A 288,358-nucleotide genomic window follows, 5' to 3' on the forward strand; every position below is an offset into this window, starting at 1 on the left:
GGGCTCTCAAGGCAGCCCGTCAGCTTAAAGTTTGGCTTTCCCAATTTCAGGTTGATTGACTTTGTTAGCTGACTAGTTGAACTCTTTGGTTTTGCTTTCTTCATGTGTAAACTGGGCATAATAATAGTACCTACCTCTTAGGGTTATTGTTAGAGTTAAGTTAAACACTTCATAAGGCATCTGGCATTTACTAGGTATTTAGTAAACAATTGTCTTCATGAAGAACTCCAGCAGATGCACAAGGATTATCTTCTTGCATTTGCTCTATTTATCTTAGTTGCTAGTCATTACCGTTATTCCACTGTTAACTAATTTACTGAGTATGGAAGGATTACTGGCCTGTAATGCTCAAAGCTAGCACTGGGCTCTTCCTTAAGGAGAGTAGCAGCTAATGTTCACTGAGCATTTATTGTGTCCTAGGCTCTGTGCTGTGCACTCTTGCTGCATTAAACTTTTCTGAGTTTTCCCAAACCTGTGAAGTTGGTGGTGTTATTTCATCATCCTCAGCTCAAAGGTGAGTAACCAAGGATTAAAGAGTTTGCATAACCCCCCAGCTAGTTAGGAACAGAGCCAGGATTTGAACCCAGTTAGTCCAAGTCAAATGCCCATCCTCTTAATTATGAGTTATATTGCCTCTTGAGGAATGTTTGCTCTGGCATTTCACTAATCCTCAGGCCTTTACTCCCTCACCTTCCTTCCTTCCTCCCTTCCTCCCTCCCTCCCCCTTCCTTTCTTTCTTCCTTCCTTCCTTTCTTTCTTTCTTTCTTTTTTCTTTCTTTCTTTCTTTCTTTCTTTCTTTCTTTCTTTCTTTCTTTCTTTCTTTCTCTTTCTTGTCTTTCTTTCTTTCTTTCTCTCTCTCTTTCTCTTCATCTCTCTCTCCACTTCTCTCTCTCTCTCCCCTTCCTTCCTCCTTCCTTCCTTCCTCCTTCCTTCCTTCCTTCCTTTCTTTCTTCCTTCCTTTCTTTCTTTCTTTCTTTCTTTCTTTCTTTCTTTCTTTCTTTCTTTCTTTCTTTCTTCTTTCTTTCTATAGAAAAATAAGCATTTATTGAATGCTTATTATGTGCCAGGTACTCTCAAAGGCAATAGGTATACAAAGATAATAGAGCAGTGTGCCTGTCCTCGGGCTCATGGTGGCTAATAGCTGACAGCGACACCTTACAGTCTTGAACTACCAGAACTCACTACTAAGTTGAGGCTAGTACATGTGATTGCCAATATTTGATATAGTACCTGCTACCTTTCTTTTTCAAAGACACCATGGAAGTGAGAAGTTCCCTTAAGTCTTTTCTCTGATTGAAGCAAACAACTAACTTATTCTCTCTCTATTCTCCTCTGTACATGTATCACACTGTGGTTATTAAGTGCCTCTCTAGCAAGATTCCTATCTTTCAATATTTTAACAACTTGTCATTGATATTTTACAATTTTATTAGTGTTTTGAAATTAAAAATTTTACTTTTAGATAGTTGTAGATTCACAAACAGTTGTAAGAAATAATATGCAGAGATCCCATGTACACTTTATCCAGTTTCCCTGATGGTAACATCTTGCAAAACAATAGTACAATATTACAACCGGGATATTAACATGTTAACATGAAGCAATCCATCAATTTTTATTCAGATTTCCCATTTTACTGGTACTCCTGTGGTGTGTGTTCTTCTATACATCATTGAGATATTAATTCACGGTTAGCCTTGGATAATTTTTCCTCTCATAATTTTATTTTCACCTGATCTTCCCATGAGAAATCTTTATATTTTTAAAGAAATGCTCTATTCCTTTCTGTGACAGCATCTTTGATATTGTATTATTTTAGACATTGCAATCAACCATGAAGAATTTTTTTCTTCCAGAAATCTGGTCTTTTTAATTCACGTCACACATTTTCTTGAGCTTCCAGTGAGTTATTTTTAAATTATCTGCAAAGAGCCTGTGGCTTATTTCCATGAAATTAATCCATGTTTTCTCCATAATAAATGCACTTGTTTCATTATATTTGTAACATGTAGTAAAGGTACCATAGTTTTTTTGGGTTTTCCTGAGTTGAATCATATTATAATAGCTCATATGATAGTGGTACACTTTCAGATTTTCTATAGATAGAACTTCGTATTCTTACTTCCAAATTTAAAGTAATTTATTTTTTTCTGGGTACTAACATTACCTATTCTAAAAATCAGAGTATTGAGTAATTTATCCTACATAAAAACTTATCCTCAAAATCTCATCCACATGAGGCAATTACAACCTAAGTATTTTATAGCTCTCTATTGGTTTTTGTCTCTCTACCCAGCTTTTGAGATGAAAATGAGAGCAAAATTATCACCTTCAATTCCAATTCCAATCCCAATTCAATGCAATATAATAATTATATTACTTGGAATTTGAATCTCTCCATTTTGTTTTTAGAATCTATTGTTATTAAGTAGGTAGTATTAGTCCCACCATCTCATATAAAGAGATAGGAACCCCAGATCTTCTGATTCCTGAAACAACAACTTACTGCCACACAGAGTCATGGGGACATGAAGATCCCATATATGGTAAACACCTGGAAGAGACTACAAATTGGTGGCCCATAAACAACATCCAGTTTACAGCTATTTTTTGCTTGACCTGCATGGTATCAGCCAGCATGTTTTTTAAAAAGTTTCAGTTAATTGACAAAACTTTAAAAATCAGGAGATTTCACATGAAAATCCAGATTTCCAATTTCACTTGAAAAATCAGGATGGCTGGCAGCAATCCCCTGGAGTAGAGGGGCAGCTCCCCAACTTCATCCTGTCCCCCTGACCTTAAAGGTAGGTGGCACTGATGCTGTATCAGGGCACTCATGCTTTACTTTCCTTAGGCCTGGGCTGCCTGGATCAGTCATGTTATCTGCCAGATGCCCACAGCCACTGTAATATGCAAGTCTGATGCCTGGGTTTTAGTCAAAACTCCTATCTGACCACGTGCTTGGTGAAGTAGTTGGACATGAGATCCATGAGAATTCCTTCAGATTACACCAGAGGTAGTTTGAGGGCTTGCTCCTAGGTCTTCTTTGATTGACCCTAAGCACCTGAAATTTTCCCTGTGAAGCATGGCAGAGAAAACAAGAGCCCTGTCTTTAAGGACTGGAGAGGAGCTTGCCTGTCTCCTCTTCCTGGTCCCACCCTGCCGTCCACTAGACCTTACAAAGTTAGGGCATCCTCAATAAGGATTCTGCTGGTAAACAGCCCTCTGTTTGCTTTTGGATATCCCAGCACCCACAAAGGACTACACTGTTTAAATTGGGGTGGGGTAGGATTCCCATACAGGAAATACCCTCAGGCTTTACCTTGATGTATTCATCCAGTGGGGGGAAGAGAATGTAGAAAGCCAGCTCAGTGGCATAGGAAGGCAGGATGATGGTCTCATTTGAATTCTGTTGACTGTATCTTTGCGATTTCCACCAAATTGTCCTCTCCTGATATCAAAACATAAATTGTGTGTACTTGGGACTCCATTTTGCCCTTGACTCTTTTCAAGGGGTTTGGGAAGAACTCTGGTTTCCCATAGAAGTTAGTAACACTTGGGGCTATTAAAATTTCTGAGTGTCAATTGCTATTCTCTACTTCACATTGCTCATGTATGCAAGGCTTTAAACCTTAGGCTTCTGGCCCATTAAATACTGCAAACGTTGAGTTTTGAACTGTCTGCAGGGTTTTGAGAACTGTTTGTTAGTCTCGCTATTTTGATACTCACCAGGGAAAATATCCAACCTGCTATGGAACAGGATTGTTAACTGAAGCATCCACTCTGAGAAGGAAAGTGCATAATGTTATAAGTGAAGTCACTGCCATGAAATAATACCGATGTATTCTTTTCAGTGAATTCTGTGCAAACACCGAGTCAAGCTGAGACTTCCCTGATTATGTACAGGGAATGCATTTCAGAAAATCACCAGCTGGGTTTTTCAGTGGTTTAAAAGCTGCTGTTCTATAGCATTCCAGAAAAAAATAAGTAAATACCACCTACCAACCAGTCAAGTTTTTTGATGTAACATCCCTTTACTTCAAAGCTTATAATGAAATTGATTTTCATTGTTTTTTCATTTCAACTTGCAAGCCCCATGAATAACTACTCTAAAATAATTTCAACTTAGGAATGTTCAGGAACTGGTGAGAAGTTGATAGCGACTGTTTTATTCTTAGCCAAAAGATATTGAATAAAAATGTAAAGGAAGAACTTACTGTGTTTAGATGAGAAGAACTATATGATAAGGAAACAAAGAGCCAGAACATTATTTTCCATGATAACCAGAGTTATTTAAAACTTTCTTTAATTTTGAGTGGGATTGAACCCTCACAACAAATGAGATTTCATAGCCTGGAGAACTGGCAGAGGCTGTAAATCACATTCTAATTCTGAAATGTCATTCATTGATTATGACTATCTGAGAAGATAGTCATCCTGATGAGAAATTTTTAAAAATACAGCAAATCATCCAGATATTTGGAAACTCCTGGATAATAAAATTTCTTACTTTGCACTCAAATAGATAGAATTGTATTGATATTTATTTTGAAGGTATATGTGGATCCAGGTTTTGTGTATCCTGAAGCTTATGCAATTTGGGGAGGGGGATTTCTTTAAGAAAAAGAATACAAAGTTGTGAATATAAAATTTAGAAAGATAGTAGAAATTGCAGCAAGTTACAAATTTCAAAAGCCTGAAATACCAAAAAATCACAAAATCCAGAAAATTAACAAAATTCTTTTAATTGATGGACTTCCTGATACATCTCTGTAATACTTTTTTCCCTACACTTTTTAGCAGCATACTCATTAATGGTCTCTTCATATGACAATAGTTTCAGAATATAGTTTTTTATCTAGAGAATAGAAAAATAATTCAGACTTTCCTCTAGCATAGTTAACTTAAACTTGTTTATTCTTACTAAAAATTTAGAAAAGTTTCAGCTTCACAACTCCTGTAGATCACATCCATATACAATTTTAATATTGTTGCTAAATTTGGAAAATCCTCTATCAAGTTTCTTTTATACATGAGTTATTGGATTTCAAGGCATTTCAAGATCTCTTAAGCAGTGACTGATCTGATAGCACTCATTAACCAATTTGTAATTGATATTCTTGTATTATGATGCTGGGTGGGTGTGCACAGTGGGATGAAGGAAGATTCCGGGAAGTCATTCCACACTGGGACAGCCAGCAATAACAGCTATCCAGGGAAGTGCCCACAAACTACATAAATACATGTCTCCAAACCCAAACTAAATGTACCCCCAACTCAGTTCCCCTTAGGCAAATCCCCAATATGTAGAATTCCAATGCAGAACAGAAGGAGACAGTGGTTTTAACTTATTGAGATTAAAATATCCTTCTTTAGAAAATTTTACAAACTGGGCACAGTAAATCAACTTCTATCTCATGCGGAAGGAACTTGAAGCTAGAGGACTAGATGTAGCATTTTACTTAATTTTATCTATGCTCTGAAAAGTGCCCTCCGAGCTCTGAGTGGGTATTGGTCTAGCCCTAGCACAGCAGACTAAGAACAAATGTTCCCTGGATTTCTGCATTTCATTCAGTGCCTACATTAAGTTTCCTTAATATACAAAGTTGGTGACTAATTTCTTCTGTTCAAACAGATGTCTTTCTGAGACTACCAACTGAGTTCTGATAGTTCAAGAGAAAATCCGAGAATTAATCTGACCCTTATGTGTTAGAAGGAACAAAAAATTCCTTATGAGTATGAGAATGGGAAGATGAAATGTTAAAGAAACTCATTGTTTAAGAAAAAGAAAAATGTCTTTGTTCATTGAAAGATCAAATATATTTTATGTTATAGATCATTAAATATAAGAAACAGATGTATTAATTTATGTATGGATTATAATTTACCTGTAACAGATGATACTTAATTACCTTATGTAAAGCTTTGTCATAATCAAAATTTCATGCTCTTTCAAGACACACTTTGTTTAACTTATGCCTTTAAAAGAAGTCACTACAATTGTTGCAACAATTTGGCAAAGTGGGAGTTTCACTACAATTTTGGTTTGAGGGACACCAAAATGTCAAGTTGTTCCAAAATATTTCTATGTGCCATGGCAAAAAGGGATCTTTTACTAGAGCATGTTCTTCTCCTATTATAATAATATAAATTATTTAATTATATAAGCTATTGATATTTATTATCTTGATTTTTGTAGCGACAAGAAATCTGACAGGTCTGAGGGTCAATAAAATTGAATGGAACATGGCAGAGACAAGATCTTGATGGCAACAGATTTTTGACAATAGATGACAGGGCTGCGGTGATATCACAGAAACTAGCCACTATAGAAATCTCAATTCTTCAGCTTAATTCAATAAACATAAATATGCAAATTTTGCTTTATGCATTATTTTTTTTGGAGTTTTTGAAATGGTAGCAGATAGGGAATCAAGTAATCGGTATTCTATCTTTCCTAAATGTGATTTGATTTTTTTTTTGAAATGTTATTATTCCATCTAATTAAAGAAGTAGATTGTGGCTAGGGGAATCTGAGAAAACTTAAGTATAAAAAAATATATATAATTTAGTGTAAAATTTTTCTCTTTAATTTGAAATTAGCTAAGAGAAATATGTACTTGAAACAGTTTTAAGAGGTAAAAAAATCCTATTCAAACTGGTTAAATAACTTATTGGCCCATGTAACAATTTCTTCAGGTTTGGCTTGATCTAGTGGCTAAAATAAATCAATTTATCTCTTTCAACCATGCCATTCATTGTGGGGTATCATTTTAAGGCACTGAATAGTGGCTTCTGGATCTCCAGGCTTATATCTTCCAAGATTCAAGTCCAGAAGATAAGGGAAAATACCTCTTGCTAGTAACTCAGCAAAAGTGATAGACTTCATTCTTACTGGACCAACTGGGGTCACATTCTCATGGTAGATCAAATTATTCTCTAGAGGAAAGCAGAAGTCTCTTTGGAAGGGCCTGAGTCACGTACTTTTCCCTGGAACAAAAGGTAAAATTATGCCACACTGCATGGATGAGAATGAAGAGAAATGGGCACCCAAAAGAAATCCAAATATAACACTGTTAACAAAAGAGGGAGAATGACTGTTAGATGGAGAAAATCAAGCGGCGTCTACCTTTTGGTAACTCAGCTCCAATACTCATCTTTCTCCACAAATATAAATTTCCAAACATGTCTTAGCTTGGCACATAAAGACACTCCTGTCCTTCCCAAAGGGAGACAACTGAGAGTTTGGTCCAGTTACTGCATCTAACTCTAAATTTAAGATATCTGGATAATGCATGTTTTCAAATAGATCTTGATATAATTCTCATGATCTGAGAACCAGTGGATAAATGCAAAACCTAAGTAGTTCCAATTAACTCAAAATGCAATTGTAGATTAAAATAGCCTAATTTCAATTTAGAATTCATATAGAGAAGGGGATAGCATAGGAAACGACCAAGGCTGGTCATTGATTTAGTAGTATATATCACATCCTTCAGGTAAGGACCAATATGGACTTTTGCTTGGGGAGTAAAAGAAAATCCTTGGTCATATACAATCTGCTAGCTCTCTCTCTGGAAGGATCTCCCTAGTCTAGTATCCTCCATAGATAATGACCATTAAGGACAAGTCCCCTTCTGGTGAAGTTATGTCTGTAGCAGCCGACTTTCTGTTGGTGCAAATAAGGCAGGGGTGTGAGAGCTAATTGTGTATATCTCTTGCCAACTCTGAATCCAGTGACATATATTGGCAACTTGAAATGGCCATGGTGGGAGTATTTATACTACAGAAATCAGCAAATGCTATGAATCAAGGTCCCCCTCCCTGCAGCCAGTTTTACCATTTATCAGGAAATCACTGAGAGGAGTTCTAAGGATTACTTAGGACTTAGGAATTAAGCAATCATCACCTTTTAGGACTTAGGAATTAAGCAATCACCACCTTTCTTTACTAAATTTGAGATTTCTCTAGCAATGCAATCTAAAAATTTAGTTGACTCTGAGTCTGCAATTCCATGGGTTAATCACCAAATCTGTTTAATCTTGTTAGTCATTCAACTTAGAATCTGAGCAGGGATTGGTACTTCTTAGCAACCACCTTCAGTTTCTTCTTTATTTGCCCAGATCTCAGTGTCAAGACCTTTATCTAGTCCTTTGTCTCACAGCACAGTGAACATATGGTCTGCAAGTGAATAGGCAATAACTAAGCAGCTTTTAGCCCCCAAGCTGCAAGCCCACTGAATATTTGCAATTACAATGATTATTCCCTTTCGCAAGAAGAGAATTCATAACAAGAGATGCTAGGGAAGAACCTGAGCATCAGACTTTTTTTAAATGCCAATTTCTTCTCATGCTAGTTTTCCCATCTCTTGCTTTGTTTGCATTTCTCTGGTTTGGTGCGGAGAACTTTGTTTTTATAATATTTCAAACCTTCAGAGCAGTAGACCCTCAGGCATTTCAGATTATAGGAGATTGGCAAAGGCTGCCTTTCTGAGCATAGATACATTTTTTTTATCTTTCAAATGGTTCAATTGCTATGAAGTTCTTTGTTTTTCTTGTAGGAGAAAAATCAAGAGTGTAGTATCCTGCAAGCCCAGTGAAGAATGTGTACCAGGGAAGAAGAGGTGCTCAACTGTGTTCAGGGTCAAGGCTGATAAATCAATGTGCTAAATGTCAACGCTGATAGGTCAAAAAGGGTGAGAAAGAAAGACTGAGCGCTGCATTTGGCAATATGGAGGTCTGTGATAACTTTGACAAGAGCAATTTTAATGGAGTAATGGGGGCAAAATGGAATGGGTTTAAGTGAGAATGGGATGAGAGGAACGGGAGAAAGTAAGTCTTTGTCAGGATGTTGCTGGGAAAGAAGAGCTTTGAAGATTATTTATAGCTCTGTGAAGTTTTGACTATATGTCCCTGAATGTATTTTCTTTGATGAGAAAGGTGTGTTTCTACATTCCTGTAACAAGTCTAGTGAGTCCTAACTTATTGCCACTTGATGGCACCCACAGATGGTACAAAGATGAATTAAAAAAAAAACAACCCTACTTGTTTTCAATTAGTCACTAGTATAACAAGGCTCTTAGCTAGGATTAGGGTTAAGAATTTGTGAGAGCTAATACATTTATTGACTTGAATTGCTCAGGATACCTGAGTTCTCCATTTAATGCATTCACCATCAAAATTACCAAAAGACAGCTACCTAACTTCATATATATATATATGTAAATATATATATATACATATGTATATATATACACATATATGTATAAAACTTTTTCATTACTAAAATGAAGATTAAAAGATTACCTATACAATGCTGCAACAAGAACAAAAAATATACTTAATAGTTTGAGGTATAGTTGACAAAAATGATATAAATTCAAAGCAATACTAATCTATTTACATTTTTATTCATTACATTTAATTCTGCCTATTAATACTTACTGGGAAATCTCATTTTATTTTGTTGAAGTCAGAATATCAATTTTTAAGCTATCATTTGCTGGGAGGTCTAAATTTGAGAATGAATTAATTTACTTAGGTTTTTCTAAGAGCCTTGAATTTTAAAGGCCTTAACAGTTTATATATAATAAGGATCAAACCCCCTCACTATTTGTAGATAGAGTGTGCATTTCGAAGTAATACCATACTGGCTATTTGCTTGACATTTCTGAAAAGAGCTTAAGTACAAGAAGAAATGAAGAGCAGTGATAATGGAGGGAAATGTTGAACAGTATTATTATTCAGCTCTGTTCTTACCTCCTACCTCTTCCAAGCTGTTTTTAAGTAGTAGGCTCTGTCTTTGGTGTTACTTAGTTTTTTCATGTGGAGGCGAAAACAGTGTCTTCAGTCCCTATGCAAGAAAATGTTGGCATGGATGGGAGAGAAAGGTTCATTTTTGCTCTATTTCCTTACACTCTCCAGTTCCCCTGAGTAGGACTTCTGACTTCTCTGCCCTACATAGACATTTCCACCTCATTCAGCCACTCTCCTGTTCAGGACTATAGCTTGAGCAGTTGGCAGCCCACTATTATTACTGTCCAGGGCCATGAATAAGATTAGATCCAGTCAGTTATCCAGATTAAATTCACTCTAAGGTGAGTTTGATATTGAAAAATGCAAAATGTTTCAAGCTCCTGGCCCTGTAGCAGGAGCATGATTAGATTCAAGGCAGAGTTCACTTGCTCTCCTGCACCAAACAGGTCACAAACTTGATTGTGGCTTTTACTGTGTGATCATGTTTCCTGTGAGCCTGTAGATGCATATTCTGGAATAATGACTTCCACATTTTTTAGTATAAGGCTAAGCATGGTGCCAGTGCTATTATATAAGAAAACACACAAAAAACTATTCCTTCGCGGTTCCTACTTCTTTACCACTAGTCACTATTTCTAAAGATATTAAATAGTTGATATATTTTGAATATTTCATATATAATAAAATAATATTTTCTATAATAGAAAAATATTTTTATATTTAAATTTTACCAAATTAATTTAAATGTACCTCCCTCCTTATTAATAAGGAAAGACTGTGGGGAGTGAATTTGGTATAAGTTGATAACTATGATGATGATGATGATGATCATTTCGTGGTTTTGAGGGTGTTCTAGAAGAGGTTAAGGTATTGAGTCAAATAATATCTCCATGGATTCTTTTTATTATTGCCCATGATGTGTTGGAAATTTGTTGGGTAACATTCATAAGTGCATACAGTTCTTTTAATCCAGAGAAGACAAATGGTATCTGTAAACTAATTTCAGTCCATTAGTCTGATCTAACCTAGAGTAAACATTTCAAGTTAATCAGATGACAGCAAACATTTATTACATTCAGTAACCCAATGTTTATTGAGTACTCTGTGTATGTGTGTTTTAATTCATTTAATCTTTCAAGGATTCCTGTTAGTGTGGTCCATTAGGAGATAATGAGGGTCAGAAGCTAAGTAGCTCTTCCAGGAACACACTGCTAATGAAAGGTAGAGCCAGAATTCAAACTTGGATGTATAACTTCCAAGTCCATACTGTTGACCACCAAGCTCTGTGACTAACTGGGTAGGAAAAGGATGAATCAAAGTGCCTGCCTTTAAGCACTTCACTATGTGAAGGGAGAAATGGGTGGATGTATACACAAATGATATCAATGTGTTACAGTAAGAACTGGAGAAAATGGATATACAAAATGGCATGTGAGCACAGAGACAGGAGGCAGCAGTTGTATCTGGGTAAATCAAGTGAGGGTTCATAGATGTGAAATCTGAGACACAAAGGAAAAGAAGGGTATTCAAGGCTAAGAGCATTGTAAGTAAAGAGCCGCTAAAGAGGAAAAGACATTGCACATTATGTAAATCATGCAAAGTTTGGCATTGGGGTAGAGGTGCTTGTGGCAGGAGCATTGGAATTGAATACGACAATACTCTGAATTTACTCTATTGAATAACTGAATATTAAAATAGTCTGTAAGGATCAGGGAGCACAAGCTAAAGGTTAAGTGACTAAGACAGTACTTATGACTTGCTAAGTTTTAAGCTGGGTCTATTTCTCTAGTTATTTTAATTACTTTGTCAGCATCCTTCAGAACACATCCTTTCTGTAGATTTTTTGTTTCAGGTCAACAACTTCGTGTGCATTTCAGCTAATGCCTCATTATTATGCTAACTGTATTTTCTTTGTTGAAACTCTATATTACAGTGTGTTACTATATATGGCAGGCTATGATTTGGCCTTACTGAACTTTGGGCCATAACCAGTAGCTTCAGATTGAACAGGGTTATTTTGAGGTCATACACTGACACTACAAAGGATTGAATTATTTATGACTTTAATATTCACCAGTGTTACTAGCGCAAGATCCAATATACCACTTACTATTATCTGTCAACAAAACACTGCATCTGTTCCATTTGTTGATGACCGATAAAACAAAGCAGTTTGAATTGCTGCTTTGAACTCCACATGGGTTGAATTTCTGCCCCAAGTATTTCAATAATAATAATGATGATATTTGTAATAAATATTTAAGATATTTATTAAAAATAATAATATTGTGTCTGATACTAATTAGCACCAATCATAATGAATGCATAAAATTAAACATATATATCAATATCTATGTGTGTATACATAAAATTTTACTGTATTATTATATTACTATTTTTATTTTTGCATAATAGAGATTGAGTGGGGGAAATAGGTATCTTCTTCAAACACTAGCTATAAGCCCAGCTGCATTTCTGTAAAAAATCAGGATTTGCTATAAAACATATTTTTAAAAGATTATAAATGAGAATATTTCTATCTCATTTGACCACTTTTCCCCTTATACTTCTTAGATTCAGCAAAGCTTAAGAAAAATGGATATTAGTTATTGTGAAAGAAGAGGTAGAAGAAGAAATATTTTATAAAACTAAAATTCCTCTTTTTAAGTGGCACCCCAAAAATAAATATATTGATAATTTTACAGAATTAAACCTTAGAGATGGAAGGCAGTTTAGAGTTCAATTTTAATCATTTAAAAATCTTTTTTTCAAAACATCAAAACATTCTCTCTGAGCATTAACCCTGAAATGAGTTTTCATTACCTCACAGTAGGTTTTCCTTTGTAAGAATCAGGTGGCACAGGGCATTTCCGGGGACAGCACTAGGAAATGGAACATCTTAAAGTCTTATTTTTCCCAAGGGACAATGTTATATCTGGGGGTTGCTTTACTGACAAAAACTTAGCTTAAAATAAATCACAGGTATGTCCAATAATATAGCATAAAAGCAAATATTGAGTCATGGTGCAGACTAGAGGAAATGATGCAAATAAGTTCCTGTCACACAGTAGGCAATCCATACATGTTAGCGTCTCATATCCCAGGTTCTGGTTACTTTGGCTGCCTCAAAGACTACTCCAAAACTTAATGGCTTAAAATAATAATAATCACCTATTTTCTCTTAAAGTTCTGAAACCACACAACTCCGATGGGATTTGAACCCAGTGAAAACTCAGATGGAACTTGAACCCATGGGCTGGGACTTGAACCTACTGTCCTTTAGTCCAAGTTGCTCACCTGGTGTCAGGACTTAACTGAAGCTCAGGTTCTTTATGTCTCATCGCAGAAAGAATTCAGTGAGAGACAAAGTGCTAGGTAAGAAGTGGATTTATTTAGAGAGATACACATTTGATAGACAGAATGCGGACAGTCTCAAAAGGCAAGTGTGGCCCCAGGGCATATGGTCGTCTTGGAAAGTGAGAGTGGCCGTGGGAGAAACACACTCCACAGACAGCATGTGAGCCATCTCAGGAAGCGAGAGGCCCCAAACCTTGGCGTGGTTAGTTTTTATGGGCTGGGTAATTCCATAGGCTAATAAGTGGGAGGATTATTCCAACTATTTTGGAGAAGGGGAGGAGATTTCCAGGATTTGGGCCCTGCCCACTTTTTGGCCTTTTTATGCTTAGCCTTGGAACTGTCATGGCCCCTGTGGGTGTGTCATTTAGCATGGTAGTGCATTACAGTGAGCATCTAATGAGGCTCAAAGTCTCCTGGATGTCAAACCTTCCACCATCTTGGGCCTAGTTGGTTCTAACCAGTTTATGTTTATCCTAATGGCTATGTCATGTCATTCTTTTAAAGGTTGTGCCCTGCCCCCTTCCCTCCTATTTCAGTTCCTGTGGGTCAGGAAGCAGAAATCAGACATGGCACCATAGGCTCAACTGTTCTCTTCTCCATGATGTCTGAGGCCTCAGCTGGAAGAGCCAAAGCCTGAAGGCTGAATCATGTGAAGGCTTATTCACTCACATGTCTGGAAGTTGCTGGGGATTACTGAAGGAGGGTCTTACTAGGGCTGTTGGCCAGAACACCTACACGTGCCCTCTCTGTGTGGCCTGAGTTTCTTCACAATATGATGGTTGGGGTGTAAGGGCACGTAAGATAGATAGGGAGATATTGAGAGAGGGGGAGATACTACACTGAGCTTGTTTTTGCCTTTTATGATCTAGTCTCAGAAATCAAGCAGCCTTACTTCTGCTACATTTGAATGGTCAAGGAAGTTACAGGGACTCAGAAGGAGGAAGTATCAATTCCACATGTCAGTGGAGGCATGTGAGTGCCATACTGTAAGAAGAGCATATGGCATGTGTATATATTGGTGCAGCCATCTTTGAAAAAACAATTTGCCAACCTATCAATAATTTGAAATAATAAAATTACACTTGAAATCATAGGAATTAGGAAGGTCTGCAGGACTTTAAAATCCAATTATTTGGAAATCAAACCCTCTAAAGAAAAAACAGAGTCCCAGAGAAATAAATTATCTGAGTGGGGCCATTCAACTGGTTATTCTAGTGTTAGGAGTTTAACCCAGGATTGTTGAATCTCAATTCTATAGTAATTTATCATATGAATATCCCATAAAATTTGTCTGTTTGTCCACTGATTAGAAAAATGGGCTTAATGTATTTAAAACTATCCATCTGTGTAAAAAATTACAATTCTTATATATGAGAAAACTAGATTATTGAAACTAATATTGGAGGAGAATGTTTCCCAGCTGGGGTTAAAAAAGTGTAGATGTGCCTGATAAACAGGCTGACTCATGACCTCCCTGACATCTACTTGCATGAGTGAGAGGTACGGGGCTTCAGCAAGACAGCAGAGTGGAGGGGACAGTGCAGTGTCTGTTCCTCAACTCTGTTTTGTGCAGTTTCTTGTTTGAGCTTTAGGGAATCTGAGGGCTGAAGCAACTGCTGTTTCAAAAGGAAAGTGAAGACCCACTGAGTAAGCAGAGCTTCTCTGGGTCCCAGATGTCCCAAGTGCAACCAGGATTTGGAGAGGGGCAGTCCCCACTTGACGCAGAGGACATGGTGGTGGGAACACATTGCGGTCTGGCATGTTGAGGTTTTGCTGGTTTGGGGTCAGTAATAAACAATCTCCTAGGCAGAGAAACAGAGAAAAAGAGAGGTCATGAGATGATTATAATATCCAAGTACTTTCCCCTAGTGGGTTTTGAGCCAGTGGACGAAACAAGAGGCTAGAACAGAAGACAGTGGAAGAATGTTGCTGCCCAAGTGTTAACGCAGCTCCTGAGGAGTCTTTGCAAAACTAGAATTTGTTATTTGCTGCGGTGGCAATAAGTAATGCGTTAAGTCCCCTGTAGTTATGTTGTGAAGAGTGATAGTAAAATTGGTGTAGAAATGCTAATGTAGATGCATTTGAACCTGCTGGCAGATAAGGTCCTTGAAAATTTGGATCACACTAATAAACTATCTATAATTATCATTTAATTAGCAATAATTTTATTTGACTTCTTAGAATTTTGAAGGATATTTGGAGGAATGATTTTGATAACTTATGTCTAAAAAAATGAACTGCTACCTTCTCTTCCATTCACTCTGAGTCAAGCAGAAGTTTTATAAAATTATTCCGTTTACTACCCTTTTCAAAAACATTTACTGAAGCATCTATTTGAAAGTATCATTGTATGCTTTTTTGTTGCTGAAATTTAGAGATCCAAAACCTCTTCAATCTGGTTGTCCCATTTATTGTTTTATACTTTGCAAGGGTTAAAAAAAAAGTAAAAGAAAAGAAAAAATCTACCGTATGAACAGGATAATCACATGGAAGGCATTGCTTGGATCAGTGCTACAGAAAGAGTGACAGGAATGTAGGGAGGAAAATAAGTAACTGATCACTGGCACCAAGGTTATGATTAAGGATTTCACAGAGATGGGGAAGATGTTTAACACAATGTAGTTTTTCCTAATTTTAGTCATTTACATGCCACCCTCAAAATTCTGCCATATCCACATGCTTCCAGTATTTTTGTTTGCTTAATATAAGTTTTTGAACAGAGCCACTGTTAAAAATCTTATGTGTATTTAGACAGGAAACTTTACCCACTACTATAAATAGAAAACCCGAATAATTTGCCATAAACAGAAACTATAAAAAATAAACACAAAGAAAACAAAGCAATGTTATTATAGTTAGAAGTTGTCATTTACAGAAGATTTTGACCTTAAGGCCTGCTATCTTTTTTGTTAAAAATGGAGGTTGGCAAGTGTTAGAGGGATGTTAGAAACACTTGCTCCAAACTGATACCTCCTCTTTGAGGCCATGAGACAAACTGAAAGAGAATTGGAAAGGGGTATAACTTTCCTCTACATGATTGGTTTAATAAATATCTACTGAGGGGGGACCTTGAAGATGGCGGAAGAGTAAGACGCGGAGATCGCCTTCCTCCCCACGGATACACCAGAAATACATCCACACGTGGAACAACTCCTACAGAACTCCTACTGAAGGCTGGCAGAAGACCTCAGACCTCCCAAAAGGCAAGAAACTCCCCACGTAACTGGGTAGGGCAAAAGAAAAAACAGAGACAAAAGAATAAGGACGGCACCTGCACCAGTGGGAGGGAGCTGTGAAGGAGGAAAAGTTTCCACACACTAGGAAGCCCCTCCGCGGGCGGAGACTGCGGGAGGCAGAGGGGGGAGTTTCGGGACTGCGGAGTAGTGCACAGCGACGGGTGCGGAGGGCAAAGCGGGGAGATTCCTGCACAGACGATCGGTGCCGACCAGCACTCACCAACCCGAGAGGCTTGCTGCTCACCCACCGGGGCGGGCGGGGCTGCGAGCTGAGGCTCGGGTTTTGGTTTTGGACGGAGCTCAGGGAGAGGACTGGGGTTGGCGGCTTGAACATAGCCTGAAGGGGTTAGTGCACCACGACTAGCCGGGAGGGCGTTCGGGGAAAAGCCTGCACCGGCCGAAGAGGCAAGAGACTTTTTCTTCCCTCTTTGTTTCCTGGTGCGCGAGGAGAGGGGTTTAAGAGCGCTGCTTAAAGGAACTCCAGAGACGGGCGCGAGCCGCGGCTAAAAGCGCGAACCCCAGAGACGGGCGCGAGCCGCGGCTGAGGGCGCGAGCCCCCGAGACGGGCGCGAGCCGCGGCTGAAAGCGCAAACCCCAGAGACGGGCGCGAGCCGCGGCTAAAACCGCGGAGCCCAGAGACGGGCGGGAGACGCTAAGGCTGCTGCTGCCGCCACCAAGGGGCCTGTGTGCGAGCACAGGTCACTCTCCACACCCCTCTTCCGCGGAGCCTGTGCAGCCCGCCACTGCCAGGTTCCCGGGATCCAGGGACAACTTCCCCGGGACAGCGCACGGCGGGCCTCAGGCTGGTGCAACGTCACGCCGGCCTCTGCCGCCGCAGGCCGGCCCCGCACGCAGTGCCCCTCCTTCCGCCATCCCCCAACCCCCGGCCTGAGTGAGCCGGAGACCCCGAATCAGCGGCTCCTTTAACCCCGTCCTGTCTGAGCGAAAAAACAGACGCCCTCCAGCGACCTACACGCAGAGGCAGGGCCAAATCCAAAGCTGAGCTCCTGTGAGCTGTGAGAACAAAGAAGAGAAAGGGAAATCTCTCCCAGCAGCCACAGAAGCAGCGGATTAAAGCTCCACAATCAACTTGATATACCCTGCATCTGTGGAATACCTGAATAGACAAGGAATGATCCCAAATTGAAGAGGTGGAATTTAGGAGCGAGATCTATGATTTTTTTCCCTTTTCCTCTTTTGGTGAATGTGTACGTGTATGCTTCTGTGTGACATCTAGTCTGTATACTCTAGCTTCCACCATTTGTCCTAGGGCTCTATCCGTCCATGACTTTTTTTTAAAAATTCCTTTTCTTAATAATTAAGTTTAATTGTAATAACTTTATTATACTTTACCTTCGTTCTTTCTTTCTTTCCTTCCTTCCCTCCCTCCTTTAGACAACGAATCACCCCAAATTGAGGAGGTGGTCTCAGGGAGCAGGATTTATGATTTTTCCCCCTTTACCTCTTTTTGTGAAGGTGTATGTGTATGCTTCTGTGTAAGATTTTCTCTGTATAGCTTTGCTTCCAACATTTGTCCTAAGGTTCTATCCATCCCTTTTTTTTTTTCTAAATATTTTTTAATTCAATAACTATATTATACTTTATTTTATTTTTACTGTATCATCTTTCTTTCTGTCTTTTTTTTCCTTCTTTCCCTCCTTCCTTCCTTCCTCCCTCCCTCCCTCCCTCCTTTCTTTCCTTCTTTGCTTCTTTCTTCCTTCCTTCCTTTCCTCCTTTCCCTCTTTCTTTACTCATACTTCTACTAATTCTCCCTACTTTTTCTCCCTTTTATTCTGAGCTGTGTGGATGAAAGGCTCTTGGTGCTCCAGCCAGGAGTCAGGGCTCTGCCTCTGAGGTAGGAGAGCCAACTTCAGGACACTGGTCAACAAGAGACCTCCCAGCTCCACATAATATTAAACGGTGGAAATATCCCAGAGACCTCCATCTTAACACCAGCACCCAGCTTCACTCAACGACCAGCAAGCCACAGTGCTGGACAACCTATGCCAAACAACTAGCAAAACAGGAACACAACCCCACCCATTAGCAGAGAGGCTGCCTAAAATCATAATAAGGCCACAGACACCCCAAAACACACCACCAGACGTGAACCTGCCCACTAGAGAGACAAGATCCAGCCTCATCCAGCACAACACAGGCACTAGTCCCCTCCACCAGGAAGCCTACACAACCCACTGAAACAACCTTAGCCACTGGAGACAGACATCAAAAACAACGGGAACTACGAACCTGCAGCCTGCAAAAAGGAGACCCCAAACACAGTAAGCAAAATGAGAAGACAGAAAAACACACAGCAGATGAAGGAGCAAGATAAAAACCCACCAGACCTAACAAATGAAGAGGAAATAGGCAATCTACCTGAAAAAGAATTCAGAATAATGATAGTAAGGATGATCCAAAATCTTGGAAGTAGAATGGACAAAATGCAAGAAACAGTTAACAAGGACCTACAAGAACTAAAGATGAAACAAGCAACGATGAACAATGCAATAAATGAAATTAAAATCACTCTAGATAGGATCAATAGCAGAATAACTGAGGCAGAAGAACGGATAAGTGACCTGGAAGATAAAGTAGTGGAAATAACTACTGCAGAGCAGAATAAAGAAAAAAGAATGAAAAGAACTGAGGACAGTCTCAGAGACCTCTGGGACAACATGAAACGCACCAACATTCGAATTATAGGGGTTCCAGAAGAAGAAGAAAGAAAGAAAGGGACTGAGAAAATATTTGAAGAGATTATAGTTGAAAACTTCCCTAATATGGGAAAGGAAATATTTAATCAAGTCCAGGAAGCACAGAGGGTCCCATACAGGATAAATACAAGGAGAAACACGCCAAGACACATATTAATCAAACTGTCAAAAATTAAATACAAAGAAAGCATATTAAAAGCAGCAAGGGAAAAACAACAAATAACACACAAGGGAATCCCCATAAGGTTAACAGCTGATCTCTCAGCAGAAACCCTACAAGCCAGAAGGGAGTGGCAGGACATACTGAAAGTGATGAAGGAGAATAGCCTGAAACCAAGACTACTCTACCCAGCAAGGATCTCATTCACATTTGATGGAGAAAATAAAACCTTTACAGACAAGCAAAAGCTGAGAGAGTTCAGCACCACCAAACCAGCTTTACAACAAATGCTAAAGGAACTTCTCTAGACACGAAACACAAGAGAAGGAAATGACCTATAGTAGCGAACCCAAAACAATATATAAAATGGAAATAGGAACATACATATCGATAATTACCTTAAATGTAAATGGACTAAATGCTCCCACCAAAAGACACAGATTGGCTGAATGGATACAAAAACAAGACCCTTATATATGCTGTCTACAAGAGACCCACTTCAGAACTAGAGACACATACAGACTGAAAGTAAGGGGATGGAAAAAGATATTCCATGCAAATGGAAACCAAAAGAAAGCTGGAGTAGCAATTCTCATATCAGACAAAATAGACTTTAAAATAAGGACTATTAAAAGGGACAAAGAAGGACACTACATAATGATCAAGGGATCGATCCAAGAAGAAGATATAACAATTGTAAATATTTATGCACCCAACATAGGAGCACCTCAATACATAAGGCAAATACTAACAACCATAAAAGGGGAGATCAACAGTAACACATTCATAGTAGGGGACTTTAACACCCCACTTTCACCCATGGACAGATCATCCAAAATGAAAATAAATAAGGAAACACAAGCTTTAAATGATACATTAAACAAGATGGACTTAATTGATATTTATAGGACACTCCATCCAAAAACAACAGAATACACATTTTTCTCAAGTGCTCATGGAACATTCTCCAGGATAGATCATATCTTGGGTCACAAATCAAGCCTTGGTAAATTTAAGAAAACTGAAATTGTATCAAGTATCTTTTCCGACCACAACGCCATGAGACTAGATATCAATTACAGGAAAAGATCTGTAAAAAATACAAACACATGGAGGCTAAACAATACACTACTTAATAATGAAGTGATCACTGGAGAAATCAAAGAGGAAATAAAAAAATACCTAGAAGCAAATGACAATGGAGACACAACGACCCAAAACCTATGGGATGCAGCAAAAGCAGTCCTAAGGGGGAAGTTTATAGCAATACAAGCCCACCTTAAGAAGCAGGAAACATCTCGAATAAACAACCTAACCTTGCACCTCAAGCAATTAGAGAAAGAAGAACAAAAAAACCCCAAAGCTAGCAGAAGGAAAGAAATCATAAAAATCAGATCAGAAATAAATGAAAAAGAAATGAAGGAAACAATAGCAAAGATCAATAAAACTAAAAGCTGGTTCTTTGAGAAGATAAACAAAATAGATAAACCACTAGCCAGACTCATCAAGAAAAAAAGGGAGAAGACTCAAATCAATAGAATTAGAAATGAAAAAGGAGAAGTAACAACTGACACTGCAGAAATAAAAAAAATCATGAGAGATTACTACAAGCAACTCTATGCCAATAAAATGGACAATCTGGAAGAAATGGACAAATTCTTAGAAATGCACAACCTGCCAAGACTGAATCAGGAAGAAATAGAAAATATGAACAGACCAATCACAAGCAGTGAAATTGAAACTGTGATTAAAAACCTTCCAACAAACAAAAGCCCAGGACCAGATGGCTTCACAGGTGAATTCTATCAAACGTTTAGAGAAGAGCTAACACCTATCCTTCTCAAACTCTTCCAAAATATAGCAGAGGGAGGAACACTCCCAAATTCCTTCTACGAAGCCACCATCACCTTGATACCAAAACCAGACAAGGATGTCACAAAGAAAGAAAACTACAGGCCAATATCACTGATGAACATAGATGCAAAAATCCTCAACAAAATACTAGCAAACAGAATCCAACAGCACATTAAAAGGATCATACACCATGATCAAGTGGGGTTTATTCCAGGAATGCAAGGATTCTTCAATATACGCAAATCTATCAATGTGATAAACCATATTAACAAATTGAAGGAGAAAAACCATATGATCATCTCAATAGATGCAGAGAAAGCTTTCGACAAAATTCAACACCCATTTATGATAAAAACCCTCCAGAAAGTAGGCATAGAGGGAACTTTCCTAAACATAATAAAAGCCATATATGACAAGCCCACAGCAAACATCATCCTCAATGGTGAAAAACTGAAAGCATTTCCACTAAGATCAGGAACAAGACAAGGTTGCCCACTCTCACCACTCTTATTCAACATAGTTTTGGAAGTTTTAGCCACAGCAATCAGAGAAGAAAAGGAAATAAAAGGAATCCACATCGGAAAAGAAGAAGTAAAGCTGTCACTGTTTGCAGATGACATGATACTATACATAGAGAATCCTAAAGATGCTACCAGAAAACTACTAGAGCTAATCAATGAATTTGGTAAAGTAGCAGGATACAAAATTAATGCACAGAAATCTCTGGCATTCCTATATACTAATGATGAAAAATCTGAAAGTGAAATCAAGAAAACACTCCCATTTACCATTGCAACAAAAAGAATAAAATATCTAGGAATAAACCTACCTAAGGATACGAAAGACCTGTATGCAGAAAATTATAAGACACTGATGAAAGAAATTAAAGATGATACAAATAGATGGAGAGATATACCATGTTCTTGGATGGGAAGAATCAACATTGTGAAAATGACTCTACTACCCAAAGCAATCTACAGATTCAATGCAATCCCTATCAAACTACCACTGGCATTTTTCACAGAACTAGAACAAAAAATTTCGCAATTTGTATGGAAACACAAAAGACCCCGAATAGCCAAAGCAATCTTGAGAACGAAAAAAGGAGCTGGAGGAATAAGGCTCCCTGACTTCAGACTATATTACAAAGCAACAGTAATCAAGACAGTATGGTACTGGCACAAAAACAGAAAGATAGATCAGTGGAACAGGATAGAAAGCCCAGAGATAAACCCACGCACATATGGACACCTCATCTTTGATAAAGGAGGCAGGAATGTACAGTGGAGAAAGGACAGCCTCTTCAATAAATGGTGCTGGGAAAACTGGACAGGTACATGTAAAAGTATGAGATTAGATCACTCCCTAACACCATACACAAAAATAAGCTCAAAATGGATTAAAGACCTAAATGTAAGGCCAGAAACTATCAAACTCTTAGAAGAAAACATAGGAAGAACACTCTATGACATAAATCACAGCAAGATCCTTTCTGACCCACCTCCTAGAGTAATGGAAATAAAAACAAAAATAAACAAATGGGACCTAATGAAACTTCAAAGCTTTTGCACAGCAAAGGAAACGATAACCAAGACCAAAAGACAACCCTCAGAATGGGAGAAAACATTTGCAAATGAAGCAACTGACAAAGGATTAATCTCCAAAATTTACAAGCAGCTCATGCAGCTCAATAACAAAAAAACAAACAACCCCATCCAAAAATGGGCAGAAGACCTAAATAGACATTTCTCCAAAGAAGATATACAGAATGCCAACAAACACATGAAAGAATGCTCAACATCATTAATCATTAGAGAAATGCAAATTAAAACTACAATGAGATATCATCTCACACCAGTCAGAATGGCCATCATCAAAAAATCTAGAAACAATAAATGCTGGAGAGGGTGTGGAGAAAAGGGGACACTCTTGCACTGCTGGTGGGAATGTGAATTGGTTCAGCCACTGTGGAGAACAGTATGGAGGTTCCTTAAAAAACTACAAATAGAATTACCATATGACCCAGCAATCCCACTACTTGGCATATACCCTGAGAAAACCAAAATTCAAAGAGAGTCATGTACCAAAATGTTCATTGCAGCTCTATTTACAATAGCCAGGACATGGAAACAACCTAAGCGCCCATCATCGGATGAATGGATAAAGAAGATGTGGCACATATACACAATGGAATATTACTCAGCCTTAAAAAGAAATGAAATTGAGCTATTTGTAATGAGATGGATAGACCTAGAATCTGTCATACAGAGTGAAGTAAGTCAGAAAGAAAAAGACAAATACCGTATGCTAACACATATATATGGAATTTAAGGGAAAAAAATGTCATGAAGAACCTAGGGGTAAGATAGGAATAAAGACGCAGACCTACTGGAGAACGGACTTAAGGATATGGGGAGGGGGAAGGGTGAGTTTTGACAGGGCGAGAGAGAGTCATGGACATATACACACTAACAAACGTAGTAAGGTAGATAGCTGGGGGGAAGCAGCCGCAAGGCACAGGGATATTAGCTCGGTGCTTTGGAACAGCCTGGAAGGGTGGGATGGGGAGAGTGGGAGGGAGGGAGACGCAAGAGGGAAGACATATGGGAACATATGTATATGTATAGCTGATTCACTTTGTTGTAAAGCAGAAACTAACACACCATTGTAAAGCAATTATACCCCAATAAAGATGTTTTAAAAAAATAAATAAATAAAAAAATAAATATCTACTAAGTTAATGTTATTTAATATCATGTTCACAAACATGATAGAGATGTTTATGATAGAAACAGAAATTTCATGATAGAAATCTAGAAATGTTCTCCATCTCCACTAGTCCCATATTTTGGGAATGGTGTATTGGTTAAGAGGGTGGTCTGAGTGCTGGATAGACATGGATGTAAATCCCAGCTTTGTCATTTAATGGCACAGCTATCATGGAAAGGTAAATTTACTACTATAATCCTGTTTTCTCATTTGTATTTAAGCAAACATTTAGCACAGTCAATAAATTTTGTTGTAATGATAATGAAATGATAATGATAATGCTCATAAGGTAAAAATGTACAGGAGGTGCTAAGGAAGGGACTATAGATATATTTCTATTGTTTTATTAAGGCATTGTCTACAGGTTGGTTGTCAAGCAAATCCATTCTGACTTCAGTTCCTTTGTTTTAAAAATCCATCCATATTGTTTGTCCTCCTAGCATCATAGTCCTTCTAGCAATCTAACTTACTAATAGCTCCTCTATTTCTCTGCTACTTCCTCTTTCTCCTACATTTTACTGTGATTTTTCCTTAGGTTCAATCTTTGAGCCTCTTCTCAGTTTATACATTATTCCTCAGAAGCCTGCTCATTTATAAGGCTTTAACAATCTGTTGTAAGAAGATGACTCCAAACATCAGTATCTCCAAATCTGCTCTTCAGCTGTTTACAGCCCAATTACTACTCGATATTTGGCACATCTTGTCACTTTAGATTAGACATGACTGAAGTCAGCACATCCATTTCATCCTCCTCTCCTTGTCAAGGATCCCACCACTTTCCAGTTTATGAGTGTGAGGCCTAACTGCATGTGTTTTGGAGTCAGAATACTATGGAATCTTGGCTCTACCATTTACTAACTTAACTGAAAACTACTCATCAACAAGATTCATATATATATATTTGGCCAAACTTCCTAATACTTCAAGAAAAGTGAATGCTGGAAGAAATAGTCTGTAAAGAAATGTAGATAAAAATACTTTTTACATTGAATTTCATTACTTAACTGGCCATTCTAAAGGGAGGATTTATCATCAGACACTGAAAGACTACAGACTTTTTGGGGAGCGTTTTCACTTCTCTTTAAAAACATATCATCCTGTGGACTGTATCAGATCACGCTGTGAACGTAAAATACATATGGTGTCTTTCCTAAATAGTTTAAAAGGTAAGTTCAATGGCTCTAAGGAATATGGCAACATTTAGTACTTGAAGTGCATTAAATGAAATAACTAAAATATGTGCAATCTAATTTTGTGATATGAAAGCAAAACAGGCTAATTCCTCTTTAACATACTTATGAAACTTGCTCATGTTGAAAAGTTGTTGGAAAGTGACTGCCAATGATTTTTATTTAAATGAGTGATTATTGGAAAACTGAAAGTTATCCAGAAGATACATTAAAATTGTGGTGACTTATTTTATAAGTGGGTGCAACTAGCATTCTTTTAAATGGAAGTTTCTTTGAGTAATTTAAAATATAATACATGACAAAACATTGATTTCTATATAGTTAGAAGGAATACAGCTGTGGTAGATATCTTTTGGAGTGTCTGCTTGGGTAAATATCCCCTTAGTTACCTGCTTCTTGCATGTAGTAATCCTCTAGCAGTTCTGTGTGAAATGTGACCCCATCATCTGACCATCTTGGTTGAACTTGTGGTGGGCTTCTTACCCATGCCATGCCATGCCATGGCATGCCAGAGTGCTTTTAGTGAAATTTCCCTTTGGTGTCAAGAGTGAGAGTTAATCTCTCTGGGGCCTGGAACTGTAATATGTAAACTCAGGAGTTAAGGACATATGCTGTCATGCAAATTAGGAAGTAAGGAAAAAGAAAGAAAGAAGTATGCATGGAACAGCAGAGATGTAGAGACAAAATTTTGCCTGGGAATACAGTGGCTTTCAGCTATTGCTTTCAGTCCTTCTTAAGGTCTGCTACTTCTCTGCTCATGGGTTGAATAGAATCCCCTCTGTCTTTATACATACATTCTACTTTCCCTTAGGTGTTACTGAAACCAAAGAGCCCTAAGACAACTCCTACTGCATGTTCTGCACTTTCAGTGGTATATCAAAACTACATTAATACAGCTATGGAAATGTTTAGTGAAATATAAGATATTTGAAGGACTCAGTGATTTATAGGAAATGATTACATAAAAAGGTTATGTAGAATACCTAGGTCAAGTAAAGTATTAAACTAGAAAAATAGTATTTCAAATATATAAATATAATTCATGATACCCATAACAAAGAGAAATAGCATAATCAGAAATATAAAATATATGTCATAAGAAGTGTTGCAATGTATTAGATGATAAAATCCTTAACAAGGGTAGATAGAAGAATCTTCAAATTGATACAGCTACCAACAGTATTGCACGTATATGTGAAACTCTAAGATTCCATAGAATAAAAGATGCCATATAAATTCAATCTGCCATATACTTACTGGTTCTTATAAAAGTAACACTGTATTGGAAAATATGTATATATTTAAAAAGGACATAAAATCCTCCTCCTATAATCAGCTAGAGGGCTATACTAGTAACATTCATGCATATGCCCTTTCAATCTTTTTCTTCACCTACAACTCATGTTGCTGTATTTGTGTCTAATAATGCTCATATAATGCTCATATAATGCAAAATAATTGTATTATTTTTTAATAACTGACAAAAACCATAGTGATCACCTAAAATATTCAACTTACTAAGTAAAACAAATTGTTTCTCCCCTAAACAGTTAGAAAGAAAACTCTACGAGGGCAGATTCCATTTTCTTAATCACTTTATCTCCCCATGCTTAGCCCCTAAGTAAATTTTTGTTAAAGGATATTTGCATAAATAGACAATCAACAGTTACATTCAAGGACACACATAAAATACATAGCACAAAATCAAATTCCTTAAAAATTAGTCATTTTAATAATGAAAACATGGATTCATAATATTACACAGAAGATCTCAGGTTTGGTTTGATATCTTCATAGCACTTGCTACAATTGTAACTAAGTAACTGCATATAATTAATTTAACGTTTTTATTCTCAGATAGACTATAAACCTCAAAGGCAGGGCTCATGACTGCTAATCTCACCTGCAGTGCCTGGCACAGTAGTTGGCTCATAGTGTGGGCTCAAAAAATCCCTGTTGAATGAATGAATGGCTTACTCATCTAGTCTCATGGTTCCTAAACCTTCTTTTTAATTGTTGAATCCTTTATTCAAATTAAAGCAGATTAAAGAAGTGCTGTTCTGCTTTGAGGGGGCTTAGGGGCTTAGACTCCAGCTTGCTGCCCCTTTTCTTTGCCATATACTGTGGTTCTTCAGGCACCAAGTGGAGCCACTAGGGCTCCTTAGAAAATCCTTTGTGATCCACTGAACCAGTCTAACTGCTTGGATTCTTTTCTGTAATGTTCGTACCAATTAATCATCTAACGGAAGCCTGAATCGTCTAACTCTGGGGAACTCACCCTGTTCTAAGACTGCCTGTTTCCTTGTTGGACTGCCTCTAGATTAAGATTCTTTATTAAATTAAGCTGAAATCTTTTCTTTAGGACTTAGGACTATAGGACTATAGTCCTTAGGATAGTCCTTAGGACTATCATCTGGGATTGACAAGAACAAGTCTATTTCCTTCCACATTTCAAATCTCTAAGGTCACTATTATAGTCTTTTTATTTGCCCTCCTTTCCCTTTTATTTTTTTCTTCCTTGTTATTTTTATACTGATTATATGTATATGTACACTGATTATATGTTCATTATATTAACAACATAAAACAATATGCTGTAGAAAATGAAAGTGTATTATATATATTATTTTAAAGTATCATGTAAAACAACAGTGTTACAACTTGCTTTTTTGATATATTTAAAATGCAACCAAAAGTGTAAATAATAATTTTTAAAAATCCATATTTTTACTACTCAAGGAACAGTAACTAATATATTGTCATAATTGCTTCTATTCCTTTTAAAGGAATTAACCTTACCAACAAAGCAAAATTCCTCTCTGGCAACTTCCCCTCAGATGTATTCCCTTTCTTCCCCACTTCAACCAGTATTCTGAGTTTGTTGGGTATCCTTCAAATGTGTTTTCATCCTTCTACAATACATTTGTGTGCACCTATACATCCAAACATAAATATATCTATGCTGTCCAGTACGTAGCCACTAGCCAGTGTGGTTATTTAAATTTAAATTAATTTAAAAAAATGTTTTAAAAATCAGTTCTTCTATTGCACTAACCATATTCCACGTGCTCACTAGCCACATGTGACTAGCAGCTAGTATATTAAACAGTGCAGATATAGAACACATCCATCATTGCACACAGCTCTGTTGTAATATATGTATTTTAGTATGTGCGTTTAAAATTTCACATAAGGTAGTACCCTGAGTATGTTTATCAAGCTGCTCTTTTTTTTTTTTAAAAACTTGACATTATGTTGTCAAGATCCACCCAAACTGACATGTAAGGAGGTCTAGTTTATTTATTTAAACTGGCATAGATCATTCTATTTTTTGGTAGAAAAAAATATATATAACACTTTTTAAAATCCATTTCTCCCCAATTGGACGTTGGAGTTGTTTTCATTCTTCTAGTTTAAACAATGCATCAATGAACATTTTTCTCTGGAATACGTATCTAAAAATGAAAATGCTCAATCATAAGGTATGCACCTTTTCGGTTTTGTCAGATATTGCCAAAATACTCTCCCAAGTGGTTGTATCGACTTTACTCCCATGACCAGTGCACTAAAAATTTCCCCATATCCTTGCCAACGTTTAATTATTGTCTACTAGTTTTTACCATTGGCTTGGTGAAAATGGAATTTTAGCGATATCCCATTGTTTTTTTTTTTTTTTTTTTTTGCGGCACGTGGGCCTCTCACTGTTGTGGCCTTTCCTGCTGCGGAGCACAGGCTCCGGACGTGCAGGCTCAGTGGCCATGGCTCACAGGCCTAGCTTCTCCGCGGCATGTGGGATCTTCCCCGACCGGGGCACAAACCCGTGTCCCCTGCATCGGCAGGCAGACTCTCAACCACTGCGCCACCAGGGAAGCCCTATCCCATTGTTTTAACTGTCATTTTGTGCTTATAGATGTGGTTAAACATTTTCACATATTTACTGAATGCTTAGATTTTATTTTTGTATATTGACTATACATATACTTTGCCCATTTCTCTATTGGAATTTTGCCTTTTTCTTAATGATTTATAGTAATTCATCACATTAAAACTTGCTTTTATTTTTTTACTCCGCATATGTATCTCACTAATATATCTTAGTTCATAGTGATCTGTTAAATTTTTTTCTTTCTTTTTTTTTTTTTTGGTAATGTCTACAATCGTACCCACTATAACTTATTTAAATATTTCCCTTTTGATAGATATTTTGTTTATCTTCCGGATTTTGTTTTTTTTTGTGGTGTTACTGTACCACATTGACTACCACAGCCATTAATCTTGCTCACTGAATAGTTCTGGATCCTGGTATTTGACTTCCTGTGTTGTCATATATCCAGTCCTGGCAGAGCATTTAATTTCCAGTGTGCGATCCTCCAGAGTCTTCTTTTCTCCTACTTCTTCAATCAGCAATGTTCCAGATGGTTAGTGCTTTGTCAGGGTCCTGGAGTGAGAATGATCAAGGCCTTTCTCCCCACTCTCTAGACATCCACATTAGACATATAACATGAAAGAAAAATAAACATGTTTTGATCACAAATCACTAATATTTTGTGGTTGTTTGTCATGGCATAACCCAGACTCTCTTGATGGCCACCTATTTCTTATACTCAGTAGTTAAGAAACTTTTTTTTTTTTAAAGAAATAAGTTCATTTTTTCATAGAATTCTACGAGTCAAACAATCTTTAGAGGTCAGCTATTTCAATCCTCTGCCTACTAAATCATTTCCTAAATTATGAGTTCTAGAACCATGACAAATGGGTTAACAGCAAATTCCTTGGTCTTTAGTTTGTGGAACCCCACTCCTTTTATTGATCTTCTCATGAGTTGATGGACACTTTGATTATTTTTTCCACTTATTGGCTAATATGAATAATGCTATGAACATCCACGTACAAGTTTTTGTGTGGACATGTTTCCATTTCTCTTGGGTATACATACCTAGAAGTATATATGAGTTGCTGAGTCATATGAAAACTCATTAACTTTTTGAGACCTGCCAAACTGCTTTCCAAAGTGGTTACATGATTTTACATTCCCACTGGCAATGTATGAAGGTTCAAATTTCTCCTCACCAACACTTGTCATTGTCCATCATCTTTTTAACCATAGCCATCCTAGTGGGTGTGAAGTATCTCATGTGCTTTTGATTTGTATTTGCCTAGTGACTAATGATGTTGAGTACCTTTTCATTTACTTACTGGCCATTTTTATGTCTCCTTTGGAGAAATATCTGTTAAAAATGCATTGCCTATTTTTAACTGAGTTGTCTTTTTATTATTGAATTTTAAGAGTCTTTATATATTCTTGATACAAACCCCTATTTTCTCCCTTTCTGTAAATTGTCTTTTCACTGTCTTGATGATCTTCGAGTCACAAGTTTTAAATTTTGATGAAGTCTGACTTATCTAATTTTTCTTTTTTTCAATTTTGTTTTGGATGTCATATCTATTGCCTAACCCATCGTCATGAAGATTTGCTTTTACATTTTCTTTTAGGAGTATTATATTTTTAGCCCTGCATTTAAATCTATAATCAGTTTTGAATTAATTTTTATGTATGATGTTAAAAGGGTCTGACTTTATTATTTTGCATATGAATACCCAGTTGTCCCAGCACCATTTGTTGAAAAGACTCTCTTCCCTTTCTTAAAACTGAAAATAGTTTTTTCCTGTTTACAGGTTTCTAGCACATTTCCTGAAAAGCTCAGCAGTTCTTCAAACCTCCCTGGCATTGGCTCATCTAAGTTATTCACAGGTTATTTTAGTATTCTCTGGGTTGTAAATGGCTTAAGGTCAAAAGATTTAATGTGCCTCCGAGGGGCTAGTAAAAATACCACTTTTTTAATTGTGGTTTTTACCTCCTCATCCATGGTCTTCTATCATTTTCAATCTGAGAAACTTTTCCTGAAGTTTCTGACGAAACTGAACGAAACGAAAGGGGCAAAACATAGTTGAATGGATTTTCAGTCTCTCTTCTGTTAATTTATACCATTGACTCCAATACGTTTAACTCCTCCTTTTTGTCCTCTTGTACCTAACAAAGCTCTTTTGTCATCCTTAGGCTCTCCCCCAGCTTTCAGTTCATTGTAGACTTTATATTTTCTGTAAATCAATGATTCATCTATTAAAAATGGAAATATAATTTTTTGTCTAGTCAGCTCCTACCATATCCCATGGCACTAACTTATCAATACAGAACATAATTCCAATTTAAAATTTTTGATGTGAAAGAAATTAGTATAATCCATGCTTTTTTCCTTAAATTTTTATTTTGAAAAGTTTCAAACTTAGATACAAATTTTAAAAAATATATAATGAGCACCTGACCCTCCAATCAGATTCACCCATTTTAAACATTCTGCCACATTTACCTTCTCCCTCTCTTTCATATATATATATATATATATATATACAAACATACATATATATAATAATAAGTTGTAGACACAACTCTTCAGCCATAAATGTTTGACATAAAATTTCTAACATTAAGGACAATATTATCACATCTAAGAAAATTATAATTCCATTGTACTATCTGATATCTAGTCCATTTAAATTTGTGCTTTTGGCTACAAAAATCTCTCCTCCTTTTCCTTCTCCTTATTCTTTTTAAATCCAGGGTTGCATGTTGTTGTCATGTCTCTTTACTCTCTTTAATCTGGAATAATTTTTTTTTTTTTAGTTTCATTGGCTCATTTGAACAGCCCAGGCCAGGTTTCTTGTAGAAGATGCCACATTCTAGATTTATTTGCCTGTTTCCTTATGTTTTACTTGTTCCAACATCTCCTACATATCTCAGCCTTGGCACTCCTGACATCTTGGATCAGGTGGCTATCTTGTTCATTGCAGGATGTTTAATAGAATGCCCCTCCCACCAGGTTGTGACAACCAAAATGTCTCCACACATGCCAAATGTGCCCAGGAAATGGGGATGGGATAGGGATCCACTTATTGCTTGTGAACTACTATCTAGAAGCTTGCTTAAATTCAGGTTAAACAATTTTGGAAAGAATATTTCTCAGATGACGTGTATTTCTAATTGCATTATATCACTAAGCACATAATATCAGATTGTGCCATTAGTGATTCTAGCCTTGATCGCTTATTTAAGGCAATGATTATTTTTCTTTAAAGTAAAGGTATGTTTTTCCCTTTTGTAAGAAGTAAGTTATGGCTTGATACTTTGAGACCATCTGAAGATTCTATACTCCTACAATCTTTCACCCAGTGCCTTTTAGCATCCTCTGATGGACTCTGGCTGAATCAATTGAGATTTACTTGGAATATGGTGATTTTCTAATTCTATTATTTGTTCTATGTTTATTCTCTGGTATTTCTTTGAAAGAAAAGTTTCATCCCCCCTCCTTTTATTTATTTTTACTGGCACTCTGAATTCTTGCATTTTCTTTATCCTTTTTTAAAAATTCAACTATTGTAATTATTCTTTTTGATGCTCATATTATCCCAAATTCCTCCAGTGGGAATCTTTGACCCATTCTTTAAAGCACTTCTTGAAGTAAGGGAATTTAGTGTTTTGTGGAGCATTTTATGAAAGTTATTTTAAGTACCACACAATGGTAAATTCTTACTGTACACACTGCATATGAGACCAAATGTGTAAAGCCTTCACATTTAACCAGCAAAGAATTTTGACGATTGGGACATTTTTTTTGTTTTTTCGGTACGCGGGCCTCTCACTGTTGTGGCCTCTCCCACTGCGGAGCACAGGCTCCGGATGCGCAGGCTCAGCGGCCATGACTCACGGGCCCAGCCGCTCCGCGGCATGTGGGATCTTCGTGGACCGGGGCACGAACGAACCCGTGTCCGCTACATCGGCAGGCGTACTCTCAACCACTGCGCCACCAGGGAAGCCCTGGGACAGCATATTACTTTCATAGTTAACAAGTTACACTAGTTGAAAAATGCAATTGGTAAGAGAAAATTCTACAACCAATAAAAATTATTAGCAATTTAATTTTGAGTCATCTATTTAGCTTCAGAATGGTAAATCTTTTCCTGACTCCTGGATATTTTGAATGGTGCCTATAAATTGAAATACACATGTAGTATATCTATGAACTAAACACTGTATACTACTGCAAAATGTAGAGACAAAGATATAGTTATTTCTGATTCTAAAACTGCTTGGAAACATGTTTCATTAAAATCAGGATCTAAGCAACGTGCTCGGACGCACATTTCAGTAGCATCACAGCTAACTAAGCAAAGCATCGTGAAATAAATTTGCATTAAGGAATTTAACTCCACCCAGTGTAATTATCCTCTTCCTTACTGTCAGTTTCCTCCCCAGTCCCAGGAGCGGCTCTGCCCAATTCCGCAGTCTCTGCTCTAAGTCCACGTTGATGAGGCAGCCCCTGCTATAGGGTTGAAGGTTTTAACAGTCTCCCCAAACGACTTGCCACGTGCGACCAGAGCCACTCGATAGAATGTTTCTCCCCAGCAGCCACAAGACTGGAAAACCGCGGAGGGTGGAGCAAGCTCTCAGTGAGCGTCTCCCGGGCCCAGCGCCCCTTCCGCCTGTTCCTCCGATTGGCTGGCGTGAGTCTCGGCCGCCCAATCGCGTTGGAGTGTCTCCTGCGCGGCTTGCGGCGCCGCCGCGCATGCCCACTCGAGAGCCGCCCCTACGCTTCAGTCCCCGGGAGAGCCACAGAAGGGCACCGGCAAGCGGCGGGTGGGAACTGGGCCTGGCAGTGCCCGTGCCAATATCAGAAGGCCGTACCGGGACCTGGATGGGCCCAGTGGGAGAACGACAGGAAAAACAAGCACCGACAGAACTACCCGATTTCCCCATATTCCTTAAGTGCAGGTTTTCCCTGGGTTGACCCATTCATTTTTATCGTAGTGTGGGAGTTGGACAGTCCGATTTAGCTGTGGGGAGTCGAAAATATCCGATTATATTTCTTTTCTTTGTGTCCGGGCAGATCGAAAAAGGGAGCAAATGGAGCGAATCTTAATAAGAAAGTAAACTTTTCTCCTGTGTAGAGTGGACTGGGAACACCCTTCCTTTGACTTTCCCTGTACGAAATGTGGCCTTATTAGCGTTTAACTGGAAGCGCTTTTCCGCCACCGCCCGAGCGTTTCAGCTCTAGCGCTTTCCTGCCCTCTCGGAGGTGGCCGCCTGTGGGCGCTGGAAACGCTGCCTTACTTTCTGCTGTACAAAGAACCGCCCCACTAGTTTCCACGGTGTGCAACTCAGAAAAGTGACCCCGAACGAAAAGCAACCGGCCTTCGGCGGAGAGGCCGTGCCGTGCTCCTTACTGACAAACTGGCCCCGACCTGCAGGCCCCGGCCTGTCCTAAGCGAATCGCCGCTGTCGGCGCGCCACAACCTCACAGTCTCACGCCAGGCCGGCCCCTGCGGCCGCTTGGAAAACGCGGCGAGCGGAACCCGCACGCGGAAGCGCCGGCGCACTGAGCATGCCCAGTTGCAGAGCCGACCAGAGGAGTTTTTTTCTTTTCTTTCTTTTTTCTTTTTCTTTTCTTTTTTTTTTTTTTTTGGTCTCAAGCAGCAGGCCTTCTCCCCACCCCCACCCGAGCCCCCCACCACCCCCGGCCTAAGCAGCTACCATGGCCGAGGTCCCCGGCGCGGTGTTGTCCCAGGCGGGTTGGTAAGTGGCGAGTATAATCGGCCGCGGGCGCGGGCCGGGCCGGAGTAGGGTTGGGGTTGGGGCGGTGGGGTGCGTGTCGGGGTAGGCGGAGGCCGCCGCCCGCCCCCGGCCTCTCCCCGGGCCCTCCGGGCCGGCTCCGCCCCCGGCGCCACGCGGAGCCGAGCGAGTCCCCCAGCTTCCCTCGGCGTGGCGGCGCGGCCTGGGCCCCAGGAGGCGGGCGGCGCTCCGGGGAGAGGCCGGGGGCCGCGGGCAGGGCGGCGGGGCGGGCGGCGACGCAGGCCCGAGCCGAGCCGAGCGGGCGGACGCTCAGCGCCACCGCGCCGCTCCGGGGGTTGTTGCCGCGGCTGGACGAGAGGAGGCGAGGGCTGGAGAACGGGGTGCGGCGGAGAGGGACGAGCACGGCCGGAGCCCGCGGGCCCGCGGGAAGTTGAGGGCACAGCACAGCCCGGGCTGTTGCCGGGCCGCCTTCGTCCTCCTTATTCCAAAGTACAGGACGGAGCAGGGGAAAGCCGCCCTCTGCGGCACACACACAACTTCTGAAGCAGAGAATGACCACATTAACTCGTGTGGATGCTCCGTAGAACTTTTCTTGAAAAGATGACGGTGTTCGGATTTTTAAAGACATGTCAAGATTTTAGGATCTGAAAACAATAAAAAAAATTATGCGAATTAAGCAGTTTCTGCAACTTCGGCCATTAGGGTTGTAAACATCCAGTTTAATTTACTAACGCTTTAACAGGCCTGCATGGGCACAGTCTGGGATGAAGGGTGGGAAGGAGGTTGAAAAAGATTTGCCCCTGCTCTCTGGAAGTTCACTATCTTAGCGAAAAGAGGGGAAGGAGGCATTAAAACAACAAACACAAAAACGGGAAATTGTGGTAAACTGTACAGAGGTGCAGGCAAATGTGGTATGGAATTGGAGAGGAAGGAGAGTTAATTTCCTGGAGAAGTGGGCTTTGGGAGATGGTGAGGAGAAGGCTTTATAGATACAGAGCCGCTGGAGATGAGGCACAGAGGTAGGAAAGTGCTTATTGGTTTGCAGAATTGATATTAGATCCCTATGGTTCCTCGAAGTAGAAGGGTGTCCAGTGAAGATTAAGACCTTAAAAGTTTGTGGCCAGGTTATGGAGCCTACAAGTGCCTAAAGGATGGATTTGATTTTGTGAATGAAAATTTTGATTAGAGGGCTGTAACACCTGTGTTATGAAGACGCTGTGCCTGGCTCTACTGGCACCTCATTTTACACGTGAAGAGATTGAGGCACAAAATTGTTAAGTAACTTTCCAAAAAAAATGACATAACTGGAAAGTGGTGGAGTTGAATGGTGAGCACAGAGGGGCTGGTTCCAGCTCTGGTGCTTTTAACTGTTACTGTTCTGACAGTATTTGCTTTTAACTGTTACTGTTCTGACAGTTTTTGCTTAGAACACCATTGACATAACAAACTGTAGCGTTAAAAACTCACCTTTTTCAGTTTTATTATTGTTCTTCTAACTGGAATTTCTACATTCGGTTTGTTTACCTCATAACGCTATCCTGAAAAATCTCGGATCACTCTTTTTGAGTTTTTCCCCATTCTTCGTTTGATTAACCCTTAGTTCTTCAAACTAGTTGTATGAATTCGTTTACAGTCTTTTACTGCTTTCCAACATGATCCCACCTCTGTTAGAAAGGCCAGTCTCAATATTTTGATTCCAAACACATACTAAATTGTTTTTTGGACTCTAAGATCCTTAAGGGTGGGTAAACTGCATCTTATGTTTCTGTATATCTGTAATGCCAGGGAGCTCACTACCTTGTAGGTTCTTTTTTTTTGAATTTTTGAATTTTATTTTTTTATATAGCAGGTTCTTATTAGTTATCCATTTTATACATATTAGTGTATATATGTCAATCCCAATCTTCCAATTCATCCCACCACCGCACCCCCACCCCTGCCACTTTACCCCCTTGGTGTCCATACGTTTGTTCTCTACATTTGTGTCTCTATTTCTGTCCTGCAAACTGGTCCATGTGTGCCATTTTTCTAGGTTCCACATATATGCGTTAATATACGATATTTGTTTTTCTCTTTCTGACATTTCACTCTGTATGACAGTCTCTAGATCCATCCACGTCTCCACAAAGTTTCGTTCCTTTTAATGGCTGAGTAATATTCCATTGTATATATGTACCACATCTTTATCCATTCATCTGATGATGGGCATTTAGATTGCTTCCATGACCTGGCTATTGTAAATAGTGCTGCAATGAACATTGGGGTGCATGTGTCTTTTTGAATTATGGTTTTCTCTGGGTATATGCCAAGGAGTGGGATTGCTGGGTCATATGGTAATTCTATTTTTAGTGTTTTCAGGAACCTCCATACTGTTCTCCATAGTGGCTGTATCAATTTACATTCCCACCAGCAGTGCAAGAGGGTTCCCTTTTCTCCACACCCTCTCCAGCATTTGTTGTTTGTAGATTTTCTGATGATGCCCATTCTAACTGGTGTGAGGTGATACCTCATTGTAGTTTTGATTTGCATTTCTCTAATAATTAGTGATGTTGAGCAGTTTTTCATGTGCCTCTTGGCCATCTGTATGTTTTCTTTGGAGAAATGTCTATTTTTCTTCCCATTTTTTGATTGGGTTGTTTGTTTTTTTAATATTGAGCTGCAGGTGCTGTTTATATGTTTTGGGGATTAATCCTTTGTCCATTGATTCCTTTGCAAATATTTTCTGCCATTCTGAGGGTTGTCTTTTCATCTTGTTTGTAGTTTCCTTTGCTTTGCAAAAGGTTTTAAGTTTCATTAGGTCCCATTTGTTTATTTTTGTTTTTATTTCCATTACTCTAGGAGGTGGATCAAAAAAGATCTTGCTGTGATTTATGTCGAAGACTGTATAGTGTCCATTTAGTTCTGTAATCCATTTTGAGTTTATTTTTGTGTATGGTGTTAGGGAGTGTTCTGATTTCATTCTTTTACATGTAGCTGCCGAGTTTTCCCAGCAACACTTATTGAAGAGACTGCCTTTTCTCCATTGTATATCCTTGCCTCCTTTGTCATAGATTAGTTGACCATAGGTGCATGAGTTTATCTCTGGGCTTTCTGTCCTGTTCCATTGATTTATATTTCAGTTTTTCTGCCAGTAACATAGGGTCTTGATTACTGTAGGTTTTGTAGTACAGTCTGAAGTAAGGGAGTCTGATTTCTCCAGCTCTGTCTTTTTCCCATAAGACTGTTTTGGCTATTCAGGGTCATTTGTGTCTCCATACAAATTTTAAGATTTTTTTGTTCTAGTTCCGTAAAAAATGCCATTGGAAATTTGATAGGGATTGCAATGAATCTGTAGATTGCTTTGGGTAGTATAGTCATTTTCACAATATTGATTCTTCCAATCCAGGAACATGGTATATCTCTCCATCTGTTGGTATCATCATTAATCTCTTTCATCAGTGTCTTATAGCTTTTTGCGTACAGGTCTCTTGTCTCCCTAGGTAGGTTTATTCTTAGGTATTTTATTCTTTTTGTTGCAATGGTAAATGGGAGTGTTTCCTTAATTTCTCTTTCAGATTTTTCATCATTAGTGTATAGGAATGCAAGAGATTTCTGTGAATTAATTTTGTATCCTGCAACTTTACCAAATTCATTGTTTAGCTCTACTAGTTTTCTGGTGGCATCTTTAGGATTCTGTATGTATAGTATCATGTCATCTGCAAACAGTGACAGTTTTACTTCTTCTCTTCCAATTTGTATTCCTTTTATTTCTTTTTCTTCTCTGATTGCCATGGCTAGGACTTCCAAAACTATGTTGAATAAGAGTGGCAAGAGTAGACATCCTTGTCTTGTTCCTGATGTTAGGCAAAATGGTTTCAGTTTTTCACCATTGAGAATGTTGTTTGCGGTGGGTTTGTCACACATGGCCTTTATGATGTTGAGGTAGGTTCCCTCTATACCCACGTTCTGGAGAGTTTTTTTGTCATAAATGGGTGTCGAATTTTGTCAAAAGCTTTTTCTGCATCTATTGAGATGATCATATGGTTTTTATTCTTCAGTTTGTTAATATGGTGTATCACATTGATTGATTTGCGTATATTGAAGAATCCTTGCATCCCTGTGTTAAATCCCACTTGATCATGTTGTATGATCCTTTTAATGTGTTGTTGGATTCTGTTTGCTAGTATCTTGTGGAAGATTTTTGCATCTATATTCATCAGTGATATTGGTTTGTAATTTTCTTTTTTTGTAGTATCTTTGGTTTTGGTATCAGGGTGAGGGTGGCTTCATAGATTGAGTTTGGGAGTGTTCCTTCCTCTGCAGTTTTTTGGAAGAGTTTGAGAAGGATGGGTTTAGCTTTTCTCTAAATGTTTGATAGAACTCACCTGTGAAGCCATCTGTTCCTGGGTTTTTGTTTCTTGGGAGATTTTTAATCACAGTTTCAATTTCATTACTTGTGATTGGTCTGTTCATATTTTCTATTTCTTCCTGGTTCAGTCTTGGAAGGTTATACCTTTCTAAGGATTTGTCCATTTCTTCCAGGTTGTCCATTTTATTGGCAAAGAGTTGCTTGTAGTAGTCTCTTAGGATGCTTTGTATTTCTGCAGTGTCCATTGTAACTTCTCCTTTTTCATTTCTAATGTTATTGATTTGAGTCCCCTCCCTCTTTTTCTTGATGAGTCTGGCTAATGGTTTATCAATTTTGTTTATCTTCTCAAAGAACCAGCTTTTAGTTTTATTGATCTTTGCTATTGTCTTCTTTGTTTCTATTTCATTTATTTCTGTTCTGATCTTTATGATATCTTTCCTTCTACTAATTTTGGGTTTTGTTTGTTCTTCTTTCTCTAGTTCCTTTAGGTGTAAGGTTAGATTGCTTATTTTAAATTTTTCTTGTTTCTTGAGGTAAGCTTGTATAGCTATAAACTTCCCTCTTAGATCTGCTTTTGCTGCATCCCATAGGTTTTGGATCGTTGTGTTTTTGTTGTCATTTGTCTCTAGGTATTTTTTGATTTCCTCTTTGATTTCTTCAGTGATCTCTTGGTTATTTAGTAACGTATTGTTTAGTCTCCATGTGTTTTTGTTTTTTACGTTTTTTTCCCCTGTAATTGATTTCTAATATCATAGCATTGTGCTCAGAAAAGAAGATGCTTGATATGATTTCAATTCTCTTAAATTTACTGAGGCTTGATTTGTGACCCAAGATGTGGTCCATCCTGGAGAATGTTCCGTGTGCACTTGAGAAGAAAGTGTAATCTGCTGTTTTTGGATGGAATGTCCTATAAATATCAATTAAATCTATCTGATCTATTGTGTCATTTAAAGTTTGTGTTTCCTTATTAGTTTTCTGTTTGGATGATCTGTCCATTGGTGTAAGTGAGGTGTTACAGTCCCCCACTATTATTGTGTTATTGTCGATTTCTTCTTTTATAGCTGTTAGCAGTTACCTTATGTATTGAGGTGCTTCTATGTTGGGTGCATATATATTTATAATTGTTAAATCTTCTTTCTGGATTGATCTGTTGATAATTATGTAGTGTTCTTCCTTGTCTCTTGCAACATTTTTTATTTTTAAGTCTATTTTATCTGATATGAGTATTGCTACTCCAGCTTTCTTTTGATTTCCATTTGCATGGTATATCTTTTTCCATCCCCTCACTTTCAGTCTGTATGTGTCCGTAGGTCTGAAGTGGGTCTCTTATGGACAGCATATATATGGTTCTTGTTTTTGTACCCATTCAGCGAACCTGTGTCTTTTGGTTGGAGCATTTAATCCGTTTATGTTTAAGGTGATTATTGATATGTGTGTTCCTATTACTTTTTTTTAATTTTTATGGGTTTGTGTTTTGTAGATCCTTTTCTTCTCTGGGTTTCCCACTTAGAGAAGTTCCTTTAGCATTTGTTGTAGAGCTGGTTTGGTGGTGCTGAATTCTCTAAGCTTTTGCTTGTCTATAATGCTTTTGATTTCTCCATCAGATCTGAATGAGATCCTTGCCACGTAGAGTAATCTTGGTTGTAGGTTCTTCCCTTTCATCACCTTAAGTATATCATGCCACTCCCTTGTTCTCAATTATTCTTTGTCTTTGATTTTTGTCAATTTGATTACTATGTGTCTTGGCATGTTTCTCCTTGGGTTTATCCTGCCTGGGACTCTGCACTTCCTGGACTTGAGTGGCTGTTTCCTTTCCCATGTTAGGGAAGTTTTGGACTATAATCTCTTTCAGTATTTTCTTGGGTCATTTCTCTCTCTCTTGTCTTTCTGGGACCCCTATAATGTGAATGTTGTTGAGTTTAATGTTGTCCCGGAGGTCTCTTAGGGTGTCTTCATTTCTTTTCATTCTTTTTTTCTTTATTCTGTTCTGTGGCAGTGAATTCCAGCATTCTGTCTTCCAGGTCACTTACCCGTTTTTCTGCCTCAGTTATTCTACTATTGATTCCGTCTAGTGTATTTTTCATTTCAGTTGTATTGTTCATCTTTGTTTGTTCTTTAACTTTTCTAGGTCTTTGTTAAACATTTCTTGCATCTTCTTGACCTTTGCCTCCATTCTTTTTCCGAGGTCCTGGATCATCTTCACTTATCATTACTCTGAATTATTTTTCTGGAAGGTTGCTTATCTCCACCTTATTTAGTTGTTTTTCTGGGGTTGTATCTTGTTCTTTCATCTGGTACATAGCCCTCTGCCTTTTCATCTTGTCTGTCTTTCTGTGAATGTGGTTTTTGTTCCACAGGCTGCAGGATTGTAATTCTTCTTGCTTCCGCTGTCTGCCCTCTGGTGGATAAGGCTAACAAAGAGGCTTGTGCAGGCTTCCTGATGGCAGGGACTGGTAGTGGGTAGAGCTCAGTAAAAGTTTAATCTGCTTGTCTGCTGATGGGTGGGGCTGGGTTCCCTCCCTGTTGGTGGTTTTGCCTGAGGCGACCCAACACTGGAGCCTGCCCCGCTCTTTGATGGGGCTAACAGCGGACTCTGGGAGAGCTCATGCCAAGGAGTACTTCCCAGAACTTCTGCTGCCAGTGTCCTTGTCCTCACAGTGAGCCACAGCCACCCCCTGCCTCTGCAGGAGACCCTCCAACTCTAGCAGGTAGGTCTGGTTCAGTCTCCTATGGGGTCACTGCTGCTTCCCCTGGGTCCCGATGCACACACTACTTTGTGTGTGCCCTGCAAGAGTGGAGTCTCTTTTTCCCCCCGTCTTGTTGAAGTCCTGAAATCAAATCCCACTAGCCTTCAAAGTCTGATTCTCCAGGAATTTATCCTCCTGTTGCCGGACCCCCAGGTTGGGAAGACTGATGTGGGGCTCAGAACCTTCACTCCAGTGGGTGGACTTCTGTGGTATAAGTGTTCTCCAGTTTGTGAGTCACCCACCCAGCAGTTATGGGGTTTGACTTTATTGTGATTGTGACCCTCCTACCGTCTCATTGTGCCTTCTCCTTTGTCTTTGTATGTGGAGTATCTTTCTTCCTGAGTTGCAGTGTCTTCCTGTCAATGATGGTTCAGCAGTTAGTTGTGATTCCAGTGCTCTAGCAAGAGGTTCTGAGTGCGCGTCCTTCTACTCCACCATCTTGAACCTATCTCCTACCTTGTATATTCTTGATAAAGTCTGATAGAAATGGACCTTGGATGCCCATGCTCCTGCCAGTCAGAATTCTCTAACCAGGGTCTCTACCCAAGCTTAGTGTTCTTCCTGTCTTTGTTATTTTGTTATAAACCCTCAGCAATGTTATATTGTGGCATTTTGTGTTGCAGTTTATCTGTTTACATGTTTCTTACTCTAGAGTGCTCCTTTTGTGTGGCAGGGACTCATAAAGGCAGGAAGAACCTGTGGGGCTAACAAGACTATATATCTACAAGTTTGGGAGTAATTCCTGATGGGTCTTGAACCCACTAGACTTGTGAAGAAAACAAGAGAATGTCCCAGTCTTATCCGTGACTTGTATTAGATCTTATATTTAAGTAGATATTTGTTATGTTAACATACAGAATCTCAAAGGTGTATGCAGAGAAGAGTACTGGAAGGAGAATTTTTGACCATAGAGCAGCTTTGACCAACTCATTCCAGTTCTGACATCCTGAGTTTCCTTTGACTCTTGGGATTCTCTGTTATTGTCATTGACAAAATCATTTTTTTAGTACTTAGTACTCACTTAATTATTTGCAGGACCTCAAAAGTAATAGATGCTAAAGCACTTACACTATTATTATCTGTTTTGTCAGCTTCACCTAAAATAGCAGGTTAGGGAAATATTTAGTGCTGAAAAGCTTATGTTTCTGAAAATGTGATCTTCATGGGGTGCAGATGATCTGTATAGACTGATCTATATTCTAGTTTATGTTATTTTTTGAGCTCATTTTTTTCTTTTAAGTCTTTAATCTTCATTATAACCCCCATAAAAATCTATATTTTAAAATGTAACTCCTAATAGGAGCCACCTTGGCTGACTTTACGATAATGTTCTTCCTTAGTAGCCAGTAGCACGGAAGGTGTTAGGTTTGCTGATCTGAACTGAAAAGTTCTAGAAACTTTTCCAGTATAGTGATTATGTTTAAATATTGCAGGAAATTGTACATTGGTCCTTTGTAATGCTTACTTATATGCATGGAATGACTACTGAGAGAAGATATTTGACTCTAGATTTGTCTGCATAACAGATTTACTTCACTCTTTGCCTTTTTTTTTCTCTTGAGATTTCCTTAAGGGTGAATTTTGTACTTCTATTAACCTTTGGATTTTTTTTTTTAAAGCCTTTCAGAACTTTTTTTTTTAAATAGAAACATGTTAAGGAAACATAATCAGCTGTGTTTAATTTTGAAAAAGTTTTTTTTTTTAATAGAATTAGTGATTGTATAGCTTAACTCCCTCAGTGTGCAAATAAGGAAGCTGAAACACTGGTATCAACAGTTTGCTCAGAAATATAAGCGGCAGAACCATGAATACAGCCCACATGTCTGGAATAAAGATTCAGTACTGATTTCCACTGAGTCCTGGTGACCATGTTTAAGTTAAATTGTTGGTCAAATATAACACATTTGAAAATTGAAAAGTGGATTAAAGCATTTTTTGTGATGTGTAAATTTCCTTTCCTCTTTGGGAAAGATAGGTGCTTATACTGAGGAGTGATGCTGTTGGAATCAAAGAAACCTTTACCTTTTGGTGGTTTACCTAATTGCTGATTAGGCTTGTCTAAAAATCTGTTTAATTCTGTATTTTTTGAAGTCTAAGAATATCTGAAAAAGTAAGGTACTCTGTTGCATGTATTTGCCTTACCCAGAAGTTTTGAGTTGCAGACACCATAAGGAAGCATTAGAAGTAGTGTGTTTCCATTTTATTCTGAAAGAACATATTTTCTAAGAAACCCTGGGTTTCTAACATCTGAAGTTTAACTTTGTTGCGCTTTGAGGTGGTTTTTTTTTTTTTTTTTTGGTGGGTAGGGCGAAGTTGGAGGGGGAAGAGAGTGTGAACACAAAGGTCTTCTTATCTTGTCCCCCTTGAATTTCACCTTCCCTTTTGGAGTTCTCTCTCCTTGATTACTGGTACTACCCCCATACTGATATCCTCTGGCCCAAGTGTATACCAAACTTCACTCCCTTGGTTTCACCTTTGAACAACTAAGAAAGGCTACAAGTATAAATATCTGTATCAAAACACTACTAGAGGAGAATATTTATTTATGGGATAAATGGAGAAAAAAAGATGCACAATGGCAGCATAGATTATAAAGTGATGGTTCTCTTGTCTTGAGGAGCATGCCCTGCTATTCCACATATTGCCTTGAGATAGCTGCTCTAGAGAGGTGGGACAACTTCAGGATATTTTGCTGGGATTTCTGATTCTTAGCTTTTGACCTACCCACAGATGGAGAGCTGTTTTTTACATCCCATCACCTAGAAACTTCCTCCAAAACACATCAAGACCAAGAAAGTCAGATTTCTGTTCTGTAGCCACCCCTGCACTTATCTTGTTTGTTTTTTTTTCTGAGAAACACACCAATTCCCCAGGAGATTGCTGGTAAATGAGCTCAATCTTCAAGTGAGAAACGCTCTTTGTAGCGTCATAAATATAACTATACCTTCATATAATATATTGTTGGTACTAGTCATGCATAAGAGTTTATGTAAAGGGTATCAGAAGTTTTGTTCCCTCATATTATTCCAGCATAACTCTTAGGCATAAGTGTATTTGTAAAGAATTTTGGTAGTTCTTTCTAAGGTTATGTGCTAAGTGCAGGATTCTTTTATTTTCTAGAATTATAAAATACTTCATCATTACCACTTTGATATACATGTATTCTTGGTACTCTCTTTTGGAAAGGATCAGAAACATTAAGACACTTTTTAGGTGAAACAGAATAATAGACTGTGCTGAAGAACACTAGAAGAAACCAGCTGCTTTATATTTGGTTTTGGGGAGAGCTTATTGGAGACATCTTTCCATTTTGAAATATTTCCTGTTTTTTTAATGAGCATTTGTTATTGTATCTTTGGTTTATGTTGTTTGTGAAGTTATAATGTTCAAATGTAATAAGTGTTATTGACCGTCTGTCTCAAAATATGTTACATATTACCTGGTTGCTTCTGTTGATATTGTAAAGTGTCATTAATACACAAAAAAGACTGTATTCTGTTAAGTTGTGCAAGTTTTCAGGTTCGAAGGTGCTATTTGCAGTATTTTTTTTGGTGAATAACCTATAAATCTAGTTTTAACTGCCTGTCTTTGACTGCCTCAAGCATAAAGGGGGTATAAAAAGAAACTTGCTACCTCAGCAAGTTGAAAATAATTTTCTCCTCATACAGCAGCATTTGCTAGATCGAGTAAAAATTGCATAGTAACATTTCAAGAGCCATAAAAATATAACATATATATATTTTGGCTTATGCTTTCTTCTTTTGACAAAACAACAATATTGGCATTTTGTCTTATCATGTTAAGTCCCATGTATCTAGAAATTCTGACTTTTTGAAAGGTATAGAATCTGGAACTAGCTGAAGAACACTTTATCTCTGTATACTTTTTAGAAGAAGCAGACTGCACTTTCAGCAATGCAAAATTTTTCTTGTAAAAGTTGAGAAAACATTGTGAAGTCATAGAATGACAAAGAAAAGCAGAGAGATAGCAGGAAATGTGTGGTGATAAAGTAATAAAGTGAGTCAAAGATACTCATAGCAGAAGCACATTGCGATGTAGAGAAAGAGGAAAGAACAACATTGTGCTCTGGGGCTGGACAGAGCCTACATGTACCTTAGTACTGTAATCTCTGCATGTTTCACACCCTTGCTCGATGGGTGTGAGTCTGCGCAATGTGAGCGCTTCTCACTCATTTCACAGTTTTACAGCCTTTAACGTGGAGACAAATAGCTACCTTCATCTCAGTATAGTGCTACTGAAGGTATGATATCTTTACAACAATAAGTAAGTCTTTGCAGTAATGCAGGGAAATATGTAATTCTATAGTAATGTGTATACTGAAATACAAGTAGTAAATATTTGTACCTCTTATACACAAGGCACTGTGTTTGTTGTTAGGATGATGTACAAGACAGGCAGAATTTAAACATTTTATACACTGGTATTTTGCTTCCAGGGTGTTGTTGAGAGCAGTTAACCCCCACTTGGGAAGTATGAAAGACTTTCTAAACTAGTGATGTATAAGTAGGGTATGTTATATATGCCATCTCAATATGGTGTCTAGTCTTTGTCTATGAAAAAAAACAAGGCAGATTCATTGATGTACTCATTCATCAAATAATTATTGAACATCTTTTTTTGGCAGGCACTTTCTATTTTTTTTTTTTTTTTCAGGGTTCTACTGCATTTTCACTCACTTTCCTGAAATTAGAGAAAGAACTAGATCAGGTCGAGGAAAAACGTTTTCCTTTTATTACAAAGTAGTATTTATTTATTTATTTTTTGAGTTGAATAATATATATTATTTTATACTGCAGGTTCTTATTAGTCATCAGTTTTATACACATCACTGTATAAATGTCAATCCCAAATTGCCCAATTCATCACACAACCACCTCCACCCCACCACGGCTTTCCCCGCTTAGTGTCCATACATTTGTTCTCTACATCTGTGTCTCAATTTCTGCCCTGCAAACCAGTTAATCTATACCATTTTTCTAGGTTCCACATATATGCGTTAATATACGATATTTGTTTTTCTTCTTCTGACTTATTTCATTCTGTATGACAGTCTCTAGATCCATCCACGTCTCAACATATGAACCAATTTCGTTCCTTCTTATGGCTGGGTAATATTCCATTGTATACATGTACCACAACTTCTTTATCCATTTGTGTGTTGATGGGCATTTAGGTTGCTTCCATGACCTGGCTATTGTAAATAGTGCTGCAATGAACATTGGGGTGCATGTGTCTTTTTGAATTATGGTTTTCTCTGGGTATATGCCCAATAATGCGATTTCTGGATCATATGGTAATTCTATTTTTAGTTTTTTTTTTTTTTTTTGTGGTACGTGGGCCTCTCACTGTTGTGGCCTCTCCTGTTGCAGAGCACAGGCTCTGGACGCACAGGCACAGCGGCCACGGCTCACAGGCCCAGCCGCTCCGTGGCATGTGGGATCTTCCCAGACCGGGGCACGAACCCGTGTCCCCTGCAACGGCAGGTGGACTCTCAACCACTGTGCCACCAGGGAAGCCCTATTTTTAGGTTTTTTAGGAACCTCCATACTGTTCTCCTTAATGGCTGTATCATTCCCACGAGCAGTGCAAGAGGGTTCCCTTTTTTTCACACCCTCTCCAGCATTTGTTGTTTGTAGATTTTCTGATGATGCCCATTCTAACTGGTGTGAGGTGATACCTCATTGTAGTTTTGATTTGCATTTCTCTAATAATTAGTGATGTTGAGCAGTTCTTCATGTGCTTCTGGGCCATCTATATGTCTTCTTTGGAGAAATGTCTATTTAGGTCTTCTGCCCATTTTTGGATTGAGTTGTTTGTTTTTTTGATATTGAGCTGCATGAGCTGTTTATGTATTTTGAAGATTAATCTTTCGTTGATTCGTTGGCAAATATTTTCTTCCATTCTGAGGGTTGTCTTTTCATCTTGTTTATGGTGTCCTTTGCTGTGCAAAAGCTTTGAAGTTTCATTAGGTCCCATTTGTTTCTTTTTGTTTTCATTTCCATTACTCTAGGAGATGGATGAAAAAAGATCTTGCTGTGATTTATGTCAAAGAGTGTTCTTCCTATGTTTTCCTCTAAGAGTTTTATAGTGTCCGGTCTTACATTTAGGTCTGTAATCCATTTTGAGTTTATTTTTGTGTATGGTGTTAGGGAGTGTTCTGATTTCATTCTTTTACATGTAGCTGTCCAGTTTTCCCAGCACCACTTATTAAAGAGACTGTCTTTTCTCCATTGTATATCCTTGCCTCCTTTGTCATAGATTAGATGACCATAGGTGCGTGGGTTTATCTCTGGGCTTTCTATATTGTTCCATTCATCTATGTTTCTATTTTTGTGCCAGTACCATATTGTCTTGATTACTGTAGGTTTATAGTATAGTCTGAAGTCAGGGAGTCTGATTGCTCCAGCTCCATTTTTTCCCCTCAAGACTGCTTTGGCTATTTGGGGTCTTTTGTGTCTCCATCTAAATTTTAATATTTTTTGTTCTAATTCCATAAAAAATGCCATTGGTAATTTGATAGGGATTACATTGAATGTATAGATTGCTTTGGGTAGTATAGTCATTTTCACAATATTGATTCTTCCAATCCAGGAACATGGTATATCTCTCCATCTGTTGGTATCATCTTTAATCTCTTTCATCAGTGTGTTATAGTTTTCTGCATACAGGTCTTTTGTCTCCCTAGGTAGGTTTATTCCTAGGTATTTTCTTCTTTTTGTTGCAATAGTAAATGGGAGTGTTTCCTTAATTTCTCTTTCAGATTTTTCATCATTAGTGTATAGTAATGCAAGAGATTTCTGTGCATTAATTTTGTATCCTGCAACTTTACCAAATTCATTGATTAGCTCTAGTAGTTTTCTGGTGGCATCTTTAGGATTCTCTGTGTATACTATCATGTCATCTGCAAACAGTAACAATTTTACTTCTTTTCCAATTTGTATCCCTTTTATTTCTTTTTCTTCTCTGACTGCTGTGGCAAGGACTTCCAAAACTATGTTGAATAATAGTGGCAAGAGTGGACATCCTTGTCTTATTCCTGATCTTGGACGAAATGGTTTCAGTTTTTCACCATTGAGAATGATGTTTGCTGTGGGTTTTGTCATATATGGCCTTTATTATGTTGAGATAGGTTATCTCTATGCCCACTTTCTGGAGAGTTTTTTTGTCATAAATGGGTGTTGAATTTTATCAAAAGCTTTTTCTGCATCTATTGAGATGATCATATGGTTTTTATTCTTCAGTTTGTCACTATGGTGTATCCCATTGATTGATTTGCGTATTTTGAAGAATCCTTGCATCCCTGGGTTAAATCCCACTTAATCATAATGTATGATCCTTTTAATGTGGTGTTGGATTGTTTGCTAGTATTTTGTGGTTGATTTCTGCATCTATATTCATTAGTGATATTGGTCCTTAATTTTCTTTTTTTGTAGTATCTTTGGCTGCTTTTGGTATCAGGGTGATGGTGGCCTCATAGAATGAGTTTGGGAGTGTTACTTCCTCCACAATTTTTTGGAAAGTTTGAGAAGGATGGATGTTAGCTCTTCTCTAAATGTTTGATAGAATTCACCTGTGAAGCCACCTGGTCCTGACTTTTGTTGGAAGATCTTTAATCACAGTTCCAATTTCATTGCTTGTGATTGGTCTGTTCATATTTTCTGTTTCTTCCTGGTTCAGTCTTGGAAGGTTATAACATTCTAAGAATTTGTCCATTTCTTCCAGGTTGTCCACTTTATTGGCATACAGTTGCTTGTAGTAGTCTCTTAGGATGCTTTTTGTTTCTGTGGTGTCTGTTGTACTTCTCCTTTTTCATTTCTAATTTCATTGATTTGAGTCCTCTCTGTCTTTTTCTTGGTGAATCTGGCTAATGGTTTATCAATTTTGTTTATCTTCTCAAAGAACCAGCTTTCAGCTTTATTGATCTTTGCTATCGTCTTCTTTGTTTCTCTTTCATTTATTTTTGCTCTGATCTTTATCATTTCTTTTCTTCTGCTAACTTTGGGATTTGTTTCTTTTTCTTTCTTTAGTTCCTTAGGCATAAGGTTAGATTGTTTGAGATTTTTCTTGTTTCTTGAGGTAGGCTTGTATAGCTATAAACTTCCTCTTAGAACTGCTTTTGCTGCATCCCATAGGTTTTGGATTGTCGTGTTTTCATTGATTTGTCTTTAGGTATTTTTTGATTTCCGCTTTGATTTCTTCAGTGATCTCTTGGTTATTTAGTAACGTATTGTTTAGCCTCCATTTTTTTGTGTTTTTTACATTTTTTTCTCTGTAATTCATTTCTAATCTCATAGTATTGTGGTCAGAAAAGATGCTTGCTATGATTTCAATTCTCTTAAATTTACTGAGGCTTGATTTGTGACCCAAGATGTGATCCATCCTGGAGAACGTTCCATGTGCACTTGAGAAGAAAGTTTAATCTGCTGTTTTTGGATGGAATGTCTTATAAATATCAGTTAAATCTATCTGACCTGTTGTGTCTTTTAAAGCTTCTGTTTCCTTATCTATTTTCAGTTTAAATGATCTGTCCATTGGTGTAAGGTAGGTGTTAAAGTCTCCCACTATTATTGTGTTACTGTCGATTTCCTCTTTTATAGCTGTTAGCATTTGCCTTATGTATTTAGGTGCTCCTATGTTGGGTGCACATATATTTATAATTGTTATATCTTCTTCTTGGATTGATCCCGTGATCATTATGTAGTGTCCTTCATTGTCTCTTGTAACATTCTTTATTTTAAAGTTTATTTTATCTGATATGAGTATTGCTACTCCAGCTTTCTTTTGATTTCCATTTGCATGGAATATCTTTTTCAAACCCCTCACTTTCCGTCTCTGTGTGTACCTAGGTCTGAAGTGGGTCTCTTGTAGACAGCATATATATGGGTCTTGTTTTTGTATACATTCAGCAAGCCTGTGTCTTTTGGTTGGAGCATTTAATCATTCACGTTTAGGGTAATTTTCAATATGTATGTTTCTATGCCCATTTTCTTAATTGTTTTGGGTTTGTTTTTGTAGGTCCTCTTCTTCTCTTGTGTTTCCCACTTAGAGAAGTTCCTTTAGCATTTGTTGTAGAGCTGGTTTGGTGGTGCTGAATTCTTTTAGCTTTTGCTTGACTATAAAGGTTTGGATTTTTCCACTGAATCTGAATGAGATCCTTGCCGGGTAGAATAATCTTGGTTGTAGGTTCTTTCCTTTCATCACTTTAATTATATCATGCCACTCCCTTCAGGCTTGTGGAGTTTCTGTTGAGAACTCAGCTGTTAACCTTATGGAAGTTCCCTTGCATGTTCTTTGTGGTTTTTCCCTTGCTGCGTTTAATAATTTTTCTTTAATATTTGCCATTTTGATTACTATGTGTCTCGGCGTGTTTCACCTGGGTTTATCCTGTATTGGACTCTCTGCACTTCCTGGACTTGGGTGGCTATTTCCTTTCCCACGTTAGGGAAGTTTTGGACTATAATCTCTTCAAATAGTTTCTCTGGTCCTTTCTCTTTCTCTTCTTCTGGGACCCCTCTAATGCGAAAGTTGTTGCACTTAATATTGCCCCTGATGTCTTTTAGGCTGTCTTCATTTCTTTTCATTCTTTTTTCTTTATTCTATTCCACAGCAGTGAATTCCACCATTCTGTCTTCCAGGTCACTTATCCTTTCTTCTTCCTCAATTATTCTGCTATTGATTCCTTCTAGTGTAGTTCTCATTTCAGTTAGTGTATTGTTCATCTCTGTTTGTTCGTTGTTTAATTCTTCTAGGTCTTTGTTAAACATTTCTTGCATCTTCTCGATCTTTGCCTGCATTCTTTTTCCGAGGTCCTGGATCATCTTCACTGTCTTTGTTATGAATTTTTTTTAGGAAGGTTGCTGATCTCCACTTCATTTAGTTTTTTTCTGGGGTTCTATCTTGTTCCTTCATCTGGTACATAGCCCTCTGCCTTTTCATCTTGTTTATCTTTCTGTGAATCTGGTTTTTTGTTCCACAGGCTGCAGGATTGTAATTCTTCTTGATTCTGCTGTCTGCACTCCAGGCACTTTCTTTTAGTATGATCAGGTGTAGTCTTAGGGGAGAAAGCCATTAATTATATATTCAAACATATTGCATCTGTAAAATATATTAGAGAGGAGAAGAGATATGGCTCCATAAGAGCATATAAAAGGGAAATTTGGTGTCTTCCTGGTGGTCAGACAATGCTTCTATGAGACCTGGAGGATAAGTGGCATTTAGACCAAGTAGGGGGAAAGCAGCGTATGCGGAGATCATATGGCAGTAGGGAGCATGGTGAGTACAAAGGACTGAATTACCAGTATTAATGGAGGTCATGACAGAGAGGCAGTGTAGTAAGGTGGGACTGGGAGATACCCAGGGACTAGATCATGTAGCTTGGGCCTTGTAGGTCACGGTAAGTTTCATTTTTAGTTTTAGGCAACAGAAATCAGTCGTAAAGTTTTATTAGGGGGTGGGAGGATTGAAGTAGGAACGACATCTTAGTTACATTTTGAGGTATCCTTGCACTGAAGAAAATGGATTGGAGCTAGGTAAGAGTAGATGGACGGGATGGTGGTGATGATTGAGATGGAGAGCAGTAGATTGATTTGAGCGATAATTTATGAGGTAAAATTGACAGAACTTTATGTGAGTAAGAGAGAAGGAAGTGTCAAGGGTTTGATTTCTTGGTTTCTGGCTTGTATACCTGAACTGAATACAGTACAGTTAGACTATTAGAAGTAGACCACATTCTTGAGGGGTGGATCTTGAATCAAAGTTGGACATTTTTTGAGTGTGAAGTGCCTTTGAGTCATCTAAAGTAAGATGCCAGTTGGGTATTAGGAAATATTGGGCTGGCCAAAAAGTTCATTTAGGTTTTTCCGTAACAGCTTAGAAGCGAACTTTTTGGTCAACTAAATACTAATCTTGCACTCAGCAGAGAAGACTGGGTTAGAGATATACATTTGTGGTCATTTGAGTATAGTTGATGGTGAAGCAGAGCATGGATGAGGTCATCTAAGGCTGCACTGTCCAATACAGTAGACATTAGCCATGTGTGGCCACTGAGCACTTGAAATGGGTCTAGTCCAAATTCAGATGTGATGTAAATGTAAAATACACACTGATTTTGGAGACTTAGTAAATATCTCTCATTAAGTTTTATATTGTTTACAGTATTGAAATAATATTCTCAATATATTGTGTTAAAACATAGTATTAAATTAATTTAACCTGTTTACTTTTTAAAATGTGGTCACTAGAAAATTGAAAATACATATGTGACTTGCATTATATTTCCATTAGACAGCAGTCATCTATCATCTAAAGACCAGGCTTTGAGTAGGAAGAGGCTAGGTTAAAGCAATGATGTATTTCAGCATTTTTAGAGGACAATTAGCCTTTAAGGAGCTGCCAGAGGGGGAAAAAGCATATGAAGTCATTGATTTTTCTAAGAAGAGAAAACGGATATAATCTCTTAAGAGTTCTGTGACAAGATTATTTGATTAGGTCATCATTAGTTTATTGACTTGCTGGTATTATAGATTGAGAGCAGTTTTTAAGACAGTCTTTATAAATTTAAGGTATCTGAAGGTCATTTAAAAAAAATTCTCCCCAATTCCCCCCAAAACTCCTCTAAATATAAAATGCAAGTAAAACTCAGTTGCAGCTTTTCAGAAGATAATCTATCATAAATATTAAGTGAACATGTTAAGAAAAAACATTTTTATTTTGCTAAATTTCTAAGGAGGACCTTGAGAAGTTTGATAAATACCTAATGTGAAACATTAAACATAAGTATTGATGGAAGAAGTTGCTAAATAAGTTAAGCCAACATTTTATAACAGATATTGGAATTGTATTGTTTTGAGAGAGAGAGAGTTTTTTTTTTTTTGGCCATGCTGAGCGACATGTCAGATCTTAGTTCCCGGACCAGGGATCGAACCCACGCCCCGTGCAGTGGAAGCACAGAGTCCTAACCACTGGACAGCTAGGGAGTTACTGAGAAATAGTTGATGTATGTAAGTTTAAGTGTCCAGAAAGTTGATAGGTAATCATGATAAAGTTAATGAAATAATTTTACATTTTTCTCTAGATATATTTTATATTCAAGCTAAATGAATATTTGGCTTTTCTAATTAAAGTAGTTTGATTGATGCCTTGTTATTTTGTAAGCTCCAGTAAGGCAAGGATCAAGTCTTTTCATTTTTCTGTAGTATTCGTAGCATTTAGCAGGGTGTGAGGTATACAGTAGACACTTAAATGCTTGTGGAATGAATGCTAGTGTCATCTTAATTAGTCTCGGTATCTTTCATCATATTGTTTTTGTGTTTTCCAGGAACACAAAATTTCTTCAAGCTTTTTGTAGAGTAGAAAATTGTTATTTCTGAAGTGAATGTTGTGAAATGAAAAAAAAAAAAACAAGTTTTATAAAGAACGTAATCTCCTCAGAAATATAGGAAATAATCTTACACAAATACTTCTCTATTGATACTTATTTCTAACTGAATATAAAGACATATACTTACAAGTTTAGATGTAAATTTTGGAATATGTTGATAAAATTTCTTTGGGACAACCAGCTGTTTCTGTGGGGGCTTTGAAATGTTCTTTCTCAAAGCAGTGTTAATTAGAAACTTTTCAGAAGCTCATTAAGTTAGTATATGTTTGTCCTAGGCCCTAATTATTTCTTTATACATTAGATATTTTATGAGATATGCTACTAATTTTTACTTGTCTTTTTGATATTTTAGAATTGTTAGCTTCGGGTCCCTGGTTAGAAAGGTGTTAGGATGATGAGATTGTAATTCCTTCTAGGACCTTTGATGAGGCAAAGAAGTAGGCATTTAGGCACCTTGTAGTCTAGTAAGCTGTAGTCTAGTAGGCTCCCTGTCCACCTGAAGACACTGCCAAGCACACGTTGCTCTTTTGTTATTTAAATTATGAACACCAAAAAGGACCATGTACATGTTACTAGTTAGAATACAAAGCATGTGAAATAGGCTCCTTCTCAGTATCCTTTTTCAGTGGCCCTTTCTGCCTGAGCTGAGAGCCCAAGTTGGTATAAAGGGGCTCCTAGTCTTATTGGTTTCCCATGATCTTTTGTCCAGGCTGCTTGCTGATTTCGCAGTCTGTGTCACTGTCATCTATGAGCAATAGTGAGATTTCTTCAGGGCTATGTTTATTTGACTTCTTTTCTCAGTTGAGCTTCTTGGGGACGGATGGGGTACGTTAATACCCATGCTCCATCAGAATCTTCTTTCCTTGCTACGTTTGGAAGTTTTACAGGACCAGCATGTACTGTTTCCTTATTTTGGTTGCTGATAAATTTTTTGACTTGCTTTTTCTGGCTGTGGTTGTTTTCTTTGTTTTTACTATTTTTTCCCTTGTTCACTTAATTAGTTACACATCCATCAGAAGTTCTTATGAGCATATATTAATTAGGTGTTTCTTTGATAATTAAAAATTGATAAATAATAAAGTATTATGTATACCTAATTAATTGCTATACCAATACCATGAAATTTTGGTGCCCTGTTTTGTGTCTTTGTTTACATCCTTATTGTTGCAAAGTGATCACCTAACATAACTTTTAACTTTGTTGGTAGACATACTTAGCTGCTCTTTGCTACCATTATACTCATTAGATTTTCTACCAGTTACATAGACAAGGTTTGTTTTGTAGTGATAGTTCACAATTAAATTTTATCTTCATAAAATTAGATGTACATCTTAACAAATTGAGAGTTTAACAAATTGAAATTTTGATTTGACATCATGAAAAAGATAATCCAGTGTAGTGGTATAGAATTTAATGGGTACAGGGTAATGAGAAAGGACTTAATATTTGAGTGATACATGACAGAAATCATGTATACATACTGAAGTCTGATTGAAAATGCAGTAGGGCCTCGAAGTTTTTGCCAGTTTATATTTATGTGAATGAACATTTACAATGATATTATTTTAATTAAAATGCAAAAACTGGCCCAAGATAGACACTTGTAATATTTAGAAAACCGCTCTGTATTAGTTAGATTGAAGGCTAGGCTGCTGTAATAGAGGCCCCTCATTACAGAGGGCTCAAGAATGTAGCCTCCTTTTCTTCTGTCACAAAACAAAGTGATGGGGAATTGTGCTTTGTGCTGTCATTTAGGGACCTGGGTTCCTTCCATCTTACTGATTTGTTGTCCTCTTACCCCTGCTACTTCAAGTGAGGTCCTCAGACCAACAGCATTGGCATTACATTATAATTTATGTGTAATGTAGAATCTCAGATCTCCACTACAGACTTAGTAAATCAGTACCTGCATTTTAACAGGATTCTCTCAGTGTTTCTTCTGTACATTAAAGTTTGAGAAGCACTGCTCTAGGGCCTTGTCATTGTCATCATGCTCAAAGCCTTATCTGAGTTTCAGGTAACAGGAAAAGGAAAGACAGCAGAGAGCCATAGAGTGATTGTTCCCTGTTGGGGAAGGTGGCACACATCATGTCCTTGGTTTCCAAGAACTTTCGTCTCAATCTGCCTGTAAGGGATTCTCAGAAATGTGGTTTAGTTCAGTGATTCTCAAACTATCTGCCAGTTTTAAAAATATCCAGTTTCTCACAGATCAGTAATTTTGTAAACTGTGAAATCTTTCAGCAATGTCAGATTGCTTCTAAATGCTTACCTCAGTTTCTGTACTTATCCCATCATGGTGCACTAACAAAGAGTTTGAGAATTGGCACTGCACCGACGCATGGACACACGGGTCATGTATTCTACCTGGATACACTTTCAATTTTTCACTCAGTGATGCTGTTCAAATTATGGTAATGTTACATGAATTGGTATGAATGAATGAGGCACTGTATTTTTGGCCTTTCATACTTTTTGATTTGATTTACTTGCTAATATTCTTCTACTTAAAAAATTATATTATTTTATTTAGTTTTTGCCACTCTGCACGGCTTGCAGGACCTTAGCTCCTGGACCAGAGATTGAACCCAGGTCCCGGCAGTGAAACCACTGGACCACCAGGGAATTCCTGAAAAATTATATTATTTTAAATGATAATCTTATGTTTGTAAAGGACTTCTCAGCTTGCAAAGCCCTCTTCCCCTAATTATATGTCATTCCATAAAAGTAGTATGTATGTATTATATTTGCTTATAAAAGGGTATTGTAAGCTTTCCTAGTTTAATCATGTTGCTGATACCTAGTATGGCATGTCAAAGGAGGATGTTCATGTTTGTTATGAGATACCTTTCTAATGTATTTTGTACCTTTCTTATACTTTTAGTTATGAATTAATACGAACTAATATTAATTTACAATTGGTGTTATGAGACTTACCTGTGTCATTATCATATTGGCTTGACATGGTTTGAATTATTCCTGCCTCAGAATGTTTTTATGGAAAATAAAATTGAATTGGACTGTTGGTAGTCTTTTAAAATGTTTTACCTTATCACAATAACTTTCATGTGTAAATTGAATTATTTATAGTTATTGGTAATGCTTTATGCAAAAGTATATTTTAAAAATGTATGATTATGTATTTCTACATATTAAAGACACATACTTTTAAAGTGGAAAGTAGCCTAATGTTTGACTAAATGTTTTTGTTATATTCAACATGCTTGTTGTTGTTTTGGCCTGCCCAGTGTTGTCCTGCAGCACCAATTTTTTTCCCCTCTAAGTACCCAGTGTACATGAACTAATAGGTCAGCAGAAAGTCTGCATAGTGAAATTGCCTAGAAACAGGCTTGCAAGCTTGAATCAATTTGTTTGAAACTGAGATTAATAAATTACATGGTTTTGAATAGTTAAAAGTCTATATTAGAATTATTAATTAGAATTAGATAATTAGAATTATATCACAAAACTGGATTATCATGAGGGATTACTGAGGAAAAAATATTACAAAAACACTACTATGTACCCTTGATCTTCAGTTAGATTTAGACCTACTTTTTTTTTTTTTGGCTGTGCTCTTGCAACTTGTGGGACCTTAATTCCCCGACCAGGGATCAAACCCAGGCCCTCAGCAGTGAGAGTGCGAAGTCCTAATCACTGGACTACCAGGGAATTTCCAAATTTATACCTATTTCTTGAGAAGCAGTATGGTTGGTGGTTAAGACAAGGGCTCTGAAGTCCAAGTCTCTTGAGCCAGGGTCAATCCTGGTTCTGCCACTGAGCAGCTGTAAGCCTGATCACAGTAATTAACTGCTTGCTGCCTCAGTTTCCTCATCTGTTAAATGGTGTCAATTGTAGCACCTATCCCATAGTATAGTTACGAGGATTAGTGAGTTAATACACACAAAGTGTTTAGAACATTGCTTGTCATATGCTAAATGCTCAGTAAATACTTGCAGTTCTTCCTATTGTATGTTAAGCCTGGACTCTCATAACTTAGGTGATTTGCACATATATGGATTTCTGATATTGTTTCACTTTTGGGAAAAGCTGTCCTTTACTCTGTTTTAGAATACATTATATAGTCTCTAAAAGGGATCCTTTGATAAAAAAATCTTTATGTCAAGGATTTTGAATCTCATAAGTATATTCTTATCATTTGGTAATCTTATAAATAATTAGTGTTTCAAGTTAAAGATAAAATTGTAGAGATAGAATATTTCATATTTAATTATTTCATTTGTAAAGGAAGAATAGAAAGACATTTGAGAGAGGAAACTATCAATATGCAGTCTCTTGTTATGGATTTGAATTTAGTAAGTATTTGCCTTTATTTTTGTAAATAAGGTTGTTTTTTTTTTTTAATTTTATTTATTTATTTATTTTTGGCTGTGTCGGGTCTATGTTTCTGTGTGAGGGCTTTCTCTAGTTGCGGCGAGCAGGGGCCACTCTTCATCGCAGTGCGCGGGCCTCTCACTGTCGCGGCCTCTCTTGTTGTGGAGCACAAGCTCCAGACGCGCAGGCTCAGTAGTTGTGGCTTATGGGCCTAGTTGCTCCGTGTCATGTGGGACCTTCCCAGACTAGGGCTCGAACCTGTGTCCTTTGCACTGGCAGGCAGATTCTCAACCACTGCACCACCAGGGAAGCCCGTAAATAAGGTTTTTACTTGAGTAATGAGATGTCCTCCTCAAAAATTAAATGTTTGGAATCAGCTATGTAATATGTAAATTTATGGGACAATATAATTTTTTTAAAATTAAATACATTTTGAGAGAGGTATCTTCTGAGTCTAGTTTTTGAAGAAAGAAAGATTGTGTAGCTTTACCTTAAGTAGGGAGTTGGCAAACTATGGCCCGTGGGCCAAATTTGGCCTGCTGCTTGTTTCTGTAAAGTTTTATTGGAACACAACCAGACCACGCTTTTGGGCCGTGGGACAGATTTTAGTAGTTGTGACAGAGATCATATGGCCTCAAAAACCTTCAATTTTTACTCTATGACCCTTCACAGAAAAAGTTTGCTGGTGTCTGCCTTAAGTAATTAGTAAAATAGTCCATTATTACTTAGAAAACACTGAAGTTTGCACAACTAGTACATGTTACTTGTCCAATATTTGGCAAAAATAACTTTCCAAAACAATGACAATTCTTGTTCTTGTCCTCACTACTAATGATTGGTATGAATGGTGCTGGCTCACAGATTAGTAAATCCTCACTATTTGATAGGAATGTGCTGGTACTTGCAATGGGGCTTTCTATCAAATACAGAATTGTCAGGTGTTTTTGAAATGGTCTAATGATTTTAATAGACCTTTTCCGTTATGTCCTAGGACAGGTAGAAATCCTTCATTGGTTTCAACTGAGAATTTCTATCACAGCTGGACAACTTTTGGATTTTATAGAAAACCTAGAGCACAGGTAGTTTTTAATCAAATCAGTACTGCTGAAGGGAAGGAAACGGTGTGAGGTTGAAAAACCTCTTAAAACATATCAATCCTGAGTAAAATATAAAAGTTTGTCTTTAAATAAAATATATGTGGTAGCCAATCATTTAAATTAGCCTGTTTTATCTGTAACAAGCTGATTCTTTTAGGTTAGAAATTGAACTTATGAAAAAAATAACTCCATGCCTTGATTTGACAAAGTTGGTGAAGTTTTCTAACAGTGGTCCAGGGACTAGGCATGAACAGTCTAATATAAAATGCAATTTTTCAATATCTGTTGCCATCCTCATTCATATTTTTCCTTTTTGGAAATGTGTCCTCACACTTGTAGAATTACCAGTCCCACCATGTAGATTCATGTTTGCTGGGATCCAGTGCACAATATCCATTTTTTGACTACTTTGATTACAGAAGTTACTGTTTCATCAGAACTTTTACATTTCATCTAACTACTTTGGTGTACTGGGGCTATAACTAATATGGTGATTATAAGCAAACATGCCATTTAACAAATGTAACCAACTAACAGGCAAATGCCATTATTGAGAAAACTGGGCCTTGAATTCTAGCTAAGTTAAACATACCAAGGCAATCTTTCATCCACACAAATAATATAATAAATTTGAAGAATACAAATTCATCCACACAAATAATATAATAAATTTGAAGAATACATTAGTTTTTCTGTACAAATCATGATTAATTTTACATGTCAAATTGTGAGATGTAAACAAATAAAATTGCTTTCTTTTCTCAAATGGCCAAGCTTTGTATGGATGACTTGATGGATCTCCTGGGAACCACCCTGGTCCAGAGACCCATGGAAAGTTTTAAATCAGGGCAATGAAAAGATCAGATTTGCTGGGTTTAAAAAGATCACTCTGGCTTTTATTTCAAGCATGGGTTAATTGTCAGGCAGGGACAATTTGAAGAAAAACAGTCTTTAGAGGTAAATGTCATCAGTGAATTTTTTCTTAGTTCCCTTAAGAATTGAAGAAATGGAAAACTCTGGTTGGCTGTCAGTGTCTTTGACTTGTCTCCCTACCCTACTCTGCCCCAGTTTAAAACTAAAATCAGTTAATATTGTTTACTCTGTTAGTGTTAGTGCTGGTTGTTTCTTGGTGTCCTTTCATAAGGGTTTATAAGTTTGTTGGATACCTAAAAAATTGTGCTTTGTAAGTTGATAAGTAGTGATGTAAGATTTAACATGGTGTGATGTCAAGTCATGGCAAAAATGACCTACTTTATTTCAAAGGATCCCTTCAATAAATAACGTATTTCTCTAAGTGTAAAGGAAGATGAGGAAGTCCATAATAATGGTTTTTAGATCTAAATTTCTGAAAAGTAGTAGGGACATTATTTTTCTTAACTGATCAACCACTAATTCCATTCTTATTTTAGTGCTATTTCCAGGCCAATATGTGAGTGAGGCTATATTTAAAACATTCATTTAATAAGTAGATATTTATTAAGCAAGACTTTCTTTTCTTTCAAGATCTGAATTTCTTTTTGAAGAAATTATTTTGTGAATGCCTTTTCTGGTATTTTCCTTTGGTTTGAAAGTTACTGTTGTAATGTTGAGCACATGTATGATTGTGTGCATCTGTAGAATTCTTTGAACCAGTCTTTATATTACTTTCTACCTTTTTATCTTTATTTATTTACTGTTCCATCTGTTGTCTGCTGCAGTCTGGCTTGCGCTTCTTCCATGCTACTGAAATGCTTTCGCTGAGGTTACCAGTGACCTCCCAGTGAAGTACATTTCAGGCCTTTCTTTACTGACCTCTGCTACATGGGATGGTATTGGTCAACCTACTTGAAATTCACTATTCCTTGTATCCCCTAACACTGCAGAATTCTTGTTCTCTTCATCCCTTTCTGATTATTCATTTGCTGTCTTTTTATGGTATTCTTGTCCCGCCCTTCTCTGCCTTTCTTATCTTTCCTGCTGGTACTAGCAAAACTATGTCTTTGTTCCACTTTCTCGTTCTTTTTACTTTAACTGATAAATCTCATTTGTTTTCATATTGAAACTAATTTTTATATGCTAATGATTCCTAATGCCTAGGCCTGTATTTGAAAAGGCACCCTTGTATATGAAACACTTGCTACTTAACTAGGTATCACAGAGGCACTTCAAACTCCCCATGCCTCTAACTGTGCTTCTCTTTCCCACTTCTTCTTTTTACACTTTGTCTTAGTTTGTGGCACACTCATCTTACCAGTCACATGGGAGTCATTTTTGACTCATACCATTCTCTTACATTTAAATTAGGTGTTGGTCCTGCCAGTTTACCTTCTAAATATTATTCCACTTCAGGCCTTCATTCTTGGGAACACATTAGTAGCCTCCTCACTGTTTTTTTTGGTTCCTCTTTTAAATCCATTTTTTCTATGGCTGTTAGTATGAGTTATCTAAAATGGTTGTCTAATCTTCAGATCTCTTGTTACATACAGGATGAACACTGTCTTCCTTACACAGGTTTATATGGCCTCTTGTCTTTCTCCGGCTTCCTTTCTTGCTCCTCTCTTCCTGTAGTGTGTGCTGTAACAACATCAACCTGCTTGTGAATCTTTTGTGTACATGGTATCTTGTGTCCTGCCATTGTACCATTTCTCATAATGCTTTTCTCCATTTGAGTTCACTCTTGCCTATCATTTTAAGCTGTCACCTGTTACTGGACTTCTTTTCTGATGGGAGGTCCTTCCTCTGAGCTCTTGTAACATTCTGGCTCTAACTCATTGGGTTATAATTATTTGTATGTGTCTCTTCAGGTTAATTAAACATCACTGGAACTAAACTTATTCGAGGTCAGTGACCATGTTCCTTTCATCTTTGAATTCCCAGGACTAAGAACAATGTCTGTCACAGAGTAGGGAGTCAACAAATGTTTACTGAATAAAGTGATTAGATTTATATCATGTGATATCACTTATATGTGGAATCTAAAAAAAAAAAAAAAGTTCACATGAACTTATTTGCAAAACAGAAATAGAGTCACAGAAGTAGAAAACAACTTATGGTTACCAGGGCCGTAATGGAGGGTAGGGGTAAGTTGGGAGATTGGGGTTGACATATTCACACTACTGTATATAAAATAGACAACTAATAAGGACCTACTGTATAGCACAGGGAACTCTACTCAATACTCTGTAATGACATGTATGGGAAAAGAATCTAAAAAAGAGCAGATATATGTATAACTGATTCACTTTGTTGTACAGCAGCAAAAACTAACACAACAGAAACTAACACAGCATTGTAAATCAATTGTACTCCAATAAAATTAAAAAAAGATAAAGTGATTGGACTTTTCTTTTTAAATTTCAGCATGATTAACATACATTATAATGTGCAGCTTTTAAGTGTTTAGTGCAATAGGTTTTGATAGTTGTATACACTTATGCAGCCACCATCCCAAACAAGAGACAAAACATTTCCATCACCCAAGAAAGCTTTCTCATGCTCTGTCCTTTCCACTGGCCTGTTGCCCCCAGGTCATCTTTTTCTGACATCTGTCATCCTGAATTTTTTCCTGTAATTGGACATCATAAAAATGGAGTATTTTTTTGTCTGATTTTTTAGAAATTTAACATAATGATTTTGAGATTCATTCATGTTCTTGCCTGTAGCAGTAGTTCATTATTTTTTTTATTGTTGAGTAGTACTACATGTTTGAGTATAGCATAATTTTTAAGTCATTTTCCTCTTGATAGACATTTTGGCTGTTCCTAGTTTCTGATTATTAGGAATAAGACTGTGACCATTCTTGTACAAGTGTTTTTTTGTGGGCGTGTGTTTTCATTTCTCTTGGATAAAATATCAAGGAGTGGAAATAGTTGCCCATAGGGTAGATTTATGTTTACCTTTATTTCCAAAGTGGCTGTGACATTTTACATTCCAGCCAACAATGTATGAGAGTTCTGGTTTCTCTATTTCCTCACCAGTGTTTTCAGTCCTTTTAATTTTAGCCATTCATGCTTGAGTGAAATGATATCACATTGTGGTTTTAATGTGCATTTGCTTGATGACTGAAGATGTTGAGTATGCTTTCATGTGCTTATTGGCCGTTTGTATACATTCTTTTTAAAAAATTGTGTCGAAGTATAGTTGATTTATAATGTGTTAATTTCTGCTGTACAGCAAAATGATTCAGCTATATGTGTGTATATATATATTTATTTATTTATTTATTTATTTTTTTGTATTCTTTTCCATTATGGTTTATCACAGGATATTGAATATAGATCCCTGTGCTATACAATAGGACCTTGTTGTTTATCCATCCTGTATATACTAATTTGCATCTGCTAATTGCAAACTCCCAATCCTTCCCTCTCTCACCCCCCTGCCCCCTCACCAGCAACCACAAATCTGTTCTCTATTTCTGTGAGTCTGTTTCGTAAATATGTGTATATATTCTCTTTTGAAGTATCTATTTGAGTCTTTTGCCTATTTTTTAAAAAATTGGATTGTTGGATTTTTTTGTTGTTGTTGTTGTACGCGGGCCTCTCACTGTTGTGGCCTCTCCCGTTGCGGAGCACAGGCTCCGGACGCGCAGGCTCAGCGGCCATGGCTCATGGGCCCAGCCAGTCCGCGGCATGTGGGATCTTCCCGGACTGGGGCACGAACCCCTTTCTCCTGCATTGGCAGGCGGACTCTCAACCACTGCGCCACCGGGGAAGGCCGGATTGTTGGATTTTTAATATTGATTTGTAGAAGTTGTTTATATGTTCTAGATACAAATCTTTTGACTGATACACATACTATGAATACTTTTTCCATCTATGGGTTTTCAATTTATTTTCACTAATGTTATTTTTTGATATTAGAAATGTTTAGTTTTGGTGAAGATCAATTTTATCAGTTTTTTCTTTTATGATTATTGCATTTTATGACCTTTCCAAGAATTGTTGCCTATCTTAAGTTTGTGAAAGTGCTCTAAAATTTGCTTGCAGAAGCTTTAGGGTTATATTTACGTATATGACCAAATGAATTTTGGTGTGTGGAGTGGGAAAGAGGCTGAGTTTTATTTTTTTATTTTTTTATACAGGATTCAGTTTTTTCAGTAACATTTGTTAAAAAGATTTTCTTTCCCTATTGGATTGACTTGGCGTTTTGGTTGAAGATCTATTGACCATATTTTGTGCATCTATATTTAGTTTCTATTCTGTGTCATTGTTTTGTCTGACTATCCTCTTGCCAATATCACAGTCTTGATGGATGAAGCTTTATAGTAGTATTGATATCAATTAGGGCAAGTTTTCATCTCTTCTTTCAGTATAATTTGCCTATTCTTGATCCTTTGCATTTCCATATGAATTTTAGAATCAGCTTACCTATTTATTGAACAAAGCTTGCTGGAACTTATGATAGTTAGAAAATGATGGTAGTGTAGTTAACAGCCTCCAAAATCGCCTCTCAAACTATACGTAAGAAAATTCTATGTAAAAGCTTACTCTCAACATTATGTGAAGGTCGAGAATGCTGAAACTATTAAATAGCTGAGGGTAAGAAAGAAAGTTAACAAACACCAGTACCATTGTTCCACACATTCCCACTTCAAACTTGTCCCACTGTGGGGCTTGATGATTCAGGGCTATAGGGAAAGCAGAGGGGAGATGCCAGTGGCTTGAGAGTGAAACCAGAAAGATGAAATCTACCCTAAAACTGAAAATACTAAAGTAACTTGACATGTCAGGAAGGTATTTCAAATTATGCATATATTAAAGGGACAGGTTCCAAATAAAGGGCCAGGTGGGAGATTTAAAGAGATAGTTGTTGTATAATGGGCCAGGCATGCAACTTAAAGAGATAGATGGTTATATAAAGGAACAGGCATGTGATTTAAAGGGATAGACTCTATTTAAAGGGTTAAGATTGATTTCAAAGAGCATGCACTATTCAAATGCATAATCTTACAAATACATAGCTTCTGGGAGACAAAAAAGGCAAAAGTGTAGGAAGTAGTTTCCTTTGGCATTTGGATAGTGAAGAGGAAAAAAATAAGGGGAAAGTTAGAATCTTACAAGACAACTGAATCACAAATTGCAGGATTTACAAAAACTACTTCGGCCCCCCCCTCCCCACCACTTAAGGAAACAGACCAACCAACCACCCCATTATAGTACCTGGTATTGATAAGAAAGGGTGACATTAGACTAGAAATACTGTAAAACAGGTCAACAGCACAAAAAATGAAAAAAAAAGTTTCTAAATCAGGAAACAAATTTGTACACAAATTAACTGAGGAAAATTCTCCTCAAATGCACACCATGAAGTATTAAAAAAACTGTAAATTGATACTCCAAACACAATTCAATTTACTCTAATAAACATTTGAGAATATGAAAAATCATTTTAATCAGAAATTCAAAAACTGAAAACAGAAATGGACAATAAAATTGTCCATTAAAAAAAGAAATTAAAAAAAGAATTGATGGAGTTCAGAAAAGAAATAGAAGAAAATGTCAAAATTATTCCAGAAATGAAGAATATATTCCAAGGTGCCAAAGGGATAATCGACTAATATGAAAATTTAATGAGCATCAAAAAAAAAGGAAAGTAACCATGAGAATTAAAATGACATAAGGAAGTAAAAAATGTCAGAAAAAAAGTAGTGGAAATGGAAGAATTAGTTAGGGAAGGAATAATATTTGTTTTCTTGGAATCTCTGAAGAAGAAAACCAAAACAATTGAAAAGAGCTAATACCTGAAACTGTAATTCAAGAGAACTTTCCAGATAGAAAAGATCTGACTCCACACATTGAAAGTATACGAAGAACCTGGAAAAATTAATCCACAACATGTAACTCTAATACATGTTAGTAAAATTATTATATTAATATATCAAAGATAATAAACTCCTTAAGACTCCATGTAAAAAACCCAAATAACTTAGAAAGGCAAAAAATTATATAGTTAACCTTTAAACAATGTGGGGGTTAGGGGTACTGACTCTCCACGTGGTTGAAAATCCATGTGTAACTCATGGTCAGCCCTCTATATCCACAGTTTTGCATCTGCAGATTCAACTAACCACAGATAGTATAGTATTACTATAATACTTATTGAAAAAAATCTGTGTATAAGTGGACCTGTGTATAAGTAAGCAACAACCCATGTTGTTCAAGGGTCAACTGTACTAGCATCAAACTTTTCAAAACCAACATACAAAGCAAGGCAAAGTGGAACAGTGTTTTAAAAAAAGTCAATGAAAAAATAATTCCAGATTTTATATACAGTGAAGCTGGCCTTTAAATATGGTTATATAAACATAGTTTTCAGCAAACCAGAACTTAGGGAAATCTCTACCCCTCAGTCCTTCTTGAGGAATCTAGAAGGTGAGCTTCATCCAACCAGCAGGTGATTGGGAAAAATTCACCAAAAGGACTGATGATGAGCATTTAAAAAATGTATAAATATACATATAACACTAAAACAAGATTGGTGTGAGAATGGACTACTAATATAAAAGTATTATATATTGTGACAGCATTAGAAATAATGTAACTGGAAAACAGGAGGGAAAGGAGAGGGGAGGGGGAAAATAGGGCACTAGGTATTTAAGAATATCAACAGTAGGTATTTAAGAATATCAACATGATAAATCATACATTAAAAATTTAAAAGAGAAAATGAGACTCAAGGGAATTAAAAAAAGGTATAAGTACAAAGGCACTATGAAAACAAAAATACAGACCTTTGTAAAAACCAAAAAAACTTTCTTTAACAAAATAGCAAAGAATACACATCCTGTGGATAAAGAAACATGCTAAAAATAACAAAATACACAATTTATAAACTATGATGATGAAATTGAGACCAAATATATCAGTCATAACGATCAACGTAAATGGGCTTTACTGAAAAATTTTAAAAAAATGTTGGTTCATGTAATAAAACCCAGTATGCTGTTTGTAAGAGACATAATGTGATTCAGAATAGCTGAAAATAAAAGGATGGATAACAGTATACCAGACAAATGGAAACAATATGAGAGCAGGGATAGTGATTTTTATATCATATATGGCAGAATTCAAGTCCAAGAACATTAAATGTGACAGAGAAGGTTAATGCTTAAACCCACACTCCACAGTTAAGATGTTACACTTATGAATATTTAGTTTATCAACCACCTTTCAGAAATAAAACCCACAGGTGATGTAGGATACATAGATAGAAACATACCAATAATAGATTTTAATATACCACTTTCATTAGTAGACAGATGAAGTGTACCAAAAAAATAAAAGGAGATAGAAGATCTAAATAATAGAGTCAATAAGATTGGTATTTGGTGTATACAGAGCACTACACCTTGAAAACAGAGAATACATGTTTCTATTGAGTGCCCATGACACATTGACAAAATTGGTTATATATTAGGTCTCAAGACAATAATTTTCATAAAGTAGAAGTATTACAATTATTGATTACAATGCAATAAAACTAGGTTTTACTACCAAAAGCAAAAACAGCCTCTTCCACCCAGAAATTTAAAAACTGATTGAACAACTCCTTGGTAAAAGGGGAACTAGAACAGAAAGTCCAGAATTGGACTTCCTGTTTAGACTCCTAAACAATGGAAACTTAGTATATGGCAAAGGTAGTGTATCAGTCTGGTTCCAATAAGGAGAGTGAAACCAACATGGTAACTTGAAGAGAGAAAATTTCATATAAAAATTATGAACTGGGCTTCCCTGGTGGTGCAGTGGTTGAGAGTCTGCCTGCCGATGCAGGGGACACAGGTTCGTGCCCCGGTCCGGGAAGATCCCACATGCCGCGGAGCGGCTGCGCCCGTGAGCCATGGCCGCTGAGCCTGCGCGTCCGGAGCCTGTGCTCGGCAACGGGAGAGACCACAACAGTGAGAGGCCCGCGTACCGCAAAAAAAAAAAAAAAAAATTATGAACTGTAACAGGAGATTGGAGTAATGAGGAGTTCTAAGAAGCAAAGAGAATTTTTAAAAATATAGCAATAGAGGATATAAGGAGCAGCTACTACGCCTGAGGAGGAAGAACTTGCCTTGTCCTGGGGTCTGAGATTCATTCCTCATTGAAGAGGGTACTGAATGGGAGAGAAGTTGCTGTGGTCCTGCACTGGCAGAACCTGCTGGAAATCACTCCTTTGGAACTTCTAAATCTACCTTCTAAGGTGTCAGGGAAAGCTGGTCACAGGAAAGCTGGTCATAGGTAGTTTAAAAAGATTTTCTATATTTACCTACATGTTTACCATTTCAGATGCTTTTAATTCTTTCCTGTGGTTTCATCTTGTATTATTTTGCTTAAGATCAATAACCTCTTATAGCATTTCTTGTATTGTGTGTCTGTTAGTGGTAACTTCTCTCAGCTTTTATCTAGGAATCTCTTATTTCATTTTCCTTTTTGAAGGATATTTTCTCTGGATATAGATTTATAGGTTGTTATCTTTTTCAGTTATTTAAAGATACGGTTTTATTTTCTCCAGAATGAATTGTTAGTGGAAATTCTTATATTTTTTTCTCAGTATATGATGTGTCTTAATTCTCTCACTTCTATTAAGATTTGTTTTTTATTATTTTTTTCCCCAGCAATTTAACTGAGATGTGCCTTGCTGTAGTTTTCTTTGTGTTTATTCACTGTGAACCCCACAGTGTTGAGTTTTTGCATCTTTGGTTTGGTATCTTTCATCGGTTTTGGAAATTATGCAGGTGTTATCTTTTCATACGTTTCTTCTGCCTCATTTTCACTTCTATTTCTTTTCTAGGACTCCACTGACATTTCATGTTAGACTCTGTTATCTTGGATTTTCCATTCTGTTAATTTTCTACCTTTTTTCTTTTTTTAGTTATCTACTTCCTTTTTAACCTATGTTCAAGTTCACTAATCCTTTCCTCTTTTGTGTCATGTTTACTGCAAAACCTATCTATGAATTCTTTATTTCTAACTTGTATTTTTTATTTTTAGCATTTCTATTTTATATAGTTTATATATCCTTTGAAAATCCTCAGCTCTTCCTGCTTACTGTTCAGTTTTTTCATGAGATCTTTTTATTTTTATCATAGCTAGCTTCAAGTGCCTGCCAGTTTTGATATTTGCTTTATCTATGGTCTGTTTCTGCTGCCTATTTCATCTCTTGATTGTTATATATATATATATATATATATATATATATATATATTTGCTTTATGGTATGCCATATAATTTTTGATTGCAGGCTAGTCTTTTTGTATAAAAGAACTGTAGAAAATGAAATAAATAGTATTCATTTCCATACCCTTCTTCTAGATTTGGGAGAGGGGTGGGATGGGGAAGCCTGAGGTAATGAGATTTGAGGTTACGATGGCTTTTTTTCAGTGTTAGTTTGAGTCAGGTCACCACTGGTTTCAGGTGCTTTGAGGATAGGATCACAGTTTTCTCTTCGGCAGGACCTGGGATCTTAGCAGTGTTAACTTCCAGAGTTCTGCTCTTCCTTCAGCTAAGCTGCCAGCTATGAAACTGTGGGAGATCTGTTTCTCTGTTTTGCTGCCCAGCTCTCAGATTCATGATTCATGTTCTACTTCCTATTGCTCTCTAAACCCTTCTGCCTGTTTACTCTGTTAAAGCCTGGAGAGCCTTGGAGTAGTTTCTTTCAGCTCTCTTATCTCACTGCCTGTAGTTTAAAGCTCGGAGTGCCTAGAGATGTGGGAGTGAGGAAGGTGGGAGGAGATGAGAAGTTCTTGCTTCTCTTTTATCCTGCCCATAGTTATTTGCAGTTGAAAGCCTGAAGTGTTCAGAGGGTACCTTTCAGATACCCTGCTCTGGACCCAGCCTTCTGCCTTCTGTACCTAAAAGCCCAGATTGCCTCTGATGGACTTTCTCTCCCCCAACCCCCCACCACCTCCCATGCCCCCTCTTCCCCCGCCTCCAGCTTTTGGCATACAATGCTTGAGCACTTGGTAAAAGCCTGTGTGAGAGTTGGCCATTAATTGCAGACTTGCTTGTGGCTGTAAATCCTTGGGATTCTTTTTTTTTTTTTTTTAACATCTTTATTGGAGTATAATTGCTTTACAATGGTGTGTTAGTTTCTGCTTTATAACAAAGTGATTCAGTTATACATATACATATGTTCCCATATCTCTTCCCTCTTGCGTCTCCCTCCCTCCCACCCTCCCTATCCCACCCCTCTAGGTGGTCACAAAGCACCGAGCTGATCTCCCTGTGCTATATGGCTACTTCCCACTAGCTAAATATTCTACGTTTGGTAGTGTATATATGTCCATGCCACTCTCTCACTTTGTCACAGCTTACCCTTCCCCCTCCCCATATCCTCAAGTCCATGCTTTTTTTTTTTTTTTCCTTAGATTCCATATATATGTGTTAGCATACAGTATTTGTTTTTCTCTTTCTTATCTGTGAAGCCAGACTGTATGTGGCTGTAAAAAGTTGAAAGTCTGGCCGATTTGTCTTTCTTCAAGTGTGGTAAATTCCTCTTTCTTCAGAAAGGATGGAACAATTTTGTGTCTCTTTTATGAAGGACTGGCCACCCTCTAGAATTTAGTTCATGTAAGTTTCTTTGTGGCCTCATTGCTCTGATGAGTTTAAAAACCTGTGATTTTGGGCTTCCCTGGTGGCGCAGTGGTTGAGAGTCCGCCTGCCGATGCAGGGGACGCGGGTTCGTGCCCCGGTCTGGGAGGATCCCACATGCCGCGGAGCGGCTGGGCCCGTGAGCCATGGCCGCTGAGCCTGCGCGTCCGGAGCCTGTCCTCCGCAACGGGAGAGGCCACAACAGTGAGAGGCCCGCGTAACGCATAAAAAAAAAAAAAAAAAAAAAAAAAAAACCTGTGATTTTGTAGTTCATTCAATTTATTTTGTTCATTTGGTTGAGAGTGACCGTCTCTTGCTGCTTTGTGGAACACAGTGTTTCTCTTTATATTTCTAATTTTGTAGAACTTTCTTAATGGTAAAAGAATGTGGAATTAATAACCAATGAATCATCCTTTTAACTTTTAAAATTTCCTTACAGTTTCCTTAAATGTTTCAAGTTTTGTACACTTGAATCAGAATATTGACTAGGTCTACTCTTAATTTGAAAAAAACGAAGGCTAGCTCATTGCCCTAGAGTATCATTGAACAAAGTAATGTTATTTTGAATGTATCTCTTCGTAATTGTGACTCGGAGGTTCTGAACAGGAAGCTACTTTGTCATGTTGTCCAATCTCTTTATTTTACCCATGGGAAAATATCTTTATGTTCTAGCTGGTCATAATGAGTTTGAGTGTGTTATCTATAGCCATTGCTTTTTTGTCTTTTAGCACAATGTTTATATGTTTTAGACTTCTACTCTGTAATTTTTATCTGTGGTGAATATTTTATTTATTCAGAATTTAATTTGAATTTTAAAATGTTTAGAAAAGACAGATTATTTCTCTGGAGTATTAATTATTAGTGTTTATCTCTTCTGTAATATAAATGGGATATACATATAAACGGATTTGTGTTATATAGATATTTACTAAAACAGTACATAATATTGTGAATGTAGTGGGTTATTAAAGTATAGATAGTAGTCATGAATAATATTTTCCTTTGAATTGTTTTATGCAGCAGAATATACTTTTTCACAAAAATTGGACTTTGATATTAGTTTTTTTATTGAAGTATAATTGACATACCATAATAGGTTCAGGTATACATCGTAGTAATTTGGTATTTATATGAATTTTGAAATGGTCACCATGATGAGTCTAGTTACCATCTGTATCATAAAAAGTTATTGTAATATTATTGACTATATTCCCTATGCTGCACATTACCTCCCCATGACTTATTTACTTTATAACTGGAAGTTGTACTTTGTAATCCCCTTCACTTATTTCACATGCCCCCAGCAATACTTTACTCCCCCGTCATGTTTTGTTTTTTACATCACATTTTATATCTTTTTATTTTGTGTACCCCTTAACATTGTAGTTATAGTTGATTTTACTACTTTAGACTTTTAACTTTCATGCTAACTTTATAAGTGGTTGATCTACTACCTACTGTATACCTGCCTTTACCAGTTAGATTTTTTTCAGTGATATTAATTTTTGAGATATATGATTCCAGTGCAAATAATTTAAATTTCTTTTAATTATAAGAATAAGCTAATCTTCATTTCAGATATGTAACAAGTAGTTAGGAATGAATGGCCACTTATTTAGTCAGAGAAAGGTAAAAATATAAAGTGCAGTCTTTCAGGAATAGATGCCAGCACAAGTTTTGTTTGATAGTTTTATAAATGATTGAGAGTGTAAGACAGCAGAAAAAGTTTTAGGTTGCCAAAAGCTTTTCTAACTGGTAAAATGCTAAATTCATGGGAATAAAGATAAGGAGGATCTTTCAATGAGCACATATTTGCAAATAAAGGCTAAATCTTATTAAATATAAGATAAATATATTTTATGTATTTATTTAAACAAGCTACAGGCCCAATCTTTTCTTCACTCTTTTCTAAGAAATGTTGACTGAGTTATAAGTGGCCTTAGATAACTAGAGTCTCATGTACCTTTTACAGAGAACATTGCAGTACCGTGACGTTTTTTTCTTGTATCTGCCATAAATATACTTACAGAATTTAAAGTTTCCTTCCACTTTCCTTCTACCTTCAGTTAACTCTGCTTATTTCCTTCTGCCTCAAAACCTTTATGGTATGAAGTGAGGTATGATTACTGGGTCAGTAACCAGTTGATACAGTTCCTTAGGCTAATAGAATAGTGTTCAGCCCTCCCTTCCTCCCTTCCTTCCTTCCTTCCTGTTACTTTCCATTTACAGTTATTATAAAATATTTCTATATTCTTTGTGTTGTACAATACATCCTTGAGCCTATCTTACACCCAATAGTTTGTACCTTTACTATCTCCTATCACTATGTTGCCCCTGACAACTGGTAACCACTAGTTTGTTCTGCTTTCTGTGAGTCTGCTTTTTTGCTATATTCACTAGTTTGTTCTATTTTTTAGATTCTCCATATAAGTGATATCACACAGTATTTGTCTTTCTCTGTCTGACTTACTTCACTTAGCACAGTGCCCTCCAAGTCCATCCATGTTGCTACAAATGGCAAAATTTCATTCCTTTTTATGGCTGAGTAGTATTCCATTGTATATGTATACCACATCTTCTTTATTCATTCATCTGTCAATGGATACTTAGGTTGCTTCCATGTCTTGGCTATTGTAAAGAGTGCTGCTGTGAACATAGTGGGGCATGTATCTTTTAGAATTAGAGTCTTCTCTGGATATATACCCAGGAGTGGGATTGCAGGATCATATGATAACTCTATTTTTAGTTTTTTTAAGGAACCTCCATACTGTTCTTCATAGTGGTTGTACCAATTTACATTCCTACCAACAGTGTGGGAGGGTTCCACTTTTCTCCACACCCTCTCCAGCATTTGCTGTTTGTAGATTTCTTGAGGATGGCCATTCTGACTGTGTGAGGTGATACCTCATGGCAGTTTTGATTTGCATTTCTCTAATAATTAGCAATATTGAGCATCTTTTCATGTGTCCCTTGGCCATTTGTATGTCTTCTTTGGAGAAATGCCTGTTTAGATCTTTTGCCCCTTTTTTGATTGGGTTGTTTGGTTTTTGATATTAAACTATATGAGCTGTTTTTATATTTTGGAAATCAATCCCTTGTCGGTCGTATCATTTGCAAATATTTTCTCCCATTCAGTAGGTTGTCTTTTCGTTTGTAGATGGTTTCCTTTGCTGTGCAAAAGCTTTTAAGTTTAATTAGGTCCCACTGCTTTTTTTGTTTTTATTTTTGTTTTTATTTTCACTACTCTAGGAGGTGGATCCACAAAAATATTGCTGCACTTTATGTTGAAGAGTGTTCTGCCTATGTTTTCCTGTAAGTTTTGTAGCATCTGGTCTTATATTTAGGTCTTTAATCCATTTTGAGTTTGTTTTTGTGTATGGTATTAGAGAATGTTCTAATTTCATTTTTCTATGTGTGGCTGTCCATTTTTCCCAGCACCACTTATTGAAGAGTCTATCTTTTCTCTGTTGTATATTCTTGCCTCCTTTGCCATAGACTAATTGACCATAAGTGTGTGAGTTTTTTCTGGGCTTGTTCTCCTGTTCCATTGATCTATGTGTCTGTTTTTGTGCCAGTACCATACTGTTTTGATGACTGTAGCTTTGTAGTATAGTCTGAAGTCAGGGAGCCTGTTTCCTCCAGCTCTGTTCTTTCTGAAGGTTGTTTTGGCTATTTGGAGTCTTTTGTGTTTACGAGAGAGTGGCATGGACATATATACACTACCAAACGTAAAATAGATAACTAGTGGGAAGCAGCCACATAGCACAGGGAGATCAGCTCAGTGCTTTGTGACCACCTAGAGGGGTGGGATAGGGAGGGTGGGAGGGAGGGAGTCGCAAGAGGGAAGAGATATGGGAACATTTGTATATGTATAACTGATTCACTTTGTTATAAAGCAGAAACTAACACACCATTGTAAAGCAATTATACTCCAATAAAGATGTTAAAAATAAAAAAACAAAAGTTTTAAAATTATTTGTTCTAGTTCTGTAAAAATGCCATTGGTATTTTGATAGGGATTACATTGAATCTGTGGATTGCTTTAGGTAGTATGGTCATTTTAACAATATTGATTCTTCCAATCCAAGAATACGGTATATCTTTCCATCTGTTCGTGTCATCTTCAGTTTCTTTCATCAGCGTCTTAAAAGTTTTAGTAATAATTCTTTAGCCATTCTTTTACTGAGTTTGCCATTTCTCTCAGATACCATATTATTATGGTATTATTATTTTCTTATTTTGTAAATGGGAGTAAAACAGTACTTTCCTCACAGGGCTTTTATGACAATTAAATGACATAATACATGGCAAATGATTAGTGTGCTATCTGACATTTAAAAGCACAGTAAATACTTGCTGATATTATTGTCGTCACAGTTGTTATCATCATTAGCATCAGCATCATACCCACCCCATCATCATTTCCATTTGTCTGTTTTGACAATTACTATCATATTTTACACACTAGTTCTTATCACATTGCATTTAAATTTGTGCAGTAGCCTCCTAACTGATACTATTACCTCCAGTTTCTGTCCCATCCATGTGGTTTATTTATACTTTTCAGACAAATCTACCTAAAATAGAATTTTTAATCAGGACACTGCCCAGTTCAAGAGTCTCTCTGCATTGCTCATAGACTTAAATCTTGCTTTGGTATTCAAGTAAGTCATTTTACTTATTTAAACTTTATAGTAGATTTTTATTAAGTATTTGTTGAATAAGTTGAATCAATGGTTCAATTATAGCACTTAAAAATTAGGTTACAGTGCAATTTCAGTGTATCTGTGGTTTATGTTAGTATTCTGTTTTCATTTATGTAAATTTCTTCTTGTAAAAGGTAATCATTGATTTTTCTAAATGTAATTGTTTCTAAACATGATTGTTAGAACTTCTATCAAAGTAATGTACCTTTATAGTTTTAAAAAAAATAAAATGATACTGAAGGACTTGTAAGGAAAAACAGTAGTTCCTGGCCTAACCATCTTTCTCCCCCTCCCCCATCCTACTTTAACTCTTAAATGTTTCTGATGGTTGTTGTCTTCTTTTAATATAATATGCTTTTATCAAGCTGTCTTGACTTTATAAGTTTTAATTTTATTTATCTGCCATATATGAATATTTAGCCTTGTTCTATGATTTAGCTGTCCTCTCTAATAAATTATATTATTATTTTTAGGAGCCCATTACTTGCTTCCCTTCTTATCTGTATTCATATAGTATCAAGGTAGATGATATGTACATTTTGTCATGTAACTACAGTTAAATCATTGTTATTTTTCCTACTGGTTGACACTGTAGCTGCAGTTAAGTTTATAGTGTTTTTATTAATGTGACTATAAATTTTCTTTTTAAAAAATCATGTAAATAAGCTCTGATTTTATATTCTTTCTTAAACAGCCTTTTGTATCTCCTGGAGTTTCTAATTCCCATTTTTTTCCCCTTGCATTGCTTGGTATTATCATTTCCTTCAGTTCTTTTAAGATAGTGGTTCTCAATTAGCAATTTCCGTAACTCTCCACCTCCTTCAGGACACTTGGTAATGTCTGGAAACATTTTTGGTTGTCCCAGCTTGGGGAGTGCTAGTAGCATCTAGTGTATAGAGCTCAGGACTGCTGCTAAACATCCTGCTCTGCACAGGGTAGCTTTCTTGGGTTGGGTCCATTTTCTGGTTTTGTTCTCTTTCTTAGTTTATTTCATTTCCTCATTAGATTACAACCTTATGTAATTTAATTTCCTGTGATGGAATTTAATTTCCTATGAATGGATAAAGGTCAATTTCCTGAGGTATTCCATATCTGAAACTATGTTTTGCCCACACACCTGAGTGATATTTTGGATACCTATGGGGTTATAAGTGGAAATCATTTTCTTTCATCTTTTTGAGGACATTTATCAGAGTAAATTTGGTGTCAGCCTCACTCGTCTTCCTTCTTGCCTTTTTCCCCCTTCTTTTTATTTTCTCTGTAAGTTTTTTAGTATGCCCTCTCTATATCCCTTGCATTCTGAAAATTCAGTTACATGTCTGGGGTCTACCCCCCCCCCCCCACTTATTGTATGGGGAATTTTCCCTTCTTACTGAGTTTTCTCAAGTCATTAATTATGTCTTATGTTTGCTTTGGGAAATTCTCTTACTTATTTATTTTTTTCTTTGCTAGTTTCTTCAATACTGTTTTTTGTTTTTAGAACTTTTATTAGGTGGATATAGAATCTCCCTGGATTAGTCCTTTACGTTCTCTTCTTTCTGGAAATAAATAAAGCAGAGAGATTAATATACTAAAGTCAGTGTTTTAAATACCCCAAATTGACTATTGTTAGCTAGTTCAATGACTTTTTTAAAATTTTAAATAAAAAAGGGAAGTTTCAGATACAAATTCCCTTTACCCTTTCCCTTACACATGTTCAGTCTGGTCCCCTTCTTTCCCTTTCCAGAAGCAACCCTGTTATGATTTTTGCATGTATTCTCTAAGGTCATTAAAGAGTGTATTTATCTATATGTGTAAATAAATAACATGTAGGATTGCTTAGTAGATAATTTAAGAATTTATATAGTTACTGTTTTACAGCCTGTTTTTCTGTCTTCTGTCCATGCTGGTGTATATAGATCTATTTCTAAGCTCCCATGGACAGGGCCTTTGTCTTACTAACTGTGGAATCCCCAGCACCAAGAACAGTATCTAGCATATAGTAGGTATGATGTATGTATTTATTTTTATATTTTTAAACTTTTTTTTACTTTTTAAAAAATTTAAAATAATTTTTTATTTTTATTTTTAATTTTTTTAACATCTTTATTGGAGTATAATTACTTTACAATGTTGTGTTAGTTTCTGCTGTATAACAAAGTGCATCAGTTATACGTATGCATATATCCCCATATCCCCTCATTCTTGTGTCTTCCTCCCACCTTCCCTATCCGACCCCTCTAGGTGGTCACAAAGCACGGAGCTGATCTTGTGCTATGCGGCTGCTTCCCACTAGCTATCTATTTTACATTTGGTAGTGTATATATATCAATGCCACTCTCTCACTTCATCCCAGCTTACCCTTCCCCCTCCCCATGTCCTCAAGTCCATTCTCTACATCTGTGTCTTTATTCCTGTCTTGGCCCTAGGTTTGTCAGAACTTTTTTTTTTAGATTCCATATATATGTGTTAGCATATGGTATTTGTTTTTCTCTTTCTGACTTACTGCACTCTGTATGACAGACTCTAGGTCCATCCACCTCACTACAAATAACTCAATTTCATTTCTTTTTATGGCTGAGTAATATTCCATTGTATATATGTGCCACATCTTCTTTATTCATTTGAATAAAGTGTCGATGGACACTTAGGTTGCTTCCATGTCCTGGCTATTGTAAATAGTGCTGCAGTGAACATTGTGATACATGACTCTTTTTGAATTATGATTTTCTTAGGGAATATGTCCAGTAGTGGGATTGCTGGGTTGTATGGTAATCTATTTTTAGTTTTTTAAGGAACCTCCATACTGTTCTCCATAGTGGCTGTATCAATTTACATTCCTACCAACAGTGCAAGAGGGTTCCCTTTTCTCCACATCCTCTCCAGCAGTTATTGTTTGTAGATTTTTTGATGATGGCCATTCTGACTGGTGTGAGGTGATACCTCATTGTAGTTTTGATTTGCATTTCTCTAATGATTAGTGATGTTGAGCATCCTTTCATGTGTTTGTTGGCAATCTGTGTATCTTTTTTGGAGAAATGTCTATTTAGTTCTTCCACCCATTTTTGGGTTGGGTTGTTTGTCTTTTTGATATTGAGCTGTATGAGCTGCTTGTATATTTTGGAGATTAATCCTTTGTCAGTTGCTTCATTTGCAGATACTTTCTTCCATTCCTCATAATGTTGATTCTTCCATTCCAGGAACATGGTATATCTCTCCATCTGTTTGTGTTGTCTTTAATTTCTTTCATCAGTGTCTTATAGTTTTCTGCATATAGTCTCTTTAGGTAGGTTTATTTCTAGATATTTTACTCTTTTTGTTGCAGTGGTAAATGAGAGTGTTTCCTTAACGTCTCTTTCAGATTTTTCATCATTAGTGTATAGGAATGCAAAAGACTTTTGTGCATTAATTTTGTATTCTGCAATCTTACCAAATTCATTGGTTAGTTCTAGTAGTTTTCTGGTGGCATCTTTAGGATTCTCTATGTATAGTATCATGTCATCTGCAAGCAGTGACGGTTTTACTTCTTCTTTTCTGATTTGGATTCCTTTTATTTCTTTTTCTTTGACTGCTGTGGCTAAAACTTCCAAAACTATGTTGAATAAGAGTGGTGAGAGTGGGCAACCTTGTCTTGTTCCTGATGTTAGTGGAAATGTTTTCAGTTTTTCACCATTGAGAACGATGTTGGCTGTGGGTTTGTCATAAAATGGCCTTTATCATGTTGAGGTGAGTTCCCTCTATGCCTACTTTCTGGAGGGTTTTTATCATTTATCTGTGTTGAATTTTGTCAACAGCTTATTCTGCATCTATTGAGATTATCATATGGTTTTTATCCTTCAGTTTGTTAATATGATGTATCACATTGATTTGCGTATATTGAAGAATCCTTGCATTCTTGGGGTAAAACCCACTTGATTACAGTGTATGATCCTTTTAATGTGCTGTTGGATTCTGTTTGATAGTATTTCATTGAGGATTTTTGCATCTACATTCAACAGTGATGTTGGCCATAGTTTTCTTTTTTTGTAACATTTTTGTCTGGTTTTGGTATCAGGGTAATGGTGGCCTAGTAGTATGAGGTTGGGAGTGTTACTCTCTGTTCTCTATTTTGGAAGAGTTTGAGCAGGATAGGTATTAGCTCTTCTCTAAATCTTTGATAGAATTCACCTGTGAAGCCATCTGATTGGGCTTTGGTTTGTTGGAAGATTTTTAATCACAGTTTTAATTTCAGTGCTTGAGATTGGTATGTGTATATTTTCTGCTTTTTCCTGGTTCAGTCTCAGAAGGTTGTGCTTTTCTAAGAATTTGTCCATTTTTTCCAGGTTGTCCATTTTATTGGCATATAGTTGCTTGTAGTAATCTCTCATGATCCTTTGTATTTCCGCAGTGTCAGTTGTTACTTCTCCTTTTTCATTTCTATTTCAGTTGACTTGAGTCTTTTCCCTTTTTGTTTTGATGAGTCTGGCTCATGATTTATCAATTTTGTTTTTCTTCTCAAAGAACCAGCTTTTAGTTTTATTGATCTTTGCTGTCGTTTCCTTCATTTGTTTTTCATTTATTTCTGATCTGACCTTTATGATTTCTTTCCTTCTGCTAACTTCAGGGTTTTTTTCTTCTTTCTCTAATTGGTTTAGGTGTAAGGTTAGGTTGTTTATTTGAGATTTTTCTTGTTTCTTGAGGTAGGATTGTATTGCTATAAACTTCCCTCTTAGAACTGCTTTTGCTTCATCCCTTAGGTTTTGGGTCATCGTGCTTTCATTGTCATTTGTCTCTAGGTACTTTTTGGTTTCCTCTTTGATTTTTTCAGTGATCTCTTGGTTATTTAGTAGTGTATTCTTTAGCCTCCATGTGTTTGTAATTTTTACAGTTTTTTTTTCCTGTAATTGATATCTAGTCTCATAGTGTTGTGGTTGGAAAAGATACTTGATACAATTTCAATTTCCTGAAATTTACCAAGGCTTGATTTGTGACCCAAGATATGATCTATCCTGGAGAATGTTACATGAGCACTTAGGAAGAAAGTGTATTCTGTTGTTTTTGGATGGAATGTCCCATAAATATCAATTAAGTCCATTTTGTTTAATGTGTTATTTAAAGCTTGTGTTTCCTTATTTAATTTTGGAGGATCTGTCCATTGGTGAAAGTTGAGTGTTAAAGTTGCCTACTATTATTGTGGTACTGTTGATTTCCCCTTTTATAGCTGTTAGCATTTGCCTTATGTATTTAGGTGCTCCTATGTTGAGTGCATATATATTTATAATTGTTACATCTTCTTCTTGGATTTATCCCTTGATCATTATGTAGTGTCCTTCTTTGTCTCTTGTGACAGTCTGTATTTTAAAGTCTATTTTGTGTGATAAGAGAATTGCTACTCCAGCTTTCTTTTGATTTCCATTTGCATGCAATATCTTTTTCCACTCCCTCAGTTTCAGTCTGTATGTGTCCCTAGGTCTGAAATGGGTCTCTTGTAGACAGCATATATAAGGGTCTTGTTTTCATATCCATTCAGCCTATATCTTTTGGTTGGAGCATTTAATCCATTTACATTTAAGGTAATTAATGTAATTAATTATGTGTGTTCCTATTCCCATTTTCTCAATTGTTTTGGGTTTGTTTTTGTAGGTGTTTCCCTTCTCTTGTGTTTCCTGCCTAGAGAAGTTCTTTTAGCATTTGTTGTAAAGGTGGTTTGGTGGTGCTGAATTCTCTTAGCTTTTCCTTGTCTGTAAAGGTTTTATTTCCTCTGTCGACTCTGAATGAGATCCTTGCTGGGTAGAGTAACTTGTTTGTAGGTTTTTCCCTTTCATCACTTTAAATATGTCCTGCCACTCTCTTCTGACTTGCAGAGTTTCTGCTGAAAGATCAGTGTTAACCTTATGAGGATTCCCTTGTATGTTATTTGTTGCTTGTCCCTTGCTGCTTTTAATATTTTTTCTTTGTATTTAATTTTTGATAGTTTGATTAATATGTGTCTTGACGTGTTTCTCTTTGGATTTATCCTGTATGGGACTATCTATGCTCCTGCACTTGATTGACTATTTCTTTTCCCATATTAGGGAAGTTTTCAAGTATAATCTCTTCAAATAATGTCTCAGTCCCTTTCTTTTTCTCTTCTTCTGGGACCCCTATAATTCAAATGTTGGTGCATTTAATGTTGTCCCAGAGGTCTCTGAGACTGTCCTCAATTCTTTTAATTCTTTTTTCTTTTTTCTGCTCTGCAGTGGTTATTTCCATTATTTTATCTTCCAGGTTACTTATCCGTTCTTCTTCCTCAGTTATTCTGCTATCGATTCCTTCTAGAGAATTTTCAATTTCATTTATTTTGCTGTTCGTCATTATTTGTTTGCTCTGTAGTTCTTCTAGGTCCTTGTTAAACGTTTCTTGCATTTTCTCCATTCTGTTTCTAAGATTTTGGATCATCTTTACTGTCATTACTCTGAATTCTTTTTCAAGTAGATGGCCTATTTCTTCTTCATTTGTTTGGTCTGGTGGGTTTTTACTTTGCTCCTTCATCTGCTGCGTATTTCTATGTCTTCTCATTTTGTTTAACTTACTGTGTTTGGGGTCTCCTTTTTGTAGGCTACAGGTTTGTAGTTGCTGTTGTTTTTGGTGTCTGCCCCCAGTGGGTAAAGTTTGTTCTATGCGTTGTGTAGGGTTCCTGGTGCTTGTGTTCTGGGAGATGAGGTGGGATCTTGTCTTTCTGGTGGGCAGGACCGTGTCCAGTAGTGTGTTTCAGGGTGTCTGTGAACTTATTATGATTTTAGGCAGCCTCTCTGCCAATGGGTTGGGTTGTGGTTCTATGTTAGCTTTTGGCATGGGGTGTCCAGCACTGGAGCTTGCTGGTCTTTCAGTGGAGCTGGGTCTTAGCGTTGAGATGGAGATCTCTGGGAGAGCTCTCACCGATATTTTGTGGGGCCAGGAGGTCTCTGGTGGTCCAATGTCCTGAACTCGTCTCTCCCACCTCAGAGGCTCTGGCCTGACAGCCGGCCGGAGCACCAAGGTCCTGTCAGCCACATGGCTCAGATGAAAAGGGAGAATAAAAAGAAAGAAAAAAGTAAAATAAAATAAAATGAAATAAAGTTATTAAAATAAAAAAAGGCATTAAAATAAAAAATAAAAATGTATTTAAAAATAAGAGCCACCAAACCAATAAACAAATCCACCGATGATAACAAACGCTAAAAGCTATGCTAAGATAAACATAAAAATCAGAAACTGGTTAGGCACATACAGCAAACCCTGTCTACAATTGCTCCCAGAGTCCACCGCCTTAATTTTGGGATGATTTGTTGCCTTTTCAGGTATTCCACAGATGCAGGGTACATAAGTTGATTTTGGAGATTTAATCCGCTGCTCCTAGGCTGCACAGAGAAATTTCCCTTTCTCTTCTTTGTGCAGCTCCTGGTGTTCGGCTTTGTATTTGGCCCCGCCTCTGCATTTAGGTTGCTCTCTGGCATTTCTTGTTTGCCCAGAAAGGAGGGGGTTAAAGGAGCAGGTGATTAGGGTGCTCTGGCTCACTCAGGCTGGGGAGAGGGAGGGGTACAGAATGGGGGGAGAGCCTCTGGCTCAGAGGCCAGTGTGATGATCCAGTAGTCTGAGGCATGCCATTTGTTCACCAGGTGAAGTTGTCCCTGGATCACGGGACCCTGGCAGTGGTGGGCTGCACAGTCTCCTGGGAGGAGAGGTGTGGATAGTGACCTGTGCTTGCACACAGGATTCTTGGTGCCTGCCACAGCAACCTTAGCGTTTCATGCTTGTCTCTGATGTTTGCGCTGATAGCCGCAGCTCGTGCCTGTCTCTGAAGCTCATTTAGGTGGTGTTCTGAATCTCCTCTCCTCACACACCCTGAAACAATGGTCTCTTGACTCTTACGCAATTCCAGACTTTTTCCCGGACTCTCTCCTCGTTAGCTGTGGCCCACTAACCCCCTTCAGGCTGTGTTCATGCAGCCAACCCCAGTCCTTTCCCTGGGTTCTGACCTCTGAAGCCCGAGCCTCAGATCCCAGCCCCTGCCCGCTGCAGCGGGTGAGCAAACAAGCCTCTCAGGCTGGTGAGTGCTGGTCGGCACCAATCCTCTGTGTGAGAATCTCTCCGCTTTGCCCTCTGCACCCTTGTTTCTATGCTCTCCTCCATGGCTCCGAAGCTTCCTGCACTTCCCACCCTGTTTCCACCAGTGAAGGGGCTTCGTAGTGTATGGAAACCTTTCCTCCTTCATAGCTCCCTTACAGTGGTGCAGGTCCCATTCCTATTCTTTTGTCTCTGTTTTTTCTTTTTTCTTTTGCCCTACTCAGGTACGTGGGGATTTTCTTGCCTTTGGGGAAGTCTGAGGCCTTCTGCCAGGGTTCAGTAGGTGTTCTGTAGGAGCTCTTCCATATGTAGATGCATTTCTGATGTATTTGTGGGGAGGAGGGTGATCTCCACATCTTACTCCTCTGCCATCTTGAAGGTCCTCCCAGTATATGTACTTCTTAGGTAAAGTAATATAGTTTATTTTTAACTGCTAAGTAGTAGTCAACTGTATGAATATACCCCATTTCACATTTTATTAATTTACTCCCTTACAGATTGACAGTTTAGGTTGTTTCTAATTTCCATTTTTCTTATTACAAACACTGTTGTAGAATATCCTTATATGCATCTCCTTGTACGTTTGTTTGAGATTTTTATCAAGAGTGCTTATTTAGGGTTGGAGTTGCAGAGTTGTAGAAAATAAACTTTATATTTATCTAGATACAGTGAACTTACTTTTCATAGTTTCTTGGTTTTAAAATCATGGTTTTAAAACAAGTTCTCTTCATATTTTTTTTTCTTCCTTTAAGTGCTCTGCACCCTGGAGCAATAGTTTTATCTTAATTTTCCTTTCAGATTATCAACTTTTCAAAATGATTATGTGAGACATCAGGATCCATTCTTTTGAAATCCTTAGAAGAGTTAACCTTTGATATTTAAGTTATATTGCCAATTATTCCTCCCTTTAAAAAATAACTTTTTGAGGTAAAATATACATAACATTAACCATTTTAAAGTGGACAATTGAATGGTTCTCTTCCATTTTCTCTCATCTGCTTCTCATTTTTCTTTTACTCCCTGAGAGATTTCTTTGATGTTTTCCAAACTTATTCTTGGGTTTTTGATTTCGGTAAGTATTTTTAATTTCTAGGAATCCTCTTTGTTCTTTAATGTTTTTCATAACACCCTATTCTTTTATTCATGTTTCTTTATAGATGCTTAATAATTTTCATGACACTCTGTTTTTATTTGATATCATTCTTGACTTTCTCTGAGGTAGGTAATCAGAGATCCTCTCCCTTTCTGAATTACTTCTGTTTCCTCTAGTGCCATTTTTTCTATTTTTTATTCTTGATCTCTGTTTCATGTTACAGATATTCCCCAATTATCCATGGTATTTGGTTATTAGTTCACATTTGAGAATGAATGAGGAGAAACAGTCTTTATCACTGGGAGGGGCTTTTAGCCTGAAAGGCTTTGCTCTGGAGTGAACAAGTGGATCACTTAATAACTCACTTTAGGACCCGTAAAAGCTAGAATTGGGGTGGGCTTATTTGTTCTGTGGTACCTGGTACTCATATTTGCTATCTTGTTTCTTCCCAGAGAGAATTCAGTTTCTTTAAAGAAAAACGGTGTGTGTATTCCTTTCTTTTTTGTTGTTTTTGTTTTTTATTGACAAACACTTGGTTGCCAGAGTTTGCGAGTCTGCCCTTGAGTAACGGAGGGTGAGAGAATGTTGACCATTTTCCTTCTTTACCTTTTTTCCCCTCTTATTCCTCTCCTCTCCTTACTTCTCTTTTGTTTCACATATAATCCCACCCTGAATCCATATTCCAGTCTACTAAATAATAGACGTTTTAAAAATTTCAAGAAGTTTCACCCCAGTGATGGGTAAAGCCCCAAGCTGAAATATCATAAGGCAGTGTGACTGTCAAATGCGTGAAACACAACAAAGTGTCAAGGATGTCTGGATTCCGCTCTGAATAAGGAAATTAATAATGGGATACCTTACAGGGTTCTGTATCAGGGCAGGCCTTAACATTTTGGAATTCATCTGGGAAAAGAGGCAAACTGAATGAAGGGCTCTTAGGGACTTTATAATTTGATGCCAGGCTTTCTCAGGCTTGATTTTATTTATTAAGTTTTCAAGCTCATTTATTAAATTCTTCTGTGAGACAGGCACTGAAGTAAGCACTTTTCACATGTTAGGACATTTATTCTTCAACCTTGTTGAAGAAGGTAGTACTATTTTCATTTTACAGATAATAAACAGAGGGGGGCTCAAGGAAATCAACTAGTTCCTTTAAAAAATTATTTCTTTACGTATGCCCTTTCACAAAATGTGTTCAGTTTATCAGATATTTATTAACTACTTCTTGTGAGGCAAGTGTGGTACTAAGGATACCTTACCTTAAGGAACTCTGAAGTGGAGAGGACTGGTCTTTTATACAAGTAACAAAATACAGTGACAAATTGTGAAAGAGCAGTGATTGAGAAAAATGTTCAGTTGAAGCCCAATCCTGATCGAAGAAAGGCAGCAGAGGAGGAGGCTTTTAAACTACATCTTGAGGAACGACTAAGGATTTGTTGGAGATGGGGTGAGGGAAGGGGGAAAATAAAAGAAAGTGTAAAGGTGAATGACATGGTTTTGGAGTAGTTGGTAACTTAGTGTAGTCTAAGGTAACTTGTTGGTCAGGGCCCGGTGGTGACACGTCCAGGAATGAGGCTGGAATGGATGACTGGAGCCAAAGTGTATGTAGTTGTCTTCTTGTATGCCTTGTAGATGACTTTGCCGGCTTTTTTTCCTTTGTTGGTCTTCTTTTATTCATTCAATGAATATGTATTGAGGACTACTACATGCCAGAAGTTTCTGTTCTAGAGGCTTCTCTCTTCTCACTTACATGCTTGCTCTGGGCTACGTAGTATCTTATTAAGCCATATTTGCCGTTTTCATGCTGACAATTCTCCACTGTTTCTCTCTAGCTGAGAATAGTCTCCTGAACATCAGCCATCTGCAGGACATTTCCATTTGACTGACTTGCAGACATATCAAATCAAACCTGCCCCAAACTGAAATCATCATCCTTCTCCCAAAGCTGCTCCTCACCAATGATTCTCACTATCCATTCTTGCTCTCCCTCATTTCCCCTGAGTCACCAAATGCTATAATTTTTTTTGTCTAAATGTCTCTTGCCTCTGTTAATCTATATCACCCCCCACCCCCATCACTGTTCTAATCTAGTCCACCATCATGTTTGATTTGGACTGATGCAGTAGCCTTCCAATTGGTGTCGGTCTCCAGTATTGCTTCCCTCCAGGCTGGTTTTCTGTTGTATGCAGCCAAAAACATTCCTAGTTGATTCACTTGGTAGTTTAAAAAAAAGAAAGAAACCTCAGTGAGGAAAGGATTATTTCTCAAAAGAAAGATTTTTCTCAACATTATCCTGAATTGTAAAATTCAAGTTTTAGAGTGGCATGATGAAGTGCTTTCAAGGAAATGATTGAAGAAAAAGAAGGAAAAGGACCAGCAAGGCTAGAAGGTGAACCTATAGTTGTTGGAAGCTGCATAAGATATATTGTGACTTCTGAAAGCTTTAATCAGACCAGATGGGACATAAAAGATCATGTCTTCTAGCTTTCTTATTTAATTTTATTTTTAAAATATCTTTATTGGAGTATAATTGCTTTACAATGTTGTGTTAGTTTCTGTTGTACAACAAAGTGAATCAGCTATATGTATACATATATCCCCATATCTCCTCCCTCTTCAGCCTCCCTCGCATCCTCCCTATCCCACCCCTCTAGGTCCTCACAAAGCATCAGCTGATCTCCCTGTGGTATGCAGCAGCTTCCCACTAGCCAGCAGTTTTAGATTTGGTAGTGTATATATGTGAGTGCTACTCTCTCACTTTGTCCCAGCTTCCTCTCCCCGCCCCCTGTATTCTCGAGTCTGTTCTCTATGTCTGCATCTCTATTCCTGCCCTGCCACTAGGTTCATCAGTACCGTTTTTTTAGATTCCATATATGTGTGTTAGCATATTGCATTTGTTTTTCTCTTTCTGACTTACGTCACTCTGTATGACAGATTTTAGGTCCATCCACCTCACTACAAATAACTCAATTTCATTCCTTTTTATGGCTTAGTACTATTCCATTGTATATATGTGCCACGTCTTCTTTATCCATTCATCTGTCGATGGACACTTAAGTTGCTTCCATGTCCTGACAATTGTAGATAGTGCTGCAGTGAACATTGTGATATATGTATTGTTTTGAATTATGGTTTTCTCAGGGTATTTGCCCAGTAGTGGGATTCGTGGGTCATATGGTAGTTCTATTTTTAGTTTTTTAAGGAACCTCCATACTGTTCTCCATAGTATCAATTGTATGTATATATATATATATATATATATATATATATATATATATATAAATTTACATTCTCACCAACAGTGCAGGAGGGTTCCCTTTTCTCCACATCCTCTCCAGCATTTGTAGTTTGTAGATTTTCTGATGATGACCATTCTGACCAGTGTGAGGTGATACCTCATTGTGCTTTTGATTTGCATTTATCTAATGATTAGTGGTATTGAGCATTATATCATGTGCTTTTTGGCAATCTGTATGTCGTCTTTGGAGAAATGTCTATTTAGGTCTTCCACCCATTTTTGGATAGGGTTGTTTTTTTAGTATTGAGCTGCTTATGTATTTTGGAGATTAATCCTTTGTCTGTCGATTTGTTTGCAAATATTTTCTCCCATTCTGAGGGTTGTCTTGTTTATGGTTTCCTTTGCTGTGCAAAAGCTTTGAAGTTTCATTAGGTCCCATTTGTTTATTTTTGGTTTTATTTCCATTACTCTAGGAGGTGGGTCAAAAAAGATCTTGCTGTGATTTATGTCAGAGTGTTTTGCTTGTTTTCATCTAAGAGTTTTGTGACTGGCCTTACATTTAATTCTTTAACCCATTTTGTGTTTATTTTTGTGTATGGTGTTAAGAAGTGTTCTAATTTCATTCTTTTACATGTAGCTGTCCATCTTTCCTACCTCCACTTATTGAAGAGGCTGTCTTTTCTCCATTGTATATTCTTGCATCCTTTGTCAAAGATAAGGTGACCATATGTCCATGGGTTTATCTCTGGGCTTTCTGTCCTGTTCCACTGATCGTTATTTCTCTTTTGTGCCAGTACCATACTATCTTGATTACTATAGCTTTGTAGTGTAGTCTCAAATCAGGGAGCCTAATTCCTCTAGCTCTGTTTTTCTTTCTCAAGATTGCTTTGGCTCTTTGGGGTCTTTTGTTTTTCCATACAAATTGTGAAATTTTTTGTTTTAGTTCTGTGAAAATTGCCATTGGTAGTTTAATAGGGATTACACTGAATCTGTAGATTGCTTTGGGTAGTATAGTCATTTTACAATGTTGACTTTTCCAATCCAAGAACATGGTATATCTTTCCATCTTTTTGTATCGTCTTTAATTTCTTTCATCAGTGTGATAGTTTTCTGCATACAGCCCTTTTGCCTCCTTAGGTTTATTCATCGGTATTTTATTCTTTTTGTTGTGATGATAAATGAGTGTTTCCTTGATTTATCTTTCTGATCTTCCGTTGTTAGTGTTTAGGAATGCAAGAGATTTCTGTGCATTAATTTTGTATCCTGCTACTTTACCAAATTCATTGATTAGCTCTAGTAGTTTTCTGGTGGCATCTTTAGGATTCTCTATGTATTGTATCATGTCATCTGCCAACAGTGACAGTTTTACTTCTTCTTTTCCATTTTGTATCCCTTTTATTTCTTTTCATTCTCTGATTGTTGTGGCTAAAACTTCCGAAGTTATGTTGAATAATAGTGGTGAGAGTGGGCACCTTTCTCTTATTCCTGATCTTAGAGGAAATGCTTTCAGTTTTTCACCACTGAGAATGATTTTGGCTGTGGGTTTGTCATATATGGCTTTTATTATGTTGAGGTAGGTTCCCTCTATGCCCACTTTCTGGAGGGTTTTTATCATAAATGGGTATTGAATTTTGTCAAAAGTTTTTCTGCATCTATTGAGATTATCATATTGTTTTCATTCTTCAGTTTGTTAATATGGTGTATCACATTGATTGATTTGCGTATATTGAAGAATCCTTGCATTCCTGCGATAAAGCCCAGTTGATTATGGTGTATGATCCTATTAATGTGCTCTTGTATTCTGTTTGCTAGTATTTCATTGAGAATGTTTGCATGCATGTTCATCAGTGATAGTAGCCTGTAATTTTCTCTTCGAGTGACATGCTTGTCTGGTTTTGGTATCAGGGCGATGGTGGACTCATTGAATGATTTTGGGAATGTTTCTCCCTCTGCTCTGTGTTTGAAGAGTTTGAGAAGGATAGGTGTTAGCTCTTCTCTAAATTTGATAGAATTCGCCTGTGAAGCCGTCTGCCCTTGGGCTTTTGTTGGAAGATTTTCAATCACAGTTTCAGTTTCAGTCCTTGTGATTGTTCTGTTCATGTTTTCTGTTTCTTCCTGTTGCAGTCTTGGAAGACTGTACTTTTCTAAGAATTTGTCCATTTCTTCCAGTTTGTCCATTTTATTGGCACATAGTTGCTTGTAGTAGTCTCTTATGATCCTGTGTATTTCTGTGGTGTCAGTTGTTACTTCTTTTTCATTTCTAGTTCTGTTGATTTGAGTCTTCTCCCTTTTTTTCTTGACGAGTCTGGCTAATGGTTTGTCAATTTTGTTTATCTTCTCAAAGAACCAGCTTTTAGTTTTATTGCTCTTTGCTATCATTTCCTTCATTTCTTTTTCATTTATTTCTGATCTTATCTTTATGATTTCTTTCCTTCTGCTAACTTTGGGGTGTTTTTGTTTGTTTGTTTGTTCTTCTTTCTCTTATTGGTTTAGGTTGTTTATTTGAGATTCTTCTTCTTTCTTGATGTAGGATTTTATTGCTATAAACTTCCTTCTTAGAACTGCTTTTGCTTCATCCCATAGGTTTTGGGTCGTCGTGTTTTCATTTTCATTTGTTACTAGGTAGTTTTTGATTCCCTCTTTGATTTTTTCAGTGATCTCTTGGTTGTTTAGTAGGTATTGTTTAGCCTCCATGTGTTTGTATATTTTACAATTTTTTCTCTGTGATTGATATTTAGTCTCATAACGTTGTGGTTGGAAAAGATACTTGATACGATTTCAATTTTCTTAAATTTACCAAGGCTTGATTTATGACTCAAGATGTAGTCTATCCTGGAGAATGTTCCATGTGCACTTGAGAAGAAAGTGTATTCTGTTGTTTTTGGATGGAATGTGCTATAAATATTAATTAAGTCTATCTGTTCTAATGTGTCATTTAAAGCTTTTGTTTCCTTACTTATTTTCTGTTTATATGATGTGCCCTTTGGTGTAAGTGGGGTGGTAAAGTCCCCTACTATTATTGTGTTACTGTGGATTTCCCCTTTTATGGTTGTTTGCATTTACCTTATGTTTTTAGGTTCTCCTATGTTGGGTACATAGAAATTTACAATTGTTATATCTTTTTCATGGATTTATCCCTTGATCATCATATAGTGTCCTTCCTTTTCTCTTGTAATAGTCTTTATTTTAAAGTCTGTTTTGTCTCATATGTGTATTGCTACTACAGCTTTCTTTTGATTTCCATTTGCATGGAATATCTTTTTCCATCCCCTCACTTTCAGTCTCTATGTGTCCCTAGATGTGAAGTGGGTCTCTTGTAGACACCATATTTGGGTCTTGTTTTTGTATCTATTCAGCTAGTCTGTTTCTTTTGTTTGGGGCCTTTAATCCATTTACATTTAAGGTAATTATTGATGTGCATGTTTCTATTATCATTTTCTTAGTTGTTTTAGATTTGGTTTTGTATATCTTTTCCTTGCTTTGTGTTTCCTGCCTAGAGAGTTTCCTTTAGCATTTGTTGTAAAGCTGGTTTGGTGGTGCTGAATTCTCTTAACTTTTGTTTGTTTGTAAAGCTTTTGATTTCTCCATTGAATCTGAATGAGATCCTTGCTGGGTAACATAATCTTGGTTGTAGGTTTTTCCTTTTCATCAATTTAAATATATCTTTGCTATCATTACTCTGAATTCTCTTTCAGGTAGTGGCCCTATTTCCTCTTCATTTATTTGGTTTTGTGGTTTTTTATCTTGCTCCTTTGTCCGTAAGATATTTGTCTCTCTTCTCATTTTTTTAATTTACAGTATTTGAGGTCTCATTTCCCTAGGCTGCAGGGTCGTAGTTCCTCTTGCTTCTGTTTTTGCCCCTGGTGGTGGGGTTAGTCCAGTGTCTCATGTAGGCTTCCTATTGGAGGTACTGGTGCCTGCGTTCTGATAGATGGAGCAGAGTCTTTTCCCTCTGATGAGCAGGGCCATGTTAGGTGGTATGTTTTGGGGTGTCTGTGAGCTTAATATGACTTTAGGTACTCTGTGTGCTGATGTGTGGGTTTGTGTTTTTGTTTGTTGTTTGTTGTGAGGCGTCAAGAACTGGGAGCTGCTGGTAGTTGGGTGGAGCTGGCTCTTGCATTCAGATAGAGTCCTCTGTGAGAGCTCTTGGCAATTAATTTCTCCTGGGGCCAGGAATTCTCTAGTGGTGCAGTGTCCTGGGCTCAGTGCTCCCACTCCAGAGCCTCAGGCCCTACTTCTGAACCCCACAAGTCATTCTTCATGGCAATAAAGGGCATTAAAAAAAAGAAAAATAGACTAAGAAAACCCCAGACCAATGGTTGAAAAGTAAAATTAAACAAATAGAAAGAAGGAAACAGGCACACACAGAAAAGAAACAAAAATAGAACCGAGTAAATAGCAAGAGATCCAGCAGGCAAACAAAAGAACCCAAGAACGAAATCAAACAAGTAAGGGGAAAGCTGACAAAAACCCAAAACCAAAAAACCAAAGCAGAGTTCCAACTGAAGAATGAAGCAAAGAAACAAAACAAACCAGCAAAAATGATGTATATATATATATATATAAAAAAAAAGAGCAAGGGGAAAAAAGAACAACAGAATAGCAACATAGAAAGAGAAATATATATATATATAAAAGTAAAATAGAGGGTATATTAAAGAAAAAAAAAAGACAAACAGAACCCTGGGGAAATGGTAAAAACAAAATCAAACAAACAAAAACCAAAATGAGGAAACACGCACACACATAAAAGAAACAAAAATAGAGCCAAATAAAACGAAAAGCAAGAAAACAACCAGACAAATAGAAGAACTCAAAAATGAAATCATACAATTAGGATTAAAGCTAACAAAAACACATAATCTTAAAACAAAACCAAAGCAGTGTACCAAGTAAAGAATAAAGCAAGGAAACAGAAGAAATGGATAAAAATGATTAAGAAAATAATAGTAATAAACTAAAAGGAAAAGCACAGGACGTCAGAAAAGCAAAGTAGAAATGGAAATATGAAAAGGAAAAGAAAGAAAAATATATTGAAGAAAGGAAAATAAATATGGGAAAAGAACACAGAACAACAGAAAAGCAAAGTGAAAATAGAAATGCCTTAAAAAATTAAAATAAAAATGTTATAAAACACAGAGATCCCAAAAGACTAAAAAAATCCAAAAAAGCAAACAAACAAAAAAACAACAAACAAAAAAAGAAAGAAAAAGAAACCAAGAAAAAAAAGCTAGAATCAACAACAGAATGAATCAAAACATAATAAAATTAATAGTAATAATTATGTTTCCCTGGGTGTCTGCTGTGAGTGTCCTTGTACACACTGTGAGCCATAGCCCACCTCCGCCTCCCCAAGAGGCCCTCTTCTGCCTCTGGACTGGTCTCTGGACCTGCTCTGTGCCTTGTGGGGACCACTCTGACTCTGATCTGGCCCAATTCCTGCATGTGCTTGCCCCCAAAAGCCACAGCTGCCAGAGATAGACAGTTTTCATTTGTGGGAACACTCATTGTCTATTCAGATATTCCATAGATGTAGGGTCTTCCTAGCTGATCATGGGGATTTTATCTGCAGCTTGTACAGCTGATGGAAAGATTTTCGATCTTCCTTAGTCACCCTATCCCTGGGGTTCAACTTTGGTTTTATCCCCACCTTTGTGTGGTCCACCCATAGGAGTCTGGTCCTGAGGCAGCCTTGGAACTCTTGGGTCTGCCTCTGTGAGGGCTGGGCGCAGAGGTGGTATGACTGCTTGGATCACGGGAGCACTAGTGGTGCCAAATGCACAGGGAAACTGGTGGCCATGTGCGCAAAAGATATGGCCCTAGTGAGGGCCTTTTCTGGTGCCCGGCATAAGGCATGTGAGGGCCAGCCCTCGCCAGGGTTTTTCTGGCACCTGGCAGTAGGCATGTGAGGGCCAGCTCTGAGGGGGCTCTTTTTATTGTCGTCAGCAGGCGCTGGCATGTGGGGAGAGAGAGGCTACAATAGTGACTCTTCTCCCTGCCTGTGATTCAGCAATAGCACCCTGCTTCCCTGGCAGTCCAGTCTTCCTCCGTAGGCATTCCCTGCTGCAGATTTCCTCCCTCCTGTCCCCTCACTCCATCTCCCCACAGCCAACAGCAGTTCTTGTTCCGGGCCTGTTCTTCATTTCCCACACACCAGCTCCCAGCCCCCTTGCACACCTGTGAACACACGTCCCAATCCGGGGCACGTAGGGCCACAGTATGGACCATCTGTGTAGTTTTCACTCTGTCCTGTCTGCCACAGATTGGCCACTTTTTCTTCCAACAGCCTCAAATGCTTCCCTTCTGTCCCAATCTGTTTCCCCATCGGAGAGGGGGTTTCCCCAAATTCGGGAATCTCTCTTTTCCTTCAGCTCCCCCACCCCGGGGTGCAGGTCCCATCCTGCTTCCTCTCCTCCTCCTTCTTCCTTTTTTTCCATCCTACCCAGTTATGCAGGGACCTTTATAGTCCTTTCTGGTGTCCAAGTTCTTCTGCTAGTTTTCAACTGGCATTCTGTGAGAATTGTTGCATCTATAGATGTATTCCTGATGCATCGGTGGAGAGAGATGAACTCCATGTCCACCTACTCCTCCGCCATCTTGAATCCACCCAGCTCTCTTACTTTATATATGACTAACCTAAAGCACAGCAGTGTGAATTCCTTATGTCCCACTGAGTTAGTGCAGAATCCAGGTTTCAGACTCTAAGTATTTTTTAAAACTCTGGGTTCAAGTGTCATTACCAAGAGTATAGACTGGAGCCAGACTCCTGGGGTTAGCATGCCAGCTCTGTCATTTGCAAGCTGTGTGTCCATGGGCAACTTAATTAAGCTCTTTGTGCCTGAGGTTCCTCATCTGTAAAATGAGTAATAATATTACCTACCTCATAAAGTTGTCATGGGGATTAACTAAGTTAATATACATAAAGCACTTAGACCAGTGTCTAGCAAGCAGTGTTAGCTGTTGTTGTTGTTACTGTAAGGCATCCTGAGTTGAGTTATATACTTGGCATAATTTATACATTGTGTTACTTCATACTTTCATTTTGAAATATAGGGAAATAGCCATTGTGCTTATAATACAGTTTTTATATTTTATAGGAATTACAGTAGATATTGATATTAGTGAAGGATATGGCTTGATTTCTCTGTGACTACCATATAGAATACTGAAAAGTGGCACTGAGATGTGGATAATCTGGTGGTTGGCTAAATTCTTCTGACTCACTCCCACAAAGCAGCCATTCAGCAGATGTGCTTCACATTTGTGTTTTAGCAAAATTACACATTACTATGTTGAGTCTTGGGTTACTTACAAATAGTTAAATCCTCAAATACTAAAATGCTAATACAAAATATGTTCTGAGGATGTTAAATGGGAAAGTAGGTTCCCTTATCTAATTAACTCTGCATTAAAAAAAAAATAGAAAGAAAACAGGTTGTTTATTTCAGGTTCCTCAAGGAATTTAATATGTTATGTTATCCTATCTTGTGATTTTCTTAAAGGGCAATAAGATTTGTAGCAAACTTATTTAGTCCTGAAGCTGGTTGTTTTAGCATATGGTGATCTACTGGAGTTTGTAGAATAATAATCAACTGCCTTAGAATTGTTTTAATATGCCTCATTTATGAGTGAGATCTTCCTTTATTAGGGCAGAGGGTGTTCAGTTGAGGAAGGCATAAAATTCACAACTGATACCTTTCTTACTTATTGCAGACTTTATGATGCTATGTCCATTTTAACGTTGCAGTTATAGAATATATTACTGATGTTGCAGTTTGGACATAGAATATACTTTTGACTACTACAATTTGTATACTTATCTCACAGCCCTGAGTTTTTTTTTTATCGTGTAAGGTTTATCATTCTCAGGAATGACTGATAGTTTTGTTACTAATGAGAAAGAAAACTGAGCATTACATTTTTGGTGTCCTAGTTGCAGGGTTGTGTTCTTTCTAATCTCAGCCCATTATACCACTTCCTCCTTAGAGCCTACCCTGATCTTTACACACAGACTTAGCTGCCCAGTTCATCTTATTCATATAGGGTACCTTAGAACATTTTTGCTTCTTTTTATTATAGTGTCTTGTTTTCATGTCTACCAGTTCACTGGATCATAGACTTCTTGAAAGTGGGTCTGAGCTTTTTAACTTGAATTGCTTTTGGTGCCAAGTAAGTCCCAAATAAAAATTTTATTGAAGGAAGGAGAAAAGAATTCATGAGACTGACTGAATTAAAGGAGACAAAAAAGAAAAAAATTCCTTTGTTAAAGTTTTTGGCCATGTAAAAGGCCAAATTCTTGTGCCCTAATTGACATATGAGTACCATTACACACACTAGAAATATATTTGCATCTATATCCATTTTCAATGAAATACCAGATTTTTTAACAGATAGAATAACAAGGTTTGTCTTTAAAATTACCTGCACGATAAATGTACTGCAAAAATATGGGTTTCATATTTTTCTAAATTATACAAGCTAAAATGGATTCACAAAATACAGTTTTGTCAACATACAGTTTTTGTATAGGCATGCCTTTAGAATAATACTTCTTCAAACAACCTCACCTCTTGCCAGTTTGACTTTATTCATTTTAGGATTGTTACTACCATAATTGTTTGATAGAAATACACATATTTACTTATGTGTATTATTTGATTAAATATCATCTTTGTTCATATGTACAACTTGAAAGTGAGAAAAATGTTTTTCATTGGAAAATGGTGATGACTTTGTGCTTATAAAGGTTGAGACTTAGTCCAGCCCCCACCCCCCTTCTCCAGGCTGAATAGCCAACTATGTGGGAACCCCGCACCATCCACCAGTGGGCCAGCACCAGCCCTGACCCTGCACCAGCTTCCCAAGCACCCAACCCTGCCCAACAGCAGTCCAGCACCAGCCCCAGGCCCCCCAAGCCCCGCAGCCAGCCATACCAGGACCTGTTTTGGCCAACCAACAGTCTGGTACCAGCCACAAGACTTCCTCAGTCCTACTACCAGCTGTGTTAGGACCTCACCTTGCCCACCATTGGGTGGGCAGCATCTGCAAGAGGCAAGGCCAGGCAGTCAACCAGGCTCAGGGTCAGCCCCACCTACCAGTGCATCCACAGCATTCAGCCCCACCACTACAGAAGGGCCCACACAGGCCACATGGGGGGAACCCCTAGAACATATAGGTCTGGTGGCCAGAGGGGAGTATGTGATGGGGTCCCATAGGACATCTCCTACAAAAGGCCACTTCTCCAAAATTGGGAAATGTAACAGACCTATCTAATACATAGAAGTAAAAACAGAGAATTAGGCAAAATGAGGTGACAAAGGAAAATGTTCTGAATGAAGGAACAAGATAAAACCCCAGAATAAGAACTAAGCAAAGTGGAACTAAGCAATCTACCTGATAAAGAGTTCAGGATAATGATTTTAAAGATGCTCAACAAACTCAGGAGAAGAATGGATTAACACAGTGAGAAGTTCCAAAGTTAACAAAGAGTTAGAAAATGTAAAGTAAAACCAGAGCTGAAGAATACAATAACTTAAATAAAAAATACACTAGAGGGAATCAAGAGTAGATTAGATGATACAGAGGAACAGATCAGTGAATTGGAAAACAAAGTAGTGGAAACCACTCAAACTGAAGAGAAAAACCTAAAAAGAATTAAAAAGAAACTGAGGATAGTTTAAGAGACCTCTTGGACAACATCAAGCATATTAACATTCAAATTGTAGGAGAAGAGTGAGAGAAGGGGGCAGAGAACTTATTTGAATAAGTAATATCTGAAAACTTACCTAACCTGGGAAAGGAAGCAGATGTTCAGGTCCAGGAAGCACAGAGTCCCAAACAGTATCAACCCAGAGAGGACTACAACAAGACACATTGTAATTAAAATGGCAAAAGTCAGACATAAAGAGAGACTGCTAAAAGCAGCAAGGGAAAAGCAACTATTTACATACAAGGAAACTCCCATAAGGCTATCAGCTGACTTTTCAGCAGAAACTTGGTACACCAGAGGGTGTAGCATGATATATTTAAAGGGGTGAAAGGAAAAAAGCTACAATCAAGAATAATCTACCTGGCAAGCCTGTCATTCAGATTTAGAAGAGCGATAAAAGTTTTATAGATAAGCAAAAGCTAAAAGAGATAAGCACCACTAACCTGGCTTTACAAGAAATTTTAAAGGGATTTTATTAGTGAAAAGAAAAGAGCACACCAGAAATATGACAATTATGAAAGTAAAATAATCTTGTTGGTAAAGGCAAATATACAGTAATGGTAGTATATCAGCTATTTATAAGGCTAGTAGGAAGATTAAAAGACAAAAGTAGTAAAACCATCGATATCTACAGTAAGTATTTAAGGGGTACATAAAACTAAAATATGTGAAATATTATGTCATAACATTGAACGTTGTGAGAGTAATAAAAATTCAGGATGGTTAGAATGAGTCTGAACTTAAGAGATCATCAACTTAAAATAATCATGTATATATATAGGTTGTAATATATAACCCTCATGGTAGCCACAAATCAAATATCTATGAGAAATAGACACATAAAAAAGGAAGGAATCCAAACATAATACTAAAAATAGTCAGCAAATTACAAGGGAAGAGAGCAAAAGAAGGGGACAAAAAGCAAGAACTACAAAAATAACCCCAAACAATTAACAAATGACAATAAGTATATGCTTATCAATAATTACTTTAAATGTAAATGGACTGAATACTCCAATCAAAAGACGTAGAATGACTGAATGTATAAAAACAAAAAACAAACAAACAAAAAACAAGACCCATATATATGCCACCCACAGGATACTTCAGATGTAAAGACACACACTGAAAATGAGGGAATGGTCAAAGGTATTTCATGCAAATGGAAATGAAAAGAAAGCTGGGGTAGCAATACTCATACCAGACTAAATAGACTTTTAAACAAAGACTGACAAAAGACAAAAAGGATGTTACAGGGCTTCCCTGGTGGCGCAGTGGTTGAGAGTCCGCCTGCCGATGCAGGGGACACAGGTTCGTGCCCCGGTCCGGGAAGATCCCACATGCTGCGGAGCGGCTGGGCCCGTGAGCCATGGCCGCTGAGCCTGCGCGTCCAGAGCCTGTGCTCCGCAACGCGAGAGGCCACACAGTGAGAGGCCCACGTACCTCAAAAAAAAAAAAAAAAAAAAAAAAAGGATGTTACATAATGACAAAGGGATCAGTCCAACAAGAACGTATCACAATTATAAATATGTATGTAGCCAACATAGCATCTGAATAGATAAAGCAAATATTAACAAAATGAAGGGAGAAATTGACAGTAACACAATAATTGTAAGAGACTTTAACACCCCCACTTACATCAATAGACAGGGCATCCAGACAAAGTTAATAAAGAAACACTACCCTTAAACAACACATGAGACAGGATGGGATAAATATATACGTATAAAACGTTTGACCCAAAAGCAGCAGAATACACATTCTCTTCAGTGCACGTGGAACATTTTCCAGGACATATCACATGTTAGGCCACAAAACAAATCTCAATAAATTTAAGAATCATGTCAAGCATTTTTTCCAACCAATGATATGAGACTACAAATCAACTACAAGAAAAAAAAAAAAAAAACTTCAAAAAATACAACCGTAGATTCGATCCCTGGTCTGGGAGCTAAGATCCCGCCTGCGATGTGGTGCAGCCAAAACAATAAGAACAACAACAACAAAAAAGAATCGTGGGACGAATGGATAAAGAAGATGTGGCACATATACACAATGGAATATTACTCAGCCTTAAAAAGAAATGAAATTGAGTTATTTGTAATGAGATGGATAGACCTAGAGTCTGTCATACAGAGTGAAGTAAGAAAGAAAAAGACAAATACCATATGCTAACACATATATATGGAATTTAAGGGAAAAAAATGTCATGAAGAACCTAGGGATAAGACAGGAATAGAGGCACAGACCTACTGGAGAACGGACTTGAGGATATGGGGAGGGGGAAGGGTGAGTTTTGACAGGGCGAGAGAGAGTCATGGACATATACACACTAACAAACGTAGTAAGGTAGATAGCTAGGGGAAGCAGCCGCAAGGCACAGGGATTTTAGCTCGGGGCTTTGGGACAGCCTGGAGGGGTGGGATGGGGAGAGTGGGAGGGAGGGAGACGCAAGAGGGAAGACACATGGGAGCATATGTATATGTATAGCTGATTCACTTTGTTATAAAGCAGAAACTAACACACCATTATAAAGCAATTTTATACCCCAATAAAGATGTTAAAAAAAAAAAAACAACTGTATGGCAATTTGGGAAGAATTGACATCTTTGTTATATTGAATCTTCCAACCCATAAACACAGGTATGTCTCTTTAATTGGTGTTTTGTAGTTTTTACCATAGAAGTCCTCCACATATTTTGTTAGAGGTACACCTAAATATTTCATTTATTCTTGCTTTTTAATAATAAATTATTGTTAATAGAAAAAAAAAAAAAAGAATCGTGGAGGCTGAACAGTATGCTGCTGTACAACCAGTGGGTCACTGAAGAAGTCAAAGAGGAAATTTAAAAATGCCTTGAGACAAATTAAAATGGAAACACAGCTCCAAAATCTATGGGACACAGCAAAAGCAGTTCTAAGAGGGAAGTTTATAATGATTCAAGCATACCTCAGGAAACAAGAAAAAATCTCCAATAAACAACCTAACCTTACATCTAAAGGAACTAGAAAAAGAACAATAAACAAAGCCCAAAGTTAGTAGAAGGAAAGAAATCCTAAAGATCAGAACAGAAATAAGTGAATAAAGAGTAAACAATAGAAAAGGTCAAGGAAACTAAGAGCTGGTTCTTTGAAAAGATAAACAAAATTGATAAACCTTTAGCCAGACTCATCAAGGCAAAAAGGAGATTGCCCAAGTAAATAAAGTCAGAAATGAAAAAGTTACAATTGACACCACAGAAATATAATGGATCATAAGAGATTACTGCAAACAATGATACACCAATAAAATGGACAATCTAGAAGAACTGGTTAAATTCCTAGAAATGTCTAATCTTCCAAGACTCAATCAGGAAGAATAAAAATTTGAACAGACCAATTACCAGTAATGAAATTGAATCAGTAATCAGAAAATGCCTAACAAATAAAAGTCCAGGGCCAGTTGACTTCACAAATGCATACTGCCAAATATTTAAAGAAGATTTAACATCTATCTCAAACTATTCCACAAAACTGTGAAGGAAGGAAAACTTTTGAACTCATTCTGTGAAGCCAGCATTACTCTGATACCAAAACTAGTGAAAGATACCACACACACAAAAATTACAGGTCAATATCTCTGATGACCGTAGATGCAACAGTGAAAAGCTGAAAACATTTCCTTTAAGATCAGGAGCAAGACAAGGATGCCCACTCTTGCCACTTATATTCAACATAGTATTGCAAGTCCTAGCCACAGCAGTCAGACAAGAAGAGGAAGTAAAAGGAATTCACATTAGAAAGGAAAAAGTAAAACTATCACTGCAGATGACATGATACCATGTATAAAATATTCTAAAGGTGTGACCAAAAAACTGTTAGAACTAGTAAATTAATTCAGTAAAGGTGCAGGTACAAAATTAATGTACAGAAATTTGTTGTGCTTCTATACACCAACAACAAACTATCAGAAAGAGAAGTTAATAATTTATTGACCAGAGAAGTATTAATACATCTTTTGCTACCCAAATGTTATTGACCAGAGACATATCAATACGTTTTTAGAGAGTGATACAATTAACATCACCATGCGAAGTTGTTAGCACTTAAAATTGATCAAGGTTTCATTATACAACTTATTTTGCTCTGTTAGGTTTTTGTCCCAATCTTGTATATTATAAATACAAGTTAATTACCGTAAAATTTTCAAAAATGGCACATCTCGAAATTGAGTGAAGAAGAATTTTTTGGTGAATTTTGTGCAGATACTTTCTCTGATTGTCCAAGTGACATATATACTGGTGTCTCAGAAGATGATAGTTCTTCAGAAGATAGTTCTGATTCAGATGATGTGAATATTAGACCAACAAAAAGGCAAAAAACTTAGTGATTGACTCTGATGCGGAAAGTGAAAATGAAACGGTTTTGGAGAATGCTCCTTTGCTTCTACAGAAGAGTGGATTGAAGACAACGTTTCACAGAAATTGCAAGAGTTTACAGGTGTGTCAGGTGTAACTGTTGAATGTAATAACCCTCCAAGTGTTAGTGAGATAACAGAATTAATTTTTGGTAATGACTTTTTCGAGTTGGTTGCTTCTCAAACAAACTTGTGTCACCAACAGAATGAAAAATCATATAAAAAGTATAAGGCTTTAAAATGGACTGATGTAACCCATAGTGACATGAAGAAGTTTCTTGGATTAATAATTTTGATGGGACAAATAAAGTCACACTGGAAAGAATATTGGTTGACTGATCCCTTACTTGAAACACCTATCTTTCCAAAGATTATGATGAGGCAGGGTTTGAACAAATAATGACATTTCTTTACTTTAATGATATCTCAGAAACTCCACTTCCTGCAGACAGAATTTCAAAAATTAAACCTCTTTTGGATTATCTTCTACCAAAATTTCCATCGACCTATATACCCAGAGAAGAGCTATCACTTGAGAAGGCAATGCTAAAGTGGACAGGACGACTCAGATTCAAAACCTATAATCCTGGAAAAGTTACAAAGTATGGAATTTTGGTCAGGATGGTTAGTGAAAGTGAAACTGGATATATATGCAACCTTGAGATTCACATGCGTGAAGGAAAGAAACTGCAAGAAACAATATTATCGGTCCTACAACCTTATCTTGGTTCATGGCACCATATTTACCAAGACAATTGTTATAATAGTGTGTCCACATCTGAAATATTGTTGAAAAATAAAACCAGAGTTTATGGTACTGTAAGAGAGAATCATGGTCTACCAAACTAATTAAAGGAGAAATCTAAAAATCTACAGAGGGGAGAAATGACATTCTTATGGAAGGGAGAAGTGATTCTTCTTATATGGAAAGACAAGAGGCCTAGTCCGCATGGTGACAACTATTCATGATGCCTCCATAGTATCTACAGGAAAGGAAGACAGGAGGACTGGACATCATATAACTAAGCCCACTTGTATATTAGAGTATAATAAATATATGAAAGGAGTTGATCGATCTGATCAATATCTTGCAAACTTCAGTATCCTCTGGAAAACACAAAAATGGTATAAGAAAGCGGGTTTCTATTTGAGTAATTGCAGTTTATTTAATGCATTTAAAATGTATTATAGCCTTAATGAACAGAATAAAATGACTTACAAACAATTTTTGTTAGCAGTAGTTAGAGAATAGGTAACTGACCATTCTGGTGAATGTAGTGGTGATCCCGCACCTGGTCCTTCTTGTGGCATTTCTAAAAGAGCCCTCCACAAAGATCCACCTTGTCGACTATCAGGTAAAATAAAAGAACATATTCTAGAGGAAATAATAGCCACAGAACTAAAAAAAAAAAAATGCTGCCAGAAAGTGTAGAGTCTGCTCTTCCAGGGGAAAGCACAGTGAAACATAGTATATATATATGTGTGTATATATATATATATATATATATATATATTTTTTTTTTTTTTTTTTTTTTTTTTTTTTTGTGGTACGCGGGCCTTTCACTGTTGTGGCATCTCCTGTTGCGGAACACAGGCTCCGGACGCACAGGCTCAGCGGCCATGGCTCACGGGCCTAGCCACTCCGCAGCATGTGAGATCTTCCCGGACTGGGGCATGAACCCGCGTCCCCTGCATCAGCAGGCGGACTCTCAACCACTGCGCCACCAGGGAAGCCTCCATAGTATATTTGTAATAGATGTTCTGTTCCCCTGCATAGAGATGCCTGCTATTCTGCCTGTCACACTCTATATTAGAATGCTGTAGTAAGACATGTTCAAAGTATCAAATAAATGCATTAAGTGCAAAAAAGTTGTTGATATTTACTTAAACGCGGGTGTTTCAATATTCACTTATATAACAAATTGCCAGCCACAGGCATTAGTTTCTACAGAAATCCCCTGGTCAGTAATGTGTTAAGAAAACAATCCCACGTATATTTGCATCAAAAAGGATGAAATACCTAGGAATAAAGACCTGTACTTGGAAAATTACAAGGCATTGATGAAAAAAATTGAAGATGACACAAACAAATGGAAAGATATATCATGCTCATGGATTGGAAGAATTAATATTGTTAAAACGACGGTACTCTCCAAAGCAGTTCAGATTCAATGTATTCCCTTTCAAAATACCAATGGCCTTTTTTTTTTTAAACAAAAACGGAGCAAATAATTCTAAAGTTTGTATGGAAACAGAAAAGACGCCGAATAGCCAAATCAATCTTGAGAATGAAGAACAAAGCTGGAGGTATCACATGCCCTGATTGGAAACTATACTTCAAAGCTACAGTCATTGAAACAGTATGGTACTGGCACAAAACAAGACATATAGGTCAATGGAACAGAATAAAGGAGCCCGGAAATGAACCCACACTTATATGGTCAATTAATCTATGGCAAACGATGCAAGAATATACAATGGAGGAAAAAAACTGCCTCTTTAATAAATGGTTTTGGGAAAACTGAACTGCTACATTGCAGAAGACTCAAACTCATAACATATACAAAATGTTTCTCATAACATATATGAAAATAAACTCAAAATGGATTAAAGACATAAATATAAGACTTGAAATGATAAAACTCCTAGAAGAAAACATAGGCATTATGCTCTTTGACATTGGTCTTAGCAATTTTTTTTCAGACCAGTCTTCTCAGGCAAGGGAAACAAAAGCAGAAATCAACAAATGGAACTGCATCAAACTGGCTTTTGCAGAGCGAAGGAAACTCTCAACAAAACACATAGCTAGCTTACTAAATGGGAGAATGTATTTGCAAACATATCCAAAACATACAAAGAATTCATACAACTCAATGTCAAAAAAAAACCTGATTATAAAACGAGCAGAGGATCTGAATAGACATGTTTCCAAGGAAGACATCAAGTGGTCAACAGATACATGAAAAGATGCTGAACATCACTAATTATCAGGAAATTGGAAATCAAAATCACAATGGGATATCACCTTACATCTGTCAGAATGACTGTTATCAAAGACAGTAATTAAGTGTTGCTGGGAATATGGAGAAAAGTGTACCTTCATCCACTGTTGTTGGGAATGTAAATTGGTATAGCTACTATGGAAATAAATATGGAGGCTCCTCAAAAAATTAAAAACAGAACTATCATACAATCCAGCAATTCCACTTTTGGGTATTTTTCTGAAGAATAAAAAATACTAATTCAAAAAGATATATGCACTCATATGTTCACTGCAGCATTATTTACAGTATCCAAGATATGGAAGGATCCTAAGTGTCCATCAATAGATGAGTGGATAAAGAAGATGTGATTTATAGAATCAACAGAATATTACTCAGCCATAAAAAAAAAAGTCTTACCATTTGTGATACCATGGATGGACCCAGTTGGTATTATGCTAAGTGAAATAAGTCAGACAGAGAAAGACAAATACCATATGTTTTCACTTATATGTGGAATCTAGAAAACAAAACAAACAGCACAAGAGAGAAACAGACTAATAGATACAGAGGAGAAGCTGGTGGTCACCAGAGAAGCGTATGGGGGTTTGGGCAAGATGGGTGAAGTGGATTGGTAGGTACAAACTTCCAGTTACAAAATAAATGAGTGATGCAGATGAAATATACAGCATGGGGAATACAGTCAATAACACTGTAATAACTTTGGTGACAGATGGCAACTAGTCTTTATCTTGATCATTTTGTAATGTGTAGAAATATTGAATCACTGCATTGTGCACCTGGAACCAACATAGTGTTGTAAGTGAATTATACTTCAATTAAAAACATAAAGAACTCATAAAGTTAGCTAAAAAGAAAACCAACCTCAGTAAAAACTGGGCAGGGGAGCTGAATAGACACTTTTCCAAAGAAGACATTCATGTGGCCAACAGACACGTGAAAAATTACTCAACATCACTAATCCAGGTTTCCCACTTCTGGGTCATCCGAAGAGTATGAAAGCAGTAATTTGAGAAAATATATGTACACCTCTGTTCATCATGGCATTATTCACCATATGCAAGATAGGGAAACAGCAGAAGTGTCCATCAGGGGGTGGATGAATGGATAGAGAAGATGCAGTATGTATGTACAATGTAATACTACTTAGCCATTGAAGGGATGAAATCTTGCCATTTCTGAGAATATGTGTGAACCTTGAGGGTATTATGTTAAGTGAACTATATCAGATGGAGAAAGACAAATATTGTATAGATCTCATTTCAATGTGGAATATACAACAAACAAACAACCCCCCCCCCAAATAAATAAGCAAACCAAACCAAAGAAAAGCAAGCATGTAGATGTAGAGAACAGATTTGTATTTACCAGGGAGGAAGGAACAGGTGGGATCAAGTTTATGGTGAAGGAAGAAAGCTAAATTTTTGGTGGTGAGCATGCTGTTAGGGTATACAGAAATAGAAATACAATGTATGCATGAAACGTATTATGTTATAAATCAATGTTACCTCAGTTTTTTAAAATTGAGATTTTATTAATCTAACATTTTCTAATTTATTGTATATATGTCAGATATTATAAAACAATGCTTTATTGCTCTTTTAAAATTAAAAGTCATACCAAGGCTTCTTTATGATTAGATTAATGAAGATACAACTATTACATGAGTCACATGTTGTTTCTAGACAGTGCACACACATGAGAATGAATACATTGATATATAAAATCATGAGTTTATCCTGAAAGTTCTATTTCTAGATACCATTTTGAACATTGAACATCTGCCAGTTGTGGTTTCCACAGAGGTCCTCAGACCAGTCCCTCTCAGATATTGAGGGACAAGCAGCTATTGAACAGTATGAGATTGGGAAATCTATGTTTGAAATAGAAGTTGGCCATGATCTGTTCTTAAGGGAAAAGATGTATTGCAGAAACTTTTACGTATATGAGTCTATTTTTATAAACAAGTATTTCCTTCTAAAATCTACCCCAATTTATGTGTATTACAAGGATATTGTTATAATGTTGTTAATAACATTGTGAATAATGTTTATGTTTTGGAAGAATTGGGGAGGGGCCACTTTCACTTTTTATCATACCTCTGTAAAGTTGTATTTTTATTATTATTATTTTTTTTTTGTGGTACGCGGTCCTCTCAGTGCTAGTGGCCTCTCCCGTTGCGGAGCACAGGCTCCGGACACGCAGGCCCAGCGGCCATGGCTCACGGGCCCAGCTGCTCCGCGGCATGTGGGATCTTCCCGGACCGGGGCACGAACCCGTGTCCCCTGCATCGGCAGGTGGACTCCCAACCACTGTGCCACCAGGGAAGCCCTATTGTTATTATTTATAGGCTTAAACTGATCAAATTCACTGAACTTGATCATTCAGGGAGAGTTAATGAATCAGGGCATTTTAAAATGAATAGAGGACTTTTTTAAGATTCTAATTTAAAGGATGGCTTTTCAAAAAATAGGTTTTTATTTAATTGAATGAGTACTTTCAAATTACTTAAATTCATAATAGGTGTATCAGTTTCCTGTGGATGCTGTACCAAATTACCACAAACAGAGTGGTTCAAACAATAGAAATGTACTCACTTACAGTTCTGGAGTCTAGAAGTCTGAAATAAAGGTGTGTGCAGAGGGTCTAGGGGAAAATCAGTTACTTGCCGCTTACAGCTTTCTGGTGGTTGCTGGCATTCCTTGGCTTGAGACCTCATCACTCCAGTTTCTGTGTCCATCTGTGTCTCTCTCTTCTGTGTGTTATGTCTCAAAATTCCCTCTGCTGTTCTCTTATAAGGACACTTGTCATTGCATTTAGGGTCCACCTGGCTAATCGTCTCAAGATCTTTAACTTAATTACATCTGTTAAGATCATTTTTCCAAATAAAGTAACATTCAGTGGTCCCAGAGATTAGGATATGAACATATCATTTGGCGTACCACCATTCAGTCCACTGCAAAGAGATGGGTATACATTTAAATTATGTTTTCTAAGCTGGAAAAAGAAAACTTTTAATGGTTTTGCAGCATTTCAATTTCAAAAATTTAATCAACATCAAGCATTTTATATTTTAAGATGCATTTTAAAGAAATGAAAATTAGAATTATTCATATTTATTGACTAAGATATATGTATGAGGGACTATTTCACTCTTTTGCAAAAAATTCATTTATATTTACTTAATTAGCTTAGTAGCATATTTAAGTGACTGCCATTTTTTATTTTGGGCATTCTATTTTCATTTCATTTTAATTTTTGGAGAATTGTTATGCTACTAAACAGTAAGCTATATGATGACATGCAATAGAAACATAGGTATTTGTCATAATTGCCTATGATAATTGAAGTAGTAGTTTTCATTTTTAAAGTTTTGAATAAATGGTATTAGTTTAAATAAATTATGAGTGTAAATTATTAGATGTCTAATTTTAAAACAGATATTAAAATTGTAATTTTAATACAATATAATTCTGTGCTATAGAATATTAAACTTATTACTTACCAGCTGTTTCTTGACATCATTATTTAAAATTTTGACATAGGGCTTCCCTGGTGGCGCAGTGGTTGAGAGTCCGCTTGCCGATGCAGGAGACACGGGTTCGTGCCCCGGTCCGGGAGGATCCCACGTGCCGCGGAGCGGCTGGGCCCGTGAGCCATGGCCGCTGAGCCTGTGTGTCCGGAGCCTGTGCTCCGTAACTGGAGAGGCCACAGCAGTGAGAGGCCCACGTACCGCAAAAAAAAAAAAAAAAAAAAAAATTTTGACATAAATGGCAGATTGAGCAAAAACGATGGCAGTATATTTTGCACTGAAAATTCTCTTTGAGGCAGAAATATTTGCACAGTCTCATGGAATAAGTTTGTTTCTTATTGTTAAAAACTATGTCTATTCATCCAATATGTAAAATTGGAAAAAATTGAATAATAAAAATCTTTTCATCTTGCTGACACCTTCCTTCATTTCTTAGTGAGCTCCATATGAAGAGCATGTTGGAAATATGTAGTTTAGGCTTTCTAATAAGGAAGGTTACACACTTTTTACTATTAGCTGTAGCCTTCAAGTAAATTCCCTTTATTGGTTGGCAGATTTCATTCTTTTCCTCCCTTCATTTTTTTCTTTCTTTCTGTTTTTCTTTTTTAAATATAAGCTTTTCCCCATCAAAAGTGGAATCATACTTCATGTGTTACTTTTTTTTTTATTAGTTACCTATTTTATATATATTAGTGTATATATGTCAATCCCAATCTCCCAATTTATCCCACCACCCTCCTCCCTTCTAATAACCCAGAAGAAATTTTTTGAACTATAGTAGATTCAATTACTGTATTAGTTTCAGAGAAGGCATTTTTAAGGATCATTATGTTTTGGAAATATTTTCCAGAATAGACACAAAGAGTACAGCGTTTAAGAAGGAAGAAAACTAGTTTTTATTTAGCATCTAACTTCATATGAGGCATATGCCAGGTATTTCATTTATTCTTAGAACAGCTCTTAAAGATTAGCATTTTTTTAGAACAACTCTAGTTTTTTTTTTTTTTTTAAGTAGGGGAGGAAACAGGCACAGAAAGATTGAATAAATTGCTTTGTATCCCACATTTATTAAATGCTGAGACTGAGATTTGCATCTAGTTCCGTCTCACTAAAAAGTACAGATCAGATGACAGTCTCTCCAAGCTATTCATAAAATGCCTTCTAATATTTGTTATCATATCTTACATTTTAAAGTAACAGCTCTCATGTAAACCTAACTAAGTACATGGTCTGGGGTTAATCCTGGGAGGCCTTTGGCCTGGCCTCTACAGACCCTGATTCTGTATTGCAGTAGTCAGTGCACAGGCATTAGGCCTAAAGTGAGTCTTTCCACCTGATGTATGGTTTTATAGCTGTCACCTTTGTGCTGAAGTAGAGATGACAGAAGTGTCAAATCACATATTTAAAATATGACTTATTAAAAACTAACTTCAGCTCTGCTTCAGAATTTAAGTATGAAAATGTTGAATTAGAGGAAGGACATAAATTAATGAAAGTAAAAATATCCAGGCCTTCATTTATACTTTAAAAATATTGTGAGGGTTTGGTTTACAAAAATGAATAATAACATAGTTAGGTTCCCATTGCCACTAATCCTTGTAGTATATCAATTATGGAATTTCAAAGGAATTTTTACTTGCTCAGATGTTAATTACTTAATACCAAATAAACATTCCAGGACTAATGTCTTCATGGGTTGGATTATGTATAGGGAAAATATTGCTGAAAAAGGATCAAAATATAGAAGTTTGTGATTTGTTGTCACCTGTCTTCCTATAGTTATCTTAAAATTGTCATAATTATTTGTTTTGATGTCAGAGAAAAACAACTATTGAAATAATGTTGAAAATACTCTTTGTAGCTATTCCACAGCAAAAAAGCATTAATCTCTAGTAATTTATGTGTACTTTTTATAAGTTTCTATTTCCAAAGGATGAACATAGGAGAGAATAAGAGAGAAAATTGTCTATTGATATGCTTCAATTTTTTTTTCCATGTGAGATATCTCAAGTGTCTGCTAAATGAGTTTCTTTTTTAAATCCTGAGTGATCTTTATAGCAAACACAAATTCTAAAATTATAACAAATTCTAAAATTATAAGTCTATTTTATTTTTGATATATCTACTAGCCACCAAAAAAACCCAATAAATGTTGGAAACCCTTATTTGAAAGCCAGTTTAGTACATCTTTGGAGTCTTAGCTTCCTTTAATGGGCTGATGATATTATGCTTGTGAAGCAAGGTTGTCATCTAGTGGTGTTTTCAAGTAGTACATTCTTCAGAATTAGCTCTCTAATACATCTTTAGCATTTTCAAGGAAATGCTTAACAAAAACAAATCTAGGTTTCAAATTTTCAGAATTTAAACACTTTAAAATATTTTACATTATATATGACTTTACAAAGGATTATCCCTAGAACCTTTTCTGATGTCCATATCTTAATCTTTAATATTGGGCCCCCAGATTTTTGTCTGGCCACTGAAATGTTGAAGTTTGAGTAATACGGATGTTAATCATGATGTATCAAGGCATTTCATAATGCTTCACATCTCTACTGAAGTTACTTGCTTAGAAAAAAGATCCTTATATAGTACTAAGCAGATTTTTTTTTTACTTTTTGCATATTTATCCTTTCCATTTCTGTGCAGGTTAATTTTTTGAAACATTTGCACATAAAATGTTAAGGTTTTAAGGTCTTTGCTTTTGGTGTTTTTATTTTTGTAATATAAAAATTTGGAAAGTTAGCAGAGAAGAAATTAGAATAGATATTCCCATGTGTAGAAAAAATTTAATATCATATTAACTAAATGGTGGAAGTAATATACATTTGTGCATGCAAAGAAATCATAAAAACTAAAAACTGAAAAAGGTGCATTTTAAAAGATAGTTTATATTTGAATAAAATAAATCTTATATAGAAAATAGTTCACTCACTAAGATGAACACTAATTACTTGTTACTTAGAGGTCCTTTATATAATACATATCTTTATTTGATCCATTCATACATAAACCATAGAGAAAATTAAATTTTAAGCTAGTGTTGACTCAGGTCCTTATTGTAATTGTTGGAATAAAGATTGTGGTATTCATTTTGGCATAGTAGGTGGCCACTTAACCTAAAGAAGGGAAGAAAATGGTAGTGATAGAAGTGGTACTTTTTTTTAGGGAAATGAAATAAAAGACCTCTTTTTTCCTTTTTTGCCATTTGGGTCATAGGACTCCCCCCTTCTGAATTACTTTTAATAGAATTCTGATCCTCCTGTTTGCTGTGCTTAATACCATAAATTCATTCAACTTAATGCTGGTGTACCAAGTTATATTCTGGTTGGTGACTCCCCCCCCACGCCCCCTCACCAATGTATTTATAAATTGTATTGAGTATATTCATTTAGTCTGTACCAGGTTATTTGAAGCAAATTTTGTGCCCCAGTTTTTTAAAAAAATATTTATTTATTTGGCTGCATCAGGTCTTAGCTGAGGCACGTGCGATCTTTGTTGCCGTGTACAGGATCTTTAGTTGCGGCATGTGAGATCTAGTTCCCTGATCAGGGATCAAACCCGGGCCCCCTGCTTTGGGAGCATGGAGTCTTAACCACTGGACCACCAGGGAAGTCCTTGAGCCCAAATTTTTATTAGCCTTGTTACCTTAACTAATCTTATTACTCTGTGGTTCATAAATAGGAGTTCATAAGCCATTTTCCTTTATCCTAAATGAGGGAATTAGCAAGTTATTATTTCAGTGTTTTTGACTGGGTACAGCAAAAGCCTATAAGAAGCCTATAGCAACCAAAATTTTCAGCAGGCATGTTACAGACCACTTACACTGTGGGGCTGGAAACAGGATATGCAGAGAGACCTTTGTTTGGGTAGTTTTTAAAAATTATTTTTTTAATGTCCTGGGAATTTTCAGTAGGTTGGCAATGTTCATATTTGCTAAGATGAAAGATACCTTTTAATATAAGTGATTTTAAAAATTACCTGTCATGTTTTATTCTCTCCTGTCCCTCTATTGGCTTGAGTAATTGGGAGTTAGTTATTATTTTCTTTGTAGCTAAGTAGGGATTCATTTATAAAATTCCTATTTTGGTATTTGGATAACCTATGTGGGCTAGTAATCTCAATGTACCAGCAAATAATCATGTATAGATCAGAGACCACAAAAACCACATGAGGCCATGTGATTTGGGTATTCTTCAGAGACACTTAAGACCATCCTGTAGCAGTCATTGTCCAGATATGTCCTTTATTTTTGATTGAGTCCCTATCCATTTGGGAAGAATGTTTTCACTCTTGATTTTCTTATTGGCATTTTAAAGAATTTTCATGTGTCATCAGCCTAATTTGTATGCGTGATAATAGATTCTGTTTTTGATTATCTTAGGAATTCATGTCTCAGTTCAGACTTGAATGGGTATTCATTGCTTGGACGGGTACAGGTAGGTGGAGGGGAAGAAAACTTCAGTGTGCTTTTTTAGTATTTCTGGCCAATTAGAACATTTTTCCCCCTAAAAAATATATGTAGTCTGGAAATCTAGGTAAGGATGAGTTATCATATGTGCAGTTTGAAGATAATTTAGGCCAAAGTAAATGATTTGATGATAAATCCGGTAAGAACACTATTTACATGCATAAATATGTTTATTGCTGTCCAGGGGTCGTACAAAGTGACCTAAAAGACAGTTCTTTTCCTCTTTTGCTTGAAAAGGATGTCAGCCACGGATATTATATCATTTGAGAGACACTTAGGGCACAACCCTGCATGTCAAAGACAAGTTGAAAGTGTATAAGAGCAAACAAACAGATAACTGAAATAAACCAATACGATTAATACGTACAAAGTGTGTGTGCCACATGCAGACTGAAGCCTGTTTTGTTTGGCTTGTACATTGCTTTGCAAAAAACTAAAAGCTAAAAATGAGAAAATCTGACAATGGCTGCTTAACCTATCCTCATACAGATAGTCACTGGAGCTGCCCCTTTTAGACGGGCACGTACCCTTCAGTTTGTTGCTGACCTCCTCATTATGTGTACATCATAGTCAGTAGTTAAGTTAGACTCAAGGATTTTACCTACTTCCAGAGGAATGGATCAAAGGAAAATTGGCACTCTTCCCTTGCAGTTAGGAATCCACTTACTGGTAATGGTGATCCACTATCTGGATCTAACAAGTGATATTGAAACAATAGTATTTGTTTTTATCACAGTTTTCTGTCAGTTGAGATTCTTGAACTGTAGTTTGGGAATGTCTGTTTTATATGCCCAAGTAACTTTAGAACATGAGGTAAAGATGGTTTTAGCAGTGAGACCCTTCTTATTAAATATATTTTCATTATTTGTAATAGGAAACCACCTCTCCCCCAAATTGGTGGATAGTATTTGATTTTAAAGCTTTTACTTCTTAAGTAAGAAGAGTTGCTCAGGACTAAAATTAAATGACTCTGAGAAAGTCAGAATTTTAAGATTTATTTATGAAAATAAGAAGCACTTTCCAAAACCTTTTAAAAAAATTTGAGTGTTTATTAAACTGTGATTTAAAATGGAATTGTTTGAAGGTAAAATTAAGGAGAAATATTAGTCTATTCTGTGAGTATCATGTAGAAATTTAGCCCTTTAGTGCCTTACTTGTCAATAAAATGTATTCCAATGTATTTTTAGTTCAGAATAGTAATGAGTGGTTTTATAATGTTACTGTTCTCAAATCTCCACCAGAGGAGAAAAAAAGTATGTGCTTTGGGGGCTGTTGTAGTCAACAAGAGCTCTCTGGGGTTTGTTTCTTCTTTAAGGCCCATGCCCTTGGGTTTGCATGCTCAAAGACGGCACATGGGAACTGATTATGACTCACTTCCCTTGAGGTCCATCGTGCAGTTGTGCACAGGGATCAGATCTGACACGCCTGTGCCAATTTTAAATTCCTTTTTTTCCCAGTGACCACATTAAGGCTGGTGAATTGTGTGTTGTTTTGTTCTTTCAGTTGCTGTGTTCCTGTAGTGCATCTTGAAGCTGATCTGGACATAATACCTTAGTTTTATCACATTTTTTATTCATTGATGATATTGGAGTCTTAAATGTTTACAGAAACAGAAAGATTAATTTGTAAATCTCAAGTTACAGTTAATTTAGATTTAGTCCTGTGAAAATGGTCCAGTATTGACAGAAGGATCACCAAGATGTTACTGGGGAGACCTGTGAATGGGTCTCCTGTTTCTTGATAATTACAAAGTAAAACTGTGAGGCTCAAGTCCTTTGATTTTTTTTTTTTTTTTTTTTTTTAGTGTGAAGGGTGAGGAAGGGAGACTTGTAAAACTTGGAAATTGAGACTGAGCCATATTTTATAATTTGGAAGCCTTCTCCAGGCATCGTTTGGAAGAAATCACATGATATTTGATTTATACATGGATGAAGTCAAATTTACACCCCCTTATCTCTTCTGCCTCCAGAATTTTTGTTAGATAGATGTTTCCTTTTTATATTTTGCAGGATAGGTATTTTTATTGTTGTAACAATTTTTGAATCTCTTAATCGTAGTTAATATTAGTTCCCTGATCTTTGACTATGAAACTAGGCCTATTCTTATTTAATATACTTTGGAGACACTGATTGAATTTACCTAGTTGTGCTTTTTTGTGTGTGTTGGTAAAGTGTCTACTTGATTAAAAAATTGATTTGTATAGATTTGACTTTTGTTTATGAGAAAAAAATCATATTCCTGATGTTAGCATTAGTTGTTAATAAATAAAAATTGTGTGTTGTAATGAAAAGACTGCTAAACTGGGAATCAGGAGGCATTTTTGTTTTAACTTTTCATAGCTTAAGTTTGTATTTTGGGGCAAGTTTAGGTTAACATCTTTGGGCGTTCTTCATCTGTAAAATTGAAGAGTTAAACTTTGATTATGTTTTAAGATCATTTCCAGTTCACGTGACATCCTATATAATCTTTTAATTCTAAAGAGTTGCCTTTCTAGAAAACAGAAGTATTTTATTAGTCATTGCATATTATTTCCCCACTGTAGGAATTTTGAAAGTTGTGTTTTTGTAATTACTCAGTCAACATTTAACATAGCACCCATATCCCTCTATGCACTGTTGCTTCCTACAGTAAATAAAATATGTCTCAACCTATACTGACTTCTCATCTCTTCCCCATTTTCCAGCCATAACGTTCCAAGTTATTACCTCTAGAATGTGCTTTATACTTTTTTACTTCCATGTTGTTGGTCATACTATTCCCTTTCTGTGCACTCTTTTCCATTCCTCAGCCACTTTGAGCCCCCATAACATTTTGTTTATAGTTATTTTGGCATTGTATGATAGCTTTTTACATGTTGTGTTATTCTTTATGTGAGACTGTAAACTCCTTGAAGAAAGATGTTTATTTTTCATCATTTTACTGATCTTATTACTGGTTCACATAGTGCTTTTCACATAAAGGGGGAGTTAATTAATATTTGTAGAACTGAGTTTGTAAGATGGTTAGTGCCGGATACAGTCAATGGCTATGAATGGTGAAAAATTATCAGGGTAATAAGGAAATGAACTTAGCCATTCTGATTTAAAGCAGTGTTTTAGCCATCTATGCTGACTGCAAACATTGTATTCCATGGTCACTCATGTACTATTTATTCCTGCCTCCCATCCATTCATTCTTACTGACTCATCTACATACTTAACACTTCTATTTTTCTCTGTAGCCCACTTAACTCCTTGCCTTCATTCATCATTGTAGTTTAGCACTGCCATGGTCTTCAACTTTTAATAGTATCTAACTTCTTTTAACACATTCTTGCTTTGATTTATATACACATTCCTTTCTTTTACCTCCTTGATCTTATGCATAGGTTTATCAGCTTTAATTTTCTATTGCTTTTTGTACTCTCCTATTCACATTTCTTTTCACTTGCCCTTTTACTTTTGAGAAATCATTCATCCTATGTTTCTTAAAGGTATATGCTCTTTGGTTGCTGTCTTCAGGTAAAGTTTACATTGACAAGTGTCTTAGAATCAGCCTAAGGTTGGGGGTTGATGGTGGAATTGCTGGCCACCAGGAAGAGCTGGAGTTAGCTCTGTCAGACTAGCACTCCTGTATCTTTTTTTTTTTTCATCTTTATTAGATTATAATTGCTTTCCAATGTTGTGTTAGTTTCTCTCGTACAACAAAGTGAGTCAGCTATATGTATGCCTATATCCCCTCCCTCTTGGGCCTCCCTCCCACCCTCCCCATCCCACCCCTCTAGGTCATCACAAAATACCGAGCTGACCTCCCTGTGCTATACAGCAGCTTCCCACTAGTTATCTGTTTTACACATGGTAGTGTATATATGTCCGTGTTACTCTGAGTTCATCTCACCCTCCCCTCACCCACCTGTGTCCACAAGTCCGTTCTCTAAGACTGTGTCTCTGTTCCTGCCCCGCCACTAGGTTCATCAGTACCATTTTTCTAGATTCCATATATATGCGTTAATGTACGGTATTTGCTTTTTTCTTTCTGACTTCCTTCACTCTGTATGACAGACTCTAGGTCCATCCACATCACTACAGATGACTCAATTTCATTCCTTTTTATGGCTCAGTAATATTCCATTGTATATATATGTACCACATCTTTTTCATCCATTCATCTGTCTATGGACATTTAGGTTGCTTCTGTGTTCTGGCTAATGTAAGTAGTACTGCAAGGAACATTGGGGTACATGTATCTTTTTGAATTATGGTTTTCTCAGGGTATATGCCCAGTAGTGGGATCTTTTTAGTGGGAGAATGTCTACAGTGGCAATGCTAGCATCAGACCTTTGGTTACAGGAGTATCTGATACTGATTACAAAAGATGCTGAATGTTAATGGGCATTTTTACAGGTGGACTTTTGGGGGGATGATATCTGAATTGTAGAATTTATCAAAGAATTTCAAAATGACTGTATTGGGTGTGGGTGAATTGGTAGAGATGATTTTTCCCCCCTTTGGATTCAATAATCTTTTTACTCTTGAATTAATTATTGTCTGCTACAGATGTATGGTTGGTTTGGACTGAATAAAAAATAACAAAGGGCAATAAGACAATGAGTAAAAAAAACTGAAAAGGGACAGGAAAAGTGAAAGATGTAAGGTAAAAAGTTGCCTATCTTTGTGCTATTTGGAGTCAGTAGTATTTATTGAAAGATTCTTGGGAACATTATGTTAGAGAAAGGGGACTTGAGAAGGTAATGTGAGAAAGGAGCCCAGAAGAAAGTTTGTTGGACTATATATATTTAAATCTATGTTGTTTTTGGTTCTGTTTTTATAGCACATCTCAATCTCTTAAGAGTTTACTGTATTACTAAATATTTAAATTGGATATTGTATTTGTATAATAGTAAAGAGGAGCTCATTCATTCCTTAAGAAGTATATTGATGGTTAAATAGCTTTTCTCAGAAAACATATGGGTACTTTTATTAACACAGTATCCCTTTAAAGATATAAAAGAGGAAAAATACGCATTGCCTATCCTGTTCTATCAGATAGTAAATAAACAGGGAGTATCCAGGACGCTTTTTGCCTCGTATTTGTAGTGGAAGCATTTTATAGTAGAGAACAAAATTGCATGTAGACTTAAGAAAATAATTTTGGTTAATTTTGATTTTAGAAGATATTAAGCCATTTATTTTATTTTAACAGGTATCTTTCAGATGAAGGCATTGAAGCATGCACAAGTTCTCCTGACAAAGTCAATGTAAATGACATCATCCTGATTGCTCTCAATGTAAGTTTTATTTATTAACTTATAAATGTTTTAAATCTGGAAGCTATATTTATGAAAAATATCTCATAGAATAAACTGAATTTTATGATGAGAAAAAATCATAAATCATCTTGCATTTTTATTGTCCATTTTAAGTTGCAGGGATGTTTGTTGAATTTGGTAATCTCATATAAGCCAATTATTAGAAATATATATTTCTTTAACATCTATTACTCAGAATTCAATGAAAAAGGGAAAAATGCAGTTAAAACTCCTTTTTTTTTCACCCTGTGATCAGTTACAGAATTTCATTACATTTACAGTAGCTATGTAATAGCAGTAAAAACTGATCATATTCATGAAAACAAATTGACATTTAATTTACATAGAAACTCTAGCTAGGTTATAGCTTCTTGACAGTTGTATTTTCTCTTTCAAAGTAACTTTTCCTGTTGATAAAAGTAGTATATATGGTACCATACGACTACTTCAGAAAATATAGAAAAGTAAGATAATAAAACCAAATAATTACCATTAATGTTTTGGTGTATATTTCTTTCCAAGCTCTTTCCCTCTACCCATTTGTATAGTTGTATCTTATCTATAATTGGGATTGACTTTTGGATTTTTTTGAAGAGTTATAAAAATTGTTTGAAGTACAGATGTAAGTAAATTAATATTCTTTTTTCAATCTTGCAGTTACCCTATGGGAGTTTTTTTTGTATCACCTTTGCAGTCATAGTCTATTAATCAACTTCGTATACTATGATACATAATCACTGAAATTCAGAAGAGAATTACTGTCTGATAAATCCATTATGTCACTGCAAAGTAGGTTTAGCATAAAGCAGAAAGGGTGACAACTGATAAGAACATGTGAAATATAAATAAATTTATAACTGTATAACTTTTCAAATTACTTAAATTTATATTTACATAATTAAACTTAGGTTTAAACATAAAATTTATATTTTGAAACCCGTGATTTTTTTAGCTGCTTTGAAATTTTATTTAATAAGACCAACAGGTTATCTGTGACTACAAATGGAAATATTTGCTAGACACTTTAACTTTCCTTGATTTGCACCCAAATTAGTGAATTTTATTTTCAAAAAATGGTATAAAGAACCCTAGTTTCGGGTTTCCCTGGTGGCGCAGTGGTTGAGAGTCTGCCTGCTGATGCAGGGGACACGGGTTCGTGCCCTAGTCCGGGAAGATCCCACATGCCGTGGAGTGGCTGGGCCCGTGAGCCATGGCTGCTGAGCCTGTGCATCCGGAGCCTGTGCTCTGCAACGGGAGAGGCCACAGCAGTGAGAGGCCCGCATACCACAAAAAAAAAAAAGAACCCTAGTTTCTTTGTTTATTTAAAAAAAGTCCTAAAGATGATAGGAAAAAGGCTTTGTGACAATCTTCTGTTCTTTTTTATTTTTCTTATTTATATACATAGGTAAATAGCATTGAGCTATGTATAAATTGGGTATGAAACTAAGTAAAATAAGTCAACATGAAGTATTTGTCCTGTGTGCATAAGAGGTACACGATTATTTTTATCTTAGTGAATTAATTTGTCTTTATAATTTTCTTTAAAATATATAGTTAAATACTGCAGTCCAAAGCTATTATGCGATATAATAGGATAAAAAAAAATACTTTTAATCGGGATGAAGTCTACACCAGACAAATAATCTAAGGTTCAAGTTTATAACCTTTAAATAAAATCAGGTATATACAGTGTTTCTGTTGAAGTTTTATAACTTTCGAGTGATTGTGGGATGTTAATCACTAATTGAGAAAGACTTGCATTATTAGTTCTTACATACAACTTATTACATATTGGGAGAATAATCTATGCATAAGCTTGCTTATGTTCTCTTCCGCCAGTGGGAACACACTGAATTTGTTCCTTTATCTAGCAGTGAACAAAGCAGTGGTATGTATATGGTTTTCCTGCCCAGGGAAGTCCATTAGGCTATTATTGGGCTGCTTAGGAAGGTACTCTCTGCTTAGCATGAAATAAAATTCCAGACTCCCCCCCTTTAAAAGCAGGTGTTTACCATAGATCACATTGTTAACACAAATAATTTAGGCAGTGAACCACAGTTTCAGTTAAGGAATGGTTCAAGTGCCAAGTTCCCAGATGACACCTTCAGGCCGACTTTGTAAGCTGGCCCTTCTAAAGACAGCAGCCTCAGAGCTGCTGTGTAACTCTTTTCTGCATGGGTTTTTATGTTGAAAGGAGGGAGGTTCTTAATTTTTTCCTCTGTAGAATGAGGAGTAAGGATATTAAGAAATAACCTTGAAATTCAGCATGTAGTTTTGCGTTTAAATTCCTGAATTATTCAGAAAAAAATTAAATGATAGCCTAGTCTTAAATTACTAAGTAATATGTAACAGTAAAAATTTTAAAAGATTATTTTTAAATTTGTTTTAAGATTCTGTGTAATACAAAATGATTTGCCAAATAGATATTCTGCTGAAATTACTTGAAGAAATAGGAATCTTGTGTGCATGTGCACAAGTGCGTGTTATAGGTTAAATATTTCTCCTGCATAATTGCTTATTCACTATAAATTTATTTCTGGACCCAGTTATCCTAGTGACCCTGATATAACAGCATCTGAATCATAGAATTGCCTTTGCAGAACTCTTAAATTGACTTTGAATTTAGGATGTTTAAAGATTTGGTAGGTCATTTTCATCTTGCTAAAAGAACAATGAAATAACATTCCTTATATGTGTGTAAGGCACTTTGAATATATTGTCTCCTTTTAGCCTGACAACAGCTTTGGAAGATAGAATTGGTAATATATTTTCCATGTTACAGAGGAATAAATTAACTGGATTTAGAGAATTTCTGACGTGTCCCAGGTCATATTAGTTAATTACAGTATGTAGTAAATCAAAGTTGAGGATTTTAGTCTAGTGCTCATTTCTCATTTATATTAATGCCTCATTTTATTTTAATTTTTTAATTAGTGATAAAAAACAGAAATGAAGGACCATGATGCATCATAAAATTTTTATATATTATGTTTTTTATACATATTTAAATATTTCAGCTTTTGAGTGACTTCAAGATAATACTTATGTTTTTATGAACTGTTAGTTGTATTATTGACTTGTACACGTTCAGATGATAACAATATGCATGTTTTATATTCGCTAAAGTAAACATCGCTAACATTCATTAAATGCTTACTGTTTGCAAGTCATTGTGCTGAATGCTTTACATGCATTATTTAATCTTCAAAACAATCCTAATATAGGAAATGCTAGTATAGGAAAGTATTTTTTTCCCCATATGTTGCTTAGTATTTTCAAAGTCAAAGCCATGCAACATGAGGTATGGTTTATAATTCTTTCACTCTATTATTGGGTGGAGGCTGCAAAAAGGATAAACCTGAAACATTGTTAAACAAATATTTGGGGCTTAGTTTACCTGGCAGTTCCATTCAGTGAGTTTTACTTAGGAGTGATCCTTGCATTACATTGAGAAATAAATTATAAATCATTGTAGTAAAAGACTGGAAAGGATCTGTGAGGGTTGTATAACATGTATGCTTGTTTCTTAAGCTGACCATATATGGATATTTCAAGTAAGAGGATATTCTATTATTGTAGGTGTTCAAAGAAGACTATCCTACTTCTCTATATGTAATCCTTTTATAATACAGTAATTTTAATCATCTAGTATTTTCTCCTTAAGTGTAATATAAATTTCTCCCTTATAAATTTTGTGATTAAATGCACTCTAAGTCTGTTTTGTTTTGCTCTTGAGGCAATGAAGAGCTTCTCTTTACTATATTTAAGGAATAACAAAACAGTACAAATTTAGTTATTAATCTAACCTCACTATCTCAAGCAGCGAGATAATTTCTTAGCTTAAATAATTAGGCCTTTTTCATGAGTAGTATTAGTTTTCTTCTGATCAAATTTCTTACTTTTCCTTTAGTTTTCACTTCTTCTTACTTAAAGAAGACAAAATCCTGAAAAAGTCTGTTTTTTTTATGTAGACTGTGTAGTTGAAGTTCTGTTTTTATGTCAGAAATCCTACAACTATATCTTAGTCCTATGTTGTTCTTTTTTGTTTTGCTTTAGTTTGCTGAATAATACGTACTTGGGAATTTTCATGTGGTTAGTCATTTGTTCACAACTTCTGTTTCTGTAATTTGTTTAAAAAGCAAATGAAATAAGTATTTACTACAGTATAGTTTTATGATTTCTTGCTGTTGCAGTGGTACTGTTCTCTGGGATATTTTTATGTTGTGTAGCTTTGTTATGTCATAAGTATCACAACCTATAGAGTAATGTGTTTTCATGTCTCTGCATATCAAGGTTAGATAGAATTTAGTTGTCAAAAATATACTCTGTTTATATGTTCAAAGTAGTCATTTAGTTTTGGATTGTGGCATTAGTTTTTTTAGTAAGACTATATAGAGTCATAAAATCAAGTTTTAGATTTTAATAAAGAAGACTTAGTCAGTTAAAAGGGTATCTAGAGAAGTATGACCAGATATAAATAAGGCCTTTGATGTACTTTAAACAATGTATGTATGGGACTGTGTTATTAGAAAAGATTGATTTTATATATATATAGATCTCATAATCAGTTGAAAGACATTTATTTAAAGTTTGTTCCACACACCTTAAGTAATTTTATCTTTTGTTGGTGAGTGAAATTAGATTTAGAGTCACTTTTCTGTATAATTTTATGTTAATAATAATATTTTTATTTTAGACAGACTTGAGAACAATTGGCAAGAAATTCCTCCCCAGTGACATCAATGGTGGAAAGGTGGAAAAGGTAATGAAGAATGTTAACTTCCTGAATTATGCTAAGTACAATAAATATGAACATCTACTAAATTACTGGAATTGTTTTTTGTCAATGAAGACTGCAACTTCAAAATATTTTGGAGGTGAACAAGTCACAGAGTTATCATTATAGTGACTTCCTATACACATGGAAAATTATTAAAGCTTAAACTTTTGGTGACTTTTCAACATTTAAAAAAAACTTGTTTCAGGAATTGTAACTATGACACACTTACTTTACATGTGAGACTTATCAGATATTATTGGTGCTCAGGAAAAGGACCTTTTTGTATCTTTTTATTTTAGTTACCTGTTAACTGTATTTGTTTAATGAACTTATTAATATAAAACTATAAGATTGGGAAAGAGTGTTAGGAGCAATTTGGCAAAGCTGTGCATTTGGTTGCTGCTATCATTTTGTGTAACACATATATGTATTCGTGTTATGAATTTTTTCAGTGATGTTTTTAAAATACAAGGATACAATTTTTAGATACCAACTAGTCAGTCTTTTACTTCTTATTCATTTGTATTCAATTTCTTCTTTTTATTTGAAAATACATGTAAATTGCATCAACCAAGAATTTTATATGTGTTACTGCTCACTTTTTGTACTATTACGGAACATCATTATCTATAGTTTAAAGAAATACTTTGAATGTATATGTTTTGTGTTTGAATAAGTATTCTTATCATTTTAACACTCAGATATTTAAGATAGTTGCTGTACCTCAGATATTTTAAATTTTAGATAATTTTAAAAGGTCTGAAATGTAACAACATATTTTTCACATTTTCCCTTATGCAGTAGATGGTAATCATTTAGCTGGAAAGAAAACAAGAGTTTATTTTATAATTTACAGTAGTTTTTGAAGTAGATACTCAGAGAAGAAAGTTCTACAAACTCCTCAGCAATTCATTTTAATGTTTAACAACACTCTGTGTCAGCAAACTTTAATTGTATTTTAACCTAAATTTCTTATGATGCAACTTGAAGTCCATAACGTCTTCTTTGTCTTCCCTTAGGGGAAATAGAGAACATCTGGTTACCTTCCCTTGTGAATAAGTCTTCATATACTTGAAGCCTTGTAAATGTCAGTACCACAGGTTTCTTCTTGCTAAAGCCATCTGTCTTGGTTCCTCTGTTTATTCTGTCTCAGGCATTCCGTTCATCTTCATTGTTCTTCTCAGAGTCCTCTCCAGTTCCTTACATTTCTTTTTCTGGTTGTGGTCGTAGTTCTCAGAGTTCAGCATACATCAGAATCATCCTGAGGCCTGGCTAGAACACACATTGCCAGCCTCTAACCTCTCCCACTCCCACACCTCTGTCTCCGTTGAACTGGGATAGAGCCCGAGAATTTATATTATGAACAAGTTTCTGTGGGATGTTGATTCTGCTGGTCTGGGAACCATAATTAGAAAACTTCTGGGGTATAGAACTCCAAATTATGCAGCAGTCTTGGACAGGTCTAATGAATGCAGCAGTTCTTTACAGGAAAAGTAACTAACATCAAAGCAGTGGCTGCACATCCTTATGCTAGTTGATTTAAGAAAACTAGCATTCTGGATTATCGATTTTCCATTGTTTCTTCGGGTGTCTTTAGGGATTCTCAGAACCTATCTCTGCTATAAGCTCATGGAGAAAGGTACTGATAAGAGTTTTCTCTTCCTCCAACTTCTCAGAGCATTTTTTAAAAAATACTTTATCAGTTATCTATTTTATACATATTACTGTGTATATATCAATCCCAATCTCCCAATTCATACCACCACCGCTCCCCAGCCCCGCTTTCCCCCTTGGTGTCCATACGTTTGTTCTCTACATCTGTGTTTCTATTTCTGCCTCGCAAACTGGTTCATCTGTACTGTTTTTCTAGATTCCACATATAAGCGTTAATATACGATATTTGTTTTTCTCTTTCTGACTTCATTCTGTATGACAGTCTCTAGGTACATCCACATCTCTACAATGGCCCAATTTCGTTCCTTTTTATGGCTGAGTAATATTCCATTGTATATATGTACCACATCTCTTCTTCATCTATTCATCTGTCTGTGGACAACTAGGTTGCTTCCGTGACCTGGCTATTGTAAATAGTGCTGCAATGAACATTGGAGTGCATGTGTATTTTTTTTAAAATTAATTTTATTTATTTATTTATTTTTGGCTGCGCTGGGTCTTTGTTGCTGTGCATGGGCTTTCTCTAGTTGTGTCGAGTGAGAGCTACTCTTCTTTGCAGTGCATAGGCTTCTCATTGCGGTGGCTTCTCTTGTGGAGTACAGGCTCTAGGCATGTGGGCTTCAGTAGTTGTGGCACACAGGCTCAGTAGTTATGGCTCACAGGCTGTAGAGTGCAGGCTCAGTAGTGTGGCACACGGGCTTAGTTGCTTCGTGGCATGTGGGATCTTCCTGGACCAGGGCTGGAACCCGTGTCCCCTGCATTGGCGGGTGGATTATTACCCACTGTGCCACCAGGGAAGACCAAAAGGTGCATGTGTCTTTTTGAATTATGGTTTTCTCTGGGTATATGCCCAGTAGTGGGATTGCTGGGTCATATGGTAATTCTACTTTTAGTTTTCTAAGGAACCTCCATACTGTTCTCCATAGTGGCTGTATCAATTTGGCTGTATCAATTTACATTCCCACTAACAGTGCAAGAGGGTTCCCTTTTCTCCACACCCTCTCCAGCATTTGTTGTTTGTAGATATTCTGATGATGCCCACTCTAATCAGTGTGAGGTGATACCTCATTGTAGTTTTGATTTGCATTTCTCTAATAATTAGTGATGTTGAGCAGCTTTTCATGTGCCTCTTGGCCATCTGTAAGTCTTCTTTGGAGAAATGTCTACCTAGGTCTTCTGCCTATTTTTTGATTGGGTTGTTTGTTTTTTCAATATTGAGCTGCATGAGCTGTTTATATATTTTGGAGATCAATCATTTGTCTGTTGATTTGTTTGCTTATATATTTTGGAGATTAATCCTTTGTTGATTCCTTTGAAGATATTTTCTCTTATTCTGAGGGTTGTCTTTTCATCTTGTTTATAGTTTCCATTGCTGTGTAAAAGCTTTTAAGTCTCATTAGGTCCCATTTGTTTATTTTTGTTTTTATTTTCATTACTCTAAGAGGTGGGTCAAAAAAGACCTTGCTGTGATTTATGTCAGAGAGTATCCTTCATATGTTTACCTCTAAGAGTTTTATAGTGTCTGGTCTTACATTTATGTCTTTAATCCATTTTGAATTTACTGTGTATGGTGTTAGGGAGTGTTCTAATTTCATTCTTTTACATGTAGCTGCCGAGTTTTCCCAGCACCACTTATTGAAGAGACTGTCTTTTCTCCATTGTATATCCCTGCCTCCTTTGTCATAGATTAGTTGACCATAGATGTGTTGGTTTATGTCTGGGCTTTCTATCCTGTTGCATTGATCTATATTTCTGTTTTTCTGCCAGTACCATATTGTCTTGATTGCTGTTTGTAGTATAGTCTGAAGTCAGGGAGCCTAATTCCTCCAGCTCCGTATTTTTCCCTCAAGATTGCTTTGGCTGTTCAGGGTCTTTTGTGTCTCCATACAAATTTTAAGATTTTTTGCTCTAGTTCTGTAAAAAAAATTCCATTGGTAATTTGATAGGGATTGCATTGAATCTGTAGATTGCTTTGGGTAGTATAGTGTTTTTCACAATATTGATTCTTCCATTCCAAGAACATGGTATATTTCTCCATCTGTTAGTGTCATCTTTGATTTCTTTCACGAGTGTCTTACAGTTTTCTGAATACAGGTCTTTTTTTTTTTTTTTTTGTGGTACGTGGGCCTCCCACTGTTGTGGCCTCTCCTGTTGCAGAGCACAGGCTCCAGACGCGCAGGCTCAGCGGCCATGGCTCACGGGCCCAGCCGCTCCACGGCATGTGGGATCTTCCCAGACTGGGGCACGAACCCGTGTCCCCTGCATCGACAGGTGGACTCTCAACCACTGCGCCACGAGGGAAGCCCTGAGTATAGGTCTTTTACCTCCTTACATACGTTTATTGCTAGGTAATGTATTCTTTTTGTTGCAAGGGTGAATGGGATTGTTTCCTTAATTTCTCTTTCTGATCTTTCACTGTTATTGTATAGGAATGCAAGAGATTTCTGTGCATTAATTTTGTATCCTGTAACTTTACCAAATTAATTGATTAGCTCTAGTAGTTTTCTGGCTGCATCTTTAGGATTACCTATGTATAGTATCATGTCATCTGCAAACAGTGACAGTTTTACTTCTTCTTTTCCAATTTGTATTCCTTTTATTTCTTTTTCTTCCCTGATTGCCATGGCTAGGACCTCCAAAGCTATGCTGAATAATAGTGGTGAGAGTGGACATCCTTGTCTTGTTCTTTATCTTAGTGGAAATGCTTTAAGTTTTTCACCATTGAGAATGACGTTTGCTGTGGGTTTGTCATATGTGGCCTTTAGTATGTTGAGTTAGGTTCCCTTCCCTCTATGCCCACTTTCTGGAGATTTTTATCATAAATGGGTGTTGAATTTTGTCAGAAGCTTTTTCTGCATCTATTGTGATGATCATATGGTTTTTATTCTTCAGTTTGTTAATATGGTATATCACATTGATTGATTTGCATATATTGAAGAATCCTTGCATCCGTGGGATAAATCCCACTTGATCATGGTGTATGATCCTTTTAATGTGTTGTTGGATTCTGTTTACTAGTATTTTGTTGAGGATTTTTGCATCTATATTCATCAGGGATATTGGTCTGTAATTTTCTTTTTTTATAGTATCTTTGGTTTTGGTAACAGGGTGATGGTGGCCTCATAGAATGAATTTGGGAGTGTTCCTTTCTCTGCAATTTTTGGAAGAGTTTGAGGATAGGTGTTAGCTCTTCTCTAAATGTTTGATAGAATTCACCTGTAAAGCCATCTGGTCCTGGACTTTTGTTTGTTGGAAGATTTTTTTTTTTTTTTTTGCGCGCTACTTGGGCCTCTCACTGTTGTGGCCTCTCCCGTTGCGGAGCACTGGCTCAGAACGCGCAGGCTCAGCGGCCATGGCTCACGGGCCCAGCTGCTCCGCGACATGTGGGATCTTCCCGGACCGGGGCACGAACCCGTGTCCCCTGCATCAGCAGGCAGACTCTCAACCACTGCGCCACCAGGGAATCCATGTTGGAAGATTTTTTTTTTTTGAAGATTTTTAATCACAGTTTTAATTTCATTACTTGTGATTGGTCTGTTCATGTTTTCTATTTCTTCCTGCTTCAGTGTTGGAAGGTTGTACCTTTCTAAATTTTTTGTCCATTTCTTCCAGGTTGTCCATTTTATTGGCATAGAGTTGCTTGTAGTAGTCTCTTATGGTGATTTGTATTTCTGCAGTGTCCATTGTAATTTCTCCTTTTTCATTTCTAGTTTTATTGATTTGAGTCCTCTTCCTTTTTTTCTTGATGAGTCTGGCTAAAGGTTTCTCAATTTTGTTTATCTTCTCAAAGAACCAGCTTTTAGTTTTATTGATCTTTGCTATTGTTGTCTTTGTTTCTATTTCATTTATTTCTGCTCTGATTTATGAAATCTCTCCTTCTACTAAGTTTGGGTTTTGTTTGTTCTTCTTTCTCCAGTTCCTTTAGGTGTAAAGTTAGTATGCTCATTTGAGATTTTTCTTGTTTCTTGCTATAAATTTCCCTCTTAGAACAGCTTTTGCTTCATCCTGTAGGTTTTGGATCATCGTGTTTTCCTGGTCATTTTTCTCTAGGTATATTTTGATTTCCTCGTTGATGTCTTCAGTGATCTCTTGGTTATTTAGTAACGTATTGTTTAGCTTCCATGTGTTTGTGTTTTTTATGTTTTTTCCCCTGTAATTTATTTCTAATCTCATAGTGTTGTGGTCTGAAAAGTTGCTTGATACGATTTCAATTTTCTTAAATTTACTGACACTTGATTTGTGAACCGAAATGTCATCTATCCTGGAGAATGTTCTGTGTGCACTTGGGAAGAAAGTGTAATCTGCTGTTTTTGGATGGAATATCCTATAAATATCAATTAAATATCTGGCCTGTTGTATCATTTAAAGCTTATGTTCCCTTATTAATTTTTTGTCTGGGTGATCTGTCCATTGGTGTAAGTGCAGTGTTGAAGTCCCCCACTATTATTGTGTTACTGTCGATTTCCTCTTTTATAGTTGTTAGCATTTGCCTTATATATTGAGTTGTTTCTATGTTGGGTGCATGTATATTTATAATTGTTATATCTTCTTCTTGGATTGATCTGTTGATCATTATGTAGTGTCCTTCCTTGTCTCTTGTAACATTCTTTATTTTAAAGTCTATTTTATCTGATATGAGTATTGCTACTCCAGCTTTCTCTTGATTTCCATTTGCTTGGGATATCTTTTTCCATCCCCTCACTTTCATCCTGTATGTGTTCCTAGGTCTGAAGTGTGTCTCTTGTCGACAGCGTATATATGCGTATTATGTTTGTATCCATTCAGCAAGCCTGTTTCTTTTGGTTGGAGCATTTAATCCATTCACACTTAAGGTTATTATTGATATGTATGTTCCTGTTCCCATTTTCTTAATTGTTTTAGTTTTGTTTTTGTAGGTCCTTTTCTTCTCTTGTGTTTCCCACTTAGAGAAGTTCCTTTAGCATTTGTAGTAGACTTGGTTTGGTGGTGCTGAATTCTCTTAGCTTTTGCTTGTCTGTAAAGCTTTTGATTTCTCGATAGTATCTGAATGAGATCCTTTTCAGGTAGAGTAATCTTGGTTGTAGGTTCTTCCCTTTAATCACTTTAAATGTATTGTGCCACTCCTTTCTGGCTTGTAGAGTTTCTACCAAGAAATCAGCTGTTAACCTTATGGGAGTTCCCTTGTATGTTATTTGTTGTTTTTCCCTTGCTGCTTTCAATAATTTTTCTTTGTCTTTAATTTTTGTCAGTTTGATTATTATGTATCTCGGCATATATCTCCTTGGGTTTATCCTGCCTGGGACTCTGCGCTTCCTGGACTTGGGGGCTGTTTCCTTTCCCATGTTAGGGAAGTTTTTGACTATAATATCTTCAAATATTTTCTCAGGTCCTTTCTGTCTCTCTTCTCCCTTGGGACCCCCCTTAATGTGAATGTTGATGCATTTAATGTTGTCCCAGACGTCTCTTAGGCTGTCTACATTTCTTTTCATTCTTTTTTCTTTATTCTGTTCCACAGCAGTGAATTCCACCATTCTGTCTTCCAGGTCACTTCTCCATTCTTCTGCCTCAGTTATTCTGCTATTGATTCCTTCTAGTGTATTTTTCATTTCAGTTATTGTATTGTTTGTCTTTGTTTGTATGTTCTTTAATTCTTCTAGGTATTTATTAAACATTTCTTGCATCTTCTCAATCTTTGACTCCATTCTTTTTCCGAGGTCCTGGATCATCTTCACTATCATTATTCTGAATTCTTTTTCTGGAAGGTTGCGTATCTCCACTTCATTTAGGTGTTTTTCTGGGGTTTTATCTTGTTCCTTCATCTGGTACATAGTCCTTTGCCTTTTCATGTTCTCTATCTTTCTATAAATGTGGTTTTCATTGCACAGGCCGCAGGATTGTAGTTCTTTTTGCTTTTGCTGTCTACCCTTTGGTGGATGACGCTATCTAAGAGTCTTGTGCAAGCTTCCTAATGAAGGGGACTGGTGGTGGGTAGAGCTGGGTGTTGCTCTGGTGGGCAGAGCTCAGTAAAACTTTAAACCACTTGTCTGCTGATGGGTGGGGCTGAGTTCCCTTCCTGTTGTTTGTTTGGCCTGAGGTGACCCAGCACTGGAAGGGACAGGCTCTTTGGTGGGGCTAATGGCAGATCCAGGAGGGCTCATGCCAAGGAGTACCTTCCAGAACTTCTGCTGCCAGTGTTCTTTTCCCCGTGGTTAGCCACAGCCACCCCCCACCTCTGCAGGACACCCTCCAACACTAGCAGGTAGGTCTGGTTCATTCTCCTATGGGTTCACTTCTCCTTCCCCCTGGGTCATTATGCACACACTACTTTGCGTGTGCCCTCCAAGAGTGCAGTCTCTTTTTCCGCCTGTCCTGTCAAAGTCCTGTAATAAAATTCCGCTAGCCTTCAAAATCTCGTTCTCTGGGAATGCCTTCTCCTGTCACCGGACCCCCAGGTTGGGAAGACTGATGTGGGGCTCAGAACCTTCACTCCAATGGGTGGACTTCTGTGGTATAATTGTTCTCCAGTTTGTGAGTCACCCATCCATTGGTTATGGGATTTGATTTTATTGTGATTGCGCCTCTCCTACTGTCTTGTTTTGGCTTCTCCTTTGTCTTTGGATGTGGCGTATCTTTTTTGGTGAGTTCCAGTGTCTTCCTGTCGATTTTGCAGCACTTAGCTGTGATTCTGGTGTTCTCTCAAAGGCAAGTGAGCGCACGCCCTTCTACTCTGCCATCTTCTCACAAAGTTTTATAAGTGGTCTCTTCAGAATTTCCTTTGAATGTAGCTAAGAAAAATATATATATAACTTAGAATATTTGAATCTAGAATTTTCTTTGCCAAATTTTATCCTTTGAAATTTTTTTAATGCTGATGTAGATTTAGTTTATACATAAAATGAAAAGATAGAAAATAAACTCTGTTCACATGAAACAGAAGTAGAGTGGGATTAACTGCCTTTCTGCTCTTCCCATTTATATTTTTCCTTCAGACGCCAAGTATAATTCTCTTCACATTATTCGTGAAAATGTTTTGAAAATTAATTTTAATAGAATTTTTAGAAGCCAACACACGGGAATTACTCATTTTATTTGCCTTTGGTTAAAACTTCATACATTATATAAAAATATAACTACTTTCAGGCAAGAGTAAATGTTTAAGGAATGTATTTTTGACATGAATTACTTGTGTGTCTATCTGTAAAATAAGACTAATACAGTAAAAGTTGCTTTATTTGTGCCTTTATTGGAAAGCTTTATTACTCAGCACTTCATCATGTTAATGGTGACAGAGTCATTAAGACATGGGTCTAGACACTAAAATTATATAATAGTTCTTATTTAAAATAAATTTTAAATAAAAAATTTTAAATAAATTTTATTTTAATGTGTGCATAAGATAAGCAGAGTATTTGAATAAGTAATCTTCCTGTTCCTTGAACATGTCAGATTTTGGTATAAAATAATATTATTTTCTAATTTTCTTTTAATAGTAAAAAAATAGCAAATGAAAGAAAGAACTGTATTACCTAGTGATTTTCCAAATAGATCATACTAGAAACTAATTTTGCAAAAACTAATTTAGACAGAAAATTTAAAGTGTGAGATAGACTAGCTGTCCCAGGAAGCAGAGGCATGGTTTTGCTGTGCTTCAGATACGATGTGGAGAGGGAGCAGAAAACAGTAGGGGCTGGTAACATATTGGACAGATACAGATTTTAGAATTATTGGACTAGATTTAAATTCTCATTCTTCTGCTTATTATGTTTTTGTGACTTCTGGTACTTATTTAATCTTGCCAGATTTTAATTTTCTTATCATTCAAATATTATGTCCCTTATGACATTGAAGAATTAAATGACATAATCTATGTGACATCTTAAATGTAGCGCAATGTGTATGGCAAGTATTGAGCATTATGAGACATTTAGGATGGTATTTTTGTCCTGGAGATCTAAGAGTGCATGTTTATTACCTCAGTTTGTTTTCTTGTTACTTAGAGATCTCCAAGGGAATGCAGTAAATGAAGTAAGGCAAATGGATACTTCATTATTGACTGTGTTTTAGCCCCAGCCCCTAATGCAGAACTTTATCACTTGAGCTAGGTTGATCTTAGTATAATAGAATCAAAGTAGGTCAAATTTCTGCTTTATTTCTACTAAGTTCCATGCCTGCCTGTGGTATTACCACTCCTAAGAGAGAAAGCCAAAGAAAAAAGAATTGGAGCGCATTTGCCCCAGTATTTAAGAAGCAAATCCTTAAAAAGCAAGAGAAGAGAGGAGGCTGTCTTTTTAGGAGCTACTTCCATTAGTTTTGTGTGGGTCCTTTAAAAGAGCCGTAGCCCTGTGTCTTCTATCCCCCTTGGAAGCTTATTCATTAGGCCCCAGGCTCCATCCAATGTACTAGAGATTCTGCAAGACAGAGCAGTAATCCTCTTTAGAAGTAGATTAAAGGAATGTAGAGAGGAATCTTCAAACTTCTTCTCCTGAGAGGCCAAAAGTAAATGCTTACATGCTGTGTATTGTTATTATCATAACTAATAAGACTTAGATAACAGCATTTGGAAAGGAAGTGTGGAGAGAGCTATGATCCGGTAGGAGAGATGGTAGGTCTGTAGTTAGGAGTAGACAGTTAATCCTGGAACATTGTATTTACATCTGTTTTGTCCTAAGACAAACTGGAACCTTCAGAAGGGCATTGTCATCTGAAGTTTGAAACTGAAGTCTTAATAATTCTGTTATCACTGATTATTTTGTGAGGAAGTAGGATGGCCAAAAAAATGCAAGTAACTTTGTTAGTAATTAATGTAATAGTTCTGTTCACATTATTTTCTCTTTCCTCCCATCCTTTTTCTTTTTAACATCTTTATTGCAGTATAATAGCTTTACAATGGTGTGTTAGTTTCTGCTTTATAATAAAGTGAATCAGTTATACATATACATATGTTCCCATATCTCTTCCCTCTTGAATCTCCCTCCCTCCCACCCTCCCTATCCCACCCTTCTACCATTCTCTTCTTAATATTATTTTGCAGTTCGCATATTTTCTCCTTAAGGTTGCTTATAACCTTGATGCAAAGGTTTCAGACAAATTTAAAAAGTAGTGAGAGTGGGAAGATGACACTTTTCTCCAGGGTTCTAAGCCTAAGCTAGATTTTCCCATAAGCAGTTTATGTTTGACTTTTAGGCCATAAAGGTTTTTAGAGTGGAGCAATATGTGCCGAGGAAGCTATGTGCTGCAACTTATGAGTTTTTCAGGGCAGGCTTTGTATATCTAGATATTACAAGGTTCTGGAATATTTAACTTGTAAGGTAAAAATCATGGAAAGAAGTCATGACAAAATGGAAGTAAAACTATGCTTCCTATAAAACTGTTTAATATTTTTCATATTCTTCTCCAAGTTTAATATTTTGTTGTAGTTATTTTCATAGCTTTAGCCTTTGAACCAAGGTGTAGAAGTTAATTATAAAATATAGGTTAATGTAAAAATGCTTTATTACCAGTCCAGCTGTGTGAGAACTTTAATGCATTACTGTGAAGCCCTAACAGGAAAGGCTTTCCAGATCTGTGTTTATTTTTTTCATCTAAGTTTTAGGACTGACAGGCTGTATATGCATCTTTTTTTTTTTTTTTTTCGGTACGTGGGCCTCTCACTGTTGTGGCCTCTCCCGTTGCGGAGCACAGGCTCCGGACGCGCAGGCTCAGGGGCCATGGCTCACAGGACCAGCCGCTCCGCGGCATGTGGGATCCTCCCGGACCGGGGCACGAGCCCGTGTCCCCTGCATCGGCAGGCAGACTCTCAACCACTGTGCCACCAGGGAAGCCCTGTATATGCGTTTTTAAATGTGAAACTGTGATTAAAGGCCTAATTTTTCCAGATAGAAGTGACCTTCTCAAAGCCTCAGCAACACCAACATCAACCACAAGATGGCTTCACTGCCTTAAAATTCAAACTGAATGCCCTCTCACCCTCAGACAATATAGAACTTGGATGTTTTCAGAAAAAAAATAATTGAAAAATGTTTTAAGTTAAATAAATTGTGTCATGTTTTATATATGTTAATAAATAATACAATTTACCAGTGTTTCTTTTAGTGAGTTATTAAAATTAAACATGCACTTTTAATTTTAGAAAAATGGATTACTAAAATTCTGATATTACTGTGCTTTATTTACAAGCACTTATTGGTAATTATTAGTAGGACTTCTGTGTAGTTTGAAAACAGCTGCACAAAACAATCTATAGAATTTATATTAGATACTCTAATAATAATTGAAAAACAAACTGTTCACTTTTTTTTTTTTTCCTAATTCTCCCAGAAAACGAAAAGCTATAGCAGTGAAGGATGGAAATAGGCAAATGACACATTGAAAGAAGTGTTACTTTTGCCTGGAGTCCCACAATGTTTTTCTTGTAATTGATTGGCTGTACTTGCCCTGATTGAATAAAAGCAAATTATCTGCTGTGCTGTTACTTTGATGTATAAAGTGATGTTTTTTCAGGCGATCTCAAGTTTGGGAAAACCTATTCAATATTTTGTTGTCTTTTTGTCTATTACTAGACATTTATAATACCCTGTTTTTAAAATTTCTAAGGGGTAGAAACTTTTAGATCTTCTAGTAGGTATACCACCATATTTATGATTCAGGAAGTTTTTCTTTTATTTTTATTTATTTATCCATTTAAACTCTTGACGTATATGAATATCAGTTGAAAAATTTGAAACCAGGATTAGGGACTACCTTCCCAAAGCTATTTCTTTCAATGTTCCTTTTGCTTTTTTTTTTTTTTTTTTTTGCGGTACACGGGCCTCTCCCGTTGCAGAGCACAGGCTTCAGACACGCAGGCTCAGTGGCCATGGCTCACGGGCCCAGCCACTCCACGGCATGTGGGATCCTCCTGGACCGGGGCACGAACCTGTGTCCCCTGCATCGGCAGGCGGACTCTCAACCACTGCGCCACCAGGGAAGCCCTCCTTTTGCTTTTAACCTGCTTTCTTCTTGACCTTTATTGGTACAAGCCCCTAACTTACCTAAGAGAACCCTGGTTTTCAGTAAACACTTCTTCTTTCTCTTTATTGATAACCTACTTTGTGCCAGGTCCCATGTTAAATAATCTGTGTAATCTTAAGAACAGCATTGCAAAATAGAAATCATTACCAGTCTCTGTTTTACTTTAGAGATGAGGGAACTGCAGCTTTTCTAAAATCATAGTCTTTTGTTGCTATAGGGCCTTAATAATTGCCATGTGAATGGAATGTTCTTCCCTCAGCTGTCAGGCAAACTGCTATTTAGTCTTCAAATTCCAACTTGAATGCCACTTCTCTTCTAATTTTCTTGACCTCTTTTGAACAGAATTAATTTTTAAGAGTTATTCCCACTGCCCTTTATACCTACATGTTTTTAGTATGTAACAAATTTTATCATAGTTTTAGAATGTATGAAACAAAGACAGACTTTGGTGTGTGGCATATCTGAGTTTGAATTCTAATTCTGCCTCTTACTGGCTGGGTAACCTCTGTCAAAATACTTTATCCTCTGCTCTCAATTTTCTCATTTAAGACACACAAATGATCCTAATATACTTTCTAGTTCTGGAGGTAAATTAAATAACTTACGTAGGACTTCCCTGGTGGCGCAGTGGTTGAGAATCCGCCTGTCAATGCAGGGGACATGGGTTCGAGCCCTGGTCCGGGAAGATCCCACATGCCGTGGAGCAACTAAATCTGCACCACAACTGCTGAGCCTGTGCTCTAGAGTCTGTGAGCCACAACTACTGAAACCGTGCGCCTAGAGCCCATGCTCTGCAACGAGAAGCCACTGCAGTGAGAAGCCCGTGCACCACAACGAAGAGTAGCCCCCGCTCTCCGCAACTAGAGAAAGCCCATGCGTAGCAACATATACCCAATGCAGCCAAAAATAAAATAAATAAGTAAATAAATTTATTAAAAAATATAACATGTAAAAATCCTGCCACATTTTCTGGTGTATCTAGTAAGTGCTAAATAAATTATAGTAAAAACACAAGGTAACTTCTTTATCAAGCAATTTTTGAATGTATATATGTGCTAAGTGCAGGGGCTGCATAGATCAACAGGACAGCCCCTGCCTTCTTGAAGCATATACCCTAATAAGAGATCAAGAAACCAACAATGTCAGTATAGTGGAACAAATGCTATGTCAGAAGTACATACAAAGGAGGAGTAGCCATCTCAGCTTGTTAAGCTTAGTGAGATGAGGTGGAGAGGTTGCTTTTCTTGCTAGACTGTTAGTTTTTAGACTTGTAATTCTCAATAAGGGAATAATAGGTAAATCCCCATTTGGGGGACTATTTAACATCTTACAGTGGGAGAGTGTATCTGGTGTGTGTGTAAAGGTTATATATGTATACACATGCATACGCACACACACGTATTATTTATATTTAGAAACTAAAACTACCCCAAAAAAGGTATTTTATTATACAAACTATAGAAAATAGACCTTGACAAAATCTTCTTGCCTGATAATAATACATGGAAGATAAGTAAGTTAACATTTATACTTCCTAGAACCTGAATTCTCTTCCTTTGTTTGGGGGAATGTCCCATTTTCAAAGTCTTCGTGGTGGAAAAGAAAATGCCGGATACTTTTTCCCCAGCCTTCTTTGCACCTATGCCGTGCACATGTAACTCAGCTTTACTAGTTCAGGTATAGCTGCATAGGACATGGGTTAGTCACACAAAAAAGCAGGAACTGTGGTGAATCCTCTCTGGTAGTGGCAGAAGCTACAGCAGGATTGAGTTTCTAGGGTAATAGCTGCCAACAGTGCTGGGGTCAGTGTCCAGGGCTAGTGAAATTGAAATTGATAGTACAAGATGTAGAGCTAGATGCTTGAGTGTGCTGGATCTAGCTTGTTCCAACTGATGAAGGCCGAATGTCAGCATCTCTTCCCTGTTTAGAGGTGAGTAGTTGAAATCAGCCATGGAAATTGGCAAATGCTACAAATTAGGACTTCTTCTCTACCCTTCGTATCCCAAACTGTTTCATCAACGTACTACTGCCATTAAACCAGTCTGTGGTTTGATTTTCACTGTTATTCTTGCTGTGAAGTCTACAGACTTAGTTCTCGAATACTCCTGGCACTTCTGTGAACTACCCAATGTCTTAATTTCAAAATGTTATGTAAATTATTTGAGCAATTTTAATGTAATATTGGATATATACAAACATATCTCTTTTGAAGCTTAAAAATGAGGTGAGCACCTGTGAAGCCTCAGCCTGATGTGAGAACTAGAACGTTACAATACCATTCTGTCCTACCTCTTCCTCTCCCAAACACCAAGAAATGATTGTTGTGAATTTTGACTTTAGCTTTTCTTGACTTTTAGAAGAAATATTTTAGTTACATATGTAGTTATTTCTGTATAATATATTGTTTTTAAGAGAGAGGTTTTTTTTTTAAAAAATTATTTATTTTTGGCCGCATTGGGTCTTGGCTGCTGCAATGAGCTTTTCTGTAGTTGCGGCGAGCGGGGGCTACTCTTACTTGCGGTGCATGGGCTTCCATTGCAGTGGCTGCTCTTGTTGCGGAGCACGGGCTCTAGGCACGTGGGCTTCAGTAGTTGTGGCACACGGGCTCTAGAGTGCAGACTCAGGTAGTCGTGACGCATGGGCCTAGTTGCTCCGCGGCATGTGGGATCTTCCTGGACTAGGGCTCGAACCCATGTCCCCTGCATTGGTAGGTGGATTCTTAACCACTGCGCCACCAGGGAGGTCCTTCTGTTTAGTTTTTAACCTTTACAAAATGTTAACAGATTGTCTGCCGTAACTTGCTTTTATCATTCAGTGTGATGGCTGTAACATATGCCCATGTTGTATATACCTAATATTCATTCATTTTCACTTTTATATAATATTAAGCTATCTAAATATACCATAATTTACTTATTCATTCTCCTGTTGATGGATATTTAGATGTGTTTCTTTTCCTCTTCTTTCTTTTTTTTCTTTAAATAATAGATGCACTACTACTACGTCTAGGAACAAGCTTGTATATTTTTTCTGATGCATATGTGTAAGAGTTTCTTTAGGGAATATAACCAGGAATTGAATTATTGTATGCTAGAGTAAGCCAGTGTTCAACTTTACCAGATAATGCCAAATTATTTTTCAAAGTGGTTGTACCAATTTGTATTACCTTCAGTAGTGTATGTGAGATCCCATTGATCCATGTCTTTTGTGGCACTTGATACTATCAAATTTTTCTAATCTTTTGGTTGTAACATACATTATTCTTCCTCAGGCTATTCTGTCCCTGATGACCGCCTTCCCCAATATACATTTTAGAATCAAATGATCAAGTTTCTTAAAATGGGTCAGAGTTTTGAATGAAATTGCATTGAATCTGCATATCAGCTTAAAGACAATTGACATCTTTATGATAACTAATTACAAGTGAAATGCTGGTAAGCTGCCTCTCTGAAGAGAAAAAAGTAAAGCCCTAATATGTAGTAGTTGCCACTATTTGTAGTATAAAAATTCCTGCAGTGGCTGATTATAAGTTATACTATGAAATCACCAAAGCCGGAATTGGGAAGAAGTGCTCATAACAGGCACTTGTGAACTGGCCTGAGCAGGCTTCAGCACACCTTTGGATGTATCTCTTCATTTATTTAGTTTTGTCCATGAAGTTTTATAATTTATTGAAAGTATATAGGTTGTGTATCTATATGCAAGCTTTATGCTCGGAACTTCCTATTTTTGTTGTTGTAAATGGTGTTTTTAAAAAAAATTACTGTTTTTTTCTCTGTTAGGGGTACATAAAAAGGTAACCAATAATTGTATGCTAATCTTAAATTTGCTATCTTGTACTTGTTATTCTTAATAATATATCTGTGTATTATTTTACATTTTCTCTATAAATATGCCTTTTGTTGACACTTCACATGAATGGGATCACACAATATATACTTTGTTGTATCTGGCTTCTTTCACTTACTGTCATGTTTTTGAGGTGAATCCATGATATAGCATGTATCAGTAGTCTGTTACTATTTATTGCTGAGTAGTATTCCATTGTATGGACTTTACTTTTTCCTTTCCATTTTCTAGTTGATGGACATTTAGATTGGTATGCATAGGTCTCTTATTGTTTTTTCATTGCTACTGAAAGTATGTTTGTGTTTTTATTATTATTATTACTCCTTAGATTGTTTATTTGCATTATTACTCTTTGCTTCCTGGTCAGTCTTGCTCAGTATCAGTTTCATCAGTCTTTGCAAAGAACCAACGCTAGACTTTGTTAACCCTCTTTACTGTATTTTTAGTTTGCTATTTCATTAATTTATCTTTATTTTCTTCTTTCTTGTACCTTATTTGAACTCATTCTGTTGTTCTTTTCCCAACTTGTTAGTTCGACTCATTTATTTACTTTGTTTTCTAATATAAGCATCTCGAGGCTATTAATTTTTCTTCTACCATTGCTTTAACTATATCCCAAAGGTTTACACATGGTATTTTCATTATCATTCGGTCCTAAATATTTTTCAGTTTATATTAAGATTTCTTCTTTGTTTTAATAATAGAACATTATCTTTTTTTTTCTTTTTGTTACAGATTTCTAATTCAGTTAGATTGTGGTCAGAGAATTTGGACTGAAAGATAGCTGTATTTGAAGATGCTTACGTTATGGCTTGGTATATATTTATATGTCACATGCTTGCTTAAGGGGAATATTTTTTCCCTAGTTGTTAGGTTCACAGTTCTATATAAATTCTCTAGATTAGGCTTATTGTTTTATAGTCTGTGTTTGATAATTCCAAATTCTCAACTCCTTAGAGTCTTAAATTTTTTTTAAACATTAATATTTTTATGATTCTCAGATTTTGTAGCTTATTTCCTTGTATCATATGTTCTTGTAATTTTATATTTCTTTATCTTTCTGCATGGAAATCTTGGGCACTGGAATCAGGAAAGCTGATAGAAAGGATTATGGAGCTAGTGTGGTGCTACTAACTGACAGTGAGTTGAGATTCTGGCTAAGGTTAACTTTGCTACTTTTCCATAAGCTGAAAGCTGAGGGTCTCAGTTGCAGTGTTGTTTCGATCAGAAGCAAACATAGATTTTCTCTGGAGGAAAATGTCCTCCAAATTGAAGCTTACCATAGATGCCTGCATGGGTGACATGGGAAAAGTTCTGAAATTTCTAACATTATAATAAACAATTCTCTTTTGTTCCAGTTTTCTTGAGTCTGATACTATCCTTAGGATGGTACAGGGTGTGACAAATGATACTTTATTTCTGATTTCTTCCTGTCCCACCTCCATGTTTATTAATATCAAATTTTGTTAAAATGATATTGAGTTATTTCAACAGAGCAAAGAAGTAGATGAGAAAGAGGGTGTCATAAAAATTTATCCCTCAGGCGTTTAAAGCAGCTGTAGGCAGAACCACTATTTCATATTCCAAGGCAATTTACTTGAATCATTACCCAGTTGCTTGGATCCTCAGGTAGAGATGTGAATAGTCCAGCAAAAACTTCTCTTGATATAAATATGAGTGGATGAAAAAACGAGCCCTAGAAAATCTCTGCTGAAGCCACTGGAAATGCTTTTGGAAGTAGTAACAGAGTAAAGAAATAAATTATGATTTTAAGTACTTAAAAAGGACTGTGGAGAATGAAACTTTTTTATTCTCTTAATTTTAACCCACTTTACAATAATGATGGAAGAATTATCAGAACTTAATCATACTCATAGATTCCTTCTGAGTATATGGCCCCATTTCTAGGGTTGATGGAAAATGTGATGCTTATGTTGTTAGATATAGATAGAGTGAGAAATTTATTTCTCAAGGAAATTGATAAGATTATAAAAAGAAATGGCTGGCAGATTTTTCATAGTATCATAGAATGTCTAAATTTAGATAGTTTCTTGATTCCTCAAAAATTCTCAGTTTTAACCGTTTATCTAGGTGTGATCAGACTATAGATAAGTGGTTCCATGTCATCCAAACTTTGGAGAGTCTGATTGTAAACAAGAATGTTATTTAATATGATCAATAAATTAATAAACTAATACAGTCATTTAAATCTGACGTTCCATGTCAATTGATATGACTAGTTAGGAGTTCAGATGATAGAGAGGTCCATCTACCTAGGGAAAGGAAGGAATGAAGCCTGGATGACTTTTTCTGGCCCCAGAGAATATCTCTGGGGTATACTTGATATTGTTTATTAGAATTAGAGATCTTCAGCTCGGTGGTTTGTGACCACCTAGAGGGCTGGGATAGGGAAGGTGGGAGGGAGGGAGACGCAAGAGGGAAGAGATATGGGAACATATGTATATGTATAGCTGATTCACTTTGTTATAAAGCAGAAACTAACACACCATTGTAAAGCAATTATACTCCAATAAAGATGTTAAAAAAAAAGAATTAGATCTTTTTTCTTAACTATTTAAATTTTTTACAATAATTTCTTTTACTTGCTCCTTATTGCTCATGTAAAGGTGAAAGTCAGACATTAAAGAAATCTTGGGCAAAATTAATCCTTGATTTTTATTATTTTCATTTAAATATGATATCTTTTTTCACTTTGGGGTTGCTCTTGATACTAGATGAACAAGGATTTTGAAGTTAATTCTCATTCAGTTTTGTGGATGCTTTTAGATGATTTTATTTATTTTTTTTTTTTTTACGTTTTTACTCTTTTTTTTTTTTTTTTAACATCTTTATTGGGGTATAATTGCTTTACAATAGTGTGTTAGTTTCTGATTTATAACAAAGTGAATCAGCTATACATATACATATACATGTGCTCCCATGTGTCTTCCCTCTTGCGTCTCCCTCCCTCCCACTCTCCCCCTAGATGATTTTAGATTTAGGGTTAAAGTTAGGATTTAGGATCTTAACATTTTATTCTGCTATTTGTGTTTTATTTAGATCCAGTACTTCCCTATTTATTTTTTGACTACAGAGGATAATAAACTGAATATTGTAAACGTAATAATGAAAAAAAATCGTTATATCTGCAATTTTACTTATAGAATCTTTCTGAATTGTGGAACTAGTCTTAAGCCCTGTTGATTCAAATTGAGAATTGATTATAAAAAGACTGTGTGTAATTTGGGAGTTTCTAAGGAGAGTCTAATAAATAGTACCTTCTTTTTTACTTTGGTTCTGAATCGATTGAGAAAGAAAGAAGTGGCAGATGTGGGCCAAAGTATCAACTTTACTACTGATAAAAATTAATTTGGAAGATATGGCTTGGTGGGAGAGCCAAATGGATGCATTAATTGAACCACAAACCTGACAGATTTGTACACTCACTTATTGCAGTGCCAATCCAGTGAAGAGGCTGAGTAGGTACCTCCTCCTCAGGGTCCCTACCTAGATCCCAAAAAAGGAAGGGTGAGGATGAGCCCAAAATATACAGTATATTCCTCCCAATCAGATAAGTCATTTCATAAATGGGTGTGTTAGTTTCCTGAGGCTTTTGTTACAAATTCCCACAAACTTGGTGGCATAAAACAACAGAAATTTATTCTTTCACAGTTCTGTGGGACAGAAGTCTAAAATCAAGGTGTCAGCAGGGTTGGTTCCTTTCGGAGGCTCTGAAGGAGAGTCTGTTTCATACCCCTTGCATAGCTTCCAGTAGCTGTGGGCAGTCTTTGGTGTTCCTTGGCTTGTAGATGTGTAACTCCAATTTCTGCCCCCATTTTTTTCTTCCCATGGCCTTTACACCCAGTGTCTTTGTGTTTATTTCCCCTTCTCTTCTAAAGAAGCTCATCATTGTATTTCTCCTAATCCAGGATCATCTCATCTTTAGATACTGATCTTAATTAGGTATGCCAAGTCCCTTTTCACAAATAGGGTTATGTTTACAGGTTCCAGGTAGACATATATCTTTTGGCAGGACCACTATTTAATACACTAAAAGGGATGGAGAGGCCAGGAGTTGGAGTAGTTAAATAAGTAAACTTGCTGCTTGCTAGGAAACATCAAGATCTGGGAGCAGGTGTTCCTCCCTAGCATTCCTAGCTTTTTGTTCTCATGGTCAACCAGTTGTAGGAGATCAGCAAAAATGGTCCTGTTCCCCCCTCTGTGATTGCGTTGTTGGCATTATCTTCAATTTGTGTTTCTTTGGCAGAATCTTTTAAAGCCACTTGTCCATTTTGTGATCATTAATAGTTAAAACTAGGTAATATCTGTATATCCATTTACCTGTACACAAATAAATGTCAGTTTGTCAGTTTTTTCAATACATTGAAAGCAAACAAACCAGTGAAGGTGCCATGTCAACACCCTTGAGGTGTAGATTTCCCCAAATTCTATAAAGATGCCTTGTTACCTGTATGTCATATGGACTGAATGAGAGTATCTTTGTTGCTTTGATTATGAAGTATTAGGAACATTTAATTTCTTCCTTACTAAGAATTAAATAGAAACAATTGTTTTCCTCCCACACTTCAACGGATGTGCACTCCCTAGTATCATTGTGGAACACATAAGTCTAGATCACCACTGATTGTCTAATAGAGCTTTTTGCAGTGATGTAGGACAGTCTGTATATGTGTTGTGCAGATATGGAACACTCAAAATGTGACCAGTGTGACTGAAGAATTGAATTTTTAATTTCACTCAGTTTTAATTAATTTAAATGTAAATTTAAATAGTTATATGTGGTTAGTAGAGCAAAGGCTAAATATTTGTCAGTGTCTAGGCTAAAAATATTGGGAGTCGTAGAATATAGAGAATGATGAACATTATAAGAACCGTTAACATGCCTCTGGTTTAATTTAAATGTCTTTATTTTAATGGCATTAGCAAAAGTAAAAGAAAAAGTTTATCCTGAATTAGTAGCTTATCTACATTTGTTAAAGGTTTTAGACTTATTTCAACTTAGAATTTTTTTTTCATACTTGAAAATTAGATGTAAGTTTCGTATCTTTTCTCTAATTATATTCTCTAGCGCTAAATTTATAACAAAATTACTACTTTTCAGGAAAGATACTGGTAAATATGAAGTGGAAATTTGTCAACCTGGGAACATGCTAACTCAAGAAATTGTGTAAATGTTATTTCACATTTCTCTTTGCTGAAAATATAAATTAAACTAATGCATACAGAAAGATTTTACTTAAAAAGCTATAACAAAAAGCTTTTTTTTCTTTGTAAGTATGATACTACTTAATGGATATAGTATTTTATAATGTAGAAAGTGTTACTTTATGTTAAATTTATTTTTCAGACATGTAAGCAGATTTTGCTCTCATTCCCCAGTTATACCATAAGTGTTTTATTATATAAAAACTTTTAATATTCAATAGCTAGTTAGCCCATCAATTTTCTTTTTGTCTTTGATTAAAATATGGCTAGATAGGATGTTTATTCTCCTTACTGCCAATGAATAACAACATAGCATTAAACTCATTTAAAAAGGAAATGTGACAATAAGTCAAGTATAGTTCACACTTCTTAGATTTTATATGGTTTAAATTTTGGAATATATATATATTTTTTTTTAATGCCGGAAGAAGGTGTACTTTAAACTTGATGTTTTTGAGCAGAAAACATTCCTTTCAACTATTGATGTCCCTTAAAAAATTACCAAGTTCTTTAATTCTAGAATGTCTGTTAATGTACATGGGTGGAACCGGGGGGTATATGTGAACAATTTAGAGCACATAAGACTGAAAACATCTTTTAATATACCTTTAATTCAGAAAAGTAACTTTTTCCCTGAAGTTTTTTCCTGTTATTTTCTGAAAATGAATTCAGAATTATATTTAAAAAATTCTTCAGGAGACTTTTTTGAAGTTTTATCTTTAAACACAAAAGAAAAAAAAACCCACCCTGATGTATATAACAGTTTAAATTTTGAACTTATTTAATTGAATTATCATTATAAATAATAAAGTAAGGAAAAGAGAAACATTTTAAGTGAAAACAAAGCTATGGCTAAAAGTGCTATTTATTCCTTTATCTTTTGACAGCTTGAAGGTCCATGTGTTTTGCAAATTCAAAAAATTCGCAATGTTGCTGCACCAAAGGATAATGAAGAATCTCAGGCTGCCCCAAGAATGCTGCGTTTGCAGATGACTGATGGTCATATAAGTTGTACAGCAGTAGAATTTAGTTACATGTCCAAAATAAGGTAATTGGCACTTTATGGTGTACATTTGTTATAAGTGTTTAAAGGTACTGTTCACATTGGATTTTGTTTTTAAGACCTTTGAAAAGAAGGAATGAACTCTTAAGTGCATGTTAGTTTTTCTGAATAAATTAAAGAGTTTGTATTTTTACTTTATCTGTAAAGAAAAATAGTTTAAAATGGAGTTAGTTGCTCCTTACTTTTAAAGTTAATAATTAAAAACAGAAATTTAAGGTGTTCTTACAAGGAACATAAGCTTTTCAATTTTATCACTAAATTTTAGGTCATTAAAATCTTTTCAGAACAAAAATTTCTTTAAATATGTCACAATTTCTTCCTTGACAGTTAGTTGTATCCATTATACTGTTTAGCAGTCTAGACATGGTACCCTGATAGCAGATGAGTGAAAAGTTACACTTGGAGGAGCATAGGTGATTGGCATTGTGGTATGTGGGAGGAGATGTGGTAGGTTGAGGCCTTGTATGCCATGTTCAATGATTTCTTTTTTTCTTTCTTCAACTAGTGTCTGCCTTTAGTGAGGGAGGCTCCTTCCTTAGAAGATATATTTATTCGTCTAAAATGTTGATTTTCATATACAAAGGGGCGTATATTAACTTTGTGATTATGTTGTCTTTTTTTTGAAGAGTAGAAAGAGTCCTACTTTTATGGAGAAACTTCCATAAAAGGAAACACAGCCTTTCCTCCTTTGACAAATTTAATCAGATCCCCTCCAAGGGAGTTCACAGATGCCTGAGAAGAAAGACTTGCCATATAATGGCTCATTCTCTCATTTTACTGCTATATATTTCTCTGAGGTAAATGAAAACACAGGATCAACCCAGAGAGGAGGGTCCCTTATGCTGTTTTCTTTTGTTGAATTTATTAGTTTGACAATTGAAAAAAAAAATGTTGCTACTTTCTCATTCACTCATCATTGAAGTAGCATGTCTACTTTTGGTGCTGTAAAAACAACAGCTTACAGAAGTGTTCTCACATATGAACAATTTGGGAGACCATTTTCAAAATAAGTTTGATTATTGGTTATCTTAGAAGGAAGGTAGAAGAACTCACTAGAGAGGATAAACCAGGAACTGGTGTAGAATGTGTTTTCTCTACTGGACATTGCATTTCTCTGGGATGCTTCTTTCCATTCATCTATCCTACCTCCAGCCCCACTTCTCACTGTATTTTTGTTTTTGTTCTGTTTTTTGTTTTTGTTTTTAATTTCAATGAAGAGAGAATAAAGGAACTTTGGAGTGTGAATAAAGTATTAATTAAGCCACAGTATGCTCTCTGAGTAAGAATTAGTTATGGTCCTGAAGGTGATGTAATAAAAATTATATTAAAATTTTAGCACCTATTTATTCTTTTGTGGGAATAGAACTGTAATTTAATTTGGTGAATAGAACTCTTTATCAATTATCTTAATGAAATTGTATGTCCAACTTCAAGTAATTCACCATGTTTTCCTTCTTAACCTGTTAGAGAAAGAGTTTGGTAAAGGTACAGTTATTTTACATAAAAAATTAGCTCATTATTTGCTTTCAGATTAGCTTTTAGTTTTAAAAATCACAATTTAAATGCCCTTGTAATTTGCTTGCTATTTTTTAAGGTCTTTTGTAGTTTCTTATGTTGCTAATTTGTGTTTTTTACATTTTCATTTCATTTCCAATTTACTAATGTGTTAGAAATTATTGGCGAAAAATGGTTTTAAAGAACATATATTGGTCTTATATAAATGATGTAATTCATTAATAATTTCTTTAGAGGTAAAGAGTATAGCAGCCTGGTACCCTTGGTGCTTAGTTTTTTTATTTATCCCTAAATGATGACTATAGAGTTAGAAAATCTGTATCTGCTGATTACCTGGAATTGGGAAAAACTTCACTTAGTGTAAGTGTATTCAGTTGTTGCTGATCTTGAAGTTTGATAGACATTGTGGTAAGTTGCCTACATTTACCACCACACAGCTCTCTACTTAAGCGTTAGGTTAGGCAAGGCTGTCTATGACCATTTGTTTTCTAAGTTACATAGGATGACTAAGAATGATTAAGCTTGGAGTCCTGAGAATAATTTTTACCAGATAATGTCTTACTCCATATGGGCTCTTAGAAATCTTAAAAATAGGCATATTCTGTTTCTTCTTGTTAATAACTATTTAATCAACCGTCTTTCTTAAAAACAGACCAGAGATACCAGTGCTTTCATTGATTTGCTATTGCACTTATTGGCACATGGTGAATTTTATAAGCTTTTAAAAATGTGACAATGTAGGGGGCTTCCCTGGTGGCGCAGTGGTTGAGAGTCCGCCTGCCAATGCAGGGGACACGGGTTCATGCCCCGGTCCGGGAGGATCCCACATGCCGCGGAGCAGCTGGGCCTGTGAGCCATGGCCACTGGGCCTGCGCGTCCGGAGCCTGTGCTCTGCGGCGGGAGAGGCCACAGCAGTGAGAGGCCCGCATACCGCAAAAAAAAAAAAAAAAAAAAAAAAATTGGACAATGTGAAGTCTTTCAGCATGATTTTCTAATTTATCCCAAGTGTTTTAGGACTATCTTTATTCCTAATGGAGTTCTTTACCCCTTGCTGTATGTGCGAAGAGATGCAGTGGGGCTTGGTATATGTGCTTTTACTTTAGAATAAACCTATATGATGGAATGGATTTCTTCCACTGTTTCCTTTATTAAAAGATTGATAGGAGGTGTTCTCTCTGGTGTTTGTAAAAGGGGCCATGGTGTTATAATGTTTGCCCCACATCTGATAATGTTAACCTATTATGAAAAAATACTTTTGAAGTCAGTATGCTTTAGAGTAAATAACTCTCGTTTGATCTTTAACTGGATAGTTAACCAAAAAGAGCATTGTTTCATGTGGATTACAGTAACTCACATAGGTGTTCAATGTCTAAGATTATTACTGGTTTGATATCTCTTCTGTATTGAAATTTAATTTTATAATATAGTATATCTTTGCAATAATGCACAAAGCTCAGAGGGGGGACAAAAGGGCAAATCTTACATTTATACAACATGGCATGGTTGAGAAAGTACTTTCATATCTTTTACTCTATTTATCTTTACCATAAGTTTGTGAGCTGTGATTTTTATTATCCAGATTTTTTTATTTGTTTGTTTGTTTGTTTACTGACTTATTTTTTATTTATTTATTTATTTTGGCTGCTCCGGGTCTAGTTGCAGCACACGGGATCGTCGTTGCAGCATGCAGGATCCTTAGTTGCAGCATGCAAACTCTTAGTTGCGACATGCATACGGGATCTAGTTCCCCAACCAGGGATCAAACCTGGGCCCCCTGCATTGGGAGCACCGAGTCTTACCCACTGGACCACTGAGGGGGAAGTCCCTATCCATATTTTTTTACATGTAGAAAAAAATTAAGGTAGAAAATGACAGTCTTGTACCTGGTCTTCTGACTTCCTCCCTGATGACCTATTCACACTATATAGCCAGTCACCTGAAAAATAGTTTTCACATTAGTGCATTTTGAAGAATTTTACCAAGTCACAGTATAAGACTGAATTCCACTTTGGGGAAGGATCTTAAATATGTTTTAACTCTTTTTTTCTCTTTGCTTTAGCCTGAACACACCACCTGGAACTAAAGTTAAGCTTTCAGGCATTGTGGACATAAAAAATGGATTCCTGCTCTTGAATGATTCTAACACCACAGTTCTTGGCGGTGAAGTAGAACACCTTATTGAGAAATGGGAGTTACAGAGAGTAAGTGTAAACTAAGAATGGTTTGAACTTTTAAAACACTGCACTCTTTTTATTGTATTCTCTGTTTTAAGGGATCTTTCTATAATGGCTAGTAAAATTAGTTCTTTATGCCAGAGTTGAATAGAATGGAACACAGTGATCTTTACAGAAACTATCTACCTTTGTTTAACCATATTGTTCTTCTAAAACAGATGTCATTTTCAGTATTTGTTACATTTTATTACATATTTTAAAGGCCATTCTTTACTGAGGAGTTTTCAAAACTGCCAAGATACCGGTTGTAAGATATGTGTAATGTATCTGTATATAATTCTTTCTTCAGAAAACAAGTGTTTGTGCATATATATGAATAATGTATGTGTATTTGTCTTATTTACACACACACACACACACACACACAGATACAAGTGAAAGCAAATTAGAATTTCACTATAATGAAAGAGTTCTTGTTGCATTTGTCTTCCTAGTCACATTAGTTGATGTTTTCACCATTTATGTTACCAGTATCTTTATCCTCCTAGTCATCTAGGTTATCTAGTAATTGTCCTTCTACTTTGCTTCTAGCCACCAGTTTTATTGATCCTCTGCAGTCAGATCTCTTGTCAATCCCTTGCTCTCAGGTTCCATTGCCATTATTGTAGTTTAAGTCTCTGGCCTGGACTACTTGCAGCCTTTTAACTGGTTCCACCATATACCCTTTCTCCATCTTCTAACTTATTGTACTTCTGCCAGATTATCTTCAACATAATTCAGATCATGCTACACCCTGCTTTTATTTCACATACCTTAATCTGGGATTCAGGTCATTTATAATTTAGCCCTAGTTCCAGCTTACCTTGTCAACTTTCTTAATTTTTTCACATAGGTTTTGTTTTAGCTAAATGGAACTACTTACTCTTTCTTTGATTCTCTAAGCTTTCCTCAGTTGCACTTTTGAAAAAGAAAAAAGATTTTCCCACTTTTAAGACATTCATCTTAGTTTCTCTCTCATCCCCATGCTTTTAGACTCAAAACAAGTACTTGTTTTTTTCACAAAATGAAATAATTGCTCCTTTATTGAACTATTAGAATACTTTATTCATTGTATTAAGAAGTATATTACTTTTTATCTAGCACTAAAATTATATTTATTTCTTATCTCCTTTGATTGTAAGCTTTTTGAGGTCAGAATTCTTGTTTGTGTTATCTTTATTCAATTCTAGAAATATTTGTTGAACAGTGTGTGTAGATCTTGAGCTGGGCGCCTATATCTGTATATCATGTAATTCACCTAGCAGTCTTGTAAGAGAGTGTTATGTCCATATGGATCAGAAAATAGGCTTTAAGAACCGTTAAACTTATTTTATGATTAGACCACTAATAGGTGATGGATCTGAGCCTTCCTGTATCTCCAAAGTGGTGGCCCTGAGTCTTATATGTAATAAACATCATAATAAATAATAGTGAAATAAATGAATTACAAGCACATAGAGCTAATTACTCTTTGAGTTAGAATTCATGTTTTTGTGCCACTCTCAGATCTTGTCTGTTGTCTAAAGTGAGTCAAGGGGCCCAGCAATATTTCAAGCTTTTGGTATTTTAAGGTAAATTACTCTTTTCTATCTTCTAAGTTTGGAAGTGCCTCTGTTTGGGATGTAAATAGATAAGGAAATTTAGGCACATTTTTTATTCCTTAGTACTCATTCCTTATGATACTAATGTGCTACACTTTGGGCTGCTGTGAAATATAAGATACTATTATATACTATATAAGATACTATGAAATATAAGATAATATTCCATAACTGCATTGTTTGATTGAAAATGTTGCACAAGCAAGTAAATCAGAAGTGGTTTGATAGTTTTATATAAATAGCCAAGTTTATGAACTTAGAATTTCCTGGAGAAATCCCACCCATTTCATGTAATCTTTTCCTTTCACAAATTGATATATTGTGTTTTTATTACATTAGAGATTTTTTAAAGTGTGTTAAGATGTTGTCAAGTCAGACCAACATATTATACATGATTTTTACAACCCAGCCAGAACTACCTTACTAATTGTAAAGTCAGTCAGACATTCTTAGGAACTTCCTCACCTCCAGCACACACACATACACACACACAAACACATACATGGATCAGTAGTACTTTGACAGTTATTCTTGTAATGTTTTATTATATATTTTTGCACTTTGTTTCCTGAAAGCCATGCTAGTATTTCTTGTTAGGGGGCAGTAAAAATTTACATGAAAAAGAGTTTAAAAACATCTTAATATGATAATAGTTCTCTTTGGTTTTATAGTTTTTTTGATTTTGGTAACTGTAATATTGTAGAAATCATGGAGAGTTCAAATTACTTGAGCATCTGGCAGGTGAAACACATAGAAATCAAATGTACACATAGAAATAATAAACCATAGAGTTAATTTTGGAAGTAATGGGGTCCTAGGCATTCTTGCAAAATAAATAGAGGGGGAAGAGAACATTGGATAGTATTTAAAGCATGTGTAGGTGTTGTAGTTGTAGCAAGTTGGATATAGACAGGTGACGAAAAGAAAAACTCAAACCTCAAAGTATGATAAAGATAGGTTTTGGAGAGTTCTGTAGCAGATATAATTTGTAAAGTAATGTAGTTCTATAACATTTTAGTGCTCCCCCCCTCACCTCCTATGACAGATAATTTTTTTAAAATTTTTTCTGTTTTTAAAAATTGTAAAGTATACATAACAAAGTTTAACATTTTAATCATTTTTAAGTGTAAAATTAAGTGGCATTAAGTACATCCTTATTGTTACACAACCCCCTCCCTCCAGAATTTTTTATCTTCTCAGATTGAAACTCTGTACCAATTAAACAATAACTTCCCATCCCCCCCCCCAATCTCTGGCCACCTTGTACTCCAGCTACCTCATAATAGTATAGTCATATAGTATTCGCCCTTTTGTGTCTGGCTTATTTCACTTAGCATAATGTCTTCAAGGTTCATCCATGTTGTAGCATGTGCCAGAATTTACTAACTTTTTAAGGCTGAATAATATTCCGTTGTATGTAAATGCCACATTTTGTTCATTCATCCACTAATGGACATTAGGGTTGTTTCCACCTTTTGGCTATTGTGAATAAAGGTGTTATGAACATGGGTGTACAAATATCTGCTTGAGTTCCTGCTTTCAATTCTTTTGAGTTTATACTCAGAAGTAGGATTGCTGGATTGCATAGTAATTCTGTTTAATATTTTGAGTAACTGCTATATTGTTTTCCACAGCAGCTGCACCATTTTATGTTCCCATCTGCAATGCTTAAATGATCCAATTTCTTGACATCCCTGCCAACCCTTGTTATTTCATGTTTTTTGGATAATAACCATCCTAATAAGTGTGAAGTGGAATATCATTGTGGTTTTGATTTGCATTTCCCTAGTGCGTAGTGATGTTTAGCATCTTTTCATATGTTTACTGGCTGTTTGTATATCTTCTTTGGAGAAATGTGTATTTAAGTCCTTTGTCTATTTTAAATTTTGTTGTTGTGTGAGTTTTTGATTTATTCTGGATATCAGTTCCTTATCTGATATATGATTTGCAAATATTTTTCACATTCCATTGGTTGCCTTTTCACTCTGTTGGTAGTGTCCTTTGATGCAAAAGCATTTTAAATTTTATTGAAGTTCAGTTTTACCTGTTTTTTTCTTTTGTTGGCTATGTTTTTGGTGTCATATCCAAGAAATTGCAAAATCCCAATGTCATGAAGCTTTTTCTGTATGTTTTCTTGCTGAAGTTTTATGGGTTTAGCTCTTTGGCTCTTAAATTTAGGTCTTTGATCCATTTTGAATTAATTTTTGTACATGGTTTAAGTCTTTTGCATATGGATATCCAGTTTTCCCACCACCATTTGTTGAAGAGAATCTCCTTCCCCTATTGAATGACCTTATCTCCCTCATCAAAAATCATTTAACCATATTTTTTTTCTTTATTTTATTTCTTTATTTCTTTATTCTATTAGTCTGTCTTAATGCCAGTACTGTTTTGACTACTGTAACTTTGTAGTAAGTTTGTAATCAACAAGTATGAGCTTTTTTCAGGATTATTTTGACTATTCAGGGTCCCTTGAGATCCCATATGAATTTTAGGATGGATTTTTCTGTTTCTGCAAAAAGCATTCTTAGGATTTTGATAGGAATTGCATTGAATCTCTAGATCTGTTTGAGTAGTATTGCCATCTTAACAGTATTAAATCTTCCAACTCATGACCATGTGATGTCTTTTCATTTATTGATGTCTAATTCCTTTTAGCAATCTTTTGTTGTTTTCATTGTATAGATCTTCTTCTTTGTGTAATTTTATCCCTAAGTATTTTATTCTTTTTTATTCTAGTATAAATGGAAGCTTATAACTTGCAGTTGCTTTTTGCTTAGCCTAGTTCTCAGCAGTGACGTAAGGGAATTCCTATACAGGTTTCTGGAGCTTCATTTCTGTACAGGCCTCTCTTTTTCAAAACTCTGCCCCAGAGCTTCCAGTTATTTCAGCCTGGCTTGAGCTGTGAGACATTTTCTCAACTCAGATCTCTGTGCTGTCTGTCTGCATTATGCCTCCAAGCAGAAAGGGAGAGTTCACCTGTTTGTTTGTTTTTTTCTCTTTCTCTTTGGGATTACAGTCCTGTGCTACTTCTTGCCCTATGTCTTAAAACAGTTGTTTCCTACATGTTGTCCAGATTACCAGTTGTAGAGGGAGATTAAGTCTTGTCTCTTACACAGTAATAGGATGGGAAGTAGAAATCCTGTAATATGCTTCTAATTATATACTGTGTATTGAGAGATGGTATTATTGGCAGCTTATGTGAACTTTTAAGGAAGTCATGGCATAAACTAAAATGATTTATTGCTCTTTGAATGGTCTTTTTCTTTAATCTAAATTAAAACTGGGGAAAGGACCCCTAGATAAGTTTATGCATTTGCTGTTTTTTCTTAAACTAGGTTAACATCTTAAATACAGCTTATCAAGAAATGTGATATTCATATACAGTTTAAATTGTTCTTTGATTAATTAACTGAATATTACTGTTGTCTTTAGTCTTAGTTTTTTTTATATAACTTATACAAAATATATAGTATTCCTTTTATAATGCAGGGACTCTAGAGTAGGTATAAGGTACATATGGTAATTTTTTAACTTATTTTTCACCATTTAAAATATTTTAAACGTAACATTTTCTATAACAATAATCATTAAAAATGCACAAAAAACTTCAGAGTCGAGAAGGTGTATTAAGTGACAACCAGTGCTTAACAGATATATGTTAACACCTCAAAGATAAAACAGATAGGAGGACTAGATGGGTGAAAAGATTCCTTATGGCATTTTTTTTTTTAACATCTTCATTGGAGTATAATTGCTTTACAATGGTGTGTTAGTTTCTGCTTTATAACAAAGGGAATCAGCTATACATATACATCTATCCCAATATCTCTTCCCTCTTGAGTCTCCCTCCCTCCCACCCTCCCTATCCTACCCCTCTAGGTTGTCACAAAGCACCAAGCTGATCTCCCTGGGCTATGCGGCTGCTTCCAACTAGCTATCGGTTTTACATTTGGTAGTGAATATATGTCCATGCCACGCTCTCACTTTGTTCCAGCTTACCCTTCCCCCTCCCTGTGTCCTCAAGTCCATTCTCTAGTAGGTCTGCATCATTATTCCCATCCTGCCCCTAGGTTCTTCATGACCATTTTTTTTTCTTTATATTCCATATATATGTGTTAGCATATGGTATTTGTTTTTCTCTTTTTGACTTACTTCACTCTGTATGACAGACTCCAGGTCCATCCACCTCACTATAACTCAACAAATAACTCAATTTCGTTTCTTTTTATGGCTGAGTAATATTCCATTGTGTATATGTGCCACATCTTCTTTATCCATACATCTGTCAGTGGACACTTAGGTTGCTTCCATGTCCTGGCTATTTTAAATAGAGCTGCAGTGAACATTGTGGTACATGACTCTTTTTGAATTATGCTTTTCTCAGGGTATATGTCCAGTAGTGGGATTGCTGGGTCGTATGGTAGTTCTATTTGTAGTTTTTTAAGGAACCTCCATACTCTTCTTCATAGTGGCTGTATCAATTTACATTCTCACCAACAGTGCCAGAGGATTCCCTTTTCTCCACACCCTCTCCAGGATTTACTGTTTATAGATTTTTTGATGATGGGTATTCTGACTGGTGTGAGATGGTATCTCATTGTAGTTTTGATTTGCATTTCTCTAATGATTAATGATGTTGAGCATTCTTTCATGTGTTTATTGGCAACCTGTATATCTTCTTTGGAGGAATGTCTATTTAGGTCTTCTGCCCATTTTTGGATTGGGTTGTTTGTTTTTTGATATTGAGCTACATGAACTACTTGTAAATTTTGGAGATTAATCGTTTGTCAGTTGCTTCATTTGCAAATATCTTCTCCCATTTAGAGGGTTCTCTTTTATCTTGTTTATGGTTTCCTTTGCTGTGCAAAAGCTTTTAAGTTTCACTAGGTCCCATTTGTTTATTTTTCTTTTAATTTCCATTTCTCTAGGAGGTGGGTCAAAAAGGATCTTGCTGTGAATTGTGTCATAGAGTGTTCTGCCTATGTTTTCCTCTAGGAGTTTGATAGTGTCTGGCCTTACATTTAGGTCTTTAATCCATTTTGAATATATTTTTGTGTATGGTGTTAGGGAGTGTTCTAGTTTCATTCTTTTACATGTAGCTGTCCACTTTTCCCAGCACCACTCATTGAAGAGACTGTCTTTTTTCCTCTGTATATTCTTACCTCCTTTATCAAGTATAAGGTGACCATATGTGTGCGGGTTTATCTCTGGGCTTTCTATCCTGTTCCATTGATGTATATTTCTGTTTTTGTGCCAGTACCATACTGTCTTGATTACTGCAGCTTTGTAGTATAGTCTGAAGTCAGGGAGTGTGATTCCTCCAGCTCCATTTTTCGTTCTCAAGGTTGTTATGGCTATTCGGGGTCTTTTGTGTTTCCATACAAATTGTGAAATGTTTTGTCCTAGTTCTGTGAAAAATGCCAGTGGTAGTTTGATAGGGATTGCATTGAATCTGTAGATTGCTTTGGGTAGTAGAGTCATTTTCACAATGTTGAGTCTTCCAATCCAAGAACATGGTATATCTCTCCATCTACTTCTATCATCTTTAATTTCTTTCATCAGTATCTTATAGTTTTCTGCATACAGGTCTTTTGTCTCCTTAGGTAGGTTTACTCCTAGGTATTTTATTCTTTTTGTTGCAGTGGTAAATGGGAATGTTCCCTTAATTTCACTTTCAGATTTTTCATTGTTAGTGTTTAGGAATGCAAGAGATTTCTGTGCATTAACTTTGTATCATGCTACTTTACCAAATTCGTTGATTAGCTCTAGTAGTTTTCTGATGGCATCTTTAGGATGCTCTATGTATAGTATCATGACATCTGCAAACAGTGACAGCTTTACTTCTTCTTTTCTGATTTGGATTCCTTTTATTTCTTTTTCTTCTCTGATTGCTGTGGCTGAAACTTCCAAAACAATGTTGAATAATAGTGGTGACAGTGGGCAACCTTGTCTTGTTCCTGATCTTAGTGCAAATGGTTTCAGTTTTTCACCATTGAGGACAATGTTGGCTGTGGGTTTGTCATATATGGCCTTTATTATGTTGAGGTAAATTCCTTCTATGCCTACTTTCTGGAGGGTTTTTATCATAAATGGGTGTTGAATTTTGTTGAAAGATTTTTCTGCATCTATTGAGGTGATCATATGGTTTTTCTTCAATTTGTTAATATGGTGTATCACATTGATTGATTTGTGTATGTTGAAGAATCCTTGCATTCCTGGTGTAAACCCCACTTGATCATGGTGTATGATCCTTTTAATGTGCTGTTGGATTCTGTTTGCTAGTATTTTGTTGAGGATTTTTGCATCTATGTTCATCAGTGATACTGGCCTGTAGTTTTCTTTCTTTGTGACATCTTTGTCCAGTTTTGGTATCAGGGTGATGGTGGCCTCGTAGAATGAGTTTGGGAATGTTCTTCCCTCTCCTATATTTTGGAAGTGTTTGAGAAGGATAGGCGTTAGCTCTTCTCTAAATATTTGATAGAATTCACCTGTGAAACCATCTGGTCCTGGGCTTTTGTTTGTTGAAAGATATTTAATCACAGTTTCAATTTCAGAGCTTGTGATTGGTCTGTTTATATTTTCTGTTTCCTCCTGGTTCCGTCTTGGAAGGTTGTGCTTTTTGAAGAATTTTTCCATTTCTTCCAGGTTGTCCATTTTATTGGCATATAGTTGCTTGTAATAATCTCTCATGATCCTTTGTGTCTCTGCAGTGTCAGTTGTTACTTCTCCTTTTTCATTTCTAATTCTATTGATTTCAGTCTTCTCCCTTTTTTTTCTTGATGAGTCTGGCTAATGGTTTATCAATTTTGTTTATCTTCTCAAAGAACCAGCTTTTACTTTTATTGATCTTTGTTATGGTTTCCTTCATTTCTTTTTCACTTATTTGTGATCTGATCTTTATGATTTCTTTCATTCTGCTAACTTTGGAGTTTTTTTGTTCTTCTTTCTCTAATTGCGTTAGATGTAAGGTTAGGTTGTTGATTTGAGATGTTTCTTGTTTCTTACCGTAGGATTTTATTGCTATAAACTTCCTTCTTAGAACGGCTTTTGCTGCATCCCATAGGTTTTGGGTCATCGTGTTTTCATTGTCATTTGTTTATAGGGTTTTTTTTTTCATGTGGTACGCGGGCCTCTCACTGTTGTGGCCTCTCCCGTTGCGGAGCACAGGCTCCAGATGCAAAGGCTCAGCGGCCATGGCTTACGGGCCCAGCCACTCCGCGGCATGTGGGATCTTCCCGGACCGGGGCACGAACCCGTGTCCACTGCATCGGCAGGCAGACTCTCAACCACTGTGCCACCAGGGAAGCCCTGGAAGCTTTTTTTTTTCAGTTAAAGAACAATCTGTTGAATACTTCTTTTAAGTATACATTGATTTGCAAAACAAGACTTTTATTAAGGAAATTTTACTGTAATTGAAATTATCCTCCATATTATAAACTATAGCAGTCTGATCTCTTTAAATAGTTAGAAATCACTTTTATCAGTATTCCTATGAACTGTTTCTAGTTAATAGCACTTCTGACACCTAGTGTGGAGTTTTCTTTTCCACATCAAGCAATTCTCCAGTTCTCTCCACTGGGATACAGGTGGATGTCCTAAAATTTAATTCAGTTCTGACACTAACTACCTGGATTTAGTACAGACCCCGTAGGTTAAGAACTCAGTCTCAGAAGACTGCCCCTCACTTCAGGTGCTAATTGAAAGTAGTAGGTCCTGATGTTATCCACTCTTCTGTCCAACTTGGCTATAAATTAGGGGTTCTCAGGATCCCCTGCTCAGATTTGATAATTTGCTATAATGGCTCACAGAACTTAGGGAAGCACTTTACTTGCTATTACTGGTTTATTATAAATGATGTTATAAAAGATAAATAGCCAGATGAAGAGCTTAATAGGGCAAGATCGGGAAGGGTCCTGGACACAGGAGCTTCTGTCCCTGTGGACTTCGGTGTGTACCACCCTTCTGGCACATGGATGTATTCACCAGCCTGGAAGCTCCCTGAACCCCATCGTTTATGGGGTTTTAATGGAGGTTCATTACATAGGCCCGCTTGATTTAATCACTGGCCATTGGTGATTGACTCAATCTCTAGCCCTCTAATCGCATGGTTGGTTTTTCCAGCTACCAGTCCCCACCCTGGAGCTTGCTAGGGGCCCATTAATAGTCACCTCATTAATATAAACTCAGGATGCTCAAAGGTGCTTATTATGAAGAACAAAATGTGCTCCTTAACCCTGTGATTCAGGAAATTTCAAGTGTTTTAGGGTCTCTGTTCCAGGAACTGGGGACAAAGACCAAATATATATTTCTTATTATATAACAGTATCACAAATATGTTTTTTGCTAATAGATTTTTATGTCTAAAAATTTCATTTTGAAGATAATTTCCAGATAATATTTTTCTGTCAGATTATTGTTTTACTATGCATTAAAATGAAATTAATTAAAATGAAATTCTTGCTACCAAAGTTTATCATCTTTGTTGAGAGGTTTTAACTGTGTTTTCTTCTTATGGGAGCAACTTGGCAAATACTTCTGAAAATCATATCAATTTGGGTTTTGGAAAGGGGAAGTAACGGAGAGTCTTTGCCTAGTTATTGAAGTTAGGAATACGATAATTTATATAGTTTGAAATTAATAATAGAAGGCTTTTTTTCTATTTCCTATAAGAATCTACTAAAATGAGTAGATTCCTGGTGCATTATAAGTGTTGTTAAATATATTTTTAATGTATAATTTCTGTTTTACAACTCACTTTTCTCACAGAGCTTATCAAAGCACAATAGAAGCAATATTGGAACCGAAGGTGGACCACCTCCTTTTGTGCCTTTTGGACAGGTAATGACTTTCATTTTGGCAGATGAATTTTAGTCAGCAAAAAATGTTTTTCATTTGTATTCAAGCTGTGTTTAGTTTTGTGCTGAACTGTTCACTCAGAGGTCATAGGAGTTATATGGAAATATATTAACTACAGGAAATCAATAATTGTGGGGTTTTTTCTCATTATTGTAATTAAAGTTTTTGTGTAGATTCTTTTCTCAAAAGCTGTTAATCCAGGACTTCCCTGGTGGCGCAGTGGTTGAGAGTCCGCCTGCCGATGCAGGGGACACGGGTTCGTGCCCCGGTCCAAGAAGATGTCACATGCCGTGGAGCGGCTGGGCCCATGAGCCATGGCCGCTGAGCCTGCGTGTCCGGAGCCTGTGCTCCGCAGTGGGAGAGGCCACAACAGTGAGAGGCCCGCGTACCGCAAAAAAAAAAGCTGTTAACCCAAAGATTGAAGCAGTTAAGAGACACACCTGAAATGCAGCTTAAAATTAATATCAGATGGTGGTGGGAGCATTTTTTTTTTGAGAGAGAAATGCAAAAGTAAGAAGACAAAAATATGTTATAATTTCTCACTTTGTTCATTAAAAACAAAAGAGGGAGAAAAAATAAAAGCATCAACAGAAAGATTGACAGGAGACAAAAGAGTGAGAACATGAGGCAGGGAAGGGCATCAATGCACTTTAGGAGAGCCTGCTGTCCCAGCTACCCCTTCCGAGATTCTATTCTTCTGCCTTGATCCAAATGCCCATCTCAGTCAGGTACTTAATTTTATTTCCAGTTAGTATTTTCATTTTCAACTACAGCAGCCCTGATTCTTCTCTCACATAAGCTAAAGGTTTTCCTTCTGTTTCCTAACTTTCAACCCCCTTGCTGCAAAATGTTACCTTGAGGTACCTCCTCAGCTGACCAATATCATGTGTCTTCCTGGTTGTGCTAAGCCTCAAATTGCCTTTAAAACAATCTCCTCCAGCTTGGCCCTGCTTTATAACTGAAGAATCTGAGAATAATCCCTGTGGCTGCTTGCTCTTTGCCACATGATGCCACTAAAATTTAGCTCTTGGTAATCTGCCTTGCATTTGTGCTTTATTTTCCTTCAAGAGTGCTGGCTCAAAGTGAAGATGAGTTGGGGACACAACAGCTAGGAAACAGACTTATATCTCAATAACAATTTTAAAAAATTTGGTATGAAAAACAGATACCTAGTTGATCAGAAAATAAGTGGGCAGGATCAATTGACTGGCATGCTCTTCAAAACCCTTTTTGGAGGGTCTACTCAAAATTAAATAAGACATTCTTGCATCGTGGCTATTTTGAAAGTATTTAAAACATATGTCATTTTTTATTGTGATTTGGAACATGGGACAGTCAAGATAAAAGGAGGCATGATCTGTGCTGATGATATTCTTATTTCTATCAGTGAAAAACCCCAAGAATGAAAACAGAGTGTAAACATTTTAATAATTTATATTTGAAAATAACAAATGCTGTGTTTGTAAGAATTTTCTTTCCCCTTAAACATTCTGGTGATAATATTTCTTTCAAAAATTGCTCACAGAGACTTATGATTTAATTATTTTCAAGAATTTGAAGTGTGTTTATAGCTTTTTTTGTATTAGGAAGTATATTAAAAGTTATAGCTTAAATAATATTATTTGTTTATGAAGTCCATTGTGAAAATTTGTTATTCAGCATCTTAGCCTTGAACATGGGTTAAAGACAGAATATGCTTGGCTGTGTGTTAGAGTCAGCTATTTTATATTTATATTATTGAAAATCAAAAATCTGTATATTTATATAACACATTTATTTGAGAGCATATTTTTATTCCTCTTTAAAATTATCAAGTTGAAAAAGGTTCATTTTATAGGATTTTTGCTGCTAGAATTAGAAGATAGAACAGAATTCTGGACTTATTTTTAAACAATGATGGCTTCCTTAATTTGTCTTAAGAGACTAAAAACCTAAAACTTTGCAGCCTGATTAGGGGGAAGGAGTATGTTTTTAGCTTTCGGCTTATAAGATGAGAGACATCTTTCTATATGTTAAAATAACTATAAACCCTCATGGATATTGTGGCATAATGTGGAAATCAAGGGCTTAATAAAAAACTGAATTTACTTCTTGTGCAATAGTCTAGACTGTTTGAAATTTAAAATTATTTTAAGTCATTATCCTAAAATGAAACTTAGATCTTTTGGTTTGATGTATGTTTTAAATATTGGGTTAGCCAACATGTTCATTCATAAGATGTTACAGAAAATCCTGAACGAACTTTCTGGCCAACCCAATATGTGCCCTGTTTTAGATTGCCTACATTTAGTGTAGCTTTCATTTACCAGTTACAATTACTTAAAAGTTACTTCAATTAGCTTTCTACCTTTATTTTTAAATCTATGGGAAATAATTGTATTTTTATGGGCTCTTAGCTGTTGTGGTACAAATATTTCTTTTGAAGACATTACTTTCTTATGAAAAACTTGCATCTCTTTTGGAACTACTGAAACAATTTATTTTTATTTATTATTGCCAGAAGTGTGTATCTCATGTCCAAGTGGATAGCAGAGAACTTGATCGAAGAAAGACATTACAAGTTACATTGCCTGTCAAACCTCCAAATGATAATGATGAATTTGAAAAGCAAAGGACTGCTGCTATTGCAGAAGTTGCAAAGAGCAAAGAAGTAAGAAACTAAATCATTATGAATTTGTCTTATTCCTTGCCATTATGTTCTATTTAGATTACTCACAATCATTATTGTCTTTTCACATAAAGTAACTAATTGAACAAACTTTTGACATTCTTTTTCCATATTCCATCAGTAGAAAATGCCCTGGTGCCTTTTGAAGTCTTATGGTTACACATTTTACTCATAAACATTCCTTTTCCAGTCTCCTTAACAATTCCATTAAGTTACCTTTGCTAGCAAACCACCCTTCTTTTCTCCCACTTTCTTTTCTTCTTAACAGTATACAAATGAACACAACTTTTTTTTTTTTTTTTTTTTTTTTTAATGGCAGAGGGTTTCCCATTATTAGTTGGGATAGATGATACTTTTTGAGGATAATTTTCCCCTATAATAGAAATTTTTGAGGAATTCAGGTAAACAGAGGGTAAATCAATGGCTCAGGATTAACATTTTTAACATTCTTAAATCTAATGTATAGTAAAAAATAATTTTTATCTTTGGATGATATGTGCATTTATACATACCCTCCTTTATCAAAAGGTTTTCTTTTCATTATTTGTAATTGCTTGCTTATTTGAAATAGGTGTTTTCTGTAGTTATTTATAGATTTTTAGATTTTGACAAGAAATTTTAGTTCATGAATTCGTTGCTTAGATAGGTTTTTCTTAACCAGTGGTATTGAAATAGGTTTCTTTATTCAGAACCAGTAATAAATCTTAGCTAACAGCTGTTTTCCTATTTAAATTCAAATTTTAAGTAGGAGACTTCTTGAATTTTGGTAGTTCTTCCTGCAGTGTCTTTCTGTCCTGTTTATGTAGGGGACAAGAGCACAAATTCTGGAATCAGGCAGACAGGAAACATGTCCTGCTGACAACCTTGGATAGGTTACTTAAGTTTTGTACCATATTTACTTTATCTATGAAACTGTGAGAATTAAAATTGCTAATCTTTAAAACATTTAGAATACTACATGGCACAGATCATGATATAGTTACTGAACTCCAGTTCTGCAGCTTGTCACTCAAGAATCCAATGCTGAGAGTGTTGGGTTAAAGGAAAGATAGCTTTATTGAGGAAGCCAGGAATCCTGGGGAGAAGGTAGATGTATGTTCCAAAAAACCAACTCCCAACTCGCCAGTTTTGCTTGGAGATTATATAGGGGAAAGAGGAAAGGGCTACATGCTCATGGGGAGGGGGCTGTCTTCCATTTTCAGGATGTTTTTCTTGATCACATGATTCTAAGTAGCTAGCAAGTCTCGCTTGTGGTTGGAACATTAAGTCATAAATCTTTGATTAGCTGTTCCTGGAGAATAAGGAACAAGGGTGAGGCCTATAGAATAACTAATCTTCAGTCTCGATATACATCAACAGCTTTCTTCATCCAACAAGCTAAGCTAAGTTAATGGTAAACTAGGGTAGAAGTCAGGCATAGTAAACATAAGATCACAGCCATATCCTAACTAAGAAATAGAGTTGGAATAATGCTGAGAAGCTGAGAGCCCCTAATTATAGTCTCACTGCCTCAGTTAAAATAGTCCTTTGCTAAAAGCCTTCAGTAAATGTGACTATTGCTATTCCTCAATGTTTTCTCTATTCTAAGACATTTAAAAATCATTTTTAATATTTCTGAAATTAATTCATTTTGTACAGTTTACATAAAATGCATTTCTTCTTTCCCAAAAAGCTGTTAAAATTATGGAGTTTCAGAAAAGGATATTGGGAGTATATCAGTTTCTTAATGATTATAGGAAAGTTGTTCTTTTGATTTACATTTTTCTCAGACAAACTTTCTTTCCAAAATCTTGTTTGATGTCTATTTTCTGGAAGATGGGAATCAGACAAGTTAGGAAATTACTGAAGTAATCCAGGGGGAGAAAATTTTTTGGTAGCAATGGCAGCTGTGTAGGTGGTGCCAGATTCTGGTATTTTGAAAATACAGCCATCAGAGTTTCTGAGAGATTAAAGATGGAGCTTGAGAGAAAAAGAGGTGTCATGAATGACTTCAAGGGTTTTGGCCTGAAAAATTGGCTGGTTAGAGTTGCTTACTTCGTACTGGAGAAGACCAGGGTGGAACAGGGTGTTATTAATATAATTAGTATATTAATACTGAGGTACATCTTAGGCATCCATGTGGTAATATTTAATAGGCAGTAATACAGAGAAGAGTGTAGCTGAAAGGTGAGTTTTGGATTGGATGTATGCATTTGAAAGTGGTAGGCGTATGGATTATATTTAAAATCATGAGGTCAAATGAGATCACCAAGGGAATGAGAGCTGAAGGGAAGAGAAAAGGAGAAGGAATGAACCCTGTAGCATTTCAACCTTACCAGTTGAATGAAAGAAGTTGAACCAGCCAAGGTGTGACCAGTAAGACAGGATCAAAACAAGAGAATACAGAAATTATTTCATGGAGGATGATGTATTGAATTTATCAAAGACTGTTGAAAAGTCATGTAAGATGTGGCCTGAGAATTAATGTAGAGTTAGAGGAGTCATTCATTCTCTCCACATTCCTTTATCATTCATGTAGATGCTGGTAAGATAAAGTATAAGTGTGCAGATATCAGTGGGTGGGTTGATGTGGTAAAAATCTATGTAAGTTCTTTAGTGATTATTTCCATTTTTTCAGTGAGGAAGTAAGCGTGGTCAAACAGGCACAATGAGGGAGAAGATGTTTGAGATTTGAGGAGTGAGGAGAACATGTAAAATAGTGGTTTTTATTATTTGTATTATTTGTCTACTTTCTTAGATTCTAGAATCCTATTACTGGATCATGAACATAATGTAACAGATTCCTAGATAGGTTTGGTGCCTTGCTAAAGAAGATTGGGAGGGTGAATGGGCTAAGAAAATGTAGTAAGATTGCAAGACAGCATTAAGGCCCACTTGGGGTTTATGGTGGTGGTGATGTCACAGATGCCTAATTCACATAATATGGACGGGATGGTGTGGCTCATACACGACAACATCAGTTACCTTATGGGTAATGTTTAAGTTGTGATGTTTCTAGATATTTGTATGTTTAGTGGGTAACAACTGTTTTAAAGCAGTGAAAAGCAATTCTGAAAATGCTATTTATCCTATTCCTTAATCCATAAAATGGAAAGAAAATAATAAGGAAATGCCTCCAGAAGATGGCACTATTTCACTGGCACCAAAATAAAAAGCACTTTTGGAGTTACATAATTTAAATTCCAGAAATATATTTAATTTGGAACAGGTCAGGATCCAGACTTTTCAGGTAACTATGTTCTAATATATTAAGCAAAACAGTAATATTGCCATCTGTTATGAGTGTTTACTATGTGCCAGTTATTGAACTCATCACTTCATGTTGATGATGTCACTTAATCCTCACAACATCCCAGTGAGGTAGGTGTTTTGGGGCCGTCCACGTGGCTTGTGGGATCTTAGTTCCCTGACCAGGGATCGAACCCCTGCCCCCTGCAGTGGAAGCGTGGAGTCCTAACCACTGTACCACAAGGGAATTCTCTCGTCCCTGTTTTAAAGATGAGAAACCTGAGGTTCACGGAGGGTAGAAGTTAAGTGACTTGCCTGAGGGCGGGAACTAGGAAGTGGCTCAGTACAGATTTAGTCCCAGCCTTGTGTAGCTCTTAAGCCTGTATTCTTACCTGTACTACATTGTCTCCCAATCTAATAAACTTTGTATCACATTAATATAAACTCACATTTTTCCTTGTGGTTATGTAAGCAATGGCTATCAAGACATTCCAAAGCTATTTATTTTCTTTTTTTGCTGGAATTGCAGAAACCAAAAACTGAATGAATCCAGTAATGGGTCTTTGGTCTTTGAAGATGTAGTTTTAATTTTGATTTGAATTAAACTTAAATATTGTGGTGTATCAACTACCTAATAGAGGTATTTAATATGTTGTCCATTGATGCTTATCTCACATCATTTTTCTATTTTTCAGGTTCTATTTCTTTACATTTTCATCTGATTCAAAATAATTTCCCAGTCTCATATAAATGTATATCTAGGATGTTTTCTTATTGTAATCATTTTAAGATACATTAAAAAATATTGATAATTATATCTAATAAAAATCAAGTCTTGGCTTCTGCTTTTATTAGCTCTTAGAAAACTATAAAGATATTATATAACCAGATATTTAATTTAATATTGTACAAATAACTGCGGAATGCTTTTCAGTCATGAATTTGTATCTTTCCTAACCGATGTTTATGTTCTAGTCTTTTCACTGTAGTTTTGACAAAACAAAAATGAGATCAAATTTAAATTTGATTACACATATAATTATTCAAATAAGTCAGACAAAATAAGAAATATGGACTTTAAAGCTTTTATACATAGTTGGTAAGATATAGCATATGTGGTAATTAATGTAAATAATAAATTAGTAATGAGACTTTTGATCCCATGTTAAAATTTGTATTATTTGTCTGCTTTCGTACATTCTAGAATCCTGAACATAGAATCATGAACATAATGTAAGATTCCTAGATAGGTTTGGTGCCTTGCTAAAGAAAGCCTTGCCATGTAGCTGGATTTGTAACTCAGGTCTCATGATATCAGTCAAGTATTTTACCCTAGAATAATTTTTGACACCTAATCTCCATAATATTTGTACTATTTTCTTTTCTTTTATATTGTTGTCTACCTAAGTTTATTCTGATGATTTGCCTTGGAGATTTAAAGATTATAATCATGTAATTTTTTTAATTGCCTCACCTGGACTTGTGAGATTATGACTAGTAGATATTTAGAAAGAATTAGTTAACATTTCATTTTTTTCCTGTAAAACATAATTAAGAAACTTAACTACTTCAGATTTTAGTCATAGCTTAGCCTTTAGAGCTTTTTAAAATGTTATTTATTTACATTTCTTTTATCTTTCTGTTATCTGAAGACCAAGACATTTGGAGGAGGTGGTAGTGGTGCTAGAAGTAATCTCAACATGAGTGCTGCTGGCAGCCGAAATAGGGAGATTTTACAGAAAGAAAAGTCAAACAAATCAGAGGGAAAACATGAAGGTGTCTATAGAGAACTGGTAAGACTGAAGAACCAACCACAAAGTTTATGTCTTTTTTTCTTTAATAGCCTTGGATTTTTAAATTCTTTCTCAGAACCACCACTGGCTTTTTGAGTATATTATAAATAGGTGTCATAACTCTAAGAAGGCTTTCATTAAGGAGTCCAGTTAATAATTTCCAGTTATTCCATGGAAAATTTGGATTGGTTGAAAAATAATTTACTTAAGTAAAATTTACATTTTACTTAACTTTCTAATGTCTGAATGATGTCTTTTAGAATGGATTGATAAAAAGTCATCAAATTAAACAGAAAACGCTCAATAGAAATTATATTCTAAAAGATGATGCATCAGAACCATACAGTTATGGGCCGTTCCCTACCTTCCCCACATCTTTTCTCAAATTTTGTCTAAAGTGATTTTGTTTTGTTGTGTTCTTTAGGAAAAATATATTGAAATGGAAAATGTATATTATAGACTCAACTGCAAAATATTCCTGGATTTTTGAGATAATGGGGAGGAGTCAGAGATATTTCTGGTATGCTACAGTGTCCTCAGATATAAGGGAACTGACAGGAATTCATTTTCCCCTGCCTTTAAAGGTTAAATGACTTTGGGTGATTTTGTCTGTAGAGTGCTAAGACTAGCTTAAATAATGGGGTTTCATCACCCCATATAACAAGAAATTTGGAGATAGATGGTTACAAAGATTGGTAAATTCAGCAGTATAATAGTGTTGGAGCTCTGGTGAGCATCTCTCTAGTTTCTTGGTTTTCTTCTCTGGGTTACAGGATTCTCTGTGTGTTAAATCTTCATGCAAAAAGTTCAAAGGCAAGAAGGAAAGGGGACATTTATCTGGGTGTGGATCTGTTTTATCAGATAAAAAAATAATTTTGGAAATCTCCAGTAAATTCCATCTATGGTTCATTTACTAGAACTAGGTCACATGCCCACTCCTAAATCAATCACTAGCCAAGGAGAATAGGTTTATAACAGAGCCAGACTATCTTTTCCTTGAATACATGATCATCTCTTTCTTTAAAAAAAAAAAAGTCAGTTTTCAGGTTTGAGTGGATACAGCAAGTTGAAAACTACACAGTCTCTAACTCAAGAAGCTCTTAAACTTGAGTGAATTGAGAACCCTTATCTAGGGATGTCTTGCCATAGAACACCAAAGACCAGCAGTTTGGGATTGTTGTGAGGAGTAAAAACATATGAAGGGAGTGATATCACAAAGATGGCAGAATGGAAAGCTCCAGAAATTGGGCTGTCCACCAAAACAACTCTTAAGCTGACAAACATTGTCTGAAGCAACTATTTTACAACTCTGGAGTCAAGGCAAACTCTTGCAGCATACAGAGTGGTGATTAATGAAGAAAGAGGCTGGTCATTGGCTGACCAGGGAGATAATGGAACAAAGACTCCAGTGATCACATATCACAAGGAATAAAATCCTTACAAAAGAAAAGCTGCTAAACAAACTTACAGCTGCAGTCTTCATTAAGTAACAACAGGAGTCCCTGAGGAGGAGGGAGAATCTGATTTCCAAAATTACCATCAATACAGTATTCAGAATTTTAAGTTCTCAACAGAAAATTACAAAGCATACCATAAAACAGGAAAGTATGATCCACTCATAGGAAAAAAAAGAAATTGAAAGGAACTATCCCTGAAGAAGCTCAGGCATTGGACTTACTAAACAAGAACTTAAATTAACTGTCTTAGAAATGCTCAGAGGTGTGAAGGAACCATTGACAAAGAGCTAAAAGAAATCAGGAGAACAATATATGAACAAGTAGGGAATATCAATAAAGATAAATTATAAAAATAAACAAAATAGAAATTCTGGAACTGGAAAGTACAGTAGTGGAAATAAAACAATTCATTAGTCAGGTTCAACATCAGACTAGAGCAGGCAGAAGAAAGAATCAGTGAACTTTAATATAGGGCAATTGAAATTACCCAGTCTAAGATGCAGAAAGAGAAAAAAATGAAGAAAAATAGAGCCTAAGGGACCTATGAGGTACCATCAAATGTACCAACATACACATTATGTTGTGTATGTTCTCTTCCCAATAGAAGAGAAAAAGGGACAGAAAAAATATTTGAAGAACTAATGCCCCCAAATTCCCAAATTTGATGAAATCTACAAATCTAAGAAGCTTAGTGAACTCCAATAGGGTAAACTCAGAGACACACCAAGACACGTAATCAAGTTGTTGGAAGCTACAGACAGGAAATCTTGAAAGCAGTGAGAGAGAAGCAACTCATCAAATACAAGGGATCCTCAATAAATAAATGGCCAATTTTTCATCAGAAAGTATGGAGGCAAGGAAGCAGTGGGGTGATATATTAAAAGTACGGAAAGAAAAGAAAACTGTTCACCTGTAATTCTGTATTCAGAAAAACTGTCATTTAAGAATGAAGGAGGGCTTCCCTGGTGGCGTGGTGGTTGAGAGTGCGTCTGCTGATGCAGGGGACACAGGTTCGTGCCCCGGTCCGGGAAGATCCCACATGCTGCAGAGTGGCTGGGCCCGTGAGCCATGGCCGCTGAGCCTGCGCGTCCGGAGCCTGTGCTCTGCAACGGGAGAGGCCACAACAGTGAGAGGCCCGCGTACTGCAAAAAAAAAAAAAAAAAAAGAATGAAGGAGACTATCAAAAGGACAGTTTGAAATTTTAATGACCAGGAACCCTGTTCTTTTGCATGTTGCATGGTATTCAGCTCTTTATTTTCAACAATTGAAAGAGGACTTGATTGGGATGTCAGTTGACAGGTTCTTAAAATAATTTTTGATAATAGGTGGTATAATAGGTTGAATTGTGTCCTATCCATCACCCCCATGTCACCCGCCCGCCAAACAAGATAGTTTGATGTCTTGACCACCAGTACCTTAAAATGTGACTGACTCTCTTTGGAAACAGGATTTTTGCAGAGATACCAAGTTAAAAAGAGGTCATTAGGTTGGGCCCTAAGCCAATATGACCCTAATTTAATCTCCGTATAAAGAGGGGAAATTTAGACACAGAGATAGACACTTACAGAGGGAAGTTGACCTGAAGACACACAGTGAGAAGATGGCTGTGTGACTGGAGTGATACATCTATAAGCTAAGGAATGCCCAGGATTGCCAGCAAACAACAGAAACTAGAAGAGGCAGGGAAGGTTCTTCCCTAAATCTGTCAGAGAGAGCATGGCCCTGCCAACAGCACTGAATGAGAGTTAACTGGTTAACTGCAAATCAGGTTAACAAGAAAGGTACAATAAGTTATACCAAGGTTGGATATTAATTGATTCTTGAGTGTGTTTGGTTAAATTCTATGTATGGGATAATATTCTTAATTAGATATTTACTTGGGAGATCATTAGGAGAGGGAAAGGCTTTGGAAGGATTTTTTTTTACATTTAGATAAGTTTTTGAATAAGAAGGATGAATTATAGTTTTAATGTCTAATCCTTTTTACATTTACTTTAGTATATCTACAGCAGGGATGTAAATTTTCTCTTACGTGTCAGCTCTGATCTGTGATCGTTGCTACTATATTTAGAAAGGATTTTGTCTTTGGAAGTCACAAAATCAGGGTTTGAAAAAAAGTCAGGGTTTTAAAAACAGGATTTTTTTAAAAGTGCTGTGCTTTTAACAACGTCTACATGGGTATCAGAGTAGCTGTCTGCACCATGCATGCCATGTGTAATGCTATCTTAAAGCTTATCCATCTTAACTCTTAAATGTATAAAAGTTAGTTATGTATTCCTCAGCTGGTTATGATTCAGTAATTTCTTCATGGGATATGTTTATGTTACTTAAACAGTTCTTTAATTCTACTCAGGTCTAGATTTTTCAAGATTTGGGGTTCTGACATTTGTAAAGTAGATTTTTTATTTGGGGTACAGGCTGTCAAAGCTTCATAGATAGTATTGCTAATAAATATAGAGCAGAGTACTGAAACAATAGAGAGTAGAAAAAAAAACAAGCTACTGAGATGGTACCATTTTGTTAGCTTCTTTTTATACTTTGCATTCTTGGAGAGGTGCTATATAAATTGCACTTCCATAGGACAGAGAAGTATCAACCATGAAAATTTTTCATTAGGTAGTTTTCACTGCCTGTATTATTTTCAAAAGCCTTATTCTGACATATAAAATTTCTTTTTTGTTTGTTTTGCATTTGTAATGATACAGAGAAAGTACTCAAGGCACAACCCTGCATATCACAGATCCTTCCTTGACTCTTGGTATGAAAAAACAGCAAGTGATGTATTAATATCACATTTTTTCCATAAACATCAGATGTAATTTTTAGTTAAAAAACAGCATGTAGTTAAAAACTTATACCTTGCTTGTTTATTGGCTATCAGCATAACTTTTCTCTTCGTTCTTTACAGGTTGATGAGAAGGCTCTGAGACACATAACAGAAATGGGCTTTAGTAAAGAAGCATCAAGGCAAGCTCTCATGGATAATGGCAACAACTTAGAAGCAGCACTGAATGTACTTCTTAACAGCAATAAACAGAAACCTGTTACGGGTCCACCTCTGAGAGGTATAATTCATTAAGCAATGTGCCAGACAGTATTATTTGATTTTCAGAGAAATATATGTTGTCGACAAAGACTGGGTTTTGTTGCTGTGAAGGCTATAACTTCATTTACCATTATGGTAAGTGGAAGGAGCAACAGTTTGGGAACCACAGTCTTATATAGGTTATTCTTAGTCTCATTGTCTTCATCTTTATATAAAGTAGGTCTAATACCTTATTTAACAAGGCCATGAATAATACAGAAAATATGAAGTAACTAGCTCTATTAACTATTTCTAGAACTAGGCCATTTGTATAAATGACTAGTCTATAAACTTTTAATAATTAATAGGAACATGACTTTTATTTAATGTTATTTTAAAATTATTGTATGGTCAAATGTATTATGTGATTTTTCAAGTCCCAGTCCTATATTCTTTTAAAAAAATAAGTGGTTGCTATACAGCAGAGATTGGCACAACATTGTAAATCAACTATACTTCAATTAAAAAAAAAAATAAGTGGTTAAAGAAAAATCATATAAAAATGATTTATTTTCCTTAAAAGATAATTTACATGAACAAATTCAAATTTCCAGATAGATCATTTATAGGATTAAAGGTGCTACTTAATATAGTCATTTAAGAACATTTTTGTTTTAATGGATGTAGAATATACAGAAAAATATGAAAAGATATATATAAAGTTCTACTTAAGATGTCTGCTGATTATATTTTAGTGTATATTCTTCTTTTGTTTTTGCATGTATAATGTATATGTCTTGCTTTACTTCTTAAGGTAAAGGAAAAGGCAGGGGGCGAATAAGATCTGAAGATGAAGAGGAACTGGGAAATGCAAGGCCATCAGCACCAAGCACATTATTTGACTTCTTGGAATCTAAAATGGGGACTTTGAGTGTGGAAGGTAAGCCAGCTTAAAGTAGATTTCTTTTTTATTATTTATTTATTTATTTATTTTTGGCTGCATTGGGTCTTTGTTGCTGCATGTGGGCTTTCTCTAGTTGTGGCAAGCGGGGGCTTCTCATTGTGGTGGCTTCTCTTGTTGCGGAGCATGGCCTCTAGGCGCATAGGCTTCAGTAGTTGTGGCATGCAGGCTCAGTAGTTGTGGCTCGCAGGCTCTAGAGCGCAGGCTCAGTAGTTGTAGCATACGGGCTTAGTTGCTTCATGGCATGTCGGATCTTCCTGGACCAGGGCTCAAACCTATGTTCCCTGCATTGGCAGGCAGATTCTTAACCACTGCACCATGAGGGAAGTCCCTAAAGTAGATTTCTTTTTGAAACACCAAACTTTATTTGGAATTGTACAAAAAAGGTATAATATACTGACAGTGTGAATGTCTACTCTTGGGTATTTACAAATTTATTTAATTACAAATTTCCTGTTTGACAAAAGTACAGAAGAAAGTTTTAATTGTTGCATTCTGAAAATATTAAAGCTTATTTTGCCCTCTAACTGTATGATGGGCAATATCACCAAACTCTTTCCCTCAGTTTACTAGATGACAGATTTAGCTATGAAAACATATTGTTATGTTGGAGAAATTACTATATAACTTTATATAACTTTTTTGATTGTGAAATTGGTCTCTTTTTTCTCTACATATTACACGTTGTATGAAAATATGTGATTATGGTTAGGTTTAAATGAGCACAGTGAGTGAGTATGCTCCCACATTGTGATATATTTCTTAGTATGATATATTTTAGTGATTAACATAATACTGAAAGAGATATAATCATGTTAAATGTTTATTTTTTAATTGAAGTATGGAATATGATAAATATTTTCTAGAATTGTAAGATTTTAATATATGATTCCAAAAAGTTAGGGAAATATTCTTTTAGATTTAGTTTTCTCTTTCAGATATATTTCGAATTAAATTTAAGCTCAGAGATAAAACGCTTTTATAACAAATTTGAAGTTTACAGATTTCATGAAAATGGAATCTTTTGTTAGATGACAAAGAAAAGATAATGCATTGTTTGAAAAACAAATGTTGGATGTAGAATGTAGATGAGATTTGTAAGTAAACACATGTAAGAGCAATATTTTCTTGCTTTTAAAGTATGATGAGGGCTTCCCTGGTGGCGCAGTGGTTGAGAGTCTGCCTGCCAATGCAGGGGACACGGGTTCGTGTCCCGGTCCGGGAAGATCCCACATGCCGCGGAGCGGCTACCGTGAGCCATGGCCGCTGAGCCTGCGCGTCCGGAGCCTGTGTTCCACAACGGGAGAGGCCACAACAGTGAGAGGCCCGTGTACCGCAAAAAAAAAAAAAAAGTGTGATGAATTCATTTCCTGTTGCTGTTTCACAAATTACCAAAAGGTCAGCGGCTTAAAACAATGCAAATATACTATCTCATAGTTTCTGTGGTTCAGGAGTCAAAACACAGCTTACTTGAGATCTCTGATCAATGTTTCACATACTAAAATCAAGATTTCAGCTGGGGCTGTGATCTTGCCTCAGGCTTAAGGTCCTCTTACAAGTTAGCTAGTTGTTAGCAATATTCACTTCCTTGTGGATGTAGGACTGACATTCTTGCTTTCTTGTTTGATGTTTCCTGGGGAGTGCCTTCAGCTCCTAGAAGCCCTCAGGTCCTTGCCACATGACCTCCTCCCTAGGCAGTTCACATGTTTGCTTCTGCAAGGTTAGCAGGAGAATCTCTACTGCTTCTTAAAATCTGACTTCTAGATATTTTTGTCCCAACCTTCCTTTATACTATCCCAATCAGAGCTCCTTTGATTTCCTTTTATCCTTCTGTCTCCCTACATTTGCTTTTGACTCCTAGAGTCTCTACTAAATCCTAATGAAGTTGAGACCAAGAATAGTAATCTACTGTGACCTGTGTGTCTATCAGCTTTCAGTTCTCACAGAACATATCCTATACCAACAAAATGTAGTATACTAGCATTCCACTTGGGAAAAGGTATTAAAGTTAATTAACATACATGACATGAATAATACTCTGAAATCTAAACATCAGTGTTAGAGAGATTTACTTTTGAGGGGACAGAAATTTATAAACATATGTTAATATTGGATATTGTTTTAGTAGACTGTTTTGTATTTACATTATTGTTATTAATATGGTACAGAGTCAGCTAGAATATGAGAAAGATATAGACATTATAATAGTATTTCACACCCTAGATTTTCACAAGGAATATAACCTGTGACCTTCATAAATTCCCAAATTAAAAAATTAGGTATTTCTAATGTTTGTAGAGGCTCTTAAATTTTATCCAAATTCACATGTTCCTTTGATCATCCTAACCCCAGAAATTACCCTCTCCAACTTACATTAGAGTTTTCTGTCCTACTTGATAACCACTGTTCTCAGAGAAGCAAATTTCTGTTCTTTCCTAGAAATACTGTGTGGGGAGGCCAGCTAACCAAGATGGGAGATAGGCAGAGGCTTCTTAGAGTAGGTGGCATTTAGACAGGTCAAAGGAGGAGTGTTGGGGGAAGGGCGGTCCAGATGTAGGGAACTCTGCATGTCCAGGCTTGGAGGCAGCAGAACGCCAGTTCCTATGCCTGGGAGGTTAAGGGAGAGGTAGAGGTATAAGGCCAGATGTAAAAGTGGTAGTCTGGAGCCAGATCAAGAGGATATTGTCCTAAGGAGTTTTTACTGTATCCAAATGACAGTGTAAAGCCATGAAAGGGTTTGTGGCATGACAGTAACAAAGTTTGGTGCTTTCAGAAAAAAAATTTGTCCGTTGGCAAGGTGGAAAATGGGATTGAGACTGAAGTGAGGCTACAAGTGTATGTGTTGTAAGAAATTGTTCATTCTGTATATGCAGTATTTTATGTAGTATTTATTTGTACCTGGTCTATGATAAGCAGCAGGGATACAAAATTTAATAAAATACCTCATTCAGAAAATTCATGGTAATAGATGGATTTTGTAGCTCTTGCCCCAAAGAAGCTTACTGTTAGTTTGTGAGACAGAAGAAACCACAAATTTAAAAGGTCATAGGAATGCTTATTAAAAAGAATATTATTATTTACTTTGTGTAAACCTTTTTATCATTTACTTAGTGTAAGCAACACTAAACAAAATATAAAGACTTAGCAGAGGTATTTTGAATACAACAGTCAAATCTGATCTGGCATTTTTGTAATCTGTAATAATATTACATTCTTTATTTCAAAGTTTTATTGCCAAAATAAGGCTAACTAGTTGTTTTGAATGGCTAAGAAATCCTTTAAACAGGCAGCCTTGAAAATACTGCTTGGTTTGCTATTTCATTGTTTTAAATGTTTGAGCAGAGAAACTTACCCTTTCAGTAATAGCTCTTCTCACCCTAAACTCTTTCTTTCATGATGCTGACATTGCATCAGAGGAGATTAATGATAACAAACATGAGCACAAGCAGCGGGACAATAAATTGATACATATATGGACTGAAGATTATCATGCTTGTAGATGTTTCTTATGCAGGCATGCCTGGAAGATATTGCAGGTTCGGTTCCAGACCACCGCAATAAAGTGAATATTGCAATAAAGCAAGTCTCAGTGCATATAAAAGTTATGTTTAAAAAAAAAAAAGTTTGGGCTTCCCTGGTGGCGCAGGGGTTGAGAGTCCGCCTGCCGATACAGGGGACATGGGTTCGTGCCCCGGTCCGGGAAGATCCCACATGCCACGGAGCGGCTGGGCCTGTGAGCCATGGCCGCTGAGCCTGCGCGTCCGGAGCCTGTGCTCCCCAACAGGAGAGGCCACAACAGTGAGAGGCCCGCGTAACGCAAAAAAAAAAAAAAAAGTTTATCCTATATTGTAGTCTGTCAAGTGTGCAATAGTATTATGTCTGGAAAAACAATGTACATGCCTTAATTAAAAATGCTTTATTGTTAAAAAAAAATGCTAACCATCATCTGAGGCTTCAGCAAGTCATAGTAGTGACATCAAAGATCACTGATCACAGATCACCATAACAAATATAATAATAATGAAAAAGTTTGAAATATTTTGAATTACCAAAATGTGACACAGAGAATGGAAGTGAGCAAATGCTGTTGGAAAAGTGGTGCCAGTAGGCTTCCTTGATGCAGGATTGCCACAAGCCTTCAATTTGTTAAAAAAAAAAAAAAAGCAATATCTGCAAAGCGCAATAAAACAAGGTGTGCCTGTATTCTCTTGGCTCTGTCTTCATGCAGTCCTGTTACAATAAAGGTGACAGGATTAATGGAAATGCTTGATGTGTTGTCCTCCTCAGGTATCTTGCAAAAAAAAAGGTCATTCTGTTATTCCTTCTCTTATTAATTCTCATACTATTGAGGTATTCCTAGGTGAGCTGAGGTTCATAGTAAAATAAACAGTTGAGGCAAGTTAATGAATTGTTTTTCTGCTTACTTCATGATTTCATGTTTCTTTTTAATTGAAAATAAAGCCCAGAATAACCTCTTACTTTTGTAAACTTGAATCTCCACTTTGGTTTTCCCTCAGAATTTGGTCATTGTTCCATAAATCTTACGTTCTAAAATTAACTCTGCATTGATGGGAGAAAATATTGGCCATTTTTCTAAGGAAAATCTAGAAAGCTTTTCAGGATAGAGTCTCCATAAATTTTAATGGTTAAATGCCTTATGGACAGCTAATGAAAATAACTATGGGCTTTTAACTTTATTCATGTTCGTATCATCAGTGTCATTATTTGTGTCTGTTACATACCTAAATTGATTATAAAGAAGTTATCATTATTCAATGATGTGTATATTTGGATTTTTTTTTAATGTTTGTTTCTAATTCAGTTGAATTATCAAACCTCTCTTGCTTCTATGTTTTGTATCATTTAAGCTGTCTGAGGATTTTGTTTAGTTCAGGTAACCCTAAAAGTCATGTTTAGCTGAATAAGCCTAGGCCTGGATGGACTTGTTATGTCATATCAAATTCTGTGTAATGTGTTAGGCTTGTTGGAAAAAAAAAATACATCCTCTAAGAATATGTTTCTTACAGATTTAATGCAGGTAAGTAACACATTTACTTTCACATTGTATTATATAATTTTCTCTAAAAGAACAAAGGGCACTATCATTTCTTTATACTGATTTTTAGAAATTTCCGTCAGAGATACAGGCTTACCTTGGAGATAATGCAAGTTTGGTTCCAGACTTCTACAATAAAGCAAACATCACAATAAAGCGAGTCACACAAATTTTTTTTGATTTTTCAGTAGTATAAAAGTCATGTTTACACTATACAGTAGTCTGTTAAGTATGAAATAGCATTATGTCTAAAAAAACAATATACATACCTTAATTAAAAATTACTTTATTGCTCAAAAATGCTAACCATCATCTAACAAATTCAGAGTTGCCACAGATCTTCAGTTTGTAAGAAACGCAGTATTGGCAAAGTACAATAAGGTGAAATGCAATAAAAGAAGTAGTGCCTATAATTGATCATCACATGTACTTTTCCTAGAGATTTTCTTGTATCATTAATGTTTTTGTTGTGTCTTTTAATTCAAGTCAAATGTAATTCTAGTTGACATTATTATCAATATTCTGAAAAAAATGAGGTTGGGCTTCCCTGGTGGCACAGTGGCTGAGAATCCGCCTGCCGACGCAGGGGACACAGGTTCGTGCCCGGGTCCGGGAAGATCCCACATGCCGCGGAGCAGCTGGACCCGTGACCCGTGACTGCTGAGCCTGCGCATCCGGAGCCTGTGCTCCGCAACGGGAGAGGCCACAACAGTGAGAGGCCCGCGTACCGCAAAAAAAAAAAAAAAAAAATGATGTTGGATTACATTGTTTTATGAGAGTGATCACTAAAGTGTTCTATGTGATATGTAATAATTTGATGTCAAGTTGGTTGATGTCAATATTCAACTGATGAGTTTGTGATAGGGTTGTGTTTGAAAGGCTCATATATAGGCTCTTAAAAATTTTTTTGGTTTCATAGACTAGATAGAGTTCATGGCCAGATTATCAGGCCAACTTTCAACTTTACATACCTTAAGTTTATCAATATATTACTTCAGTAATACATAACTACCATTTGAAACAATGCCCACTAGAAATATATATTTTAAGTTTCAACTTGGGACAAAAAGAGTAGGTTTTATTCTTTCTATTATCATGGAAGATATCTGGGTTGGCCAGAGATAGAGGGAGGGGTTGCCTTAAGACAGTGACTTTACTGTTTTAACTTTTTACATCTAAATGAAACCAGGAAAACCTTCATTTTTCCAAATGGGGAACAAGAGGCATTGTGAGAAAAGTGGACAGAGTAACTTTCTTAAATTCATACTCCTCTGTTTCCTTGTTTCTATAGCTTATTTTGTAAATTAAGTATGTGTTACAAGTTTTATTTATGTTTCTCCGTATTTTGTGTCAAAATTTTAGAAAGTAGACTAGAGAATATGACCCAGTTGTATAAAGGGTAAACACTTAGAAAAATATGAACAGAATTCAAATAGAGATATTTTTTATGAAAAGGATAAGATTTAAATTAAACAATTATAGGAACTAAGAACTCATCCAACATTCATAAATGTTGGACATGGTCATAGGTGATCAAGCTTCCCCAGGACCCAGTCTCATCTTCTACTTTTCCTCTTTTATTCCTTGGTTCATAGAATTCTGTAATCTCTCAAGAAGCATGGTTATCTGAGTCACAGTCCTTTTGGCTTGTTGGTATAACTGAGAAGAGCACCTCATAGCTAGTTCCATCTGTGTCCTTTCTACTTTCAAGCTTGCCAGCTTGTTGCTTTCTTGTAGGACTTACTGAAGGCAATAAGAAGTAACCAACACCTTTCATTGCCCTGACATTTTCATACCAAGTTCTCTAAAGCATTGGCCTCATTAGTTAGGTGGTCTCAGTTCCAAGACAATAGGCTACAGTTTAACCAAACAATGAGGAGTGCCAACTTCTGTTAGGGAATGAAGCAGCTTTCACTACCCTGCACCCTTCCTTTACTAAACAAGTTTTACATTTTAGGTCTGTCACTTGTATCACTCTTTTTCCTGGCACTAATTTCTGAATTAGTTTACATTAAGCTGTAAGCCACAGAAATCCAAATATGCAAAAAAAGTAATGTATTGGCTTATATAAGTGGAAGGTCTTTCTCTGTCTCTGAATTGTGTGTTGATGGGCTGTCTTCACGTGGTAGCAAAGATTGGCCCAGGTAGCACCAGGTATAGCATAAGGCCAATGTATATAAGGGGGCATAATGACATATAAAGATAGGCACGTAAAAACACTTATCTTAATTTTCCAAGCACATTTTTTCTGGGAAAAGATAAATACCTTTCATCATATGATTATTGATTCCCCAAGGTCAACTCCCAGTGGAGATGCTGGCATTTGTGTGTGTGAAGCGGCTGAAATAGGAGTACAAAGAGACTTGGATGGTCTGCTTGACAGTTGTTGGTGTCAAATCTCCATTCATAATATGAAAAAGTAATAAAAAAAAATATTTCTCAGAAACAATCAAATGGCCCTTATACCTGGAATATCAGACAGAAAAAAGACCTTCCATCTTCTAATGTCTATATCTGCCTCCTTCTTAGTCAGGAGAGCTTAGGACATCTTAATTGATTCTGGATTATATGTTAAAGGGGAGGGAGTAGTTATCACTGAAAGCAGAGTTCTTTTACCAAAGGAAGAGGAGAATTGAATGGATGCTGTGACAGATAAATACAACTGATTCTACCACTAACTTAACTCACAGCTCTTGTATTTTACTAGTTGTATGTCTTTGGGAAAGTTATATAATCTCTCAAACCTTAATTTCATTATTGGGAAATGGGGAAACAGTAGCACCACCTAAGTTTAGAGTTATTGAGAAGATCAAATTAGATTATGCATAAAAGTGCTAAGCACAGTGTTTGGCACATAGGCCTCCATATAATGGTAGTTCTAACACCACCGCCACCACCACTATCATCGTTAACATCATTGTGATTAGCAGTAGTAGCAATAGCATCCTTCACTCATTGTGTCCTCATCTCCTCCCCTACTACCCAACTTGAGGCCCTCATCAACCCTCCACTGACTTTTTGCAGAACTTTATCATCTCATCCTCCATTTTGCAAACAGTGATCTTTCAAGACACAAGTTTGATCCCACTACCCCCTTGCTTAAAATGCTCCATTGACTCTTCTTGTTGGCAGAATAAAATTCAGATTATATTACATATACTATTTTTGTGGAGTTCCATTTCTTTGTTTTCTGTGGATTTTGTGAGAAGTAGCATTTTTCTTGGTTAATGGTACTGCATAATTTCAAACTCCACATAATATTCAGATGTAATATATTTAGATGGTAGCAGGTATAATATTAATGGTTGGTGAGTAATGCATATGAAGTCGCAGGCTTTTTGGATGGTTGGTAGGTGTCTCTTTTGGTTTTGTTTTATTTTCATTTAATCAAATTTCAAGTCAGTTTAAATAGTTTGATTTATAGATTTATAGCTTGAATTTTAAAGAATGAAGAATAGGGATACAGGAAGGGAATGTGATAGAATGGTAACAGTTTTATTGGAAGGCCAGAAAACTAGGTCAAGAAGACAAGGAGAATGTGTATGTGTTAGCCTAGATGTTCTTGTGAAGGATTTCCTCAAGAAAGGATTGCCCGTGTATTGAGTATCGTGTATGTTTACATCACCCATGTATTGAGTATTGTGCATGTTTACATCCAGTTGCATCAAACAACATTCCTCCTCATTTCCCTATGCAACTGATTGATTGAAATTGATGGTGGAATGCTTACTTGGAAGCCAGGGATGAATGACTGCTATGTGTAGTTATCTATCCACTGCCTGTCAATTTTTCTCTATCCCTAACCACCAGTATGACCTTCCCAGTCCTTGATTTTTTCTTATAGGACTGATTTCTTTCTACCATTCCTTTTTTTTTTTTTTGAAGTGCAAATTTACCCCACATATCTAGATAGTGCTTTAAGATTAACTTGAGATAGTTGTTTTTAATTCTGTAATGTGGACTTGTTACCTTAACAGTGAATAGTCTGTACCAGTGATACTGTAGTCTATACTGGTACAGTGTCTGATTTTGAATAAGTACAGATAAATACTAAAATTGAGAAGTAAGTATTCAGAAACTCTTTTAGCAGTTTGTCAATGCCTCAATATTTGTTACTGCATTTTACAAAAGTGACAGTCAACAGTTGAGTGGAAATTAAAACCAAAACGAATAACTACAACAAAAACCCTGGTCCTTAGCTAGAATTACTTTGAAATGCTCTGATCTGTGTTGTTATGACATTGTGGTCCCTAGATTTTTAAGCATTCTGACAGCATAGCACCTGACATTATCCAGGTAGTTTAAGGTTCTAGATAAAATAGCAGGTGGAAAGTGAAAATATGCCACAGTGCTGCACAGGTAATGTCCGGATTATTAATGTAAAGTTAGTAGTTATTTGAATTTAAAAATTAATTGTATATAGAAATTTACATGTAGATTTAGGGATAACTTTAGTGAAACAATTTAAAGGTAATGTATAGAAAGTTGGTGAAAATTGGCTTACTGTGAATTTGAAATACAATTTTTAAAGATATGTTTTTAAAAAATCAAGGAGAGATACTCAGCAGGCAGTAGAATTTAGAGATTGAATAGAGCTGGAAGAGTCAGCAAAGGAAACTGAGAAAACAGCTGCCAAAAAGTAGGAGGAGTAGAAACAGAGATAAGGATGGGAGGTGTCCACTGGGTTTACATAGCATTAAGAGTGTGCTGGTGAATGTTTAACAACTGGCTGTGGGGGAAGAGGTGGGAGGCAGGGGAGGGATGCTCTGATTTTTAGCTTTTCCTGATTTCTGTGGTGTAAATATTCCACTATGGCTAATTTCAAGCTATCAAAAATTAGCTAGTTTCAATCTGCAACCAGATTGCAGATTTTCTGAAAATTTAATAATCTGTTTTTGTTCAATATTCAGACTGGCTCCAACACACCACTGATTGGAGACCTTGACGAAAATAGTGTCAGTGAAGTAGTGGGGTTAGAAGACAAGCTGAAGGATATCCAGTAGATAAATGTTCTATGGATGTTAAAGTGATTATTTTGAAGAGAGTGGTAAGAAAGGACATATTTAATATAGCATGAAAAAGTTATGCTTTAGGCTTGAGGTGATGGGCAATTTCTCTTCCTATAACATAATATTTTTTAAAGGCTACAGTTTATTTTTTACTATATGGAGAACATAATCATTTAATAACCACTTGTGTTTATATGTACCTGCTAAGAATGAAACATAGTTCCTTGTCTTAACCTTTTTAATCTAAGTCAGAATTCATACAGAATAAATTTATAGAGGAAGTAACTTTTTACAGAGGACACAAAGTATAAATTTTGAGCTGATAGATAAAATTTTATAGCCAAAGAGTTTTGTGATCATTACAGAATATACACAATATCTAATGATATTTTACACAAAAGCCCTGATTTGTATAACTGAGAAAATTAGTTGAAAATTTTGATGTGAAAAAAAATGTAATCGGGTTTATATATAAACATAGAAATATTAGAAAATGTTATGCTTCTTTTTTAATGTGAATTCATGTACTAATCAGTTAATACCATCTTTTTGTAACAAGTATCTTTAATGATTTGTTTTTATTTTGCTTTATTTGTTGAGGATTACTCAGCAGTAATTTTAACCATTCTTCTTGAATTAATGTCTGCATTAGTAGGTAACCTGTTGTACTGCGGTACTATGACTTTTTAAAAATAGCATCTAGCCCATAAATGGCCATTCCTTTGGTTTTGCCAAAGAGCTTTTGTGATTTCTGCATCGCACCAGAAATGAACAAATGTAGGTGATAAAATTGTAGTTAACATGTTGGTTACATTCTGTTTTGTTCCTGTGGGCAGGCAGGTTGGCATAATGAGAAAATTGTGGGCTTTTGCTTCAGTTAGATTTGAGTTAAGCTCTGGCTTCAACATTTTCTAGCTGTTAGCCTTGCTTTTTGTTAATTCACTTGTAAAATGGGGATAATAATATTGCCCTTCAGCGTGGTTGGGAGAATTATATGAAGTAATGTAGTCAAAAGACCTTAAAGTAGAGTCAGGTACGTAGTAAAGTCTTAATGAAGTCATTTCTTCAGGTAGGTGTCTCAGAATAAAATGAAGAGTCATCCTGGGAAACAAAATATACCTGTTTTTTTACTATAAAAAGCAGGTACAACTGTGACTGGAGAATGAATACTTTGCAAAGAAGTATTAATATTTTAAGATACCTGATTAATTAAGCATATTCTTATGTACAAACCCAAATAATTTGTGACAATTAGTAAATTCGTTCTTAATGATCCTTGCATTTCAAATCATGGGGCTGTAAAACATTGTAATCAATTATCTTGTAAAGATGAATTTTGAAACTCATGATCTGGTCTAATAGGAACATTTTATTACAAGGCAAATGAAACTCATGTAGTAGTCTGATTAATTTTATCATATGGACTTGTATCACTTTAATTTTTTAGATGTTTTCACAGTTTTGTCTATTTTGTGACGAATTTTTCTGTCATTTTTTTGCTGATTTTCTTTTTTTTTTTTTTCTCCTATTTAATATTAAATGTTACCAATTTCCATTTATGCTTTTGTTTTGGTTCATCTTTCCCCTTCAGGTCATTAAAAAAAAGAAAAAAATAGTGATGCATTTTATTCCCCTTCCTATACAGAAGAGTGTCTCAGTATATTCCTATTAGAGTGACTGTAGACCTGGCCCCTGGTGCCAATTAGTATTTTGGTGGCTTGGGATGATCATGCCTCCTCACGAAAGGTGGCAGAGAGCCACTAGATTCAGAATTGAATGATGCAGAATTGAGGAATGTTGCAGATTCAGAATTGAATGATGCAGAGTTGAGCTTTCTATTTGACATTTGGGCTATTTCTTAATTTATTTAAAATCACCGTTCCAGAATTTAGTGATTGAGCATATTTTTTTATTTATTTAATAGATTAGTTCAGTTTCAAAATATTTACTTTATATCTGACATCATTACTTAACTACCTAAGATAAAAGGTATTAGGTTTAAGGAAATCCAAGAATGATGAAACCTTTAAGGACCTTCCTTGGCTTACTGTTATTTTATTTTGGAATTACATGGATGTATATGAAAACTATGTGTTTTTGTTTTTTTGTTTTGCGGTACGCGGGCCTCTCACTGTTGTGACCTCTCCTGTCGTGGAGCACAGGCTCAGTGGCCATGGCTCACGGGCCCAGCTGCTCCGCGGCATGTGGGATCTTCCCGGACCGGGGCACGAACCCGTGTCCCCTGTATCGGCAGGCGGACTCTCAACCACTGTGCCACGAGGGAAGCCCGAAAACTATGCTCTTTAAAAGCACAATTTTATCTTCTGCCTCATCGAGTTTATTTTTTTTAAGGCGTTCTTATTTTAAAAGCAGTTTCCTTTATAGATTCTTCTCTCACTATATTGCCTCAGCATAATAATGTAAATGAAGCATATTCTTTAGTAGTAAAATTAATTGTTTTATTCTGTAATCTAATGTACATCTTCAGTTAAAATAGATTAAGAAATCTTTACTTTTTTTCTTCTTTTAGAAGAACTGAAATCAAATTCTCCCACACCTACCAAGCCTAATTGAAGCCTTCATTCCGTATATATGGTTATTCAACTGCCATTTGTAGTCCAGGATACTCAGTTACTCTCATGATGACTTAAGTTATTTGTATTTCCTGATCATCATAGATTTTGGTGTCCCTAACTGGAATAATTTTGAAAAATTGATCCCTAAACACAGATCTAAAAAGCTTACTCCCCGAATATCTATTCAAACCTTGTTGTCAGGAAATAAAATACCTTCATATTTGATTTATTTTGGAAGCTGAAAAATTTCTTCAATTCAATATATAAAGGACTTTACCTCTCTCTATTAAATAAACCCCACAATACCTGTATGACTACTGTGGGGACTATTGATAATGTGTATAAAGTGCTAGTGTGGGGTACCTAATACATAGCAGATTGTCAGCAAGAGACGGCTGCTGCCCTTATTCTCTAATAATGACTGGAACAAATGCCAAAACATGCTTTCTGCTGAAAATGCTCATTTGTGTCCATTTTTCTTCTCTCTAAAGAAAAAATTAATATCGACTACAGTGATTTAAAAATAAGATATTTGTGTTATATTTATAAAGCCCATCTTGGGAAAAAGTGATTTTGTAAAAATGTCTCTGTAGATGGTCTTGGCTATTATTTGAGATCTTGCATATTTGAAAAAATTTTTATTCTTAGTCACAATTAATGGGTGGTTTGGCTGAATATAGAATTGTACTTAGAAAATAATTTTCCTTTAATTTCAAAGACATTTAAAGTCTGTTAGATTGCTTTCTAGCTTCCAGTGGTTCCATTGAGAAGTTTCTTTTCATTTTGAGCCTTGATCTTTAGTCTTGACTTGCTTTCTCATTCAGGAACTTTTAAAGGTCTTCTCTTTATTCCTATTGATCTAAACATTTTATCTGGTACCTTTTTTCCTCCAGTGGGTGTTTGGAAATGTATGGAGACAGTTTGAGTAGTCACAGTGACTAGGAATCCTGAGGGAGAATGCTTTAGGATTTAGTATCTGAAGGTCAAAGAAGTTAATTTTCTTGCAAATACAGGAAACATTCTCACCCAGAATGTCAATAGTGCCTCTGTTAAGAAGTATTGTGACCATGGAGAAATGTAAGAATAATCCTGATCTGCATATTGATTATAGTGTATGACAAGAGAAACAAGATGTGTACACCAAAGACCAGTCAATATGATTGGTTATAGTGTTATAGACATGCTATGTGAAACAATGGAGGAAGAAAGAGTAAGTGACACAGTACAAACTGACGTAGAATAAAAATCATTATGTGAAATATAACCATCAGATTATGAGTGTATATTTACCATGTTACTGATTTTGATTTCTAGTTGTACATTATCTGCACTATTTTGCTTAATCGTATTTTTGACACTTTTTTCTGTATTTCCAAGTAGTACCTGTTCCTAATTACTTTGATAGGTCTATAGTAAATATCTAATTGTAATCCAAACACTTGGCAATTCCAGATCCAGAAAGATTTGAGAAATATTTTTTTTTTGCAAAGACTAGAACTTGACTGACAATGATAGCTATACATTTTAAATGGGACTGGGATTCAGAAAGGACTTGAGCAAGGGTTGTACTTGTACCGTTTTATAGCAGCTTCTGTGTTATCAGGTTGCAGTTCTGTTTCATTACTGGCTTGGGAAATGAATTACCAGAATAGCATATATAGATTGGCTATGTTATAACAGTGCAAACATTCAGTGACAAAGACAACTTGTTTTTGAATCCACCATTTATTCATGGTTCATATCATTGCTTTACTTCACTAATGTGGCTAACCAGGCAACCTGTACATTAGAAATACAGGACTCTAACAAAGTAAAGAGGGATTAAGATAATGAGGTGGGAAGATAGTGGAAGATGTTAAAATAGTAGTTTGATAATTAAGTATTAATACAGAGTCTTCATTTTAATATGCATATGATATACTTTTACTTTTCAGAACCTAAATCACAGCCACAGCAGCTTCATCAAGGACAACACAGATTGTCAAATACTGAGCAAAATGGAGTAAAAGATAATAATCAACCAAGATATCTTCCTCGAAATGATACCAGACAGCCAAGGAATGAAAAACCTCCTCGTTTTCAAAGAGACATCCAAAATTCAAAGTCAGTTTTAGAAGGCAGTGGATTACCTAGAAACAGAGGTTCTGAAAGACCAAGTACTTCTTCAGGATCTGAAGTATGGGCTGAAGAGAGAATCAAGTGTGATAGACCATATTCTAGATATGATAGAACTAAAGATACTTCATACCCTTTAAGTTCCCAGCACAATGATGCTGCATTTAAAAAAAGGGATAACTCTATGCAAAGCAAATCAGGAAAAGTTCCATCCTATGCAGAGGCAAAAGAAAATCCACTTCCTCAAGAATCCATAGATTATAATAATCAAAAACGTGGGAAAAGAGAAAGCCAAATAGCAAATCCTGATCATTTTTATGATAGGAAAGCACGAACAATAAATAATGAAGCTTTTAGTGGTGTAAAAATTGAAAAACATTTTAATGTAAATGCTGATTACCAGAATCCTGTCCGAACAAATAGTCTCATTGGTGTTCCAAATGGAGAGACAGAAATGCCACTGAAGGGAAGGCGAGTAGGACCTATTAAGCCAGCAGGACCCATCACAGCTACACCCTATGATGATAAAATATTTTACAATAGTGGGCCCAAAAGAAGATCTGGGCCAATTAAACCAGAAAAAGTACTTGAATCATCTATTCCTATGGAGTATGCAAAACTGTGGAAACCTGGAGATGAATGTTTAGCACTTTATTGGGAAGACAACAAGGTATGCATGTTATAAAGTTATTAAATACTAATAGTACTGAATGTAACAGGCTAGTGAGACCATAGAAAGCCATTACTTTGGGACTGAGTTGTGTTCTATGATTGTACTAGTTTGTAAAGTCTTTGAATAGATGTATACATATATAACTTATCAAAGGGAAAACAAAATATTTAATATTTTTTATGGAGGCTTAGGAGTCCCATAGGATTTGGTTATGTTAGGTTTGATTTTCACCTGCATATCAGAAAAGTATTGTAAAAGTGATTAAGTGAAGTTGATGAGTTACTTCAGTTATCATCAACTGAACTATTAATATTTTCTTTCTAGTAAAATTATACTGATTCACAAGGGAGAAAATCAGTTGAATGACACAAATTCTGCAGATTTCATTTAATTTAAAGATAAATACACAGTCAGCCTACTTTAAAAAAAATTAAGAGCAGGAAGGTTAATTATTTAGCTAATAATAAATAATTTAAGAAACAAATCATTTAAACAATCTTCAGTTCTACATTATATTCTGGCTAAAAGGGAAAGAGGGAAATCGTGAAAAAAGAAGAAGAAGAAGAGGAGGTTGAGAAGGAATACAGTGCATCAGATAAAAGAGCCTGGCTGAGAGGGAGAAGACCAACACAGTGCAAACAGGAGGGGGAAGAGGACAGAGGGACCCTCAGAGAGAAGGGCCTTTGTACGTGTTTCCCCTTCTGCCCAACATGCTCTTCCACCAACTACTCTTCTGATCCTTGAGGACTTGGCTCAGATACTTTCTAGAAGAAGCCCTTCTTTTCTGCCCCCTCATCCCTTCTACATTATTGTCTTTCTCAATCAGTGCCTTGTTCACTTTCTAAAACTTATTACAGTTTGTAAGTATTTTTGGTTTTGGTTCCTGCATTGATAACTGTTTCCCCTACCATGATTCTAAGTTCCTTGAAGGCAGTACCATGTATCTCTAGTTTTTCCTCTTTTGCCCTGTTCCTCTCATAGTGTAGGGATTTCATAATTATTTGTTGACTTTGTTAACTAGTTCATTCTCAAGGGGGCACTTACACAGGAAAAAAGTCGAGTAGTTAGGGGACTGGAGATATTAGCAAGGTAATAAAAACAGAGGTGAGTCATAGTGTGAGGGACCTAGGTGGATGTGAGGATCAAGTCAAAAAATATTTGAAATAAATATTTCTTATGTAGAGTAGTTTCAGTTGATAAGGGTGTGCCTGTGTGTGGCTAAAAGGAGTGGTGGAAATAAAGTTAACTAAAAATTTCAAGGAACTGAAATTCAGGCTAGGAAGTGTGGTTGGATCTTTTAAAAGATGCTGTAGGGCTTGGGATCAGGAGGTGTTATCTAATGATAGCAGCAAGGAGGGGTCCAGGTACAACTAGATGGCATAGTCTTCTAAGGTTTTGGTATGAATGTGAGATAACATTTGTCTAGAAGCAGAATCTCTACTGTCATGTTTTTATTCAAGGCTAAAAGCAGAGGAGGAGACAGCGCTAGCTGTCTTTTCTTTTTTTCAAGAAAAGCAAAAGCCTTCCCAGAAATACCAACAGACAAATTTCATTGGTTGGAACTGTTTCACTTGGCTTCTCCTTGGCTATTAGGGAGACTTGGAAAGCAAGTACAGGCGTTCTTCACTATCTAGACTCTTACTCTTGCAGCTGATACCACTCACTTTCCAAAATACAACAACTGTTTGATTTGGCTAGTGAGGGGTTACTTATGCTTAACTGTTTCTCCATTATGGTAGAGGCAAGAAGTAGTTGGAAATCAGTGTTAGTTTATAGAACTAACATTGACTACCTTAGAGGGAGGGTTCACTTCTGTCAGATGCTTCTGTGAAAGGTTAAGATGAGGATGGAAATTTTAGTTTGCATTGGACAGTGTGGAGTTGATGGTGACCTTGACGAGCAGAGGAAGTAAATGATTAATAATTAATCATTAATAATGTTTGAAAGGCTTTTTAAAAGCCTCAGGCTTTCCATTGAAATCCCATAAGGATTGTGCCCTAGTAGTAAGTGCAAAATACAAACAAGCCAGTACAATGCCTAAAATCAACCCTTTACATGATTAAGGATATCTCCTTGTACTCTGTCTGCCTGCCCCCCAAAATATAATCCTCTTTTGGGGAAAAGTAACATTTTCTATACAGATCCTCTTCATAGTATTTCATCTACAATGTCTGGCATCCTATAAAAAATTATGAGGCATGGTTAAAAATACAAAGAGAGAGAGAGAGAGAGAATACGAAAAACCAGAAACAAATAAAGCAACAGAGAATAACAGACCTAAGATATTCAGATATTACACTTAGACAAGTTCTTCAACAAATATTGAGTATTCAACAGACCATAATTGAGTAGCTGCTAAGCGTTAGGTGCTTGGGATATATCAGATAGTTTTGTCTGTGCTATTACCCAAATGCCTTCAAATACCTGATGAGGTTGTTATTAAAGCTTTACTTTCAATTGTAATTTTCTCAGAAAATCAATGATACTGAATTCATCTATTGCCTCTAATGAATATATTCAGACTAATGTCATATAGCTTCTGAAAGATAGTGCCTAATATTTCCCAAAATGTTTTGAGCTTTTAGAGTATTCTTAGAATAATTGGATGATCATCTAAGATGACTACTTTGAGTTTACGTGGATGTATACATTCAGTTTAGAGTGAAGGACTGTAGGCTCTGTATAGATGCACCTTTAAGCAAATAAGATAAATATTCACTCTCTGAAAGAGATGGCATTAGTTATATTCTGAAACCACCTAATTTAAGAGATAACTTTTAAGTGTTTTTTCAAGAATAGGCAACTTTCCAATTTTCTAGCCAGAGACTAAGGTAAAGATTTAAGAAAAGCATTGCCTATAACTGTCATTAAGAAAGCATAATCTTGGGGCTTCCCTGGTGGCGCAGTGGTTGAGAGTCCGCCTGCCGATGCGGGGGACACGGGTTCGTGCCCCGGTCTGGGAAGATCCCACATGCCACAGAGCGGCTGGGCCCGTGAGCCATGGCCGCTGAGCCTGCGCGTCCGGAGCCTGTGCTCTGCAACGGGAGAGGCCACAGCAGTGAGAGGCCCGCGTACCGCAAAAAAAAAAAAAAAAAAAAAAAAGAAAGCATAATCTTAATTGCATTGTAGTGATGTTCTGGAAATAATCAGTTAGTATCATTTAAAATATTCCTCATGATATCTTGCCTTCTCTCAAGCTTTACTTCCATAGAAGGATTTGAGCATTTGGGACAATACTTTTTCTCCCTGTATGTCTGCCATAACTAGTTCAGCTCTTTCAGCTCTTTCAACTGGGATATTGTAACAGCCTCCAAACTGGTCTCCTTGCCTTAAATCTTATTACTCGTAAACTTGTCACTGAAACTGCCAACACTGTGATCTTGGTCTTAGAGCATATGTCATTCTTCCTAGTTAAAATCTTTCACTTGTAGTCTTTAGCATGCATATAGAGCCTCTATCAGCTGGTCCTTACCTTCTTGTCCTGTCGGTTGACCCTTCTTATATCATGCCATAGTTAATTTAAAACTGCTTGTTGTTTCCTATACTTTTCTTCATGTTTTATGTCTCTGTAACTTTCCCTGGAACACCCTCCTCAGTTCTTAACTTGGCTAAATACTCTTCATCCTTGAAGACCGTATCCATTGTCATCTGCCCCAGGAAGCTTTTCCTGAACTCCTCAGCTTTATTAAGTGCCATATCACTACACCTTTATTATATCCACATTATATAGAATTCACTTTTCACATGTAGTTCCTGAAAGGATGTCAAGTTATTTGTTTTCCTAGGATGTATTATGACTGGCTGTCATTGTTGAACTTACCTGTTGAACTTACCTGAGCTGACATTAATTATCTAAGAAGCTTACAACTGAAGCATGGGTCCAGAAATACAGCAATTTACAGAACACAGAAGAGTAAGGCTACGAAATAAAGGAGGAAGGGAGAGATGTGAATGTATATTAAGAACTCTAAGATAAGGAAAATTCTAGCATGGTATCTCTAAATTTGCTAGCATCCAGATCTGGAAAGGAAAATACGATGGATTAACTTAATAACTTTTGTAGTATGAAGTGTACTAGTTAATCAGTGAAAACAGGGACTTCCCTGGTGGTCCAGTGGTTAAGACTTTACCTTCAAATGCAAGGGGTGCGGGTTTGATCCTTGGTCGGGGAGCTAAGATCCCACATGCCTTGGGGCCATAAAACCAAAAAATATAAAACAGAAGCAATATTGTAACAAATTCAATAAAGACTTAAAAAAATAAAAGCATCACTTATTTAAAAAAAATATCAGTGAAAGCAGGTTCTTTCCTGGTATACCCAGAGTAACTGCTATTTTAGAAGATTAAGAATAAGAGTTTTTGTTGTGTTTAGTATTTTTTGATTCTGGTGAGCCTATTAATGTTACTGAACTCAGGCTTTTCTGTTCATAGCTTGAAAGCCAAATCTCGAGAGACAAGTGTTGAGTAAAAGGAAAGATGGCTTTATTGAGAAAGCTGGCAGTCCTGGGAAGAAGATAGACTCGTGTCCCAAAAAACTAACTCTCCATTGCTGATCAGGGGGCAAGAGCTTTTAAAGTGGACTTTCAGGGATGTACGGGTGGAGGGAGGGGTTGGTGGAGGGGAGCTACATGCAGAACAGTAGTCAGCTCTAGCAGTCATCTTGAAATTGGTCATGCAGTGATCTGATCAGCATCATATGATTGTTTTAAGTACAAGTAATCTTCAACTCCAGCGTTGGTGTGTTCCCATTTTCTTGAGGCCAGTTCTTGGAATTGTGTAAGATGGAACAGCTTATGTCATGGCTACAGTCATCATGTGGTTAACTTTTTCTTTTTTTTTTTTTTGCGGTACGTGGGCCTCTCACTGTTGTGGCCTCTCCTGTTGCAGAGCACAGGCTCTGGACGCACAGGCTCAGCGGCCATGGCTCACGGGCCCAGCCGCTCCACAGCATGTGGGATCTTCTCGGACCGGGGCACGAACCCGTGTCCCCTGCATCAGCAGGCGGACTCTCAACCACTGTGCCACCAGGGAAGCCCGTGGTTAACTTTTTCTACCTGGTGGGGGTTTCAGTATCTGCAAAACAGCCCAAAGGATACAGCTCAGAATATTTATCTATAGCCCTGGAGGAGAAACTAAAGGTCCTTGACTTTGCTTAATGGCTAAACTATCAATATTATTTTTTTGTCTTGCTTGACTGTTTTCTTTTGTTTCTGCATTTTTTCACTTCTCTGATTAAATTTATTCTTTGGCTAAAGTTTCTCTGCAGACAAGAGGCAGGTGGAGGACATGGAGGGAGAGGGGTGTTTGTCCTGGGAAGGTCCTATAGGGTCCTGTTATATTAAGAGTTACTGTTCGAGTGTTATATTAGAGCATCAACTGCCCTAGTTTGAAGAAAACATTTCTTAAGAGTAAATAAGAGTTTTATGAGTTTTTCGTTTCCATATCATATTCACTAAGCAACGTTCAGACGTATAATTTGAGTCCTGAATGGGTTGACCTATAGTGGAGGGAATACTCCAATTAGTTGACCTACTCCCAGTTACCTCAACAGATAAATTTAAAAATTGTAGTTGTTACGTAAATTCAGTTCCTAGTGAGTTTGTTAATGTGTGTTGCTTCCAAGAGCCAAGGAACACTGGGTAAACAGATGAAATAAAAGTGTCCGGTCTTACAATGTCTCAAATCCTATAAATCCTGGATATAAGTAATGTGCTTACTTTTTACCTGAAAACCTTCCTTCACCACAGCTGCCTGTATGACTGCAACAATGAGCCTTTTACTTTGTTTTTTTTTTTTTTTGTCATATATTTCTGTTTTTTAAATACATTGCTCCATACTTAAATATTCTGATTAGTACATAAGAATCATCTTACCAGTGTTAGTCAAAGGGCTTCAATGGCTAACAACAAAACATAACACTAGTTCTTTTTACACCCATTAGCATGTGAATGTTCTTCTCTTTTGACCCTCTTAGTTCTGAAATCTTACTACTGCTCAGTGTAAGTATGTCAGAACTCACAAGGCTGAGAGAATTTCTTTCTTTTTCTTAGCCAATTTATGATTATCCAAAGGTAAGCTTTCTTTCTTAAAAATATTATTCTCTTAAAAATTATTTTCTTTAAAATATTGTATATTTTAAAGTTGCTAAGAGTGTAAATCTTAAAAGTTCTCATCATAAGAAAAAAAATGTAACTGTGTGGTGATGGATGCTAACTAGACTGATTGTGGTAATCATTTCACAATATATACATATATCAGATCATTATGTTGTCCACTTAAAACTAATACAGTGATATATGTCAATTATGTCTCAGTAAAAATTGATTTAAAAAATGAGCTTTCAAAAAATACAAATATTGTAACATTTTGAGTATTTACATTTCCATCATGTATCACCCTTTGTAGACAATATTGATTGTCATATTTAAAACTCCTTTTTGTCTCCTCAGTTTTACCGAGCAGAAGTTGAAGCTCTTCATTCTTCAGGTATGACAGCAGTTGTTAAATTCATTGATTATGGAAACTATGAAGAGGTGCTACTAAGCAACATCAGGCCCATTCAGACAGAGGCATGGGTACGTGATCCAAATTCTGTACAAAGGCATAAGCTGTTTTGAAGGAAATACATAGCTCTAAAAGATTAGTCATAGTAATACGAAATTTGCCAGTGGAAAAATATTTTGAATTTGCTTAAAACCGGCTACTCCTAAAGTAAGATTTTAATTTAATAATTACACTGAACTACAGTAAAAATGAATGCATTGCAATTTCTTCTCTTGTATAATGCTTTGTTATATTATGCTTTGGAAATAGGTGCCCTTATTTATATGTTGGCCAAAAATGTGTATATGTTTTTATGGGTTCTTATGCATATTTTGTTCTTTCCGAGTTTGTTACTTTAAATTTGACTAAATTATGTCCAGCAGTTGTCAAATTTAAGTCTCTGTTGGATACATGTATATTCTTTATTATTTTAGTTACATGTAAAATTAAGAAAAACACTTTAAATTATATATGAACTCATACTCCATTTACTACACGTATATTTATATATGTATATGTGCAGATTAAATTTAAATATCTTTGTTTAATAATTATTTGATAAATTTTGTTGCCAAATGTTATGTCAAAGCTGTGATGATTTTGTTGATGTAATTTAGACTGTATTGGCCTCATGGAGTCCATTTTATACAGAACTTATGTGACTTTACATAGATAGATTCTCAGCTACATTTAGGCAAAAACAGGAGGGCAAGGCATATTAGAATTTGTTTCATAAAGTTTTTTTTTTAATTTATTTCCTTTCTGTAATTTGTGGATACCTGTTAATAAACTTATCACTAGAAGCCTAATTTGTTGCTGTTTCCCTAAAATGTAAAAATATACTAGAAAACTGTATCATCTAGACAGTAGCCTTCATCATTGAAGCATACATTCTCATGAGCTGCTTTTAGTTTAGTTTAGCTTTGGTCTTTCTAGATTTTTCTGTCATGACCTCTGTGTCACTGCTCCCTCTCGCCTGCCCAAAAAAGATAAATAAAACAACAACAAAAAGCCTAGTAGCAGCAATCATATTTGGGTCCATAGATCTTTATTCTTTACCTTTTTTTCTAGAAAAATGATCATTTTCTAGGTAGCTTATTGTTTCATGTTTTACAGTACAACATTCATACGTTTAAGAGATCCTTTCCTTTACTCTCATCCTCTAAAGTTTAGCTGCTTTTTCCCTAAAAGACTGAAATACCATCAATGTCTAATTTATATCTTTTCTTAGAGAAACTTGATGTAACTATCTTTTGCCCTTTTGATTCCCATGTGATGGCTATTTTTATTCTCTTTTCATTTATTCTCTTTTTCATTAATACATCTTAATGTAGTTTTGATGGTAAAAGTATTTATTGAGTCTTTATTTGTAGAAGTTGAGCCCTAGTTTGCTATTCATCATGTGATCCCAGTGTTTTTGGCCATTACAGTCAGAGTCAAAATAAAATTTTTACATTTAGTGTTTTTTTAGGAGATTTAATAAAAGATTAATTTTATTCTTTTCTCCCTAAAGAAAAATTTAAGTTTCTTTACTTTGTTTCTTCTCTACTTCCTCTTTCTGTTCCAGAGTGGACATAACTTATGAGCACATTTCTCATTCCTCACTGTAGCTTTTCCATTCAGAGGTGTTTGGTACTGAAGTGATCATTTTTTTTCTACAGTCAGTGACTTTTCCTTTTTTCCCCTTAATAGTCCTCATTGCTTTATTATTGATTTTAGGTCTTTGTAAACTTAGCTGGACAATAAATTTATCACGTGACAGCCCATGTAGTGATTCTGAACCACAGCAATACTTTCATATTCTTCCTGCCTACTTGTGAATACTCTTCTAGGCTTTATTGTGCTATTTTTTTTTTTTTAACCTATTTACTTTTTCTGCAGTCGACTTAAAAATCTTTCATAAGATACGTGAAATATTTTTCAGGTAGAAGCAGCATAGTATTACTAAATCTTTTGGAGATTCTGGTATTTCTTTTCTCCTATTTACAAGTAACCAAGTGATTGTTGATGTTTTATGATTTTGCATAAATAAATACAGCAAATATTTTTGGATCATGAACAGTGTTATTGAGGATAAGATCATCCTTTCTTCCTTATCTGTGTGAATAATTGACTTAGTTGTAGAAGCAGCTCCTTCTTGATAAATAAAAGCCACCAGCTTAACGTATCTTAACCCATCTCCTTTTTTTTTTTTTTTTTTGCGGTCCGCGGCCCTCTCACCGTTGTGGCCTTTCCCGTTGCGGAGCATAGGCTCCAGACGCGCAGGCTCAGTGGCCATGGCTCATGGGCCCAGCCGCTCCGCGGCATGTGGGATCGTCCCGGATTGGGGCACGAACCCGCGTCCCGCGCATCGGCAGGCGGACTCTCAACCACTGCGCCGCCAGGGAAGCCCACGCATCTCCATTAAAAAAAAAAATACATATGTGCGCATATACATAAAAAGCCTCTGAAGAAAATCTATGTGGCTGTCAGTACATTTAACATAGAATTAGTGTAGAGTTCTCTTATCCTCTGAGAGTGCTGATGTTGGGGTCTATGAGCACTTTTTCTTTTTGTTACTTGGGAATTGTAACAAGTTTTAAGTTAATCCAAGCAAAACATTCACTATACCAATAAGAAGGTAACTCTAATTGATAAGTCATACTAGAAAAATTAAAGAGCTGCAAAGGTATAGTGAGGTGTTAGAAGCCTTAGCACAATTATTCACTCACACTATGGACTGTGTAATTTTTAATTTTTTTTAACTCTTGCACTACATATGTACATTACTCTTTTTAATTATGAAATGATTTTGTATATTTTGTTAAGGTTTATGTTTGTTATTGGCACAAGGTTATGGAAAACCTCTTTTTTTCCTAAATGTAGCAATGATCATTCATTGAAATTTTTTTAATAGTTTGCAGGAAAAATAACCAAGAAGCCTGCATATAAACCAAAAATCTTTATAGAAATCAGTTGTCTGTATTGTCTCTTAAAGGTGTAAGGATAAATTATTAAATAAAAAGCATGAAATGAGATTCAATGACTAAGTTAATAGTTTCTTATATGGAAAATTAGAATAAAAATCAAGTTAATAGTTTAAATCTTAACTATTAATATTTTTCTCATGAAGTTTAAGAACTAATTGCCTTAAATCAGTCTGTAGACAAATTTCTATTTTCCCCTTCTATCTGGATGTACCTTTTTACTTCCAGAACATACTCAGTGATGATATTTTAGATGGTAAAAATATATGTTCTGATTATGATTAAATACTTTATTTCCTCTAAAATGATCTACTGAACTTTTTGTTATGTTATGTCATACTTGACTTTTTTCTTCTAGCTAGATTAAACCTGGATCTTTTAACTATGGTAAAATATTCTGTCTTAATTTTAGTGTCTTTATTATAGTAAACTCTATCATATATTAATGTGAGATTCACAGCTCATTCTTTTTTTTTTTTTTTTTTTTTGCGGTACGCGGGCCTCTCACTGTTGTGGCCTCTCCCTTTGTGGAGCACAGGCTCCGGACGCGCAGGCTCAGCGGCCATGGCTCATGGGCCCAGCTGCTCCGCGGCATGTGGGATCTTCCCGGACCGGGGCACGAACCCGTGTCCCCTGCATCGGCAGGCAGACTCTTAACCACTGCGCCACCAGGGAAGCCCACAGCTCATTCTTAACTGGATGAATCCTCTTTTTTTTTTAAAATGTTCTTTGTATATTGCAGGATTTTCCTTATTTTACCAAAGTAAATGAAGCATTATGGAATCTCATATTATTTGTAAAACTATGTAGGGAGAAAACCATAATATTATTTTATATTTCTGACCACTGTATGGGAAAACATTAGGGGCAAAGGAAACCTATTTGTGTTTCCTGCAGATGCTTTTCAAATTTATTCTTTTTAACTCTAAAACTAATATCAGGAAACCAGTAAAAAGATGCCTCAGGCAATTTGGAATTACTGTAAAATACCCTGGCATTGCTGCTCAGACAAATCTTTTGTGTTTTTAGAGTGTTGTTGCTTCTGAATCACTTTTCTAAACCTGGAAGGACAGTGTCAAGTCCTGATTTTCCAGAATATTTATGACTTATATGCCACTGAGACATATATCCCAAGAAATGTTTTAGAACATGCTGATTTCTAAACTTTCTTTTTAAAGGTTCATAGTATCAGGAAATGATCTTTGTTCAGTTAATGTTCCAACTAGAAAAATTATGATTGTATTGATAATGGTTAGTTCTAAGACCTTAGCATACACATCATCTTGGGTAGTAATTCTGGAAAGTGACAGATGGATCGTTATTGTCTTTTAACCTACCTTAAATGTTTTTCTGTAGCATATTTATTTATTCAACAAATATTCATTGTATGTATGTTAGGTGCTAGGTATTGTTCTGGGTGAGGAATATATGTTAGTACTCAAAACACACAAAAGTCCTGCCCACAAAGTTAGAAGAAAGTTATATTTCCAATTACATGAAACAAACTTAAATATCTCATGGGAGTGTTCATTCTTACCTCTTGAAGCTTTAAAACAAGATATAAGTGGGAAATTTTTTGTTTACTGATTTTTAATTTAAATAATGTTTAGGTCTTTATTTTATTTCACCTTATTTGAAGATAAAATTATTACAGAAGAAGGAAGTGTCGTTTAATGAATTTTATCTATTTAAAATTTCCTATCTATTTATCTACTTGATTTAAAAAGTAAGTTTCTTTTTAAATGGGTTTGGGTTTCTTTTAAAAATAATTACAATGTATATCTTTTTCAGTTTTAGCTAAAAAAAGAACTATCAGTTTCAAGTTTTACTTTTGAAGTAACTTTGTGCAAAATTTATTTTATAATGACATCCTGGGAAGCACATTTAAAAATTACCTTTTCAAATTCAAATAATGTTCGGAAAAAAACAAAGTATTCTACCACTAATAAAAATATTAAAGAGAAACATATTACCCCCCCAAAAAACCCCTAACCTATTTAATGAGGAAGGAGATTGAGAGTTTTGATATGTAAATTAATGACTTAAAATGGATCCTAAATGTATTAGAACAAGGTCATGTTAGTAATTTTAATGATATAGTAATAAAGTTAGGCTATATCTAGTTTGTATTTGATATCAAAGATCATAATAGATATTAAAAAGAGGACAATTGTTATAGAAACCATTAACTTCAAAGGGAAATTAGAATTATGTAACAGTGAGGTTCTGCCAATTAGTATCGAGTAAAAAGTGCAGACACCTATTTGATCATAGTCCAGAAGGTTTTTCATTTCTGATAATAAGTTCTTAAATAAATTAGTGGGTATAATTTACCATACTTAAATCTCTGCACTAAAAGCATAATTTGAGTAAGGTCAGTGAAATACTGAAATACATTTTCTTCCACTATACATATTTTGGGACACTTCCCTTTCTGAGATTGCCATATAGGCAATGCTCATTTTCTTTTGCAGTGTAAACACAGAGTAAATCAAAAGGAAACTGTACAGCTAGTTCAGCCCCATTTAAGAACATAATTTTCACCTTATAGGTGATGGAATTTGGGGGATTCCATGTAATATCTTTAAGCTCTGTTTTAATAAAGTTTGGTTTTATTTGATATGCTTTATTTATTTCTTAATCTATCACCCAGCTTTTCACAATTCGCACAGGAGGTTGTGGATTATACAGAAGGACTTTACTAGAGATACGAAGGCTTCTGACATAGAGGGAGAGATGATTCATTCATAAATGATGCCATATACATTGATATATCAACTTAAATACTGTTGACATCTACCTCCTGAATCCCAAATTCTCTTTGTGAATTTGAGATTATTATGAAACCTAAGAGATTATTATGAAAATCTCGAGACTAGTTTTGACCGGGCTAAATTATTCAAGAGACATTTTATTTCACCATTAAATTAATACTAAGAAAATAGTATGCTATTTTAAGAACCTGTACAAAAGTACTGCTTGAATTTTGCTATTTGATAATTTAATGTATTGTAATCTATTCAAAGGAACTGTATATAAAAAATATCTTTAAAAGGTTTCTGGGTAATCTGAGTTTTCCTTTATTGAGCAATGAAAGTACATCATGTTATTATTTCATGTTCCTTTTTACTGAAGGTAAAATAACTCCCAAAGTGAAATAACATGGCAGGGTATTACTTAAGATGTGCTGTCTTTTTGATTTGTTTCTAACTTTAATTACAATTCATAAAACAATTTAAGTCTTATATTATTTAAATATTAAGAATCAAGTTAGCATAACTGTTTGAAAAATCTTTTTTGTGTACATGAATAATACCTATAGCTATTATGTTAATCTTTTATCTTCTAAGTCTCCCCTTTATTAATAGCAACTTAAAGGATGGACTCCTGAATTATGGTGTTGGCCAATTGAGAAGTAAATTCCGAGATGCTTTAGACTTATGCTAAATATTGTATAATTTTTATTTTTTCTTCAACGTAGTCTGAGGAGGCATCCTGGGTATGATCTACAGCTGAAGGGGGCTAAGATTGTCAGATGAACTTATTTTTTCCTTTGACATTTTTGATTTAATAGACCCACGGTTTGTTCTCTTTCAAGTGTAAATTTTATTTTTTCATTTACTTTACTTACCCGGATTTTTAAAACTGTAATTTCAAACTGCACTGAATTTTAACATTCCTTTATATATGTGTGCAGACGACTTGCTAATATACTCATTGCACAGGAAATAAAGTAGTAAAATAAATGAATGTGAGGAATATTTTTGTTTTGTTTTATTTCTTGTTCCCAAAGATGTTAAAGTATTATATCGGGCATGTGCCTTGACTAGGCACTCATGTCAGTATGTTTTAAAGATTTTTATAAATCTGAAGAGGCATCTTTCTTGAATTAAAAAAAAACAAAACAGTGCACACAGTTCTGTTTTAGTTTCTAGTGAAATTCTGAGCCTCTTCCATCTATACCTAAAAAGGCAGAAAAATATGTTGCTTTATTCCCTTTCAGATGGAGCTTCTACAATGCATCTTTCCAATTCTAAAGTCAGTGGTTGTGAACTTTGTTGGTGATAGGCTAAAAGAGGATTTATGATACACATTTGATTGCGTACCATAACAAGTCGTCAGTTGTCCATTTTCTTTTTTAACGTTACATGGTTATTTCTGTTTTTCTGTACTCTTGCTTTTGTTACCTTATTTATTAGTCATCTCTGTGTTTTCATTCTATTTCTTAAACATCATTGTATCCTTTTGACTCTGTTTTTTAAACTTTATTTTCTTTTCACATTTAGTGGGTGGTATCTCTTGATGTATTTGTTTATTACCCCTTCCTACTGATCCTAATTTCCTGAACTTTACTGGACCTATGCTGTTTGTTCTAGAATCATGTGCAGTAGGCTTCACTATCACACCTCTAGAAAAAGAGTGGAGTTGATCTGTCTCCTTATGAGAAACACTCTGGTGTTAATAGCTTTCAGTTCCATTAAACTTGGGAAATACTGGCAAGAGTTTTACACCTTAGTTTGAAATAACTCCCTTAGTAGTGGCCTGTCGTTGGCTGAGAGCTCCATTCAGAAGGGACAGGACGTTCTGCAACAGTGAGTACATTTTATTTGCCTTAAAAAAAAAAAAAAATCCCATATAGTTTGTTAAGAGTAAACATAATGATGAGGTTCTAGTTAAGTAGCTCAGACCATCATAAGAATTTAAAAGTTATTATTTTTTTGTACATACTTCTTCATGCCTAGTCCATCTAGCTCAGGGTTAGTTCTGTTTCCTGGTTAAATAAATTTGGAAAATGCTGGGTTAAAAAATTAAGTATACTTTTTGATTACAGGACTTCTTTGAGCCAGTAAGAGATTAATATGTATTTTAAATCTCCAAGAGAGAGACATATATAGTGTTTATTGCTTCACAAACTTATTTGCTCATGGGACCCTTTTTTTTTCCTGTATAAAATTTGTTATAGAAAGTCTACAGGAGGTACTTTGAAAAACATTGTACCTCTTTTCTTCTTTGTAGTTTTCAAATTTCACATTTTTAAAATAGGGTGAAGATTTATCTTCAGAAACACTGTTTTAGATGTTCCAGACTTCTTCTTAATAATATAATATTGTACTTTTGTTATAAATAGAGACTAAATATATAAAAGGCAATTTTTCCTCAAACATGTTCCATGATTCTTTACCTTTCTATGAATAGAGGACAAAATATACTTCTGAAAATTTATGTCCCTTCTAAGTACTTATGCCATTAGTAGTAGGATTTTATTACATAAAAATAAATTTGAGATCTTCTTTTACATGTAATTATACACAACTCACTGGTCATTTAATTTAATTTTAACTTAACTCTAATTCTAGAAACATTTATGTATTAACGTTTTAAAATTTTCATTCATGAAAACTCCCATTGTAGCTTTTATAATATTGCTGTTTCTTTAATTCTTGCCTAATAACCCACATGATCTTTATATGTTTTAGCAGTAAGGCATTGTCATGATTTGTTTGGGTATTGTAATTGTTATTCTCCAATAATCTAGCCTAAAGCAAAATCTGAAATCCTTTTTTTTGTTAAACTGACATTGGCTACTGAATCAAAAGAAAGTATCAAAGCAAGTTAATTCCACTGAGTGTGTGGGCATTCTTAAATGAAGAAGAGGACTCCTAAAATACCAAAAATTCTGTTTTGTTTCAACGTTTGTATCGCTCCTTTACTAATAGGCTAGTGTGTTCTCAAGCCTTTGACTAGTATTATTTCAATTAATTAAAAGCTTGTTAAAAGCCTCAGAGAAAACAAGCTATTAAACTTAACTGCTCTTGATCTTCTGTTCAAGAGATCAGAAGATCTCTCATTTTCCTTGTAACAGTTATTAAGATGAATTGATAATCTTGGATCTAACTCCAGAGCTCACTTGAGAGATCTAGAGGGGAAAAAATTCTTATTTTAAGAAACATATCCTTTCCAGGCACTTATAATTATAAACAAGGGCAGAATGTATGGTTGGATAATAGCTAGTGAAAGTGCAAAGGAATCTGTTAATAAGCAGTAGGTATATACTATAAGTACCATTTGTTTTAGAGCTTAAGGGGATTTGATTTTAAGTGAGCATATGAACTGACTTGGTGGCTGAAACAGTGGAAAGAGGTCAGTAATTATTTGTTGAATGATTAATGTAGTCCTAGTGGTCACCCTTATTACTTCAGACATGAAGCCTGAGTGTAACAGTTTAATATGATAGTTTTTCCACAAGTATTCTGAGTGCTTTTTGTAACAAAGCTACTTTAGAAAATAGATTGGCCTATATATGCAAGGAATTAAAAGGATATAAGACAAGTAGAAGATAAATTTCCTTCCTTCCAGAAGCCACATAATAAATATTAATAAGGCCTCTATCTGGCTGGCATGGTTCCAGTCTGGGAACCATTGTTGGCATGGTGCTTGATTATAATTTTGTTATGCCTGTTAAATGAATGGTATGGTGTGAAGGAAGTAAGTGGGGAAGGCCAAAGTTGACTTTTTAAAACTAGTGTTAACTTTAACAACTTTTTATTGGAATTTTTATTTTGCCTGAAGTGTGCTCATTTTTTCCCCCAGATCATGTGATTGGGAGATTAGGCTCAACCCTCCTGGTCATGCTTACCCAAGAGCTTATTATTCAAAGTAAGATACTAGAAGTCAGTTTCATTCTGTTTCTATATGGTTCAAATTCTAAAATTTATGGACTTGTTATCTTTTTTTAATGTTGGTAGCCATTTTTGATACTATTTAATGAATGATTAAGGAGAATATAATGAGCATTTTATCTTGAAAAGTTTTAAGTAAATAAGGCTTAAAATAATGTGGAGAAAAGTATTCTAGTGTATTTTTTTCCTTATAAAGTGATCAGTTAATATGAATCTTATTAAGAATTCCTGAATTTGACCATCAGTACTCAAACGAATGTTAGACTTAATTAGATTTTTAAAATATGGAATTGAAGTCTTAAAGCAAATAGAAAAGGGAGACAGATCAAGAACTTGAGAGTAGTAGTTCAGAAAGCCTCTAAAAGCTTTGGGCACAAATAAAGATATCCCTGGTTGATCTTTTATGTGCCCTGATTAGTGTTAATGCATACTAAGCACTTGGCCTTACTGATAGTAGTTCTCATAAATAGAAAGACTGTTTGAGACTGAGATGTAGTGGAGCTGATTACAAAATGATCTAGAAATGCTAAAACGTTGGTCACATGCCCAGTCCATTTAAATTGTATCCTTGTATTCTTAGGAAATAAGCAAAGCAAAGAAAAATTCTCATTGAATGTGTTTAAAATTAAAATATATAATTCCCTAAGAAAAATTAAGGAATGATACAAGAAACTTGAGACTGAGAACTCTAAATTTTTTTATAGAAAATTACTTATAAAAGGCTACAATAAAAGCATTTTAGATATAATTTAGAAATGAATATAAGATTTAAATTTCAGGAAAATGATATGCACATTTTCCTATTGATTTATTAAAAATACTTAAAATTGGCTACAAAAAGACTGAATATTCTGTTCATTCTAATGATTATATTTGCTTTAATGAAATTAATGACTGAGGGAAGGTATTTAAGATAGGGAAAAAAATGACCACAGAGTAGGTTAAATGTAGATTTGGTATCTTGATTCTTAAGCATTTTTCAAAATAATTTTCATAATGGTATAATTTAAAAGGTTTGACTTAAACTGCTAAACAAAAATTTTTTAAACAAACTGCTTTAAATAATTTCAATTATAAGAACAAGTTTTGCTTTCTGAAATGATAATTGCTATTCTTTGAAGTTCCAATAAATTTCACATAAATGGCAAAAATACTTCTGCCATTGTCTACTGCCAGTTGCCATTCTTGGACCTGAGGCTGAGGAACATTTTCAGATTCTGTGTGCTTTATCCTGAAAGAATTTGATGAAAAGGGGTCACTGAGAGAGTGAAATGTCTGCTCTGCTTGGCCTTTGAAAGAAGGGGAGAGGGCAGGGCTAGTCTTGGGCAAATTACTTCCACCTCCCTTTTTGCCCCTGCTTCAGCTCCAGGGGAGCTGGAAATGCACAGAAGGAGTCAGAAGACCTGAGTCGAGTCCTGGCTCTGCCACTTACTACCTATGTGACTTTGGGTAAGTTATTTAATGTCTCTGGGTCTCAGCTTCAGTACAGGGTTATTGTGAGGACTAAGTAATATGATCAAAGGAAATGTGCTTTGTAAACTCCCAAGGTCTATAGAAATTTAAAATTTTATTATCATAACCTGGCCTTCTTCTTCCCAGTTCTTCCATAGTCTGGTATCCTTGGCTATGCATTTTTAAAGCAGCCCAAAATGACAACTCCTTTTGCTTTTCCCTGTATCCTCTCCATATTGGAACTCTTATTCCTGTCCTCTGCATGCTTCAGACTTAAGTATTCTAAGAATATTAAACCAGACTGGTTAAATTAATCTTCATTGTAGAGTGTGGATTGTGTTGCCCCTTTTTACCCTTTCCACTCTCACCTTTCTTCTTTAATCTTCTCAGAATTGTGCACTTAGAAACGTCGAAAAATCTCCAGTGCATGGAAGTTCGCACAGTGTTGGCAGAAGTCCCTTAAATCGTGTTACCCAGATCACTTATCAATTAGTTAGTAAGGTTGATTGGGTAAATGGGAATATGATTGTGTCTCTTGTCCTTTCTTTTTCTCTGTGGTAAAGGAGATGGAAATAGTTCAGAGTTAAAACTTCTTCTGAAATCTCACTGATAAGCTAGATCCTAAGTTGAGGAATAATCATGGAGAGAAGACAAGGGATTTAGTGGCCATTTCTTTGGTCAGCTCTTTGAGTTATATCTGACTTGGCCTCATCTTTGATTCTCAGTAAACTCTAGCCTACCCTCAGTCAAACTAAATTTATAACACCTGTTGTCTTTACTGGGTGCTCAGTTGATAGAGCCTGCATGAAGCTAAGGAGGAAAGAGAATTTGCCTTCTGCATCACGTCTGGTTTCAGATCAAGGGATCTTTAAGAGGCCATAACGAGAGCTTGTAGCTGTACTTGATCCAGCCTTCCCACATAATCTAAGAATGCTTGATTTGGCTATGTGTCAATAATAGTAATAATAGCCCCTTATGTTAACTGCTTGCCATTAATGCCTAATTACCATGGAGCTCAATAACAGTTACTCATGTCATGATTAGATTAACTTTCTTAAAATTTTTATTTTATTTTATTTTTACAGCCTTGAACCATTGACTTATGCTCAATATGGTTTCTTGCTGAAGTAGCAGTGTCATCTTTCTTAACTAAAAATTAGAAATATTGAACTCTGGTGGCAATCAAATGCAAATTGAAACAATAACAATGTTAAATGTGTGAATTAATGGGAAAAAATTAAATGATAATGTTCATGCTGGCAAAGATGCAGTGACACGAGTACTTTTATACATTGCTGATGGCAGTGTAAATTGGTGTGATCTTTCTGATTTTTCTCCAAGCCTTAAAAGTGTTCATTCCCTTTAAACTAACAATCCCACAGTTGTTCATCTCTGCTAGTGAAAGATCAAAGGAATAAGTGAATTTCTGAGAGATCATCATTGCAGCAATAACAGGAAAAACTAGAAACTACTTAAATGCCTAACAATAAGAATGGTAAAATAAAGCATCATTCATCAGCTGGGTGAAATATTTTACAACTGTGATAAAAGATCATTATGAAGGCTGTAATATCATGGGAAATATTTATGATGACTGAATGAAAGCAATTTATAGAGTTGAGAATGCCCTCAAAATAGTGGTTGTTTTAGTGTAGTAGAATTATGTACAGACTCTGTATATGTGTATATACTTATTTTTCAATTTTACAAACTTTCTATAATTTTGTATTACATTTTTTATTTGAAAAAGTAACAGCAAGCAAAATAAAATTAGCAAGAAGAAAGTTGATCATGATTAGGGAATTTTAGTCTTAAAAAGAAATCCCTAAAATTTGCAAAAAGGATCTGAAAATATGGGAGTTTAAAAAAAGAAATATGAATAAAAACATAACTTCTTTCTAATTTTGCCCTTTGCCTTCAGTGAAGTTAACAACAACATGATTATGGTTTTCCATGATAAAATACCATGATCTTTGAACTTGTTCCTGTCTATAATTAGTAAATGAAATACTCCTACAACTAAACCAATAGACTTACCTATACAAATTACCACCTTCATTCAGTCTATCCATACAACCTACTTGCCAGTTCCTTGCAAAATTCTCTCTTAATCACTGTCCACAGAACACTTCAGAATTCAGTCTCTCCCAAGTGCTTTCAAATGCACAGCAAAATACATTTCTCCTGTGAAATGTTTATTTAATCCGTACAGGCATACCTTTTTTTTGTTGCACTTCACTTTATTACGCTTTGCAGATACTGCATTTTTTTTACAGATTGAAGGTTTGTGACAACCCTGTGTCGAGCAAGTCTACTGTCACCATTTTTCCAACAGCATTTGCTCACTTTGTGTCCCTGTGTCACATTTTGGTAATTCTCACAATGTTTCAAACTTTACTATTATATTTGTTGTGGTGATCTGTGATCAGTTATCATTAATGTTACTACTGCAAAAAGATTTCAACCCGTTGAAGGCTCAGATGATGGTTAGCATTTTTTAGCAATAAAGTAATTTTTAATTAAGGTATGTGCTTTGTTTTTTTTAGACATAATGCTGTTGCACATTTAAAGACTACAGTGTAGTGTAAATATAAATTTTGATACGCACTGGGAAACCAAAGATTAGTGTCACTCCCTTTATTGTGATATTTGCTTTATTGCAGTGGTCTGGAACAAAACCTGCAATATCTCAGAGGTATGCCTGTACTTACTTAACATTCATAATTTTGGGAATATGTTAGTATATAATTATGATACTTTGACTCTTTGTCCCTTTTTTTGATACATTATTAAAATATTAACTGTAAAGTGATATTTTTATATTTGAGGTTTTCTTATTAACTTATAATTTCAAATATATTTTAATCTGTTTCAAAAAACTTTTTGAGCACTTACTATGTGACTTTATCTCTCCACCCAGAACAGTGCCCAGCACAACACATTTCCTTAGAATGATTGCATGCTGGACAATGGCAATGCATAGATGAGCAGTCTCCACACTAAAAGAGTCAGACTAGCAGAGGAGCCCAGCAAGTAAAGCACCATAGATGGAGCGTGTTTAACTCAGTCAGGAACTGACTCATAGAAGAGGCGAGGCCTTCCCTAACTATCGTGTTATAAAACAGCAGTGTGCCATCACACAAACTCTCTATCCCCTTTGCCTGCTCTATTTTCTGCATATCCTGCCCCTCCTTCCAACCCCTAAGTGAAAGCAATGTGAGAACAGGGACTTTGTCTCACCTAATACTTGAGCATTCAGAACAGTCCCTGAAACATAAAGCTTTCAATAAGTACTTGTTAAATCTGAATGAATGAAGTTTAATGTGAGTCTCGAAAGTTTTAAAGGACTTAGCTTGGGAAAAACATGTGTGAGAGAATAGCAAAGAGTGTAGGAGGGCATGGTAGGGTGAGGTATTTTGGCAGCAGTATAGGTTGGGTGTAGCAAGTGTCAGCAGATGAGGCTGGCTGCAAAGGCAGGTGGGTTGAAGGATGGGGAGTCAGGTGGGTTACAGTAAGGAGTTGGAATATTTATATCTGAGAATAGGGACCAATGAAGGATTTGGGGTAGGGGAGTGTCATGATGTGATTTTGCTTTAAGAGATTATTTCCTGTGGTATAGAAAATGGGTTTCAGTGAAAGCAGAGAGCAAGGACACCAGTTATTGCAATAGTTAAGGCAAGAGATGGGGACTTTGGAGTCGTCAGAGTCTAGGCAAAAGTAAAGAGTATGGGTGAGATTGTGTGTAAAAAGAAAAAGGAAAGTGTGTAAAAAGAGAAAAGACGAAGGCAAGGGTCAACTTTCAGAGAATTTCACAGCTGAGGGGTAGGAAGGGACATTGAGAAGTAGCCGTAGTTTAGGAGGACAAGGGGTTGGGCAGATGGGGAAGGATGCTTAATCCACAGTATAAAATGCTGGAAAGGTCAAGGAAGATGAGAATTGAAAAGTGGCTGTTGGATTTGGCAATCAACAGGTTCTTATAACTGTAGAATGCACTTTCAGTGGAATGGTGGATGTGCATGACAATTTGTGGTTTCTTGACAGTAAGTGGGACATAAGAAAATGAGGGTTAGGCTACTAATAGGATCTTGGTTGTGAAGATAAAGAGGATAGAAGAAGAGAATAAGGAGTAAAGGAGCTCAGGGTGAAAATCCAAGCATGTTTACATCAAAGGCAGAGTGAAGAAAAGAGAGAAAGAGAGGTTGTAAAAATAGGTGTAAGGATTAAAAAAAATCCAGGCTGTGATGAGAAAGTGGGGTACGATCACTTTGGGTGACTTTGGGTATGTTGAGGAGTACTAAAGAGAAGAGAGGAAGGAAGTAAATATAGGTGTGGATGAGAGTAAGCTGGGTTTCAGGGAAGGAAGGTGAATAATCCTTCACTAATGAACTCTTTTCTGTCAAGTAAAAGCAGGTCATCTGTTCAAAGTAATGAGGTCAAGAATAGGAGAGGAATTTTGAAGAGAGATGTAAAGATTTAGCAACCACCCAGGAAAATGGGAGAAGAAGCTGACCAAGGATGTATTTTCACAGCAGAAGTTTTCAGCCCTTAGTAAAACTTAACGCGCAAAGCATTCTGTGAGAGTTCATTCTCAGTTTCTGGTCTTTTAGTAGCTGCAGGAAAAGTTTAAGTGGATATAAAAATGAGAAGAACTTTACAAGTTTATTAAGTAGAAACTAACAAGTTAACCACTCAGCCCATTTTCAGTAGAGGTTCTCATTAAGGACCTGATATTTGAAAGTCTGCACAGTCATAATGACTATGTTATTACCCTACGACCTCAGCAGAATTCAGTATTGGAAAATGCCCTGTGAAAATGGCTTTAAGCTCTTGCTAGTAACATTAGTATAATCCTAGGAATGTTAACAAAAGTTTCAGGCCTTCTTGAGCTAATCTTCATTCCAGGTAGTGATACATTAAATAGATAAAAATGTTAATTAGGTATTTGAACATTCGAAGACGCAGTGACCCTGTGTGTGTTTGGGTGTGCAAGCATGTGAGAGATATCATTGTTTAAAACTTGTGATAGTTACTAAAATGTTCATTTAGAGTGGTTTATCTCAGTAAAGAGAAAAGAAGAAAATAAGGTAGAAAAATTTTAAACTCCTGTTTAATCTCTTAAAACCTAACCTATTGACTTTTCTATTAACTGACCTATTTACAGGAGGAGATTTTCCTAACATGGACACAGTTTTAAATAAGGAAAAAAAATTTTTAAATGCTCATCATAATATTTGTATGACAGTTATAAAGTTGTCTAGCTATGGAACTATAAAACAAAATCCAAATATGAAGCCAGTTAAGAACACATGCTGTTCACAATCATAATTTATAAGCTACCATGGAATATTCTTATTCTGCTATTGAAGTGGACAGCCCTTTCTCATTGCTACCATACCAAGATATTGATAAAGATTTCTGAAAAAAGAGCCTCAACAACTTACTTTCAACTTTCCTAAGAGAGCTTAGGAAAGTTGTCTGATTCAAAGTTTATGCCACAGAATGTGATAACACTCATTAAACAGAAATAATACTATGAGGTTTATCAAATTATGAAATTGATGAACATCCTTTATTTAAAATGTATTATAAGTTCTTAGGTAAATTTAGGGACTTGCCAATTACATATACAAAGCAGAATTGTTTGTATTCATCTAAGCCTCTGAGGGTAAATGTCTTGGAACATGTAATAGTTAACGGGAAAAATCTGGTGTGAAAATATTTGTATTGGTGAATTTTACTGCTTTATTATACTTTTCCTTCTCATTAGTAATATTTTTCAGAAGAGTCTCCATGTCTGTGGATACCAAGGGTGGGGGACATTAAGTTGGATGAATTTCATAAAGACAATTACAGTGAGCCCTCTGTATCCACAGGTTCCACCGACCGTGGATCAAAAATATTAAAAAAAAAAAAAAATTATAGGAAGTTCCAAAATGTAAAACTTAACTTCGCTGCATGCAGGCAACAATTTACATAGCATTTACATTGTAATAGATATTATAAGTTCTCTAGAGATCATTTAAAGTCTACAGGAGGGTGTGTGTCAGTTATATGCAAATACTATAGTACCATTTTATATAAGCACGCACAGATTTTGATATGATGGGGCAGTCCTGGAGCCAGTCACTTATGGGTATTGAAGGACAAATGTACTGTATTTGGTAAGCTAGTAGGATTTGTCTCAGTAAAGAAGATTGCCTCTGGGTTCCTTTCTTCACTGGAAGAAAAATGAACATTCTGCTAATTGACCAGATTCTCAGCCTCACTTTCGTATTACATTGGTTATTGGCACCAATAATTGTAAAATCACTTTGTAAATGTAGAGTGCCACATCAAGGCTCGTTTAGCCTTATGTGTTCTCAACCTCTGTAACTCACTAGAATAATGCAAATTGCTTGACTCAAACCAATAAAAGAGAAACTGTGTTGTATGTGACATTATAAAGAATGGAACTTTACACTTGTGAAGGAGTAATGATAGCTAACTTTATTGAACACTTAATGTTGTACCCAACATTATTCTAAGCTCTTTACTTAACACTAATTTATTTAAAGTATAGTAGCTGCTTATTGATAGTGTAGCCATTTCAGGGTAGTTCATTCTCTCATTGAGTGATTCATAGTAGGCGGTGCTCAGAGTAGATAGCATTGTGTGTGTAAGAACTATAACACCTAAATGATATCCATTTTGTTTTATAATTTCATGATGTATTTAAAATGTAAATGAGATGGAAAGCACTTGATTTTGACCTATTTATATAAGCCTTGTAAAAGTTTAACATGATAGGCAATTCTCTCCTTCAGCCTCTGTATCTACTGGGATGTGTGGAAAGAGCATGGATTTTAGAGTCCAGCATAACCTGGGCAAGATACATAATCTTTTGGTTGTCTTAAAGAACATAGTAGCTCCTCAATAAATATTTTGTTCAGTCATCAAATGATTGAAATGCCTGGCACATAGGTTCTTAATTACTTTTGTTTCCATTTCTTTAGTTTTCCTTCAGGAATTTAGAAATAGCAGCCTCCCTTATTGTTCACTTCCTCAGAGTAATATTTGTTGACCCTTGACTGCCACAGCAATTACTGTTTGGGACTTCCAGATCAGGAGTTGGGAAGGAAACTGAAACTGCTTCCTTGTACCATCTTTTTCTTTGAATTAATTTTTTTTCCTTTTATATTTCCTGTTAAAGTTTTCTTTTCTGTTTGAATGTTACTAGGATAACAGACTTTTGTATTAAGAGTCTTACAATATAGCTCTAATAGAAAAATTCACAAGTCTTTTAAAGTAAACTAGTTTTTCTCATAAAGTGAAAGAACTGCATTCCCTTTAAGCTAATAGTATTGCCTGCAAAGTTATAAAAACTTCCATCATTTTCTTTCACACTTTTGAAATCCTATGGTTTATAACAGCTTTAAATAATTTGGCGACTTCCATCCCAGCTCTGACACAGAGCTTTTCAGCCTGTCCTGCTGTCTGTGTACGTGCTGCTTGACATTGACAGGATTCTTGTCAAAATGGGGCTTTTGCATAAATTAGTGTTTAACCCTGGACAGGCTTTTCCTCCTCATTTCAATACAGCTTTTAAGAGACTGTGCTGCTCTTATCCATAGATAATGAAAGTGAAATTTGACTATTTTATCATGCATTTTACACTCTTTAGGAGTACCATAAACTTTACTAGTCTTATTTATTTTTCTTTTTAAAAAAAAATGTATTTATTTATTTTTGGCTGCATTGGGTCTTTGTTGCTGTGTGCGGGCTTTCTCTAGTTGCCGCAAGAGGGGGCTACTCTTCGTTGTGGTTCATGGGTTTCTCATTGCCGTGGCTTTTCTTGTTGCAGAGCATGGGTGCTAGGCACACGGGCTTCAGTAGTTGTGGCACACGGGCTCAGTAGTTGTGGCTCATGGGCTCCAGAGCGCAGGCTCAGTAGTTGTGGCATATGGGCTTAGTTGCTCTGTGGCATGTAGGATCTTCCAGGACCAGGGCTCGTACCCATGTCCCCTGCATTGGCAGGCGGATTCTTAACCACTGCGCCACCAGGGAAGTCCTCTTACTGATTTCTCATTAAGCCCTAATTAGTAATTCTCAGTGTTACCAATTCTTGTACAATATAGACACCATCACTGATAGCCTACTGTCCCTTCTTGTCCAGAGGACCTATTTGCCTTACTTTTTATTTTAATAAGCAGCTTACATTGTATGTGGGGGAGAAAGTGAAAGGAAGGGGAAGGAGTTTCGAGTTGCATAAAGGAGTACACTTTAAATAATCTTATGGATGAATTTAGAATTTTTAAAAAGTTAACTGTTTTACCTTAATACTTTCTAGAAGGTACATATTAAGCATTGTGGATAATTTGTGTTTTACAGTAAGAACTGTAGCACCTAAATGATATCACATCCATTTTGTTTTATTAATTTTATGATGTATTTAAAATGTAAATTTTGATCTATTTGTATAAGCACTTGATTTTGATCTATTTCTTGGGTATTTGAAGCACCCAAGAAAATCTTTTGACTCTAATGCAGAGACTTTGTACCTTCCTGATTTTTTCTTACCATCATTGTTCCAGCCATGGCTGAATGGAGAAGGAACAATAGCTTCATTCTTGAACTACAAGAATATTTACATATTCAGTAGGAACAAACATTTATTTGCTTTTCCTTTGGGTATGATGATGAGCAAATTATTCTCCATAGTATATTATCAGTTCCCCCAGCCTCTGTTGAACATCTCAGATGTTTCAGGTGTGGAATTACATGTGACTAAAAAGATGGTTCCTGAATTTCAATAAACCTAGAAATAGTATTATTACAGCAAAATATAATACATTTAGTAGCCTTAATTAAATCAGGTGATATATACTGTCTAATTTTTCTTTACCTAAGTTGATGGAAAAGAGTTTATCTCCCTTATTATTCTTGGAGAAAAGCTTTGTGATACCTTTTCTTTCTTCAACAGTCTAACCATCAAAAATGATTGAGAAAAGAAGCTAAGCTTGGAAAGAAAATGATTTCTTTTAAAAAAAAGCTAACTTCATATACCGAACATTTTGAAATCTCAACATGAGGGAAAAAAACCTCATAAATTTAAGCATACTAAGAGTAATTTATACTTAGGTAACAGCAAGATGATATGTTATATCTTTACCAACATATTGAAATAATTAGAATAAATGATTGAGAATGTGAAGATTGGAGTTCCTTCTATACAATGCCTGCTTATAACTGGAACATATACGCCAGGCACCATATATGTCTGTGTTAGCTGATTTAATAACTACAGGAACCCTATGAAATAATTATTAGTATTCCCACTTAATACACATGAAAAAGTACAAATCCAAGTTCAGAGCCATTAAGAAACTTGCCTAAAATCATTGAGCTAGTAAGTTGTAGAGCTGATGTTCAGTTTGCAGACTTGCTGACATCATAGCACATGATTTTACACTTTACCTGTAAATGGAGATAAATGATACCAACCTACTTTTTGTATAACGTATATAAAAATTTCATCATAGCAGTAAGTTTGTACTCAATATGTGATACACAGTTTTGGTAAAGTAACTATCAACTATTTAGTTCATTCAGTCTTAATTCTCTCTTAAAATTTAGAGAATTTTAAATTGAGAAGCAAAGATGTTTGTGCAAGAGGTATTTCTCAAGGGGCTAGAAAATATTTTACAAAGAGTAGAAAAAGAATCAACCTATTCCTTTAACCTACAGTTCTATTCCTAAGAGCTTAATCTTATACTGTGAATCTCCTTTTATCTTCTAAATTTCACTGGAATCTAGTTTCAGGGTTAAACTACATTTTAGCCACCCATGTATGTTTTAGGTGGTAATCCTCCAATTTCCACTAGGCAAAAAAAAAAAACTAACCAATTACCAAGATAATTTTATTTTAGAAAAACTGACTTAATATTATATAGCTATTCAGAACACACCAATGATAACACTATGCCAAAGTAGTATCTTTCAATAGTGCATATATTCAATTACAGTTAAATTTAAAACTTTAGGTTGGGAAAATAATTATCTTCAAATATATAACGAAATAGACCTGGGAGTGGGTTATAGACATTTCGTTTGATGACAAGTACAGTATGAGCAAGGAATGATCAAGCAGCTGCTAAAAACATTAAAGCGAGGTCAGATTGCACTAATGATTATATAGAGTTTGCTCATCATGGGAAATAGTAGTATTATGTTGCAAGCAGACCATACATGCAATATTATTCTGAATACTAGGTTACATAGAATAGTAAATATTAAAATGTATAAAGGAAAATAAGATCAAGATGATGGGAGATAGTGGAAATAATGGTATTTGACAAATGATTCCAGGAACTGAGTCTTTTGATTTTACAAAATAGAAGACTAAGAGAAAGGCATAATACTTGTTTTAAAATAATTTAAAATCTTCCATATGGCAAAGGACATAGGCTTAACTAGAAAGCGCGGGTAGTTTGCACTTTCTAGAGAAGGATACAAAGGAGTGGGGTTGGCTGCCTGAGAAAGCCTTAGCATCCTTCACCACTTATTTGAAGGAGACAGAACCATCACACCACCTGTGTGTGATGTGTGGGGATGAATTTTGTACCTTGTAGATCAGATCATTGACTCCTGGGGCACCTCACAGTTCTTAAACTACAGCTTTTATTAACTAGCCTGATAATTGATAAGGACTTTTAAACATATTTTCTTTATGTTTCACTAAAGAGAAATCATTTTACTTCATTATGCAGACATTGTTAATATGGGTTGCTGGGTATGTATGGGATTTAAATGTGAAAATGATTATTACATTGTAATCTTATAGATAAGTATAAATAATTTATAAATAACTATAAATAACCTTATATATAGCTGCTATAAGATTCAAAATTTTAATTCTTTTCCTGTCAATCTTATGTTCCTTAGGGGTGAAAACATTAGCAAGTGATTTTATTTTCTGTACTGTTAGATATTGCAAACCTTTTCTTAAAGTTATATAAAGCATGTCAAGTCGTCTCCTTTCCCTACTCCAACACTCAGTACTTTTTAATGGCAAAGATCTGGCCTGTATTTTATCAATTTGACATGGAGTTTTTTTTTCTAATTCTGTTTCTTTAGTCTGTATTACAGGTCACTGAAGCATACCATAAGTACTTGTCTCAAGTGGTCAGTTACATAAAATGTACTGAGCTGACTGTTTAGAATAAAAAGCAGTCTGGCATTATGATGTGCTAATTATTACTTTCAGAGAAAGAATTAGTTAATTCATTCTTAAAGTATATTGTATTAGTTACAAATTTAAGATGTAAAAATAGTGTAACTTATGAGGGAGTGAAATGATTAACCACTTGTGATTAGTGCTCATAAGTTTTAACCGTAAGATATTCTAAAACATATTTGCTCAATTAGCATATTTGGGAAAGCAGTTGCTTTTGCAAGGGTAATTTATAGGCAATCACCTGAAAACGTATCGACAGGCATAGATAAGCATTTTTCATTATTAATCATCATTGCTATACCTCTGCTGTTTAAATAGTGTTTCTGTTTTTTATGGCATTTGATAAAATTTTAAGGGTATGGTCTTGGTATTAAGGCAAGATGTTCAAAGAGGTTAATCACGTTTATTTTTAGCTTTTTCTTAAAATATTCATATTTTAGGCAAATAATATCTTTAACTTTTGATTAATCATTTTTAGTAATGTGTCTTTGCTAATTTTCTCCTTTTCTTTGTTTTATTTGCCCTTTTTCTCTATAATTAAAAAAGAAGACCTCTTCCTAAAAGAAACAAAAACAGTGGTAACAATGGAATGATTTATAATGTGAAATTATTAGTTTTTGTGTATAGATGTTTTTAAATTTTCTGAAGAAATAAAAGGCAAGCAGGTGACAAGAGTCTTTCTCCTTGCATTGGCTCTTTCATTTTCTTCAATGGCTTTTCCACTTTCCTTATCTGACCAAAGCAATTTGAGGAATATTCTTACAGCAAACCTGATTTTTAGCAAAATCTGTGAGTCTTGATAGTTTAATTGAAGTGAGCATGTATATATTACTGTCAAAGAATTACTTAATTCAGAATAATATACAACATATATGGCTTATTTGCTAAACTCTTTTTGGGTATTATCTCATGTAATGCTCCTTGTAAACCTATGAGTTGCTGTCTATGTGAGAAAACTGAGATGTAGAGAAGTTGAGTAACACATGTAGGAAGTGGTGGAGTCTAAACTCAGACTCAGATCTGACCTAACAGACTGAGGTCTTAAATACCAATGCCATGATAAGGTATCTCTCAAGGGAATCTGAGTAGATTGACATCTTTTGGAGCAGAAATATGCTTCCCACCCTGACTTCTGGACAAGCTTTGTAATCTATTTAACCTTAACTTTAAAAGAGGAAATGAGTTGGAGAGAGGTACACATTTTTACAAATCATATATTCATTCTTTGGACTTCACTATAGCATTTTAACAAAGATGCTGACCATTAAATGTTGTTTATACTAGCTTCAGGGCAGAAGCCATCTACTTATTTAAAATTAATCTTTAGCCAGCTATTAGAAAAAAATAAGCAAAACTGTCTGAGGCAAGAAATGTAAAATATACACTATGTGATGCCATGAAAAGAACTTTGGAGTGGACAGCCCAGGGGTCTTATTGAAGCATGGCCACTTACATAACTTTGGGTAAGTTACTCTGAGCCTTAGCTTGTTCATCTGTAGGAGGATGAGATTAAATAATTCAAAGCATTGTTGCAAGGATTAAATGAGATAAAATGCCAGGCACATAGTAGAATAATCATTCCCCTTTTTTCTATTCCAAGTTTTAAATAAAGTTGGGTGTGTTTTTGAATGGAAGAGTATCAGTACTTTTATTATTTGAAGTTTGAAAAGGGTGACATTTTCTAGTCTCTTTTTTGTAGTATATTCTCCTAGTTGAAATATGGATGCAGCCTTTTGATGTTGAGTTGCATTTTCTTGAGTGTCTAAGCTGCCAAAAATAGTTTGTTTACTTTGTATTAAATAGTAGAAGATCTTAGCGATGTTAGAGGAAAGACAATGGTGGATAGTACTGTATTTGCTTTAACTGTCATTGAAACATCCAGTTTTCTTCCATGTTAAAGTTTAGTTGTCTTATTTAGGTAGTGCTTTAGTTGGCAGAGTACAGAATAAAACCCTTGAGGTAGGGATTCAGATGATTTCCTAATATCTGATAGAATCATCAATAATCCTTGCCTAATTCTTATGTAACTTTAGAGAATATTCTCTTTTCTAAAAAGAGAATATCAGAACACAGTGAAATGTCTCAGAGTTCTCCTGAAACATTATATTGCCGTTCCTCCCTGGCAGCCAGGCGCGCCTCCAGTCCTCCCCTCGGTCCCCAGCAGCGGAACAGCGGCTGGGAGGCCTTCCGGCGCCGTTTGCTGCGTGGCCGCCTCCTCTGCGGTGCTACGACGTACTGCGAGAAGTAGAGCTCCGGGGTGGAGATGTGTCTCTTCCTTGAAGACCTGCGGGAGGGTTCCTGCATCCTCTGCCTCTGCTCCAGGGCGTTTGTGGAAGATCGGAAATTGTGCAGTTTGGGATTAAAAGGCTACTACGTTAAAGACGATGGCAACAGTGCAGGAGAGCAAGCTACAGAAGAGGAAGAAGGTGGTCGTTCCCAGGGCACTGCAGAGTCACGTGACAGCAAAGACGTAAGCCCAGATGAAAGTGAACTTGATTCTGAGACTGAACTCATGAGAAGTATGGGACTGCCACTTCAGTTTGGTAGGGTTTCTGCACATAAGAATTTTGAGGTATCTATGAATACTAGAAACAAAGTTTAAAAAGAGAAAAATCATCAAAAGGAGTACTTAGATGAAATTAAGAGAGAATCTTGGAGACAAGAATGTGAGGAAGATGACATTTTGGCTTCAGATGATCCATCTTCATCTGAGAATGAGAACACCAGAAGGTATAAACTTCGAACCGAAAAAGACATTGAAGGTGAGAATCTTCCTGCTGAAAATACATTATCTCCACAGCTGGAAATTACGGAGCTCTGGGAGAAGTACTGGAAGGAATACCGGGGGGAACTGCTGTGGCAAAGCTGGCAAGAAAAGCATGCAGGTCAGACACCGTCCTCAGAACCCTGGAACATCCCTAATACAAAGGCGGAATGGGAGCAGCATTATAGCCAGCTGTATTGGTATTATTTGGAACAGTTGCAGTATTGGGAAGCCCAGGGTTGGACTTTTGATGCTTCACAAAGCTGTGATACGGATACTTGTGTGTCTAAAACAGTAGTTGACAACAAGAAAGACGAAAATCGCACGAAAGCAGATGAACTTTCTTCTCCATCTTCATCAATGGATAGCGAAAGCTCTGGTTCAAGTGATAAAGATCATAATGAAATTCTTGATGGACTTAGTAATATAAGTCTGAATTCAGAGAATGTAGAACAGAGCCGATTAGATCCCTCTGTGTGTTGTGATGGACAGCAGAAGAGAATGCCTTGCTTAGGGCCAAAGTGAACCATGTAATGGAGGAACAAGGAAAGCAGCTTGTCTGGGAACAGAAGCACAAGCCAACCAGCTCAGGGTTCGCAAGAGTCATCAGAAGCAAACACAATCAAAGACAGACCACACCTCATCGGCACTGATGGAGATGAGAATGGCAAAGATCCACCTGAACAGAAGCCAAGCAAATTCAAGAGGAGCCACGAACTGGATGGACATTGATGAAAACCCGGATTCAGACTTTGATGTTGACGGTTCCCTTCTAGGATTCAAGCATGGCTCAGGACAAAAATATGGTGGAATTTCAAATTTCAGTCACCGGCAGGTCAGGTATCCACACAAGAATGTGAAGTACGAGTCAAAGTACTTAGACATGAGAAGACAAGTCAATATGAAAAACAAACACATCTTCTTCACTGAAGAGCCAGGAAAAACTCTTTTCAAGAAAAGCAAAACTTTGAGTAAGGTAGAAAAATTCCTAAAATGGGTAATGAACCAATGGATGAGGAAGCATCGCAGGAGTCAGTTTCTCATAACAACGTGCAAGATACTTGCACAAGCAGTGGTTCAGAGGAACAAGAAGTGTCTGTTGAAAAAGGGGATGACCCACCGGAGACAAGTGAGCCAGAACCTGGAAAGCGTCGTGCCATGTCTCCAGCTGGGGAAGTGGGAACAGAGAAAACTGAGAGGGACAGCACAGAAGTAGCAGTGACAGATGAGGGTGACTGCCCCACCCAGGCTGCACCAGACCGTCTTCAGGTAGAAACCGAAGCTGAAAATAAAAAGAAGAAGAAGAGCAAGAAAAGAAAGGGAATTGGTCTGCCTCCTGAGATCACTGCTGTGCCCGAGCTGGCAAAGTACTGGGCCCAGAGATACAGGCTCTTCTCTCCCTTTGACGATGGGATTAGATTAGACAGAGAGGGCTGGTTTTCAGTTATACCCGAGATCACGGAGCACATTGCTGGCAGGGTCAGCCCGTCCTTCCAGTGTGACACCGTAGTCGACGCATTTTGTGGAGTTGGAGGAAATACCATTCAGTTTGCCTTAGCAGGAAAGAGAGTGATCACCATTGATATTGATCCTGTTAAGATCGATCTTGCTCACAGTAATGCAGAAGTTTATGGGGTAGCGGACAAGATTGAGTTCATCTGTGGAGATTTCCTGCAGCTGGCTTCTCGTTTTAAAGGCTGATGTCGTGTTTCTCAGCCCTCCTTGGGGAGGACCACACTACGCCACCGCTGAGATCTTGGACATCAGCACCATGATGTCTCCTGATGGCTTAGAAATTTTTCAGACTTTCCCAGAAGATGACTAATAATATCATTTATTTTCTTCCAAGAAATGCTAATATCAACCAGGTGGCGTCCTTGGCTGGGCCTGGAGGGCAAGTGGAAATAGAACAAAACTTTAATAATAGATTGAAGGCAATCACTGCTTATTTGGGGGAACTGATCTACAGATCAGCCTCTGAATCATAATTGAGGTGGTATAGAGATCAAAAGATCATAGCGGTCAGAACACTATTCACTTGGAATTTCTTCTCTGTATTCACTGATACTTTGTACCCATAGTCAAATGGGTATTTGTACCCTAATACACTTTTTCCCCACATTGATGCAGTACCATCCAGAATTTGCTTTTAAACATCCATTTATTTTATAAAGTTAGTGTTTTTTAAGTTTCTATTGAAAAAAACATGAAATATATTTTGTAATATAGAAATTTATATTCTTTTTCTATTAAAATGGCAGTGAAAGGAAGGAAAAAAAAACATTATATTCTCAGCCATGCATTTTGGACCAGTTGCTTAGTAATTAGATTTTGAATCCGATTTTGTTTCTTGTCTTGAATCAGTGTGGTTTTTTTAAATTAAATTTTATTTTTTTATACAGCAGGTTCTTATTAGTTATCCATTTTATACATATTACTATATATATGTCAATCCCACTCTCCTAATTCATCACACCACCACCACTACCCCCGCCACTGCCCCCCTTGGTGTCCATACGTTTGTTCTCTACATCTGTGTCTCTGTTTCTGCCCTGCAAACCAGTTGATCTGTACCATTTTTCTAGGTTCCACATATATGCGTTAATGTACGATATTTGTTTTTTTCTTTGTGACTTACTTCACTCTATATGACAGTCACTAGATCCATCCACGTCTCTACAAATGACCCAATTTCATTCCTTTTTATGGCTGAGTAATATTCCATTGTGTATATGTACCACATCTTCTTTATCCATTCGTCTGTCGATGGGCATCTAGGTAGCTTCCATGACCTGGCTATTGTAAAATAGCACTGCAATGAACATTGGGGTGCATGTGTCTTTTTGAATTATGATTTTCTCTGGGTATATGCCCAGTAGTGGGGTTGCTGGGTCATATGGTAATTCTATTTTTAGTTTTTTAAGGAACCTCCATACTGTTCTCCATAGTGGCTGTATCAATTTACATTCCCACCAACAGTGCAAGAGGGTTCCCTTTTCTCCACACCCTCTCCAGCATTTGTTGTTTGTAGATTTTCTGATGACGCCCATTCTAACTGGTGTAAGGTGATACCTCATTGTAGTTTTGATTTGCATTTCTCTAGTAATTAGTGATGTTGAGCAGCTTTTCATGTGCCTCTTGGCCATCTGTATGTCTTCTTTGGAGAAATGTCTATTTAGATCTTCTGCCGATTTTTTGATTGGGTTGTTTGTTTTTTTAATATTGAGCTGCGTGAGCTGTTTATATATTTTAGAGATTAATCCTTTGCCCATTGATTCATTTGCAAATATTTTCTCCCATTCTGAGGATTGTCTTTTTGTCTTGTTTGTAGTTTCCTTTGCTTTGCAAAAGCTTTTAAGTTTCATTAGGTCCCATTTGTTTATTTTTGTTTTTATTTCCATTACTCTAGGAGGTGGATCAAAAAGATCTTGCTGTGATTTATGTCAAAGACTGTTCTTCCTATGTTTTCCTCTAAGAGTTTTATAGTGTCTGGTCTTACATTTAGGTCTCTAATCCATTTTGAGTTTATTTTTGTGTATGGTGTTAGGGAGTGTTCTAATTTCATTCTTTTACTTGTAGCAGTGTGGGGTTTTTTTCTGCCACAAAATATTTGGTTAAAATAAATTATTACCAGATGTGGTATATTAAACAGATTATCTTAGAACTGCTATGAGGGAAAGAGGGATTATAATGCTGCATTACACTTTATTCTAAAATGGTATCTTATTTCACTCAAAGTTTCAAAAACAGTTAAATTAGTTTATTAACATAAAATTTGCTTATTTTGCTTATGTTTAATGAAGGCTGAGATTTTTATTTTTCCCCATTTAGGTATAGAAGGTGAGTTTGTATTGTCAAATGAGAATTTTAATTCATAGAAGTCAAAAGCACGGTTTAGATTTTCCCTGTGATAAAACACAAAGACAACGGTCTCTGAACTGAGTCAGGGGCCTGTGTTCCCGTTCCTGTTCTTTCAGCAGCTCATTTTCTTATATTAATCAAGCCACTCAACCTAGCTGGTTCCTAGTGTACAGCAGAGGATGAACCAGGTTGGGTTTTAGTTTTTATGCTTTAGGGGTTACAGAACTTGGAAGAACTAAAGAAGAGAAAGCCAAGGGGATACTGCTCACATACACATGTAAAAACACCCACTGTAACTTGAGCCCATCTATTTTATATTGGAATTCTGTATAAAATTTCATTTGAAAGAAGAGTGTCACATTTACCCCAAAAATAGATGATGATAATGATGATTTTTAAAATTTAAATTTGCTCAATTAGATTATCCCCAAATCCTCTTCCAATTCTGGCATTCACTGTGCCTGTATTTCTTGTCCTCATTACTTGGAAGCATAGTGTGAAGGGCAGACAGGACTATGATTCAGAAGACCTACTAACTCAAGTTATGGTACTAATTACCTGAGCAAATTATAGCTTCTTAGTTTTTTGGACTAACTGTTCTTTACAGAAACTATCTGTTTTGTAGTCTGTGGTTCCAGGCTACCACAGACAGACCCAGTTTATTTTGGGGTGGAGTTGTAAATATGGAATTGGAATGTATTTTTAAACAAGAATAATTGGTAAACTAAGGTTCAGTGTTAATCATAATACTTGACTCCTGTAGGCACAGCTGTTATCCATAATCTTCAATTACTTTATTACTCTCCAATTTTCAGTTGCTCTAATATAATAGAATATTAGTATAATTGACCTAAAATAGATTACTTAAAATATTTTAAGTTCTACTATTGGAATCCATTACATGAATTTTTGTTTTTGTTTTTGAATGGGGCAGAGGTACTTTATTTCACTACTTGGACTAAAAAGTAAAATCAAAGGTCAGAGTTTTCCAGTGGAAACCAAGAGGAAATGTTATGAATATCCAAGGTATAATCAAAATTATATACAACCTAGAGCCAATTCAGAGAGCTCAGTAATCTTCAAAGTGGTTTTCTTACATTAATTAATGCTGATGGCATCCCAAGGGTGAAAGAAATTTAATTCTCATATTTTAGTTACAGATAACCACAGGAAGAATCTGAATGGATCAAGATGTGCCATTTTAATAAGGCAGGTCAACAAATATTTCATCAAATATCTACCACATCAGCAATATATGAGGCGCAAAGTATCCCACTGATGTGGCCTACTTTACAGCCTGTTTTTTTTTGTTTGTTTTAGACTTTATTTTATAGAGGAGTTTTAGATTCACAGCAAAACTGAGAGGGGTACGGGATTTCCCACATACTCTTCGCCCCCACACATGCAAAGCCTCTCCCGTTCATCAACATCCCCCACCATCTATCAGTTGTACATATGTTACAATTGATAGACCTACATTAACTCATCATTATTTTCCAGAGCCCATAGTTTACATTAGGGTTCACTCATGGTGTACATTGGGTTTGGACAAATGTATTGGGACATGTATCTACCATAATAGTATCATACAGGATAGTTTCACAGCCCTAAAAATCTTACTGTGTTTTGCGTATTCATCCCTCCATCCCCCCAACCCTTGGCAACCAATGATCTTTTTACTGTCCCTATTTTGCCTTTGTTACATGATGTTTTGGGAAAGCAGGTTTGTCTTTAAAATTATTGTTTGCTTAGGTTTTATATTAAAATTAGTTGCTATTTCTATAAACTGACTACACAAGTTAACCAGACAGTCAAAGGTGGTCTGGAAATTCATAAGTAGTTCATATGTGAATCACTCAAGGAGATATGTACTCATTAAGATTTCAGTGTTCAAAATATTCAGAGTTCAAGGATTATTGTTGAGGGTACGTTGTATACATTTTGTATGCTGGCTTGTGTTTTTGTGACTACTGTGCAAATTGTTAAAAGGAACTGACTAGAAAAATTTTTATTAAATTTCACACAAAGTAGCTATTAGAGGTGACAATATCAGTAAGTTTTTCCAAGTTTTTTGTGAAGAGAATTGCCATCCCTGTTCCCTACTCCCACCAGTAATCAATAATCGTTTTCTCCTTACAAAGTCATGACTGTGCAAAAATGCTGAAGAAATGGTAATGTAAGATAAGGCAATTCAGTAAGTTAAGTAAGTATGAACATGTTGCTGAAGCAGAGGAAAACATAGTATTGTCAGCGAATAGAGACCTCCCCACAGAAGTTCCATAAACGCAGCTTTTAGGCATTAGAGATAGAGGCAGAAGAAATATCCAAAAAGGAAAAGGGAAAGGGTGGCAAACCCAAACTTCCTGAATTTCAGAATTATTTTCCAGGCTGTCCTGGCACTTAGGAATAGGAAGTTTCCTCCTCGTCCATTTGCCTAGAGAGCATCCTTGGCCTCTACCTACTGGATGTAGTAACAACTCCCCCCACCTACTCCTTCAACTTGTAATAACCAAAAATGTCTCCAGACATTGGCTACCTCTCCCACCCCCCCACTGTGGGGTAGGGAAATCACTCCCAGTTGAGAAACACCAGATCCACCACCTTCTTTAGAGTGGTGGTTTATATGCTTATCTGCACATCACCTTTATTTGTGGAACAGAGAACCTGACCTGTATTTAAATGTGTTTCATACCTCCTACTGAAGTATGTTCCAGGTTCGAAGTAACTGATTTACAATGAGCTTTTCAACAGCTCATTTATAAATGAGGAAATAATGTATTTGTCTGTATTCTCACTCAAGATGTAGTTTGTGCTAACGAGAGACTAAAAATGATATGCAGGAAAGGTGTAGTTGTGACCCATCAAATGTGTTTTATAGGTGAAGTTGTGTATCTCCTTTTTGCATTGGTGCTGTGACTCTTTTTTTCCTTTCAACATACCACTTCATTCATGTTTGGTGTCACAATGATTATTGCATATGTATCTTTTCATTAAAAGGAGTAATAGACTACTAAATATTGGCATAAAAGAGGGTGCATTTTGAATATTATTTATTTAGTATTTTAAAACCAGGTAAATCTGATAGCATGGTGAGCAAAAATCTGAGTCCCAATAAAATGGTTCTAAATCTCAAAAGCTTTGGTGAAGATGGCATTGGTCAGTTCCATTTTTATGAACGTTATCACCAATCTTTTAAAGAACCTTGTCTGAGTTAGAAACAAAATGGCCCTGGTCTGGACTCTTCCTCTAGTGAGCTCTGTGACTTGGGAAAATCACCTCTCTGGGTTTAGAGATTCCTCATCTGTCAAATCTAAGGGGACAGACCAGATAGCCTTCCAGGGCTGTGCCAGCTCAAAATACTGTCAGATTTTTTTTAAATGTTCATGAACTGTGAAATTAATTTTTTTTTTTTAGTTCTAAAACCGTTACAGAGTAGTGAAACTAAGGGAAGAAGATAAAGGTATAAATTTCATTCAAAGATGACTCCAAATAAACTGATCTATTAAATTGAGCTGTGTGTTATATGGAAAGAGGTGCTCATTCAGTGCTAAAAATTACTAGCTCTAAACTGTATGAAGTGATTTTTGTGGGTAACCAGGTTTGCCCCCGACTACTCTGTGGGAAGAATATTTCAAAGTTAAAAGAGGAAGATTGTGCCTTTGACAACTGAAAACCAAGCTGTCAGAATTATTTTTATTTTTTGCTTCCATTTTGTATAAAATAATTGTGAAGACATCAAATAATGTGAAAGAAATCTCATGGTTGGTCATCTCTATAGAACCATTTAATCGGTTATGGCTAGTATAGTCTGAGATTCTTTTAAACAGTAGAGATAGTTTTTCAAATAGCAATGTCATATTTATTATATAAATCCAGGTCACTCACTCAGTAAATGTAGTGTCCTACCTTTAATACTATATTTTATTGATAAAGTATATAGGTTTTTAGATGTCCTCTAACCAGTTTTGCAGCTGGGTGTGGAGAATAATAATATTCCATTCTAATTCCTAGAATAATTACTTCACCTTCTACAGCAGCAAACATATTTTTATCCTTCTCACTTAATATGCACAGTTGCAAATGTCATATGTCATAAAAATAAATAGTTTCTTTTCAAATTTAGCTATAAGATTTGACAATAATCATTCAGAGCAGTGACCATATTAATAAAAAAATATTTCTCTTCTTTCCTGAGCACTTTAATTTTTCTTCCTGCATCTTGATTGCTTTACTAAATTATAGACACAATATCTGATACTTCTAACCATTTTGAGATTGATTATTAATGAAAGGGACATAGAGAAAGGAGAACTAATCTGGAAGTTTGTCTCTAAAATGTTGTTATTGAGTTATGACAGATATTTTGTCAGATTTCTCTATTCTCTTATTTAGGTGATGATGGCCCCTTAAGGGTGATCATTAATTTGGGGCAATTAGTTTATTTCTTTTACATGCAGACGGAGACTTAAGGATTTAAATATCAGTGTCTGAATCAAAACTCAGATTTATCTTTGAAGTATTAGGGCAAAGTCACAAAGCTTTCCTGGACTTCAGTGTCCTTTATATAAAATGGAGATAACGGTTCTTAAGAATACTGTGGAGAATGCCTATTAATGAGTGATATGTTCGTGCCAAATATTAAATATCATTTCTAAATAATAGGATTTGATCAAATTATCATAGCATCTTTCTACTTGCATCAAGTATAATTGCAATAGTTGATCTGTAAAAATTAAAGAATAGAACTCAGTCCTTCATATAACTTCATTTGCTTTTAGGGTCAAAGGAAAGCAATCTTTTGGGACAGAAGATTCAACGATTAAGGAGGAAGAGGAAGAAATAGGATAAATTTCCTAAATCATGCAAATTATTGTACTCTGATAATTCAGCTGGAATTTAAACTCTGCTTTTGAAATAGATACTTTTTCTTTCATAAACAAAAATGAGAGCCAATTTTTTTCTCTCTATGAAGGGAGCATACTTCACAGCTGCATTAATTTAAAACACTAAAATAACAGGGTGGCAGCACTCAGTAAGAAACCAGTGTGGCTTTTGGCTACATTTCTGTTGCTTCTAAGTCCTTTTCAAATATTGTAATTAACTATACTGTTTCTGCTGTTTATTCTGCTTATACTAATTTATCCATGCCATTCCTTGAGTTGCTGGTTCTACCCCCTTAGTAAGAAAGAATATGAGAAGAAAACAGTTTGCGTCTTACTGTGGCGATTGCTGTGTCTTGCATGAAGCTTTCTTTATATGTAAATTGTATTTCTCTCCTCATTCCAATCCATTATTTTTTTCCTGTCTCTAGATGTAAGGTTCTTAACGATGTTGGAGATTTCATCAGATGAGGACAAACAGCTGGTGAACATTCTCTGGCTCCTCAGTCCCTTTTCCATATCTTACTAAAACCCCTTTCCATGATAAATACCTGGAAATATTTAGAAGCCCAAATATTCAATTAAACTTGTATTACATTGCTCGCTTTTCTGTGTTTTCACCACATTGTGTCAAGTCATTTGAGGAGATAACCATAATATTATGTGGAAATAATTTCCTTTTCTAGAATTAAATTTGATTCTAATGTTACTACTATAAATTTCATCCTTCTATTAACAAGGACCAAAAGAGTTTTAACAATGTCCTTGCCTTTTTTTTTCTTTCCCCTGCCGCCTACTATTATAAAAGTTGACAGATGTGAATCCCAGGGCAGCTTCTAAGAGGGTATATCAAAATGGGGACCATAAAATGTATTTAATGTAGGAAACTTGGAACTGTTTTGAACATGTTAAATCACTACTCTTTGCAAATAGGAAGAAGAAGCCACCTATGACCAAACTCTTGAATTCCGTAGAGGAGGTGATGGCCAGCCAAGACGATCCACTCGGCCAACCCAGCAGTTCTACCAACCTCCCCGGGCTCGGACCTAATGTGAGAAGGTAAAGTTGACATTGTGAGGAGCTTTCCATGTAAAGAAAGATACTATCATGTTAAATATATAAGTCCAGTTATATATAATATATTATTATATGTAATAATATATAAATATTATATATATATAATATTTCATAATAACATATAGACCTGCCTCATTTTATTGTGCTTCATTGTATTGCACTTCACAGATACTGCATTTTTTACAAATTGGAAGTTTCTGGCAACCCAGCATCAAGCAATTCTATCAGTGCCATTTTTCTAACAGCATTTGCTCACTTTTCTGTCTCTGTGTCACATTTTGGTAATCCTCACAATATTTCAAACTTACTATTATTATATTTGTTATGGTGATCTGTAGTCAATGATCTTTCATGTTACTATTGCAAAATGATTATGACTCACTGAAGGCTCAGATGATGGTTAGCACTTTTTAGCAGTAAAGTATTTTTAATTAAGACATGTACATCGCTTTTTAGACATAATGCCATTGCACACTCAATAGACAACAGTATAGTGTAAATATAACTTTTATATGCACTGGGAAACCAAAAACTTAGGGTGATTATTTTATTGTGATATTCACTTTATTGTGGTGGTCTGGAACTGAGCCCTCAGTATCTCTGGGGTTTGCCTGTAATAGAAGAAAACTAATGTTTTAAAACTACTTTCAATTATAAAGTATTTAAGATAGTACAAACTACTTTTTCTCCAAACCTTTCCCTGCAAATGCTATCCCTAATCCCCTTTTTTCTCTATACCTACTCTTTTCTATTGGAGGTGATGACAATCAGTGAAATGACTATAGGTTTGAAAGCAGGAAGAAGATGAAAGAAAACAAAGGACTAAATAATTATCAACCTGGGTAATTGAGTTTATTTTTTGTTTAATTGCTTTCAGTCCTTTTTAAGAAAGAGGAAATGTTTCATATATATCTTCAGGAATTGGATGAAGACAACATGACTGCTTATTGAGATGTAATTTTGGGGCCTTATGCTGTCAGTACAGAAACTTTCATCTTAGAGTTTCAGAAAGAGAGGTGGTATCTGAAAATCATCTTCAGTAGGAAGGAAGAGAAATATAACAAAGTCAGCAAATTATAGGACCAATCTAAGACATTCTCATTTTGATGAACAAAGACCTTACTTCTTAATATGTTTTTAGAAAGAAATACTTTCACCATCTTTGGTAACATTTCTATTTTTTCCTTATGCCAGGGTTTTTGAATATTTTTTTTTTAATAATTAGAGTTTTCCTGTTACAGCTTTTGTTATACATCACGTAAGACTATTTTAGACTTTATATCTTTTTTCTTAGTCTCTTCTTAGTAGCAAGACTATTGAGAATTTTTAAGAAATTGTTCCCAATTCCTTATTTCCTTATTTCAGCTGTTCATTCTGATAATGCTGTTATCCACATTGTATTTGTCCCCTACTGTGTGACTCTCAAACCAGCCAAGACTGTTTAGCACTTGAAATGCAGCTAGCCTGAATTGAGATGTGCTATAAATAAAAAATGCATACCAGATTTCAGACTTAGTTTGAAAAAAAACTCAATAATTTTTATTATTTATATATCAAAATGATAATATTTTAATAGATTGGGTTAAATAAAAAGTTATTATAATAATTTCACCTGTTTATTTTTACTTTTTAATGTGGCTACTAGAAAAGTAAGAATTACGTATGTCTCACATTATATTTCTGGACAGCACTGTTCCAGAGCCTTATATCTCCTGCAGCTTCCCCAAAGCTCTTTCATTGGTTAAAAATTAGTTCTGTCATCCTAAATGAAGAAATGTTTTCCTGTATTTTCTAGCCCTTTGCTCCTTATGTAATAGTGTGCCTGGAACAGAAGCCTGATGCTATTTGACTTCTCATTTACCCGAGTAAGCCAGTATAGCACCTTTTTCCCTCTTATCGTTGGTTTTTCTTTGCACTTAATACAAGGCTGTCAAGTAAACAAACGTGACCTTTTGCCCACAGTATCACAGAAGAGCTACTTCTTGACTTTGGGCATTTTTCTGTAGCATGCAAGAATTGACCAAAGCAGAATCAAAGTATACGTAAGGACTTCAGCAACTTTACATTGTGCACGGTTGAACATCCACTTTTAAAATAAGCTCAGTGTGCTTATAATTAAATCTTATTTAAGGTAAATGAAAACAGAATTCCCTGTTAGCTTTCCAGGGTCTTCTAAATTGTTTAAAACAGGTTTTAAAATGAGGCCAAAGGTTCTCAACCCTCTGATTGCTCTAGGACAGTGGATGCAGGACTCTAGGGCTCTTCAAGGGTGCCTTAGGGCTGTTGAAGGGAGGGCTAGAAGTAGAGAGAAGATGGTGGGAGTGAGTAAGAGTGTAGCCAATGGGTAGAACTCTCAGTCCTCTGGCCTCTTCTTTAGTGTCTTTCATACATTAGGGTTCCATCAAAAATTTCCTTTGAAAAAGAGTACACTGCTTAAAAGTAAATTATAAACCATAGCCCTGGGGTAATTGTAGCTTATTCGTATCAAACTGTACAGTGCAAATTGTTCCTAATCAACTAAAACGTTACAATCTAAGTGGTTCTCTATGTTCCCTGAGCTAAAACTTCCATCTTTCCCAGATGCTTGCTTTGGATTATACTGTTGACATGGAAATCCTCACAGTAAGAAAATTAATTTTGGTGGGGGACAGTCCCATGATGGTATCACTAGAAAAACCTCACTGCAAAATTTACTCTAAAAATTAATTAGTAAGACACATGTGATCTTGGTTGAAAAAACTTATTTATTCATTTTTGTACTTAGTTCAAACATATGTTATGAAAAATTATGAAGTAGAATTAAATATACTATCTTTGAATGGGAGGTTCAGCAATAAGAATTATACTTTTTGCTTTTGTCACACAACTGAATATATTATTTTCTTTTTTTTTAAGTTGATATATTTATTACTTTTTTTTTCTTAAGATATAATTTTAAATGAAAGGTTTTTAGCATAGGCCTTTTATTTTTTTATTATTTTTAATACATCTTTATTGGAGTATAATTGCTTCACGATACTGTGTTAGTTTCTGTTGTACAGCAGAGTGAATCAGCCACATGCATACATGTATCCCCATATCCCCTCCCTCTTGCATCTCCCTCCCACCCTTCCTATCCCACCCACCCCTCTAGGTGGTCACAAAGCACGGAGCTGATCTCCCTGTGCTTCCCACTAGCTGTCTATTTTACATTTGGTAGTGTATTTTGTTTTTATTTCCTCATTCCTGGTTTCCATTTAACTTAAACATTTAAAAAGAAGATATACACTGTATCCAGCCATTTGACTTCCAGCAAATATAAGCATGAATTCTAATATATGCTGAAATTTTTGTAAGATCTTGTTATTTAAAATTATTCAAGATAGTAAGAAACACTTAAGACACTTTCTTTTATCACTTACAAAGAACATAATTTCGTAGTCATAATCTTTATGTTTTGGGTACTTTGCTAGGTGATGAATGACCCATAGCAGCTGTGAAGTAAGTGTTTTTTAAATCAATGTATTAAATCAAAGATTTAAAGTTGTTGATGTGTAATTTACATTCTTTGATTATCCTAAGAAGGTTTTTTACAAGCCTTCTATACCATCGCCACCACCGCCCACCCCTACATACTCATATACTTCCCCAAAAGTGGAAAGGGAATTAGATTCTGCTTGAGCCTGGTACTAAGGACAACATCAGTGCTTAGCAAAAGCAAGAGATAGCTGGGAGTTAGGGCTCAGTGGAGGAGGAGGTCTCTGGGGGCAATGTGAGAAATAGGCCTAGGTCTGAGAGAGTGCTGGCAAGTCAGATTCACCCCCTGAGGGGAGAGAGGGCCCAAAACCTCTAGTTCCTGGGCTCATCATTGTTACAGACAACTTAGAGATAAGAGCATATATGGATAGAGAAAGTATACATAGTTATTTATTCAATGAAAATGACCAGAACTATGTGCATTTGGAGAGGTCTCTGACATTATTGGAGTCGTAGGAATTAGATACCAGTTATTGGTGGTGGCAGAAGAGTACGGCTTTAGACACGTTAAGAGTTTGACTTTGATGTGTTCGGTGCTATCATGAACTTCTGAATAAGAATTATATGATTAAAATTAAGCTTAAGAAATATTGCTGTTATGACATATATATACTACTAGGTATAAAATAGAGAACTAATGAGAACCTACTGTATAGCACAGGGAACTCTACTCAATGCTCTGTGGTGACCTAAATGGGAAGTCAGTCCAGAAAAGAGGAGATATATGTATACATATGGTTGATGCACTTTGCTGTACACTTGAAACTAACACAACATTGTAAATTAACAATACCTCAATTAAAAAAAAAAGAAATATTGCTGTTGGATGTAGGATGGATTACAACACCAGGAGGGAAAGAATCTAAGAAGCTATTGCACTGGTCCAGTCAAAGAGTTACAGCCTCGTGTCCTGCTGTAAAAAGAGAGAAATGGCAGACCTGTGTAGAAAGACCTTGTCACACACATCAGCAGGAAGCTCCCTAGTGCCATGGAGGTTAAGGCTAAGTATGCAAAGTGGTTTAATAAATGGTGACTCACTTTTAATTTTATCTCTAGTTTCTTATTTGTTTCATGAAAGAGTAGTCTTCACAGTTTTGCATATTAACCAGAAACCTTGAAACCAATAGCTAAGCATAGACTACTATATAAATACCATGACTTTGTTTATTTTCTAAGGTCCAGGTTTTAGCACCATTTGTAGCTGGTAAAAGATGGATTTTTAAATGGCTTTTTTTTTTTTTTTTTTTTTTTTTGGCAATCTAGATCATCTTTTTGCAAAATTTTTCAAATCAAGGTCAGGGAAGTGATTGCCATAAAGATAGCTATTATTACAGGACCCCGTGATGCCAGCTGGATAGGCATCGTGTGAGGATAATAGTACCCAAAGCTCTTTATTTTCTAATCAGGAGACTATTTACCTCAGAAGACTTCTGCGCTGTTTGAATGCAGCCGTGGGAATGCTACCCATCCCTGCCCAACCATTCTTTCATCCATGAGACTGAAATAGGACTGAAGCAAACAAGGCTTCTCTCACCACCTCTCTCAGCCTTTTCTGTTGTCACCACCCAGAGTGCTTCTACTAGAGTGGTATCTGATAAAGGTGGGGGGCAGGCAGGGGGAGGCGACAGACTCAAGTAAATTACTTGTGAGACTAAACCAGCTCAAAGGTGTTCAAAGGGGAAATGGAGGTGGGTAGAATAGGGGTAGAAGTACATTGGCAGACTGCATCTTTTTTAGGTCATCCTCTGTTAAACTCTACTCAGTGAATCCGAATTCCTGAAGTGCACATGCTAGCAATAGAGGGACTAACAGTGACAGAGATGTACTTCAAGAATTTCTAGATGAAAAAATTATTTAAAATATTTTGCTTTTTGTTTACATACTGATTTATAGAAATTATAAATCAGTTTATTTATAAATCAGTATGTTTATGAATTAACAGTGTCCAATTTGCTCTACTTGTGATCTATTGATACTTATACAAACACTTCACATTTACAGGTAAGTTTCAGCAGTGTATCTTGCGTATGGAAAAGTCAATTTGAGGGTCCAGTTTCACTTTCTTCCTCTCTTTTTAAATAGAGTCTTTGTGAAGAAAGGAGCTGTTTGACTGAAACATCCTGGTCAAAACCTGTTGATAGACCTCCTACTTGCCCTTCAGAATAAGATGGAGCCATGGTGGATATTATTATTTGGAGAACTAAAAGACAGATTTTAGGGGCAAAAATTCAACCCACATAAAGAATGGGGGAAAAAATACAATAAATTAAGCAAATACCTTTTACAAGTGAAAGAATTTTTTCTTCTGCCATCAATAAAACCAGTGCACTATTAAATACATTGTTTTGCTGTATGTTTTATTTGCTGAATGTTATTTTTCTCGTTCATCTGGTACTAACCCCATACTAATTGCCTTCTGTAGAATGGCAATTACAGCATACTGATGCCTCCCTGTAATTACAGAATAAACTGACTTACACAGCTTGCCACATTTCTTACAAAACAACCTGAAGCCAAATAGCAGTTCTTAGTATGGTAACACTACTAAATATGACAGCAAAAAATATTCAAAACTTGTATATGTTGTTTTAGCACTCTATTAATGTAATTTGATTGAAAAACAGGCATTCCCTTCCTTATAAAATGTGCAGTGGATCTTTTAAGATGCATCTGGTTGCAGATAACAGAAAACACAGCTCAAACTGGCTTAAACACTAAAGTACTGACTGACTTCACTACCAGAAGCACAGTAGATTTCAGCTGGTTTAATTTAGTGACTCAGAGTTGTCATGAAAAATCCTGATGCTTTGCATCTCATTTCTGCTCTCTCTGGCATAAGCATTCTACAGCAGGCTGCCCCATGTGAGCCCAGGATGGCTACAGCTTCCTGAGCTATTAAATCCAGGGATGCGGTTGGGGTCCCTTCCAGAAGTGCACTTAGAAGAGAAATGAAGCTTTCACACTCAGGCCACATTTACCTGTGTCGTGTGACTTTTCAACCTATGAACCAGAAACTTCAACAAGGGTCTGTGGGTTAGTTTAGGCCTGATCCAAGTGCCCCAGCCTTACAAGTGGGGGCCATCTGCTTTCCTGGAAGCATATTCAATTTGAGGCAGAGGATATATATCTGAAAGTCAGGATACTTGCCGAAAGGAGAGGGAGAGGTTTTGGAGAAGCAACCAGAATGTCCATTACAGAGAACCAGTACGTCTAAACTACAAACTCTTAATAGGACAAAAATAATAGTCTTAGTCCTATGAAGTAAGAAGTGAGTAGTTAAAAAGAAATAAGGAGAGGACTTCCCTGGTGGCGCAGTGGTTGAGAGTCCACCTGCCGATGCAGGGGACACGGGTTCGTGCCCTGGTCCGGGAAGATCCCACATGCCGCGGGGCAGCTGGGCCCGTGAGCCATGGCCGCTGAGCCTGTGCGTCCGGAGCCTGTGCTCCGCAACGGGAGAGGCCACAACAGTGAGAGGCCACAACAGTGAGAGGCCACAACAGTGAGAGGCCTGCGTACTGCAAAAAAAAAAAAAAAAGAATGGAATCTTGCCATTTGCAACGACATGAATGGACCTAGAGGGTATTATGCTAAGTGAAATAAGTGAGACAGAGAAAGACAAAGACCATATGATTTCACTTATATGTGGAATCTAAAAAACACAACAACTGAATAAACATAACAAAAGAGAAACAGACTCATAGATACAGAGAACAAACAGGTGGTTGCCAGAGGGAATGGGAGTGGAGGGAGGAAAGAAATAGGTGAGAGAGATTAAGAGGTACAGACTTTCAGTTACAAAATAAATGAGTCATGGGTGTGAAATGTACAGTGTGGGGAATATAGCCAATAATTATGTAATGTCTTTGTATGGTGACAAATGGTAACTAGACATATTATGGTGATCATTTTGAAATGCACAGAAACATCAAATTACTATGTTGTGTACTGTGAACTAACATGGTATTGTAGGTCAATTATACTTCAAAAACAAATTCATAAGAAAAGAGATCAGATTTGTCATTACCAGAGAGGGAGGAAGGGGGTTGGAGGGAATTGGATGAGGTGATCAAAAAGTATAAACTCCTAGTTATAAGATAAATATGTACTAGGGATGTAATGTACGATATGATAAATATAATTAACCCTGCTGTAGTTATATATGAAAGTTGTTAAAAAAGTAAATCCTAAGAGTTCTTGTCAGAAAGAAAAAATATTTCTATTTCTTTAATTTTATATCTGTATGAGATGATTGATGTTCACCAAACTTACTGTGGTAATCATTTCATGATGCATGTAAGTCAAATCATTATGCTATACACCTGAAACTTACAGAATGTTTTTCAATTATATCTCAATAAAACTGGAATAAAAAAAGAACATAGGGTTATCATCAACTGCTTCAGTAAGAGAGGCCTCTGAAAGGGTCTCTTGCATTCTCAAAGCAAAGCTTACTAATTAGTTTTAAGTGTTTCCTAATCTGAGAAATGACAAGAATGAGAAAGAGACATATTTGGGGAACATTTTTTTTCTTCTCATTCAATTTCTCTCCTTTGAGAGCACAGGTATGAAACATACTAGTAGCACAGTGACTGCTTTGAAGGATTTGGGATCCTTCTGGGCTAGAGAAATACCAGGAAAAACTGGGTTGCTACTTAGAGAATATGGGGCTTAAAGAGGTGCTATTTGTTTGTTTTGTTGTTTATTTGCTTATATTAGAGATTCTGCCCACAAGAGCATGGGGTGAAACAGCAGTCAAAGGGAAAATGGAAAGTTAAAAATAAGGATACAAATAAAGGAAAGAACTCTTAGGGAAATACTTGAAAATGAAGACAGGCACTTTCAGCCCCCATTTTCCAAGAGGGCAGGTTGTCTGCATAATGGAGAACTCCCACCCCCATCCAGAACGTAGAAATCCTGGTATTAAAACTTCTTATGTTATGAGATTTTTTCTGAGTCATCTGAGGGTGTTCTCTGGGCAGTAGCGTGGATTCTTCTGGCACATGGTGAGGTCTTTTTTCCTTGCTAATTTTTCCATCTGCCTTCTTTCCAGATAATAGAAAGTCAATTTTATGACCATGGTTAGACTGACCATGTAGGTTAAAAATATCAAGACATTGCTTGCTGGTATTGTCAGGTCCACATTATATATTCCAGAGTCATAGACATTATAATTTGAGAGAATTATGATGGCATCATATTTAGTTTCACATTGGGATGATCTTAACTGAAGTCATATAATGACTCAGTTCAGAGATTGCTGGGCTCAACCTCAATGAAACTTTTATAAAAGGCTTTGAGAGACTAGCTGCCCACCTTGCAGGGTCTAGATAGTTTTTAAAAAAATAAATTTAGAACAGCAATAGTAAGGAAATGTAGCCTCATGAAAGGGCAGACAGAACTTTTTTTTTTTTGATACCTATTTTTATGTCATCTGGTTTAAGAGATACAGAAATACCCATAATTTTCACAGGCTGTTAAATGCTTTGAGGTTTATAGGCAAAGAACAAAGAGGAATGTGGTGACATATTCCAACTTCAGGTGTCATATTCTTGCCCTTTCGTCACAAAAGAAAGGCAATTTTGTTAAAGTTCGAGTTCACAGGATTTCTGCTTGTGTCAGGATAGAGCAACAGAGGAAGGCTTTACCTTCCTGCCTGAAACACATAAAGAACTGGACTAAATACATGAGACATTGGAACTCAAGACATTGGACATGGGCAACAAGGTACAGTGACTCTCGAGAGATGAGAAGCAACTGGGTGAGCCTTACAATTGCTTCAGCTTACTGCCTGGAGGAAGTTTTAAGGCCATGGTGAAGGGAGGAGGAACCCAGGTGGTACCTGTCAGTCTCTGTGAGTTGAGAGATAGAGGGGAGAGCTTAGGGAAGACAGGGTTGGTAGATTTTGCAGGGCAGAATACCAGAGAAATGTTGTTTGACCTAAATCTAATATGTAAAACTATAAAAGATCTGGGAGAAAACAGGAAATCTTCATGACCTTGTGTTTAGACAGAGTTGTTATGTATAACATCAAAAATATGCTCCATAAAAGAACAAACTGATAAATAGTACTTAATCAAATTAAGAACTTATGTTTCTCAAAGACACTGTTAAGAAAATTTAAAAGAAAACAAGCCAAAGATTTGGAAAAAATATTTGCAAATTACATATCTGATAAAGAACTTGTATACATAATATATAAAGAGTTCTCAAAACACAATAAGAAATCAGTCTTATTGAAAAATGGGCAAAAGATTTGAACAGTTGACCAAAAAAGATATACAGATGGCAAATAAGACAATGAAAAGATGCTCAAAATCATTAGTCATTAAGGAAATGCAAATTAAAACCATGATGAGGTAACCGCTACACACCTATTAATATGACCAAAATTGAAAAGACCCTCCATACCAAGCGTTGGCAAAGATGTGGAGGAATGGAACTCCCATACACTGCTGGTGAGAATGTAAATGATACAAACTGCTTGGAAAACAGTTTGACAGATTCTTAAAAAGTTAAACATATATATACCCATCGTATGACCCTGTCATTCCACTCCTAGTTATTTACCCTAGACAAATGAAAGCAGATATTCATACTTAGACTTGTATATAAATGTTCATAGTATCTTTACTTGTAATAGCCCCAAACTGGAAACAACCCAAATGTCCTTTAACGTGTGAATGCATAAACAAGTTGTAGTATATCCATAAATAAAATACCACTCAGCAATGAAAAGGAATGAGCTGATCAATATTTCATGCAACAACAGAAATGAATCTCACAATAATTATGCTGAGTGAAAGAGGCTAGATGCTCCTGCTTAGAGGGAGGGGAAAGGGAGGGACAAAGAGGGGGGAGAAGAATTTCTATACGCCAATCATACCTCAATAAAACATCTTAAAAAAATTGTAAACTCAATGTGGATGTTTTCTTGCTCTTCCCCTAACTCACTGAAATAATACTGGACACTACTGCTGCATTCAATGAAAAAGTCACATTATAACTTTTTACTCTTCACTGGGTTGTGGTGACAGTATTCTGACAGATATAATTGGCTTTGTTAGAAAATATTTAACCTCAAAAATATTAATTCCTTATGATCATTTTAGAGATATGGAATCTTTAAAATTGCCACTGTCATTTGTAAAGCTGTTAATTCTCAGAGGCCAGATAGGTCATCATAATTATTGTTATTTTTGTTGTGTTAGTACTACTTAGACTTTTAAACTAAGGCTTCTTGGGGCCTGGGTTTTATATATATGTATGTGTACCTAAATTTTCTATTTTCAGACTTTTATCTTTCAGAAGCCTCAGGCATTTCTTTAAAAGGACTAGGGTTTTTAATAGAAAACATTTGCTTGTCTGAGCCCTTTTGTTTTTTCCTTTTATTTATTATACAATTTTCAAGTACTGACAGAAGTAACTCTAGTACCTGTGGCCTAATTTGCTACTTAATAGGTACCTGTTTTAATTTCATAAATCCTTTAGGTCTTTAGGGAAAATAAACCCATAAGTGGTTAACTCTGGCATTTTTACAGTACATTGAATTATTCTAAACTTTACATGACACTTTTTCAAAATGAAGTAAGTTTTCCCCCTCCTATCTTACATTGCATCTGTATGACATATACATGCTAAAATAAAGACAGTGGGCTTCCCTGGTGGCGCAGTAGTTAAGAATCCACCTGCCAATGCAGTGGACACGGGTTCGAGCCCTGATCCGGGAAGATCCCACATGCCACAGAGCAACTAAGCCCGTGCACCACAACTACTGAGCCCATGCCACAACTACTGAAGTCCACACCTGTAGAGCCCGTGCTCCACAACAAGAGAAGACCGCAATGAGAAGCCCACACACCCCAAGGAAGAGTAGCCCCTGCTCACTGCAACTAGAGAAAGCCCGCGTGCAGCAACGAAGACCCAACACAGCCAAAACTCAATTAATTAATTAATTTATTTATTTAAAAAATAAATACATTTATGTGGTAGCGTTTACACACTATCGTAACTCTTCTGTTATTGCTACTCAGGTTTATGTGCACTGAATAAATAACTCGTACATTTTGTCTTAACCTGTTGCTTTCAATGTATAACATGCTAAAACTCATAAACTCAGATGCATGTGATAATCACAAGGTTGAAGATTTTTATAACCATTTTATAGGAAACACTTTATTTTGAGATGGAACATGGTAATTTTTCCATGTCTTCATGGTATTTGCAAAACGATACCCTTTATATACAAATGTTTCCAACTAAATTCTTCTTCGTATCTCTTAAAAATGTTTTGGGAACACATTTCTTTGTCCTGCTGAATAACAAGGCCCAGGGAATTCAGGCCATTTACTATTTTCTCGTTCATGAACATGGGTAGAAACAGATTCTGGGTAGGCCAGATTACAGTTTAGTCATCTACTAAAATAATTTCCTCTGTGAATAATTCAATCAACTTAATACAAGAAAATTGTGCCATATGCTGTAAATAAGCTGCTTATATGAAACCAGCTTTTTCCAACAGGAATTGTTCCTTCCAGGTGCCATTTATATCATTCTTGGAACTTAATTCTTGGACTCCTTACAGTGAACAGTTCCTACTTAAGTGTCATGGTCATGTCCAGTTGCTCAGTTAATGTTTCCTGGGTTCAAATGTTTCTACTTCAACCCCTGAATCTGATTCTTAGATTTTAGACACCAATAAAAGGAAGCTACTTATACTATCAGAGTAACACTAAAACACTGCACCAGTGGAATTACTTACTAATTCACATTTGTAAGAAAGTGGACACCTTTTGGATTGTTTATCCAGCCCCCTTCTCTTGGCACTGCTTTTCCCCCTATCTTTCATACTTTCAGAAAGAAGCATTATGTTTGCATATTATTTACAGCAGGGAGGAAGTAGAATCATGAAGTAGCTGGGATCAAAGTCTCTGCCACTTCTTGACCTTGTGAACTTAAGTAGCTTAACCTTTCTAAGTCTTTGTTTCCCCATTTGGAAAATAGTAGGACTTACTTTGTAGGATTATTGTGAGACAGATAGAAGCAGCTGCTGACAGCCAGATGCTGGCCTGGAACTCTCAACTCTCTTTTTGCCCATACACAATTTCACAGAATATCAACAGCAGACAAAGTCACTTGGAAAATGAAGAAGCAAGAAAAAACAAAAACACTCTATAATCATGTCTGAATACCAAAAGAAACCAAAACACCAGAGAAATAATTTAAAGAGCCAAAACCAAAACAAGAATTTGTCCAAACCACAAAAATGACTGAACTTCTCCCTTTTCTGGCTAATTTGAATGACTGCTGCTCCTTTACCAAGTAGAGTTTCAGCTCTGCTTCATTCATCCCAACACCAAGATAACAAGTATGAAGATATCCAATCAAAGACTTTTCCTGCTTCTTGACAACACCCAACGCTGAGCAAAGCCTGCTTTTCTTGTACCATTCCAAAAGTCCCATAATACAAGGCCAAATTCTACTGTGTTAACCACATTTTCTGGTTTCTGTATTTGATGTGCTGACCTCTGGGACATTGCTTTCATACGAAAACTAACCAATCCAAAGTCCACTTACCCTCGTGAGACACTAATCCCCTGCCCTAATCTTCCCAGGGCTAGGCATCAGACAAATAGGGACATCCTCTACATCCCAGAGTCCACTGAAATTATTTAAACTATTGTAAACCTGGTCAGCCCATCCGTTCCTGGGAAAACCACAATACATGAAAGCTCTTCCCAGTTTCCCTCACTCTCTCTCTGCCTGCCACCAACATTTGTGTTCTCTCCTGTGGCATGTCCTCCTATTCTTGGAAACTGTGCATAATAGACTATCTTTTCAATGGCACTTCTAATCTTCTGTCCACACCAAATTTGAGTAAAACCAAAATCCCAGGTACATTTTTAAATACCTATAACAAGTCCTTTCTAGCATCTTCTTACTAAGATATCACACAGTTCTCCATGACATATGGTCTCTTTCATTGCAATGAGCCAATAAACCAAATTTGTTCAACAACAGGTATATTTCTGGAAGTCTTTGGCTGGTCCTTGGTTGATCATCAATGCTTTCCAAAGAAAGATCTCAATCAAAAGGGGGAAATGTGAAAGGAAAATCAGATTGGAGTTGGTATTGCTAAGAGAGCTCTCTAAAATGGAGCTGGGGGACTAATGAGGAAGTGAGAATTATGCACTTCTCAACCCGGATGGAATCTGAACTTTTGACCACTTATCAGGCATCAAGAACATCTGCCCAAAGTTCCAGAAACTGAAGATACTTATTGGATCCTTACCCTAAATAACTTGTGACATCCTATCCTTTAAAGGCAAATCTTCCTTTTTGCATCACAGCTAATCATAATTCTTGCAAGGCAACTTTAACAACCTTGTGGATTTGCCTTTATGAGCCCCTGACTCATTCTCTTCCTTGCAACACTCTCAGTTTTACCCAAATAAGTGTCTCCTGAATTGTAATTCCTAAGACCCCAGATAAAGCTCTTTGTCCTTTGCAGCCTTGATGCTGATTACTGTTTGACATTACATGACATCAGAAATGGGATCCTAAGTGATTTACCTTTCCCTCTGGTGCTGCCATGGTTACTGATTATTGTTTGACACCGTCGCTAATTTTCTCAGTGTTTTATAAGGACCCTTCAAGAACTTGTTATATTTACCACAAATATAGAGATGCTGCTGCTAGTGGTGCCATGGGGTTGTTGTTATGCTTCCTTCTTTTGATCTCTTTTACTTGTGAGCTGTATTGCCCTCTATGGCACTAAGTTTGTTTAAGGTCTCAAGCCTTCCAATCTTTCAGGCTATGCTTTATGACATGTTTGTCCACATACTCCCTGAACATGAAAATAGAACAAAACTAAAAAACTATATACCTTCTAGCATACAGTTAAAGAGAAAAACTGCAGGCCTCAAATGGTGTCACTTATGCTAAAGCCAAACCTAGATTTAATACCTAACCTAACTGCAGTTTCAACTGTCACCAGAAGCATAAGCTTAATCACTAGTCTAAAATTTACTGGTCAGCACCACTGAGGTAGTAGGTCTTGTGGGCCCTCTTCATCCCCCAGAGGAAGAAGAGGCAACCTGCATGATAAAACCCGTGCCATTCTCTTCCCCACAAAATCAGATGTCCTGGCCTAAAAATAATCCTTTCTTTTCTTTTGCTAATAGCTCCCTTGTCCTACCCTTCTTTCTATAAAAACTTTCCATTTTATACAACCCCTCAGAAGGCTCTTCCAGTTGCTAGAATTATGAATTGCCTAATAAAGCCAATTAGATCTTCAGATTTACTTGGTTGAATTTTGTTTTTAACAATATTGTTAAGTCGACATAAAAAATTTTTATATGTACTTTTAATATCTTTATATATTTGTAACAGGGAAGAGCCAATTCTGACCCCATGTTGGATCTGTTTCTTTTACTTTAACCTTTGTTTTTCATTGCTTTTGTTATTATAATCACACATAATGGCCTGCCTCAGGGAACCCTGCCCCTCTGCCTGAATGTTAAACTAAAGTGCCTTTGTTCAGCTCACAGGGAGACAATCTGACCCTGCCCACCTGTGAAAGGCTGCAGAAAAGAAATTAACAGATCCCCTCCCTGTGGCTGGCCATTCCAGGAGACGTTGGCAAGACTTATGGCCTTTTTATTTCACTTCCCCACTTCCTCCCCCTCTCTGTTCTATAAAATAAACTGGCATCCAAACCCCAATAAGATGGTTTCTTTGAGACTTCAGTCTGCCATCTTGGTCAGTTGGCTTCCCGAATAAAGTCGTATTCTTTGTCTCAACACCTCGTCTCCCAACTTATTGGCCATTGTGCAGTGAGCAGAGCGAGCTTGGACTCAGAAACATATATTCTTCAAAGCCTTGGAGCTACACGTTTAACTCATTCCGTTTTTGGACAGTGTTGTCATTTTCCATCAGTTAGCCAAAGCCAGTCCTCAGGTCAGACCAGTCAGCCAAATAAAAGCATAAGGTTTGGCGGATCAGAAAGCACCTAACTTTATTTGCTTCCCCAGTTCAAACAAACATGGCAATACCTTTCTTTTAAGACATTCACCTCACTTCTGAATTCTAAGATAGATGGAGCCTGGCTGTGAGTTTGTTGTCATGATGAAAGAAGATAACTGGAGTACTTCATGGCCAAGTTCTCTTTGCTTAGCTGCTCCAGGATCCCCCTGCAAGTTGCAAAACTACCTCCAGCCATAAAAATATGAGAAGTTTTTTTTCTCCACTAGATACGGCTGATAAGCTAATACAGTCACCCCATTTACCATGTAAGTCAAGGATGAACTATGTGTGACAAATGGTGCTGTCAAGTACCCTTACTTGAGGACGAGTTATTGTTTGTCTGAGAACATGTATGTAATGGGTTCTATGCTTGGCTATACAAGGGGGTCGGATTTTTTTTCTGTCACTGCAATTTCTCAGCAGACTACCTGTGGTATGTATCACATTCTGATTTAACTTTTATTCATTAATGTACCTGTTTTCTGTCTCCACTACCTTTGTGGAGAGGTTTTCTGGGTTGGTAGAAGATTTTTTTTTAATGCTATTTCCCCAGCAGGTGCAAATAGTTCTTTACACAGGTTCCCCAGGGTAAGTAGTAAGCCTGACCCCCCTGGGAATCCACAGCACTGGGGAAGCTCTGTTCCACTGCCTGAAGGCCCATGGGGTCAGCCTGTGAGGGCTCCCCTTGGGCCACAGGGTCATCTTGTTACCAAGTCCAAGCTTGCTCTGCTCACTGCACGACAGGCCAATAAATTGGGAGATGACGTGTTGAGGCAAGGAACAGCGACTTTATTTGGAAAGCTGGGCATCCAAGAAGATGGGGCTAGGGTCCCCAAAAAAACATCTTATCCGGGTCTGGATGCCAGTTTCTTTTATAGAACAGAGAGGGAGAGGAGGCGAGGAAGTAAAGTAAAAAGGCCATTAGTTTTGCCTGGCTTGGCCAGCCTCAGGGAAGGGAATGTGCTAATTTCTTATTTTCTGTAGCCATTCACAGGTGGGCAGGGTCAGATTGTCTCCCTGTGAGCTGAACAAAGGCACTTTAGTTTAACATTCAGGCAGAGGGGCAGGGCTCCCTGAGGCAGGCCATTATGTGTGATTATAATAACAAAAGCAATGAAAAACAGAGGTTAAAGTAAAAGAAACAGATCCAACATAGAGTTCCATTTTGCTCTTCCCTGTTACAACATCCTCTGACTTGCTTGTAGTAATCCAGGCACCAGGGCACCAGTTAGTGAATGCAGGGCCAGCACTGACATGACACACACTGCTTTTCCTGACAACCGCCTCTCAGAGTTGGCTCTGACAGCATATCTCAGCCTCCAGATTCCCTGGCTCAGTGGGTGGCTTCCTCATCACCATGGGAACTGCTTTGTGGGAACTCTGTGATTTGGGCTGTGAAGGAAAGCTTCTTGAAGAATACTGCTGGGGCGACCATCTCTTGGGAAGGACAAGTCTTTTCTCTGTGATTTTTCTATTTTTTCCCCTCTTCAGAACTTGCCTTTGCCTTGTTTCGCTGACATGTTTTAAAATATTCTCTCAGTGGACATTAAATCTAAAAAAGACCTCACCGTGTTTAAACTTCCCTTTCCTCCTATGCACTTCCCTTCCCTGCCTGATCCTCACCCTGGGACTCTGCTTGCATCCTGGGCTCAGCGCTTCCCTGGGAAGCAGGATGGAGCTGAATACTGGCAGGTCAGGGACATCCACACAGTCTGATTTGAGGAATACTGAGCCCGCCCACCTCCAAAGCTCTAAATTCAGTATTCTGGAACAGTAGCACTTTAAGCAACTTGCCTTTCAGCACAAAGAGGATCTCCAGATGAATTTGCACTTTAGAGGCTATATGAGAAGGGGGAAAAGCTGGGTTCAGATTTAGGCTAGCTATTTGCCAACGGGGACAAGTTATTTTATTTTTTAACCTCATTTTCTCATCTCTAGAATGGTTACCCATCTTGCTCTTGTAAGCCCTAAATCGGTGCTTTTAGAGTAACTAAGATGTTGCAGAGGCTCAGACCAGACAGCATGCATTGGCTCCTCTTCAGGTGAAGAGCAGGCCCCTGAGGGTGCTGAATGAGAAACAGGGCTGAGGAGCTGGAGAAGAGCTAAGTCACCACTGAGGGAACAGCTGGGTCAGCATGAAGGGAAAACTTGCCTCAGATGGGGAAGAGATATTGTGGGAGGAAAATCAAAGTGGAGTTGGTATTGTTAAGCGAGCTCTCTGAATGGAGCTGGAAGGCCATTGAGGAAGTATGACTTATTATTGTCCTAATGAAGGTATCCAGAACATCTGCCAGAAACTCAAGATACTTAATAGAACCTTACCCTAAAATAACTGGTGACATCCTATCTACTTGTTGGACTCCCAACCCTAAAATAACTTGTGATTCCTTAAGGGTAAATATTTTCTGATTCATGTCAGAGTCTATCACAGTTCTCACCAGGCAACTTTTAACAACCTATGGACAAAGAAGGTCATCTGCCATTTCAGTAAACAAAGTATATTGCTGCCATAAAGCTATTGGCCGCTGCAGCCACCACCAACAATGCACCCAGATGGGATTCAGGGTGGAGAAAAACAGGATACTGGCCCTAGATAGTTAAGATACCTATCAAAGGAATAATTTCAGTGAGCCCAGACTCTTGCATCTTTCATATATAGAAAGGCACGAAAATCATTAACTTGAGATGTTTGATTTTTTGTGATTAGCAATAATCTTTTGACGTTTGACTATGTTTTTTGTTTTGTTTTGTTCTTCAGCAAAAACCCCTGTATATCCTGGCTCTCCCTTACCTCTTTTGAAAAGTTCCTCAGAGCTATCTGAGAGGTTGTTTCCAAGCTATAACCCTCAGTAATGCCCTGAATAAAACATAATTCTCCACTTTTAAGTTGTGCGTTTTTTTGTTTTTGTTTTTTTCAGTTGATAGTTTTGGCAACCAGTGAAGGGATTCAGAGCAGACGTCTCTCCTTTGCCTGAACTCTATGAAGATCTGGAACCTGGCACAAGCAGAGGCCTCTTGGGTCTGTCCGCCTCCTGAGGGAGTCCAGACAAATTTGTGTGAGTCTCTCCTGGTTTTCAGATGTCCCATTATTGGCTGATGATCCTAGGTTTTATTCAGTCGTATTAAATTCCTCTCTGGAGGAGTAAGTTATCCTTGAAACTTAGTTTCAAGAAGAGGTACCTGGGTTATCCTCAGTTGAAAGACACTGAGAAGATTTTTGCCTAATTTAGACAATGAGTAGGGTTGGTCTGGGTAATTAGATGGGAGACTGGCCTGGCATTTTTCCTTGAATTGGCTACATTAATAGGGTTTGTTGGAATAAAAGTGAAGATATCTCATGAGAGCTTTCAGCTGTGAATAAGGAACATCTTCTTCCCAGCTGATGAAGGCTTTCTCTGGGAACTGAGAAACTTTTGAAAGTGGTGGCAGCAAGTCCTCATACCATGCAGCTGTCCCTATAGAGAAACCCACTCATTTTAATTAAAAACTTGCTCTGCTGGGGACACGCATGAGAGCTGGCCACTCAGTGATCTGAACACCCACAGTGGTCTTATACTACCCAAGGGAGAAACTGAGACATGTAAGAGGGCTGAAACTCCTAGAGGAGTTAAGCTCACAAAGAGCACATTGGTCCACTGCATGATCATCACTAGCAATTTATCTTGGCAGACCTTGGAATGGAGAACAAAGTTTTCAAAACAAAAGAAAAGGAATGACAGATTGCCAGCTTCCAACTAATACCCCAGCCAGGCTTTTGTATGAATGTACAAAACTTATATTTACAAGGAAATCTTGCCCTGAAAATGCCCAAGATGTGGCTCTTTTATTACATACACAGTTAAGTTAGAGAAAACTGGCTTCATAAAACATCTTTTCAGAATTCTGACCTTAAAGAAAACAAAAACCCTTACATTTCTCTCCCTGTGTCTTTGAGATGTAAATGTTCTACCAGATCTTAGGCATTGTTTGCTGTTGTTGTTGTTGTTGTTTTTTCCTTTTCTGTGTTTTGAGAGCTTGATCTCTACCATCCAGAAAGTACACATATAGTGTACATTTGGCAGCCAGTCAAATAGACTGGGATTCTGAGCAGTGTTTTGTCTGGCTCTGCCAGCTCACAGGGGTCTTTGTCACCTTAACTTTTGTTGCATTACCTGTATAACAAAGGCCCTTTACTTTCTTAGGTGATTTTGGGGAGTAAACTTTCTAGATCTTGTGAAGGCTGCATCCATTGCACTCTCTTGTGGGGATGCCTCCTGTGACCTGAGCTGCTATTTAGATACATCTCATCAATGACCAGATGATAGATCCTTTAAATTGAAAAAATTTCTAAATTGGTAAATTTTTAGAAAGCCCTCATTATAAATAGCTGGTACCTATTGGTGAAAAAAACAAATTAGAAGAACATCATATATATACCTATATATCATATATATAGATATATATTATCTATCTATATCTGTCTATCTCTCTCTCTCTATATATAGTTAACCTTAGAACTCCCTTAGTTTAAAACAGATAAAAAACCAATTTGAGAAGCCTTATTTGTGGTCTCCACTTCCCCTCAATGGGCCTTACAGATGCTAATAAAAACATTAGGATAATTAATGTTAACTGGGTTAACAGGGAAATAAGAAAAAACTGAAGAGAAAGTCTAGAGACTTCTTCCCAGGAAGGTGGAAATTTTAAAGGAACTCATCTCAAAAGAATAAAAATCTTTAGATGGTTATTAAGAAATAGGACATTAAATAAAATGAACATTAATGGGATTAAAACAAAAGGTTTTTATACAACATGACCTAAGGTTGGATGGGCCAAAGGGACTCCCTATTGGTCCCAACATTAAAGGGCCCCAAACAAGTCCACTGTATTGACCCCAGTTAAAATCTATATTTTAAAAGGCTGGAAGAAAATTACACTGAGATATCTGATCAACAATTGCTTGGGGCAAAAGGCCAATTAATCAAGTTAAGAGATTGACAAAAAGACCTGAGTCCCTCGGCTCAACCTTTCACTGGGGATCCCAAAGCCTTTATACAAAAATAGATAAAATGGCTGGGGAATTAAAAGGAAAGCTTCTACGATTCCTTATAAGACCAAAGCTTGTTGATGGAGTCTTAATGGAAACTAAAGTTAAAGGTATTAAAGTTGACAGAATTGAGAAAATTTATAAAAATTGGTATATTTAAATGGGCTTTATATAAAATGGTTACATTACTTTTGCTTAATTATATTGTGTGATAGACATTATGTCTCACTGGGGTACTTCACCTCCCCTTGGTATTATAAGACAGGGCATATAAATGTGCCCTTCAGACAATAGTAATTAAAAATACTAAAAGAAAACAACAGGATTACTTGAGCCTGAACAATATGAAATAAAAACTGAGAACTAATATTCAGGGGCTAATGAATACAATAATAGAAATTATTTTGCTCTGGGTTTAACTTGTACCCTCAAAAAGAGGTCCTTTGTTGAATGCCTTGTGCAAAATTCTGAAAGCGTCATAAATTGATCCTTAAAGTTCTAGAACATAGAACTCTTGATTTTCAGTTTATTTGGGAATCTTCTCACTGATATAAAAAAGTAAATTAATGAAAATATAGTTGGGCAAATCAATCTTTTAATATCATTTATGTGGCAGACCAGTTCTTTGGGGAATTAAAGAACTGTCTTTGTCTTGCAAATGAGAAATGTAGATATAGCCCACAATAACCTGAGACTGAGTATAATTAGTTCAATCATGAAACCAAAGTTTTTTGAAAAAGGAAAAAATTTCCTTTTAAAACTCAAACCACTGGAAAGACTCCCTTAACACAAAATCTAATTCACAGCTTCCTTAAGAATTTATCAAGAACAAATATATATCTGAAAAGTCTTTTCCACAAATAGTAAAGACTTAGTCATCTGAGCAAATAAATTTAACGTATTCCAACTGTTCTTTAGAAACTAATGTTTATATTATAAGACCTTATTCATCACTAAATAAATGTTAAAGTGAAGCTATGAGATCTCAAGTTTTGTCTGTTTACATGTTTGTGTGTACATTATACATATGAGATGTCTCTATCTCTGGAAAATATTATCAAAATTAAATTTATAGAAGAATTCTATTTAATTGACTTAAAAGTGTTTATAAATTAAATAGTTCTAAATATAAAGAAAACTGGCCAGAATGAATTTCAGGTTATCCAGGAAATATTCAATATTAAATTAATATTTTGCATTAAAACTAGCTTAAACTTATTGGGTTAATCAATATAGACATGTCTTACTTTTATTGTACCTAGGTTTACTAAAGGTCAATAAATTCATGTTATTTCTGTTACAGAGTTCTTTCAGAAAGGAGAAATTAACTTGGTATGATATTTTCATAAGTTATAAAATAATGGTAAATGGGATAAGAGTTTTCAGGTGAACTCTTTAGGAATAATTATGTTTTGGGTACATCTATCTAAAATAGTTTCTCCAGATTTTTGGTAACTTGAAATTTTAGAGTTTTTGTAAATTAAGTTAAATGATGGGAATTCATTGAGTATCTAGGTCATTTCAAATAAGATGAAATACTGGAACATTAATTGCTAAACAGGTCTAAATTTACCTACTTTGTCTCCTTATGAGAGGGAAACTGAAGATGTTTAGGTTTATTAGACGCACATCTTATACCACATTGAGGAAAGAAATTATACTATGAAAAGGTGTACATTTCTAGAGGTTTTGGAATGTTCCTAAATGTTTGCCAATCAAGAAATACTGGTATGACAAACAGTTCACAATTACTTGCTGCTTGTAGGTTTTTTCTGGAGCTCAAAGTTTTTAAGGGTTAAAATTGTAATATGTAATTAAGCTACTGAAAATAATAAGGGAAACATTTTAGTTTGCAAGGAGAGTAGGATGTGTGTTTTCAGCAAAACAAGATATGAAGAATAGAAATACATTTTGTTAAGGGGAAAGATTAATTTTGTCCTATAGCTGGTTATTTCTGGATGGAAAAATAAGGGACAAACTAATATGGATACAGAAAGTTGTAGAAGGTTTATAGAAAGAGAACCCTGAAAAAGGGTCCTTGTTCATGGTTAGGCTGAAATTGAATTGAATTGAATTAGGTAAATGAATTTAGTTATTGAGAGTGGGCTGGTGCAGGACTGGAGTTGGTTTCTCCCTCTGTTAAGAGAACAAAGTTTTCTTGCAATGTTGATCTACTTTTGATAACAGATTGTGAGTTTCTTTGCCTTCTAAAGGATCTGTATTTGCCTTAAAGAAACTTTTATTGTCACTTTGGTTGAATGAGTAAGTATTGTTTCACAGTGACCTACGATCCTATTTGACCAACTGTTTCAAAAAACTTTTGAGGGGAATTCCCTGGCAGTCCAGTTGTTAGGACTCTGTGCTTTTACTGCTGAGGGCCTGGGTTAGATCCCTGGTCAGGGAACTAGGATCCCACAAGTCACACAGCACAGCAAAAAAAAAAAAAAAAAAATTTAAACATAATAAATAAACACTTATTATTAATATAATAAATTAATAAATAAATGTATTATTTATTATATAATAAACACTTTTAATTATACTTGTTATTTAAAAATAACAAATGAAATCTTTTGATAATATTTTTTGACAGACTTCCCAAATATCAAATTCTAATTAAGATTCTTTTGACATCCAGCTAACTTTGAGTTGCTTCAAAGAGTCCCAGAAACATCTCAAAGAGAGATATAAACAATTTAGATTTATTTGGTACGTTAAATCACATGGGAACCATTTTCAAAGAAGTGGTGATAAAATCTTTGGTTATATTGTTTGGATAAATGTCCAAACAGATATTCCAAATTTTATGTGGAATTCCTAAAAGCCTGTTATGTCCTGGTATAATATTATTAGTCATAATTCTAGTTATTATCTTAAAATGTATGTCACAGAAATAACCAAGTTTCTTGTCAATTGCATTGTAATCAGATATTTAACCATGGTATTTTAAGTCTTTTATCATTTATAGACAATTACTGTTTTACTCTGATGTTTTTATAAAATTAAGATCTTCATGAAGATTCATAACAAGGACTTTTTGACAAATATGAGTTTCTGATGATTCTTAGATCATATTACTGAACTGGTAAGAAATTATAAAATTCTAATGGAAAACCTGATGGTTCATCCAGATCAACAGGAATTAATTACATTGGACTGAATGAACTGATCAATATGATTTATTATTTTATGACATTTTTACTGAAAAATACTGGCATTTAATATTTGTTTTCCAGGAAACCTTTCCTCTTATGTTAACTATGACTTACAACAACTTGATAAAGTATATTTTTGTAAACAAAGATGAAACATTTATCTTTTTCTCTCTACCTGATCCCTCCAGAATTTTGTTTCTCCAGCCAGCTCCCCTACGGACTTGATGGCTTATTGCAATCAGATTACAACTAGTTATACTAAACATTGTTTTAATTTGTTTTTTCTTGCTTTCAAATTAGTTATGCCTTGTGCCTGTCTCTGCTGTACTGTGACTTTATTAATGTTACAGCTGTATTACTTATATCTGGTCTATTTTATAAGATTGTTGTCTCTTGCATTACCCAATGTGTAACCAGGCCTCCAACAAAAGTAATGATGGCTAAATGTCTCGAGGCAATCAATCACATATATAACTCTACATAGAATAATTTTAATAGTGCAACTCTAGATATGGGAAGAAGCAATAAGGGAAGACATTTCCTGAATCATAGTAGACTAGTAAGACAGGCGATCCAGAGAATTTTGGATTATAAACAGGGCCTAATCCAAAAACTAGCACTTGAGGGGTCTATCACCAGAATGTTTGCCTGATCTAGGAATGAGCCTTCTTGGCATCATGGAACAAAATTTGTCATGAAATGCCTCCCAAACATTGGTCGAATTTATGACCAAGAGGAGGCACTATGGACCAAGAATGGTACCTGCCGTTTCAGTAAACAAAGGATATCATGGTCATAAAGCCAGCAGCCACTGCAGCCGCCCCCAACAGTGCACACAGAGGGGAATTCAGGATGGAGAAAAACAGTATTCTGGCCCTTGATAGTTAACATACATTTCAAAGGAATGATTTCAATAAGACCAGACTCTTGCATCTTCCCATACATAGAAAGGCACTAAAATCATTAACTTGAGACATCTGTTTTTTTTTGTGATTGGCAATAATCTTTTTTTTTTTTTTAAACATCTTTATTGGGGTATAATTGCTTTACAATGGTGTGTTAGTTTCTGCTCTATAACAAAGTGAATCAGCCATACATACACATATGTTCCCATATGTCTTCCCTCTTGCGTCTCCCTCCCTCCCACTCTCCCCATCCCACCCCTCCAGGCTGTCACAAAGCACCGAGCTAATATCCCTGTGCCTTGCGGCTGCTTCCTCCCAGCTATCTACCTTACCACATTTGTTAGTGTGTATATGTCCATGACTCTCTCTCGCCCTGTCAAAACTCACCCCTCCCCCTCCCCATATCCCCAAGTCCGTTCTCCAGTAGGTCTGCGTCTTTATTCCTGTCTTACCCCTAGGTTCTTCATGACATATTTTTCCCTTAAATTCCATATATATGTGTTAGCATACGGTATTTGTCTTTTTCTTTCTGACTTACTTCACTCTGTATGACAGACTCTAGGTCTATCCATCTCATTACAAATAACTCAATTTCATTTCTTTTTAAGGCTGAGTAATATTCCATTGTGTATATGTGCCACATCTTCTTTATCCATTCGTCCGATGATGGGCGCTTAGGTTCTTTCCATCTCTGGGCTATTGTAAATAGAGCTGCAACGAACATTTTGGTACATGACTCTTTTTGAATTTTGGTTTTCTCAGGGTATATGCCCAGTAGTGGGATTGCTGGGTCATATGGTAATTCTATTTGTAGTTTTTTAAGGAACCTCCATACTGTTCTCCATAGTGGCTGAACCAATTCACATTCCCACCAGCAGTGCAAGAGTGTCCCCTTTTCTCCACACCCTCTCCAGCATTTATTGTTTCTAGATTTTTTGATGATGGCCATTCTGACTGGTGTGAGATGATATCTCATTGTAGTTTTGATTTGCATTTCTCTAATGATTAATGATGTTGAGCATTCTTTCATGTGTTTGTTGGCATTCTGTATATCTTCTTTGGAGAAATGTCTGTTTAGGTCTTCTGCCCATTTTTGGATGGGGTTGTTTGTTTTTTTGTTATTGAGCTGCATGAGCTGCTTGTAAATTTTGGAGATTAATCCTTTGTCCGTTGCTTCATTTGCAAATGTTTTCTCCCATTCTGAGGGTTGTCTTTTGGTCTTGATTATGGTTTCCTTTGCTGTGCAAAAGCTTTGAAGTTTCATTAGGTCCCATTTGTTTATTTTTGTTTTTATTTCCATTACTCTAGGAGGCGGGTCAGAAAGGATCTTGCTGTGATTTATGTCATAGAGTGTTCTTCCTATGTTTTCCTCTAAGAGTTTGATAGTTTCTGGCCTTACATTTAGGTCTTTAATCCATTTTGAGCTTATTTTTGTGTATGGTGTTAGGGAGTGATCTAATCTCATACTTTTACATGTACCTGTCCAGTTTTCCCAGCACCATTTATTGAAGAGGCTGTCCTTTCTCCACTGTACATTCCTGCCAACTTTATCAAAGATAAGATGTCCATATGTGCATGAGTTTATCTCTGGGCTTTCTATCCTGTTCCACTGATCTATCTTTCTGTTTTTGTGCCAGTACCATACTGTCTTGATTACTGTAGCTTTGTAGTATAGTCTGAGGTCAGGGAGCCTGATTCCTCCCGCTCCTTTTTTCGTTCTCAAGATTGCTTTGGCTATTCGGGGTCTTTTGTGTTTCCATACAAATTGCAAAATTTTTTGTTCTAGTTCTGTGAAAAATGCCAGTGGTAGTTTGATAGGGATTGCATTGAATCTGTAGATTGCTTTGGGTAGTAGAGTCATTTTCACAATGTTGATTCTTCCCATCCAAGAACATGGTATATCTCTCCATCTATTTGTATCATCTTTAATTTCTTTCATCAGTGTCTTATAATTTTCTGCATACAGGTCTTTCGTCTCCTTAGGTAGGTTTATTCCTAGATATTTTATTCTTTTTGTTGCAATGGTAAATGGGAGTGTTTTCTTGATTTCACTTTCAGATTTTTCATCATTAGTATATAGGAATGCCAGAGGTTTCTGTGCATTAATTTTGTATCCTGCTACTTTATCAAATTCATTGATTAGCTCTAGTAGTTTTCTGGTAGCATCTTTAGGATTCTCTATGTATAGTATCATGTCATCTGCAAACAGAGACAGCTTTACTTCTTCTTTTCCGATTTGGATTCCTTTTACTTCCTTTTCTTCTCTGATTGCTGTGGCTAAAACTTCCAAAACTATGTTGAATAAGAGTGGTGAGAGTGGGCAACCTTGTCTTGTTCCTGATCTTAGTGGAAATGCTTTCAGTTTTTCACCATTGAGGATGATGTTTGTTGTGGGCTTGTCAATTATGTTGAGGAAAGTTCCCTCTATGCCTACTTTCTGGAGAGTTTTTATCATAAATGGGTGTTGAATTTTGTCGAAAGCTTTCTCTGCATCTATTGAGATGATCATATGGTTTTTCTCCTTCAATTTGTTAATATGGTTTACCACATTGATAGATTTGCGTATATTGAAGAATCCTTGCATTCCTGGAATAAACCCCACTTGATCATTGTGTATGATCCTTTTAATGTGCTGTTGGATTCTGTCTGCTAGTATTTTGTTGAGGATTTTTGCATCTATGTTCATCAGTGATATTGGCCTGTAGTTTTCTTTCTTTGTGACATCCTTCTCTGGTTTTGGTATCAAGGTGATGGTGGCCTCGTAGAAGGAATTTGGGAGTATTCCTCCCTCTGCTATATTTTGGAAGAGTTCGAGAAGGATAGGTGTTAGCTCGTCTCTAAACGTTTGATAGAATTCATCTGTGAAGCCATCTGGTCCTGGGCTTTTGTTTGTTGGAAGATTTTTAATCACAGTTTCAATTTCAGTACCTGTGATTGGTCTGTTCATATTTTCTATTTCTTCCTGATTCAGTCTTGGCAGGTTGTGCATTTCTAAGAATTTGTCCATTTCTTCCAGATTGTCCATTTTATTGGCATAGAGTTGCTTGTGTTAGACCCAAACGGTCTACGAGGGATTCCAACTCGCCCAAGAACCGCCAAGAGTCGAGAGCCGCTGCAACACGCAAGAGGTTTATTAGGAGCCGATGCACCGGGGTTCCCTGGAACTCACGCAGGAGGTCGATGGGGAACCCCTAAAAGCGGAATCACATACTTTTTATAGGTTTATTTACTCATAGGGCGGGTATATTCTCACAATGATTGGGTAAATGTGGTGACTTTTGAATTCATTGGCTTAGGAACTTTTGTCCCACTTTCTGGCCGTTATAGTTGTCTGTTCATTGTGGCGGTTAGGGCGTATACCTGTTACGGGCAACTGGAAAATTACCCGCTGTCTGGCAAGTCCCCGTCAACTGAAAAACTCCAAGAATTGGTTTCGATAGGGAGAAGGAGTGGCGCACGATAGGGAGAAGAATTGGTTTCGATAGGGAGAAGGAGTGGCGCACGATAGGGAGAAGAATTGGTTTACGGGAACAAGTGAGGGGGTGGAAAGTCCCTAAAGGCCCCACATTCCCCCCCCTTTTTTTTGTAACTAATTTCAATCATGGAATTTCAGTTTCTTTTTGCGAGTTTTGGTATTGTTGCCTTAGCATTAAAACTTGTACCGTACTAATGCGTTCTCTAATAAAGGCTATCAGGCGATTCAGAATGCATGGTCCAAAAGTTAAGAGCAACAATAAAATAATGAGGGGCCCTAACAAGGTGGAAACTAAAGTAGTAAGCCAGGGAGATTTATCAAACCATGATTGGAACCACCCTTTTTGATTTTCCCTTTTCTGTTGTCTTTTGTCCAGGCGCTCCCTAAGTTTGTCCATAGTTTTGGTAATAGCCCCAGAATGATCAATATAAAAGCAGCATTCTTCTTTTAGTGCAGCACATAGTCCGCCCTCCTTAAGGAACAGCAGATCTAATCCCCTCCTGTTTTGCATTACCACCTCTGAAAGCGAGGTGAGGGATTCTTTTAACTGAGTTATGGAACTTTCTAACGCCCGGAGGTCAACATCTACAGCTTGTCTTAAGGCATCATAATAGTGGGGTTGTTGGATGAGGGCTGTTGTACCCGTTCCTACCCCGGCTGCCATTCCTAGTCCTAGGAGTACAGCCAGGGTGAGTGTTATGGGTTCCTTCTTAAACCTTCCTCTGCCCTCATATTCATCTAGAAAGGATGAATCTGAATGATAAATGAGTCTGGGGACCAGCTGAACTAACACACAAAAATCGGTTGAAGCTTTAAGGACCTCTAAAGAAATGCAGGGGGTCAATACTGTGTTACATGCCCACCATCCATCCGGAGGAGGGAGGAGATACCCTGAGCCCTGTGGGAGGCTTAAATTGGCACAAAGATGTCGGTGGGACGAGGGGGGCGTTCCTACACATGTACCGTTTCCTAATACTGAGGCCAGGGTCAATTTACTATTTCCTTCTTGTTTCCATCGACATTGATCTGGAGTGTTAACATTATTATAATTAGAATTATATCCTATAGCATCATAATAAGGGGGAGGAGCAGCATAGCAAAGCCAACATGATTTGGTAGCCTCCGGGTTTGTGGCATTTAAAACCTCAAAAGCCGCCTGGACCAATGAGAGCATTCGGTCCCGGGGGGTCTTGGGCTTGATTGTCATGCCTTTTGGCTCAAAAGTTTGGTTTCTTATCTCTGGTAACGCTGTGGGAGGGGCCAAAGGTAGCAAAGAGTGCCCTATCTCAGGGTTGGGGCCTATAGGAACTGGAGTAGGGGTTTCAATTTTTAGTTTGATGGTCATTAGTAATCCATCATCATATCCTTCTTTATAAAATCTGATTCCCCATGAATGGCCATTTATCCAGTTTTTTATCTTTTTTTCCTGGTTCACTAAAAGAAATCTTAAGGGGATAGCACCATTTAGTACATTCAGGCCTATAAGTTAAGGGGTTGGTTGGGTGTGTATAATTAGCTGTCACCTTAATAAAGTCCCAGCCAGAGGTGGGCTTCCAATAGGTGTCTCCTGTGGTTTCATATCCCCAGCTTTTGCAATAAAAGTTTTCAGTTCCTCCATATTTATAATTAAGGGACCTGTGGCGATGGAACCCGGGGCATATGTAGAAAGCAGGAGCTCTTAGCCCAGTCCTCCGAATCCCGTTTTTGCAACCCTTTCCGGAGGAATCAGCTCTAGTTGATAAAATTTTTGGAACATTATGTTGATCATAATAGTCTTCTAAATCCCAACCGGGAGCCCCTATGGCCAGTTTACAAACATCAGGAAAAAGGTTTGGCCACCAGGTCCATGGGGGAGCGATATTGCTAACAGACCATATTACATCTCCAGTTTGGGAAATTACCTGCCAGGTTAAACGCTGGGGCAGGTGAGGACTAAAATTACTCACAGTCAGTAGGGGTAACAAAGTTAAAGTTATAAGTCTGATGATCGCAGAAGCTTGAGCTTGAGCGGGTTGCTGGTCTTTTGGGCTCGCCATTCCGATGTTGCAGATGCTGGTGCGGCCTTCACGTGTGAAGCGTGGATCCACGCAGCGATGCCGTCTACCTTTATAGCCGTGGGGGTGGTGAGCAGGACGATGTATGGTCCTTTCCACCGAGGCTCTAGAGTCTGGGTTCGGTGCCGACGGACGTACACGGAATCTCCGACTTGGAAGGGATGAGCCTCTGCTGGTGTTCCTGGTCGGTAAGCCTCTGCCAGCTGGGACCACACCTCCTTTTGGACCAACTGGAGTCCCAACAGCCTAGCATATAAGTCAGTGTTATTCTGGCAGTCAGGACTTAATTTCTCCCTTAGCGTAAAAAGAGGAGGTGGGGCCCCGTATAGTATTTCAAATGGAGTAAGATAATAGCGGGAGGGGGTATTTCTAGCCCGGAACAGGGCTAAGGGAAGGAGCACCGTCCAATCTGTACCGCCAGTCTCTATGGACAATTTAGTTAGGGTCTCTTTTAGAGTTCTATTCATTCTCTCTACCTGTCCTGAACTCTGGGGTCTATAGGCACAATGTAATTTCCAATCAGTCCCCAGGTATTTGGCCACACCCTGACTTACCTGGGCGACGAAGGCAGGACCATTATCTGATCCTATTACCTTTGGTGCCCCGAACCGGGGGAAAATTTCTTCTAAGATCTTTTTGGCCACCACAGTAGCTGTCTCCTTCTTCGTCGGGAAAGCTTCTACCCATCCTGAGAAGGTATCTATAAAAACTAGAAGATACCTGTTACCGTACCTTCCAGGGCGTATTTCAGTGAAGTCGACCTCCCAATAGGCTCCTGGGCGGTCTCCTCTGAGCCTTTTTCCGACCTCAAGTTTTCCTTTATGGGAGTTTACCTGTTGGCATGGAATGCACTCTCGTGCAATCTGCTCAGCTATTTTGGTTAATCCAGAGGTATCATAACCTGTCTTATGTAATAGGGATACCATCTTCTTGGTTCCCAAGTGTGTCCATCTGTGAATCTGTTGTAGCATGGATTTTGCTTGTTGAGGAGATAATGTTCCTTTAGTTATGGCTGGGGTAATTGTTCCCCTATCATTTGGTTTCCCAGGACTCTCATCTGATAGTTCTAGTATGATTTCCCGTAGAGCCACTTCTCGTGCCACCCTATCTGCCATGTTGTTGCCTCTTGTCACCGGGGTATTGTCCTTCTGGTGTCCGGGGCAATGAATGATGCTGACTTTAGTGGGGAGCATGAGGGCAGCTAGCAGTGCCACTATTTCTTCTTTGTTTTTAATTTCTTTGCCCGCCGAGGTGAGCAACCCTCTTTGTTGGTAAATGGCCCCATGGACATGGGCGGTAGCAAATGCGTACCTACTGTCCGTATAGATGTTTACCTTTTTGTTTTCTGCTAGTTCCAATGCTCTAGTCATGGCGATTAGTTCAGCCCGTTGGGCCGATGTCCCTTGCGGTAATGCGGCTGCCCAGATGACCTCTTTCCCGTCTACCACGGCAGCTCCCGCCCGACGCTTACCTTCCTCTGGGAAACTGCTTCCGTCAGTAAACCAGGTAACGTCGGCGTTGGGGAGGGGCTGATCCATCAAGTCTGGTCTGCTACGGTGTGCTGCAGCCAGTACTTCCTGACAATCATGGATGACGGTAGTGCTTTCCAGGTCAGGGTCGGGTAGCAAGGTGGCCGGGTTGAGTCCTGTGGCTGAGGTAAACTTAATACGATCTGAGTTTAACAGCAGGGCTTGGTAATGAGTCATCCTGGCATTTGTTAGCCATCTGTCGGGTGGCTGGCGAATTACACTTTCTAATGCATGGGGGGCTGTTATCGTTAGGTTCTGCCCCAAAGTCAGTTTGTCAGCATCTTTGACCAAAGCGGCCACCGCGGCGATTATTTTTAAACAGGCGGGCCATCCTGCTGCCACAGGATCCAATTTCTTTGATAGGTACGCAACCGGGCGATTCCAGGGGCCCAGTTTCTGAGTTAGTACTCCCTTTGCGATGCCTTTATTCTCGGCCACGTACAGATGAAAAGGCTTAGTAACATCTGGTAGCCCCAGAGCCGGGGCTGATAGTAGGGCTCGTTTAATTCGGTCAAAAGCCCGTTGTTCTTTATCACCCCAAGCAAAAGGGATGCCATTTTTGGTCAGGGGATATAAACGGGCTGCTAATTCAGCAAACCCCGGAATCCATAGCCTACAAAATCCGGCCGTCCCCCAAAATTCCCTAACTTGTTTGGGACTCTTGGGGGCCGGTATCCGGGCAACAGTGTCTTTCCTGCTTTCCGAAAGCCATCTCTGTCCTCCTTTTAACAAGTACCCCAGGTAACTAACCTGTCGTTGACATATTTGTGCTTTCTTTGCTGAAGCCCGATATCCCAATGTTCCCAGTTCTGTTAACAGCCTCTCAGTTCCCTTGATGCAGTCCTCTTGGGTTTCAGCAGCTAAAAGAATATCATCGACATATTGAAGTAGAGTTACCTGGGGATTGGATTCTCTATAAGATGCCAAATCCTGGTGGAGAGCCTCATCAAAAATGGTGGGGGAGTTCTTGAATCCTTGTGGCAGGCGAGTCCATGTCAGCTGGCCTGACATCCCAGAGGCTGGATCCTTCCACTCGAAGGCAAAGTAAGGCTGACTGAGAGAAGAAAGTCTCAGGCAGAAGAAAGCATCTTTAAGATCCAAAACAGTGTACCAAGTGTGCTGAGGTGGAAGAGTACTTAAGAGATTGTAGGGGTTAGGTACCGTGGGGTGGAGGTCCATCACCCGCTTATTTACCTCTCGTAGGTCTTGTACCGGTCGGTAATTATTAGTTCCTGGCTTTTTAACTGGCAAAAGAGGGGTATTCCATGCAGATTGGCACCTTACCAGGATCCCTAATTCCAGTAACCTTTGTATTTGAGGACGGATGCCATCTCGGGCTTCTTTACTCATGGGGTATTGGCGGACCGTCACTGGGGTGGCGGTTGTTTTAAGTTCTACCACCACAGGGGGCCGATATTTTGCCATTCCCATACCGGCAGTTTCTGCCCAAGCCTGTGGAAACCTAGTCATCCAATCCTGCATGTCAGTTTGTGGAGGCGAGGGTGTTTCATATATCCTGTGTTCATCTTCCAGTTTCATGGTCAAGATTTGGAGTAATCTCCCTTGGTTGTCAGTTATGGTGGGCCCTTCTGGTTGAAAGTGGATTTGGGCCCCCACCTTAGAGAGTAAGTCTCTACCTAGCAGAGGGTATGGGCACTCAGGTATGACCAAGAATGAGTGGGTTACTCGTCCCACCCCAAGATCTACTGTCCTTCGGGTGGTCCATGAGTACTGCTTATTTCCAGTGGCCCCCTGGACCCATGACCTTTTAGTTGAAAGGGGGCCCTTTGAATGGAGGAGGACTGAGTGCTGGGCTCCGGTGTCCACCAAGAACTGGACGGGTTCCCCCTCCACTTTAAGAGTTACCCTGGGCTCGGGGAGAGGGTCCGAGCCCTGACTTCCCTAATCTTCCTCTTCCAATGTTAAAATTTTATCTCTGGTTGGCCTTCCTCCGTTCCTTTTTTTAGGGCATTCTCTTGCCCAATGACCTTTTTCTTTACAGTAGGCACATTGGTCCTTGTCTAATGGCCGCCTTCTATCCGTTGTTTGCCCTTCCTGTCTATTTCTGTCTCTACTGTTTCCTCCTCTGACTACAGTGGCCAGTATCTTACTCAAATGTCTTTCTTGCCTCTTATCTCGTCTTACCTCACGAGCCTCTTGTTCCTTCTGCTTTCTTTCTTCCCTTTCTTCTTCTGTCTCCCTCTTATTATATACCTTATCTGCCTCTTTTACTAAGTCCTGAAGGGAGAAACCTTGTAGGCCATCCAGCCTTTGTAACTTCTTTCTAATATCAGGGGCCGCCTGGTCAATAAAGGCCATTGCTATGGTGGCCTTATGTTCCTCAGAGGTTGGATCATAAGGAGTGAATCGTCTAAAAGCCTCCATTAAGCGTTCTAGGAACACGGTTGGTGATTCCTGGGGCCCCTGAGTTACCTCTCTTACCTTAGCCAAATTCGTGGGGTGCCTGGCCGCTCCATGGAGACCCGCCACCAGAGCCTGGCGATACATTTTCAGGTGCTCCTTACCTTCCAGGGTATTAAAGTCCCAATTCGGCCTGACGAGTGGAAAACCGGCATCAATCTCATTAGGCAACTGGGTAGGTTGTCCATTGGCGCCTAACACATTCTTTCTAGCCTCCAGGAGAACCCGTTGCCTCTCCTCAGTTGTGAGGAGAGTCTGGAGGAGCTGTTGACAATCATCCCAGGTGGGTTGGTGGGAGAAGACAAGAGACTCTATTAGAGCAGTAAGAGCCTGTGGGTTTTCAGAGAAAGTAGGGTTATGCATCTTCCAATTATAAAGATCTGCAGAGGAAAAGGGCCAGTATTGAAGGGGCCTATTCCCGTGGTTATCGGGGGGGCCATATTCTCTAAGGGGTAAAGCAGTAGAATCCGGGGAAACAGCCCTCCGGCTTCTGGTGCCCGCCGAGGGACCCCCCCTTTCCGCCATAACAGGTGGCCCTACTGGTGCGGAGGGTTGTGAAGCTGGGGGTCCTAGGGGCAACATGGGATTTAGGGCCGGAGGATAAGGAGGTGGGGAATCTAGAAGAAGCAAATCAGACTGCAGGTCAGGATATATCGCCTTTGGCGGGTCCGGGGCAGCAGATGACTTTTCCGTGTCTGGGGTTTTCTTCAGGGCCAATATCTCCGATTGTGCTGGAGCGCATGCAGACGTGCCTGTTGAGGAAACAAAAGGCCGGACCCACGGAGGCGGGGAGAGAACTAGATCTTCCCAGACCAGGATATATGGTATCTGTTCTGGGTGTCCGTGGGATCCTGTGTTAAAGACCCTAGACTTGACTAGCCCAACCTTATCTAACAAAAAAGATCCTTCGGGTGGCCACCCTGTCTGAAATGTAGGCCACTCAGAGGTACACAGCGTTTGCCATTTTCCTTTCCTCACTTCTACCGAAAAGTTGTGGGCCCTAGCCCTAACTTCGGTCCAGTGGCTTAGGGTAAGAGAAAGAGGAGTCGTCATAGTTTGTCCCATTGTCGTCCGTCAAAAGAAAGATAATAGTACAGAAAAACAATAAAATTTCAAAAGACACACATTGATATTGCCGCCGCAAACTTAAACCCGAAACCAACTCAAATTCAGATGGCAGCTTATATAACCTGCCAGAACCAGATGAAGGGGAGACAAAATTTGTTTCTCCTTCCAGATGGACCACCAGGGCGTCCCCCGGGGCCCGTGGACACCAGCTTTCGGCACGTATGCCTAGCCAGGAGTCCAATACAGATTTCACAGCAAGCCGGTTCGCACGGCTTTTTCCTAATGGCGGCTAGCAACAAACAAACGACAAACAAACAGACAATTGGGCTCGAGCCTACCTGATACCTCCGACTCCCGATGTTCTTGTGACCCGGGGGCGAGTGGGGATCCCGGACGAGCCCCCAGATGTTAGACCCAAACGGTCTACGAGGGATTCCAACTCGCCCAAGAACCGCCAAGAGTCGAGAGCCGCTGCAACACGCAAGAGGTTTATTAGGAGCCGATGCACCAGGGTTCCCTGGAACTCACGCAGGAGGCCGATGGGGAACCCCTAAAAGCGGAATCACATACTTTTTATAGGTTTATTTACTCATAGGGCGGGTATATTCTCACAATGATTGGGTAAATGTGGTGACTTTTGAATTCATTGGCTTAGGAACTTTTGTCCCACCTTCTGGCCGTTATAGTTGTCTGTTCATTGTGGCGGTTAGGGCGTATACCTGTTACGGGCAACTGGAAAATTACCCGCTGTCTGGCAAGTCCCCGTCAACTGAAAAACTCCAAGAATTGGTTTCGATAGGGAGAAGGAGTGGCGCACGATAGGGAAAAGAATTGGTTTCGATAGGGAGAAGGAGTGGCACACGATAGGGAGAAGAATTGGTTTACGGGAACAAGTGAGGGGGTGGAAAGTCCCTAAAGGCCCCACACTTGTAGTAATCTCTCATGATTTTTTTTATTTCTGCAGGGTCAGTTGTTAGTTCTCCTTTTTCATTTCTAATTCTATTGATTTGAGTCTTCTCCCTTTTTTTTTTGATGAGTCTGGCTAGTGGTTTATCTATTTTGTTTATCTTCTCAAAGAACCAGCTTTTAGTTTTATTGATCTTTGCTATCATTTCCTTCATTTCTTTTTCATTTATTTCTGATCTGATTTTTATGATTTTTTTTCCTTCTGCTAGCTTTGGGGTTTTTTGGTTCTTCTTTCTCTAATTGCTTGAGGTGCAAGGTTAGGTTGTTTATTAGAGATGTTTCCTGCTTCTTAAGGTGGGCTTGTAGAGCTATAAACTTCTCCCTTAGAAATGCTTTTGCTGCATCCCATAGGTTTTGGGTCGTTGTGTCTCCATTGTCATTTGTTTCTAGGTATTTTTTTATTTCCTCTTTGATTTCTTCAGTGATCACTTCATTATTAAGTAGTGTATTGTTTAGCCTCCATGTGTTTGTATTTTTTACAGATCTTTTCCTGTAATTGATATCTAGTCTCATGGCATTGTGGTCAGAAAAGATACTTGATACAATTTCAGTTTTCTTAAATTTACCAAGGTTTGATTTGTGACCCAAGGTATGATCTATCCTGGAGAATGTTCCATGAGCACTTGAGAAAAATATGTATTCTGTTGTTTTTGGATGGAGTGTCCTATAAATATCAATTAAGTCCATCTTGTTTAATGTATCATTTAAAGCTTGTGTTTCCTTATTTATTTTCATTTTGGATGATCTGTCCATGGGTGAAAGTGGGGTGTTAAAGTCCCCTACTATGAATGTGTTACTGTCGATCTCCCCTTTTATGGCTGTTAGTATTTGCCTTATGTATTGAGGTGCTCCTATGTTGGGTGCATAAATATTTACAATTGTTATATCTTCTTCTTGGATCGATCCCTTGATCATTATGTAGTGTCCTTCTTTGTCTCTTTTAATAGTCCTTATTTTAAAGTCTATTTTATCTGATATGAGAATTGCTACTCCAGCTTTCTTTTGGTTTCCATTTGCATGGAATATCTTTTTCCATCCCCTTACTTTCAGTCTGTATGTGTCTCTAGGTCTGAAGTGGGTCTCTTGTAGACAGCATATATAAGGGTCTTGTTTTTGTATCCATTCAGCCAATCTGTGTCTTTTGGTGGGAGCATTTAGTCCATTTACATTTAAGGTAATTATCGATATGTATGTTCCTATTCCCATTTTCTATATTGTTTTGGGTTCGTTATTATAGGTCTTTTCCTTCTCTTGTGTTTCTTGTCTAGAGAAGTTCCTTTAGCATTTGTTGTAAAGCTGGTTTGGTGGTGCTGAACTCTCTCAGCTTTTGCTTGTCTGTAAAGGTTTTAATTTCTCCATCAAATCTGAATGAGATCCTTGCTGGGTAGAGTAGTCTTGGTTGCAGGTTTTTCTCCTTCATCACTTTCAGTATGTCCTGCCACTCCCTTCTGGCTTGTAGGGTTTCTGCTGAGAAATCAGCTGTTAACTTTATGGGGATTCCCTTGTGTGTTATTTGTTGTTTTTCCCTTGCTGCTTTTAATATTTTTTCTTTGTATTTAATTTTTGACAGTTTGATTAATATGTGTCTTGGTGTATTTCTCCTTGGATTTATCCTGTATGGGACTCTCTGTGCTTCCTGGACTTGATTAACTATTTCCTTTCCCATATTAGGGAAGTTTTCAACTATAATCTCTTCAAATATTTTCTCAGTCCCTTTCTTTTTCTCTTCTTCTTCTGGAACCTCTATAATTTGAATGTTGGTCTGTTTAATGTTGTCCCAGAGGTCTCTGAGACTGTCCTCAGTTCTTTTCATTCTTTTTTCTTTATTCTGCTCTGCAGTAGTTATTTCCACTATTTTATCTTCCAGGTCACTTATCCGTTCTTCTGCCTCAGTTATTCTGCTATTGATCCCATCTAGGGTACTTTTAATTTCATTTATTGTGTTGTTCATCGTTGCTTGTTTCATCTTTATTTCTTCTAGGTCCTTGTTAACTGTTTCTTGCATTTTGTCCATTCTACTTCCAAGATTTCGGATCATCCTTACTATCATTATTCTGAATTCTTTTTCAGGTAGATTGCCTATTTCCTCTTCATTTGTTAGGTCTGGTGGGTTTTTATCTTGCTCCTTCATCTGCTGTGTGTTTTTCTGTCTTCTCCTTTTGCTTATCTTACTGTGTTTGGGGTCTCCTTTTTGCAGGCTGCAGGTTCGTAGTTCCCGTTGTTTTTGATGTCTGTCTCCAGTGGCTAAGGTTGTTTCAGTGGGTTGTGTAGGCTTCCTGGTGGAGGGGAGTAGTGCCTGTGTTGTGGTGGATGAGCCTGGATCTTGTCTCTCTAGTGGGCAGGTTCACATCTGGTGGTGTGTTTTGGGGTGTCTGTGGCCTTATTCTGATTTTAGGCAGCCTCTCTGCTAATGGGTGGGGTTGTGTTCCTGTTTTGCTAGTTGTTTGGCATAGGTTGTCCAGCACTGTGGCTTGCTGGTCGTTGAGTGAAGCTGGGTGCTGGTGTTAAGATGGAGGTCTCTGGGAGATTTCCGCCGTTTAATATTATGTGGAGCTGGGAGGTCTCTTGTTGACTAGTGTCCTGAAGTTGGCTCTCCTACCTCAGAGGCAGAGCCCTGACTCTTGGCTGGAGCACCAAGAGCCTTTCATCCACACGGCTCAGAATAAAAGGGAGAAAAAGTAGAGAGAATTAGTAGAAGTATGAGGAAAGAAAGAAGGAAAGGAGGAAAAGAAGGAAGGAAGAAAGAAGCAAAGAAGGAAAGAAAGGAGGGACGGAGGGAGGAAGGAAGGAAGGAAGGAGGGAAAGAAGTAAAAAAGAAAGAAAGAAGATACAGTCAAAATAAAATAAAGTGTAATACAGTTATTGAATTAAAAAATATTTAGAAAAATAAAAGGGACGGATAGAACCTTAGGACAAATGTTGGAAGCAAAGCTATACAGAGAAAATCTTACACGGAAGCATACACATACACCTTCACAAAAAGAGGTAAAGGGGGAAAAAATCATAAATCTTGCTCTCAGAGAGCACCTCCTCAATTTGGGGTGATTCGTTGTCTAAAGGAGGGAAGGAAGGAAGGAAAGAAAGAAAGAAAGAACGAAGGTAAAGTATAATAAAGTTATTACAATTAAAATTAATTATTAAGAAAAAAATTTTTGAAAAAAAACCATGGACGGATAGAGCCCTAGGACAAATGGTGGAAGCAAGAGTATACAGACAAGATCTCACACAGAAGCATACACGTACACATTCACAAAAAGAGGAAAAGGGAAAAAAATCATAGATCTCGCTCCTAAATTCCACCTCTTCAATTTGGGATCATTCCTTGTCTATTCAGGTATTCCACAGATGCAGGGTATATCAAGTTGATTGTGGAGCTTTAATCCGCTGCTTCTGAGGCTGCTGGGTGAGATTTCCCTTTCTCTTCTTTGTTCTCACAGCTCACAGGAGCTCAGCTTTGGATTTGGCCCTGCCTCTGCGTGTAGGTCGCTGGAGGGCGTCTGTTTTTTGCTCAGACAGGACGGGGTTAAAGGAGCCGCTGATTCGGGGTCTCCGGGTCACTCAGGCCGGGGGTGGGGGTGGGGGGAAGGAGGCGCACTGCGTGCGGGGCGGGCCTGCGGCGTCAGAGGCAGCGTGACGTTGCGGCAGAGGCCGGCGTGACGTTGCACCAGCCTGAGCCCCACCGTGCGTTCTCCCGGGGAAGTTGTCCCTGGATCCCGGGAAACTGACAGTGGCGGGCTGCACAGGCTCCGCGGAAGAGGGTTGGGGAGAGTGACCTGTGCTCGCACACAGGCCCCTTGGTGGCGGCAGCAGCAGCCTTAGCGTCTCCTGCCCGTCTCTGGGGTCCGCGCTTTTAGCCGCGTCTCGCGCTCGTCTTTGGGGTTCCTTTAAGCAACGCTGTTAAACCCCTCTCCTCGCGCACCAGGAAACAAAGAGGGAAGAAAAAGTCTCTTGCCTCTTCGGCAGGTGCAGGCTTTTCCCGGAACTCCCTGCCGGCTAGTCGTGGTGCACTAACCCCTTCAGGCTATGTTCAAGCCGCCAACCCCAGTCCTCTCCCTGCGCTCTGTCCAAAACCGAAACCAGAGCCTCAGCTCACAGCCCCGCCCGCCCTGGCGGGTGAGCAGACAAGCTTCTCGGGCTGGTGAGTGCCGGTCGGCACCGATCTTCTGTGCAGGAATCTCCCCGCTTTGCCCTCCGCACCCGTCGCTGTGCACTACTCCGCGGTCCCAAAGCTCCCCCCTCCGCCTCCCGCAGTCTCCGCCTGCGGAGGGGCCTCCTAGTGTGTGGAAACTTTTCGTCCTTCACAGCTTCTTCCCACTGGTGCAGGTGCCGTCCTTATTCTTTTGTCTCTGTTTTTTCTTTTTTTCTTTTGCCCTATCCAGGTACGTGGGGAATTTCTTGCCTTTTGGGAGGTCTGAGGTCTTCTGCCAGCCTTCAGTAGGTGTTCTGTAGGAGTTGTTCCACGTGTAGATGTATTTCTGGTGTATCCGTGGGGAGGAAGGCAATCTCCGCGTCTTACTCTTCCGCCATCTTCAAGGTCCCCCCTGTTTTTTTAATATTGAGCTGCATGAGCTGTTTATATGTTTTGGAGACTAATCTACTGTCCGTTGATTCATTTGCAAATATTTTCTCCCATTCTGAGGGTTGTCTTTTCATCTTGTTTATGGTTTTCTTTGTTGTGCAAAAGCTTTGAAGTTTCATTAGGTCCCATTTGTTTATTTTTGTTTTCATTTCCATTAATCTAGGAGGTGGATCAAAAAGATCTTGCTGTGATTTATGTCAAAGAATGTTCTTCCAAAGTTTTCCTCTAAGAGGTTTATAGAGTCCGATCTTACATTTAGGTATCGAATCCATTTTGAGTTTATTTTTGTGTACGGTGTTAGGGAGTATACTAATTTCATTCTTTTACATGTAGCTTTCCAGTTTTCCCAGCACCACTTATAGAAGGGGCTGCCTTTTCTCCATTGTATATCTTTGCCTCCTTTGTCATAGATTACTTGACCATAGGTGCATGGGTTTATCCCTGGGCTTTCTGTCTTGTTCCATTGATCTATGTTTCTGTTTTTGTGCCAGTACCATATTGTCTTGATTACTGTAGCTTTGTAGTACAGTCCGAATTCAGGGAGTCTGATTCCTCCAGCTCCGTTTTTTTCCTTCAAGACTGCTTTGGCTATTCGGGGTCTTTTGTGTCTCCATACAAATTTTAAGATGATTTGTTCTAATTCCATAAAAAATGCCATTGGTAATTTGAAAGGGATTGCATTGAATCTGTGGATTGCTTTGTGTAGTATAATCATTTTCACAATATTGATTCTTGCAATCCAAGAACGTGGTATATCTCTCCATCTGTTGGTATCATCTTTAATTTCTTTCATCAGTGTCTTATAGTTTTCTGCATATGGGTCTTTTGTCTCCCTAGGTAAGTTTATTCCTAGGTATTTTATTCTTTTTGTTGCAATGGTAAATGGGAGTGTTTCCATAATTTCTATTTCAGATTTTTCATCATTAGTGTATAGGAATGCCAGAGATTTCTGTACATTAATTTTGTATCCTGCTATTTTACCAAATTCATTGATTAGCTCTAATAGTTTTCTGGTGGCATTTATAGGATTATCTACATATAGTATCATGTCATCTGCAAACAGTGACAGTTTTACTTCTTCTTTTCCAATTTGTATTCCTTTTATTTCTTTTTCTTCTCTGATTGCTGTGGCTAGGACTTCCAAAACTATGTTGAATAATAGTGCTGAGAGTGGACATCCTTGTCTCATTCCTGATCTTAGAAGAAATGCTTTCAGTTTTTCACCACTGAGAATGATGTTTGCTGTGGGTTTGTTTTACATGGCCTTTATTATGTTGAGGTAGGTTCCCTCTAGGACCACTTTCTGGAGAGTTTTTATCATAAATTGGTGTTGAATTTTGTCAAAAGCTTTTTCTGCATCTATTGAGATGATCATATGGTTTTTGTTCTTCAATTTTTTGGTATGGTGTATCACATTGATTGATTTGCGTATATTGAAGAATCCTTGCATCCCTGGGATAAATCCCACTTGATCATGGTGTATGATCCTTTTAATGTGTTGTTGGATTCTGTTTGCTAGTATTTTTGCATCTATGTTCATCAATTATATTGGTCTGTAATTTTCTTTTTTTGTAGTAGCTTTGTCTGGTTTTGGTATCAGGGTGATGATGGTCTCCTAGAATGAGTTTGGTAGTGTTCCTCCCTCTGCAATTTTTTGGAAGAGTTTGAGAAGGATGGGTGTTAACTCTTCTCTAAATGCTTGATAGAATTCACCTGTGAAGCCATCTGGTCCTGGACTTTTGTTTGTTGGAAGATTTTTCGTCACAGTTTCAATTTCATTACTTGTGATTGGTCTGCTCACATTTTCTGTTTCTTCTTGGTTCAGTCTTGGAAAGTTATTCCTTTCTAAGAATTTGTCCATTTCTTCCAGGTTGTCCATTTTATTGGCATAGAGTTGCTTGTAGTAGTCTCTTAGGATGCTTTCTTATTCTGCTGCGTCTGTTGTAACTTCTCCTTTTTCATTTCTAATTTTATTGATTTGAGTTTTCTCCCACTTTTTCTTGATGAGTCTGGCTAAAGGTTTATCAATTTTGTTTATCGTCTCAAAGAACTAGCTTTTAGTTTTATTGATCTTTGGTATTGTTTTGTTTGTTTCTATTTTATTTATTTCTGCTCTGATCTTTATGATTTCTTTCATTTTGCTAACTTTGGGTTTTGTTTGTTCTTCTTTCTCTAGTTCCTTTAGGTGTATGGTTAGATTGTTTACTTGAGATTTTTCTTGTTTCTTGAGGTAGGCTTGTATAGCTATAAACTTCCCTCTTAGAACTGCTTTTTCTGCATCCCATAGGTTTTGGATCATCGTGCTTTCATTGTCACTGGTCTCTAGGTATTTTTTGATTTCCTCTTTGATTTATTCAGTGATCTCTTGGTTATTTGGTAATGTATTGTTTAGCCTCCATGTGTCTGTGTTTTTTATGTTTTTTTCCCTGTAATTCATTTCTAATCTCATAGCGTTGTGGTCAGAAAAGATGCTTGGTGTGATTGCAATTTTCTTAAATTTACTGAGGCTTGATTTGTGACCCAAGATGTGATCTATCCTGGAGAATGTTCCATGTGCACTTAGGAAGAAAGTGTAATCTGCTGTTTTTGGATGGAATGTCCTATAAATATCAATTAAATCTATCTGGTCTATTGTGTCATTTAAAGCTTCTGTTTCCTTATTTATTTTCTTTTTGGATGCTCTGTCCATTGGTGTAAGTGAGGTGTTAACGTCCCCCAGTATTATTGTATTACTGTCAATTTCCTCTTTTGTAGCTGTTAGCAGTTGCCTTATGTGTTCAGGTGCTCCTATGTTGGGTGCATATATATTTATAATTGTTATATCTTCTTCTTGGATTGATCCCTTATTATGTAGTGTCCTTCCTTGTCTCTTGTAACATTCTTTGTTTTAAAGTCCATTTTATCTGATATGAGTATAGCTACTCCAGCTTTCTTTTGATTTCCATTTGCATGGAGTATCTTTTTCCATCCCCTCACTTTCAGTCTGTATGTGTCCCATGTCTGAAGTGGGTCTCTTGTAGACAGCATATATATGGGTCTTGTTTCTGTATCCATTCAGGAAGCATGTGTCTTTTGGTTGGAGCATTTAATCCATTCACGTTTAAGGTAATTATCAATATGTATGTTCCTGTGACGAATTTTCTTAATTGTTTTGGGTTTGTTTTTGTAGGTCCTTTTCTTCTCCTGTATTTCCCACTTAAAGAAGTTCCTTTAACGTTTGTTGTAGAGCTGGGTTGGTGGTGCTGAATTCTATTAGTTTTTGCTTGTCTGTAAAGCTTTTGATTTCACCATCGAATCTGAATGAGGTCCTGCTGGGTAGAGTAATCTTGGTTGTCGGTTCTTCCCTTTCATCACTTTAAGTATATCGTGCCACTCCCTTCTGCCTTGTAGAGTTCCTGCTGAGAAATCAGCTGTTAACCTTATGGGAGTTCCCTTGTATGTTATTTTTCGTTTTTCCCTTGCTGCTTTCAATAATTTTTCTTTGTCTTTAATTTTTGCTAATTTGATTACTATGTGTCTTAGCATATTTCTCCTTGGGTTTATCCTGCCTGGGACTCTCTGCACTTCCTGGACTCAGGTGGCTGTTTCCTTTCCCATGTTAGGGAAGTTTTCGAATATAATCTCTTCAAATATTTTCTCTGGTCCTTTCTCTCTCTCTTCTCCTTCTGGGACCCCTATAATGCTAATATTGTTGCGTTTATTGCTGTCCTGGAGGTCTCTTATGCTGTTTTCATTACTTTTCATTCTTTTTTCTTTATTCTGTTCCACAGCAGAATTCCACCATTCTGTCTTCCAGGTCACTTATCTGTTCTTCTGCCTCAGTTATTCTGCTATTGATTCCTTCTAGTGTAGTTTTCATTTCAGTTATTGTAATGTTCATCTCTGTTTGTTCTTTAATTTTTCTAGGTCTTTGTTAAGCATTTCTTGCATGTTCTGGATCTTTGCCTCCGTTCTTTTTCTGAGGTCCTGGATCATCTTCACTATCATTATTTTGAATTCTTTTTCCAGCAGGTTGCCTATCTCCACTTCATTTAGTTGTTTTTCTGGGTTTTTATCTTGTTCCTTCAACTGGTACGTAGCCCTCTGCCTTTTCATCTTGTCTATCTTTCTGTGAATGTGGTTTTTGTTCCACAGGCTGCATGATTGTAGTTCTTCTTGCTCCTGCTTTCTGCCCTCTGGTGTATGAGGCTATCTAAGAGGCTTAATGGGAGTTACTGGTGTTGGGTAGAGCTGGGTTTGCTCTGGTGGGCAGAGCTCAGTAAAACTTTAATCCACTTGACTGCTGATGGGTAGGGCTAAGTTCCCTCCCTGTTGGTTGTTTGGCATGAGGCAACCCAACACTGGAGCCTACCTGGGCTCTTTGCTGGGGCTAATGGCAGACTCTGGGAGGGCTCCCACCAAGGAGTACTTTCCTGAACTTTTGCTGCCAGTGTCATTGTCCCCACGGTGAGCCACTGACACCCTTCGCCTCTGCAGGAGAGCCTACAACACTGGCACATAGGTCTGATTCAGTCTCCCCTAGGGTCACTGCTCCTTCCCCTGGATCCCAATGTGAACACTACTTTGTGTGTGCCCTCCAAGTGTGGAGTCTCTGTTTCCCCCAGTCCTGTCAAAGTCCTGCAATCAATTCCCACTAGGTTTCAGCGTCTGACTTTCTTGGAATTCCTCCTCCCATTGCCAAACCCCCAGGTTGGGAAGCCTGACATGCAGCTCAGAACCTTCACTCCAGTGGGTGGACTTCTGTGGTATAAGTGCTCTCCAGTCTGTGAGTCACCCACCCACCAATTATGAGATTTGATTTTACTGTTATTCCACCCCTCCTACCATCTTATTGTGGCCTCTCCTTTGTCTTTGGATGTGGGGTATTTTTTTGGTGAGTTCCAGTGTCTTCCTGTCAATGATTGTCCAGTAGCCAGTTGTGATTCTGGTGTTCTCGCAAGAGGGAGTGAGAGCACGTCCTTCTACTCCGCCATCTTGGTTCCTCCTCAAAACTTAACTAACTTTTGAGACTGCTAGATTATAAAGGAATTAACATTATGAGACTATTTTTACAAAGTTTAAGAAAGAAAACGAGGTATGGTGCAACTGAAGAAGAATAGAATTCTTTGAACTTGGTGGTAGCAATTGGAAAGGTAGAGATCATCTTTAAAGGAAGAAGAAGGACAGAAAAAAAACAGGGGCTTTGAAAGCAGAAGACCTGAGTTATATCCAGTGCTACTCTTTGCTAGCTATGTGACCCGGGGCAACCTGCTAAAACTTTCCAAACTTTAATTACCTTGCCTATAAAATGAGAGATATAGTTTTACCTCACAAGTTTGTTCTGAAGATTAATTGAATTAAAATAAGCAAATCACAGTACTTTGCACATAGTAAGTCTCAATAAATTCCATTTGTACCCCACTCAGCTGATTTCTTTTAGTTCTGATCTATGTTATTAATATTTAAGTCTCTGGATTATTTCATTTATTCAGTCATTTAAACATTCATTGAATACATACAATACACCTGGCACTGTGATAGGTGCTGGGAATCCAAAGATAAATAATTCAAAATCCCTCCTGCTGGGTATAATCATTTACAAGAGGAGAAATACCAATAAATAATACAGTAGAGGATAATAGAAGAATAGAACAGTGCAGGGGTCCAGAAGAGAACACATTGTCCCTGCCTGGAAGGTGAGGGCAGGTATATATCATAGATCTGTGGCTGCTTTGGCAACTGCTACTCCATAAATGTGTCCAAATGGAGACTTTTTTCAACCAAACAGTCCTAGTAATTCTTTAAAGAATTCTCCCATTTATTAGACACCAGTGAAAAGTGATAAGGAAGTCCCAACCACAGGCGAAGGCAGAATTGCTAAGTCCAAGTGCCTGGGTCAGTATCCGTGTTCCATTCTTTATTAACTGTGTGCCCTTATGCAGGTAATTTAGCCTCTCTGAGCATGTTTCCTCACCTGGACATAATAATTGCACCTACCTCATTGACTACTAAAAGAAGAAAAAATTATGTGAAACATTGAACTCTGTGGTATTAAGTAGTCAGTATTAGCTGTTGTCTAAGAATTCTCACAAACATTAAAATAGATGGTTTCTTATTTTAAAAACATGTTCCATTTATAACAGCAAAAATAAAAAGACCCATTCAAGCCTGTTACTCACAAGTTCTCTGGGCTACCTGCTCTCCCTCTGTGTGACACACTGCTACTTGGGGAAGCAGCAAGAAAAGGAAAAAGCTCTACTGAAAGCTCTACTATTCCCTGTCCTCATAAGTTCACTCACAGAAACAGTTACCCCGCTATAAAGTGGGAAACTGGTCATACTTAGGGAGGTCCTAGGAGCAGAAACCTCTGTGAAATTGCCTCTTTGAAGGACATAATTGTGTTTTGATTCAAAGTTTAGTTACGACCATTCTGAACACGATTTCCCACGAGTCTCTACAATATAAGCTCTTTTGAGATTACATTTATTTACTTTTTTTGGGGGGACGTGGGCCTCACTGTTGCGGCCTCTCCCGCTGTGGAGCACAGGCTCCGGACGCGCAGGCTCAGCGGCCATGGCTCACGGGCCCAGCCGCTCCGCGGCATGTGGGATCTTCCCGGACTGGGGCACAAACCTGTGTCCCCTGCATCGGCAGGCAGAATCTCAACCACTGCGCCACCAGGGAAGCCCAAATTTATTTACTTTTTATTCTTCCCTACCACCTGGCATGATACCTGATACATAAAAGATGTTCCCAAATGATGTTTAAATGTAAAAGTAAAGTTATATATATGAATGCAACCTGCACCAAAGCCATGTTCAGGAATAATTTATTAAAAAAAAAATTTTTTTAATCACTTTTTAAGTTGAAGTATTTAAATGCAAACATGTCATTCTCTGGTACCAGCTGGGTGTTTGGTTCCTTTGGCTTTGTTTTCACATCCCCGGTAACCTGGACATGGACACAGACACACACATACTTGTTCTTTGTTGTTTTAACAGCACATGGTGGTGGTGGTTGAGGTTTGGCTTTGGTTTTCGGTGTCACAAAGTCAGCTCCTGGACTGCAGTACGACTCCGAGCTCAGAGGCAACAGGGACAGATGCCAAAGCCTTAACTTGCGAATAATCTCTGCTTCCTCCTCTCAGGAGCTCACACAATTCATGGATCTGGAGAGGCCTGCCACACCTTTCAGCTGTATTAGGTTGTAATTCATCTTCAGAACCAGAAGATTCCAAATGTAAAGGCCAAACTACTCGGAAGCTGCTCTAACGAAATGATTCTGTGGCCTAGGGCAGCTACCAACCCTCCAGGTGGGCCCGAGCAACTCACAAAACATTTCACCCCCAAAGCGTTGTAAATAGTATTACCCATTCTTACAGGCCATCAAATACAGGTTGGGCTTGACTCCACTGTCAAAGGGGAGGGAGGACTTTGGCTCACTGTAATGATTGCATCCTACCCGCCCCCCCCCCCCCGCACCCCCCAACCCTCTAGGCGCAGGACCCAGGTCGGTCCCTGACTGCACAGGCTTTTCTTGGCACAGACAGCAATGGCTTCGGGCTGCTTTCCATTTGTCACTTGCCAGCAGGCTGCAGCCAGTGTGCAGTTCAAGTGCCTGGCTTGAAAGCGTTCCAGCGTAGTGTGCTGTGGGTTTGAGGTTTGCCCTCACTCGTTCTCACTGTGTGTGGGAAGTTCCCCTGGGAAATGAGGTGGTGGCTTGGCATGCCAGACTTTTCAACGATCTTCCGCTGTGGGTCTGAGGCCAGCTCCACCAGCAAGTGGAAAGTGGCCAGGCTCTCTGAGGAGGCCTCTGCCAGTTATTTTCAAATGCAGTTCAGTGTGTGTTCCCTTCTTCCAATTCTCAAGTCTGAATAGGGCAAGTGGTTTGTCTCTTTTTCTTTCTTCCTTCCCTCCTCCCTCCCTCCCTTCTTTGTTTTTTTTTTTTTTGGCCACGGCATTGTAAGTCCCAGTTTGCATTTCCTGATTATATTCCCTTTGTCAAATTTGCAACATAACAAATTTCAGATCTGGCAGCATCACCTGTTAAAAATCTCCTTACCAGTAAATACTTGTTAAAGGACTCCATTTCCCACTTCCCTCCCTGTTCAGGGTTTTATTTCTAATTAGCCTTAGAATATTTCCTTTATTAACATCAGAAATTTAACTATGTATATATTTGAAACCTGAACCCATTAACTCTATAGATCCCTTGAAAATGCTGTTTGCCAGGTGTGCAATCACAGTGAATGTGCAAAAATGTCGCACAATTAGTTTTTAAAGTTTACCTTAAAACATGCTGAGGGACTAGCTTTTTAGGTAGAGAAAAATAACTCCCTAGGCATTAGAAGAAACAAGGAAAATGCATGAAATGAGTGAGAAATGAAATTAAGAGGATTATATTCAAAGGAAACGTATTGGGGAGAGGGAGACATTAAAAGGAAGGAAGGAAACAGAGACTTTCCAATGTAAACGTGAGCAGATTCCATTTGTCAAGAAAGGCACTGGTCAGAATGGCCATCATCAAAAAATCTAGAAACAATAAATGCTGGAGAGGGTGTGGAGAAAAGGGAACACTCTTGCACTGTTTGTGGGAATGTAAATTGATACAGCCACTACGGAGAACAGTATGCAGGTTCCTTAAAAAACTAAAAATAGAACTACCATACGACCCAGCAATCCCACTACTAGGCATATACCCTGAGAAAACCATAATTCAAAAAGAGTCATGTACCACAATGTTCATTGCAGCGCTATTTACAATAGGCAGGACATGGAAGCAACCAAGTGTCCATCAACAGATGAATGGATAAAGAAGATGTGGCACATATATACAATGGAATATTACTCAGCCATAAAAAGAAATGAAATTGAGTTATTTGTAATGAGGTGGATGGACCTAGAGTCTGTCATACAGAGTGAAGTAAGTTAGAAAGAGAAAAACAAATACCGTATGCTAACACATATATATGGAATCCAAGAAAAAAAAATGGTCATGAAGAACCTAGGGACAAGACGGGAATAAAGACGCAGACTTACTAGAGAATGGACTTGAGGACATGGGGAGAGGGAAGGATAAGCTGGGTTAAAGTGAGAGAGTGGCATGGACATATATACACTACCAGATGTAAAATAGATAGCTAGTGGGAAGCAGCCGCATAGCCCAGGGAGATCAGCTCGGTGGTTTGTGACCACCTAGAGGGGTGGGTTAGGGAGGGTGGGAGGGAGGGAGATGCAAGAGGGAAGAGATATGGGGACATATGTATATGTATAGCTGATTCACTTTGTTATAAAGCAGAAACTAACACACCATTGTAAAGCAATTATACTCCAATAAAGATGTTAAAAAAACAAAAACAAAAGAAAGGCAGCTGCTGCTGGCTCTTCCTCCGCTCTTGTGTTTCCTGGGTCTTGTCTATCCTGATTCAGTCACCCCTCTTCTGCATGTACATAATCACCTCCTCCTTGTGAGTCTGTTTTCTTATGTGTTTAATTTTATGCTTCAATTATCATCATGATTTATTAAGGTTTCTCTCACCAGACTACAAGCTCCTCAGGGGCAGGAATCATGACAATTTCTAGGACTACTGGTACGACTAGGGTTAGTTGTTGGGAGGGTGAGAGTGTCAGTGGATATGACCCCCTTCAAAGGAGGACTTCTATCCTGGCTGCCACAGTGCTGTCAGTCAACAGCTTCAGCGTTCAGCCCATCTGAGACCAAGGTCACATCATTCCTGGGTGGCCGATCTGCAGTGACAGGGGCCACCATCCTGGGTCGGCTTGGGGGAACTCTGAAGGGCCGCTTTAGCTCCAGAGCTTCTCCATGGGCTTGGCCGAGCTCTCGGGGGCCTGCCTCACCACTCGAATTTTCTCTGTGTCCACTTCTGTTTCCTCCCCTCACTTCCACAGATGTTTGTCCCAAGGGCGCTCACCAGTGAAAGAGTCTGTATCATGGAGAACTCCACCTGCAATCACTGTTAGCTGAGGATACAAAATACTAGGAAGTGGAGGTAGAAATTTTAGGGGGAAGTATTTTAATATCTTACTCCTCTAGTGTGGAGTTCTAGAGGAGTATAAACAAATGTAAAGACCAAGAAAATAGTGCAGTCTGCTGGAAAGAATAATCATCAGGGAGTCTCCAGACTCAGTGCTCATGCTGGCTTTATTAAGAACTGAGTGTGTGCCATTGGGATGGTCACAGCATGCCCTGGGCATCCCTCCTCTTCTTCAAAGGGAAGGAGTTGGAACAGAATATCCCCAAAGTTTCTCCCTTAGAAGAAACAACTTGGCTGTGAGCAAAAGGTTTTCAAAGATGACTTCAGAACTGTACATCCAGGTGCAAACCTGAAGGAAAAGAAAATGTACCATTCAGAGTTGGAGGTGGCGATGTAACATCCCTCTGAGACTGTCATTCTGACAACTTGCAGATGTGTGTGAAGAGAGATTCCTTTGATGGCTGCTTGTCTAGAGGTAACAGATGCCTTTCAAGAGGAATGAGGAGAGAGGACAAAGAGGGCATGGGCTGGCAGACAGTGGGGATTAGGATAGAAGCACCATGGGAGAGTAAATCAGATCATAAAAAACATAATCACTGACATTTAAAATGAAGAGATTGACAAAGAGGGACATTTTGTAGTCACTTAAGTAAAACATTGCCAATCAGGAAGTTTGGCCCCAAATGAATGTTGGAATCTTATTCAGTTTATTTAATTTTGGTTTCAGGATCCTCTGGTTTATAGGTTAACTTTGGTCAAAACAATAGTCATTCAGCAAATAATTAAATGCCTGCTTTTATCAGCTAGGCTTCTTTGATGCACTTGATAAAGGAACAAAATAATGGAAGAATTTATGGTCAAGATAGAAGGTGGCTCACAGAATAGAAGGCAAAGCTGAACCAAGCAGGCCTCCAAGACGAGACCCAGGGAAGCTCCAAGGGTCTAACAGCAGGAGCTAGAGAGAGGCTTTCCTGGCATCCATGCTTCCAACCTTTTCACCCTGTGAAGATTTAACTTTCCAGGAAAATGGCAAAATGACAAACTTGAGTCAATTCTCACACCTTGGTGGGAAGGATAGGACCCCTTGACTGACAGTCCTACCACAATTGCATACACTGGGGCCATTCCCCAAAGGAAAATCAATGTTCTGTAACCAAAAGAAGGCACAAAGGACGGATGCTCTACCAGCAAAAATTTCAGATGTTCTTCGCCTCTAGGTACGTTCTTCCCCTCTAGGTATGTTCTTCCCCTCTAGGTATTGCTCCAGTAATGGCATATGTTGGTGAGAGGCATGGACATGAGACTTGTTTGCTGGGAGCATATAGTTTAGTAAGAAAGTACAATAAGGGTATGACAGATACTGTTAAATCACTTCTTACAGCCATTCCACGCCTAGCTTTTTTTTTTTTTTTTTTTTTTTTTTGCACAATTCTACAGTTTGGCAAACACTTTCCCAGACTCTCTAGCAGCTAGGAATGGCCAGCTGACATAGTTTTGGCCAGTATGTATGGGCAGAAGTCTGTAAGAGGGTTCAGGGGGAAAAAAAAATAGCCAAAACCTTTTGCTTTCTCTGATAAAAGGGACAGATGCCTCTGGCACTGTCCTTTCCTCTTTCTTCCTACTTGAGACATGATGTCTGGTGCCACAGCGGCCATTTTGTGTCCATGGGGATGAAACAAACATCAATTAAAATAGTGGAGGAGAAAGAGTGAGGAAGCCTAGAGTCTTAATAGCATCATTAAGAGGCTTCCTTGTTATTAGTAATTCACTTTTTTTGCTACTTGCAGCTGAATGCATTTCTACCTGATCTACAGAGAACCTTATTTAAACTATGGAGTCTGGGATGGAATTTCTGAGGAAGTGGATGGGATATAAATAGGTGTTATCTAAGTAGCAGGTGTGAATTGGAAGGAAAAGATGAGCATTCCTGGTGGTTTAGGAGTAGGAACATCTGTGCCCACTTCCTACATAATACATATAGCCTGGACCAGGCTAACTTTTGTCAGGCCAGTTTCATTCCGCAGAATCCACCTTCTCCTCCTTTACACTAAACTTAGGGAAAATGTGGCCTTTTTTTATTCAAGGAAGATCCCTCCACTGAGGTCTGATGCAATTCTCTCCCAGCTATTCCAGGAAATTATTAATTATTCTTTCTGTTTTTACAATATCTCCCCCTCTACCAGCTCCAACCTCATAGCCTGCCCATATTCTCAAGTCTCACATTAAAAAAAATAAAGAGGGCTTCCCTGGTGGGGCAGTGGCTAAGAGTCCACCTGCCAATGCAGGGGATGCGGGTTCGATGCGGGTTCGAGCCCTGGTCTGGGAAGATCCCACATGCCGCGGAGCAACTAAGCCCGTGCGCCACAGCTACTGAGCCTGCGCTCTAGAGCCCGCGAACCACAACTCCTGAAGCCCGCGCGCCTAGAGCCATTGCTCTGCAACTAGAGAGGCCACCGCAATGAGAAGCCCTTGCACCGCAACGAAGAGCAGCCCCTGCTCGCCGCAACTAGAGAAAGCCCGTGCGCAGCAATGAAGACCCAACACAGCCAAAAATAAATAAATAAAAATAATAAATAAAATTAAAAAAAAAAAAAGAAAGAGCCTCTTCCAGCTACAGCATTGTTTTTCTTTTTCCCTCAAAAGGTGTACTCTGCCTTATATTTACCTCCTCACTTCCCTCTAACTCTGTGCCTATTGCTGTTAGGCAGCTACACTTCACCACTGCATGAAACTGTTCTGAGAAAGGTCACTGTCATTAGAAGGTAACTTCTAAGAGGGCAGGGGTCTTCTCTATTTTGTTCCCCACTGTGTGTTCTGTCCCCAGAGTAGTGCCAGGTACATAATACCTGCTCAAGAAATGAATAAATATCTTTCTAATCATCAAAGCAAAGAACTTTGCCTTATTATCTTACTTCTCAATAGCCTTGTCATTTTTGACTGCTTCCATCTTGAAACTCACTATCTCTTGGTTTTGTAACTTAATTCTTTCTCTTTCTCTTTAAAACTTTTGTTATGGAAAATTTTAATAAATGGATACAAATGTAAGAAAAATAAAATAATGAAGGCCCGGAAGCGTCACCCAGCTTCAACTCACAGCCAATCTTGTTTCATCTAAACCTTCATTTACTCCCTCTGATATTAATTTGAAGCAATTCCAGACATCGTTTCATTTCACCCACGCATATTTCAGCTTGTACTGCTAAAAGAAAATAAATATTTTAAAAAGCATAATCGCAGGACTTTTCCCTGGTGGCACAGTGGTTAAGAATCCGCCTGCCAATGCAGGGGACACGGGTTTGAGCCCTGGCCTGGGAAGATCCCACATTCCGCGGAGCAACTAAGCCCGTGCACCACAACTACTGAGCCTGCGCTCTAGAGCCCGTGAGCCACAACTAATGAACCCGTGTGCCACAACTACTGAAGCCTGTGTGCCTAGAGCCCATGCTCTGCAGCAAGAGAAGCCACCAAATGAGAAGCCCACACACTGCAACAAAGAGTAGCCCCCACTTTCAGCAACTAGAGAAAACCCGCGTACAGCAGCGAAAGACCCAATGCAGTCAAAAATAAATTTAAAAAATAATAATAAAATAAAAAAAATAAAAAGTATAACTGTGGTATCATCATTATACATAAAAATTAACAAGGATTCCTTAGTATCAACAACTTCATTCTTTCCTGATTTTATTTTTAACTCTTTTGATTGTTTTTTTGGTTGGTGGAATATTTTTCTGTTTCTGTTTCTTTTACCTGGACCTTATCTTACAGGTAAATTGGGGAGTTGGAGCCAGGCCTGGTCAGGCTCTTCTGAGATCTTTTGAACAGTATCCAGTTTTCAAGAGTCCTGCACCTCTGCCCTAGTGAGAAGAGAAGCTGTCAGGGCATGCACTGCCTGCAGTTTGTCCACCTCTGCCATGCCTGGGCAGGCAAGTTAAATTCAGGGTGGACTTCTAGGGAGCCCATCTGCTTTGGTCAGTAATCAAGCTGATGCTTTGATCTTCAGCCATCTGACTTTCTGTGCCTGCCTCCCAATCAGTTCTGAACTCAGAAGGCAGAATGATGTTAAGCCCCATCAACATAACGTTAGTATTATTTAGAAACATCGTGGTAAATACCAGAAGAAAGAGCTAAGAGTTGAAAGTGATTGCTTCTGAGCAGGGGGGAAGGCATAGAAGGTGGGTGGGTGCCAAAGACTTCTTTTTGACTTAAACCTGTGATATGTGACTCTTTAAGGTATATACAATGTGTTCATAAGTACAAAAGTTGACGAACACATATCATATCATAACATATTAAAAAAACATATAAAAATTCAAAATCCCCTCCCCATACCTGGCCCTCCTTCTCTTAGGGAGCACTGCCATCCTCCAGAAATCTAGGATTCCTCCTTCTTCTCTTTCTGCTTTTCCTTCCCAGATCTAGGTTGTGACCAGGTCCTTCTTAACGTGTCCTGTACCCATCACTACCCCTGCATCCCCAGGGCTCTTGCCTTGTTCATGCTCCTATCAGCTGGACCATTGCAGCATACTTTACATAATTTATCTGTTATGGGTTGAATTACATACCCCTGAAATTCCTATGCTGATGTTCCAACCCCCAGTACCTCAGAATGCAACTGTATTTGGAGATGGAGCCTTTAAATAGGTCATTAAAGTAAAATGAGGTCATATTTATGGGCCGTAATCCCACAAATGACTGAGTCCTTATAAGAAGAGATTAGGACAGAGAAAGACACAAGGGGAAGATTATGTGAAGTCAAAGAGAAGACCATTGTCTACAAGGCATGCAGAGAGGCCTCAAAAGAAACAGCCCTAAAAAAAAAAAAAAAAAAAAAAAAAACAGAAACAGCCCTGCTGACACCTTGATCTCAGACTTCAAACCTCCAGAACTGTGAGAAATTTCTGTCGTTTAAGCTGCCCAGTCTGTGGTACTTTGTTATGGCAGCCATGACAAACTAATATATCATCTCCCTGCCTTCCTTGGCCATGATCTGATTCATCTTCCAAAACAATGTTAAAGGAAGCTTCCAATAATGTACATCTAACCATTATTTCCCTGCTTAAAATCCTTAAATGACTCCCTATCACGGCTAGTTAAAACCTAGCTCCTTAGCACGAGATGGAAAGTCCTCATTTATCTTCTCTTGCTTGACTCTTCTTTTGCTGAAGCCCCATGCTTAGTGGAGTACTTGTCCTCCCGAAGGTACCACCTTAAGCTTTACTATCTCTGCAGGTGTATCTTCCTTCCCGAAGGTGCCACCTTAAGCTTTACTATCTCTGCAGGTGTATCTTCCTTTCCCAGAACACCTTCACCCTTCTCACTCTCCTTCTCACTAAGACTCTCAGGTCAAGCCCATTTCCTCTGGAAAGCCTTCCTCAGCCCCTCTCTCCGGATAGAATTGACTTCTTCTTTCCCTTATGTCCACTCTGGACCTTATATAGAATTCATCCTAGATTTACAGCATTTTTATTGCTGTTATCTTATCTTACTCATCTAGCCCTTAAAAGCAGAGATTATGTTGTAACTATGTGTACAAGACCTAACATAATTCCTGACACATACTAGGTGCTCAAAAATTGTTGACCAAATAAATGCATCTGTAAAATGTAAATAATTATGTTAGTATAGCATACTTCAAGAAGCGATTCTCCTATAATATATGTAGAAATTTAAAACAATTTAATTACAATGTAAGTAATTATTTTTGAACTCTTAAAGATGAATTGAAATTGCAATATATTACTTAATGGTGAGTTTGAATGTGCACTGATAATGAGTCATTTCCAACCCTTAAAATTATTTTGGTTCTTCTTAAAACATGGAATCAAGAAAATATATTGCTGGAAAAGGTATTAGAGATGATCTGATCCAAACATTTCATTTTGCCTACAAGGAAATTGAGACACAGACTGTCCGCCGTCACACAGCCCACTGTTACCACAGCCAGGACTTTGATTCTCTGTCTGATGCACTTATCTTGCCTCTGATGAAAACAGAAACACTGCAGTTAAATTGGTTTGAGGAAAAGGGAATTTAAATGTAATTCAATGAAGAAAAAAAGCCACCCAACTTACATTTATAAAAGTAATAGAAAGACTCTTAAGTTGTTTCTAAATAAAATTATAAATAAATAAATAAATTGTGAATGAACTTCATCCAATATTGATATATTCTTTGGCAGTGGGACATTTTTGAGTATTTATTTGTTACTGTGAAAAATTACATTTAAATAATGTATATAACAAGATGTATATCCAAATTGCCTTTGAATAATGTATAACAAGAAAGGTTTTCTTTATACATTTAATGCCTTTCTTTCAAGGAACTACAAGACAAATGCCTTATGCACTTCAGGTTAACTGTGGCTTGTTGGATACACGCTTTTTCACTTAATCTTCACATTTTTTATACCACAGCAATGGCTTGAGCCTATAAGAGTAGTACTCAATAACCCAAGGGACAACATCTTGACAAAGTAACAAATTTACATTATCTGCCCATCCATCAGCAAAATTTAGAAGCACCATCTTGGAACTGAAGAATGGATGAACTTGAAGTTGCTTCTGTTGGTGGAATTCAGATATTTCTGAACTTTTTGGGGAGTCTGTAGGTCCAGTAGTCTATAGGCTTCTGTGCACAGACCTATTGTGGTGCCCCAGTGACAATGCATGGCCACAAATGAGAATGGTGAGCATTCTCTCCACTGCTTCCAAAACACAATGTCCACCTCAGCAAGGGCTGTGGGGAATGTGCCACAGCTTTACTGCTTTGGAGATTCAGGAGCTTCATCCATCCTCGGCATAGGCAGAGGGTGGTTATAGTGGTTGTGGGGCTGGCAGCAGTGGTGGGTGGGAGGTGCCCTCAAGAATGATTATGAACAGCAACCATCAGCAGGGCAAAGACCTGAAATGGCTATTCATGAACTCATGGGAGTCACTCCTGAAAACTTCTCCAAATTACTGGGAAAGACTTTCAAGGGCTGCAAAATGTCCTATATTGGTACAGTGGGATAGAACTCATTCAATCATTGACAAATCTGGGTTGGGCACTTTTCTTGGGGTTGGAGATGCTGCAGTGAACAAAACAAAGATTTCTATTCTTGTGGAATTTACACAAAGTTTTGGGGGGGTGGAGATGATAAATGCTATGGACTGAACTGTGCTCCCCTAAACTTTACATGTTGAAGTCCTAATCCCACAGTGTGATGGCATTTGACCCTGGAGCTTTGGGGAGGTAACTACATTACACAAAGTCATAAGAGTGGGACCCTCATGATAGTATTAGTGCCCTTT

At 37.0% G+C, this 288,358-nt stretch overlaps 1 protein-coding gene and 1 pseudogene across 1 annotated transcript; both read left to right on the top strand.

Moving 5' to 3' along the window:
* Positions 1-34,591: 34,591 nt before the first annotated feature.
* TDRD3 (tudor domain containing 3) lies at positions 34,592-236,233 on the top strand. Its single transcript, XM_065896180.1, has 13 exons — positions 34,592-34,666; positions 118,511-118,595; positions 146,022-146,182; positions 149,772-149,913; positions 160,296-160,367; positions 162,886-163,035; positions 167,934-168,074; positions 172,440-172,596; positions 173,371-173,496; positions 188,093-188,943; positions 195,396-195,521; positions 230,238-230,363; positions 235,980-236,233. Exons 1-12 carry the CDS (start codon positions 34,626-34,628, stop codon positions 230,352-230,354), a joined length of 2,169 nt encoding a protein of 722 aa, XP_065752252.1. The 5' UTR covers positions 34,592-34,625; the 3' UTR covers positions 230,355-230,363; positions 235,980-236,233.
* On the top strand, positions 220,066-222,551 carry LOC136137743 (trimethylguanosine synthase pseudogene; annotated as a pseudogene).
* Positions 236,234-288,358: the final 52,125 nt, after the last annotated feature.

Source organism: Phocoena phocoena, chromosome 18, assembly GCF_963924675.1.
Source record: "Phocoena phocoena chromosome 18, mPhoPho1.1, whole genome shotgun sequence".
NCBI classification, from domain to species: domain Eukaryota; kingdom Metazoa; phylum Chordata; class Mammalia; order Artiodactyla; family Phocoenidae; genus Phocoena; species Phocoena phocoena.

What these genes read in the sequence shown, in the direction of transcription:
- TDRD3 (XM_065896180.1), top strand. Translation starts at nt 34,626, where the DNA reads ATGGCCGAGGTCCCCGGCGCGGTGTTGTCCCAGGCGGGTTG. An exon ending in AAGGTGTCTATAGAGAACTG is followed by an intron (nt 168,075 to 172,439) that starts GTAAGACTGAAG and finishes CGTTCTTTACAG; the next exon opens with GTTGATGAGAAGGCTCTGAG. An exon ending in CCATTCAGACAGAGGCATGG is followed by an intron (nt 195,522 to 230,237) that starts GTACGTGATCCA and finishes CTTTGCAAATAG; the next exon opens with GAAGAAGAAGCCACCTATGA.